Source organism: Cryptomeria japonica, chromosome 10 (genome assembly GCF_030272615.1).
Source record: "Cryptomeria japonica chromosome 10, Sugi_1.0, whole genome shotgun sequence".
Taxonomy (NCBI): Eukaryota; Viridiplantae; Streptophyta; class Pinopsida; order Cupressales; family Cupressaceae; genus Cryptomeria; species Cryptomeria japonica.
The window spans coordinates 808,757,423-809,045,780 of record NC_081414.1 but is presented as its reverse complement, the minus strand read 5'-3'; the positions used below and the strand labels follow the sequence as shown (position 1 = coordinate 809,045,780).

Sequence of the window (288,358 nt, the reverse complement as noted above, 5' to 3'; positions counted from 1 at the left end):
TAATCAATAATTACAAACTTTAAAAAAAATTATCACAAAACTTGTCGCAGAACTCCGGAAAAATACCATACAATAAAATATGTGGCAGAACCTGTGGTTAACCCTACAGTGAGAAGCACACTCATTTCCTAAACTTATGATTTATTTATTCTTTTTTGAAATAAAATATATTAAAGAAAAGTCTTAAATATTTAGCATGTTAAATATTATTAAGATATCAATTAAGATATTAAAAGTAGATTGCACTATTTTTTATTGCTTCATTTGCAAATTAAATTTATCCATTAAATAAAAAAAATTGAAAATTTTTAGTGCTTAAAATGTATGTTTTTAATTTGAAATACACTTTAATATGCATTTGAAATACTTTTATTGTTGATTAATTAATGTTTAATTAATTAGAGGAAGGCAAAAGATGAATTGACTATTTGTCAATATGCCTCAAAGGAACTACAATTTTATAGACAACAAAGATGCAACAAAAATGGATATTTTTAAATAACAACGAACAATAATATATACAAAATAAATTTGTAAAAGGGGCATTAGAGATTCAATGGGCACAAATGAAGCCAAATTCTAAAACCTTTGCAAGAACTTTCTCCTACTTCCGAAAGGAGCGATCCAAGAGAATAGGAGCACCTACCAAATTATAAAAGATTGTCTAGATGAGAAATAAGGAAATAAAATTAGCAGGTAGTTCGAAAGCTTTGTGGGTATGGAAATGAAGAACTGGACTGAGAGTGAAAATGGTATTGCAAACTTACAACAATAGGAGGGCTCTAGTCATTATTGTACGCTCAATATTTAGAGACTCGAATTGGAATTGAGAGAAAAAAAATTGCTTCAACTATTTTCAACGCTCATAGAGATTCCTTCCTGCACAATAAATAATAGAATTCAATTACGATTAGAGTCGATTATATGCAGTTTAAAGTTTTAAATTGCAAATAAATAATAGAAATTTGAAGTGTGCCAATACAAAGTCAAGAAAGGTAGAAACAGGGAGAAAATTTACGATAGGAATAAATAGAGTATAAATGGTTGCTATCAATGGAGAGAACAATAGAAAAAATCCAACATACTTAAATAGTAGACAAAGAGAGAGTCGTAGCACAAAAAAAGAAATTGGACGATTGATTGGGATTCAATTAGACGAAAAGAGGGAAAGAGGAATAGAGTTTGAAGTAATGGAGATTGTAATAGAGTTTAGAAATCTATGAACAAATATTTTAGCACTCAATATCCAGACAAAATGAAATTTCATTAGAATTCTACAAATCTATGAACAAGCTCAGTAATAAGATCGTTTCTACATCCATTCAAATATTTTTTACATTAAGATTTCTAATTGCACATCATTAATAAGACATTTTCTAAATTTGTGATCATTAAGGTAATAAGAATAAAACACATACATTCAAAATATGAGAAGAGGATAAAAGTAGAGATTCACATTGATAATGGACTAATTTATTTTTCACATTAACAACCTAAATGTTGCTAATAAACTTTCAAATAATCCACATGCAAAATCTAAAATTTGAGTACGAACGACTCTAAACAATAAATTAAATTAAAGATCTGGAGAGTTGCAAGCTACTGAATTTTTGACCAGTTTGTGGGCGTGTGAAAAAATCAATGGTAAAATACAGGCAAGAATGTTTCAGAAGTAAAATGGATGTAGCGAAAGTGAGTGGAATGGGTCCTTAGGCGAAGCCGAAATGGGATTTATCATATATTTACCACACCGCTTCCTCTCCCATTATTGTTAGTTTCATATAGCCATATGATTCATTTTGTAACTGTCATTTACACGACCACTTTGCATTTGTAGCTATCGCTAAAGAAACTAATTCAAGTGGCTGGCATTAGAGAAACTGCAATTTTAATTTTAATTTTTTTGCCTGCCTTCTCATCGGGGCTTCAATATGACGACTTTGTGCTTCATCCAATTTTTTTAAGATAGACAGAGCGCTCAAGTAATCATCTGCAAAAGTTGAGAAATCATCTCTTTCCATAGAAACATCCCTCAAAGAACTTATATCAAATTTCTTTCCGAACTCCACAATGTGTTCCACCACATAGCGGTCCTGGTTGGACTTGACGGGCTAAACACCTCGAAAATGGGAATCATACCTCTGGAAGGCTATGACGGTGTTGAAGGCAAATTGCAGGGCCTTGAGCCTGTGGTGGAGCACATCTAGGAATCTAATGATGAGCAGAGTGGTCATCCCTTGCCCTCCTACAGACTTGGGCCCAACGGCCTTCTTGACGACCTTCATCATATCGATCTCCTCCCAGGGAAGAGTGTGGGTCATCTGCAGTCAGATGGCAACATTCCCGCTCTCGTTCACCTTGCTACCACTTGTTTCAACACCCCTCTCTCCTCCCTTGTCCAAATGATTACTCTTAGCCACTACAACGTGTGTATTGTTAGACGTGTTCTTGGGAAGCTCTTCTTCTGAATCCATGATGGCCTTTGCCTGCTGACCATTCAAATGCCAGGAGAATGATTCACCTCCACCTGTTTCAATCTTCATGGCTTCCTTGGGCTCCTCAGTGGATTCATTTTTTTCTCTCGAACATCAGTTCTTCCTGCAGGGTGTTCTGCTAAGACTCCTTTCCTTTGTCACTATGATCATTGGCTTTGCCACTTAATGCCTCCTCTGTTATTTTTATTTATCCTCTCACCATCACGTCCCTTTCATCTTCCAACTCAGGCCTAGCTGATGATGAAATTATTTTGTGATTTTTATCAACTAGCTCCTCTAGATACTCGAAATTTCTCTTATGGGCTTGTTCATCAATGCCCATGGCTTGATTTCCCCTTAGTAGCCTCTTCAACTGCCATGACTACTTGTCTCCACAAAGGGTCCTGTGAATCCTTTCTTGACCAACATAGTGGCCAACCAACTTCTTTGTTCTCGTCTATGGTGATCTCACTAGGCTCTAGCACCATTTTGATTGTTGAAACATTTCTCACACCTACGGTATGGAATGGCCTCTCTAGAGAAATTTGACACAACGCCACTCCATCTGCAAATCTCTTTGAAGCCTTAATTACTTCTAGGATATGTGGCTCTGCTCCCTCACTCCAATCTCTATACGCCTCCTCACCTCGGGTGGCAAAATCAACAATAGATTCATTTTGGGTCTCCGGTGGCGTACACTCTTCTTCTTTAGCTGAATTTTCTTCATTTCTCTAGCCATCCCACCAATGTACATGATGCTTCCTTTTAGCCTTCACTTGCATAATTTTACTCTCCACCGAGTATAGATTTCCAAGAAATTCCTCAATGCTTGAATGGGTGTCTTGGGGTTTGGGAGCCTTTATAAAACCAGATATTCTAGCAAACTGGTTTTGTTTTGATCCTTTTTCTCTAGATTTGATGGGGTTGAACATTGTTTAGTTTGTTCAGTTGGCGATCTGCTTCACTTCAGCTCCTATTGAGGTGGGTCTTCTTCCAATTGAGATGGAAAGGATTTGTGTTGGAGGGGAGTTGACTTTTAGCTGGATTTTCTATGTTGGTTTCAATTTGATGGTTTTGGTAGCCGAAACAAAACTCAATAAGAAGGTTTGGAGAGCATTTAAAAATCCTTTGGTTCCAAATTGCTCTTTTATGCATTCTTTTAAGACTCGTTGATATGGTTTTGGGATCCTTGCTAAAACCAAATGTTTAGGCTATGGGTGCTTGGAAAAACCCTTGGTAGTCAGTTCAGGTAAATGGAGCCTAGTTAAAACCCTTGGATTTTCTTGTATTGACATCTTGTGGTGTATGAGTTTCTAGTGGATGTCTTTGCTCTCTTTTTCTCAGTAGAGGTTGAGCTGCTCGTAGTCTATTTTGTATCTTGTGGCAATATCTTTCTTTGGGTATTGAATCCATGCAAATCCAAGGATTTCTGGTCCCTTCAAAACTTGTTGTAAGGGGTTTCAGGTCCCCTCAAAATATGTTTGATCCTTAATAAAAAACAACAGGGTAAGCTATGAAGATACATAAACTACATGGGTTATTCTTTAGCTCTAATTTTTAAAATTGAGTATTGATAATTAAACATTCTTATGTAATTAAAATTCTCGACATCAATTTCTATCATTATCAAATATTAAATAATCCTAACACTATACACTTTTTGTTTTTTATCTATTATTTTTTCTCCCATAACATCTTTTCTATAATAATCTCGAGCCCATACATTAAATAGTCTATAAACTAGTTCATTTAATATTGTCCACTATTGTCTTAAATTTCCACATCTTTAGCATCCTCTATATATTCTTCATTTCTTCTTTCATATTCATCTCTTAACTATCATAATGGCTTAATGCTATCAGATTCCCACAATCCATTCTAATATTCATGTATTGCTTCTAAATTCAATTGTGTATGTAACTTTTTATCATCAAAGCTTGCATACACAATCTAATCCAGAAACAATACCTGAATATCATAATGACTTCCTAAGATCAATTTAATAAACACCTTTCCTATCCCTTCCAAATAAATATACACATATTGTACTACTTTTAGAAGTCAAATTAATATTCCTCCGCTTTCCTTCAATAAACCTCAAATTTATAGTGATTCGCTACTTTTCCTTATTCATATCCTAAGATTATTAAGAAATTTTACCCATTATTATTAATCCATTAGTGTTTTTTTTAGACCTGTATATAATTAATTCATATTATTGTTTGATTTCACACTTTTAAAATATGCCAAAATTATAAATAGTAAACTAGATTCAGACTGCGAAGAAGTGAAGTAGATATTAAACTCTTAAGAGACTTGTGATTCAATGTATCAATACATCAAATTCTATATTTCCGATTGCATTTCTATGTGAGCGTACTAATATCAATTTACTAATATGTTCTCAATAATTTTATATTCTTTTCTCAAATCACATGTCTATATTACTTCAACAAAACCAAGGCTACTAGATTTAAGTTACAATCTTCTCATATACAAATAGATCTAGTACCTTTAGTTTTGCATCAATTTGCAATGATTCCACATCCTTTTAGAAGTATTTATAGACATGATTGTCTTTGTGAGGTTCCTCCTTAAGTATTAGACTTATAAATGCAAAGAAGAATGCATTCTAAAAGTTTGATTCGAGTCTTTTGTATGAAAAAATTAGATAATTTAACATTGATCTCTTTTGGTCTCTAATAATCCAAGTTTCTTATCCTAGTGTTGTTTTCAAGTACAAGGAAAACTAATAGTCTCCTATAATCATCTAGTTCTCATTGTTCCATAAAGAGATTATTCTCTCTTTCTCCTTCACTATAATCCTCATCAGAGATACTCTCTTTATCCGTGGAATCATCTTCAAAGGTATAAAGACTATTTCTCTTCCTAAAGCTCCGTAAGTTTTCTTCATTTTATCCTTACCAAAGGATTTGTTGCTTTTCTTCTTATCTCCATCTTTCTCACCATAGGGGCACTTAGAAGCAAAATTTCTTATTTTACCACAATTGAAGCACTTGAAAGGCAACTTACCTTTGTACTTGCCTGATCCCTTTTTGAGTTTTCTCACAAAGTTAGCTACAATAGTATCAGAGTCATAATCTTCTTCAAGAGAAATATATTATTTTCCTTTCTTGGTTGAGTTGAAGGCAACCTCTCTCTTTGAAGTTTCAGCATTTACTATCCTCATATCATACGCTGATACAAAACCGAACAATTCATCCATGCAAAAGGTTTTTAGATCTTTAGCTTCTTCAATAGCCAAACATTTTGTATCATACCTTGTGGTTAATGATCTCAGAACCTTCTTGACAATAACTTCATCTGATACATCCTCTCCAAGTCCTCTTGTAGCACTCAAAATTTCATCTACTTTTTTCCGATAATCAGCTATCTTCTCCTTATCCTTCATTTTCAGGTTTTCAAATCGAGCTCTTAGATTTTTCAGTTTGGCTTCTTTCACTTTGGTGTCTCCTTCATATATAATTTGTAGCTTGTCCCATGTTTCTTTTTTTGATGTACAGTGCATGACTTTCATGAACCCTGTATCTGACAATCCACTTAGGATTGCATTCTTAGCTTTGCAATTGTTATCATGTTCCCTTTTAGCACCAGGGTTAGTAGGAGAAACCTAAGGAACAATATAACCATTTTTCACAAACATCCAAACATCAAAGCCTAAAGAAGATAATTCAGTTTCCATTCTTCTACTCCAAAAGGAATAGTTAGTGCCATCAAACATAGGTGCTTTAGAGGAGGATTCATTCCTAGCTATTTTGTTCACAAAGAAGGATCTACCCAAGATAGAGAAAGCTTTTACTACAAGGGAACCTATGGCTCTGATACTAATTGAAGAACACAAGTGATCACTGAGAGGGAGGGTGGATTAGTGATAGTCAAAAATTGAAAACCTTTAAAACATATTTGTTGAGTCTAATAAGCAGATATATTAAATGAACACACAGATAAGAGACAACCACATGACATAAAGGTATATAAGAAAAACCCAATGTGGGAAAAGCCTAAGTGAGAATAGTTGTTGGAGTCTATTGATCCAATCCAACCTCACAATGAAACAAATGATTACAATAGATTTATGAGCACCAACCCTTGTCATTTATGAGCACCAACTCAAAGGGGCACCAATGCCTGTGATTTATGAGAACCAACTCAGAGGAGTACCAACCCCTGTTTTGAGCACCAACTCAGATTACAGATGATGAGAAACAATTACAGTTTAAGTACCATGTTACAAATGAGTTTTGTAACTCTATATGATTCACAGTCAATCATGCTTAGCAATGACAACTCACTGATGTCTTATGTTCTCAGTTAACAACTACTACTCTCTGTGTGTTTTCAAGCTTTCTGAATTTTTCTACACACATAGGATATCTTTGTTCTCCTCATTACAGATGATCATTACACTCCCTTGAACAAAAAGAAACAAAAAAAAACACATCAAAAACTCTATATGTATACATTTTTCATGCTTGCTTCTGAGAGATCATATCTAGATAGATTGCATTTTCTATGTATGGACAACCCTCAAGAATAAATGTTATCAGGTTAGATCAAGGTTCTAAATTTCTTTATCTCTATTTGATGGCCAGCTACCCTATTTGTTTTTTGTCATATGCATACACCATTGAATACTGAAAATGATTTTCATATTTCTTCAAGAAATCAACTATTTGCAGAAGTGCACATCTCATTAATTTCATCATCATATAGTTTTGGATTCATCACTAAGAATATATTACTATATTTGGTAATCTTCACCAACTCTGTCTCTTGATGTTCTTTCATCTAGAAATATTCTAATGTCTTCGTGGTGAAGAGATCTCTGTTCAAAAAATCCTTTGAAATTATTCAACCAAATTTATTGACCCAACTTGTGTCTTCAAGCCCACGTAGATAATTTTTTTTGCCTCATAAATGAGTCTTCAGTCAGCATATTAGATCTTATTAGTAGAAGTTGGAAACCAACAACAAAATCTGATCGTCTTTTGATCATTTTTCATGCTCCACATCATCGGTTTTACCCTCCACATCATATGTTCTTTGTTGATCAAACACCCCACCTGGACATTTCAACTATCGACATCCACAAGAAAGAAGACAAACTATCATTTGCTCAATTTTTTATATTTGGGAAATTTTTTCCCATACCTATCATCATCACAGTGAAATGGAGCTTATCGCTATAACCTTCACTATCTGCAAGAGCCAATTTAGGTAATGGTGAAATGCCATTAAACACCAGACTCCAAATGGATGTCGACAAAACACACCACATGTTACACCAAAATGGACACATCGTTAGCAAGATAGCAAGTAGGGTGCATAAAAAAGAGACATTTTGGTGTACAACAAATAGTCTACATAGGCCGAACAATCATACCAAAATAGATAGTCTCACTGAAAGGAAATGAGCCATATAATCAAGGGCCCCCACACAAACACACTACCACAAAAACAAAATACGATAGAGGACGAATGAGACGGGGCTTGCACAACCAATGCAAATACTACCACTGATAGGTCATCAACACGTGAACACTTGAGACTAAAGAGGGAGGGCCCCACCAATAAGAAAGAAAAATAGAAAAATTCTAGAGTAGTAAACAAGATTGCAGTCAGAGGAAGAGTTTTCACCCAAAAGGCTCCTTACACCGAAAAGAAGGATGTCCCCAAGACTTAAACCTGGTCATGCTGAAAATTGCCAAATATATGAATTTTGAGCATTTTCAATCTACAACATGCACCCGATGAATCCAACACAACATGAGGTCAATGTAGAATATGATTTCAACATAGAAGCGCATGAATTTCAAACATGATCATTGTTAGACACCATGAACTCTACTACAACACATGTTTTTTGCTGCCTACAAGTTTAGCATAACATGATGTGTTATGGATGACTGCATAACCTACGTTTTATGAACTTCTTCATTGTTGACATCAACTGCAACTACAAATCATATCATCTGCAAAAAGCCATGGTTTACATCAATGAAAATAATGCCAATAGGATGATGAGGGATTGAGCAGTGATATAGAGGATGCAAAAGAAAAAAAAGAAGCAGATTTAGGGGTAGTGGATGAAGACAAAGAAATTGTTTATTAAGAGATCAAGAAGGAATACATGGAAGAGAGGATAGCATTAAGTAAGGAGTTGTTTGTTGGAGTAGCAGTGGTTGAAAAGGATGTAGGGAAAGAGATGCAAGGTGAAGACACTACAACGAAGGAGTTGGTAAGAGGAGCCATCAATAATGAAATGAATGAAGACTTGTGGATACAACTAGCAACAATAGAGAAAGAGTGGAAAGACAAGATTAAAAATATGAAGATAGATGGAGCATTGAAAGATGCAAAGAGGATGAGTCTAATTCATAATGACGAAGTTGTTGCAACTAAGGTGAAATGTGGAATAATGTATGCATATTTTAGTAGTGATATTGTGAAGCTTGATTTGGAAGTAGTAGAAGATGATTGTGTTGGCATTATAATAGACAAAGGGAGATTGTTGGCATTAGAACAGACAAAGGGAGATTGTTGGCATTTCAATAAGGATATTGAAAAGGTTTTTGATGATTATGGATATAACTGATTAAGGATGTTTACTATCTTAATATTATTATTTTGTCATTGATGTCAAGAAATTGATTTTCTAATTCAGTATGATGTTGCCATATCTTAAGACGTATGATTTGATGAGAATTAAGATTTCGGTAAAAGACACAAAAATAATGTGATGAATAAGGGGAGAAATAAGTTATTCAATGGGAAACGATTACCAAGTCAGACAATGATGAGATCATGATGTTTAGATTGTTTTGATATCCTACATATGCTATTGTTTGTAAGGTTAATACTATACTATGTTACCGAGCAAAGAACCTAGTCGGTAAACCCTAAGGAACCTAGTCGGTAAACCCTAAGGTTATTGCTATCGATTAATGAAGGCGGAATGTCTACCGAGTGAAGTTTAGTATTTACCGAGTTGCAACCGAGTAATACTAGAATGCATTGAATGAATAAAAGCATTATTTAATGAAGGAAGCTGATGAGCTGGCTATGATTAAATGATTGGTATGCTGTGCATGAAGTTTGTCAAAGAATCTATGGCAAAAGAAAATTGGCAGGAATATCTATAGCTCAGATTGAACCGCAATACCCTAGCACAAGTTCCAAGAAATGTATGCAAGTTCCAAGGCAGGGTAAAATGTTTTCAGAGCGAAGGATACATTGAACCTGGTCAAGTTTGAAGATCTGATGGCTATGATTGATCATAGGAAATGTGATCAAGGAGATTAAGTGGTTGGAAAATTGTTTATAAATAAGGAACTGTTGATAAACAATGTATGCGGGCAAGTGTAAGCACAGGGATGCTGCACAGTATTTACCGAGCACAGAAGCTTGAAGACCTATTTTGATAACAAAGTATAGAGCCCAGTAGAAGGAAAAGATAAGTCCTATGACTAGATTGTATTGAGAAAATAAGAATCTGCTTTAGCATTTTAGATTTGAAGTTGCAGATAGATTTTTATTACTGTTATTTTGTAAAGTGATAGAAAATCTCTTAACCGAGTGGACTTAACAGTCTTATTTGTAAATCCTCTAGCAAGGTGACATTCTAATTGAGTGTTTGAAATCCTTTGACAAGGTCACTTCTAACAAGGTGAAGATCCTAACAGATCTGAGGGAAATCCCTTAACCGGGTCACATCTAGCAATGTGTTTGTAATCTTTAATGGGATTTTCTTTTAACTGAGCATACTCTAGAAGAGTATATTTCTTAGTGGGTTCAAAATCCCACAGTGGTTTTTCCCTATTTGGGTTTCCACGTTAAATCTGGTGTTATATGTTTTGTGATCTTATCTATTTATGATTTTTCATGCTTTATAGTTTTTTTGATAAGGTTACCGAGGTTGAATTTGTTGATTTGATGGAAGATTAAGTTTGTATGATTCACCCCCCCCCCCCTCTCATCTTGTTAGCTTGGCATCTGTACTAAACATTTAGTATCAGAACTATCAGATTGGCTAGTTACCATTATGGAAATGAATCTGGAAAAGATATTGAATAAGGTTGTGGACATAGACAAGGAGGTATTCAAAACAACTATAGTAGATATTGTGAATGTTGGAGTGTCTGTGAATGGGGAGTGTGAGTTTGAGGACATGGAGATCATAAATTTCCATATAATCATTTATGTTGATCAATGGGTGAGGAGAAGATATTGGAGGAGTATGGTAAACAATAAGGAAAATTATAGTAAGAAACTCTGTTATAGGAACATAATATTGGTTCCAGAGTGATTGTGGAAGAAATGAAAGAAAAGTAGAGCTCGACAAGTGTTGATTAATCACATCATCTATAGGAGAACATGTTCCTTTTGTCCCCTGGGGAGTCTGATGCTGGGGCATCGAGTTGTTTCCTCTGATTGACTCATTTAGTCTTATTGTCAGTTTTAGTTTTGTAGACACAGATCCTGTCGCCACATCACAAAGAAGTTGAATAGAATATGAACAATAAATGAGCATTTGAAAAGACTTAGTTACAAATGGTAATGGAACGGTCAGAAGTGATCGAGAAGTTTGAAGGAACTGAACCCAGAGATAAAATAAGAAAATAGATACAAAAGGTTGGTTGGTTAGATGAGGTCAGAGAGACTGAACAATCAAGTTCGATTTGGATGTGAAGGAAAGTCTCGACTCGTAGATAGAGAGACTAGTTGGGTTGGAAGAGGGAGAAATCTATTTTAGAATATTTGTAGCACAAATGGAAGGTTGAAAATTAGAAAAGAAAGTTATGTTAGAGGGACCAAGATGAAAGACAAGAGGCTGTGTTGAAGGAGGATACTATTGGGCGAATACATACCAATATTGACTTGGTAGTAAGTGAGTAGATTGGTAATTATTAAAAAATGTAAAGAGGAAATGAGACGGTAAAATGAGAGCAGTCGGAGCCATGAGAATGAAGGGTAGAAGAGGAGGTGTGAAGAGATAGAAAAGAAGTACAAGGTCATGGGTGAGTTGCAGAGGCCTATTATAATGCAAAATAGAAGCTAACTGAACAGGTGTATGGCCAAATGTTTGAATATAGTCATCTATTATGAATATAATCCTCATCATATGATGTGCAATAATAAATTTAATATTTATATGTTTAAATTTTGTAGGATTGATTGATCATGTTGCTTCCTTGTTTTTATGTAAATGTAGTGCTATTTGACAACTCATTGTTTCTGTTATAGAATTTAGTTATTCATTATTCTGTTCCAATCAAAGTTCTGATACGAAGCATGTAGATTCTAGTTATTTTCCTAAACTTCTTATCATTATACCCTGTGTATGGAATGTGTGTTTAGGGTTTTACTTTGGCATTCCCATCACCCCCTTTTCCATCAAGGAAAAGCTCTCAGATATAAAAATTATTAGTTCATTTTGTTCAACTTCTCAAAAAATCTCAAGGGAACTTAGCTTCCCCTAAGAGGTAGCCTCAAATTAGTAGTCCAAAACAATAATATTCATGAAGTTGACAAGACTAATTCACATTTATATATGCATTTAGTTCAGAAAAGGAGGGGCAATAACCCCCAATTTCTTTAGTAGATATTCAAAAGTATCTTTAGTGAGTGCTTTAGTAAAGATGTCAGCAATTTGTTCCTTTGTAGGCACATAATCAAGCTTCACTTTGTTCTCCAAAACGTTTTTCCTCAAGAAGTGAGACTAAATTAAAATATGTTTTGTTCTTGAATGTATTGTTAGATTCTTAAACATATTTATTGCACTGATATTGTCACAAAAGGTAGAAATGGGCTCATCAAACTATTGATATTAACCAGTGACTGAGAGGGGAGGGTGAATCAGCACTATACCAGTTTATTTCTAGATTTAACCTTAATCAAAACTTCTATTCAAACTTAACACTTATCAGTATAAGAAGCATTAATAAGAAACATGCACACATAAAATAAAACACACATGACAACCAATATTTTTCACATCGAAACCCAAATAAGAGAAAACCATGGTTTGAGTAGAAACTCACAAAATTTGCACTATTCTGGAGTATGCCTGGTGAGAAGCCATCCCTGTTAGGACATTACAAAGACACTGCTAGGTGCCACCCAGTTAAGCGATTTTCGTCAAGGCTTGTTAGAACCTTTACCCTGTTAGTGGTAGGCTTGTTAAAGGACTTAGGATCATCATTTAATATGTCACCTGGTTAAGGGATTTTACAAAAGAACCTAAAGTTCACCTAGTTAAGGGATTTTTCTGTGTTGCAATTATTAGAGAGCAACAAGTCATTGATCTGATGATGACACTTTTATGTTGTATAGATCCATTCTATATCTGCTTCAATCTCTGCTTGGTGATGGCTTCACGGATTCACGAGGAACCCTTCTGCACTTCACTTATTCTTTACCTTTTCTCTAATTTTCAACCTCAGTCCACTTACAACTCCATCAACACATCAAATTCAAGATGAAAAACATGTATATAGCTATCTTCAATCTTGGTGCAAAATTTCCCTTAAAAAATCGAACTCAAAAAAAATCATTCTATGCACCAAACCAGTGGGACTAACTATTCATGCCACAAATCTCACCAGTTCTCTATCAAGCACTTTGAATTTAACTGGCACTTTCTAAATTGATCAAATCTACATTTCACCATTCTGATCTGCTACCTGTTGTTTTCTTTATATCAATGAACTTTCTTTACTCAGCTCAACTACCGGTTGCGTCTTGTAAATTGATCTCTGCTCACCGGTGGAAGATTTTAGTCCCTTGTTCCTTACCAGTCCACTATAATCCTTTTCTGATCGATTATGATGATACGAGAACCAGTATTGACATTGATGACAACTTCTTAAGTACCTCAATCTTCATCATGCCCACCATGATGCCAATAATCCCCCTCTTTGGCATTGGTGGCAAAACATCTAGTTGGATTGAACCAGATCTCCCCGTATTCTAATATCTTTTATTCCTGCTAATTCTCCCCCTGTTCTCAGCCTCCTCTATTGGTACTGCCTTTTCTACTAGTACTACTCTTCCACTCTACCGGTACTCTACCTCTCTACTGATACTGTTTTGCCTCTTTGTTGGTATACATTATCTTTATAGTCCTTTCTCCTCATATGTCCAATCGACTATACATTTATTCTCCCCCTTTTTGCAACAATGACAAAGAATAAAGGAATCAAAGTATATAAAATAATTTATGAGAGTAAGTCAAAAATTTCTTTGAAATTGACCTTAGCAGCCTCCAAAGAAGATTCTCATGTAGGCTTCACCTATTTCATAGTGAGAATTTGTCCATGCAGGTGTGTGATAAAATCCTCCATGTCATTCATTGTCTTGCAGTCAGGTGAACTAGTGAGGCCTTCTACTTGTTTCAAATTGCCTTGCAATAAATCATTGAAAGGGGCAAGATAACACTATATCTCTAGTAGGTTAAGAGCTCATTTGTCTTGTTCCTCTTTCAGCTTGTTGATTTCATGAGTCAATTGTTTGAATTTTCCACTGAAAGTTGCTACTGTTCTTCTAAGAGGATCAAAAGAACCTAGCAGATCTTGAATTTCCTTTTGAGTCTTTACTCTTTTGTCTTCAAGATCTTTGATAAAATTGAGGAATTTTGAGAATATGACCAATAATTGGCCAACTTTCTTTAAGATTGATTTCACCTCTTCAATGCTGGTAGAGAGAGCAACTTTTTGAAGTGATATTTGTTCCATTAATTGCTCACCTCTTCTGGTTTCATACTTCCTTGCTACAACCTTCTCCAGATCAGTTTCCTCTCAACCAATTGCTATAACAAGAGTGCCCAATTGATCGATGATAGGTGCCTTCTCATCAACAACAATAGTAGGAATGAGATCAGATAAGGTTGTTTGCGATGCAGTCTAGAAATAAGAAAATGTTTTGGGTTGATGCAAGATAGGTATGAACTAGGGATGCTCTTCCATTAGTTATGGTAATTTGAAGACAATATAGATAATAGTTTGAGAATTTGCATGAATTACTTATTTATTGATTTTTAATAAACCCAAATATGATTATATTGATCAATTGATTTAGAGTTAGACCCTTATAATGTCTAGTTATAATAATTAGCTGAAGAGATGTAATTATTTTACCACAAAGTGAAAGTATAGTGGATATTGACCATAAGTTAATTTTAAATTAGTTAAAAAAATTATGAATATTTGATATAGTATTTAAAACATTATATTAATTTTATTTTATAAATGTGTAATTATAATATATTATTAAATAATTTATTGATTTTCTAAAATTAAAAGTATTACTACAAAGTGAAAGTAGAGTCAATATTAAGCATAAGTAAATTTAATTTGGCTAAAAATATTATAAATATTTGATATAGAATTTAAACCATCATATTAATTTTTGAATTATAAATAAATAATAACAATAAAAATTTAAACTTTTTATTGGTTTTGTAAAATTATAAATATATAATAATCAATGTTATAAATAAAACAAAAAGCAAATAAAACAAATAAAATGAATTTAATATAGGCATGCATATATTTGAATGGGCAAGCACTAAGAAGGTATATATATTTAAAAAATTATAATTAAAAAATTTAAGTATTATATATTTAAAATTAAAAATGTCAATTAAATTATTATTAATAGATATAATAGAATATTTAATAATTATATGAAAAAATACGTGGAATTAATATTTCTTATATAAAATTTATGCACCAAATTTTAACTATTAATGCATGTATACTCTAAAACAATAAGCAAATCAAACAAATAAAATGAATTTAATATAGGCATGCATATATTTGTATGGACAAGCACTAACAAGGTATATATATTTAAAAAATTATAATTTTAAAATTTAAGAATTATATATTTTGACCCACACTCTCAGATTTTAAATAAATGCCCAAGATGGATTAATCTGGGCGCATTACCAGTCGAATATATAAATTTCAAAATCTTAGAATGCATAGGGGAACATTTTGGGTCTTTTTTGGGCTATGAAGGATTAGATAGAGAGGTTTTAAATAAGAACATCAAAATCTTAGTAGAATCAGCCATTAATTCTCCGGACTTAGAACCCACCATGTTAGTATCAAACAGGGGGGAGTGGAGCATTCATCCCACCTTCTATAATGGGGACATAAATGAAACTGATATATGGTTGAAATCATGCCCAGAACTGGTTAAAAGTGTTGATCGAAAGGAAAACCCTCTTTCAGCACATTATAAAAACATCATATTGAATTCAACCCCTGTACAAGCTAATTGCCCTCTAGTGGCTAACGCAGATGAAAATAAACACAATAATACCAGTAATATCAGAGATCTTGATAAAATAATAGAAGAGGCAAATTCTATAAAAGAAGAAGCTCTAATGGAGATGTCAAAAAGAATCTCCGATTCGGTGGATTCATTGAGAATACCATCTGAAACAAAGACAGTCGAAAACATGGGACAAGTAAATGAGGTAGATCAAGAAGAAATTTCTTCTAGAATGGCTGCAGTATTAGAGGTATTCAATAATAAAGAAATTGAAAATCTTTCTCCGGAAGAGGAAGCCGAGAAGAGGTTTCTAATTCAGGAGCTCATGGCTTCTTTGGATGAGGAAGATAATAATGAGAATAGGGTAGGAGATATCATACCTCTTCCTGATAATGATTACACAGTAGCTCAGTCCCAGCTAGGAGAGGATGATGGAGAGGTAGTGAAAGTTTCCCAGCAAACCCTAGGGATAAAAAACATCTATGACGGGAAAAATTTACCTGACTGCGCTAAAGAAGCTAAAAGTAGAGGCAGAAAATCATTGAACGAATTAAGAATGCAGGATGGAAATGCAAAGGACCAAGGCAAATTAACAGCCTTCTTTGATGCTGGGAAGGGGAAGGGCCTTCCCACAGTCCAATGAAAATCTCATCATGGAATGTTAGGGGCATGAATGCCCCTAACAAACAGCGTCTAATTAGACGCAACATTGTAAAATGGAAACATGACATTGTTCTCATACAAGAGACTAAACTGGCCCAGGTAGAAGCTGAGGCTTTTAAAAGGAAATTAGGTCTTCTTAGCTGTGAATTTGTGGAAGCCAGGGGAGCTTCTGGTGGTTTAGGAATCATTTGGAACCCACGTAGCACATTATTTTGTCCAATAGCTGGAAATAGAAACTGGCTATTGGGAAAGGTAACTAGCAAACACAACAATCTCACATTTACTCTAATAAACATTTATGGCCCGATCCCAGATGCAGGAAAGCGTGGAGTTTGGTCTGAAATCTCGTTTATGATGGGGCTAGACACCTCTTCCCCTGTTATTCTAGGAGGGGACTTCAATGCTATCCTAAATTTATCAGAAAAAAAGGGTGGTATTCGTAGGGAATCGCAGTCCTTAAAAGATTTTAGAGAGTGGGTTGCTCATGACAATCTGATAGATATAGAAACTAGTAATGGAGTGGATACCTGGTACAATAGAAGATCAGGCTTTACACAAATCGCAGAGAGATTAGATAGATTCCTATTTAGGGGGAACTTGAGTGATCTAGCTGTTAATCTTTCAGCTTCGTTACTCCCATCTTCAGGATCTGACCATTATCCTGTCATCCTCAACATTGAGGGTGAGGCAACACCAAGGTGTTGCCCTTTTAAGTTTGAAAAAATGTGGATGCAAAATCCGGATTTCTATGATCTTGTCTCCAGGTGGTGGTCAGAGGTAAATTTTCAGGGATCAAAGATGTTTTGTCTAGTAAATAAACTAAAACATATCAAGAGTAAGCTACTAAAATGGAATAGTGAAGTTTTCAGTAACATTTTTGAAACCAAAATTTCATTAGAAAAAGATATCGCAGACCTAAATGAAAAAGTGTTTAGACTAGGAATGGATCAGGATAGCTTCCTCAAAGAAAAGGAGCTTCTCAGGAAATATGAGGATACGTTAACAAAGGAAGAAATATTTTGGAAACAGAAGTCAAGAGAGAATTGGCTACAAAATGGGGACAGGAATACTAAGTTCTTTCACAACAGTACAAAAAATAGGAGGAACACTAATAGTATTCACAAGATCATGAGTAATAATGGTATACTATTGGAAGATCAAAAGGACATTGCTACAGAAGCAGTGAACCATTTTAAAACCATGTTTAGTTTGGAATCTTCCCTTATAGATGCCAATTTCACTTTGCTTAGGAATATTCCTAAGATCATTTCTGAAAATCAAAACAAAGCGCTCAGCAACAAATTTACGGAATCAGAAGTAAAATTAGCATTGGGACAACTTAACCCTGATAAAGCCCCCGGCCCCGATGGTTTTCCTGCTTGCTTTTTTCAAAAATGCTGGCACATTATTGGTAAGGAGGTAGTGGAAGCATTGGAAGCAGTAAGAAATTCTGGAAGTATTTTGAGGGAGATCAACAATACTTTCATCACCTTGATTCCAAAGAAGGAGGAATCAAGTAATTTTGAAGACTTCCGACCTATTTCCTTATGCAACACAATTTACAAACTATTTACTAAAATTTTAGCTAATAGATTAAAATTTTAGCATTATTTCAAAAGAACAGACCGGATTTGTACCAGGTAGATCTATCTTTGATGGCATAATTATTGCTCAAGAAGTCATGCACTCGATACAACAGAATCGATCAGCTGCTATGATGATCAAATTAGACATTAAGAAGGCATATGATAAAGTTGATTGGAGATTTCTGTGTAAATGTTTAGAATCCTTTGGTTTTTCTAAACAATGGATTAACTTAATATTCGAATGCATCTCATCTCCCAGGGTATCAATACTTATAAATGGTTCCCCAGCAGGCTTCTTCAAGATATCTAGAGGGATTAGACAAGGAGATCCTTTATCCCCTTTCTTATTTATCATAATGGCAGAGGGCCTTGGGAGAATCATTACTAGGGCTCGAATGAATCAGATTATTAAAGGCATTAAAATTACTGAAGGGATGGAGGCCATCACCCATCAGCAGTTTGCTGATGACACAATGCTGATGGGAAGTGCGAATAGGACTGAAGCCATGGCTTTCAAAAGGATACTTGACATCTATGCATTAGCTTCTGGTCAGGAAGTAAACAAGAGTAAATCTGAAATCTTCTTCTTCAACACATCGCAAAGCATAGAGACAGATATTTGTAATATCTTAGGGTTTGATAAAGGGAAACTTCCTTGTAAATATCTAGGGATTCCGATGGATAAGGGAAACAATATTAATTCATTATGGAAAGGCATCTTAGAAAAGATGGATCTCAGGTTGAATTCTTGGAAGAACAAATGCCTCTCTTCGGCTGGGAGGATTACATTAGTAAAAGCTGTAATGGCAGCTATACCGGTATATCAAATGTCCTGCCAGCAATTACCTAAAGGAGCTAGACTAGAAATGGTAAAAAAGATGAGGAAGTTCTTTTGGAATATGACCTCAGACAAAAAGAAATTTGTTTTAATTTCTTGGGATAAAATTAGCCAACCTTTCAGTATAGGGGGAGTTGGCATCAAAGATTTGGGGGTACAAAACATGGCTCTGGGGGCGAAGTTAGTCTGGAAAATGTACTCGGAACCTGATCTTACATGGGTAAGAATCCTCAAAGCAAAATATCTTACTAACTCCAACCGTAATAGTATACTAAGGACGGAAATACTACCCAAGGGATCCAAAGTCTGGAATTTTATGCTAGAATGTAGAGAGGTGATCAGTAATTATCTAACATGGGATATTGCGGTAGGATCTGAGGCACTGTTCTGGGATGACTCTTGGGGGGGCTATACAGCCTTAGATAAAATAGGTATAAGCGAAGATGTTATAGAACATTGCAAATCAATCAGGGGTAGGTTTGTTAAGGATTATATTAAGCTAATCTCCAATGATCTCGCTTTGGGTTGGGAGTGGAAACCCCTTGATGAGCTGAACTTGACAAATGCAGACAAGGAAATCCTCTGGAATAATTTGAGGCATAGGCATTTATCATTACATAGTGGGAAAGACAGGATAATATGGGCGGGTTGTTCATCGGGAATTTATAAAGCCAAAGAAGGATATTCACTTTTAAAACTCAGACCAGCTATAACCAATCCTAATATTCCGATTAGCCTATGCTGGAATAACATTGGTCTCCCCAAAGCAAGAATCTTCTTATGGGCAGCTTTCCAAAAAAGGATTCTTACCATAGATTGGTTCTCAAAATTAGGATTCTCAGGACCATCGAGAGGCCCTCTATGCGAATCAGAGGAAGAAAATGCGGATCATCTGCTTCTCAAATGTAGTTTCAGCCAAAGATGTTGGGACTGGCTTTGCTCAAGCCTAGGTTGGCAGACACCGAGACCTAGGGACATTTTAGAATGGCTGCTTAGTTGGCAACCTCCTCACACAAAGGATATTTATCACTTAGTGTGGACAATAGCACCGGCTATCCTCATATGGGAAATATGGAAGGAGAGAAACAGGCAAATCTTTAAAGAATCAAAATTGAGGGTAGAATCCCTTCTAAATAAGATCGAGGTAACAATTGTGGAAAAAGTTAATAATAGACTAAGATATACATAGGAAAAGTCTATTAATTTAACCAGATGGGATGAGGTACTTCGTTCTAAATGGATGGGTTTGATAATTCCCCTGTTTATTGGGATTGGAGGTAGACAGGCTGAGATAGATAGGAAGCTAACAAAATGGGAACCCCCCCGAAAGGGTTGGGCTAAGCTAAACTTTGATGGTGCTTCCCGTGGGAACCCTGGTGTAGCAGGTATAGGGTGTGCTATTCACCAAGAAAACAAAGCATTAATAGCTAGCATTAATAAACCCATTGGTGAGGCTACAAACAACATGGTTGAGTTTACAGCGTTGAGGGAGGGATTGATTATAGCTAAATCACTCAAGATTAAAAATCTGGAAATTGAAGGTGATTCGACCTTAACTATAAATGCAGTCAGGACTAGAGAAGTGTCAAACTAGAAACTGAAAGTAGAATTAAAAAGAATCCTGGATTTGATCAAATACTTTGAGGAAACTTCAGTTAAACATATTTATAGGGAAGGTAATACTATAGCAGACAAGTTAGCCAATTTAGGGGCAAATGGCAATTCGTTTGTCTATAGGAAGGGAATCCCCTCGGATTGAATAAGGGGGATGGCCGTGTCACTCCTCCATCTTATTCCTCTCCAAGCCCCTCACTTATAAGTTCTAGGAGGTGCTGTCACCGTTTCCTTATATCAGCATTATGGTATATTAAGCTTCAGATATATATATATATACATATATATATATATATACTCACATATATATATATGTATATATATATGTATTTATCTCTGGGTATTTAAGGATTGATTCATGATATATAAAGTATTCATATATATATAAATATATACATATATATATTCATATATATATATATATATGTATATATATATATTCATATATATATATTCATATATATATTCATATATATATATATACTCATATATATATATATATGTGTGTGTGTGTGTGGGTGTAAATAGACACATACACAAATACACACACACATATATACATATATATATATACAGAATCAATATATATATATATATATATATATATATTTATAACTATTCGTATATATACATTCATATATTTGTTTGTATATTTCACTCCTCACCTATCCCTAGACACCCAATTCTGTGTGTGGGTGAAATAGGGATCTTTCAGGCAAGAAGAGAGGAGATTGGATGTAGCCTGGTATTCCTGCTCTAGCTCATGCAGGTCACCCCTCCAAAGCGAGTAGACTAGGTCAAGACTTACCTGGACAGCGAGGAAATTGACATCAATGAGGAATCTATTAAGCCTTCCAATGACAATTAGGGACTGACTGGTTAGGTGTCTCCGTGCTAAGATTACTGGTTTTTGAAATTTGGTACTTAAGACCCTTATTCTATGAATCGGATAGTGTTGGTTATCATTATAGCATAGGATATAAGCCTTTTGTTAAAAACGAGACATATATCTTTGGTTACAGCTACGTTGGTTATATGGTATAAGAGGTTTTTATAGAATGCCATAGTGTCTGACATCTCTGAGGATTTTTGAGGTGCCCTTTCTTTACAGTATGGGGTTCATTCGGGTTCTTACAAGCATCTGAGGTATGGGTTGCATGTTTTTTTTTAGATGTATTATGGAGGGAAGTAGAGGATAAGCTCAGGTTTAGATATGTATACAGATATATAGAAGGAACTATATATGATATGCATCTGGATAGGCTCTTTGCTCTTTTGTTATTTCATTCCTTTTTCCATACATATATATATTTGTGTGCATCTGTATATATTCATGACAATTCTGTCTGACTCAATGATAGACTAACTTGCATATAGGTATATCAATATACATACATATGCATATGAATATATTTATGTTTTTGGTGAATTAGATGTTTGCAGAGTTAGAAGTAATTATGGAACTGACAGAAATTGATCCTTTTCATTAGTGTAGGCAGAATTGTAGCCTGGATAATCTCTTAAATTGAAACCCAAAAGGTTAAGGTGGTTTCAAGCTAAGGGATATCCAGGCTATAATCCTACTACATAAGATAGAAAAGATGTTAATATTCATTGAATGATTGTTGCAAGTTATTATGTTTACAAAGCTTCTAACAGTCTGGCAGAGTAAGATGCAATAAGGTTTTGCAGATTCGGGATACAAGACAAAAGATAAAGCTCGAAGTATAAGTGGTTTCGCCAAAACTGTGAGGATGGATCCAACCGGGAAAAGATTTGCAAGAATCTATGTATAGAAAGAAACTAAAATGTCTATAAAAGGCAGCCTCCATCCTCAGAAGAGGAATTGTAAAAATTACAGTTGATTATGATATCTGATCCCATAAGGGATCTGGGCTAGACCGGAGGTTTTCTTATCTCCATTCTTTCCTACCGGTGCCCACACTGAATGGAGATGTAATATTTATTATAAAAGAAATAAATTTTGGCTTCGGCCTTTTATCAATCAAAAAAACAAAAAAAAAAAAATTAAAAAAAGTCAATTAAATTATTATTATTAAATATATTAGAATATTTAATAATTATATGAAAAAATATGTGGAATTAATGTTTCTTATATAAAATTTATGCACAAAATTTTAACTATTAATGCATGTATAATTGTAATTGAATGAGAAACCATTACCTTGTAACTTTTAGATTCAATGTTATAAAGTATTTTATCCTACAATATAAATTAACTAATCATGTATACCATAATCCTAAATATATTGTAGTCTAATAGTTAAATATGTATAGGATAAAATATTTAACTATATTAAATTCTTTCACCTAAAAAAAAAACAATTATAATTTAATATATAATAATATTAAGGTAAACAAAAATAAATCTTTATTGCATATTTAACATAAAATTTTAATAGACTGCACATTATGCTAATAACCTAATTTATGACTTAATCTTGATGGATGTATGTTTATAATTATACTTAACAATAATAATAAATTTATTATAATATTTAATAAATTTATATGATAATTCCTATTATTTAAATTCTTTGAAATAAAAGTTAAAGTGGATAAACTATTAAAATAAAACTATATTAATTTTTGTCTTTGTCATATAATTAAAATCTTAGCACATATTGTTTGAAAAGGTTAGTAGTGAGAAAATAAATTTTTAATAAAAAAAGGCTTTGCAATAGTACTAACCTAAGGGCAAGTACTAATAATTAGTAATTTAATATTAGCAATTTAATATTATCAAACCAATAGGTAACTTATATATATTAATGATTAATTTTTTAACATAATTAAGGTAAAGTAGATTTATTAGGGAATTAAAAAGTTTAATTTTATTATTATTTTGAAATGGAAAAAAGTGAATTGTGTTTTATTTTGAGTGCATAAAAATCATCTTTATAGTGCATTGAATTTGGATTTTGGATTGGGAAGACACTTGTGAATGGATTTGAATGAAAATTGTTGTGATAGAATATGAATTGGGAGGAGTTTGTCTTTTTTGTGGATGCATGCTATCTCTTTGTATAATTGGAATATTTAAGGACTGAATTTTGTGCAAAAATTTGAAGTAGGGATCTCATTTATTCTACTTTTCTCTCTCTCTTTTTTCTTTCTTCTAACTACTTTTAAGTGATTTAATTCATCAAAAAGGATTTTTATTATTTAAAGCATTTCATTTAAGTTAGTATTTAAATTATTAGATGAAAATTTTGTTAAATTTTTAATTTGCATTGTGTTTAATTATTGTAAAATAGGTCTCATAGGGACCCGAAACCCATGCAAAAAGAAATAGTCAATAAAGACAAACAAGAACCAAATCCATATTAAAGTGGGATAGTAGCAACAAAAATAATAAAAGATAGGGTCTTAACATTTGAATAGTCTTAACATTTTTATCAATAAAAGCCCTATTGATATTAGCTAGCTCTTCCATATCATTGGCTTTGACCTTCTTACCTTTATCCCTACTATGAGTTTAGGCTAAAGGTCTTGAGTTAGTCAGGGTCTTGCCTTCTAGGATGGACTCTTGCACCTTGCCTTTTCCACAAACTGAAATGGAGAGGGAAGCATGAGTGGCCAAATGGGAAACATTAAGTGATTTATCTTTTTCATTTAACTTCTGAAGGCGCTTCGTCCTATTAGTCATGGTTTTTCTAATCACTGCAATGAGAGCTCTTAGCTTTCCATTGACCTTATCCATAGCCACCTCAAGGGTCATTATTTTTTCTTCATGATAATTCTTCATGGCTTTGACATATGTCACCAATTTCTAACTGAGCTCAATCAGGTTGTTTGTGTTATCTTAGGAGGGAGAGTTCAAGGTACTTTTTCCTGCTAAAATGGATGAATTAACATGCCCAATTTTTCCTATGATGGATGAATTATCATTTTTATGATAGAAATTGGGTTTTCAGGCACCTAAGAACCAAAAGGATATTCTTTGATTTGAGATTTTGGAATTTTAAATTTAATGAACTTTTGAGCAATTTTAATGGAGGTTGGGTCTCTCTATTCTCGTTTTTTGAAATTGAGAAAATGATTAAACCTAGAATTCATATAAAAATTGTAGAATTTATTAGTTGGGATCATTTTGGATCCTGTTTCACGTCATTATTCATATTTGATAAATTATGCCTATGTTGTGAAAAGTAGTAAAGCATGAGAGATTTGCATTGTTTGATTTGATTTTTATTCCATATTCATGGAGAAAATGATGATCCTAGGGTGTAAATATTATATTTGGTTATGGGAGTGGCTCCCTGTGAGGTTTGGTGCACAAAGTTACCACCATGAAACTTATTGGGGAGTTATGAGTAATTGGTATAAAATACACAAAACATTGGTAATAAAACTAAGATAACGGATGTCCCTCTCATTCCTAGAGTGATATTATAAGCTTAGGATGAGCTGGGAAGACCTAAAAAATATGTGGTGCATTATTTTATTATGATCAAGTCTCCTCATATTATTAAGAGGACCACTTGATTCTGCATGAGCCATCCCTTTGTGCTATACGATGACACTCCTCTTAACGACCTCTGAACATAACCCCTATGTATCTTGAGTATCACATAAGAGATTTAGAATTCTTTTCTATTTTTATTAGTTACCCCATGATATTTCATGGTGTGTATAGCTCATCATTTTTGTGTGTTGAAGCCCTTCTACCCATGTTTATTTCATATGTTTGGTATTTTGGCCATCTGATTATCTCTATAGCATGTTTGGCTAGACCTATGATTTCCACATGGTTGGGTGGTGTGTAAACCACCACTATACATCAAAGACTTTTTCATAAGAATTGACATTGGACTATCTCCTATCAACTTTATTTCATGATTTCAAGTTATTTTAATTCATGTAAATGTGTAATTAAAGGACCTTGTGTCCTACACAATGTAAAGGTGGAATACTATTAATTGGACCTTATTTAAGAATGATTTGTTGTCAAATGTAAATGAAAAATATTAATAATTATTGTGTATATTTATGTTTTTGTCGAGTATGAGTAATCTTGAAGTGTTTCTTTCTATTTCAAATGTTGTAAAATGGTTAAAATGAATTAAGGAATCTTATATTTGTTTTTAAAATAAATTGAACTTGTCATGTTGTGTAGTTTTTGGGTCTATTTGAGGCCTTTTAGGACATCTTGCAAAATATTTAAATGTGAATAAGTGTACACAATTTGTATTCAAGAATGTCCTTACTTATGGTAGGAGTTTAGGATTATGGTGAGATCATCATGCATCTCACCATCCTCTTCTTTTGTATATTGGTGACATCTAATATCTAGGGGAGTTATTTTCCCTCCTTTTTCCCTCAAGTCTTCTCTTATCATTACCATGTTTCATAGGTTCTTATGATACCTCTGGCTTAGACTATTCTATACATGGTGTGTGCGAGTTCAATCCTTACTTTTGGATTTCTCATTGTCTTGAACATGTGTGCATTAGATGGACTCTTACATGTGATACTTTCAATAGGATTTTTCAAAAGACCAAAACGCAAAGAGGACACTAATGCACCCTAAGGAATCTGAACTATAATTTTGAAACTAGTGTGGCATGCTAGTATCCCAGTTGGGTTGTCTATTCCACTTGGGGCACTAGTGCCTTGGCACCTTCAACAATGAGTATTTGTGGGACCTAGATGGACATACCTTTTTCACAAAAAGTTATTTTTTGGGTCCTAGAGAGTCTGGGGAACGTTTGAGGTTGTCAATTTGTGTTGTTAGTGAAACACTATGGTTTTGTTTGCACTAGTTTGTGTGCCTTCATTCGTAGATGATTAGTCATAGCACCTAGGATTGAGTATATGATCAAGATCTTCTTGACATGTATTATAAAGTCTTGCAAAGTTTTGTAAGGGTAAAAAATCCTTATTGATCACTCCTAATTTGTTTTATGAGTTCCTCCATATTTGGTTTGTGTTTTGGAACTTAATTCATATACTTGTGAAATGTCAAGTTGTGACAAGATTTTGTGTGTCTATAGTTTAATCTTGTGAACTTCTAAATATTATTATTGTTGTAATTATATGGTTCAAAAAATAATTCCATTCTTCCTTGGACAATGTTATTAGGGGTTAATTGTAAGGCATTACAATTGTTGCATTTAATTTTGCTCGTAAATGTCTCTTATACTTTTTATTTTTCTTTTTATTATGAAGCTTGCTGATGGGGGATTTGAAATATCACTTGAAGTATATCTTGTAGAATATGGACTTGATGGTTTAGTAACGAGAATGCTAACTGGAGATGGTGTTTGTTTTATAGTTGAGGGTGTAATTTCTTGAAAGTGTACCACAATCCTCATGCTTAGTGGTGCCACTTGTTGACAAATTTATTGAAATTAGATAGGTATAGGATTTATAGTTGAAAGGTTAATTTCTAATACTACTTATTCATCTTCTTGTTGTAAACTTGCTTCTACAGTTACTTTTTTTCAAACTTGCATCCAATGCCTCTTCTTCTTCTATGAAATATACAATTGTTTTATTATAATTTTTTTCGCTATTAAACTCTAAATTTTGTAAGTGTGTGATTCATCACTATATCCACAAATTTACATTTTTCTCATTTGTTGTCTACTTTATTTCTCAATTCACCTAGCATGAGAATATGACATGCATCCAAACACTCATGAGAGAAAAACTAGTTTCTCACAATAGAATCACATTTTTATTTCTTTTGGTGGTATATATATTCATTATTTTGGTTGCGCATACTCAAACTTTATCCTAGTATTCATTTGATTAACATGTTGTTTTCAACATGATACTTTCTATTCTTATGATCTTTCTATTTGTTTGTTTCAACCACTCTATTTTCTTGATGAGTGTATACTGATAGTATATTTAATGTGAACTCAATGTTTTTTACAAAAAAAATAAGAAGTTATATGAAATGTATTCACCGCCTCTTTCTATGCTTGATGTTTTGATATAGTATCCACTTTTCTTCTCAACTAGAGGTTTTCATTAACAAAAATAATTAAATACTTCATTCTTATGTCTTAGAAAGTAGACAAAAAATATTCTTCTATAATCATTAATGAATTTAAAGAATCAATATCTTCCACCAAATGAGGGTGTTTGTATTGGTCCACAAAAATTTGAATGGAAAATCTAAAATGTTGCCTTGGTCTTGATTGACATACTTTGTAGAAATGATTCTATATGTTGCTAATCCAAAAAAAAGCTTTCACATACTTTTTTAATTTTTCTTTTAATGAAAAACCCTTTACCATGTGTTGAGCATCAGATTTTAAAAAATTAAAAATTTCATGGTTTTATTAGGAATTTAGATAATTTTGAAAAGAGTAATACAAGGATAAATATGCCCTTGATAATTTTGATAGAAACCCTAAAAATTCCAAAGAGACCAAAAAACCCCTAAGACATAGCCTAAACTAAAGCTACCCGTAATAGGTGTTCGTCCTTCACTGAAATGCCCACTCTAACCGAAATGATTCTATCAAAGAAGAATACAAGTATCCTATCGATAAAGTGACTTATCAAACAAACCTTGGCCGTGATGGATCTCCAAAGGGATTCACCAAAAACATTAGTTCCATCGACATAAAGTACATCAAGGAAATCAGAAGTGGTCTCACTGATAAAATAAAGAGTTCGATGAAACTACAATATCGATGAGAGATGTAAACAACTCACCAAGGGAGGAATTTTAGTCGAAAGAGTATCAAAGGAACCAAGAGATATTTTATCAACGAAGCTATTTCGAGGAAAAGAGTGTATCGAAGAGGCACAATAGATGTTGACTGAAGATAGCTTTCTCATCGAAGGATAAAGGATTGATGAAAGACGATAAATTTCCATCGATGACTTGTTATCAGCCGAACATAAAGAGTCAAAGGATAGTCTTTTACCAAAAGGGGAAATTTTATCGATGCTAGTACCAAGGCCGGATAATGAAGGACTGCTTCAATTGAATTCTTAAATCAAGAAAATGATGGAGGGACTTAGCGATAAAAGCATTTTCATCAAAAGGGAATATTTTGATGAATTGATAAAACATTATACTGACATAAACACTTATAGCAAGGCTTCAATGAAATAAAGATATCGATGAGACCAGGAGAAGTGTCGGCCATGATGTCAATTCCACCAAAATAAAGAATGATGTTGATGGAATATTGTGTTTCAGGGAGACATAAGATAAAGCCATTGAGACATATGATTTCATTGAAGTACAACACAGGTGTAAGGTTGAATAAGCTTTGGTAAAAAATTCAAATAACTGATAGACAAATTATTACCCGTTGCCGCGAAGATCAAAACAAATCTCAGTAAAGTCACCTCACCATAAATTCAAATGAATATCTATATGACCATTTCTTAACTGGAATTATTAACTTGAAAATTCACCATAAATGCTCAATAAAATGATGAAGGGACATGACTTATCATAGAATAAGTATTGCTCATTTATTTATATAAGCATATTTTGTACATTGAGGACATTATTAGAACATAGGATACCAGACAGATACTATAGCCTCTGGCATACTATTGTACCATTTTGGAAGCTTTAATAGAATCAGTCATTTTTCTCTACATATGTGTTGTGGATTATCTCATTTTTTGTAGGCAGTTGTTTGTGATATTATCTATAGGAGATAAGATTATTCGCATTCTTACTGTAAAATTTATGTTTCTATGTTATAAATTTGGATTAAAAAGATCTACTCGTGGATTATAATTGTTCCTTTTAGTTATTCCTCGAATGGTCCCATAAGGTTAGGGTTAAATTCATTTAGGCAGTTTATGATATAAACATTGAGCAGATCTCATAAGAAATAGTAACTGATAGATTTACCAAAGGGGGTAGATTTAAAAACTCTGAAACAAATCATACATTAAGTCCTAGAGAAATATAACACTTTGTAGCCCAAATAATAGGAAAGACATTGGTCATTCACAAACCACAACCTTTACCATAATAATTACTTTTGCACTAGAATAATAGGATGAGTTGAGTAGGACACATAAAACCAATTAGCTATAGTATACATACTCATAAATTTCAAGTACAAAGATCGAATAGCTTTTACAACAACAATCTTGAACTCATCTAAGAGCCACCTATCCTAGGAACTTATTCCATTCTAAGGTAGGGAAGAATTTAGATTGAGGTACTCAATCTGTTATAAAAAGCTTTAGTCATCAAAAGCCACTAGTGAATAGGTATACCCGCTTAGGTCTTGCAGAGCCTAAAGTGAGGGAGTTTGTAACCAAATAGTTTCACTCTATAAGTTGGCCAAGTCAATTGGAGTTTTTGATCATAGGAGTTGATATTTCCTTACAACCTATCAAATCTATTGATTTAAGACCCAATAGATTGGCAACTCCGCTAGGGAGAGTATTCATTTCAAGAGACTCTGTTGTGGGAAAGAACTCATATAAAAAATAAATAAGTTTCCTCTCTAGGGAGAGGTGGTGACTCTAAAGAAAAGAGAAGAGGTTTTATGTACGGAAGGAGGTCAATAAGACAAGGCCATCCAATAGTACAATTGAAAAAACCAAACAAAGAACAGACAGACAATCCAATGGAACACATGAATAATTTCATGAATGAGAGGTATAACTAGTATTACACTCAAATTAACTCATAGTTAGCTTGGAATAAAAAAAACCATACAATTCCTTCATGCCTAAGAAATGAGGACCTGGTAGCCGCAGATAATGCACGAAAAAGAAAATTCCTTCCTGGTTTTGAAAATCATCACCCAAACTCGAGAGCAAATACATCAAGTTCCTCGAGTCAAGAAGGATGGATGCACCAGACTGTATTACAGATTTGATGAAACAAATGTTAGATATGGCCACCGAAATGAAAGATACAGGAAGAACAAGGGAGTGTGTGGAATTATGTGCTAGGTTGGGGATCAATGTCAATGAAAATGATATTGATCATGACCTGAATAAGTACAAAGAAATAATTGAACATACAACCCAAGGGTCAGACAAGGGAAGAAATAATAAAGATGAAACCAATGTAAAGAACAATACCTATAAGATAGCTGGAAACCCCTTATATGATCATGAGAATGGTAATTATGCATACACCCATGTACCTCCTGAACATCAGTGCAATCATTATAACAACTTTGCATATCAAACTTAATTCCAACCTTGAAACCAATTTCCCCATTATAATAACATGAGTCAGAACAATGGGAATTTCTTTCAGGGAGAATATGGATTGATGAATACAGAGCATATCAGACAATTTGACTTTTAAGGAATGATGGTGTATCCTCATCCTATCTCGAATGAAATCAGAACTGCAGTACCAAAATTCACTAGGAGTAATGCTATCACAAGAGAAGCACATTGCAAAGCTTTCGATACAGTCATGGAAGATTTCTGCCTTCCATATGAAGATGTTAAAATGAAGTTATTCATGGAGTCTTTAATAGAAGATGCACGAGACTGGTTCAGAACATTACCTGATGCTTCAATAAGTAGCCTTGCAGAGTTTAAGAGACTTTTTCTTGAATAGTATGGAGATCAAAATAGCAACAACCTTTTGCAGCTAGAAATCCAACTGACTGTAGTTCCCACTATAGTAAAAAAATACCCTGTAGTACTCCTCCTTGAATCAATATCACCCGCCAGATCAGAGTCAACAAATCCACTTAGAGCAGCATTAGATCCTTTGAAACATAATGCCTTCGTAGTAGTTCCTTTCAAATACCGAAGAATCCATTTCACAGCATTCCAATGTTCCATACCCAGATTACTCATAAACCTGCTCACAACTCCCACTGCATGTGCAATATCTGGCCTTGTGCATACCATTGCATACATCAGACTATCAATAGCTAATGAATATGGGATGTTAGACATTTTATTAACCTCTTCCTATGCCTTTGGGCACATCTCCTTAGTCAATTTGAAATGACTAGCCAAAGGTGTACTAACTGCTTTTGCATCTTGCATGTTAAATCTTTTCAACACCTTCTTTATATACTCACTTTGGGACAAATTCAAGGTTCTATTTTTCCTATCCTGTGTAATCCTCATACTGAGAATTTTCTTAGCTACACCCAAATCCTTCATAGAAAATGACCTGGCTAATTTCTGTTTAAGATCATTTATATGTTGCATGTTAGACCCAGCAACAAGCATGTCATCAACATAAAGCAACAGGATAATATAACTACCATTATCAAATCTCTTAAAATATACACAATGATCAGAATGACATCTATGATAACCATGTTTAGCCATGAAACTATCAAATTTTAAATACCATTGTCGGGGTGCTTCCTTTAGGCCATACAGACTTTTCTTTAACCTGCACACCAAGTTCTCCTTACCTTTGACCTCATATCCCTATGGTTGCAACATGTAAATTTCCTCCTCCAAATCTCCATGGAGAAAAGCTATTTTGACATCTAATTGTTCAAGATGTAAATCATCTGCAGCTACAAGACTAAGTACAGTTCTAATTGAAGTCATTTTTACAACTGGAGAAAATATTTAATCATAATCTATACCCTTTTTTTGTGCAAAACCTTTTACCACAAGTCTGGCCTTATATCTTTTCTGACCTCCTTCCTCCTCCTTCAGTTGATAAACCCATTTGTTAGGCATGGCTCTTTTTTCTGCAGGTAAAGGGACTAAGTCCCAAGTCTTATTTTTCATCAAGGAGTCCATGTCCTCTTTCATGCCTAGCTCCCACTGTTGTTTGGCATCCACCTGCATTGCTTCTTCATATTCTTCTGGTTCACCAGAATCAATTAATAATATAGAATACAAAGAAGGAGAAAATCTTTCAGGGGGTCTACTTGTCCTTGTAGAATGTCTAACACTTGCAGGAGTTTGTGGGACATTTTGTTGTTGCTGAGCATCAGGTACCTGTGCCATTTCATTTTTAGGAATCTCATCCAACACCACATATTCTTGGTTGTCTTGTTCATGCTTCTTTTCCTACATCTATTCTTTATACATAACCTTCTCATTGAATATAACATCTCTACTTCTAGTTATTTTCTTATTTTCAAAATCCCATAACCGATAGCCATATTCATCTATCCCATATCCAGTGAAGGTACATTTCTAAGATTTAGCATCAAGCTTGGTTCTGTTTTCTTTATCAACATGGACAAAAGCTTCACAACCAAAGGTTTTCAGAAAAGAATAATTTACCTTTTTACCAGTCCATGCCTACTCTAGAATGCCACCATCCAAAGGAGTTGAAGGTCCTCTATTTATCAAATAGACAGCAGTATGTACAACATCTGCCCAAAAATGTAAGGGCAATCCAGCATGCAATCTCATGCTCCTCGCGCATTCCATGATAGTACTATTCCTTCTCTCTAACACGCCATTTTCCTGTGGAGTTCTTGGAACTGTCTTCTGCATTCTAATCTCATTTAAGGAGCAGTAATCTTCAAATGTCTTGCTGAAATACTCACCTCCATTATCCGATCTGAGACACTTCAACCTTTTTCCTATCTCATTCTCAACCAGAGCTTTCCATTTCTTAAAAGTTTCGAAAACATCTGATTTTTTCTTTAGGAAATATACCCATGTTTTTCTAGTTGAGTCATCAATAAAAATAACATAATAACAAGAGCCACCAAGAGATGATACCTGAGCCGGTCCCCATACATCTGAATGCACAACCTCTAACTTCTCACTCTTCTTCTCTTTCCCAACCTTGAGAAATCTGACTCTTTTCTGTTTGCCATAAACACAATTTTCATAGAACTCTAAATCAATCTTCTTTAGTCCTGGCAATAGATTTTTGGAGTGAAGGATTTTTATCCCTTTCTCACTCATGTGCCCAAGCCTATGGTGCCACATTATCGAATCTATTCTTGCAACATCTATTGTTATTGTCCCTACAGTAACTTTATCTGTAGCAACTAAGGTAGAGTAAGTGTTACCAGTACACAAATATAATGTGCCTACCTTTGCACTTTTAGCTACTACTAATGATCCTTTACTGACCTTCTAGATACTGTCTGAGAAGGTAACTATGCAACCTTCACTACCTAGTTGCCCTGCAGAAATTAAATTTCTTCTTAAGTTAGGAACATGTCTTACCTCCTGTAGAAACCAGTCATTACCATTCTGCAACTTGATCTTTATCTTTCCTTTTCCAACAATTTGACAGGGCTCATCATCACCCAAATATACCTATCCAAAATCACCTTGAACATAATCTAGAAAATATTTTCTATGGGGTGTAGCATGAAATGAAGCCCCAAAATCTATTACCCAGGAATCATTAACATTATCCAAACATAAGATTAAAGCATCTTGTAAAGTATTACTTGCAATATTAGATTCCTTACTGTCATTTTCATTTTTGTCTCCTTCTTTATTTTTCTGAGACCAACAGTCTTTCTTTAGATGATTAGGCTTTCCATAGTACCAGCAATCTTTCTTTCCTCTAGATTGAGAGCATCCTTTCTTTGACTTCCCTCATGACTTCTCATTCCAAGGGCCTTTCCTTCTTTCCTTTGATTTTCCTCTGTTCTCCACATTCAAAACACTACCTGATGATGTTGGAGTCTCGCCTGTGATTTTCCTTTGCATTTCCTCGCTTAGGATAACACCAACAATATCATCAAATACCAAAGTATTTTTACCAGAGACAGAGTTACTTATAGCCATAACCAAGCTATTCCAGCTTTCTGGCAAAGAACATAAAATCAAGAGAGCCCTAACCTCTTCTGCAAAGGTAATTTTTATCGAAGACAATTGACTGGTAATTGTATTAAATTCATTTAAGTGCTCCGCTACAAATCCTCCCTCACTCATTTTCAAATTAAATAAACGCTTCATAAGAAATACCTTATTCAAAGCTGAGGGTTTCTCATACAGCTTAGCCAATGTCGCCATCAAATCTACAACCATTTTTGCTTCTGTTACATTGAAAGCTATAGACGGTGCAAGGCATAATGGAATGGATCCCAGTGCCTTTCTATCTAAAATGTCCCATTCTTCATCTGACATTGTGGTCGCTTTCTTTACCTTTCCTTCTAATGGCCGCCACAAATCCTTTTGATACAGGTAATCCTCCATCTGCATTTTCCATAACTGATAATTCTAGCCATTAAACTTTTCGACCTTGAATTTGGAATCCTCCATTGCTCCCACTCAAATTTGAAAGTCCTACCAATTTACAGAAAACCTTGCTCTGATACCAATTGTTAGGGTTTCAAGCAGATTCAAAGCAAATATGAACTAACAGTTATATGCAGATTCAAATACAAAAGATAAAGGAATAAAATAGGACACAGATAACACAGAGATTTAATGTGGTTCACCTAGAATGGGTTACATCCACCATACAAAGCCATCCAATCTTTCTTATTATCCAGCAAAAATAGTACATCAACTTACAATGCCGTAAGCATCCCAACCACTTATAACATTCATTTTTAGGGCAACAAACAAAGTCAGCCTTTTTAGGGTTTTATTACAATGTCGGTTTAGATCAACAAAAAAATGGCAAAAAAATATCTCTAATTGGTGAAGCTCTATCCTTTGCTCAGAAATATCCTCTTGTAATAGAGGTGTTTGGGTAACTTTCCAATGTGGAGACTCTTCCTTTGGGCTATGCACCATCTACGCCCCCAATGACTATAGGGATAGATCTGATCTCTAGCAGTGGATTGCCTCTCTTCCTTATATTCCATGGATTCTGGGGGGAGCTTTCAATATGGTAGAGCATATAGAAAGGAGGGTAAAAGCCTCATTGGGATAGGATGAAAACCATTAAGAGAATTTTTTACCTATTGGAATGCTTAAAACATGTTCATAAGGGCAGTTGGTTTACTTGGTGCAACTTTCAGAAAGCTAGTAGCATGATCTATTCCAAACTGGATAGATTCTACACCAACAAAGATTTCTTCTCCTTTATCCTGAATCATCAAGGTTGTCTGGTGGCTATTAGACCCTCCTCCCTCTCTGACCATCACCCCATTTTTTCAAATATTGTCACTAGGAACTTGAGCAAACCCCTTAACAAGACTAGTGGCAAATTCATTCTTAACAAAAATCTTCTTAAAGACCTAGATGTTTTAGCTTCTATTCATATAATGAGGGTATTTAATAAATGGAATTCCAAAAATGGTTCTTATATTCACAACTAGAATACCACAGTTAAAAGCTAGCAGAAGAAGGCCAAGGATGCCAGACAGGTAGAGCTTTTCCTATCCGCTAGAATGCACAATGCGGAACAAGACATTCAAAATGATCCTAGCAACTCTAATCTTACCCACTTGGTGGCAGTGGCTAGAGATGAACTCAGAAAAAATTCAACATGTTAGAGCATTAGGATCCCAAACTAGAGCTAGGATGCTTTGGCTATCTCAAAGGGATAAAGGCTCTAAGTTCTTCTTCAACCTTCTAAAACAAAAACAATGTAAGGATAGGATTAACAAGCTTTGGGTGGATGGAAAGGAAATATCTATTGATGAGGAAACCATGAGTGATTTCCTCAACTTCTATAAGTTGTTGTTCTCCTCTTAGGACTCTTCCACATCTAGGATTGGTAGGGACAAATGTGAGACTCTTATTCCTAAGATTGTATCACCCGATGAAGTTAAATCTCTTAGTAAACCCTTCTCAATTGAGGAAATTATTAGAACAATTAACTCCCTTCATAATGACAAAGCCCCAAGGCTGAATGGGCTTACCATTGAATTCTATAAGGTTAATATCGCTTGGATTGCTAATGATCTTCTTGAGGTCTATAATGAAGCCACCGGGACAGTGTCTCTAAGAAGTGACCTCAATAAAGGATTGATCAAGCTTATTCCCAAAGAAGGGGACAAGGCTCTAATAAAAAACCGGTGCCCTATTACAATACTCAATGTCTCTTATAAAATTCTTGCTTTAAGACTACAAAATATCTTACCTAAATTTATCAGCTCCACCAAAACCAGATTCATTAAGGGGAGATACATGTTGGAAAATCTTATTACAAGATGGGAGGCTATGGAATGGGCTAGAATTTCGCATCAAAAGGTGGCCATGTTCTTGTTGAACTTTGAAAATGCCTATGATAGGATTGAATGGGGTTTTATGTTCACTATGCTCCAAGCCTTGGGGTTCCCTAGGATCTTTTGTCAGTTTTTTTAGGTCCTTAGGGATGCTCATTCCCAGGTGGAAATAAATGGTCTGACCTTGCAGCCCTTCGAGCTTAGTAGATCTATTCGATAGGGGTGCCCTCTATCCCCTTCGTTCTTTGTGATAGCCTCCGATGCTCTATTTTACCTGCTCAGGGACAACCCTCTCTCCCCTAAGGTTAGAGGAATCTCCCTTTGAGATTATTCAAAGCTACTTAACATCCAATTTGTAGATGATATTACTCCATCTTTTGAATTATCCAAGGACAACTTGAATACTTTATCCTCCAAACTCTCTCTTTTCTATGACGCCTCAGGGGCTAAGCTCTCAGAATCCAAATCTACTTTGCTCAGATGGACTGAGAGACCTCCAGACTCGCTTTCTATCTATGGGTATCAATGGGGAGGACCAAACACAATTGTCAGATATCTAGGGATCCCCTTTCCTATCTCTCCTTGCCTTAAGGATATGTGGGTGTGTATTAAGGGGAAGAATGAGTCCAAACTTACCAAATGGAACAAGCATTATCTCTCATTGGTAGGAAGATTGCAAGTGTGCCAAAATATCATATCCTCCTACAGTATCTACTATGTGTTTGTATGGATGTTTAATAACTATCAAATCAATGAGATACATAACACCATTTGGGATTTTCTATGGTTAGATGGTAGAGGCCACATGAAAACTCATTCTATCAAGTGGGAATGGTCCTGTATGGATAAATCTATTAGAGGTCTAGGTCTTAAGGATCTGAAAAATGCAAAGAATTGAACTGGCTACCAAATGGATTTTTCATGCACTTAAAGGTAGTGAACCATGGAAAATTCTCATTCACAATAATATTAGAATGGGGGTTCCTAAGAAAGCTAAATCATGCAAATTCCTCCCTATTAGTGATCTATTAGCTGCATCCTTTTCAGTCTCTACCACAAACTCTGCTATGTTTAAAACCATCTAGAAAGCATGGGAAGCCATTAGGTTTAGTATTGGCAATAGTTGGATTAGATGAGATAATCAAGTCTTTGGAGAAAGGTCAATCTGGTGGAACTTAACCCACAACGGTAAGCCTCTCGCCCTCACTCAAGGGTGCTTGGCCAAAAATTGGGCCAACAAAGGTATTTGTTGTCTTAAAGACCTCCTAGCTAATGACAATCTGATCCCATGGGATGATCTCTCCAGTAAATATCAGCTTCCTTTATCTAATAAAATGACTTATAACATTTTGTGCAATTCCTTTAATCTCCTTGAGCTTCCCAAAACTTGTAATGTAAATGAAAATCATTTTCTCTCCTTTTCTTGGATTGATGGTAGCCCACTTGGGAGTTTAAAACCTATCTATATTTATAAAACCCTCTTTTCTAATTACAGTATTCTTAACCACCTCAATTCTATTTGGTATTCTGACCTTTCCCATGCTCAATGGAGCAATATTCTTAAGGCATTCTAGAGCTCTTTGTTGGCTCATAGGAAGAAAACCTTTAGATTTCTACTATTACTTGATAAGCTACCTGTTAGATCTGACTATATGAAAGAGGATTTGTGCTCTATATGTAAAGTCAAGGAATCCAGTAGGCACATCTTTTTTTACTGTATTATTGCTAAGGAAATTTGGCTTATGTTTGGTTTTACTCTTCCGTTACATAGTTGCATACTTGATGTTGCTACTGGATGCATTAAAGGCCTTAAGAAAGACACTAATATGTTCTGGAATCTTGTTTATGGTGATATCCTTTGGTATTTATAGAAAATGAGGAATCTAGAAAAGTTTCAAGGGCAAGAAAGGGCTCTTACTGAGTCTTTTTGAAGTCTCACCCTCCACTCTATTTCCTCCCAGGTTACCATGGTATTCAGGTTAAATAAAGAAAAGTTTCAGATATTTCTATCAAATGGACACACTACAGTCTTCATCTTCAAGCTCTCACATGGCTACACCGGGGGAAGAACGAATGCTGAAAGAACACCATTTGTAAATGCCTTAGATGCTCTCATGGAATAAATCAAAGGTAATGGTCATCTGGTGCAACAACAAATGATCTAATCTACCAGAATGTTGGATGATCGCAGACTAGTGTGGATGGAAGGACCTTCAGGATGGATCACCTTGATTTAGTCCAGATATATACCATGGATAGTGTTTTTTGTATTTACCTCCTTCGATGGATAGTCCTTATATCTACATCTCTAGTTTTGTAAATAGACAGTCATTGTTCACAACTCAGTCATTAGATATGCATGTATTTTGTGTAAAGAAGCATTTTTGACTTAGCATGTATAGGAAGGTTTTCTTGACTTATTTTGCACAGTCGTGACCTACTAATAAATCTATTAGATCCATATTCTACCATAGTTTATTCGCTATAATCAATACAAAAAATTATAATATAATATATCTTTTTTAATTATTACTTTTTTATAAATTAAAAAATAACTCAATTATAATATATAATTTAATAGTTTTAAACATTATTTATATAACAAATATTCAATATATTAATTCATCAATATATTACTAAATTAAATTTTAAATGTTAAGCAATATTATTTATAATTCAATAGATTTATTAAATTAAATTAGTTAAATAATTTTAAATATATTGAGCTATAGAACTAATATAACTAAATGCTTAATTATAATTATTATATTATAATATTTTATAATATCATATAATATAATATTAAACTATATAATAATATTTAATATTATTATATTATATAATATTATAATATTTTATAGTATAATTTTATGTAATATAATTGTTTATGGTAAACAACAATACTGAAAGACTAAATGAATTCAACCACAAAACCCTAGCATAACAAGAACAAAGATCCACCATAACATATGAAGATTACCTAAGACAATACAAATCAAATGAAATCACAAATATTATACCATAACATGGCCAATAGGGTTTGAATCTCCATTCTTCCTATCTCCATTGATCTTGTTGTAAAGTTCTAATGCCAATAGCTAACAAGATGAGAGGGGGAGGGGGGTGAATCATACAAACTTAATCTTCAATATTTTCAATAGATTGAACCTCGATAACTTAAACGTCAGCAATATAATCAAAAACTGCTAAACATGCTAACTCATAAACACACAATCATCATAACACATATAACACCTAATTTAATGTGGAAACCCAAATAGGGAAAAACCATTGTGGGATTTCGGACCCACTAAGAAATCTACTCTTCTAGAGTATGCTCGGTTAAAAGCAAATCTTGTTAAATATTACAAACACATTGCTAGATGTGACCCAGTTAAGGGATTTCCCTCAGATCTATTAGAATCTTCACTTTGTTAGAAGTGACCCTGTTAAAGGATTTCAAACACTCAACTAGAATGTCAACTTTCTATAGGATTTACAAATAAGACTGTTAGGTCCACTCGGTTAAGACATTTCTTGTTACTTAAAGAATAAACAACAGTAATAATATATATCTGCAACTTCACATCTAAAATGCTAAAGCAAATTCTTATTTGCTCAAAACAATCTTGTCATAGGACTTATCTTGTCCCTTTGCTGGGCTCCTTACTCTGTTATTCAAACAGGTCTTCAAGCTTCTGTGCTCAGTAATCACTATGTAGCATCCCCATGCTTACACTTGCCTGCATGCATTGTTTATCAACAATTCCTTATTTATAAACAATTCTAACCGCTTAATCTCCTTAATCACATTTCCCGTGATCAATCTTAGTCGTTAGATCTTCAATCTTGACCAAGTTCAATGTATCCTTCGATCTGAAAATGTTTTACCTTGCCTAGGGACTTGCATTCCTTTCTTGGAACTTGCACAAGGTTATGGCGGTTCAATCTAAGCTGTAGATCTTCCTCTCGATCTTCCATTGCCATAGATCCTTAACAAACTTCATGCATGGCATACCAATCATTTAATAAACTCTAGCTCATCATTGTCCTTCATTAAATAATGTTTTTATCCATCCAATGTGATCTGTCATAACTCGGTTGCAACTCGGTAAATACTAAACTTCACTCGGTATTCATTCTGCCTTCATTAATCGATATCGATAACCTTAGGGTTTACCGACTAGATTCCTTAGGGTTTACCGAATAGGTTCTTTGCTTGGTGACATAGTATAGTATTAACCTTGCAATCAACCACATTTGTAGGATATAAAAACAATCTAAACAACATGATCTCATCATTGTCTAACCCGGTAGTAGTTTCCCATTGAATAACTTATTTCTCCCTTTATCCATCACATTCTTTCTGTGTCACTTACCAACCACTTAATACTTATCAAAACATACTTCTTAAGATATGGAAACATCATATTGAATCAGAAAATCAATTTCTTGACATCAATGACAAAATAATGTTATAAAGATAATAATCATCCTTCTTTAGTTATATCAATAATCTTCAACAACCTTCTCAATATCCTTATTGAAATGCTAACAATCTTTCTCTCTATTGAAATGCCAACAATCTCCCCCTTTGGCATTGATGGCAAAACCAACAATTAAATGGTAATACCAACAAGATATTCAAATTGATTCGGATTCAGATTGCTGTTAGACTTCTCCTGTTATCCTTGAGTCTTCTAAGATGTTGTCTTGCATTTAGTCTTTTCCCTTTTGTAGTAATCTTCTCCCCCCGTCATTAGTCTTCTGTTATTTTCATCATTTAGGATTTTACCATTTAGTCTTCTCCCCCTTTGACAACAATGCCAAAAAGTAAACGAACTAAATCATGAACTCTTCTATTGTCAAGTGCTTGCTTTTGTTGTGTTACACATGTATCATTTCAGTCTCGGTCAGAGCAACTTGTCTCTATTCACTATTTCTTGCACACCTTTAGAAAACCTTCTAAAGTGCATAAATCAGCATCAATCAACACGTAATATTCTATAGTTTCATCGAATTGATGCTTTCATCAAACTCTGTTAGTGAGTAGAAGATAGGGGTAGGACCCCTAACTTGCTTCTGAGATACTCAAAATTGTCCCTTGGCAATGGCTTTGTGAAGATGTCTACAATTTGTTCCTTTGAACTGATATATTCTAGCACAACTTTCTTTTCTTGAAATTCTTCTCTAAGATAATGATACTTTATAGATATATGCATTATCTTAGAGTGCATTACCAGATTCTTTGAAATGTTAATGGCACTAGTATTATCACAGAATATAGTTACTGGCTCGGTAACCTTTTCATTTATACCTTCCAACAATTGTTTGATCCATGCTATATTTGTGCAATTCAATGCTGCAACAACATATTCAGCTTCAGCTGTTGACTGTGAAATGCATCCTTGTTTCTTGCTAAGCCAACTTACTAGTCTTTCTCCTAAGAAGAAAGCTTCGCCACTTGTACTTTTCATGTCATCAATGTTCCCTACCCAATCAGCATTAGTATAAACTTTTAAATGAAAATTCTCTTGATTGTTGTCATATCGGTTTCCTCGGGATCTGTAGAAAATATTTCAACAATACCTACTGCATGTGCTATATCTGGTCTACTATGCACAACATATTGTAACTTTCCAATCATAGATCGGTAAAGTGTCTCATCAACAGATGCAGATTCATCATTCTTTGATAGTTTACAGTTGGTAGTCATAGGAGTACTTACAAGTTTAGAATCCTCCATTCCAAATTTCTTCAAGATTTCCTTTATGTACTTGGATTGCATAATGAAAATCTCATCTTTCATTTGCAATATCTGTAAACCTATAAAATACTTTATCTCACCGATTAGTGACATCTCAAATTCTTTGCACATTTCATTACCAAAGTTTTTGCATAGAGAGTCATTTCCACAAAATATAATGTCATCAACAAATAGGGCTGAGATCAGCATTCTATTGTCCTCATCATTCTTCATGTACATATTTCTATTTTCACTTGTCCTTATAAAACCAATCTTGATTAAGTAAGAGTGCAGTCTCTCATACCATGCTCTAGGTGCTTGTTTCAAACCATATAAAACTTTTTTTAATTTACATACCTGATCTTTACTCTTGTCTTCAAAAAATCCTTCAAGTTGTTCAATGTAAACTTCTTCTTCTATTACACCATTCAAAAATGCATATTTAACATCCATTTGATATACCTTGAAATTTTTGAAAGCAGCATATGCCACCAATGTTCTTACTCCCTCAAGTTTAGCAACAGGTGCAAAAGTCTTACCATAATCTATTCCTTCTTCTTGAGCATAACCTTTGCAAACTAGTCTTGCTTTGTTTCGAATGGCCTCACCTTTTTCATTTAGCTTGTTTCTAAAAATCCACTTTGTACCGATTACATTTTTGTCCTTCGGTCTTGGGATCAGTGTCTATGTGTCATTCTTATTGATTTGATCAATCTCTTCTATCATAGCATTTACCCAATCTTCATTGTTAAATGCCTCTTTTACTATTCTTGGTTCAAATTCAGATATCAAACATGTGTTCTGTCTCAGTTTGTTCCTTGTCATCACTGGATCATCCTTATCTCCAATAATCTGACTTGGTGAATGACATCTTCTGACATATTTGGCTAATATAGGCTTGGTAGGCTCTGTATGATCTTCTTCATCACTCAGTAATTGGACATTATCTTCATTTTCTTCAACAGCTTTCTCGGTAGGACTTCTTGGTTGAACATAAATGAATTCTTCATAATCTTCTGGTTCTTTGGAATTTCCTTCATCATTTCTTTCTGCAAATTCATCAATTTTCACAGTTGCACTTTCTACTATTTTATTAGATGATTTGATCAGACATTTAAATGCTTTACTTCTAGAAGAATAACCAAGAAATGTTCCTTCCTCACTTTTCTAATCAAACTTTCCATTTCTCTCATCTTTGTGAACATAGCGTCTACTTCCAAAGATTTTAAAATAACTTACATTAGGTTTCTTGTCATACCAAATTTCATATGGTGTCTTCATAGTTCCTTTCTTCAGTTGTACTCGGTTTAGGGTGTAAACAACAGTGCTGATTACTTCTCTCCAAAATGTTTGAGGTACCTTCTTTTCTATCATTAGGGTTCTGGCACAATCTACAATTGATCCATTTCTTCTCTCAGCTATCCCATTTTGTTGTGGTGTTCTTGGTGCAGACACTTGCCTTTTTATACCATGATCATTGCTAAATAAGTTAAATTCATCAGAAGTGAACTCTCCTCCTGTATCAGATCTAAGACATTTCAGCTATCTTCCTGTTTCATTTTCAACTGTTGCATTGTACCATTTAAACATTTGAAAAGCTTCTGATTTTTCTTTTAAAAACATAACTGACATCATCCTTGAGTAATCATCCACAAGTAATATGAAATGTTTATCACCATAATAACTTTGAACTTTCATGGGACCACAAAGATTAGTGTGTACTAGATCTAAAATTCCTTTAGAAGTGTAGGGCTTACCTGTAAATCTTGATCTTGTCATCCTACCCATCTGGCATCCTCGGCACATAGCATTCTCAGGTATTTCCAGACTCGGTAGACCTCTTACTCGGTGCTTCTTACTTATTTTGATCAGATTATCAAAATTTACATGACAAAACCTTTTATGCCATAACCAGATATCATCTATCTTAGCATAAAGACACTTGTTCTGAGTTGAGTCAAGATGAAATGTATTACCTTTTGTTTGTGTCTCGGTAGCGGCTAACTTTCCATGCTTGTCATGAACTTTGACAATTTCTTTCTGAAATTCTATTTGGTATCCTGTATTGTTTAGCTGTGCTACACTCAACAAATTGTATTTCAAACCTTCAACCTAGTATCCATCATCACATTTAGCATTGTCAAGAAGTGTTATAGATATTTTACCTTTCACCATACATGGTGCATCATTATCAAATCTTACATAGCCTCCATCATAATCTTCTAATTTAACAAACTTGTGTTTATCACCTATCATATGATGTGAGCATCCACTTCCTATGATCCAAGAATCATTGTTATTTATGTGAGATATTAGGGCTTTTTCTTCATACCTTTCTTCATCTAATCCATCTTTAATAGCCACATAAACAACTTCGTCTGTATCAGTTTCATCAAATTGATCATCGTTGGATTCTTCATTAGCTACTAGGCATGTCTTTCTGTCTCTCCTTCTGAAGTCTTGGTGTCCTCTATATTGGTTGTCTTTCTGCCTGTTATCTCGGTATTCTCTCTTTTCACTAGACTCTTGGTCAGGATAGTTAGAAGCCATATGACCTATTTTATCACAATTGAAACATTTTAAAGGTAGCTTTCCTTTATAATTGCCTTTTCCTCTCGGTAACCTTCTGGCTAATAATGGTTCAAACTCTTCTTGCTTCTTGATTTCCTCATACAATTTGTGTACTTCTTCAATGTTCTTACGAAATCTTTCACTTGCTCCACTGTGATTTCCTTCAGAATACTTACTTATTCTATCATTGTAGTCATTAGATTCACCAAGATGAAAAGAACTAAATGCAGATTCAACTTTTTTTACCGAAGACCCGCTGTTATCAAAATTACTTAACTCAAATGCATGTAGCTTACCAATAGTAGCATCCAAAGAAACTGGCATGTTAGGTACAAACCTTAGTTCATTGATTGTAGAGACTCGAATGGCATAAGCAGGTTGAAGGGTTCTCAACAACTTACTTGTTACATCCCTTTCTTCAATAGTTCCTCCTACTCCTTTAATTTGATTGATAGTCTCCTTTAACCTTGTACTGTATTGGGTTATGTTCTCACCTCCATTCATTCTCATGGATTCAAGTTATCCTCTTACACTATCTACTTTTGCTCTTTGGACATGTTCATCACCGCCATACACAGATATGAGCTTAGTCCACATTGCTTTTGCATCATTGCAGCCTTCTAGATCATTAAACTCTAAGTTGGTCAATGCTGATGTTATTTCAATCATAGCTTGAATATGTTCTTGCTTTGCCTTTATCTCTCCCAAGGTAATCGGGTTGGTGCTTGGTGGTATGTAATCATTCTCCAAATAATATGTTGCATATTCTCCAATTCTGGATAAATGCAGCTTCATCCTTTTCTGCCATGTGGAGAAACTTGACTTGTTTAGCTTTGGTGCATCCCTTTTATACATCTTCGGATCTTTGCCTCAAGTACCTTTAAACTTTTCTTTTGGAGTCCAAAGCTCTAATACCAATTGTAAAGTTCTAATGCCAATAGCTAACAAGATGAGAGCGGGGGGGGTGAATCATACAAATTTAATCTTCAATATTTTCAACAGATTCAACCTCGATAACTTAAACTTCAGCAATATAATCAAAAACTGCTAAACATGCTAACTCATTAATACATAATCATCATAACACATATAACACCAGATTTAACGTGGAAACCCAAACAGGGAAAAACCACTGTGGGATTTCGGACCCACTAAGAAATATACTCTTCTAGAGTATGCTCGGTTAAAAGAAAATCATGTTAAAGATTACAAACACATTGCTAGATGTGACCCGGTTAAGGGATTTCCCTCAGATCTGTTAGAATCTTCACTTTGTTAGAAGTGACCTTGTTAAAGGATTTCAAACACTCAACTAGAATGTCACCTTGCTAGAGGATTTACAAATACGACTGTTAGGTCCACTCAGTTAAGATATTTCCTGTTACTTACAGAATAAACAACAGTAATAATATATATCTGCAACTTCACATCTAAAATGCTAAAGCAAATTCTTATTTGGTCAAAACAATCTTGTCATAGGACTTATCTTGTCCCTCTGCTAGGCTCCTTACTCTGTTATTCAAACAGGTCTTCAAGCTTCTATGCTCGGTAATCACTATGTAGCATCATTGTGCTTACACTTGCCCACATGCATTGTTCATCAACAATTCCTTATTTATAAACAATTCTAACGTCTAAATCTCCTTGATCACATTTCCCATGATCAATCTTAGTAGTCATATCTTCAATCTTGACCAGGTTCAATGTATCCTTCGATCTGAAAATGTTTTCCCTTGCCTAGGGACTTGCATTCCTTTCTTGGAACTTGCACAAGGCTATGGCAGTTCAATCTGAGTTGTAGATCTTCCTCCCGATCTTCCATTGCCATAGATCCTTAACAAACTTCATGCACAACATACCAATCATTTAATCAACTCCAGCTCATCATTGTCCTTCATTAAATAATGCTTTTATCCATCCAATGTGATATGTCATAACTCGGTTGCAACTCAGTAAATACTGAACTTCACTCGGTAGTCATTCTGCCTTCATTAACTGATATCAATAACCTTAGGGTTTACTGACTAGGTTCTTTGCACAGTGACATAGTATAGTACTAACCTTGCAATCAACAACATTTGTAGGATATAAAAACAATCTAAACAACATGATCTCGTCATTGTCTAACTCAGTAGTAGTTGCCCATTGAATAACTTATTTCTCCCCTTATTCATCACATTGTTTCTGTATCACTTACCGACCAATTAATACTGATCAAAATATACTTCTTAAGATATGGCAACATCATACTGAATCAAAAAATCAATTTCTTGACATCAATGACAAAATAATGTTATAAAGATAGTAATCATCCTTCTTCAGTTATATCAATAATCTTCAACAACCTTCTCAATATCCTTATTGAAATGCTAACAATATTTCTTTCTACTGAAATGCCAACACTTGCTTCATATATTTTCTCTCAGATTTTATGTGTGCACAAGAGCTCAACAAAGATTGGAAATGTGGTTGCTAGAATGCTTGGAGTCTAGGAGAGCTTGACCGCATCTGAAAGTTTGAATGCTAGAATGCTTGGAGTCTAGGAGAAATGATTAGGAGAGCTTGATAATGAAGGAAGCATCTCCTTATATAGAAGACACTTTAGGAAATGGAGGGATAAGATTGAGATGTGTAAAAGATAAATGGTCGGCTAGGATTAGAGGGTAGGTATAAGAAATAAGAAAATAATGAGAGGGTAGGTAGTGTAGGAATTATGAGATGAATGACATGTGTCATGGGTATAAAAAGCTAATGAATTAATTAAATAAATAAAGATTGAATTAATTAATAGAGGAAGTGGGATCAATTAAATAAATAAAATATTTATTTAATCTAGGAAAAGGGTAATTTAAATAAATAAAAGTTTTTATTTAAATGAGAAATAAAGATAGAAGAGGGTAAATGAATTAATTAAATAAATAAAGATTTATGTCATTAATAGAATAATTAGGGTTGAAATAATTAAATAAATTAAAATATTTATTTAATTAGACAGGACAATTTTAGGTGTCTACATTTTGCGCTTCCTTGAGACAATGCAGCTTGTCGCATTGTTTCAAAGAAGATAAGATGAACTGATACAAAGTTGCCCCAAGATGGGAATGATCTGCACCCTTGAGAGATTGGATGAAAATGTCTGAAAATATCACAGACAATCTCTCGATAAGAAAGAAAGGCTAGAAAGGACTGACAAGATAGGATAGAGTGATAGAGTCATGGGATAAAGAAGATTGACTCGAGAGATTAGGGCTAGGGTAGTCTACAAGATAGACTACGAGGGAAAACATCCTCATTGTCATCCAAACACCTAATAGATCAGAGTGCAGAGAGAGAAGAGGCAGTCAGACGCGATGGCATTGGTGCACAGATTCGATCATGTTCGCCAATTTCAAAGGCCAACAGATGCAAGAGATTCGGTGAGTATTGCAAAACCTGCTTGTACTTTGTTGAAGTAATTGTTGTCATAAATGCATGTTGGGTAGGGTAATAAATGCGCTTTAGGTAGGGTGCAAAAAATGTCAAGAATGGTAAAAAAATGCTAAGGTGCATCTGCGTTGGTGCCTGGTGCATCTGGGTAAGCGAGGCACGTCTATGTCAAGTTTAAGCACGTCTTTTGTTTTAATAGCATCTATGTCCAATTCAGGCACATCTATGTAGGGTAGGCACATTTGTGAAGTGCAGGTGCGTCTGTGCAGGGTAGCCGCATTTGTGCATGGAAAATGTGTTTGTGTAGGGCAAGCGCGTCTGTGTAAGGCAGGCGCATCTATGTAGGGTAGGAACGTCTGTGTAGAGAAGGCGCGTTTGTGCAGGGCAGACATGTTTGTGAAATGTAAACGCATCTATGTAGGGAAGGCGTGTATGTGTGGGACATGCATGTCTGTGTAGGGTAGGCGTGTTTGTGAAGTATGCAAGTACATTTGTGTCTTCAATGTGCGTTTATGTCTTCAAGGTCGAATCAACAATTCTGTGATAAACATACGTTGTTGATTGGATAAGCTATTGAGAGGATACACTCAAACAGGTCCTCTAGGGAAGACTAGGATAATAAATAAGGCTAGGATTGACAATTCTATGATAGAACATACATTTCCAATTAGGAAAATACTCAAGAGGATACACTCAAGTAGAGCCCAATGATAAGATAGAGTGAGGCACTTTGTGATAAATAGGGAGTACCAAAGAAATTGACAATTTTGTGATAGAACATACGTTGTCAATTGGATTAGGCTGAAATTGATAATTATGTGATAGAACATACATTTCCAATTGGATAAGCTACTCAAGAGGATACACTCAAGTAGGTGCCCTAAAAGATACAAGCAACACTTTGTGATGAATAGGGAGTACTACTAGGATAGAGTGCCATATGATAGATATAAGCACTAGGATAAAACGAAGCACTTTGTGATGAACAGGGAGTACCACTAGGATAGAGTGCCATATGATAGATATAAGCACTAGGATAAAAAGCAACACTTTGTGATGAACAGGGAGTACCACTAGGAATTGACATAGTTGATTAGCTTGACTACAAGAGGACCTATCCATGCTAGAGTCACGGGAGAGATTCCCTTCGACTAAGAGTTTGCGAGCAGAGCTAACATTTGAGGATATAGCAGTAGTGGAGGCTATGGGCTTGCGATACATTATGTATGTGCCTGAGTTTCAAGCAAACATGGGTTTGGTGACTACATTAGCTGAGAGATGGCTCTTAGAGACCTGCACTTTTCATTTCCCGATGGGTGAGATGACAATCACCTTAGAGGATGTATATAGGATACTGAAGATATCGATGGTTGGGGAGTTAGTTCCTTAAGATCAAGATGGAGATAGTGATGCACTAAGATGAGTGTTCCATGATCCAGGGCTGGAGATGACAGAGGACATGTGTCATGGGACACCATGATAGTGATAGGATTGGCACTACCGACAGTATTGGCAGGAGTTATCAGTCAGTTCCTAGTCCAGATAGGGTGAAACAAGGGTTGGTTGTGGGATGGGGGAGTACTCTAGAGACATTGGTGACTGAGCACACTGGGTTTGCATGGGGGCCATGTTTGTTGGCACACATGTATTATGAGCTACAACAGTTTGTATATCATGGATCAACATGATTGGAATGTGAAGTGACCTTATTGCAGGTATGGGCATATGAGCATCTATCAATTATATGTTTGATACACTTTAGAGGCATAGGACATGGGCACAATTTTGTACACCTGTATGATATGATTACTTCTGAGCCACAGATTGGGAGGCTAGAGTATTGGTGCAACGTGATTGATGAGATAGACAGTGTAGTATGGATGCCTTACTTAGACTATGAGGAGTGGGAGGATGATGCAGTAAAGCTTCCATATGTATTTAGGAGTAGGCATTTGATAGGGAGGATACCATATATTATTGGGAGGTAGTTGATAGGTAGGGTATGCAGGCAATTTGACAGGATATAGTGGATGCCACGGGGGTTGGGGATGTATGCATGAACAATGAGGGATCAAGTGCATTTAGGTCCGTTATTGTCATATGATCAGGCTATGACACAGATGCTAGAGATGGTTCCCATGCCTTGGGACATTTGGGCATATGTAGAGGATGTAGGGATGGATGCAGAGTACACTTCATATTAGGGAGAGCATCCATTTCCATGGCTGATGGATCTAGGGGAGCCAATAGAGGGAGATGGTGGAGGTGATGAAGATGATAGTGGAGATGATGGAGGTAGAGGCCGATGACGGAGATGAGGCACAATGGTAGAGAGGAGAGTGGCTCAGAGGAGAGAGGGCGGAGAGGAGAGATAGATGCATGTAGTGAGGGGTAGAGATGGATTTCTGTTACAAGTGCTAGCAACATAGGTTCCCAAATAGGTATAGGGACGGGGATAGGGATAGGAGTAGCCACATGAGTAGCCATAGGGATAGGGTGAGGGGAGAGAGGAGGAGGATGAGCTACTGTCCTTGAGGGAGATCAGCTAGGGACATGCGGATGAGATCTAGGATATGGAGAGAGATACGGCTAGGCTCAGGATACAACTAAGGGACACTGAGCAGGAGAGGGATCAGGATATTTAGTGCTATATGGAGGTCGAGACAATACTGAGGGTAGGGAGGTAGGCAAGAGAGGACACAGGGGTTAGATACACCTATGTTTTGTAGGCAGGGGAGGAGATAACATACTAGAGAGACTTGCACTATGGAGTGGTGCCACCAGATCAGCAGTTTAGGAGCTTCTGGAGACCCTCGTGGATTGCAATGACCACTGGAGGGAGAGATCGGAGATAGGTGTCTAGTGGTGGGGTCATGGGTCCTCCACCACCACCAGATAGAGGAGGAAAGAGAAAGGATCCTAGGGTAGGTCCTTCGAGGGCTCAAACTCTATTGAGGCCAGCTGGCTTCGAGGGAGGGAGTTTATCATTTTTGTATCCTATGTATCAATTTTGTACTGTTTTTGTATGATATGGGTGATTGTAGCCATATGATTTTGACATCATTGTATCATGACACTTGTGATTTTGATATATATATATGAGATTATTCATCCTTGTGGCAACTATATGCATGTGTACCTATGTGATGTTGCTTCTATGTGATTCTTGTTTCTATATGATGCTTATGATATGGATGCGAATATGTATACATGATGAAATACAATATTTTTGTTCTTTTATATTTTTGATATGTTACGCAAATCTGAATGTGAATGTATGAAATGTAAAATGAATATGTTAATGCAAATAATTATTTAGATGATGAAAATGTAAAATGTGATAACATGTGTTGTGTACAAGATGTGATGTAATTGTGATATCTATATGTATGCATGAAATTAAAATGTGGTAATGCAGGTGAAAACTACATGAAATGCAGATATTTTTGGCATGTCATTATACGCAGTCATGTGATAGCAGGCTACACGGACTCAAGAAGGATGATGGAGGTCAATCAAGAAAGGGGGATGGAAGATAGAAGATATGGAAGTGAAATAGCTTCTTGTGCTTTATCATCATTGAGATTTATTATGGAAAATAGATTATGACAATCCAAATATGTGTTCGACCCGAAAAGTCATTCTACCTATTTGCATGGAGATCAGAATGTTTCAAACAAGGAATGCCCCAGTTCACACTAGAACCACAATGTCCTCATATCCTTGGACAAGTCATAGCATTAATAAGAGATAATCCATAGACAAAAAAGAAAAACAAGTGATGATACCCCATCCTCGCCTTTCTACTTAAAGACATCCCGGAGATAAAATCTCTACTCAGAAACATCCTGGAAAATCCAAAAGACATGTCACCAGAAAGATAAAATTGACAATAAAACCAAGACTCGATACCAACATCCATTGTAGTCCTCAAATTTAGTGTCTCTTGTCACTTGTATAAGTCTATTTCATTGTGGTCACAATGGTTACTTTCACAAAATGATAGATAGCACTAAACCATAATGTTGTCTAAGTCTGTTGAAAGATTTGATTTGTTGAAGTCCATTGTTGTTGTTATCTCTCATCTGAAACTGATTGAATCCATGAAACTGATACTTTATTAAGGAGAAAACAAAACTTTATTGTGGATTGGCAATGCACGTGATGCTTTATTGCAGATTGTGCATGGATAGACTGAAGAAAACTTGAAGAAACTGTACTCCTCGGAATGTGTGATGCTCTTAGTTCCACACCCATCACTAGACGTAGGATTTGCCTTAGCCACAGATAGGAGATGATTTATTATGGATTGAAAGAGGTGAAAAGAGAGGTTTTATTATGAATGGGTAACCAATCTTATGTAGATCAATAATAAGCCATGATGGGAATGGGTAATTTTATTATGGATGGATAGGCTATGAGTGTGTGTAAAGTGAAAGATGAGATTGAATCCTGAAGGAGGGAGGATCAATGTCTCTATACATGGCATTGGTGACTTATTTTTTACCTTGGTACTTTCCCAAGGTGCCGCCAAAGTGGTTTTCACCATTGGATGAATTTATTTCTCTTTACTTTTATTGGATTTTTTTAATATATTTTTGAATGTTTTGGTTTTTTTGTATTTTTTGAATTTTTTGTATTTTTTGATTTTGATTTTTATTTTTTTGTATTTTTGAATTAGGATACTCCGAAGAGATATGTGTAAAACATGAAAAGGTGCATTCTATTGATAGGATCATCTAAAGGTTTACCCTCTGGGGTTGAGAGTTGATATGCACCGGATCCATAGGTTGTTGTAATGATGTAAGGACCAAGCCAATTTTGTTTGAGCTTGCCCTTCTTCTCTCTGTCTTTCTAATTTTTAGGATTTTATTTGAGAACTAAGTCACCTACATCAAATGTGTGAGACTTCACTTTGTGATTGTAACTACAACTCATTCGTTGTTGATAAGCCTTGAGATGATTAAAAGTAGTTTGTCTTCATTCATCCAATAGTTCATGTTCTTGTAAGTGAGAGACCCTATAGTCTTCATCACTGATAATGTTGTGCAAAGAGACTCATAAAGATAGTAACTCGACATCAATAGGGAAGATAGCTTCAGTTCCATAGACAAGTGAATAAGGTGTGGCTCCTGTAGGTGTGCGAACACTTGTACGATAAGCCCAAAGTGTAGGATTAAGTTGGATATGCCAATTTCAGCCAGTGTCTTTGACTGCCTTTTTTAATATTTTAAGAATGGTTTTATTAGACACCTCAGTTTGAACATTACCTTGGTTGTAATAGGGAGTAGAGAAATGATGGGTAATATGAAAGCGATCACAAAGTTCATGAACATATTGGTTTTTGAGGGGACATCTGTTATCAGTGATGATGGAAAGAGGAATACTGTACCGACAAATGATATAGTTGAGAATGAATGTACCAATCTATTTTCTAGTGACTTGTATAAGAGGCATGACTTCAATCCATTTTGTGAAAGACTCTGTGGTAGTGATAATGAATTTGTGGCCATTGGAAGAAGGAGGGTGAATCTTGCCTATGAGATCGAGTCCCCACTGACAAAAGGGCCAAGGAGTCGCAATCGGTTGAAGTTATTGTGCTGGGGAATGAATAAGGTCTCCATGAATTTGACATTTCTTACATTTATTGACAAAGTGATATGAATATTTTCCATATTGGGCCAGTAATATCCAGCCCTGATGAGTTTCTTGGCTAGGGTATGACCGCTAGAATGTGGACCACATATCCCTTCATGAACTTCGCGTAACACAATCTGAGCTTCGTCCCTTTCTAAAAATCTAAGAAGAGTACCATCTAGACCTCGACGGTATAGGATATCGGCTAAAATCATATAACGGGAAGATTCATGAATGAAAGTACGTTGTTGGTTATTGGATAAGTCAGGAGGAAAGGTGTTGTTATGAAGGTATGTTAAAATGGAACCATATAACTAGGAATCAGGAACACTGACACATATCATCTCATTAGGAGTGATCTCATATGAGGGAACCAAAAGGTTATCCACCAAGAACTCATAGAGGGTTTCATTTTGTGGTAGATTGATCAGTGAGGAAATAGTAGCCATGGCATCTGCGGCTCGATTCTACTCTCTTGGTATCGACTCAAAGGTTAACTTCATTCTCTTGTAACGCATTAATTTTTCATCCTTTGTTTGGCAAGCATCGGTTTCTTGACGAATTATAAGTTGAGAGTCCCCAAAAACATGAAGTTCCTGTTTCTTCCACTGAACTACAATCCATAATCCAGTTGTTAATGCCTCATATTCTTCTATGTTATTAGTGCAAGGAAATGACAAACGGTATGATTTGAGAATGGAATCCCCTTGAGATGTGATAAAGAGGATACCAGCTCCTGAACCATGCTACATGTATGAGCCATCAAAGTACTATTGCCAAGGCTTCGAGTGTGATATCGTCAAGATTGATTCATTTGGAAATTCAGAAATTAGAGGAGCATTGTCTATCATGGGTGCATCTGCTAACTGATCTGTGATAGCTTGTCCCTTTATTTCTTTTTTGTCCACATATTCAATGTTGAATTCACTCAAGAGCATCACCCATTTTGCTAGTCTACTAGTAACCATCGCCTTATTGAGAAGATACTTCAATGGATCAATCCTTGCGACCAACTTAGTTTTATGAATTAGCATGTAATGTCATAATTTTTGTGAAGGAAAAACCACAACAAGACACACACACTCAAATGGTGTGTATTTTAGCTCATAACTGACCAAAGTACGACTAATGTAATATATAGCCTTTTCTTTGCCTTCAGCATCTTGTTGCGCTAAGAGTGCCCCTCGTGTTGTTGGTGTAGCTGATATGTAGAGTAACATGGGTTGTTCTGGGACTGGTGGCATCAAGACTGGTGGATTCAAAAGATAATCTTTGAGTATCTAAAAATCCTATTGATAGTTACCATCCCATTTGAATTTGATGTTTGTATGTAAAAAGTGCTGAAAAGGATGACATTTATCTGCAAGTTGTGCTACGAATCTTTGTATGGATTGGAGTCTTCCTTGTAAAGATTGAAGTTGACTGATATTTCTTGGTGGAGGCATTTCTAAGATATCTTTGGCTTTTGTAGGATTGGCTTCAATTCCTCTTTTTGATAAAATGTATCCAAGGAGCTTTCCAGAGGTTACACCAAAGACACATTTCTTGGGATTTAGTCTCACCTTGTATTTTTCCAAACGATCAAAACTGACTGAAAGGATGTCTGAATGTGTATCTCAGTCTAATGATTTTCCCAAGAGGTCATCAACATAATCTTCTACAATTACATGCATAAGAGCATGAAAGATAGTAGTCATGGATCGTTGGTATGTAGCGCCTGCATTCTTTTGCCCGAAGGGCATGACATTCTAGCAAAAAGTTCCCCAGGGACAAGTAAATGTTTATTTTTGCTGGTCCTCGGATGCGATTTTTATTTGATTGTAGGTAGAGAATCCATCCATCAAAGATAACATTGTATTACTTATTGTAAGATCTACAATTAGGTCAATGTTTGGCAACGGAAAGTCATCCTTGGGACAAGCTTTGTTGATGTCTCTAAAATCTATACATACTCTGATGCTGCAATCTGGCTTTCTGACTTGTACTAGGTTGGAGATCCATTCAAGATAATCAATTGGTCATATGAATCCAACATCCAACAATTTTTCAAGCTCTACCTTGACTAATAATGCCACTTGTGGATGCATCTTTCTTAATTCTTATTTCACTAGTTTTTCCCCCTTTTTAACTGTCAAATGATGCATTACAAAGTCTGGATCCAGTCTAGGCATATTGGCATATGACCATGCAAAATTGATTTGTCACTTTGTGAAGAAACTTATGAGCTTCGGTCTATCTGCCTCTATCAGAGATTGTGCCAGGAAGATGTTGTGTGGAATCTCTTCTATACCAATGTTTGTTCTAATGGTCTCCTCTACTAACATGGATGATTTTTCTTCATATGATGTCGGGAGAATGTAAAACCTTCCATGTTTGGGCACCTTAGAGAGGTTTTCACCATCAGATATGTCGTTTCTTTTTACTTTTTTGGGGTTATACAATGCCACAATGTGGTTTTAACTGTAAAAGCCATGATTTGTTTTTTATTTTTACATTTTTGCAACTGGAAGGCCCAAGACCCTCACCAAAATATGCCACGTTGTTGAGTTCTATAGTGTATCCTGCCTTATGGTCCTTAAGCATAAGATCGTCTCGTATGCCTAAATAGTCAATGAAGGCCTCATCATTTTGGAATGTGTTGAATTATAAAGGTCCTTCATGGTCCCAGTCAATAAGCTGGTGGTGAACTAGGGGAAGGCCTTCAATGTTTTCAAATTTAGCGGGTGTTAGGATGCAGATACAATTATATTTAGGTATGTCAATGTAGTTGTTGTTGGGTCTCAAATCAACAGATTGGATAGGTTCGAAGGAAATGCCTTTTAGCTTCCTCGAAACTCATATCCTTATCGATATCTTTTATCGATGTAGCTTCCTTTTGTCTGATCGATATCATTCTTTCCATAAGAATGTTTCTTTCAGTAATTCTCCTTCATGTTGCACTGATGGTATTGTTTCCTCGAAAACCTTTTCCTATTGATGAAAACCATCTCTCCTTTCTTTGATATCCTTTGTCGATGGGATCATTGATTTTGATGAGTCCTTTCTAGAGTTCATCGGTGTTCCCTTTCTTCAATAGCCCTTCTATATCGATGAGACATCATTGGATCTTGTCGATACCATCTGAATTCAGATATTTCTATAGGATGCCACTTGTTCGATAACTTGTGGATTATTATGGTATCAATGAAAATGATGATTTCTTCCAAAGATATATGGCTTCTATGATTTAATTTCACAAATCAAGATATTTTACTTAATTCAGATTTGGTGCTCAACAGTGGCTCTGATTGGGGATGGGGGTATGCTATGGATACCTTCAAGAACCTAGACTCTTTGGTTTATATAAGGAAAAAGAAGACTTAAAGGAAATGTGGTTTTTACAATGGCAGTGAAACTTAAATTATTGTACATGAACAAGGCCCTTTTTAAGAAACGAAGTTTTTTAAGAACTATCCATGCACTAGCAATTCTTGAACTTCTCCTGTAGTATTTTGGAGAAAATAAGAATCTTCTCTTGCTTTATCCATAATCACATATGGTCCAAGCCATAAAGCCTCAAACTTGCCATGTTTACCCTTATCTTGACTCTTGGCATCCCACATCAAAACCAAATCACCAATTTCAAATTTTCTATCTGTTGTTATTTTGTCCTACAACCTTTTCATTTGATTCTGGATTTTAATGTTTTGTTCCTGAGCCTCTACCCTGACTTCATCAAGCTCTACCAACTGCATCAACCTCTCTTGTAAAGGGTCACCAATCTCTATCCCTTCTTGCGTTATGAATTTATGTACAGGTAGGAGGTTATCCAAAGGGAGTCTAGCCCTCTTACCATAGACTAATTCATATGGAAACCTCCCTGTAGATTTTTTTACTATCACTCTATCTGCCCATAATGCTAAATTCAGCTTTGAGTCCCATGCCTTTTTATTTTATCCCACCACCTTTTTGATGATCTTTAGGATATTTTTGTTGCTTGACTCAGCCACCCATTACCTTGAGGGTGGTAAGGGGATGAATGAGATATTACAATGTCGTACTCCTTGTAAAAGGTATTGAACTCTTCAGACCTAAAGGCCATGCCGTTATCAGAGATGACCCTTGCGGGAACACCGAATCTAGTGATAACATTTTCCAGTATGAATTTTATCACCACTTTACTAGTAGCCTGTTTAGTAGCTATTGCTTCCAGCCATTTGGTAAAATAGTTTGTGGTGACCAAAATCCATCTGTGTCCCCCACTCAAATTTTTTGATATTTCTCCTATAAAGTCTATTCCCCACTATTGAAATGGTTCCTCAACTTGCATCAGTCTTAGTAGGAGTGATCCCTGATACTTCATTTTGCCTAAAAATCTCTGACAAGCCTCACACTTTCTAACATTAGCATAAGAATCATTTAAGACACATGGCCAAAAATATCCAGTTCTCAATATCTTGTGTGCAGTAGTTTTGGCTGAGAAATGACCACCACAAACCCCCTCATGCATCTCTTGTAGTATTTTCTCTGCTTGGTGTTCATCTAGGCATAGAAAAAATATCCCATCTCTATTTTTCCAATACAGGTCTCCATTAATGATCACATATTTTATAGATTTCAATTTTAATGTTCTCTTTTGATTATCAGTCATACCCTCTAGATATTTTATGTGATTGAGATAATACATGATGTCTGTATACCATGCTGTATTTTCAATACTGAAAATAACATCATTTAGGCCAACCTCATTTACTTGAAATTCTTCATCCTCTGCTCTTGCCATAAGTTTAACTAATCCCTGCCATTTGATAACTTGGGAGATTTTGAGCTCAATATTGAATTATTGAATCTGATTGATACATTTGCATCTTTTCCCTGTGACCTCAGTTTGCCTAAATATGTCTTTTACTGCTGCATTAGGAACATATGCTATGACTTTTTTACCTACCAAATATGGTCTGAATTGTTTTACTGCTTTTACCAGGACATAAGCTTTCTTTTCATTTAGGTCATATTTAATTTCGGATGAATTCAGTGACTTATTGAAATATGCAATAGGTTGTTCACAATTGTCCTGGTTCTTTTGTAGTAACACTGCTGCTACTCTATGACAAGATGCAAATGAAAAAATAAAAAAGGGTTTATTAAAATCTGGGGATATCAATACTGGTGCCTCAAAGATCGCCCTGTTTATATCTACAAATGCATCCAATGCCTCTGCATCCCAATCAATTCTATCTTCCTTCTTTAGCATCCTCACTATAGGTTTTATGATATCTATGAAATTAAGGTTGAACCTTCTGACAAAATTGATTTGTCCCAAAAATGATTGAATAGCTTTGATAGTCTTTGGGATAGGTATTTCATTTATTGCAGCTACTCTTTCAAGGTAAATTTTCACCCCTTCCTTGGACACTATATGCCCTAGGAGCTTCCCTTCTTCAACTATGAAATGACATTTCTTAGGATTCAGGGAAATTACATATTCTAGAGCTTTCTTGAATACCTTCTCAAGGTGATTGCAATGGTCTTCAGCCCTTTTTGAATAACTTGTTAAGTCATCCTAATACACCACCATTATTACATCAATCAATTCTACAAACAGTACATCCATTGCCTTTTGAAATGTTTCCCCCGCATTTGTTAATCCAAATGGCATTCTTGCATATACATATGTGCCCCATGGTGTTGTGAAAGTTGTCTTATATTGTTCAGCTTCTTTAACTTTTACTTGATTATACCCTGAGAACCCATCCATCATGGATAGTAGATCACATCCAGTAACTTTCTGCAGCTTGTTATCCATGTTTGGTAAAGGGTAATTATCTTTTAATGATGATATGTTTAGATTCCTGAAATCTACACATAGTCTTATGTCCCCATTTTTCTTTCTAACAGGTACCAAATTTGAAACCAAAGTAGAATATCTACAAGGTTTAATTATCCCTGCATCTTTCATTTTTATTATTTCCTCTTTCATCTTAGGGAGTAAAGTCGGATTTATAGGCCTTTGCTTTTGTCTAGATGGTTTAGCATCAGGCTTAAGAGGTATCTCATGTTGGAAGAGATCCTCATTGTATGCTTTGAGGTCATCGTAAGACCATTCAAATTCATGCTTATATTTTTTGAGTAACATTAGTAACTGCTGTTTAACTTAAGCAGTCAATTTATTACCAATAAAAACATGTCTTGGTGATTCTTTGCTTCCCAAATTAATCTACTCAACATCAATTTCTTTGACTCAGGCTCCTTGGATTTTGACTTTGTCTTGTATGCTGAAAGCTATTTCTAACATGACTAGTCCTCTAGGTATTTTATTAGATTTTAATTGTATGATTTCCTGTCCCAACAGAGTCTCTTTCCCATCTGTATTCTCTACAAAATCATTGAAGTTGATAGCTTGTGCTTGGTAGTGATCCACACAGTGCAAAAATTTTAACAAATCATTGCCATCATGAAAAACTTGCTAGTTGTACACGTTATCTGGAACAGAAGACCTGACTTTTATTTCCATCTCTGAGACTCCATTCAGTGTTATATCATTTTCCTTCAAGGCAACATTGGCCAAGAATTCAGCCATGATATTCTTTGATCTGTCAATCCAACTTATCTGGAAAGCATCAAACAGTTCCATGGTATCCCATACATCATCCCTGTATTGTTTCAACCTGAGATGTTTGGAGGCATACTTTTGTTTGATTTGAGATATTACTAATTCTGAATCCCCAAAGACACTAAGCAATTTAATTCCATTCTTGGTAGCCACATTAAGTCTAGTGAGTAAGGCTCCGTATTCTGCAATATTATTTGTACACTCAAACATCAGTTTGAAAGAATACTTGAATGCCTCTCCATCTGGAAAAATAAATATGATTCCTGCCCCACTTCCTTCCTTACTGCATGATCCATCAAAGTACATCTTCCATACTTGATCCATATTCTCATCGAATGCAAATTCAATTGGAGTCAAGCCTCCCATTCTTGTTTTTGTCAACTCCACTTTGAAGTTATCTATATTTGACTAGATGAAGCATACTTACTTCCTACCTCCTCAATAATGTATTCAGAATGAGGTTCTCTCTCAATCCTTACTTCCTGTCCATTTACTAGTATAGTAGCATATGATAGGTCTAACTGGGCATGGCTTCCTATCAGATTCAACCATTGTCTGGATAACAACATGCCATAATTAGGAGGGACATCAACCACAGTGATGTCTACTTTATAATATGCTTCTGGACATGCTGCTAATTTGAATTCAACATCCTTCATGACACCAACTACTGGGACAGAGCGGTTATCCATGGCGTAACATTTCCCAAAATTTGTGTCCACTGCCATTCCAAGTTCCTTCATGACTCCTACAAGCATAACATTTATAACAGCTCCCGAGTCAATCATGCAATTTTTTATCATCTTGTTATTGATCATCAGAGTTAAATAAAATGGGTCTACTTGAGAAGGATTTTTTGTTATTGTTGACCCTAAATATATGGTTGGAGTAGGGTCATCACTATTTTGGCCATTCTGTTTATGTTCTTTGGTCTTTTCCTCAGACACACCATTGATCACCTTCAAGGTTTTCTCTCGGTACTCTAGGAACTTCATCATCTCAAGTAATGGAACATAGACCTTCATCTGTGTCAAGGTGTTGGCAATATCAAATGATGTTGTAACAGCCAGTGCTGAAGTGTTCACCATTCCATCCTTTTCACCCTTTTGCATCCTGGAAACCTACAACTCCTTTTCCTTAGTTAATTTTGTGTTCTCTTTTTGAGTCTTACTTGGCTTAGTTATCGGTTTAGATGTTTTATTACTCTCCTTCATGAACATTCCTGATGGTTTTCCTTGTTCTGGGTTTATGGTTTTGTTACTTAGCATATAAGTCTTTTTGGCTTGTTCAATAGTAGCTGTAGTAATTCTCTCTCATTCTTCTTTAGTAAGGATCCTCAACTTGAATTCATCTTCTTCATCCGAGAATATTTGTTGCATACAACACTGCTGATTAATCTACCTATAATTTTATATCATTTCCTTCGTTCCCCTCAAATGAGTCATATTCCTCAAAGGACAATAATTTTATTGCATGATCATCTACATATTCTTCACATTCTTCCTCTCTTCCCTGCAACTTCATTGCCACCATGCACTAGTAAGGAGAATGAGGCATATGACACGCTAAGCACCACATATCTCCATCAACTACCTGGTTCACCTCTTTTCTCAAAGGATCTAGTATTTGGTTACCTTCTTTTGGGTTCTTGTCCATTGGCTTCCCATCCTTCCATGTGGTATTATAAGGCATATCATGCAATCTGGGCCTATCATGGTGAAAGGATTGTTGTTTCTCTTTCTTATTTACCTTGACAGACAAATCCTTGATAACATTCAACACCTTGTCCAATTTGTCATCATCCTTTGATTGTCTAGGGGCCTTCGGATTGAACAAGCTTGCATCCACCCTTCTTCCTATAGTTCTGGCTTCTTTTCTATTATTCTCTATAGTTATGACCGCTTTCATGACTCCTTGAAGAGTTGTATGATTTTTTTTTCTGAGCTCATAGTTTGTTTTACTATCAAAAGCATTCATGTAGTACAAGATTCTCACTTCAGGAACCGGTTTTATTCTATTAGGGATTTTATTCATAACTTTGTTAAATCTCTTATTGAAATCAGCCATTGCTTCATTTGGATCCTTCTTGATGCTTATGATCTCATGTAACACAAACTATGGGCTATTGTGGTCTCCGTATTGCTCAAGAAAAGTCTTTTGAATTCTACAAGGTTATTTACTGAAAAATCCGATAGTTCTCTAAACCAATCTCATGCATCCTCTATCAATGACTACATGAACAACTTCATCTTGACATCCTCATATGGGAGACATAAATCCTCCATCACTCTGTCAAAGGCTTTGCAATGTGCTTCCCCTGAGATGGCATTACTCCTAGTAAATTTTGATATTGTAGTCCTAATCTCATTAGGAATAGGATGAGGATACACCATCATCCCTAAAAAGTTAAACTACCTGATGCATTCTGTATTCATTAGCCCATATCCACCTTGAACAAAGTTTCCATAATTTGGTCTCATATTACTATTACTAGGAGGAAATTGGTTTTGTGGTTGAAAGTGGTTTTGATATGTAAAAGCATTGAATTGGTTATACTGATATTCAGGAGGTAAATTTGGGTATGGGAAGTTGTTGAAATGATTGTGTGGGTGTTCAGGAGCTATATTATTATGTGGAAAGTCATTTGGCCTAGGATCATATAGAGGGTTTTCAGACACCTTGTAAGTATTGTTTTTTGCATTGGTTTTATCTGTATTGTTTCTCCCTCTATTTGATCCTTGGGCTGCCTATTTACACCTCGCTCTGTATCTCTCCAAGTCATGATCAATATCATCTTCATTGATATTTATACACAATCTAGCACATGATTCTATAAATTCTTGTACTTTTCCATCATCTTTCATTTCAATGGTTGCTTCCATCATTTGTTTCATCAAGTCTGCCATATGGTTTGATGCATCCACCTTGCTTGAGCCTAAGGAACTTGAAGCTCCTGTCCTTGAATTTGGACGGTGATTCTCAAAGCCAGGAGGGAATTTCCCTTTCCATTCTCTATCCACAACTGCCAAGTCCTCATCTCTAGGGTATGTGGGAACTGTATAATTTTGTTTACTTAGGGTTGGATGTGAATGGTTTTCAGAATAGTACTGATTATACTTCCCATTTATGAAGTCATTTTTAGGTTCCATCGGATTATCAACTGATTTCTTCTTTGAATTTCTTTTACTTCTTTTCTGGTCAAAGTTCAATTGGATTATGGGGTATTGACCTTCTTCCGTACATAAAATTTCTTATCTCAGAGTCACCACCTTTCTTCTTGAAAGGAAATTGTATTTTCTATATGAGTTCTTTCCCATAGTAGAGTACCCTTTTTTTATGAATGCTCCCTAGCAGAGTCGCCAATCAGTTGGGTCTCAAATTAATAGATTGGATAGGTTCTAAGGAAATTCCAACTGCTATGCTCAAACCCTCCAATTGACTTGGCCAACTTATAGAGTGAACCTATTTGGTTACTAACTCACTCACTTTAGGCTCTATAGGACCTAGGTGGGTATACCTACTCACTAGTTATTTTCAATGACTACTGCTTTTTATAGCAGATTAAGTATCTTGATTTGACTTCCTCCTATCTTAGAATGGCAAAAGTTCCTAGGATGGAGATATAGCAGATGAGTTCAAGACTGCTGTTGTAGAAACTATTCAGTCTTTATGCTTGAAATTTGTATGTATACACTATTGCTAATTTACTTCAGACTTCCTACTCAGCTATTCCTATTACTTTTAATGTGAAAGTATGAACTGATGAGTTATATTTTATAGGTGACCAGTTCCTTACTTTCTATTTTTAGGCTACAGAGTCTTTATATTTCTTTAGGACTTATTGTGTAAACTTATGAGATAGTTTTTAAACCCACCCCCTCTCGATGAGTTCGTCAGTTACTGTTTCTTATGAGCTCCACTCCAATGTCTATATTGTAAACCACTTGAATAAATTTAACCCTAACTTTTAGAGACCATCCAAGGAAGAAATATAGGGAACAATTACAATTCACAAGTAAATCTTTTTTATTCAAATCTACAATATGATACATAGAAGTTTACTAGAAGAATACGAATAACCTTATATCCTCTAGATAATATCATAAGCAACTACCTACACAAAATGCACCAATCCACAACACATACACAAAGGAAAATGACTGATTATATTATATATATTTACCAAAATAGTACAATGGTAAGCATGAGGCTATAATCTACTCCTTCTATAATGATTATCCATATTACAAAAGTTCCCTCATTTATATGAGAGTATACATTGTCAACAAACATCATGGCTTTTCAACACATAACTATTAACTAACACTTTTGTTAACAAACTTGAAGATAAACAAATTCAGCACCCCTATGTGTTCAATGTACTTGTCATCTTTATGCATTACAATATCATTGTTTATCATCGTCATGTCATTTTCTATTTGGAAATAATTGGATAAAATATGATTAACATAAGGCGACAAGTCTTTGTCTCGATCCAACTCTGCCACTACTCGATTCTTCTCATTACCGAACTCTTGTTTCCACTGTTCTAACGATGCCAACTCACCATCACTGTAAAAAGAGGGCACCCTAGGGGTATTCCCATCATCTAACCTCTGAAGCTCTTTCCTTAATTGACTTGCCAATTCAGCATGGGATTTCAAGTAAGCCTTTGATTCAAATCTCTCACTTGGATTCATCAAACTGTTATCATTCATCATGTCCTGCAACCATGACCTAAGCCTTTCGTGCTCTTTCAAAGCTTTGACTATTCCAGTGTATGTCTTCCAGTAGATCTCTGCAACCTGCATCATACTTCTGAATCTATGTTCAATGATCTCAAGAATTAACTTGTCCATCTTTTCTTGTATCTTTTTTTCTTGTCGAGATGTCTTTTCGGCCCTGTTCCTCCAATATATTGTGTATGTCAAGGCATCCATGCCATCTCTATCAACATCGTATGTCATCCCTATTTGACTAGTGCTTGTATAAATCTGAAGTAATCTCACTTGCAACCTTTCTTTTTCTTCATCGGCCTTTTCATTCAGACTTCTGTACGTAGAGTTCTCTCTGACAAGAAACTCTATTTGATCTCGGATCAGTTTAGCCACATCCAAATTTAGTTTGGCAGTGATCCTAGGGTCACTCTTCCCAACTTGTTGTAACATCAGATGCCCAAAAGCTTCCTCTATGTCAACCAATGTAGGTCTTTTGTATTTGGGATAAATAGCCCACTGTAGAAGAGATTTTTGATCTGGATCATATCCTAACCCTATGAAGAGTTTATCAATTTCATAAGGCATCATTGTCTTATTTGGGTCCTGTTTCTTAAGGAATTCATCAAACAACGGGGCAGATTTCATGTCCCATCCAGAGTACAATAACACACCTGCCTCCTTTAGCAATTGTCTCCCCTTTTCAGATGTCATTTCTTTCATCACAAGATCCATCTCCTCTTGTAGCTTTTGAACTTGTTGTTCTTCATTATTATCTTTCATGTTATTTTTGATATGTGATCCTTTATGCTGATAGAGGAATGCAGTAAACTCTTTGGAAGCAATAAAATCACTGTCAGCAATGAAATCCTCATGCTACATGAATTTGATATCAACAACTTCTTGGACATTCAATTGTCATGTTGTCAAGTCTATATGTGTATCCTCTGTATAACCAGGCAGGTAATCCTATCGAGGAGTGAATGAAACAATTCCCGATGTGGAAGCAAGGGACATATGAGCTTAAGGTTCTATACTTCTGATAGTATCAATATACTCCCTAAAGACGTGAGGTGGAACTCCTTCAAGTATCTCAAATTCATGCTCCATGAGCTTGTTGGCTAACTCCAGTGGGTCATCAATCCTTTGTAATAAATTCTCATTCATTTTCCTTCTGAAAAGCTTCCATTTATAAGCCTGCATTACTTTCTCAAACTTTATTCTCTTTTCTCTAGCCTCTTCTCTGCCAATGTTCTTAATGAGATCATCTGACAAGTAAGATTTATGCTCTCCATCCTTTAGCTTTTGTGATGACCAGGTTGTCCTTATGTATCTTTCAGGATCAAAGTTGGGACTTGGATCCCCCATAGCCATGCCATAGTAATCCAACTTTGTCTGTAGCAAGCTATAGCTCTTGGAACTTTCCACAATGAAATCTGCAAAGACTAACAACCTGGGTACAATTGATTATTTCCCATGGCTTGTCAGATGTTTTGTACTCACTATTGACAGTTGCCTCACAATCTCCAGACAAGCCACTCTGTTAGGGACTATAAGTGGTAATAGGTACGGTCTCCCTTCAAACCCATATACCCTTACTTGTGTGCAATTTGAAAAACAATACCAATCTCCCCAATTGTGTTCAATTGAGGAATCTGTAGCAAAATATTTTGGTCTCAATAATCTTTGAATCTCTGGTGCAAGGGCATGATCACACGGGCAACCCAACAGTTTATATAATGGCTTGACAAAAAACTCCTCAAAGTTCCAATATTGATTATTAGCATACCTCTGGTCCCATGAAGAAAACCATAGCTGCACTGGTTTTCTCATCCTAGCATTGTCATATGTCCTAACACATAACTCTTCTGCCCACAATCCTTCATCTTGGCCCATATATAATAACATATGCATAAGCAAGGAATAATGCTTGAAATGTACGTTAACAACATCCCCTTTTAACTTTTCTAACCCATGATTCGAGACTTCAACCAAATAAGAAGCAAAATCAAAAAAGCGGGGATCCTTAGACTGCACATTGGCACAAATGACCATGGCTGCAATATCCATCAAAGGATGGGCTTTTATCCCTAGAACTTGAGCAACACAATAATAAGTATATTTGAAGTATGGATGGAAAGAGTTGACATCATAGGGGGCCTTGTCATCCTAACCTAGTGGCATTAAGGATCCTACATTTATAGGTCTATGTATGGGGAGTCTCCATGTTTTGTAAATGTGCTCTAGGTTAAAATATTCACTTGTCAATTTCTTGAGGTCAATCGATTCTTCGAACCCCCAATAGAATTCAAACACAATGTCAATGACCTCTTTTGTAATTGCAAGAATTGGCTCACCCATATAGTTATATATGGTTCTAGTTTTAGGGTCATAGTTGTTTGCCAATGCCTTCATGAGCTCTATATTCACAAAGACATTGGCCACAACTAGCCTACCTAAGTTTAGTTGCCATAAATTATTGATAAGTTGAGGGGCACCCCTTCTGTTGTACCCATATATGAACAATTCATACCCCCTCAATTCTATCCATATGTCTCCAATATCTTCAAACCGGTCCTCCAGGCCTTCCTCATCAGCTCTAATCTTTTTGGACCTTAGGTTGGATGATGGCCATTGATCAATCAAGTCCTAGGCCAAAGAACGCCCTTCCCTTTTCTGCCTCTTTGGTTTCTCTTCTGCAACAAGAGGTTCCTTTCCCTTTCTAGTCTTACTAACCTTAGATGATGATTCCATTTGAATTTACAAAGGGCGTCTATGTGTAGATGACTTACTTGGAATCACTGAGCTTTATTTGTGAATTCACCCAATTTTTGTTTCTGGTTCATCGCTTGTGAATTCCTTAATGTTGTGTCTATTGGTGTCGATTCATTACTTATGGCATATTTAATCAATTAATAATGGTTGTTTTAACAATGGTTACTTGGGCACACATTTGAATTTAATGGTGATGTGACCTCCCCTGTGATTCATTTATGATTTTCATGGCAATCACTAATCATTTCAATGAGAATATGTCTTTCGATTACTTTATTTTTTAGTCCATCGATCTCTTTGTTTCTATTGACAACACTTTTGTTTCAAATATTACTTAGATTAGATATTTTGTCCCTTCATCAAAATGTTGCATTTAGTTATTATGGTCATCTCCTCATCGATATATATCTGATGTCCACCGGGCTTCATGTTGAAGAAACCTTGGGCTTCGGTGACTTCCTTTATCTTTCTATCAAAATACCCTTTTCCATCAACATTACTACACCTTGTCGATGAATGGGTCTATCATCTCATTGAAGCCTTCTTTACTTTGATGACTTGCTTCCACTATCATCTTTCATCGATGAGCTCATTAGTAATCTTCATCGATAAATTTGCATCAGCAAAATCATGCGTATCGGTAACATGCCTTTTAGCTTCCTCAAAACTCATATCCTTATCGATATCTTTTATCGATGTGGCTTCCTTTTGTCTGATTAATGTCATTGTTTTGATAAGAACTTTTTTATCGGTAAGTCTCCTTCATGTTGCACTGATGGTATTGTTTCCTCGAAAACCTTTTCCTATCAATGAAAACCATCTCTTCTTTCTTTGATATCCTTTGTCAATGGGATCATTGCTTTTGGTGAGTCCTTTCTAGAGTTCATCGGTGTTCCGTTTCTTCGATAGCCCTTCTATATCAATGATACATTGCTGGGTCTCATCGATACCATCTGAATTCAGATATTTCTATAGGATGCCACTTTCTTGATAACTTGTGGGTTATTATGGTATCAATGAAAATGATGATTTCTTCCAAAGATATATTCCTTCTATGATTTAATTCCACAAATCAAGATATTTTACTTAATTCAGATTTGGTGCTCAACAATTGTCAAGATCATCATCGACACTTTCCTCACCTGTGTCGATCATGAACAAGTCCAAATTGTCATTACTAAAAGTGCATTCCAGAATGGGTGTCCTCATCCTTTATGATTTCATTCTAGAACATAAAAAAAAAGACTGTGTGGGATCCTCAGGGGTTGTTTCTTGACCAACTTTAAATTTTTTATGAAATTCCTCTTCTTCTGTGGGTTCACCTAGTTCTCAGAATGTCTCAGTAAGTTCATAATCACTATAGGATTTGTCTGAACCCCATTCCCATTCATTAGAGTTGGTGTAGTAGCGGTTCTCTTGTTGATCATTGGAAATCATGATTTGCAATGCTTCTTTTGATTCGTGAGTGTTTACCTTGGAAGAGATGAAACCAAGCCCTCTCTAGTGCTGATTCTTAAATGTCAATTCTGGTTGCAAATGTTGAGTGATACCTTCTTTTCTTAAACCAAGAGGACTTTTACCATCATACCCAAACTTTTGTCGGATCTTGAATCCTTTGCCATATTTTTCACATGGTATCTTGATGTGATCTTGTGTACCATCTCTAGGGTCTTTGTAAAGCATTTTGTATAAGTCTTCTTCTTCCATTTCACCCCACTTTTGTAATATAGTAGGATCCCATTTTAGTGTAATGATAGATATTTGTTTAGAAGGATGTGTTCTTCCATATTATTTTGGTGAACTCATAACTTGCCGCAAGCATATGGTTTGATTTAGAGTGTATTCACCCATGCCTTTGTCCTGATATTTCCCTTTAAGCTCACCTTTCTTTGATGTTGAAGGTTTTAATGATTCAGGGTCAATATATGCAGAGGATGGGATAGGTTCTCTATTAATTGGAATTATTGTCTCAGCTTTTGGCCTCAAGTCATTGCAGTATATAAATGGATTAGGATCACCATTAATTATTACTTCAACTCCATTATGAGGAAACTTAATTCATTGATGGTATGTAGATAGGACTTCTCTCATCTCATGAATCCATCGACGTCCTAGCAATATGTTGTATGTGAGATCTAGGTCTAGGACTTGACAAACCACATCCTTTGTAACTAGCCCTACTCTGAGAGGTAAAGTGACTGTGCCTTTGGATGAACGTGATTCATCATCATATGCCTTGATGTTAATTTTGTTTGTATCATTCACAATTTTATCTAAATATCCCAATTGTATTATTGTGTTCAAAGTACATATATTGAGACCAACTTCTCCATCTATCAGGACTCGTTTTATTCAAAGTTTGTGTAGGAAGGCTTGAATGTGTAAAGGTGAATTATGTGGTTAGCTTATATATGCATTGTTAGCTTCTATGAATGTAAGGGAGTGTGGAACAGAAAGGTATCCCACCATGGCTTGAAACTGGTCCACGTTCAGATCAGTGGGGACAATAGTGTCTCTCAAATTTTTATCAAGAATGGCTTTATGTGTAGGGGATATGCATAAAAGCTCAAGGATGGAGATAAGTGCAGGCATTCTCCCTAACTATTCTACCAGACTGTACTCAGATTTGGTTGTTGAGGAAGCGGTAGTTTTAGCTGGAGCACCTTGTAGGGCAAATTTACCTCGACGAGTTGTGACATTACATTCAGAGGTAGATTCAGAAGAAGGTCCAATTCCTTTTACGACAACTTTGGGCTTTTGGGTAGAATTTTTAGGCATTTTGTCCTTAATGATAATGATAGAGACATAATTGTCCATTGAAATGTGATTAACAGTTGAATCATAGTTATAGGATGCTCTAGTATAGTTGGTCTTCTCATCTGTGCCTTTTTCTTTTCCCTTGTCATGTTTAGGGAATGGTTCCTTAAACATCTCATGTTCTTGATTGGATGAATGTCCTTCAATCTCAATGTCACCTCTATCAATAAGATCTTGTATAATATTTTTCAAACAATGACAATTTTTTGTTTTATGTCCCTTTCTCTTTTAATACTCATAGTACTCATCATCATTCCACCAATTTGGTTTGACCTTTGGCTCATATGGAGGATTGTCTAGAATTGTTATTATCTTGTTTGCCACTAGCTTCTTGAAAGATGATTCAAGTGGTTCTCCCAATGGGGTGTATTTCCTTCATGGTTTTGAAGGTGTTTGAGTATTCACTTGGTTATTTGTAGAACATGATCCAAAAAGAATGATTTTAGATCTCACTGTGTTAGCATCGACAACACCATCATTTATTGTATTTTGTTCTTGTTCCAAAATCGTGGCTTGTCCTTTCATTTAAAGTCCTTTTTGTTTTCTTTGAATATCTTAATGACTCCTTGCTCAATTAAGACCTTCTTTGTTGCTAAGCCTTTCTCAATGACATCCTTCAAGGTGGACAAATAATCTTTTCTTAAGTCATGACCAATTTCTCTGTAGACATTCTGTGTGAACATCTCTACCATTTATTTCTATGGAATTTCACAAGAGCATCTGCTAGCTAAATTCCTCCATCTTTGTAGGAATGATGAAAATGACTCCCCATCCTTTTTCTTGGTGTTGCACATAGTGGTAACTGATATATCTATCTCTATGTTGTATGAGAAATGTTGGATAAAAGCTTCTGCTAGATCACCCCAAGACTTAATTGTAGGTGGAAGTTGGGAGAACCATTCCATAGCTAGATCACCTAAGCTTTGTGGAAACAATCTCATCAAATATTTTTCTTCTGTTGCTACCTCAATGCAAGTCATGAAAAACTATCTTATATGTGCCTTCTTTTGCCTCTGTACTTATGAAACTTAGGTGTCATGAAATGTGTAGGAAAAGGAGGCATTGAAATGATTTTGTCAAATGGATAAGGACATATGTCTCTCATTGTGTAAGCTGGATTTGGTGTATTAATGTCCTCCATTTTCTTTTGTAAATCCTTTATTTATCCAAATTGTTCTTATGTGGAGACTCACTTCTTGGACCATATCCCATGCCTAAGCCACCAGGTGGAGGAAGAGGATATTGCATATATGAATGGTATTGATAATAAACATGTTCATATGGAGGAGGTCTATAATGATACTATGTATGAGAACCACCTGGTATAGAGTCATAATGAGGAATGGAATATTTGTTTTATCCATGTATATCATATTCTACAGGCATGTCATGAGTTTGTTCTTATGTAGTGCCCCCAAATTTGACACGGGGTTTTCTTGTGTCCAAATTTTGAGCATGCCTTTGGATATCCAATTGTTTTGTAGGTTGGTCCTTAGCATTGGTATGCAATTGAGTGTATTTATCCACATAAGACTTCCATAATGGTGTGCGTAGACAGATTTGTTCATGAGATGCTCTTTCATGAGTATCATAAGCATGACCATGTGTATTGGGGATCTTAGGTTTTTGAAACAAGGATGATGGTGACTCAGGCACGAAACGTGGTCCTCTAGTACCTCCACTATGAGGTCTCCTTTGATCCATGTTGAATTGAGTTTTTTGCATAGGTCGATTTTCCATGATTTGAGACATGTCAAAATCATGAGGTATCTTAGCTCCACTTTATGCCATTACTTGTAGAAAATATTGTCTATCTCTTCTCATGATTTCCTCTACCAAACTATTAAAATGGGGATCCATAATAGATTCTTCCACTTCTGCTGAATGTACTGAAATGTTATCCACATTGTCATTGTGTACATCATTATTGTTTGTATTATCTATGTTCTCAATATTCTGAATGTTTCTATAGATGTCCATATCAGGTAATGTGGTATGATCAGAATTGAAAAAGATATCGTTATCGTACTCATAACCACTCATGTTTGCGAACTCTTGAGCCTCTTTAGCTTCTCTCCTAGATTTTTGGGAACAAGTTTCAACCATGAACTAGGTCTTGAAAAAGATGTGTGATACTAGATGAAAATGGAAAGAGTATGGAATACCAAGAGTTGGATGGAATGTAAATGAATCTGAGGTGTACTTGTAATGTCCAAAGTGTAAGACAAAGTGTGTATGTAGTAGAGTAGGTGTGGCTTTGAAAGAGATGATAGATTCTCTTAATGAGGTAAGTTTACCTTGACTCTAAGTAAGACCAAATGAGACGCAAAGGTGATAGACCTTGATGAGGGACCACTTAGAAAAATGTTGTTGTATGTACTGTGTTGACAAAGTAAGATGAGGACAAGCAACTGACCTTTTGACTCAAGTTTAAACAAATGTGAATGTAATGCAAGGTGTAAAGAAATAATGAACTTTGTGAGACCCAAAAAAAATAGGCTAAATGCTAGATGAAAACCTAGAGAAATGACTTGGGAAGCTCAAGAATTCTGAAACTGATTGCTCTTGTTTGCTGAACTGTAAGTTGTTTTCCAATACTGAACACTGACATGCCTGTATACTTCACAGATGTGGTTAAAAAACACAGACATGTTTGAACACTCCACAAACACGTTTTAGAGATTTTGTGAATGCAGTTTTTGCTTATGATAACACATACGCATTTTTGTCCTACACAAATGCAGTTAAATGACATAGACATGTTTCTGTCAAACACATACGCGTTTTGAGAAATTGAGTGCAATTTTTCCAATTTGCAAAGTTGTTTGTTGTGACTAAATCTGATTTTTTGACTGTTTTTCATGATAAGAGGACACGATGTTGATGAGGACTCAATGTTTGCAAGTGTTTAGACTCAAAATTACTCAAAAGAAAGTGCGTTGTTTGATGTAAAAAATGTTTTGCATACACTTGAAGACACAAAAGACACATTGTTTTTGATGTTTGATCTTGAATGTTTGAATGTTTAAAAGAAGACAAGCACAATTCTTATGGTTGGCTAGGACAATAGTTGTTGATCCCACATGGGGTTTCCCCCAAGGCTATGGTATTCAAATCGGATACTTAGATGCTTGACCCCACTAGCTCCACCCTCGGCACTCACTTCCCTAGGGTAGCCAAGCACCACTCCCCATGAAAACTCCCCATGGCGAACTTTGTATCTCTACTAATAACTGTATGTGTGTGGGCCACTCCAGAGGTCCGACCTCCTGCCCCAACAACTAGAAGGATTTGGGCTTTCTAAAAAAAAAAGGTGCTAGTAAGGGCATCCGCTTGTGTGGCCATACATGTGATACTTTCAACTCTGTAAATATAGAAGACTCCCAATCAGTAGGGGTTAGGCCCTACTACTGGTCAAATAAATTTGATCAAATGGGTTTTTGGGCAGACATAGTGTCGGTATGAACTAATCAACACATGTTACCCATGTCTTTCACCATGGATATGTAGTTATTTATAATGGTTTGGAAGAGGTGGGTTTTCCTCACTACCACTTGGGTCATTCTCTCCTCACTATTAGTCCTAATGACCATAGGGGGAGACAAGCCCTCTTAAGATTAAACAAAAAAGAGCCTATTGCTCAAGACACAAAAGACATTGGTTCAATTTTAGTGCACCAATTGAAGTATTTAGTAGTATATGAAAACAAGGCACACAATAAAGATCAAAAAACCCTTGCCACAATTTTGCAGCAAAGATTTGTTAGTAGTTTTGCAATAATACCCCTCTTGCAAGCACACAAGTTAGGTAAATTTCAGATCCAAAAGACTTTGTGAAAAAGGGGGCCTTCGACAAGATGTGTTGCTTCAAGGACAAGCTTCACCAATTTGTTAGCTATATCACAAGATGTTAGCCTGAATAAACCAGATCTGAAATCAAAATAATGAAATACATCCCTAAAAACTGGACAAAAACCAAAAATTTTAAAATAAAAAACACAGAAACGATTGAATCTCATGCAAATGTGATTATAGGATACAGACGTTCCTTCAACCCTCATAGACACATTTCAGCAACACAAATGTGGATCTACAACACAGAGGTGGTTAAAAGATGCACAAACGCGTTTCGGGAACACATACGCAGATCTGCAATTTGAAAATTGTAAAATCATGACGAGGATGCAGACGCGATTCCAAAGGTCACAGACTTGGAAAAAAAGCAAAAACATGGTTCCAGTATGCAGAGATGCGAAAATGTCGAAATGTTCTCGGAAATGTCAGATCTGCAACTTCAAAAGCATCATATCTGCAACCAAGATGCTAAGTGCGAACGACAAGAGTCCCAGCGGGCATGGAAAAATGTTTATGGTAAAAATGGAAACAACAATATTGAAAGACTAAATGAATTCAAGCACAAAACCCTAGCCGAACAACAACAAAGATCCACCATAACATATGAAGATTACCTGAGACAATGCAAATCAAATGAAATCACAAAGATTATACCATCACATGTCCAATAGGGTTTGAATCTCCATTCTTGCTATCTCCAATTATCTTGCTTCATATATTTTCTCTCATATTTTATGTGTGTACAAGAGCTCAACAAAGATCAAAAATGTGGTTGCATGTAGGCTTGATCGCATATGAAAGTTTAAATGCTTGGAGTCTAGGAGGATTGATTAGGAGAGCTTGATAATGAAGGAAGCATCTCCTTATATAGATGACACTTTAGGAACTAGAGGGATGAGATTGAGAGGTGTAAAAGATAAATGGTCGGCTAGGATTAGAGTGTAGGTAAAAGAAATAAGAAAATAATGAGAGGGTAGGTAGTGTAGGAATTAAGAGATGAATGACATGTGTCATGGGAAGAAAATGCTAATGAATTAATTAAATAAATAAAGATTGATTTAATTAATAAAGGAAGTGAGATTAGTTAAATAAATAAAATATTTATTTAATGTAGGAAAAGGGTAATTTAATAAATAAAAGTATTTATTTAAATGAGAATTAAGGCTAGAAGAGGGTAAATGAATTAATAAAATAAATAAAGATTTATTTGATTAATAGAAGAATTAGGCTTGAAATAATTAAATAAACTAAAATATTTATTTAATTAGACAGGACAATTTTAGGTGTCTACAATAATATATTATAATAATATAAAATATAATATATTTTTTTTAATTATTAAATTTTAATAATTTAAATTATATTAGAAAATAATTTAATATAAGAATAGATTAATGATAAAATAACTTTAATACACTTAGCAATTAGTTAACAAATAAATAAATTTAGAGATTTTTGAATTGCTATATTTAATTTAATAATTTTAAACATTACTTATATAACAAATATTTAATATATTAATTGATTAATACATTCCTAAACTTAATATGTTAAGCAACGTTATTTTTAATTAAATAACTTTATTAAATTAAATTAAATAAATTTAAATATATTGAGACATAGAACTAACATATTTGTTATCATTTTTCAATTTATTAGGAATGGGTAAACCGAATAAGAATTTTGATTAAACAATATCAAAGAGATTACTAGAAACAATATAGGAAACGAAAAAATTGAACACAAAGAATCTGAAAATATAGAATTCAATACATGTCAATAAACACTTAACGACAAATCAACCATACAAACCATAACACAGAAGAACCTCAATCAAATTATATGAATAGAAACGCAAATATAGAGCAGGTTGGTTTTGAAGAGGAATCTCAATTTGACTTATATTCTAGAACACATAACATAGTAAATCCAATTAGATTACTTGCCACATAATTTTAAAAAGTGTAAATGGTATTCATAATCACTTAGATGCCTACAATTCCCTATCAATGTGTCATATTTGTGAAGAGTCTTATATGGAAATAAATTTTTTTCACAATTCAGAAGGACTTGTTTGTAACTGATGCAATCAATAGAGAGGAATGAATAATTTTCAGCTATGAATAATATGGATCGAGTAACCCAACCAATGGAACTAGCATGTTTGACCCAAGTAGAGGAATGCTTATTGCACATGTAAATACAATATTACAAGTTACACATGCAACATGTAGTCAGTTAAAATATAAAGGACACACAATTAACTTTCCACAACACATCAAACAAATAACAAAGAAATTATGATATTGTATTACAAACTTTCCAATAATTATAGTACAAAGGAAAGATCAATGTGGTGCGAGTTAGAATTTTATAGTAAATAGGAAGGGCGTATACAAAGCACAACAATACAAAATCACACATGAAAATTTTTACTCAGACATTAAAATTGATCCATCTACTCTTGGTAATTTATCAGTAAATTCTCATCAAAATATCTATGAACGACTGAAAAATGTGAACATGGAATTTGATTCTAATAGAAATCAAATAGTTTTCATGGGAACACTAATAGAAACTAAAGAAGATAATATCATTGATCACACTGCATTGATGGCTTCAAGGCCACCAAATGCACAAAGAGATATGGAGTTGATCCATGCATGGATTAATAATGAAAATAAAAATCGATCAACACTAATTGACTAGCCAACAATTGGTGGATCTCCAATCAATTAATATACCACATTGGGAGTACTTGATATAAAATTTTTGACATTATTTCCTCATGGTAAATGTGACTATTTAGAACCTCGAATCAAACAAGTACATTTTCATGACTATGTTAATGCTATAGAGATACTGATTTGAAAAACATCCTAGGTTTTCATATTACATGACAAATATAATTATGAGGAATCATGCACAAACATCAATTGCAGTTTTTGTTAAAAGAAGTTTTGGTGAAACACCAATCATTACAATGGAACTACATGAGCATATGGATAATATTTTGAATTCACATTTAGTTGACAGGCTGATGCAATTTGGAATAACTCTAAGGGGTACACAATCTTATTGGAAAAAATGTCAAACTGAACTAACAAACATGCTACATCAGGCTGGAACACCAACTTTATTTTTCACTTTAAGTGCAATTGATAAGTATTTCCCAAACTTACATGCAGTAATCCCAAGTACACTATCATTGAATCCCCATGAAGCGCAACTATGGTGAAAAAAAAATGTCATCGATTATTCCCATATAGTTGTCGAATAGATGGATTTATGAAAATCTAATTTAAAAAAAAAAAAACTTCTAAAAGGATTGCAAGTTAATTATTACTGGTGTAGATATGAATGACAACATAGAAGATCAACACATGTATATGACTTTCTATAGATACATGGATCCTCAAAAATGGATAAAATTGATTGATCGAATGATGAACAACAAAAAAGTGTACAAAAATATTTCAGCTCCATTGTTCAAGCATGGAACCCTAGAGAAGATAGACACCAAAGAAATTTACAAGTATGTTTATAACTATCTATAGAAAATTTCAAAAATATATATTTTTAACATCTTTAGAAAACTATAGCACACTAAATAACAGTAGTTGGAGAGATGGGCGGGAGAGCCATAGGAAGTTTTGCTAGGGTTTTGGGGGGTCATGACGTTACAGAGGATGTAGATGAAGGTTGGGAAAGTGATGATGAGGATGGCGATGCTTGTTAATGGTGGGTTGTCTTCAGTGGGTGGTGTCTGTCAGAGGTTCTTTGACACATGGGGCTCCTTCTTCCCTTCCCTTCTATAGTTTGCAGCACCTACAAGACCTACAGTGGTTCGTGTTCCGGCTATTTGAGATCCTTCGTTGAGGGCTTTATCTCCTATTGGTGCCTATTAGGTTGGGGATTGTTTTGCAGGGTCCGAGCCTTTCGTGGGTCCTCTGTTCCACCTCTTTGTCATTGTCTTCTTCTAGATATTTTCCCCTACTTCTCTTTATGAGTTGTTCTCCTTTCCTATAAAGGTGGAATGAAGTTGGGTGCATTTTCCTAGGGATTCAGTGGCTTCCTGGCATCCTTTTTTTCTCTTTATGCCTGTAATGTTGGTGTTATCTCCTATTGAGGTCGAGATAATCACTGGGGTTAGAGATTGATGTTCCTTTTCTGAGGCTTTTTTGCCAAACAGAGGCTGTTTGGATCTTGGGTTAAGGTTGGTATGGCCTCTCCTTCAGATGAACTTTTTTCCCTCTATTGAGGTGTGGGTCGTTCCATTGGAGAAGGAACTTTACACTTATGGAAGACCTATTTCTTCAGTGTGCACCCTCGATGCTTCCCCTACTGGTATCTTTCTGAGGGTTTGTTCTCTTGTTTCTCCTTCCCATGGTTCTCCTCTAGAGGTTTTGTACCCTCTTATGGAAGCGGAGTGGTTGCATGGTGATTGGATGGTTAAGGGGATTTCTGGGCAACTGGCCAGTTTTGTTGTTCATGGGTTGGACTGACATAGGGCTATTGATGCCCGGTTTGGTCTCTATGGGAGAACCAAGGATGGAAGGCCATCTGCCTTTCTTTCTCTTTCCCCTATTGAGGCGGGGTTTCTGAAGGATTTTTGTGGTTTTCTCTATTCAGTTTGGTGGTTTTGGGAACCATTTTAAAAACCATATGGAAGGTTAGGGAAGCCATTCAAAACCCTCTTCTTTATGTTTGGATGTATGCTGACACTTTTGAAGGGCCCAACTTAGATTGTGCTAGTTTTTGGTTAAGGTACAAGTTAGCCTTTTGCTGCCTCATTTGTATGTATATGGGGAGGGGTACCCAAAAAATCCCTGTTATTTGGATGAGGGAGCTCATCAACTTCACTTAAAGGCCTAGGGTGTGTTGCTAGTAGATTTTGTAATGATTTTCTTTTAGTCTAGTTGGCATTTTCCTGTTCTTGGTTGTGCTAAATTTTGGTTGGTACTTGCTAGATTTGTTGATACGGTTTGCTAATTTTATTTGCCTATCTTTACTAGAAGAAGTTTCATTGTAGGCTGCAGATCTTGGCAAAATCTAAGGGTTTCAAGTCCCTTCAAAACCTGGTGTATGTGGTTTCTCGTCCCCCTCAAAACCTATTTTCCCTTACTCAAACATCTTTAGAAAACTATAAATTAATCAACTAAAATTTCATTTGTTGTCATTTCACAATTTTTATATACATCCATGTCTTTAAAACACAAGACAAATTACAAAAAATAGATTTTGACAATGAGTATGAGGAGATATTTAACGCAATAGAAAGACATACAATGTGCAAAGAAGGAACATGGCTATGAAAAAAAAAGGGAAAATGGTTTGTAGGTAATCTTTTTGATAAAATAATTAGTTTATGTAAAAAAATTCTAATAATTAAATAATTTGATAAATTATAATTTCATATTGCATTATTCTTGTATAGGTATGATGCTCCATGGCCAATTAATTTGGATGGGTCAAAAATGTATGATGATTCATAGATAGATAAAAGAAAAAATTGAACCAACAATAATTGATGATAGACTAAACACACACAACCTATATATATTACAAATTTGAGAGAAAATATTGATTGGCAACATGTTCTTTCAAAATATGCAGTAATTAAATATATCACAAAGTATGTAGCCAAATCAAAGAAAAACTCTGAAACATACCAGCAAAGAAAAGCTCTAAAACCTAGATTATTTAGCTACAAAAGTTGACAAGAAGCTATTAAGTAAAAAAATAATTGAGAGGGTCATTGGAACACAAGAAAAAAGTCACATGCTATTGGAACTATCATTGGTAGAAAGTAGAAGAAAATTTCTAAATTTAAATGTCTTAATTGAAATTTTCAAGCATGTAGTACAAGATGATGAAAATAACAATGAAGAACATACACTCTCATTCATACACACATATCAAAATATGCCATTTGTTATGAAAGAAATATCATTGATTGATGCAACAAAATCATGGATATACAATCCTAAAAGAAAAGGTGATAACAAAAGGAATCTTTGAATGAAAAAAGTATTGTCAGAGTTTTTCCAAGGTTTATATCTATTCTAACATGTGACTCAAAGAAATGGATCAATTTTCTTTTTTTTTAAAATTACTGCTTTACAAACCTTTTCATGAAATCAAAAGGCACATTAGGAATAACCATTATGCAAAAAAAATAAAATGGGATAAATTCAATTATTATCAATGGCATGTGCTGATGGATACCAAAATTGATGAAAAAATTCAAGACTCTGAAGTTGAAGAAAATGATAGCAGATAAGAAGAAACAACATAAAATGAATGGGAGATTATATCTAGGCTTTACCATGGCCAAATAATGAAAACTTCAGAGATAGATATGCTTGACACAAGAGATATTGATGTAAGTTCTGATACTAAATGTAAAGTACAGATGCCAATGGCTAACAAGATGAGAGGGGGGGGTGAATCATACAAACTTAATCGTTCATAAAATCAATAGATTCAACCTCGGTAACTTATACTTTAGAAATATAAAAAAAAACTACTAAACATGCTAACTCATAAACACATAATCATCATAACACATATAACACCAGATTTAACATGGAAACCCGAATAGGGAAAAACCTTTGTGGGATTTCAAACCCACTAAGAAATATACTCTTCTAGAGGATGCTCGGTTAAAAGCAAGTCCTGTTAAAGATTACAAACAAATTGCTAGATGTGACCCGGTTAAGGGATTTCCCTTAGATCTGTTAGGATCTTCACTTTGTTAGAAGTGACCTTGTTAAAGGATTTCAAACACTCATTTGGAATGTTACCTCAGTAGAGGGTTTACAAATAAGACTGTTAAGTCCACTCGGTTAAGAGATTTCCTGTCACTTACAAAATAACAGTAATAAAATATATCTGCAACTTTACATCTAAAATGCTAAAGAAGATTCTTATTTGCTCAAAAAAACCTTGTCATAGGACTTATCTTGTCCCTCTGCTAGGCTCCCTACTCTGTTATTCAAACAGGTCTTCAATCTTCTATGCTTGATAATCACTATGTAGCATCCCTTTGGTTACAGTTGCCTGTATACATTGTTTATCAACAATTTCTTATTTATAAACAATTGCTAACCGCTTAATCTCCTTGATCACATTTCCCATGATCAATCTTAGCCACCAGATCTTCAATCTTGACTAGGTTCAATGTATCCTTCAACCTGAAAATGTTTTACCTCGCCTAGGGACTTGCATTCCTTTCTAGGAACTTGTGCTAGGTTATTGTGGTTCAATTTGCGTTGTAGATCTTCCTCTTGATTTTCCTTTGCCATAGATCCTTAACAAACTTTATGCACGGCATACCAATCATTTATACATCTCCAGCTAATCAGCATCCTTCATTAAATAATGCTTTTATCCATCCAATGTGATATGTCGTTACTCGGTTGCAACTCGGTAAATACTAAACTTTACTTGGTAGACATTCCGCCTTCATTAACTGATATTGATAACCTCAGGGTTTACCGACTAGGTTCTTTGGTCGGTGACATAGTATAGTATTAACCTTACAATCAACAACATATGTAGGATATCAAGACAATCTAAACATCATGATCTCATCATTGTCTAACTCGGTAATAGTTTCCCATTGAATATCTTATTTCTCCCCTTATTCATCACATTCTTTCTATCTTTTACCGACATCATAATTCTCTTCAAATCAATCTTCTCAAGATATGGCAACATCATACTGAATCAGAAAATCAATTTCTTGACGTCAAGGACAAAATAATTTTATAAAGATAGTTATCATCATTTTCAGTTATATCAAATAATCTTCAACAACCTTCTCAATATCCTTAATGAATATCAACAATCTTTCTTTTCTACTGAAATGCCAACAATTGATACAAAGAAAAATTTGTCAAATGATTATCAAGGTGAAGAATATACTAATAAGGCTATCAATTTCATTTTCACCATATGGTTTAGTTATCCATGATGATCAATATACCACACCTTGGAAACTATTGCAACCTCAACAATAAATAAGAAGAAGCACTTAATATCATCATATCACACTACCACACGGATGGTATAAAACCTCCTCTATTTATGATAATTCAAGGTATCGAAGAAATAATAAAATCACACTCAATAGGTGTAATAAATGAAGAACTTTATAATGCTTTCATGCCAAATCAATCTCCTCTACTCGTACTTGCACAAACTGGAGTTGCAACCTTCAATATAGGAGCATAGACTATTCATTCAAGATTAAGAATATGAATAAGATATTTCAAAGAGCTTCAAGGAACAAGAGTAAGAACTTTGAAGAGGAAATGGAACATGTAAAATATATCTTGATTGATGAAATAAGTTTTATTAGTGAAAAGTTAATAAAGAAAATAGATGCACATCTATGCCAAGTTTTTACTACAAATGCAAATAAAAATTTCACAAGTATTTTATATACCCAACTTGTAAAATTTCAATTCATTTTACTTACATAAGTTTACACTAAAAATATTTAAATTTGAAAGTTATGATACATAGAATTTTTTTAACACAATTAATAATTAATAAAATATTTAGGAATATATATGATTCCAGTTGGCAATTACCTCTAGTGAATGATAGATCAGCATATGAAAGTAGAAGATGGGCTAAAATATTATGGGAATAATTCAAGACTATTATTACATTGGATCACATTTTTCTATAGGATGGACAAAATAGTTACCAACGATGATTTCATGAACTCTTAATGAACATAAGAAATGCAAAATCTACATTTGATGATTGGATGTTACTAATGACAAGCTCTTATATAGAAATTGCTGCAATGAGCAACCAAGAACTCAAAAACTATGTTTATTTATTCACAGAAAATTATAATGTTCACAACCATAATAAGAATAAGTTACAATAATTATAAAATACAGTGGGATGCAGCATTACAACAAGAATTGGAACTCTCGTGCAGGAGCACCTAATGCAGTTTATTCCTCCACGAGGCTATTTTGTAAATATTTTATTTACATGGTGTTTGGGTCATTTAATAAGGTCATTTAGACCATATTTAACATGTTTGAGTTAAAGAATAGGTTATTTGTTGATTATGAGTTCATTTTTCCATAAAAAGTCAAATCTTGCAAAGTTGTCTTGTTGTAAAAATGAAAAAATTGGGAATAAAAAAGTTCATCATTTGAAAAGTCAGGTCAATATGGGAAGGGTAGATGTGGAATGTAAAGTTTTGAAAAGTTATTGAATTAAATACATTGTGTTTTCTACATTTTATAATATTATGATCTTCTCCAGACCATTGTATTGCCCTGTACATCCCATGGGTGATCATTAATGCATTGGGATTGATGAATATCTTAATCCTCTTTCATTAATTTTCATTAAGTATTTTGAAAGTTATGATCATTTTAATGACTGGAACTTCCAGATTTTCAGCTAACAATTATGTTCCAGAAAATAGTATGGATTTTTGTGGATGTTATATGATTTTAAAGTGGTATAGTTGGATATATAATTGAATAATAGTTTTATTGTGCCCACTCTCATCAGTATTTGTTGATTTTTGAGTATTTTAGAGGCATTTTACTAAAACAAGGTTTGAAAAACCCTTGGTGGATGAGCCCAATACAAATTACCAGTCAATTTTAGGCCCTTGCATTACAAAAAAACCTACCCTGATTGTGCTATATGTTGTGTAAAGCCAAAATTGGTATCCAAAAATGGTCTTGGATCCTCTAGGTCAGGTCTGATGATATGATGAATCAATAGTGATTTGGTCAACTACTGAGAGTGGGGGTGAATTAGTAGATAGAAAAATAAATAAACTTTCACCAAACTTAATCCCAACTCATAAACAACTTCTTAGACTAACTGGTTTAGATACTGTACCATAAACTGTAACTACACTGTCAAGCTTACTGGTTGACTAAAATATCAATATAATAGTGTAACAGATCCATAACTTAGATTCCTTTTATCCAAAACATAAAAACACTTTGCTAACATTAGTAATAGCTCATTTTAGATCACTTTCGGTCATCTAAACATGTCTTAGTGGTTTTACCAATTAAAAATATTAACCATATCAAAAACATACACAAAATCATTCACCACTTGACACAATGATTTTTGATGTAGAAACCCAAATGGGAAAAACTATGGTGGGGATGAATATCCACAATTATTATGACCTCTTCTATATTTTTCATTGTTAGGAGCCAAGCCTTGTTATAAGCTTTACAAAAATGTCCTATTAAGAACAGATCTGGTTAAGGAGCACCCAGTTAAGGGATTGACTAAAATATCCTGTCAATAGTAATAACCTGTTGGGAGTAACCTCAGTAGAGGATTTCAAATCCAAGCTAATGGATCACCTGGTTAGAGGATTTAGATAGCACCAAGTTTGTTAAAGCCTACCTAGCTACGAGATTTAACTATTGTAATTGTTAGAGAACAACAGGGTCTTGTTGATCTGGTAATAGACCTTCTCTACTTAATCAGATCCATTTATGCTCCCATCTGCCTTCAAAACATTCTGTAGATACTCCTTTTGGTTTGACAACAATCACACTACCACACTTAACCAAAATTGCCATCACTATTACAAAACAACTCATCAACCTTATAAGAAAATAGAATAGGTCGGTAACACATCACAGAACCTAAGATCTCATAGAGATTACAAACATATTGGTTCAAACATGACCATTGGATTACATAGTGTTGGTTAATAGAATGGCCCCTTTCTTTAAATTGTATTTAAATTACAATATGAATCTTGCACACCCCTTTATGAAAGGACAACAAATGAACCAAAAGTTGGGTGAACTGATTTAAGGTTCATCCTTTGCATTAGAGGGCAGCTCCTCATGAGATTTACAATGATTTTTTATATAGAAAATTTAAAAATCAGTACACTTTTCACCAAAAAGGGCAAAATTCTTTTGCATTCATTCATCAACACACAAGAATGCTATGAAGATTGAAAACAAAATTATTGAAGATCTATTTCAAATGTAGAGCTCATAGACTTCTACTTCTATGCATGTTCATTTCATAAACCCAAAACAAAGTAAACTCAAAGCAGTATAAATGCTGAATGATTCTCACTCATGCCTCACAGGGAAAGGGGGATCGGTACCACATAAACAACAATGAATTTCCTTATATGTAACGAAATCAATGAATTCAGAAACACATAAATAACTGGTAATGAAATGATACTTTTGCACATCAACAAATATCCCAACTGAAGTTGCCAATTCTTCTAATACATAGATTTTAAGATTGCATACCATAACATTTCATTCAAACACGAGAAATATATGTTTTGGGAGTTTCAAAGAAAACTAATCTATTCCTCCAAATCACATTTTTTCGGATCCTCACTTAAACTCACATAAATAGCCCCCAGGCCAATAGTTTGTTACATCATAACTGAAACTTTTAACTCTAACCTAGAGTTAAAGAAACCGTTTACTTGAAAATAAATATAACTAAATAAACAACAACCCCAGATTGGCTGACAACTCATCCACTGGTTCATCAGGACTCCACCGTGGTAGATGTGGCCACTGATTTATCCTTCTTTGTCATGGAACTATGCATGTTATGCCAGCCCAAATGTGTTGTTGAGAAATTTAAGATGAACTTGGATCTTGGGTTAAGGTTGGTATGGCTTCTCCTTCAGATGAACTTTTTTCCCTCTATTGAGGCGGGGGTCGTTCCATTGGAGATGGAGCTTTACACTTGTGGAAGACCTATTTCTTCGGTGTGCACCCTCAATGCTTCCCCTACTAGAATCTTTCCGAGGGTTTGTTCTCTTGCTGCTCGTTCCCATGGTTCTCCTCTAGAGGTTTTGTACCCTCCTATGGAGGCAGAGTGGTTGCATGGTGATTGAATGGTTAAGGGGATTTCTGGGCAACCGGCCAGTTTTGTTGTTGATGGGTTAGACTCAAATAGGGCTATTGATGCCTAGTTTTGTCTCTATGGGAGAACCAAGGATGGAAGGTCATCTGCCTTTCTTTCTCTTTCCCTTATTGAGGTGGAGTTTCTAAAGGATTTTTGTGGTTTTCTCTATTCAATTTGGAGGTTTCGAGAACTATTTTAAAACCCATATGGAAGGTTAGGTGAGCCATTCAAAACCCTCTTCTTTATGTTTGGATGTGTGCTGACACTTTTGAAGGGCCCAGCTTAGATTGTGCTAGTTTTCGGTTAAGGGACAAGTTAGCCTTTTTCTGCCTTATTTGTATGTATATGGGGAGGGGTACCCAAAAAATCCCTGTTATTTGGATGAGGGAGTTCATCAAGTTCACTTAAAGGCTTAGGGTGTGTTGCCAGTAGATTTTGTAATGATTTTCTTTTAGTCTAGTTGGCATTTTCCTATTCTTGGTTGTGCTAGATTTTGGCTGGTACTTGCTAGATTTGTTGATACGGTTTGCTAATTTTATTTGCCTATCTTTACTGGAAGAAGTTTCATTGTAGGTTCCAGATCCTAGCAAAATCTAAGGGTTTCAGGTCCCTTCAAAACCTGGTGTACGTGGTTTCTCATCCCCCTCAAAACCTATTTTCCCTTAAAAACATCTTTAGAAAACTATAAATTAATCAACTAAAATTTCATTTGTTGTCATTTCACAATTTTTATATACATCCATGTTGTTAAAACACAAGACAAATTAAAAAAAATAGATTTTTACAATGAGTATGAGGAGATATTTAACGCAATAGAAAGACATACAATGTGCAAAGAAGGAACATGTCTATAAAAAAAAAAGGGAAAATAGTTTGTAGGTAACGATTTTGATAAAATAATTAGTTTATGTTAAAAAAATTCTAATAATTAAATAATTTGATAAATTATAATTTCATATTACATTATTCTTGTATAGGTATGATGCTCCATGGCCAATTAATTTGGATGGGTCAAAAATGTATGATGATTCATAGATAGCTACAAGAAAAAATTGAACCAACAATAATTGATGATAGACTAAAAACACACAACCTGTACATTTTACAAATTTGAGAGAAAATTTTGATTGGAAACATGTTCTTTCAAAATATGCAGTAATTGAATATATCACAAAGTATATAGCCAAATCAAAGAAAAGCTCTAAAACCTAGATTATTTAGCTACAAAAGCTGACAAGAAGCTATTAAGTAAAAAAATAATTGAGAGAGTCATTGGAACACAAGAAACAAGTCACATGCTATTGGAACTATCATTAGTAGAAAGTAGAAGAAAATTTCTAAATTTAAATGTCTTAATTGAAGTTTTCAAGCATGTAGTACAAGATGATGAAAATAACAGTGGAGAACATACACTCTCATTCATACACACATATCAAAATATGCCATTTGTTATGAAAGAAATATGATTGATTGATGCAAAAAAATCATGGATATACAATCCTGAAAGAAAAGGTGATAACAAATGGAATCTTAGAATGAAAAAAGTATTGTCAGAGTTTTTCCAAGGATTATATGTATTCTAACATGACTCTAATGATTTTTTTTTTTTTTTAAAATTACTGCTTTACAAACCTTTTCATGAAATCGAAAGGCACATTAGGAGTAACCATTATGCAATAGAAAAAAATGGGATAAATTCAATTATTATCAATGGCATGTGCTGATGGATACCAAAACTGATGAAAAAATTCAAGACTTTGAAATTGAAGAAAATGATAGCAGATAAGAAGAAAGAACATAAAATGAATGGGAGATTATATCTAGGCTTTACCATGGCCAAATAATGAAAACTTCAGAGATAGATATGCTTGATATGAGAGATATTGATGTAAGTTCTGATACTAAATGTAAAGTACAGATGCCAATGGCTAACAAGATGAGAGGGGGGGGGTGAATCATACAAACTTAATCTTGCATAAAATCAACATATTCAACATCGGTAACTTATACTTGAGCAATATAACAAAAAACTGCTAAACATGCTAACTCATAAGCACATAATCATCATAACACATATAACACCAGATTTAACGTGGAAACCCAAATAGGGAAAAACCACTGTGGGATTTCGGACCCACTAAGAAATATACTCTTCTAGAGTATGCTTGGTTAAAACCAAATCATTATAAAGATTACAAACACATTGCTAGATGTGACCTGGTTAAGGGATTTCCCTCAGATCTGTTAGGATATTCAGTTTGTTAGAAGTGAACTTGTTAAAGGATTTCAAACACTCATTTGGAATGTTACCTTGCTAGAGGGTTTACAATAAGACTATTAAGTCCACTTGGTTAAGAGATTTCCTATCACTTACAAAATAACAGTAATAAAATATATCTGCAACTTCACATCTAAAATGCTAAAGAAAATTCTTATTTTCTCAAAACAATCTTGTCATAGGACTTATCTTGTCCCTCTGTTGGGCTCCCTACTCTATTATTCAAATAGGTTTTAAAGCTTCTGTGCTCGGTAATCACTATGTAGCATCCATGTGCTTACACTTGCCCACATACATTGTTTATCGACAATTTCTTATTTATAAACAATTGCTAACCGCTTAATCTCCTTGATCACATTTACCATGATCAATCTTAGCCATAAAATCACACTCAATAGGTGTGATAAATGAAGCACTTTATAATGCTTTCATGCAACATCAATCTCCTCTACTCGAACTTGCACCAACTGGAGTTTCAACCTTAAATATAGGAGCATAGACTATTCATTCAAGATTAAGAATACCAATAAGATATTTCAAAGAGCTTCAAGGAACAAGAGTAACAACTTTTGAAAAGGAAATGGAACATGTAAAATATATCTTTATTGATGAAACAAGTTTTATTAGTGAAAAGTTAATGAAGAAAATAGATGCACGTCTATGCCAAGTTTTTACTACAAATGCAAATAAAAATTTCACAAGTATGTCATCTACCCAACTTGTAAAATTTCAATTCATTTTACTTACATAAGTTTACAGTAAAACTATTTCAAGTTGAAAGTTATGATACATAGAAAAATTTTAACACAATTAATAATTAATTAAATATTTAGGAATATATATGATTCTAGTTGGCAATTACCTCTAGTGAATGATAGATCACCGTATGAAAGTAGAAGATGGGCTAAAGTATTATGGGAACAATTCAAGACTATTATTACTTTGGATCACATTTTTCTACAGGATGGACAATACAGTTACCAACGACGATTTCATGAACTCTTAATGAACATAAGAAATGCAAAATCTACATTTGATGATTGGATGTTGCTAATGACAATCTCTTATATGGAAATTGATGCAATGAGTAACCAAGAATTCAAAAACTATGTCTATTTATTCACAAAAAATTATAATGTTCACAACCATAATAAGAATAAGTTACAATAATTACAAAATCCAGTCGGATGCAGCATTACAACAAGAATTGGAACTCTAGTGTAGGAGCACCTAATGCAGTTTATTCCTCCACGAGGCTATTTTGTAAATATTTTATTTACATGGTGTTTGGGTCATTTAATAAGGTCATTTAGACCATATTTAACATGTTTGAGTTAGTGAATAGGTTATTTGGTGATTATGAATTCATTTTCCCAAAAAATGTCAAATCTTGCAAAATTGTCTTGTTGTAAAAATGAAAACATTGCGAATATAAAAGTTCAACATTTGAAAAGTCATGTGGGAGTTGGTTGGAAAGTTATCAATGGTTAGGAATGAGTTTAAATATTCTCAAATACTTCATGTAAGGTCAATATGGGAAGGGTAGAAGTGGAATGTAAAGTTTTGAAAAGTTATTGAATAAAATACATTGTGTTTTCTACATTTTACAATATTATGATCTTCTCCAGACCATTGTATTTCCCTGTACATCCCATGGGTGATCTTTAATGCATTGGGATTAATGAATATCTGAATCCTCTTTCATTAATTTTCATTAAGTATGTTGAAAGATATGATCATTTTAATGACTGGAACTTCAAGATTTTCAGCTAACAATCATGTTGCAGAAAATAGTATTGATTTTTATGGATGTCATATGACTTTAAAGTGGTATAGTTGGATATATAATTGAATAATAGTTTTATTGTAACCACTCTCATCAATATTTGTTGATTTTTGAGTATTTTAGAGGCAATTTACTGAAACAAGGTCTGAATAACCCTTGGTGGATGAGCCCAATACAAATTACCAGTCAATTTTAGGCCCTTGCATTACAAAAAAACCTACCCTAATTGTGCTATATGTCGTATAAAGCCAAAATTGGTATCCAGAAATAGTCTTGGATCCTTTAGGTCAGGTCTGATGATATGATGAATCAATAATGATTCGGTCAACTACTGAGAGGGGGGGTAAATCAATAGATAGAAAAATAAATAAACTTTCACCAAACTTAATCCCAACTCATAAACAACTTCTTAGACTAACTGGTTTAGATATTGTACCATAAATTGTAACTACACTGTCAAGCTTACCGGTTGACTAAAATATCAATATAACAGTGTAACAGATCCATAACTTAGATTCCTTTTATCCAAAACATAAAAACACGTTACTAACATTAGTAATAGCTCATTTTAGATCACTTTCAGTCATCTAAACATGTCTTAGTGGTTTTACAAGTTAAAAATATTAACCATATCAAAACCATACACAAAATCATTCACCACTTGACACAATGATTTTTGATGTGGAAACCCAAATGGGAAAAACTATGGTGGGGATGAATATCCACAATTATTATGACCTCTTCTAAATTTTTCCTTGTTAGGAGCCAAGCCTGGTTATAAGCTTTACAAAAATGTCCTATTAAGAACATATCTGGTTAAGGAGCACCCAGTTAAGGGATTGACTAAAATACCCTGTCAAGAGCAATAACCTGTTAGGAGTAACCTCAATAGAGGATTTCAAATCCAAGCTAATGGATCACCTGGTTAGAGGATTTAGATAGCACCAAGTTTGGTAAAGCTTACCCGACTATAAGATTTAACTGTTGTAATTGTTAGAGAAGAACAGGGTCTTGTTGATCTGGTAATAGAACTTCTCTACTTAATCAGATCCATTTATGCTCCCATATGCCTTCAAAACATTCTATAGATACTCCTTTTGGTTCGACAACAATCACACTACCACACTTAACCAAAATTGCCAACACTATTACAAAACAACTCATCGACCATATAAGAAAATAGAATAGGTTGGTAACACATCATAGAACCTAAGATCTCATAGAGATTACAAACATATTGGTTCAAACATGACCAATAGATTACATGGTGTTGGTTAATAGAATGGCCCATTTCTTTAAATTGTATATAAATTACAAGATGACTCTTGCACACCCCTTTATGAAAGGACAACAAATGAAGCAAAAGTTGGGTGAACCGATTTAAGGTTCATCCTTTGCATTAGAGGGCAGCTCCTCATGAGATTTACAATGATTTTTTATGCAGAAAATTTAGAAATCAATACACTTTTCACGAAAAAGGGTGAAATTATTTTGCATTCATTCATCAACACAAAAGAATGCTATGAAGATTGAAAACAAAATTATTGAAGATCTATTTCAAATGTAGAGCTCACAGACTTCTACTTCTACACATGTTCATTTCATAAACCCAAAACAAAGTAAAGTCAAAGCAGTATAAATGCTAAACGATTCTTATTCATGCCTCGCAGGGAAAGGGGGATCAGTACCACTTAAACAAATATCCCAACTGAAGTTGCCAATTCTTCAAATATCCCAACTGAAGTTGCCAATTCTTCAAAAACATAGATTTTAAGATTGCATACCATAGCATTTCATTCAAACACAAGAAATATCAGTTTTGAGAATTTCAAAGAAAACTAATCTGTTCCTCCAAATCACAGTTTTTCAGATCCTCACTTAAACTTACATAAATAGCCCCCAGGCCAATAGTTTGTTACATCATAACTAAAACTTTTAACTCTAACCTAGAGTTAAAGAAACCATTTACTTGAAAACAAATGAAACTAAATAAACAACAACCCTAGATTAGCTGACAACTCATCCATTAGTTGATCAGGACTCGACCGTGGCAGAGGAGGCCACTGATTTATCCTGCTTTGTTGTGGAACTACGCATGTTATGCCAGTCCAGATGTGCTGTTGAGAAATTTAAGATGAATTGAAAATACAGGAGTCTAATATGTAAGATGTGTTGCTTCCAGACCTCCTTATCCATGTTTACTTGCAACACCCTAGCTTTATGCACCTGCAAATGATCTGAGCAAACTGTGAGCAATGACTCTATTCTAGCCACCTTTGAGGAATCATTTGTAGCCAAGGAATTTATTTCCCTGATGAACTGTATTCTTTCCTTGAAGATCTTCGCCATGTCTACAATAGCTTCAATTGTTTGAGAATCTTCCTTCATGAGTTGAATGTCAATACACTTAAGATCTTTTTGTATTGTGTCAATCAGATCTATCAACCCTTTAAGAAACCTTGTAGATTCCTCATGGCCTTGTTTGATGGTGGAATTTTGCCACTCTATATTTTTCCTCAACACATAAAGCACATTGTCATCCAAACTCTCCACGAGTTTCTTAGCTAAGAACTTCATTACGCCAAATTTCTGCACATCGTTTATTTGCACAAGTACTGCCAACCACTTAGTCCTTTCCTTTTCCCAGGCGACAACTTCTAGTTCTAACTCCTTACTTACGGTTACAACATCTTCATACAATTTTACCAAGCTGACAATATAATTTGAACCCTATTGTATTATGAGATCAAGCCATTCATTGAACTTCTCTGCACCCATTTTTTTCTCTGAACCTGATCTAACATCTTTTGGTTCACCCAAGATTTGGGATCAAATGATAGTGTCATTTGTAACAGGGGTTGAGGACTTGGATGGTAATGATCTATTTCAACTCCTTTTTATCATTTTTATCTTTCCAAGATCTTGAAATCATCCTCTTTGTAGAGGATTCCAAGTGCTTGACATCAACCATCTGTGAAGAAACTCCCAAAATGATTTTCTCCACAGTGAAGTCATCTTCAATAGCTTTCTCTGAATCTCTGCCTTGGATAGGTTTAGCTATTTCATCTATCCAATGACCTGTAGCCTCATCTACCTCCATCATTGTATGTGTTTTGAGTTTCTTTAACTTAGACACTTTTTCGAGGCACTTGCTAACCATATCTTCCATGGGGATTGTGATTGGGACAATACTGCATTTCTTCCCAATGGAATCCCCTAACCATCATGGAGTGCTTGAAGCTTCTTTGGATGAAGGAGTTGTCTGATCACTCAGGGAATTAACAACAGCTAGGGTGTTCAATGGGTTCGGCTCACCTTTTGGTTCTTTACTTGTATCCACATCTTGTACTAGAGGTTATTCAATTCCTGTTGATCCATTATCACTTCAACTTCCTCAATCGAATCAAGGTCTACAAAAATTTGGTTCAATGCTAGATCTCTGCTCTTCTTCTTGCTTCTTGAACGAGTCACTCTAACTGCTGAGGAACTCAACAGGTATATTTTTGATCTTTTGGGTTGAATTTTTTCAACAACTGGCTTTATATCACCTGCAACATCAACAATCTTGTTAGAGGTAGAAAAAGGAAGTTGAGTCGTAGTATGCAAACAAACTATTAGTTCATGGGAAGGCATGAATGATCCTTTTCTAAATTTCTGGTCTCTTAACCATTTTTTAGTTCTCCTTATAACATTGAAGGTCCTGGCCTGAATGTTTTCATCTTCCTTTTTGTCCCAGTAAATCTCAAGAATCGGCTTCCCTTGAACCTTCTTATTAAATTCAAGATCTAAAACATCATCCCCTATTTCTTCCTATACCCTAGACACATTGATGAGAATTATCATGGTAATTACTTGTTGTAGAGTAAATCTCAACCATAATCTCTTCCTTACTTCATAGTCATCACTACAATTTTCTCAATAATCTTCCAATAGGGGTTCATGATAGAAATGATCATCTAAATTTATATTTTCCACAACATATCCCTTGTTGTCAAACTTTCGTCTAGCAACATTGTTGAACACAGACTACCACTGAGGGGGGGGGGGGGGGGTGAATTAGTGATTCCTAATATGTTTCACTTTCAAATCAACTTCAGAATATCAGTTATCCACTTAAACACTAAACAATCAAACCGTTAGAGCCAAAAAGAAATCCAAAGAGACCAATCACACAAATGTAACTCTCAACACCAGATTAATGAGGAAAACCCAATGTGGGAAAAACCTCGGTGAGAAAAGTTGTTGGAGTCTACTGCTCCATTCCAACCTCATAGGTAGAACACTGAATTACCAATATTTAGGGCACTAACCCAAGGAGCACCAACTCCTTCACCTTTTCAGGAACCAACCCAAGGAGAACCAACCCCTGCAACAAGATTCAACTTGGCGATGTATATTAAGGCTTCTTGTTGCAAATGAATTCTGCAACTCTTTGATCAAAAAACTCACATTCGACTGACAGTCTTTTCTCCTCCACTGAATCTCACACTATCAATTGTGAGATTATCTTCTTTGATTCTCAGCCTATGTTATCTCTCTCTCTCTCTCACACATACACACACACACACACACACACACACACACACACACACACACACACACACACACACACACACACACACACACACAGAGTCTCTCAACCCACTATGTCACACTTGGATGATGTCTGCTTTGCCACACCTTGCCGATTTAGCTTAACTATGAAACTATAGTTATGCTAGTAGAACCCTCTCAGTGGTATGCTTTCTCACTTACTTTGCAACTTTCTTAGAACTATTTCTAAGGGTAGAAATTATTGTCTTTCACTTAATCTCTCTTTACTCTTCATCTTCTCTGTATCATCAGCCTGCTTTGTCTCGAGCTCTCCTCTTTATCCTGTGATTTCGTGCCAGAAAGAAATTCAAACATTAGAGCGGTTAGGGTTTCCTCTTCCCAACATAATCTTCATGAGATCTGATCTAGCCTGGTTTGGATCAATCATCTGTCATGTAGGGATGCATATGTACATGGTTTCCATTATCCAACACATATTTGCTGAAAATAGCAATCTCGAACAAGATTTCCTTCCTTGAAATTTGTCGACACATAAAACACTTCAGCTGTTTCCTTTTCGAGGTCTTCCTGAATTGGATTTCCTTTGTATTGATCTAGGCACCAACTACTCCCTGATCTTCCTCTTTCATTCTTTCTTCCTCTAGCCACATCGGTCAGTTACAATCCCGTGATTTGTGGCTATTTTATTTATATCGACTAACAGTTTCACCAACCATGTTGATGGCTGCTTTATCAACCTCTGCATATTTGCCACCTCGGCTCCACATGGCATCACCATTGTCAATCACTTTGCTCACTGACACACAGTCCATTGAGTCTTGAACATTTAGCAAACTCATATCGGTACATGCCTTACCGGTAAGGCCTTCTTCTTTTGCTAACCGACAGTGCACACTATACTGGTAACAAGTCTTTTCTTTTGGTAACTTTAACAAAACAGGTAGCAAACCTCTAGACCGGTTTATGCCTTATCGGTAAGCCTTCAGTCTATTTTCTCACTCTCATGGGAATATCCATCATGCCGGTTGACATCAATAACAACTTATTGCCAAAATGACAACAAACGTAAGGTTGCAAATTCATCTTCTTAAATTCTAACTCCAAGTTCAAAGCATCAGACATGGACTTACAACTATAGTAGCCAAGTTCAATTGGAAAAGCAACCCTAGATTCACCCTTTGTTCCTAACTTTTTATCAACATGAGACAATTATCTGCTCACTTGAATGAGTACATAGCTATCAAAGGCATATTTAGGTAGCTTAAATGGTTCACCCTCAAAACCACCTACTCGAAGATAAGTAAACCTGGGAAATTGAATGAAAACGTTACCATATATACTAATCAATTCCATGGCTTCAACTGACATCCTTTTATTAACATCACCTTGTAATTCAAATGCAAGTCTTCTTGCAAAGACACCATTCTATTTGGTGATATGCTCTACATATTTCTGTTGTTGTAGTAAAGGATAGTAATCATAGACTTTCATACCATCCACCCATGGTTCACTATGCAGTCTGTGCCAATCTCTAGTATAGACTAATATGTAGAATAAATAAGAAGACATGTAAAAGCTATACATACCCACAAAATTATTTAATCCCTCAAAAAGCCTTTCTGTAATTAGTTACGCCCAGTCAAGATATTTTTCACCTTATAGAAGCACGTGAATATAAAAATACATCCAATCCTTCCAATAAAAGGAGTGTGAATTCCCTTTCAGCCTATTCAACAATATCATAATATCTCGCACTTCTATAATGAAGTGCTCCCTAATAAGGGGCTTCGGTAGCCGCGACACACCCTTTTGAACTTTTAGATGCCAATTTCTTGCAATAATGCTTTTGTATACACTTTTCTTCTTAGAGAAGAATGCATATGAGGTCCTAATTGACCAGTCTTCATATGGCTCCTTATGCAGGATTCCCATTGCAACCATTACTATTTCTCTATTAATATAAACTAACAACTCGATACTACTATTTCTTATGCACCTATTTTCAGCATCGTATCTATTCATACTTGCTATTACCAAATCTGGGCATGGGGCAGCAATTGGACATGTGGTAGCTTCAACCAGACCACTTCTTACTATCCTCTCCATTATTGAACCAGCTTCAGGGTTTCTAGCCCTTTCTAAGAAATTCCCTAGGTCATCTTGAGCTAAAGAAGTATCATCTAATTCTATAAGTATGCTCACCAAGCATTATGTCCGACCAAGTTTCAGAAGTATCGGTCTCATAATGTCTACTTATACTTCTACCAAACAATCTTAAACCGGGATAGAATTCTATTCTGACAAACCAAAGATTTCTTCTACACTGACAAACCTTCTGAACTAAATAAATACAATATAGGGAAATTGTTTGAACTCACTTGTTACCATCATGAATTTATGAAACCCTCTCAGGAAAGTGGAGCTGAAACTACCTTCGGTGTCTATGGTTCGTTCAGTTATAACAGCTACGACTTTTACAATTTTGTTTATGAATTCACATGTCTTTTTGAACAAATGAGAAAAAACTGAGAAAAATCTACACACGCTTCATAATGATTCATTCAAATGTGTGAAGTAACAGTGATATGATTGAAAACCTGACACTTTCATAATTGCCCATCACCTCTGCACAAATAGTTAATATCCTCATGATTTATTTACAAATTAAGAACTTTAAATAATTAGATGCTAGGAATATTCCTTTTTGCCGTGCTGCCTCCAATGTTATTAAAATCTTTAGAGTCAACTTGGAGTGAACCTTTTGAACCTTGAACCAAATCACAAGGATTTCAATGGTTCAAATTCATTCAGAGAGAACAAGAGAAAACTTTCAAACTAGTAGCTCAAAATAATACTGGGAACAAGAAATAACCACAACAAACAAGTAAAAGGACTTTGAACTTTGAACCGTTGAACCAAAATATAAATGGTTCAAATTTCAAGTTCAATACCGACTTAAACACATTTACACTTGCTCATTAAATAACATTATACAGCCACGACTCACGCAAAGGAAAATTTTGAACCTTGAACCAAAAAGGTTCATGGGTTCAAAGTTCAAAACACATTACAACAATGTGCTTGCTTTTAATTAAGACAAAGCCTCTAAGGACATTACCTAAAGTATGCTTTGAACCTTGAACCTTTGAATTTTTTAAAGGTTCAATGACTTAGGTTCAAAGCGAAGAGATACAAAGACCAAAAAGGAAGAAACAACAAAAGGCAACCCACAAACTTGAAATTTTAATGGAAAATTGAGGGGACACTAACACATAGTAACCATCTACACATTGTTCTAGACAACCTCAACTGCTCCTGGATCACCACACATTGAATCCTATAACTCATCATGCGGTTTCACTTCATGTTATGCACTTGCTCATTCCCAAGATAAACAGTTATCTTCACGTGCTAAAATCACTTTGAAACTCATCACATGCAACATGAATATGTGGCACAATCATCTCTGATCACCATTCGATCATAGATCATCATAATTGATTAACCAAGATCCATCAGTTAGGGTTTAACATATCCATAGGTTAGGGTTACCGGTTGATCACTCTGCTTCAAATAATAATACCGGTTTCCAAAATTGCCTCACTACCGGTTGCAAAACTGCATCACTACCGGTTATAATACAACTCCATTACTAGTTACTATTGACATCAATGAAACTATTATACTTCATCAATACAATCTTTATGCAATGCCAACAATATCCCCCTTTGAAATTGATGGCAATACAAATATCAATACCACCTGCTTGTGCTGATTAAGAGTAATGCACATAAATAGGTATAGGAATCCTAGTTTATATTTTTCCATTTACTCTCCTTCAATTATATATTCATGTCTTCTACTGGTAATTGGCTACAGTTCTTCTCCTCTTTCAATCATTCAGCTCTTCTCCCCCTTTGACAGCAAGGCCAAAGTGAAAGTAAAACATACACTATCATACTTCACTATTCTGCAACTAGTTGCCCCCCCTGTGGAGTAGCTCCACTCAACACCAATCCTGCTTCAAGATATTCAATAAGCTTCAGGATTGATGTCATCCATATCTTCCCAATGAACTTCATGTAGGGGTACAATGCCTAGCTTACCTCTAAGATATTCAAATGTCACCTTAGGTAGAGGCTTAGTAAATATATCTACAAGTTGTTGTTTTGAAGAAACATGCTCCAGTGACACATCTTTACTTTGCACTTTCTCTCTCAAGAAATGATACTTCAACTCAGTATGCTTAGTTCTTGCATGCAACACCAGGTTCTTTGAAATGTTTATTGCACTGGTGTTATCACAAAAAATATTTACCGGTTTTGAAATCTTCAACTTAAAACCTTCCAAAATGTGTTTCATCCAGATTGCTTGGGTGTAATTCATGTATGCTGCAACATATTTAGTTTCTGCGGTTGATTGTGATATGCAACTTTGTTTCTTGCTTCTCCAAGATACTAGCCTTCCTCTAAGAAAGAAATCTCCTCCAATTGTACTCTTCCTATCATCAACATTTCCTGCCCAATCTGCATCTGTATAGACATTCAAATCAAAGTCTCCAGAATATGGATACCATAATTCATAATCAATTGTGCCTTTCAAATATCTAAATATTCTTTTATTTGCTACCATATGTGTCTCCTTAGGATTTTTCTGAAATCTGGCAACTAATCCAACTACATGAGAGATATTTGGTCTGTTGTGAACAACATAATGTAGTTTCCCTATCATTGACATGTACTCCTTTTCATCAACTAATGAAAAATCATCCTCGTTAGACAATTTACAACCTATAACCATTGATGTCCCAACTAGTTTATAGTCTCCCATTCCAAAAGTCTTCAATACCTATTTCACATATTTGGACTGTATGATAAAAATATCATTCTTCATATGTTGAATTCACAAACCTATAAATAATTTTATCTCTCCTACTAGAGACATCTCAAATTCAATTTTCATCTCACTAGGAAAGTCATCACACATGTCATCATTTCCTCCAAAAATGATATCATCCACAAATACCTCACTAACCAGTATCTTATCTCCTTCACTCCTTCGGTATTGAGATAAATATTGTTGTCTTCACTCGTTCTCTAAAAACCTATCTTCACCAAGTGATAATTTAGTCTTTCATACCATGTTCTTTGTGCTTTCTTTAGTCCATATAGTGCCTTGTGTAGTTTGTACACCATATCCTTTTCTTCAGTCAAAGCATAACCATCTGGTTATTTAATGTAGACTTCCTCTTTCAATATTCCATTTAGAAATGTTGACTTCACATCCATCTAATATACCTTGAATTCTCTATACGCTGCAAATGCAAGTAGATTCCTAACACCTTCCAATCTTGCAACTGGTGCAAATATCTCACCATAGTCTTCACCTTCTTCTTATGCATAACCTTTTCATACTAGTCTGGCTTTATTTATGACTACTGCTCCATCTTCATTTGGTTTTTTCTTGAATACCCATTTTGTCCCTATTACATTTTTGTTCACCAGCATATGTACTAGTGTCCAAGTATTGTTCTTATTAATCTAGTCAAGTTCTTCTTCCATATCCTTGATCCAGTGATCATCTCCAAAAGCTTCATTTGTTGTTCTAGGCTCAATAGTGGAGATCATACAAGAATTATCTCTTATTCTTCTTCTGGTTAACACACCAACATCTTTATCTCCAATAATCTGATCAAGATTATGATTGATCTAACATACCTTGGAATAGCATGATCATGGTCTTTAGGTTCTTCTTCTTTTTTAGATTCTTCATCCTTTGCGGAATTTACCTATTCCAGATGAACTAGTGCTGGAGTATTCATTTCACTAATTTCTGGTTTGACCGGTTCTGGTTCCAAAATCAAAATGTAAGGTTCATCTTCCTCCTTCTCCTTACTATTTTCTCTTGAATCTTTAGGAAACTCATCCACTCGGACATTAGCACTTTCAATGATCTTCTTTGTCCGGTTGTTGTAACATTTCTAGGCTTTGCTCTTGCTAGAGTAACCAAGAAATATGCCTTCATCACTCTTAGCATCATACTTACCAACATAATCACCTCTCTTGATAAAACATCTACTGCTAAAAATCTTAAAGTAACTGACATTAGTTAATCTACCATACCAGTATTCATATGGAGTTTTATCCTTACTTCTTTTAACGAGTATCTGGTTCATAGTGTAAACAGCTATGCTGACAACTTCTCTCTAGAATGTCTTAGCTACACCTCCTTGTATTAGCATAGTCCTAGCATATTCAACAATTGATTGATTGTTTGTCTCTATAATACCATTCTATTGTGGTGTCCTAGGTGCAAAAATCTGCCTATTCATTCCATTGTCTTCACAATATCTAGTGAATTCCTCTAAAGTAAATTCACCACCTTGATCAGTTCTTAAGCACTTAAGGTTTCTTCCACTTTCTTTTTCAATTAAATCTCTAAATGCCTTAATCTTGCTAAAGGCTTCTATTTTTCCCTTCAAGAATGTGACCCACATCATCCTTGAGCAATCATCAATGAAGATGACAAAATACCGATCACCTTGAATACTCCTAGTGCTTATTGGTCCAAAGAGGTCGGTATGAACCAAATCTAGCAATTGTTTGGTTGAGAGATTTTCCTTTTAAATTTGAGGATGCCATCTTTCCCAACTGACATTCCTTGCACAAAGCATTAACCAGTTTGTCCAATTGAGGCAAACCTCCTACCGATTTGGACTTATTGACTTTTACAATGTTATCAAAATTTACATGATAAAATCTCTGATGCCAAAGCCAACTATCATCTACTTTTGCAATTAATCAGCTATTGACTTTAAAATTTAGGTGAAACAAGTTACCTTTTGTCTGCTTGCCGGTTGGAATCAGTTCACCTTTTCTTCCATAGAATTTGCACATCCCACTCTTGAATTCTAGTGGATAACCTCTGTCATTGAGTTGAGCAACACTCAAAAGATTGTGTTTCAATCCTTCAACCCAGTAGACATCATCTACACTACTCTTTCCATTCAGAGAGATGGTTCCCTTTCCTTTTACCATACATGGTGAATCATTTCCAAATCTCACCACACCTCCATCAAATTCCTTCAAAGTAATAAAATTACTCCAATCACCAGTCATGTGGTGTGAACAGCCACTGTCTATAATCTAATCAGCAAAACTATCCATGTGAGAGACTAATGCATTTTGATCTGATGTCTCTTCCTTAATAGAAATGAAGACAATGTCCTCATTTGCATCTTCTTTAGACTCTTCATCTGTAATTCGTCCATCCACTGCAATGAGACAATATATTTTGCCTTTTCCTTTGTACTTTTTATACTTCTCACATTTTTACTCATTATCGCCATTAGGATAGTTAGTAACAATATGTCCAATCCGGTTACATGCAAAACACTTAAACAGTAATTTACCTCTATACTTACCGGTACCTCTAGGTAACCGCTTGGCCAACAATGCTTCAAGCTCAATCAGACTGTCTTCATCATCAACCTCTCAGCTGGATCTAGACTCATGACTGTAACTAGCTTCTCTACTTTTCCTTATCGATGGGTTAGAAACCGAAGCTCTAAATATAGATTCTGAAATCAGAACACTTCCATTATAACTATTTAATTCAAATGTAGTTAATTTACCAATGATGGAATCAAGAGTTACCTTTGATTTATCAATAGACTTGAGTTCCTAAATGGCTACAAATCAAATAGCATAGATCAGTAGAAGGGTTATCAACACCCTGCTAACCACTGCGGTATCCTCCACTATACCACCAGTACTTTTAATCTCACCAACTATCTCCTTGATCCTCTGACCATACTGTTGAATATTCTCACCTTCAGCCATCCGCATGTCATCAAATTTACCTCTCAAACCCTCTTCTTTGGAAATATTTACATGCTCATCACGGCTATTGATATCTTCAAGTTTCTTCCATACTTCATAAGAAATTTCTAATCCATGGACATCAACATACTCTGAATCAGACAAGGAACTGATAATGGCCTCCAATGCTTGATTATTCTCCTCCTCCTCCTTCTTTTGATCATCTGACAAAATCCTAGTAGGCAAGTTATATTTAGTAACAACATGTTCCCAATATTGACTTCCTAAGCTCTTCATATAGATCTTCATCCTATCACTCTAGATTTTGTAGTTTTCCCTCTTGAATTTCGGACCTTATTTCTTCATCATGTTCTCCTAGATCTTTACCTCAAGCTATTACGCTTAACACAAGATGACTTAAAATGTTGTGATACCAATTGATGATATGATGAATCAATAATGATCCCATCACCTACTCAGAGGGGGGTTTAATCAGTAGATAGAAAACAAAATAAAATTTCACCAAACTTAATCCCAACTCATAAACAACTTCTTATACTAATCGGTTTAGATAATGTACCATAAATTGTAATTGCACTATCAAGCTTACCTGTTGACTAAAATATCAATATAATAGTGTAACCGATCTGTAACTTAGATTCCTTTTATTCAAAACATCAAAATACTTTACTAACAATAGTAATAGCTCATTTTAGATCACTTTCGATCGTCTAAACATGTCTTAGTGGTTTTACTAGTTAAACATATTAATCATATAATAAACATACACAAAATCATTCACCACTTGACATAATGATTTTTGACGTGGAAACCCAAATGGACAAAACCATAGTGGGGATGAATATGCACAAGTATTGTAAACTCTTTTGAAGTTCATCCTGTTAGGAGCCAAGCCTTGTTAGATTCTTTACAAAGAAATTTTGTTAAGAACAGATCCGGTTAAGGACCACCTGGTTAAGGGATTGACTAAAATACCCTATTAAGAGCAATAACTTGTTAAGAGTAACCTCAGTAGATGATTTCTAATCCAATCTAATGGATCACCTGGTTAGAGGATTTAGATAGTACCACTCTTCTTAAAGCTTACTCGGTTAGGGGATTTAACTGTTGTAATTGTTAGAGAACAACAGGGTCTTGTTGATCTGGTAATAGCACTGCTCTGGTTAATTAGATCTATTTATGCTCCCATATTCCTTAAAAACATTCTACAGATACTCCTTCTAGTTCAACAATAATCACACTACCACACTTAACCAAAATTGCCAACACTATTACAAAATAACTCATTGACCTTATAAGAAAATACAATAGGTTGATAACACATCACAAAACCTAAGATCTCATAGAGATTATAAAATTATCGGTTCAAGCATGACCATTGGATTACATAGTAATCAACTACACATTGTTCTAGACAACCTTGACCACTTCTAGATCACCACACATCGAATCTTGTAACTCATCATGCGGTTTCCACTTCATACTATGCGCTTGCTTGTTCCCAAGATAAACAATTATCTTCATGTGCTAAAATCACTTTAAAACTCATCATGTGAAACATGTGTATATGGCATAATCATCTTTGATCACCATTTGATCATAGATCTATTAGGATTCCCAAAGATACTGAGAGGGGGGGTGAATCAGCATCTGACCGGTATATAAATTTGCTTGAATTATAACATAAAAAGCACTTCAAAACTGTGTACCGGTAAAATTAAAAAAATGCAGTAAAGTGGAACAACAACAACAACATAAGACACACACCATAACACAATATTTTAATGAGGAAATCCGGTGTGGGAAAGACCTCGGTGGGATTTGTGACCCACAATATTCGCTTATTGGCCAATAAGGGAATATTACTGTTTACAATAGGGGCCTACACATGCAGGATGAACAAGTGCCTAGAGCTCACTGCTCAGTTACAAAAGAAGTCACACTGACTTACAAAATTGGATTATACAAATCTAATGTCTTGTATTGCTTCAGATCAGCATCTACTATGCCAGATTCAGTATTGGTTTAAGCTTTGCAATATACATAAACCCTTATCCCAATATTTTGCATATTAGGTATGCTATCATATTTTTCATATATCATGTATTAAATGATCTACAATGATCTCATACTTATATGAGTCATGTTACAATCCACCAAGTCGGCTTACAAAATATTTTACAACTAGTTACAAAATATATTTATACAAAATTATTGTCGGCCAAGGTGCTAGTAATCTTCTTTTTTGGTGTCGGTGATCTATATGCTGGTGTAGAGTCTGTCGGTGCCAGTGCCTATGTCTGCCTGCCGGTATCACATGATTGTAAGGTTTCCATCAATGACAATACCTTCAATCACCTATAATTTCTCATTGGAGTGTGCATTTACCAACAATCTCCCCCTTTGGCATTGATGGCAACACTCATGAGAAAAATAAAAAAGTGTCCAAAATGATGTCCAAAAAGAATCTGCCAAAATATCTTACCAAAACTATGTTGTCAAAAATGTATGCTCCCCATGAGCTGATGATGTCCCATTCTGATCATTTTTTCTCATCTCACTACTCCCCCTTTGACATCAATGAAAAGGGTTTTCATTCACTATCAGTGGAGTGTGGTTCCTGCCTAGATGCTTGTAACCGGTTGGTTACAATCTAGAAAAGATTTGCCAAAGCCAAATTTAAATTGTTGTTGAATCTTTTGCTATATGTTAATGCCGCTTGTGTTCTCTGAACTCTACCGGTGAGTATGTGCATTTTATCTTCTGGTGTCTTGAGTCCGGGGACCAGAGCCTCAAAAATTTATTTTCTCAAAAAAGTGAGGTAATCTAGTTTAGGACCTAGTTTGCATTTTAAGCTCTTTGCCTTATGCTTTATTTTCTCTTTATCCTTTTCTAACTTCTCAATTTTCTCTTCAAGATCTGCAATTTTCTTTTCTATTTCCAAAAATGAATCTGATGTGCCTATTAGATTATCAACAATATTGTTAATCTTAGTTTGTCTTTTGCTGATCTCTTAATCTATGTCCTTTGTCAAGATGTTGGTTTTGCATGTATCCCTGTACAGTTTCTTGAAATCCAAAATTGTTTCTCCTAGTGCTGGTAATAATGTTTCTATTTGATCCTTATTCTTCTTTACTATTTCCTCAAAGAATTTTCCTTTCTCGTTATTCATTTTGTCTTTGAATGTGTCCTCATTGATTTGATCAACTATCAAAATGTTACTGGTGATGAATTTAGACAATGTGTCTAGTTGACCTAAAGAATCTTTATTATCCACAATGCACTTGGGTGCTATCAATTTAAGAATAAATAGTGTCATCAATAGCCTTATAGGCTTGTGCATTACACTCAGTTATTTTCTTAATATAATCCAACAATACTTATGTTATATTTGTAGGTCGGAATTCTGTTATTGTAGTACCAGAAGTCTGCCCAACTGATTTCACAATTTCCTTGCTATCAGTTGTAATAATAACTTTTCTTTCCTCTCTCTCAGGAGGATCTGTTTGAGTATGCATTTCTATTAGCAAAGGTTTAGGCTTTTCATTTTTTACTGATGGCACTGTCTCAGTCTGAACCTGTGTCTCAACCTATTTCTATTTCGGTTTCTCCATCTGTGTCTCAGAAGGTTTCTCTGAGCTCTCAACTACTAGTTTCTTAGATGTAGTCTCTGTATGCACTTTCCGTTTCTCTATATTCACCTCTAATTGTTTTCCAGTTTCATTTACTGGTGCTTTAGATTATTTCTTAGTGGTGTCCTCTGTCGGTTTCTCTGTATCTATGCTTATATTTGTAGTCTTAACCTCAACATCTATAGTCGGTGGCTCAATAGCCACATCTTCCTTCTTATCCTCAGTGGTCTGTTTGTTTACCACAATGTTTACTTCTTGTGTATCTATATTCATGGTATACAAAATTTTGGACTCCGGATTTGTATCCTCTAGAGGAGTCTCCATACTCTCTATAGTCAGTTGTGTATCAACTGATTCTACCAATGTTGTATCAGAAGGAGGTGGGGGTAATTTATCTGTTATTTTTAGGTTAGGAGGTCCACCTCCCTTACCTTTCCCTTTATCCTTGTCCTTTTATATACTATGATAGTCTTGGGTCTTTTGAGTTCTTCTTGTTTCTCTTTTTCAACAAACAATATGTCCCATTGGTTCGCAGTCTCTTTTGAAATTTCATTCATTCTTCCTTCCATCAGTGCTACATGTCGGTGACCGGTTGAGAATATTGTCCGGTTGGCCTCACTGATTAATTGATCAATCTCTTCAAGTGAGTTAACTGAGTGAACTGCAAGTAATTTCTCAATTTTTATTTTCTTATCCATCTCAATAATAGCTACTCTTCTAACTTCAAGTCTTCTATAGAGATCAGTCGGTATTTCATCAACAATTTCCATCAAAAATTTCTTGTAGATGTCCAAGTGTAAGATTACACTATTTTCTATGCTTTCTTTGTCATCAGTGGAAAATGTGTTATACAATTTGCTAATGTTTTTCAGCTTTCCATCCTCTGTTATTTCACTTAAGAGTTTGTTCAGTGGAGAAATGTCTTGTTTTACCTTCTTCTTCTTCAGAGTCAACTTCTTAACTGGAGGCCTTACTGCCTGTTGCTTTTGTCTTGTTCTCCGGGGTGTGGGTGAGGGTGCCAGTGAGGGTTTTCTTTTCCTTTCTACCCTTTTAAATACCATCGATATCTCACTCTTAGAGGAAGTTGTAACCAGTGAAATATGAGCTTACGATTGAAGTCCTTCCAGCTCACTTTCCTTGATACCAAATTGTTTCAATACATCTTCCTTAATTGCTTTTGCTTGTCTAGTGCCTTTCATTACTGTTTGTTCAACTTTCTTAACTCTTTTCCTAGACTGAATGCCCCTCTCAATTGTTTCTGCATTAGTCCTAGGGACAACTGCCTCCATCCATATTTCCTTTTGATATTTATCCACAATTTCCTGTGATAGCCTTATTCTAGTCTTCATTCGATCTTTTAGTGCTTGAAAATGTTCATTTATGTTTTTTTCTTTGTTTTCTCCCATGTTGTTTAATGTATCTAGTAGTTGTTTTCCTACCGGTATATCAAAGCCAAAATCTCTCCTACCAATACCGGGTACTTGCTTAGTAATGTACAACATTAAACATACAAGCAAATTTCCAAATCTAAAAGTTCCTTTCTTATCTCCTTTGATCTTTTTTATATTGTCTATCAATTCATCCTTGAGCCATTCCCACACATCTATTCTTGCATTGTTGTTCACCATGTCATATGCACTTTTAATACATAGGCTAGATACTGAGTTTAACCTATTTGCATGTGTAGCTTTGTAGCCTAAAATCATACTAACAAATCTGACATTGATGTCCTTCACATCATTTACCCTTAGAGACCTCTTGTCAAATGTTCCAATGGTTAGGTCCATCACTGTGTCATTTGAGACCCTTTTAGTTCTATCAGGTTTGCTACCAGTGGAAGGTAACCTTGTTACTTCCCTAACTGCTTCCTTGGTGATCTTATGAATTGAATCTAACCAAAATAATTCACCATGGACTCTCCTTAGGACTATTCTTTTCACATCTTTAGGAAAATCAGGAATGCTCAGAATATCCACAAAACCTAGGGTTTCTACTACCTTGTATTCCGGTTTGATATTACCATTTTCATCACAAATCACAGTCTTATACATGTTCTTGATTTCATCATCTCCTAATTACTCTACATGACAATGTATGTATATTCTAGGATCTTCACCATATACTACTCCCTTAGGAATTTGAGAAAATGCACCTATGGTATCATCTTTCTTTGCAATTTCGGGAACAAGCTTGAATATAGGTCTAGGGTGCTTGATAACTTCAATCACTGTAGGGTTTGCAATAAATTCAGGTGTGTATGAGGAATCCATAGTTATAAATACCTGAATCTACCTTAGGGATGAGTGCTTGGATGAACTACTTCTTCACTTTTTTGCTAAGGATGCCTTCGCTCGGGAATTTTCTCACTCACGAAGATTTGAATGCTCGGTGAATGAAAAAGGAGTCAAAACACTTACTTTATAATGTTATTTTCTCTAACTACGACATTTAATGCTTGTCGGTTAAGTCACAACTTAACTCATCTGTCGGTAAGGAAGTAATCCAACTTCTCACCATCAACCAAGGGAATAATAGCATATTTTTCAATTTGTTGCTAAACCCCCAAAGGATTTTCCTTTAGTTAGATGAAGAGTCTCCTGTCGGTGGAGTGATACTTTGTTCTGTTGGTGGAGAAGTATTCCCATCAATATTTTGATCTGACTTTCAGATCCATTTCTTTGAGAATTCTTGCTTTACCTCTTCAACCTTTTCTTTACCTTTCAAGCTAGGACCTTTGTTATTTGCCGGTGATGCCTTACTTCTACAAAACTTTGCAATATGTCCAATTTTGTTGCAAGCATAACAAGTCATATTGTTTTTCTGAATAGCTTTCCCATATCCTATGCCGGTATGTGTTCTGCATTGATTAGATAAGTGTCCAAATCTTCCACAAACATAACATCTTACATTCATTCTGCAATTTTCTAAATTATGACCAACTTTGTTGCAGTTAAAGTATTGACTAGTGGGTATATTAGTGTTTTGATAATTTTTAGATCTGCACTGGTTTGCTCTATGACCGTACTTGTTATAGTTAAAGCATTTCCCATCAAATTTGTAAGCATTAGGTTGTCTTACTAGTTTACTATGATCATGATTGTTTGCAGTACCGAAGCTTTCACCAACTTCAAAGCCAAGGCCATTTGTATCACCATTAGGTTTCTAATTCTTCAATATGTCAACAAGTTCCTCTGAACTTTTCTTGAATTTTTCCTTGTGCTGATTTGCAGTAGCCAATTCACTCTCCAATAATCCTTTTTATCTCATAAGTTCATTTGTGTCATTTTGTGGATGCATCAAGTCTATCTTCAACATATCATTTTCATGACTAAGTCTTGTATTTTCATTTCCAACATAATTTAGTCTTCTAACCAAGTCCTCTTCATTCTTCTTCCTATCTTCAATTTCTTTACAAAATCTCATTGTCATATCTTGCATCTCATTCTTCATTGTACTATTTTCTTGTCTTAGCTTGTTTACCAGTTCATTTAGAGTTTCCTTTTCATCTTCATCATTCTGCATCGTTTCACAAATTTCTCTTCTTGTGTTCCTTGCTATAGTGAAATTTTCTTGAAGTCCTTGAATAATATCCTATGCAGCTTTCAGATCATCTTCAACTTTAATATTCTTCACCTTTTCTGCATCATTGTCTGAAAGAGCTGTTTCCAATTGCTTTCTTAAGTTTTCCATCTCTACCAGTGTCAAGATCTTCCTCAAGCTGTTAGGCTTCTGAAAATAGAGGACCAAGCTCTAATACCATTTGTTAGGATTCCCAAAGATACTGAGAGGGGGGGGGTGAATTAGTATCTGACCGGTATATAAATTTACTTGAATTATAACATGAAAAGCACTTCAAAATTGTGTACCGGTAAACTAAAAATAATGCAGTAAAGAGGAACAACAACCACAGAATAAGAGACACACCATAACACAATATTTTAACAAGGAAACCTGGTGTGGGAAAAACCTCGATGTGATTTGTGACCCACAATATTCAGTTACTGGACAATAAGGGAATATTACTGTTTACAATAGGGGCCTACACATGCAGGAAGGCCAAGTTCCTAGAGCTCACTGCTCACTTACAAAATAAGTCACACTGACTAGCAAAATTGGATTATACAAATCCAATGTCTTTTACTGCTTTAGATTAGCATCTACTATGCCAGATTCAGTACTAGTTTAAGCTCTGCAATATACATAAACCCTTATCCTAATATTTCTCATATTAGGTCTCTTATCATCTTTTTCATATATCACCAATTAAATGATCTACAATGATCTCATACTTATATGAGTCATGTTACAATCCACCAAGTCGGCTTACAAAAGATTTTACAATTAATTACAAAATATATTTATACAAAATTCTCGTCGGCCAAGGTGTCGGTAATCTTACTTTTCGATGCCAGTGCCGGTGCCTGTGTCTGTCTGCCGGTATCATATGATTGTAAGGTTGCCATCAATGACAATACCTTCAATCACCTACAATTTCTCATTAGAGTGTGTATTTTCCAACAAGATCATCATAACCAATTCACCAAGCTCCATCAGTTAGGGTTTAGCATATCAGCAGGTTAGGATTACTGGTTGATCACTCTGCTTCAAATACTAATACCGGTTTCAAACACTGCTTCACTACCAGTTGCAAAATTGCATCACTACCGGTAGTAATACAACTCCATTATCAGTTACTATTGACATCAATGACAACATTATACTTCAACAATGCAATCTTCTTGCAATTCAACAAGGTCTGTGTCAAAAGATGTGACCAAAAAACTCAATTTGTTGTACTAATTAGGCCTAGGACCAAAATTACCAATCAATATTTGATCCCCATGTTTCAAAATAACCTATGGTCATTTTGACATATGTTAAATAATTCCTAAAAGAGTACTCAAAATTGTTGGTATTTTGGTATGGTTTTGTCATTGATGTCAACACCTACTGAAAACTAGCACTTTGGAGATCCAGCAACATTCACCGGCAAGCAAGTAACTATTGCACAGTTACTGGTATATGGTTCACCAGTAGGATATAATGTTCACCGGTACCTGGAATGATATGGAAGACACTTGGTAATGTCAAAGACATCATGTGGACACTTTGTTTTGAATAATTGATCATTTCTATATTCATATTTGCATATTTGCTTTTACCAACAAATAGGTCCAGGGTTATCTAGGGTTACACCGGCGGGTTTATCTTTTCCAGATCAGCATGGCACACTATGGAGATGATTTATTATTATTGTAAATGCATTAAGCCGACATGTTTAATCGGTTATTGCATTGTATGTAAATTTTTTTTATTGTAATATCTTGTAGAGCATACCCACTAAAATTGGTCTTAGGTTATAGTACAAATGGAAGATCTTATTTGTAAAATCAAATGTGGAATGCGAAAAAGAATTGTGTGAAGGTATATGCAAGATTAAGTAGAGGTATACACGAAGACATCATTTGAAGGTGAAGCTAGTTTTTTGTAGAAGCATATCAGCATTACACCGGTACTGAATCCAACATATGAAGATGCTATTTTGTGCAGTATATTCTTATTGGATTTAACCATCCAACTGTACGTAGTGTGACTCCCATTTTGTGATTGAGCAGTGACCTCTAGGTTGTTGGTCTTTCTGCATGTGTAGACCCCATTTATGTACACTTACTATCTGCAGTAGTATCATCTAATTGTGGGTATGGTTTCCCACCATGGTTTTTCCCCTTACAGGGTTTCCATGTACAAATATTGGTGTTATTTGTTGTGGATGACTTTATTTTTATGTTTCATGCATTAATCCTTACCGGTATAGCAATTTACTATTAACACTGTCTACCGACATACTTAACTGGTTTACTGGTATTAAGCATTAAGTTGGTTAACTAGTTTTTGGTTTAAATTTATTAGACAATTAATTCACCCCCCCCTCTCAGTTGTCTTTGGGACCTAACAATTGGTATCAGAGCCTAGTCCTCTTTTGCATAAGTTTAACAACTTGAGGAGATCCAATGTCTACTAATTATTTTAGGAAGTACAGTCCTAAACTTGATGGAACCAACTATGGGATATGGAAGATCAGGATGGAGACACATCTGAATTGCATCAGTAAAGACATCTGGGAAGTTACAAAGAATGGTTATACTGCTACTGTAGCTGGTCAGACTGCTCCAACTACCTTAGCTAAAGATGAAGAGAATGATTGCAAAGCAAGAGAAGCACTTTTGAGCACATTATCATATCAACAAATCATGGGATTATCAAATAGGTCTACTGCTAAAGCTATTTGGGATCATTTGGAAACACTAAATGAAGGAGATTCCATAGTGAATATTGCAAAACTTGAAAGCTTCTGAGTTAGGTATGAACATCTGAAAATGGAAGAAGATGAAAGAATTTCTGCTTTTATGGAAAGAGCAAATGAAATTATTTTGGGTATTAAATGTTGTGGAGCAACCTTGAGTGAGCATGAAATTATTTCAAAAATCTTAAGAGGATTGCCATCGGCATATAAAATGAAGGTTACTGCTATAAATGAGTTGAGAACAATGCCAAATACATCAGTAACTAGGGATACATTGATTGGAAAACTTTCAGCCTTTGAAATTGAGGAATTTGGTCCTGTTGCTACTATAAAAACTGATTTGGCCTTTAAAGCATCAACATCATCTACTCCATTATTTGACAAATCAGACTAGAAAGCCTTTTATGCAAGAGAACTTGAAGAAACCAGGAAGGAGAGTGAAGAGCTTGAAGAACTTGAAGCACTATTTGCAAGAAAAATGCCAAAAGGTCCAGTTGGAAGTAAGTATGAAGGTAAAGCACCCTTTAAATGTTTTAACTACAATAAGATTGGTCATATGGCTTCGAGATGCCCTGATAGACATGCTAGACTAAGAGAAGAAGCTAGAAGAACATACAAGCCTAATCATGAATATCAGAGATCCAGATTTAAGAAGAACAAAGACAAATCCTGTTACATTGCTGATGAAGGTGTGACAAATGATTCTGATGAGGATCCAATAGACAATGGATGGGTTTTCGTTGCTATAACAGAGGATCAACTGGCACCTACTGCTCAACCGATAGAACAAGCCCTAGAAGCTAAAGTTGAAGCAAAGGATGAATGGATCATTGACTCAGGATGCTCACATCACATGATAGGAGACAAAGGTAAATTCTTGAACTTTCAAGAATACAATGGAGGTTTAGTAAGATTTGGAGATGACAAAGCCTGTTCAATCAAAGGTAAGGGTTCAATATCTCTTGATGGTAAGCATAACACTGACAATGTCTACTATGTTGAAGGATTAAAGCATAATATTTTAAGTGTTGGTCAATTAGTTGAGAAAGGATTTCAATTACAATTTAAAAATGGAAAATGCAAAAACATGAATAGAACTGGTTTGGAAATTGCAACCGGTAATTAGACTATAGGTAATATCTTTCATTTGAATAACAGTGAAAAGACATGCTTAATTGCACATATAGATGAAAGTTGGTTATGGAATAAGAGACTATGTCATGTAAACTTTGATTGCACGATAAAAATCAGTACTTCTAAGGTAGTTAGAGATCTACCTAAAATTGTGAAACCTTTGAATACAATTTGTAAGGAATGTCAATTTGGAAAACAAGTTAGAGCTAGTTTCAAAAGTATTCCAGAAAAATCCAATAATTCTCTTGATTTAATTCACACTGATTTATGTGGTCCAACTAGAACTAGAAGCTTACAAGGTGACAGATATTTCATGCTAATTATTGATGATTATTCTAGAATGTGTTGGGTTACTTTTCTCAGAGAAAAATCAGAAGCACTTGGAAAGTTCAAATTACTCAAAGCAATGGTTGAGAATGAAACTGGTAAGAAAATCAAATGTTTAAGATCAGATCAAGGAGGATAATTCACATCTAAGGACTTTAATACATTCTATGAAGTGAATGGAATTAGAAGACAGTTATTAGCACCTCAGACACCATAGTAGAACGGAGTTGTTGAAAGGAAAAATAGAACTATCTTGGATGCGGCAAGAAGTATGTTATCTGAAGAAAATCTACCACATGTATATTGGAGAGAGGCAGTTAGCACTGCTATCTATACATTCAACAAAGTTCACATCAAAGGTGAAACTGGTAAGACCCCTCATGAACTATGGTTTTGTAATACTCCTACTCTTAAGTATTTCAGAATTTTTGGAAGTAAATGTTATATTAGAAGAGATGAGTATATTGGCAAATTTGATCCTAGAAGTGATGAAGGAATGTTTCGTGGTTATTCATCTAAGAGCAAGGCATATAGATGTTTTAATAAAAGATAGCAGAAAATTGTTGAGAGTACAAATGTAAAGATTGAAGAACAATTCAGAGGAACTTCAAGGTATATAGATTCGAAACCGGCAACAAAAATTGTGACAAATAAACCTACACTAAATCCATCAGTATAGAATGAAGATCCAGTTACCCTGGTATCATCAGAGGATTCCACAGTAATTGAAGAACAACAACAAACTAAGACACCCCGGTATGTAAGATTGAATCATTCTGAAGATCAGATACTTGGAAACAAGTTTAAATGGGTTATGACAAGAGGAAAATTGGAAAATGAAGAGGTATGTCTTATTTCTCAAATTGAACCATCATCTATCAATGAGGCATGTGAAGATAAATTTTGGATAAAAGCTATGGAAGAAGAATTAGGACAAATTGAGAAAAATAATACCTAGACATTAGTTCCCTGACCTAAAGATAAAAATGTAATTGGAACCAAATGGGTATTTAGAAACAAACTTAATAAAGATGGTAAGGTTGTTAGAAATAAAGAAAGACTAGTGTGTAAGGGATATTCTCAGAAAGAAGGAATTGATAACAATGAAACCTTTGCACTGGTAGCTAGAATTGAGGCATTCAGATTATTCTTGGCTTTTGCAGCTCACAAGGACTACAAAGTTTATCAAATGGATATTAAATGTGCATTTTTTAATGGAGATATTGAAGAGGAAGTATATATTGAACAACCTAATGGATTTTCCTTGACAAATGACAATGATATGGTTTGCAGGTTAAGAAAAGCTATGTATGGATTAAAACAAGCCCCATGAGCTTGGTATGCAAGGTCGGATAAGTATCTTTTAAAGATTGGTTTTACTAAAGGAAATGCAGATAGCAATTTATATTACAAAATAACTAATGATGACATCTTGATTATTGAAGTATTTGTTGATGATATAATCTTTGGAGAAAAAGATGGATTATGTAAGGAATTTTCTATTAAGATGCAGCAAGAATTTGAAATGCCTATGATTGGAGAAATAAAATTCTTTTTAGGATTGCAGATTTCACAGACTGATAAAGGTATATTTTTTAGTCAATCCAAGTACTTGAAAGAATTACTAAAGAAATTTGGGATGGAGAACTCTAAACCGGTAAGCACACCCATGATTACAAATGACAAATTATCTCAAAGGGATGAATCTATACCTATTAATCCAACTAGATACAAATATATGATAGGAGGTTTACTGTATTTGACACAAACCAGGCCTGATATTATGAATGCAGTATGTATTGTTTCTAGATTTCAGAGTAATCCAAAGGAAAATCATGAATCAGCAGTAAAAAGGATTTTCCGGTACTTACAAGGCACAACAAATCTTGGATTATGGTATCCTAGAGATGAAAACTTTGACCTATGTGCATACACAGATGCAAATTGGGCAGGAGATGTGGATGATAGAAAAAGCACCACTGGAGGAGCATTCTTTCTTGGAAAGAGATTAGTTTCTTGGTTAAGTAAGAAATAGAGTTGTACATCTTTATCAATAGCAGAATCAAAATATGTTGCAGCAACAACTAACTATACATAGGTACTATGGCTTAAGCAAATGTTGAAAGACATAAAGGTAAAATGCAAGGAACCCATTACTATATATTGTGATAGCAGTGCAGCAATTGATATATCTAAGAATCTGGTATTACATTCTAAAACAAAACATGTTTCTATCAAACTAAATTTTCTAGGGGAAAAAGTTGAAGAAAAAGAGATAAAACTGGTTTATGTGAATACTAAAGAACAACTTGCAGATATTTTCACAAAACCTTTGCCTAAGGAGACCTTTGAATATCTCAGAGATCAACTTGGAGTCATACCACCACTGGTAGAGACTTAGATAGTTGATGATTGTCATCAACCGACAAAATTGAAAGACAAATCTTTTACTCCGGTCTTTGATGAGGAAGCTACTTCTCAGGGGGAGTAGTTGGTATATCGAATTGATTGGTTTTTTGTATGAACTTGATTTTTGTAACTTTGGCATTTGATGTCAAAGGGGGAGAGATATCTATGGAAAAACACATTATCTTTTGAGGAGAGATTGGTATTGAAAATAAATCTTTGGATAAACACATGTTGCTCCTAGGGGGAGAGATTGTTGTTTAGGAGATTGTTGGTATTTGGTATTTGGCATTTCTATTTTGGCACTTTGATGGTTTTTCCATCTTGTGTTGCCATCAATGCCAAAGCGGGAGATTGTTGGTATTTTGGTATGGTTTTGTCATTGATGTTAACACCTATTGAAAACTAGCACTTTGGAGATCCAGCAACATTCATCGGGCAGCAAGTAACTATTGCACAGTTACTGGTATATGGTTCACCAGCAGGATATAATGTTCACCAATACCTAGAATGATATGGAAGACACTTGGTAATGTTGAAGACATTTTGTGGACACTTTGTTTTGAAGAATTGATCATTGATATATTCATATTTGCATATTTGCTTTTACCGACAAATAGGTCCAGGGTTATCTAGGGTTACACCAGTAGGTTTATCTTTTCCAGATCAGCATGGCATGCTATGGAGATGATTTATTATTATTGTAAATGTATTAAGCCGACATGTTTAATTGGTTATTGCATTGTATGTAAAATGTTTTTATTGTAATATCTTGTAGAGCTGACCTACTAAAATTGGTCTTAGGTTATGGTATAAATGGAAGATCTTATTTGTAAAATCAAATGTGGAATGTGAAAAAGAATTGTGTGAAGGTATATGCGAGATTAAGAAGAGGTATACACAAAGACATCATTTGAAGGTGAAGCTAGGTTTTTGTAGAAGCATATTAGCATTACACCGGTACTGAATCCAGCATTTGAAGATGCTATTTTGTGCAGTGCATTCTTATTGGATTTAACCATCCAACTATAGTCAGTGTGACTCCCATTTTGTGATTGAGCAGTGAGCTCTAGGCTGTTGGCCTTTCTACATGTGCAGACCCCATTTATGTACACTTACTATCTGTAGTAGTATCATCTAATTGTGGGTAAGGTTTCCCACTGTGGTTTTTCCCCTTATAGGGTTTCCACATACAAATATTGGTGTTATGTGTTGTGGATGACTTTATGTTTATGTTTCATGCATTAATCCTTACCGGTATAGAAATTTACTGTTAACACTATCTACCGGCATACTTAACTAGTTTACCAGTATTAAGCATTAAGTTGGTTAACTAGTTTTTGGTTTAAATTTATTAGACAACTAATTCACCCCCCACCCCCCTCTCAATTGTCTCCGGGACCTAACAAAAATAAGTTTTTTTTTCTAAAGATCACATTTGGACTAAAAGTTATGCCCTGATTTGCAGTTTGGGAATACTACAAGCCTGTAGGTCTATTGGAGCAATAAGAATGTGAAATATGTACAACTTGAATTCTTGGAAGCCCAAATCAGTTTATTCATTTCATTTACACATATTCTATAGTGTTCCATGAGTTTTTTGGAGGGGTTGGAGAGTTGGATCCATTTTGTGATATAAAATCTTGAGTAGACCTTGTCAAGTTAAGGTGCAAGTGGAAGTGATCCCTCATCATACTACATGAATTGGTCTCAAATCCCAAAGACCTAGGCAAGTGAATAAGTTTTGGAGTTTTGTGTTTTTCTTTTTCATGTTAAAGAGAGAACCTAGATGCCAAGAGACTAGTGGTGAAGAAGAGAGGAAACCCAAGTGAGGTGTCACAAAGACAAACTTAAAAAAGGTGAAAGAGACTTTCTTGAAGAGAGATGGATTTGTTAAGGAGGTATTTGTAGGTTTAGGGTTTGCTAGAGAAGAAAAAAAAGAGAAAAATAGAGAAAGAAGGAAAAAGAGAAGGCAAAGAAATGGAGATTGGGCAAGAGAGAAGATAACTGAAATAAATCATGGAACAAACAAGAAAGGACATGGAGGAGTTGGGAAAAAGAATGGAATTTGAGATGCAATAGTTGTTTGAGAGAGAAAACAAACAACAAAAATGACATTTACCAGATAAAAACAAGGTATCATGGCCTATTAAAAAAATTGTTTAGGAGAGAAGAAAGAAAATAATAGTTACAGAAGAGGAAGTTGCAGTAGTAAAACAAATTGAATATAGCCCTGAAGTGCACTGGGAAGAGATTGATCAAATCCTTTGAAAGGGGATGGCAGATTTGAAAGAAGAGGAATACCACTTTTTTTATGAAAGTATTGAACAATTAACTACTATGATGGAAGAATTGGAAGATGTTATTCACCAAAGGAGTCCATTAGAGGACAAGGTTGGAGTGGAGTGTATGGTGCAACGAGACAAGGAGGATTCCTCAATGTCTCAATGTTTTATTTCTAACTTTTCATTGCTTTATCTGTTGACAAGAAACACTGCTCAGGTCATCAGATGTTGACATTGATGCCAACTCATTTAATCATTCCATCTGCAGTGATTGATTTTCTTATATTAGAAGTCTAAGTGAAGATTTGGTTAAGTCCCATAAGTTAGAACAGGGCACCTGGTAGAATAAAGTATATTGATCGGTATTTTATTTCAATTGAATATTTTATGTTTCACAACTAAGGGAAGCTTGATAGATGTCTCTAGTACCTTATTCCATGATTTTAGCCTGTAGTGATAATTGTTGTGCAAGGTAGAATATCTAGTATATCGGTTTTTAAGTTGAACAATGTAATATGGCTGACATGTGTAATTGATCGTTGTCCAGATTTAATGGAGAAGTTTTGGTGATTGTTTTTGTGTTCGAGGTTGTTCAGCCAATATTTGGGAAGCATGTGAACAATTATTTTTAGTCTGTATATACATTGGAGATCGGATTCAGCCAACAATTCATACACCTTTGATGAATATGTTAAATGTTTTTGAGCTGACATGAGCCGATATGATTCCATATTGTGGATATATAAGGACGATGTAATTGATCATTTTATGTATGAAAAAAAGTTGTGTGATTGATGGTGTTTAGTTTCACATGCACAATTCAAAGATTGTGCTCCGGATTAATGCACAACAATGAATCAAAGTAGTATAAGGTAGAGTATAAATTTTTTGATTGTTGTGCTTAACCGGAACTATGCTCAGGAATTTGTAGATGCTATCACTTAGTTCAAAAGCTTCAGTGATCTTTCATAATTGTTCTAAAGGAAGTGAACCTAATCTTTTGAGTAGTGAGCTCTAGGAAGTGTGCTTGAATGCATGTGCATTCTCTATTGTAATATTTATATACTTTTGTAGAGTATATCTATATTGTGGGTTCATCCCCACTGTGGTTTTTCCCTTAACTGGGTTTCCACATATAAAAACCTTGGTGCTATGGTGTTGTGGCTATTTGGTTTATTTTTTTGTATCTTTCTTTTAATCATATTCATTAAGTAGTTCAAAGTAAAATTATATAGAATTAAAGATTGCAAAACAATGATTCACCCCCCCCTCTCAATGTTCCTTGACTCCAACAATTGGTATTAGATCCTAGTTCCTCGAAAGAAGTATAACAACTTGAGGATGATACAAGAAGTTGTTTCAATGGATTCTGATAGTCTTGAACATCAACTTCTACTTGCACTGGATGATCTTGATCAATCCAAAGTTGAAGTCTAGGAATTGCAAGGAAGTCTTAGTTGGATGCTAAGCATTTTATTCAATAATTTAAAGAGCAATTGAACAACTCTAGAGAGAAGAGAAAGGAACTTTGTGACATGTTGGAAGAGAAGGAAAGAAAAAGCATGGAAGATGATCATCTGAAGGAGAAATTAGAAAATGTTTGAAACTTGCAAAAGAAAATGCAGTATTGAAGCATGAGATGGAATCTATTGTGATGAGGTTGACAAAGGAGATTGAAGAAAGAAAGAAGAATGAGGATAATCTTTCTCATTCCTTGAAAGATATATCTGATGAATGCTATAGACTTAATTATGAGACTGATCAGCTAAAGCTTGAACTACAACAATCAAAAAATATTGAGGAAGAGCTTGAAAGGTAGATTATCATTCTTAGGGATGAAATTGTTACTACAAATGAGTAAAAGGAGAAATACAAGATCAAATAAACTAAACTACATGAAATTCTTGGAAACCAGAAGAGTGGAGATGACAAGTGAGGTCTTGGATTTGAGAAAGGTGAAATCTTTAGATTTGGTCAAAGCAATCTTAAGACAACGAACCAGAAGAAAAAAACTAAAAGGTCTCCAGTAAGACAACCTAATGCTCAAAATTTCATTGGCCATTTTTTTGATTGCAATAAATTTGGTCATAAAGCAATTCAGTGCAAAAATAGGATGAATCATAATGTTCCATCTTTCTCCGATCAATGTTTCAAATGCAATAAGTATGGATATAAGTGAAATGAATGCAAAATAATGATAAATAACTCTTTCAATAAAAAGAATATTAGATGCTATGCATGTGGTAGGTTTGGATGCACTACTAACTAGTGCTGATTAAGAAGAAATCAATGGAATTTCAGGCCTAGACAAGGGAATGTCATTTGCTACAATTGCAACAAATCCAGTCACATTGCAAAATTTTGCAAAAGCAAGAATATGAATAGGATTGGTCTGATAGACAAGAATAAGAATGTGCAGGCCAATGAAAAAGGAAAAGAAAAAGTGGAGGGGATCATAAATCAAATGAAGAAGACATGGGTGAAGAAGAGTAATAATGATGTGGGGAGTGGATCCGCACATGAATCTAGTGCTGGAAATTCCTTCGAGAATTGATTTAAGGCCTTTACCCTATGGGGAGTCTTCATTAAAATCCTATGTACAACCTTATCGTAGATGATACCTGAATCTAGTAGATTGGCAGATCCTATGTTAGGGTATCGCAAATGATTTGATGTGCTCTTTGAAAGAATTTTATATACAATGAAGATCCACAAAAGAACTCTATGGAGCACTCTATGAAAGCTGAGTATCCATAAGGTTTAGGGAAAAATGAATTTAATGTACCCTAAAATTTAGATATGCAAGCAATAAAAAGAAACTTTACACCTTCATTTGTCACTTTACATTCGAGAGAAGAGGAGGAGAGTTCTCTGTAAGAAGATTGTTTGAGAGATTGAAGTGTGAAGAATATTTCACATGCGAAACCGTAACCAAAGTAAGAAAGTATTTTTTGCAAAACTTTCCAAAACAAAAAATTTGGAAATGGATACCCCTCTGGTTGTTGATATTACTGAAAGAGCCCAACCCAATTTTAAGAAGCGTCCATTTGTATCTACTAAACTAGACCCACAAAGTGCATTTTCATCCATTCCATATGGTGTTTTGTATATCAAAGATATTAGGGTTTACACTCATTACAATCTTGAGGAATTAGGAAGTTCACATTTGCTAAATCTTTACAACAAGTATTTAATAGACGATAGTTTTAGGCTCAAACCAAAATTCAAAGTGTTGGAGGAAAAGAGTTTTGTATAGTTTATCGAATTCCCACAGCTTGATAAACCCGAATGGGTTTGGTATGTTCTAAGTAGGATACATGATGAGTTTATGTGGTTAGATAAGTCATTCTAGATCACCAATAATTCCATTAGGGTCATAAATGGTCTGTGCTCATTTGGTGACCTTCCCACACTAAAATCTGTGAAGAACCCGATTGTCATAAATGCAATCAATTCAAAATTTGACAGAAGGGCCATGACTATTAATGATATTCTAGAACATGATGTGATATTTTATTCTATGGTGATTGGATACAAGATTTACACCTCCAGTAGGTAGAATTCAGTATCCGGTACTACCATCTATGCAACATATGAGATGATCTAGGATAATTAAAAATATGACAATGTGAGTTAATTTGGAGTGAGCTGATAAAGAACCTAGATAAGATTAAGTGGGACAAGAAGAATTCATTCAAATATAGAACTTTGATCTTGTGTATATTCTTTTACTTCATGAATGAGGTTCCAGGAATAGGTCAGGTCCAATGGACATATGACAAGCTAGTAATCATGCAAATCAAAGAATTACAATATAATGTTGGTGATACTAAGGCCCAAAAAGCTACTCTATGGGGATATTTGAAGAACTTCCAGAGTGCAATGCAGGATAGGAAGAGGATCGCTAAGTATATAGTTGCCAAATATAAGGATACAATATACTTCATTGTTGACACTAACGAATACCTAATGAAAGCAGTTGAACCTAGAACTATTTGGATCATGCCCATGGGGTATTAATTTGATGAACAAATACTTGAATTGCATGCTCAACATCTATTGAGCAAGCTAATAGATCCATCAAAAGAGATATTTAGGATATTTGATGAAAAGGAATTGCAGTAGCACAAGCAATTCAAGATGACAAAAATACAAAAGAAAGTGAGGAAGCACATAGAAGAATATGTGGAAAGTATTGGAATCTCAAAGGAAGCGGTCTGGGAGGCTAGTAAAAGTTGAACCAACTGGTCTGGAAGTCTCCTCTCCTAAGCCAAAGTAGACCATAAGCACTTCTCCCTCCTCTAATTCCACCAAGTCAGCCAAATTTGCCAAATCACCAACCAAGCCGTTTGGTAAGGGTGAAAAGAGGAAGAAAGAGGAAAGCACTAAAGTATATGTTACTGTGAAATATGATGAGAAAACAAAATTTGATGAGGAAGTAAACAAAATAAATACCAAGGGAACCAAAGATAAAAAAGTCACTAAGGACAAGTCCTCCAGTGAAGGTAAATCCAACAAGAAAGTGAAGATAGATTCTGATAAGCCTAGCATGAAAGTCCAAGAGGTTAAGGAATCTTTAACAATGCAAGGTAATCTAAAACCTCTTTCTAATTTTTATGACAAGTTTGATTATGTTGGGAAAAGATCTCTAGAAGAAGCCAGTATAAAGTATTTAAATATTTTCAATAGGGCTCCTATTGAGATCATGTCAAAGATCCCTAAAAGTTTATATAACACATTATAATTGAGAAGGGGTACTACAAAGGTAGAAGGTGATAGATTAAAGGAGTATGTGATAGTCAATTTATGTCTGGTAATAGTAGTAGAAAAGGTTAAGAGAATACTTAAGGAAGCCCAAAAGCATTTCATGAGAAAAATTAGAATAAACAAGCTCATGATTGGGAAAATAAATGAGGTAATAAAAGATACTAAAAATATTTTGAAGCCAATTTTGGAACAAAATTAGCATGATGTTGTTTCATTAGCTTCGGCAGTGCAACCAAAAGATGATCAAGTCGATGTACATATTCCCTCTATTTCGGAAAAGGAAGATGTAGATAAAGATAGGCAACAAGATGATTTGAATAAAGGTGAAGAGGAGGCAGGTAAAGGTAATGAGGATGAGGATACACATAATCCTCCAGATCAGCCTATAGATTCCAAGCCATCTATGGAGGCTCAATCTCTAGTTGATGATGTAGGTCTAAAAGAGGTCAAAGAAGAAATTGATGTTGATGATAAAAAGGTTGAAGCAAGAGACACTGCAGAGGATGTGAAATATTTTCTTGAGAAGGATAAGCAATTTTTTGATGTTCCAAAACTATCCCTATGGCCTATTATCTTAGCCCCTATCTCCTATACAAAAACCAAAGCTAGCGACATTTGCTCAGAAAAAGGCTAGAGAGGAAATTTTGAAATCTAATATTGAGTATAGTGAGCTGTTTTATCTTGCATCCAATGTCCTACAAAATATAATCCCTACATATTTCATGGACACTTCATATTATCCATCCAGATAGCTAAAGAACTTAATTAACTCTGTGAGTACTCATTTTGAATCTTTAGACAAGTCAGCAGAGATTAAGGTCCAAAATGAGTTTGATGGTAAGAGATTCAGTAATTTGCAAAAGATGATTGCTAATGATAGAAGCTTGTTAGAAACATGTATGAAAGGAATTCAAGATACCTTATCAAAAGGTAGAAATGTTTACAAGTCTTGTTTATCATTTTCTAAGTTTGCTGCAAACATTTAGAAACAAATTATGGAGAATGAGAAGCTACTAACAAGTATAGCTCACCATTTGATCCTTTATCAGTCTTAGTAGCCAGTCAGGAATCTCAAGTTATATAATTTCTTGACAAGATCAAGAATCTGAAGGAGAAGATTATTGGTAGAGTTGGTGAGCTTCAAAGCTTCATTACTTCTAAGTTAGACACCATTCTAAGTGTATTAAATAAATCTTAGGATTCTATTGCCACAAATGATCTTGTAGATATTCAATTAGAAAAAATGCAAGTATATATCTTTAGTGGTCTAATCTTAGTTTTGGAGTGCCTTAAAAAAGGTTGGGATAGTCACTTGAGTTCATTGAAGAGCACTTTTTCAGATATCTTTAAGTTCATATAAAGGTTTGTGTGTACATATATGTATATAGAATTTTTGTGTAAATTTTTGGTGTGCAAATTCCTACCTTTGCCATTGATGTCAAAGGGAGAGTGTAGGGATGTGAAAAAGTGTTGTATTCATCTTAGGGGGAGTTCTGAAATTTTGAGATTTTAAGGTTTGCTGTGTATTCATATGTTGGTATTGATTCCAACACAGTCATTTTTCACTAAGTGTTGCCATTAATGCCAAAAGGGGAGATTGTTGGGAAGAGACACTACTAAAGTCATCATATGTTGTTATTGATGGCAACTCAAGTAAGCGATCCCACTTGCAGTGATTGATTTTCTTATATTGGAAGTCTGAGTGAAGATTTGGTTGTCCGGTAAGTTAGAATAGGGCATCCGACAAAATATAGTATATTGATAGATATTTCATTTCAATTAAATATTTTGTGTTGTCAAGATAGGGTAATATTTATAGATGTCTCTAGTATCTTATTCCATGATTTTAGCCTCTAATGATAATTTTTGTGCAAGGTAGAAGATCCGGTATATCAGTTTTTGAGTTGAATAGTGTAATATGGCTGACTTGTGTAATTGACCATTATGCAGATTTAATGGAGAAGTTTTGTTGATTGTTTCTATGTTTGGGGTTATTTATCCAACATTTGGGAAGTGTATGGACAATTCTTTTTGGTCCGCATATGCATTGGAGATCGAATTCAGCCAACAATTCATATACGTTTGATGAATATGTTAAATATTCTTGAGCCAAAATGTAGCTGATATGATTCCATGTTGCGGATATATAAGAATTATATAATTGATCATCCTATGTATTAAAAAAAGTTGTGTGATTGATAGTCCATAGTTTCATGTGCACAATTTAAATATTTGTGCTTCGGATTAATACAGAATAACGAATCATAGCAGTATAAGGCAGAGTATAAAATGTTTGATTATTGTGCTTAACCAGAACTATTATTAGGCATTTGCAAATGCTATCACTTATTTCAAATGTTTTTGTGATCTTTTGCAATTTTTCTAAAGGCAGTGACCCTAACCTTTTGAGCAATGAGCTCTAGGCAGTGTCCCTGAATGCATGTTTATTCTCTATTTTAATATTTATATACTTCTATAGAGTATATTTTGTTGGCAAATGCACACTCCAATGAGACATTGTAGGTGATTGAAGGTTTTTTCATTGATGGCAACCTTACAATGCTATGACACCGGCACCAGCAAAGTCAAATTCTACACTGGCACACAGACCACCGGCACCAGCAGTGAAAGAAAGCATACCGGCACAAAAGACAATAGGAATTTTGTTTGTAATTTATTTTGTTTATTATTGTAAAATCATTGTAAGTTGACTTGGCCAATTATATAATGACTCATATATATAAGAGATCATTGTAGAACAAATAAAAAAGGAAAAAGGAATGTAATTAGGTGAAATAAGGCAGACCTATTGTGCAAATTATAGGTTAAGGGTTTATGTATGAAGCCGAGCTATAAACTAGTACTGGATCTGGCATAGTAGATGCTATTTTGAAGCACTACAAGACATTGGATTTATATAATCCATTTTGTAAGTCAATGAGACTTCCCATTTTGTAATTGAGCAATGAGCTCTAGGCACTTGGCCTTCCTGCATGTGCACGCCCCTCTTGTAGCAGTTATATTCTCTTATTGGCCACTAAGTGAATATTGTGGGTCACAAATCCCATTGAGGTTTTTCCCACACTGGGTTTCCTCGTTAAACTACTGTGTTATGGTGTGTTTCTCATGTGGTTGTTGTTATCTTTGCTTACTGCATTATTTCTTGTTTACCGGTATACAATATTAATATGCTTTACATGTTTTAAGTCAAGAAAATATTATAATCAGTTAGATACTGACTCACCTCCCTCTTAGTATCTGTGGGAATCCTAACAATTGGTATCAGAGCTTGGTCCTCTATTTTAAGAAGTCTAACAACTTGAGGAAGATCTTGACACCGGTAGAGATGGAAAACTTGATGAAGCAATTAGAAGGAGCTCTCTCAGACTATGATGCAGAAAAATTAAAAAATATCAAACTTGAAGATAATCTAAAAGCTGCACAGGATATTATTCAAGCATTTCAAGAAAATCTTACCATTTCAAGAAACAAGAGAAGAGAACTTTGTGAAAAGATGCAAAATGAGAATGATGAAAAGGAAACTCTTAGTGATCTAATGAATAAGCTGAAACAAGAAAACATGACAACAAAGAATGAGATGCAGGATATGACTATGAGATTTTGTAAAGAAATTGAAGATAGAAAGAAGAATGAAGAAGACTTGACTAGAAGATTGAATGATGCTGCAAATCAAAACACAAGACTCAGTTATGAAAATGATATGTTGAAGGCAGATCTGATGCATGCACAGAATGACTCAAATGAACTCATGAGACAAAAAGGTATCTTGGAAAGAGAACCGGCTACTGCAAATCAACATAAAGAAAAATTCAAGAAAAGCTTAGAAGAACTTGGTGAGTTGTTGAAAAATCAGAAACCTAATGGTGACACTAATGGTCTTGGCTTTGAAGTTGGTGAAAGCTCCGGTACTGCAAACACACAGGATCATGGAAAATCGATAAGACAACCTATTGCTTATAAAATTAGTGGCAAATGCTTTAACTGTAGCAAGTATGGTCATAGAGAAAATCAATGTAGATCTAGAAATTATCAGAATACCAATACACACACCGATCAATGTTCAAAATGCAACAAAATTGGTCATAATTCTAAAAATTGCAAAATGAATGTGAGATGTTATGTTTGTGGAATATTTAGACACTTATCTAATCAATACAGAACACAAACTAGCATAGGTTATGAGAAAGCTATTCAGAAAAATAATGTGACTTGTTATGCCTGTAACAAAATTGGACATATTGCTAAATTTTGTAGAAGAAATCCCTCACGGGTAAACAACAATGGTGCTAATTTGAAAGGTAAAGAAAAGGTTGAAGAAGTAACACAGGAATTCTCAAAACAATGGATCAGGAAATCAGAAGTAAATGTTGATAGGAATACTCCTCCACTGGTAGAACAGAGTAACACTCCACCAGCAGAAGAAAGTAACACTCCACCAGCAGGAGAGTATTCATTCAACTGAAGAAAACTTCTTTGAGGGTTTGGTAATTAAATGTGAAACATGTTGTTATTCCCTCGGTTGATGGTGAGAAGTTGAAATTACTTCTATACCGGCAAATAAGTTAAGTGGTTACTTAACTGGAAAGCATTCAATCTGGTGGTTGGAAAAATTAACATTATAAATCAATATTTTGGCTCCATTTTATTTCACCAAGCATTCAAACATTCGAAGAGTGTGAAAAATCTGAGCAAAGACATTTCGAGCAAAGTAGCAAAGCAATTCAACAATCAATCATTCCTAAGGCAGAGAAAGGTATTTATAATCATGGCATCTTCTTCTGTACCTGAATTCATAGCAAATCCTACTATAGTTGAAGTAATCAAATGCATTAGGCCCGTATTTCAGTTAGTTCCTAAAATAGCTAAGAAGGATGATAATGTTGGTGCATTTTCTCAAATTCTTAAAGGAGTAGTTTTTGCAGAAGACCCTAGAATGTACATTCATTGTCACATAGAAGAATTAGGTGATGAGGAAATTAAGAACATGTATAAGACTGTAATTTGTGATGATTCTGGTAATGTGAAACCTGAACACAAAATAGTCGAAACCCTAGGATTCACTGAAATCCTCAGTATTTCAAAATTCCCTAAGGATGTTATAAGGATAGTTTTAAGCAAGGTTCATGGTGAATGTTTCTGGTTAGACTTAGTTCAAAAAATAACTAAAGAGATAGTAAAGGCTGTGACAGGGTTACCCTCCACCGATAACAGACCTGATAAGACAAAGAAGGTCTCAAATGACCCAGTGACTAACCTAACAGGTGCAACATCTGACAAGAGATCTTTAAGAGTGAATGATGTAACCGACATCAATGTCAGATTCATTAGCATGATTTTAGGGTATAAAACAACACATGCAAACAGGTTAAACTCATTTTCTAGTTTATGCATAAAGAGTGCTCATGATATGATCAAGGATAATGCAAAAATAGATGTGTGTGAGTGGTTGAAGGATGAACTGATAAATAATCTTGGAAAAATCAAGAAAGACAAAAAAGGGACATTTAGATGGTAACCTACTTGTCTGTTTAATGCTGCACATAACAAAACAGGTGCCCAGTATTGGCACCAAAAATCTAGGTTTTGACATACTGGTAGGCAAACAACTGTTTGATTTACTACACAACATGGGTGAAAATAGAGAACAGAATATAAATGAGTACTTTCAGGCATTAAAGGCCTGGATGAATACTAGAGTCAGACTTTCACAAGCAATTGTAGATAAGTATAAGGATGAAATATGCTTTGTTATTAAGAAGGATGAGATTTGGATGGAGGCAGTTGTCCCAAGAACCATTTGGGTTACTAAAATGGGTTATGAGACTGATGACAACATAATTGAAACATATGCAAAAGCCCTTCTGGAAGCACCTAAGGAACCAAAAGAATAGGTATTTGGCAGTGCTGAGACTATTGAGAATCAAATTCAATCAAAGAAAAGAGTAAAGAAGGTAGAAGCAACAGTAAGAAGAGGATCTAGGCAAGCAAAGGATATCAAAGAAGATGTACTTAAACAAATTGGTATCATTAAAGATGAGTTACAAGAACAACAACCAGAAACTCACCTTTCACCGGTAGCAACTTCTTCGGAAAGTGACATGCCAACTGCATTTAAAAGAGTTGTGAGGAAAAGAGAACCTTCACCAGTATCGACACCTTCGCCTAGAAGAACCAGACAAAAACAATAGGTAGTAAGGCCCCCAGCTAAGAAGACAACTCCAAAGAAGAAAAAGTTAACACCAAAGAAAAAGGCTCAACAAAATTTTTTTCCAATTGACAAACTACTAGATGAAATAACATAGGATGGACAGCTAAAAAACATCAACAAATTATATGATACATTATCAGTTGATGACAAGGAGAAAGTAGAAAACAGTGTAATTCTACACTTGGATATCTATAAGAAATTCTTTATGCAAGTTGTAGATGAATTACTAGTAGAACTATTTAAGAGACTTGAAGCTAGAAGGCAAGTTGTTGTAGAGCTTGACAAGAAAATAAAAATTGAGAAACTACTTGTTGTTTATCCTATTAACTCACCAAAGGAGATAGATGATATGATCTCAGAGGCTAACCGGATAGTATTCTTGACTGCACACCAACATGTAGCACTTATGGTTGGTAGAGTAAATGAGGTTGCAAAGGAAACTGCTAATGCATGGGACATATTCCTTGTTGAGAAAGAAAAGAAGGAAGAGTATAGAAATCCTAAACCTATCAAAGTATATCAGAAAGATAAGGATAAGGGTAAAGGCAAGGTTGGTGGACCTCTGAGCATAAAAATAAAAGACAACTTATCCCCACTGCCTCTGAATACTCCACCGGTAGTTACAACTGAAAGTCAACCGGCTAATGACAGTATGGAGATACCACAAGAGGACACTAATCCAAACTCTAAGGTGTTATACACAGTTGACATTGATACTTAGAAAGTTAACATTGTGGTAGATAAGGACACAACTAGAAAGACAGATATGGGTAGTGAGTCACTGGTAACAGATAACATAGAAGGTAAATCGATAGATGGTAACACAGAACAACAAGCAGAGCAACAGGCTCCATCACAACAATAGGTTCACATAGAATCAGTACCACCAGCATCAGCTGAGCAAGACAAACCTTTGCTTAAGGAAATGGAAACCCAAACTGACCTACTAGAGGTCACCACAAGCAAGGATATTGCTCCCACCGGCGGGATACAGAGTGTTGGCACTTCAACTACAGGATTCAAATCAACTAATGTAACAGAAGTTCTTTTGGACTCCGTAAAGAAAATAACAGATTGTAGCTCACAAGCATACAAGGCTATAGATGATACAATCCCAATTCTAAAGATGATAGCTCCAAAATGTAATGTAGATAATAAAGATTCTTTGAGTCAACTTGACACTTTGTCTAAGTATATTACTGAAAACACTGTGACAGTTGAACAAATAAAAGAGGAAGCATTCAAGGAGAGATTGGAGAAGGAAAAACACAAATTCCTTGAGGAAGAAATAAAGAAGTGTACAAGGTAGTTTGACACACTTCTACCAGAATTATGTAGCACATTAAAGGAATTCAAAACTTTGTATAGAGATGCTTGTAAGACTAGCTTTTTGATAGTTGATATAGACAAGAAGATCAACAAGATATAGGAGGAAATAAATCAACTAGTTGACAATTTCATTAACTCATTTGATTCATTATCAGTTTTTGAGCAAAAGATAACAGGTTTTGAGGAAGAACTAGTTAAGATGGAAAGAGAAAAGGAAAGAATAAAAGGTAAGGCTAAGGATCTTAAATGGAGACTAAGTTCACAACTGGACTACCTCACCACCTTAAGGAAAGAAATATCTAATGCCTTGGTTCAAGGACATAAAAAATCAGTAGAGCAAATGCAACACCTCACCAGTACAGTTCAGAGGATAGAGGTCGCAATAAAAGAAAACAAAAAGTTCATTAAGAGCTTGAATCTTGTTTTGGCAGATCTTTTTCAGATTGCAACGTACCAGTTACAAAGATGAAGTTGGAAACCACACTCAATTGACACTTTGACAACCTTTTTCATTGATGCCAAAGGAGGAGTAGTGGTATGAGAAAAATCAAATAACTTAAGGATCATCTGGTCAGGGGGAGCACACATTTTTGGTAACAATTTTTGGACGTCAATTTTTGGATACACTTCTGAATTTTTCTCATGAGTGTTGCCATCAATGCCAAAGGGGGAGATTGTTGGCAAATGCACACTCCAATGAGACATTGTAGGTGATTAAAGGTTTTGTCATTGATGGCAACCTTACAATCCTATGACACCGACAAGGCAATCCACTGGTACCAGCAAAGTCAGATTCTTCACCGACACACAGACCACCGACACTGGCAGTGAAAGAAAGCATACCAGCACAGAAGCCGAAAGGAATTTTGTTTATTATTGTAAAATCATTGTAAGCCGACTTGGCCAATTTTAAAATGACTCATATATATAAGAGATCATTGTAGAACAAATAAAAAGGAAAAAAGGAATGTAATTAGGCGAAATAAGGCAGACCTATTATGCGAATTATAGGTTAAGGGTTTATGTATGAAGCCGAGCTATAAACCCGTACTGGATCTGGCATAGTAGATGCTATTTTGAAGCAGTACAAGACATTGGATTTATATAATCCATTTTGTAAGTCAGTGAGACTTCCCATTTTGTAATTGAGCAGTGAGCTCTAGGCACTTGGCCTTCCTACATGTGCAGGCCCCTCTTGTAGCAGTAATATTCTCTTATTGGCCAGTAAGTGAATATTGTGGGTCACAAATCCCACCGAGGTTTTTCCCACATAAGGTTTCCTCAGTAAACTACTGTGTTATGGTGTGTTTCTCATGTGGTTGATGTTATCTTTGCTTATTGCATTATTTCCTGTTTACCGGTATACAATATTAATATGCTTTACATGTTTTAAGTCAAGAAAATATTATAACCAGTTAGATAATGATTCACCCCCCCTCTCAGTATATGTGGGAATCCTAAAATATTTATATTGTGGGTTCATCTCCATTGTGGTTTTTCCCTTAACTATATTTCCATGTATAAAAACCTTGGTGTTGTGGTGTTGTGGTTATTTGGTTTATGTTATTGTAGCTTTCTTTTATTCATATGCATTAAGTGGTTGAAAGTACAATTCTATAAAGTTAAAGATTGCATAACATTGATTCACCCCCCTCTCAGTGTTCCTTGTTTCCAACATTATGTATGTTTAGGTTATAAAGAACAATGATAAGTGCATACACGGTATGTGGATGGAGACAAATGATGATATTGAGGCATTTAAACAAGAAATGGAGTTTTAAAATCTAGAAATTGAGAAAATCATGGATAGGAGATGGTGTAAGAAGTAGAAGAGGAAGAAGGACACATGAAGAGTTGCATTTATAAAGGATAAGTTGGATAATAATTGGAAGACTAGGAAGAAGGAGCAGACTTGCATTCAAGAGGACTTGAATTTTCTTTCCTCTGAAAATTTGGTAAAGGAGCACCTAGTGGACTTTATGCCTCCATGAGGCCATCTTGGAAAAGTTTTCTTTACATTGTTTCTGGGTCATTTCATTAGGTGATTTAGACTATATTTAACATTTATGAGTCATTCAATAGGTTATTAGTTGACCATGAGTTCATTTTGTCAAAAAATGTCAATTCTTGCAAAATTGTCTTGTTGTAAAAATGAAAAAATTGGGAATATGAAAGGTTATGATTTGAAAATTTATGTAGGATTTGGTTGGACAGTTACCAAAAGTTGGGAATGAGTTTAAATATTTTCAAATACTTCATGTAAGGTCGAGAGGACAAGGGTAGAAGTGGAATGCAAAGTTTTTGAGAAGTTATTGAATAAAATACATCGTGTTTTCTACATTTTCCAACATTTTACTCTACTCCAGACCGTTGTATGACCTTTGGATGATCTTTCATGTATTGGGATTAATTAATATATGAATCCTTTTTTTTTTATTATTTCATTTATTTTCATTTAGTATTTCCAAATTTATGTTCATTTTAATGACAGCAACTTCCAGATTTTCAAGTAACACTCAAGATGCAGTGAATAGTATGGATCTATACATATGTTATATAATTTGAAAGTTATATGGTTAGATAGAGGATTGAATAACCTTTTAATTGTGACTATTCTCATCTATATTTGTTGAGGTTTGAGTATTTTAGATGCATTTTATTGAGACAGGGTCTGCAAAACCCTTGGTGGATGAGCCTAATGCATATGACCAGTTAATTTTAGGCCCTTGTGTTATAAAACAACCTACCTTATTTTGATATATGTTGTATAAAACCCAAATATTCATCCCAAAATGGTCTTGGATCCTCTAGGTCAGGTGTGCATCAAAAGGTATTACGAAAAAACTCAATTTTTTGAACTAATTAGGCCTAGGATAAAAATTACCAGTCAATATTTGACTCCCATGTTCTAAAAAAAACTATTCTCATTCTAACATATGTTTAATAAATCCAAAAAGGGTACTCAAAATAAATTTTTTTTCTTAAGATCACACTTGGGCTGAAAGTGATGCTCTAATTTGTAGTTTGGGAATACTACTAGCCTATAGGTCTTTTAGAGGGGTAAGAATGTGAAATATGTACAACCTAACTTCTTGGAACCCCAAATAATTTTAGTAATATCATTTACAAATATTATAGAGTTTTCCATGAGTTTTTTGAAGGGGTTGGAGAGTTGGAGCCATATGGTGATATGAAATCTTGAGTAGACTTTGTGTAACGTTTGTGAATATCTCTTGTGCAAAATGATTACAAGGAATACGAATCATGCTACCATTCACATATGATAAATACGATAAATTAAAGAAAGGCAAACAAGTTTTGAGTAGAAAAAGAGAAAAAGACATGCTTCAATGCATCAAGAACACTTAATGTACATTTTCCTTTTACGAAATACATCTATTTTTCATCTACTTAAATCTTACTATAATATTGATTTTTTTTTTTATCAAATGTCAATGTTATTTTTAATTCTTTATACTATCAAATAACATTGACACTTTTTCCTATGATTTATTATCAAAAAAATTAATCCTAAAATTCAACCATTCAAATGACAATCTTAATGTGACTTTCTTTTTTTTTCTCATAGGTTACTAATATAAATGTAAAGACATGGAGACACCAATTACATTACTAGAGTATTCATATTTCTTTATCCAAATGAAAATGTACATTTTGAATTCTTTATATCATCAAATAACATTGACTCTTTTTGTTAGAGTAATCGAGTATTTACTTGATTAATTAAACAATATTTGTTTAATTATTTGAGTTCCCTTTATCTCGTTTACACTTAAGCTAACTTTAGGTGCATAATAATTATTTCTTTTATTAATTATTATGTGCAAGCCTAGGTTTTCCTTTTTAGGGTTTTTTGACCTATTAGAGGTTAATTTTGTTTTCTTTGTATGGTTATCACATTACACATTTTGGTGAATATTGATCTCTCATCTTTTTTAGCATATTTTATGTGTATTTGTTTTTCCTTTATTGCTTCCTTGCTTCTACTTGTAATAGGTTTGTTTCAGCTTGCAGAGATCCTTTGAGCTCCTATGGTGTTGTATTTCTCAACTCTCAGATGGTATTAGAGCTTCAGATCTAGAGCTATTTGTTCTCGTTTTGAGATTTTTTGCATTAGAAGCAGATCTGGGCTTTTTCAGAAGTTTTTCATGCACCTAGGGATAGCCCTTTTTTTTCTGAGCACTTTAGGCCTAAACGGACCTCACCATCATGCTCAGAAGGCCCAAAAGCCCCCATGGTCATTAAAAATTAATCATTTTTATCACCTGAGCCTCTAGGGGTGTATTTTTTTGGTACTAGGTCGTAAGCCCCTGGCACACAGTTCCAGAAAAAAATTCTAAAAAAATATTTTTTGCCTTTTTACGACATGCAGATTGAAAACTGATTTTTTGCAAACAAAGGCAAACAATTGAACTCGAAGATATAGATGGCATGAGGACCAAAGCTTGAAGATCTGATCAATCAAACCAAGGAAGCATTAGAACCAATAGGAAAAACCTCCCCATAGTGCTAAAATAGAACATTACCAAGTAGAGAAGACTGTAATCTGCATCAGTGCCCTCAAATGACACTACTAGAATCAGATGGAAAACAAAGACAAACAACTGAAATCAAAGATAGAGATGGCATGAGAAACAAAAGCCTGAAGAGTTGATCAATTGAACCATGGAAGCATTAGAACCAACAGGATGAACCTCCTCATAATGTTGAAGAGGGAGAGGGACATGTATACTGAAAAGAATGACCAACAAGAACTACACGACGAAGAACCAGTAACATCGAAGGTTCTGAGAAAGTACATAGTGTCGTGGAAGGAATATTCACTTGACACACATCATGACACAAATGGCGTGGAAGGAACACTCACTGGACAAAGGTAGATGAAAAATAAAAGGTAAACATCAACTCCCCCATGGCACTTTAGAAGTAGTGCATGTACAATAAGGAACAAGATTTGCAAGATCCCAAGTAAACAATGCATGATGGCACTTTATCTCAGTGCGTTTGCATAAATAAAAAGCTACAATGATAAGAAGACTAGAAATAGAAAGAACAACCAAAACTGAGACATCCTACTTAGAGAAGAGATCCCAGGACCTGAAACATCCAAGATATTTACTAGAGTGCTGAAAAGCAAAAAACTGAATAAAATATTCCTCAATAAGATATTGTCCTATTGGTTCTAATGCTTCCTTGGCTCGATTGATCAACTCTTCAAGCTTTGGTTTCTCATGCCATCTATATCTTCGAGTTCAGTTTTTTTCCTTTGTTTACCATCTAATCCGAGTAGTGTCATTTGAGGGCACTCATACAGATTAAATTCTTCTCTACCTGGTCATGTTCTATTTTAGTGGAGGTTCTTCAGATCAGCAGTTACTCTTCGACAATGTTTGTAGCTATTTCCTACTTGAGTGGTGTTCTTCTTGTTTTTCCATCTCTGTTTTGAGTAGAGTTTTTTTCCCATGTGGTTTTCTCTATTTCTCCGATTCATAGATATTTGGTTGTATTTGGTTACCTCATCAGGCCTTGTTGCTGGGATCCATCTTTCCCGCTTTCAGTAGCTATTCTAGGTTTTAGCTTCTTCCTAAGTCTAGCTTAAGGGGGGGTGTTAGAGTAATCGGGTCTTTACTTGATTAATTAAACAACATTTGTTTAATTATTTAAGTTTTCTTTATTTCATTTACACTTAAGCTAACTTTAGGTGCATAATAATGAATTCTTTTATTAAATATTATGTGCAAGCCTAGGTTTTCCTTTTTCAGGGTTTCTTGACCTATTAGAGGTTAATTTTATTTTTTCTGTATTATTATCACATTACACTTTTTGATGAATATTGAGCTCTCATTTTTTTGAGCATATTTTCTATGTATTTGTTTTTCCTTTGTTGCTTCCTTGCTTCTCCTTGTACAGGTTTATTTCAGCTTGCAAAGATCTTTTGGGCGCCTGTGGTGTTGTATTTCTCAACTCTCACACTTTTTCCTATCATTTATTACCAAAAAATTGTAAATCTAAAATTGAACTATTTGTAAGGAAACTTGCAATCAACTTTATGAAAATCTCCACATAACCCATTTATGATTTCAACAAAATAATCACATAGAATCCACATGCAAAGAATAGACAACGTACCCATGAAAATGTGACACAAGATATATGTTGGGAAAACCCTCATGAGACAAAAAAAAAACAACCTCCAAAATCATCCATCACCATGTATTATGCATCAATGCAATATTACAATACAACTATGAAAGCTTTTGAAACCCAACCATCAACAAGCCATCAATAAGCACTCCATGTGAATAAGCATGTAACCACACATCCCATGCCATACTTTCAACCTCCACAAATGCTAACTTGGATAATTGACCGACCCAAACAAACACCCTTGTGGTTTCTTTTATAAACACAAGCTCCCACAAAACTACCATGTGGTATTACATCAAAACCATGTGACAATAAAATAAAATATTTTCCTACCTACCCTTGACCCACATTTAATATTGGGTAATTCATCACAATTATATTCCCCAATATTAAATAATTATAATATAGTAATACCAATGTGTCAATACAACTCATCAAGTGGTTACAAGAATATTTGAAGGGAATCTCTACATGTTGCATGTCCATCTAGGTGCTCCTAGGTGTAACAATACAATATGATATTACAAGATAATTCCATTTCCACCTCACACAATAATAAAATAATACAATAATCAAATATTATTATGCAAGGTGTACAACACCATTTTCCCAATATTCTCCCACTTGTATTCATTGCATAAGGGCCAAGAAGCAATCCATCACACAAACCATCACATATACCATGATATACCATAGATTGATCTCCCCATGCACATATACCATCATAGAATCCAAGTGCTCCATGTGCTCCATCAAGACACCTGCAACAAGAAATAAAATGACCACCATCTCATACATGAATACTCCCACCATCCATCATGCCACTACCATTGGACATGAAAAGGCCATCCATAGAGAAAACCACACAATCTCTCATAACAAATGATAATTCTTGCACCAACTGATATCCAAACACAAACACTAATCCAAAGGTATCCAATGAAAAGGTAGTTGTTTACATAGCTGAAATAACACCCATAGAAAGTGCTAACACATCAACTATACATGCATCCAAGGCATACAAACCAAATTAATAATATCTCATCAACATATGCAACCTATAACATGCAACCTTAAGCCCCAAGTGCAATATCTACCACATATGTACACCAAGGAACTCCCACTGCATAGGTAATGCCAATATCAGAAATGAATCCACTAACATCATATCATAGAAGTGTAACCATGTAGTATCAAGAACATCCACATCAATTTGAACATCATGTTAACCGATAACCTGCAAGTACCACTCTCACACCATGTCTCCAACATTCTCCCATATTATCCACACCAACAAAAGAAAGAGATAAAGGAACCTCTATGCCATCTCCCATATGACAACACATGAGCACAAAATTAGTGAACAATTAGCTCCAAACAACCTCCAACTAGTGTAATGTGAATACAAACATCCATGAAGATAATCGAAACAAAGAGAGTAACAATACAAATTAAAACCTATAGCACGTACTTCTACACATACACCTCTAAAATGCCAACTATGTCAAGTATGATCTCCTCCATAAAGCCACAAATGAAAAGCATCACAACACCCAAAACCATTCAGTCCCTTGGACCAAACAACCATATATATCATGTAACCAACATTGATGTAAGCCTTTCATAACTAAGAAGATCAAACTAAATATCCATTCCCAATCCTAAGGGAATATGCCCAATAAACCATCTCCTAAAATCAATAATAATGAATATCATAATAATAACTCAAATGAAAAAGGAGATAACCAATGCCTAACATCTCTCAAACTAAATCCTCCAGAGCTAACCATCTATCCATAGCTCAATATCCATATCTATGAAAGATAAGCATAAACATAATGCACCTGAAAGAAACAATGGGCAGTGCCTCTCAAGTAGTAAGCCGCTAAATAGACCAAGAGTGGGGAATGGGAATGTTCATCCTAGATATCTAAGTCATCATGACTCATCTAAGAACAATCTCCTATCAAGCCCATACCAAATTAATGCTCATTATACTTTCTATTGAAACCATCAACCATCTCAACACATATTTCTTATCACAAGATAATATTAGCATCAACTATGTCTCCATGTATCCATGAATACCTGTAACCAATAAATCCATGCCAAACTCCAAATGCAACATAGCACCAGCATGAAGTAATCAAGCAAATGATAATGTACCCAATACAAAGAGAAATACCAAGATCAATGTCAAAGCTCCAACCGCAAAATCAAAAACATAACATGACAACAATATATAACCATCCCCTCTAAAGGAGATAATATGCTCCATATGAACATATCCAATAACCATACCATGCCAAAACTCTAAGCATGTAATCAAGAGTGTACCATGACTTAATATCGACCATCCTATCAAATAAGGATAACATATCAAATGAAAGCATAAACTACACCTCGACCAAGGAACTCCTCGATACATCAAGATGTCAACATCCTCAAATATCATGAAGATCACCATCTCCTATGAGTATACCCATAAATGTGAAAGACCCTTCTATAGCAACAGGATCTAAGGCATCCTCCAAACATCTATAGACTAAGAAGATTTTCCACCATCTAATGGTGAATACACATCACTGCTAGAATCTCCCACTGAACTGTGATAGAAATATCTCCCTAGCATTATGATAACCATCTCCTAAATGAAGATCATCTAGATCTACACATATACAACTGAAATATCAATAACATCAAGTAAACCATGAACTCCAAACCAAGAACATACAAAACAACCAACAAACAATCAGGAACCAATCCTACATCACCACATGATCACTATCAAAATCTCCCATGTAATGTATATCCAAGCTATCCATGACATCATCACAAAACCATCATCTAACATGAGAATCAACCAAAGCCATCTAACAATCAAAGAACTCAACATGCACACCATGAGCTCCCAAAAGTCAAAGTAGCCATGATCATGAACACAAGAAGATATACTCTCGTAACCAACCAAGAATCTAAATCAAATCATTACCAATCAGAGCACCTAAAAATCTAATCATGCCATGCCAAAGCCCCTAAAAACAAGGAACAACCATGGAATCATGATCACCTCCATAAAATAAGCATCTAACTCTCAATATGTCTAGTCTATTAGCATCACATAGTCAACACCATAGGTCCTCCATTATTTTTATACCTGGTAGCAACATCTCTCCTCCTCACCATGAGAATAAAATCAGCAAACCATGTGACTAAACCAAGTCACCAGTCTGAACATTCATAAAAAATGAAAGGCCTATGGGCATAGACAACCCATATCTAAGTCATACGTGCAATCCTATAAGTAAACACAACTCACAAAATTGCACAAGTTGTAGACCAACCAATAAAACATACATACCCAAACCAAACTGATATCCATGTCAACATGAGAGAATTCAAGATACAACATCGAGTGTACAATGACATCAAATCGAAATCTCCAATATGTAACATGTCATAAACTCATAATGTCACCATAGTCAAAAGAACCCATAAACATCTCATATCACAATAGAAGCAAATAAATCACAATATCAACAAATAAATCATCTCAAATCTACTCCAAATTTTAACCAAAGTATATTTCTCCCCAAGAGATTTATGTCGACTATTAGAAGTCCAAAATCCAACTCAGTATGTTCAAGTTATGACCTCTTAAAGTCATAAAGAAAAATCGGACTTCTAGCTAACATTTCGCTATCAAAATAATAAAATATGGAAAAATTGATTATATCTCAATGAAGTATGTTGAATCACCTTTCCAATGACTATAAGAAGTCAAAAATCCAATGCTCCTAGTCCAAGTTATGCTCCGTGGAAGAAAATCAGCCTATTAGGCTAAACGCAGGAAACTCGACTCCAAAAAATCATTTCTCCAATATGCCCCAAAAATAATTTTCCATTTTTAAATATTAACATATTTTTGGGTCCTGAACCCGACCCATATATCAAATCTGGCATATAAAATTCTGACAGGCGGACATTTTTCATTACAAATTTTTATATAATAAATTTTATAAAAATGAATATTAACATTTTATTTTTTTATTTAAAAAAAAAACATTGGCAGAAATATATTTTTATTGTTTGTTTGGTTTATATTTCCCACCGAAGTGGGTGACCATGGTACTGGTGGACCCCAAATGGGAGAACCTCATTGCTTCCACTAATATCGATGGTACCGTGTGGTACCACCGTCGGAGGAGGGGGTCAATAGGCCTATAGACCTAGGGGTCTACATGTACTGTTGATACCTATGAACCCGTGGGGGGTAGGGGTGCTGGTCCACCCCCCACCAAAATATATATATTTTATTTTCAAATACCTTTTCAAACCCCCTCCGCCATTTTATAATTTTTATTTGAATTTCAATTTTGCAAAAAATAAAATCCGATGGGATTTTTTAATGTATTTTTTTTCTACGAACTGTGATCTAAATTTTGACGGTCGTCGAGCTTCAAACCAAATTGTTTTTTCATTTTTTTCAACTGTGAGCAAAATAGGTCAAATTATATATTATTTTTTCTCTCGTAGCCAATCTAAATCAATCCATGAGTTATTTTTTGTCCCACGGGGCCATTTGTGAAAACTCACCCCCAAAACCCTCATATAAAATCACAACCAAGAAAACCCATTTCACCCAACATTTTGGCAACCCCAAATCTACCAACAACCCATCATAACAACAAACTCAAAAGCCTCAGATCTGCAATAAACAACCTGCAAAACCCTCATGTCTTTCCTTATCTAACATTCTTTCATGCATTCATGGATTCAACACCTAGGGTTATAACACCATAAAACCATATAGCTCTGCTACCACTTGTAAGGAAACTTGTAGCCAACTTTATGACAATTTTCACATAACCCATTTAAGATTTCAACAAAATAATCACATAGAATCCACATCCAAAGAATAGACAACATGCCCATGAAAATGTGACACAAGATATACCCTGAAAAAACCCTCATGAGAGAAACACCTATCCTCCAAAAGCATCCATGTCACCATGAGTTATTTAACAATGAAAGATTATAATACAACTGTTAAAGCTTCTAAAACCCAGTTATCAACAAGCACAACATGTGACCAAGCATGTAACCACACATCTCATGCCATGCTTCCAACCTGCACAAATGTTAGAATGGCTAACTGACCAACCCAAATAACTACCCTTGTGGTTTCTTTTATAAACACAAGCTCCCACAAAACCACCAAGTGGTATTACATCAAAACTTTTGGGAAAATGGTTTTGTACAACTTGCATAATAATGTTTTATTGTTCTATTATTTTATCATTGTGTGAGGTGGACATGGAATTGTATTGTAATATCATATTGTATTGTTGCACCTAGGAGCACCTAGATGGACGTGCAACATGTAGATATTCCCTTGGAATATTCTTGTAACCATTTGATGAGTTGTATTGACACATTGGTATTATTATCTTGTATCTATTTAATATTGGAAAATGTAATTGTGACAAAGTACCCAATATTAAATGTGGGTCAATGGTAGGTAAAAAAATTATTATATTTTATTGTCACATGGTTTTGGGCACATGGTTATGATGTAATACCACTTGGTGGTTTTGTGGGAGCTTGTGTTTATAAAAGCAACCACAAGTGTAGTTGTTTGGTTTGGTCAGTTAGCCAGGTTAAAATTTGTAGAGGTAGGAAACCTGGCATGGGATGTATGGATTCATGCTTGTTCATATGGAGTGGTTGTTGATGGCTTGTTATGGTTGGGTTTTCAAAGGATTTCCATAGTTGTATTGTAATGGATGCATTGTTGATAATACATGGTGGATGATGCTTTTGGAGGCTGGTTTTTTTCCTTATAAGGGTTTTCCTAAGATATATCTTGAGTCACTTTTCATGGGTATGTTGTCTACTCTTTGCATGTGGATTATATGAGTTTATTTTGTTAAGACCTAAATTGGTTTATGTGGAAATTCTGAAAAAGTTGGCCGGAAGTTTCCTTTCAACTGGTATCAAAGCTATTGGTTTAATGGTGTTTATAACCCTAGGTTGAATCCATGAATGCATGAAAGAATGAAAGACTAGGAAGAGGGTTTGTTGGAGGTTGTTGGTTACAAATTTGTGGGCATTTTTTTGCAGATTTGGAGTTATAAAAATTTGTTTCAAAATGGGTTTCTATTGATCTGCATTTTGGGGATTTTGGGGGTGGAGTTTTAGATTTGACCCCATGGGACAAAACAGACCCCATGGTTGTGATGAGGAAGGCTAGGAGATGAATTTTGATATATAACTTGCCCTATTTTGGTGATGTTGGACTGATTTCGAAAAAAAATTAGACGGTACGGTCGTACTACCTATGCAGAGACATCGTCAGAAAAGTATTTAAATATTCTTGCAAGAGAAAATCCCAATTGCCTTTTTTTAAAATTAAATGAAAAATTAAAATAAATAAAAAATAAAAATTAAAAAGTGAAAAAGGTGAAAAATAAAAATAAAAATTATTATTGTGGGGTGACGGGTCCGTAGACCCCCACACTCACAACCCGTAGGCACTGTTAGTACTGATAGTGGATGGTACCACTGTTGGTATCCACTATCATCTTTTCCGGTACTGGCACTGACCACTGTGTTGATGATGGGGGGCTCGTAGACGTAGAGTTCCCCAGCATGGGTAACCCTCGTGGGTTTTGAATCCCCCATAAATAAAACTTAAAAACAAACAATTTATTAAAAAAAAAAATCCTGCCAATAATATTTAATGAAATCTTATTTTTGTGAATTTTTTTTTTTAAGAAAAATTTGGAAATGAATGCCAACCAATAAAATAATTTTTTATATGCCATGTATGATTTTATATGCCAGTATGCTTTATATGGTGGTTGGAGTTTTGGCTGACCCAATTATATTTGAAAAATTATTTTTTTTGGCATATGGGAAATATTGAGAAAATTGAAAATGTGTTTTAATGGCATATTGGATATATTTTTGGAGTCTTGGCTTGCATTTATAGCTTAATTGGTTGTTTTCTTCCGTAGAGCATAACTTGGACATATGATGTCATTTTTTTTACTTCTTATAGTCATTGGAAAGGTGATTCAATGTACTTCATCCTGATATACTCAGTTTTTCTATATTTTGTTATTTGGGTAGTGAAATGTCAGCTGGAAGTGACAAGTACCTTTACGGCTTTGAAAGGTCATAACTTGAGCATATGGAGTCAAATTTTGGACTTCGAATAGTTGATGGAAATATCTTGGAGAGAACTACACTTTGGCTCAGGTTGGGAGTAGATCTAACATGAATTATATGCTAATATTTTGACTTGAACTGCTTATAGGTTATTTTGACATTCATTACAATATGAGCTTATGGCATGCTACATATTGGAGATTTTGATTTGATGTCATTGTAAACTCGATGTTGTCTCTTTATTTCTCTCGTGTTGACATGGTTATCAGTATGGTTTGAGTATGTATGTTGTATTGTTGGGTCCATAAGTTGTGTAGTGTTGTAGATGGTCTATACTTACAGGATTGCATTTATGGCTTGGATATGGGTTGTTTATGCCCATAGAACTTTCATTATTTATGCATATTTAGATTGGTGGCTTGGTTTAGTCACATGGTTTGTTGATTTCATTCTCATGGTGAGGTGGAGAGATGTTGTTACCAGGTACAATCATGATGGGGGACCTACATGGTTGACTATGTGATGTTGACAGGTTGGACACATTGAGTTAGATGCTTGCTTTGTGAGTCTGATCATTATTCCATGGTTGTTCTTTGTGTTTAGGGACTTTAGCATGAGATGATTGGATTTGAGGGTGCTCTAATTGATGATTATTTGATTGGATTCCTGATTGATATGGAGGTTTATCTTTTTGTTTGAGGATCATGGTTACTTTGACTTTTGGGATCTCATGATGTCGACTTTGAGTTCTTTTACTATTAGATGGATTTGGTTGATTCTCATGTTAGAGGATGCTTTTATCATTTTGTCATGGATAGGTTGTATACAATTTTAGTGGGATCTTTTGACAGTGTGATGTGGTGATGTAGGATTTGATCCTGATTGCTTGCTTGGTTGTTTTGTATCTTCTTGAGATGGAGTTCATGGTTTACTTGATATTATTGACATTTCAGTTGTATGTGTGTAGACCTGGATGATCTTCACTTAGGAGATGGTTATCATGATTCTATGGAGATATTGGTATCATAGTTTAGTGGGAGCTTGTAGTAGTGATGTGTATTCACCATTGGATGGTGGATGATCTTCTTAGTGTGCAAATGTTTGGAGGATGTCCTAGATCATGTTGTTGCATAAGGGTCTTTCACATTTGTGGTTACACTTGTAGGAGATGGTGATATTCATAATATTTGAGGATGTTTATATCTTGAGGGATCAAGGAGTCCTTGATTGAGGTGTGGTTTATGCTTTCATTTGACATTTTATCCTTATTTGATAGGATGGTTGATATTATGTCATGGTGCACTCTTGATTCTAGATTAGAGTTTTGGCATGATATGGTTATTGGATATGTTCATATATGGATAATTTTATCTCTTTGGAGGAGATGGTTAGATCATGTTGTCATGTTATGTTCTTGATTCTACAATTGGAGCTTTGACATTGTTCTTGGTTGGTTCTCTTTATATTAGGTACATGATAATTTTCTTGATTACTTCATGGTGATGCTATGTTCCATTTGGAGTTTGGCATAGATTGATTAGTTACAGGTGCTCATGGATACATGGAGACATAGGTGATACTGATATTCTCTTGTGATTAGAGATATGTATTGGAATGGTTAATGGTTTCATGAGGAAATCTGAGGAGATTGTTCTTAGATGAGTCATGATGACTTCGATGTCATGGATGAGCATTCTTATTCCCCACTCTTGGTCTACTCGACAGTTTACTACTTGAGAGGTATTGCCCATTGTTTCCTGTCAGGTGCATTATATTTATTCTTATTTTTCATAGATATGGAACTTAAGCTTTGGATAGATGTTTTTTTGTGGAGTGTTAATTTGAGAGATGTATGACATTGGTTATCTCCTTGTGCATTTTATTTATTATTATGATGGTGGTAGTCATTGATATTAGTTTGGGAGATGGTTTATTGGGCATATTCCCTAGGATTGGGAATGGATACTTAGTTTGATCTTCTTGGTTATGAGAGACTTACATCCATGTTGATTACATGGTATATATGTTTTTTTGGTCTAAGGGATTGAATGGTGTTTGGGTGTTGTTATGATTTTTATGTGGGGTTTTATGGAGGAGATCATACTTGACATAGTTGGCATTTAGAGGTGTGTGTAGAAGGACATCCTACATATTTTTATTTGCAGTGTTTCTCTCTTTGTTTTGGTTATCTTTGTGGATATTCTTATTCACATTGAATTGGTTTGAGGATGTTTGGAGCTATGTGTTGATTAGTTTTTATTCAGGATATGCCATGCAGGAGATGACATGGATGTTCCTTTATCTCTTTATTTTGTTGATGTGGAGAACATGGGAGAATGTTGGAGGCATGGTGTGAGAGTGGTATTTGCAGGATATCAGTTTACATGATGTTCATATTGATGTGGATGTTCTTGATACTACATGGTTACACTTCTATGATATGATGCTAGTGGATTCATTTCTGATATTGACTTTACCTATGCAGTGGCAGTTCCTTGGTGTACATATGTGGCAGATATTGCACTTGGGGATTATAGTTATATTTTATAGGTTGCATATGTTGATGAGATGATATTCACTTGGTTTTTATGCCTTGGAGGCATGTATAGTTGATGTGGTAGAAGTTGTTGTGGGTGTTATTTCAGCTATGTAAACAGATACCTTTACATTGGATACCTTTGTATTTGTGTTTGTGTTTGGATATTAGTTGGTGTAGGACATCTTTTTTTGTGATAGATTGTGTGGCTTTCTCTTTGTAAGACCTTTTCATGTCCAGTGGTGGTGGCATGATGAAGGGTGGGAGAATTCATGTATGTGATGTTGGTTACTTTATTTCTTGTTGCAGGCATCTTGATGGAGCACATGGAGAACTTAGACTCCATGATGGTATATGTGCATGGAGAGATCAGTCTCTTGTTCATGTGACATATTACTTCTTGGCCCTTATGCAATGTATACAACAAGTGGGAGAATGTTAGGAAAATGGTGTTGTACACCTTTCATAATATTTTTTTGTTTTTGTATTATTTTATTATTGTATGAGGTGGACATGGAATTATATTGTAATATCATATTGTATTGTTGCACCTAGTAGCACCTAGATGGATGTACAACATGTAGATATCCCCTTGCAATATTCTTCTAACCACTTGATGAGTTGTATTGACACATTGGTATTATTATATTGTATTTATTTTAATATTGGGGAATTTAATTGTGATGAATTATCCAATATTAAATGCGGGTCCAGGGTAGGTAGGAAAAATATTATATTTTATTGTCACATGGTTTTGATGTAATACCACTTGGTGGTTTTGTGGGAGCTTGTGTTTATAAAAGAAACCACAAGGGTCTTGTTTTGAGTTGGTCAATTAGCTCGGTTAGCATTTGTGGAGATAGTAAGCATGGCATTGGGTGTGTCGATTCATGCTTGTTCACATGGAGTGCTTGTTGATAGCTTGTTATGGCTAGGTTTTTTAAGGCTTTTCATAGTTGTATTGTAATGAACACATTATTGATAATACATGATGGATGATGTTATTAGAGGTAGTGTTTTTCCCTTATGAGTGTTTTCCCAAGACATATGTTGTGTCAATTTTCATGGGTATGTTGTCTATTCTTTGCATGTGGATTCTATGAGTTTATTTTGTTAGGGTCTAAATTGGGTTATGTGGAAATTGTCAAAAAGTTGGCTGCAAGTTTCCTTTCAAAAAATATGTGCCCAAAACTATGTGACAATAAAATATAATATTTTTCCTACCTATCCTTGACCCACATTTAATATTGGGTACTTCATCACAATTACATTCCCCAATATGAAATAAATACAATATAATAATACAAATGTGTCAATATAACTCATCCAGTGGTTATAAGAATATTCCAAGGTAATATCTACATCTTGCACGTAGATCTAGGTTCTCCTAGGTGCAATAATACAATATTATATTGCAATATAATTTCATGTTCACCTCACACAATAATAAAATAATACAAAAATGAAACATTATTATGCAAGGTGTACATCACCATTTTGCCAACGCTATTCAAATGTTAATGTTAATGTAAATTTCTTATGTTTTTAGAGGTTCCTTACATAAATGTGAACACATGAAGATACCAATTATATTCACAAGTACAAAAATAAAAATAGTCATCGGATAATATTTTGAATATGTAAAAATTATTTCAAAAAATTGGAACTCTATTTCTCTACTTTAATATTGACTCAATGAATTTGTATATATGTTTCAACAAACCATAATTGCTTTAATGTTTTTTGAATGCAATATCATGATGCATGATATTTAGATTGATTCTTTCCTATAATGTTAATTTTATAATTACAATTTCCAAAATAAATTTAACCTACCTCTCTTAATCATTTACTTTTGTTTCAATTTCACATTATTTAGTTATATGATATACATTTACTTTCAAATATAACAAAAATGTTGTATATTTAATATATTAACTTTAATTACATATTATGATTTATGTAACTATGAAATTATGGAGGAGGCATGCAGAGGTGATGGTTTGAATTCAATGGAAGAAGTAACTACTTGCAATGGAAATGGCAGAGGGTTGGATCGAGCTGCCAAGGATGGTGATGATTCTAATCCCCTTATGGCTTCAAGGTTTCTGCTAGCTCGTGCTTCTAATAAGCATCATATGGATTTCTCCCATGCAAGGTTGGGTGATGTGGTTAGGTTTCTTAATGGTAGGATTTCTGATGATCTTCCTCGAAGATATTTGGATATTTCCTCAAAGCTAAGTTCATTTCCCCTAATTTGTATTGTGTGGACACTCCTTCTAGTGCTTTCTCTATTTCGATACTGGATTGTCTTGTGGATAAAGGTATTGGTTTAATGGATTATTCTCTGGTCAGTGAATTTACTTTCTATCATCCAAATATTGAGGTTGTTCATGAGTGGGTTGCCAAAAAGTGTAAAAAAAAGGGATTGACTGATTTTATGGCCATGGAAAAAGGGTTTTTCTCTTTTGTTTTTACTTGTGAACAAGATTTGCTTTCAGTTCTAGTAGGTGTCCCCTAGATGTTTGGTCACTCTTCTCTTGCTCTTAATAAATGGGAACTAAGGTTTTCTCCCCTGGATTGGGCCCTTGATATGGCTCCTATTTGGGTCAGGCTCTTTGACTTACCTTTAGAATTCTGGGAGGAATAAATCTTCCATGGACTAGTAGTTTGTTTTGGGGAGTTGATTTTAGTGGATCCTATGATAGATTCCAAAAAGCAGTTGGTTTATGTCCATATTTGTGTTAACTTTAAGAAATCCTTTGATTTTCCCTTGGAGGTGGTTATTAATTATAAACTAGAAAAGTCGACTCAGATCATTTAGTTTGAATCTATCTCATTTTCTTGTTTTCACTATAAAAAAGGTGGGAAATGGGCCAAAGACTAACTGGATAATAAATATAAAGCTAAAGCATCTAAAAAAGTTTGGAGAGAGAAACGTGGAGGTTTGAGTAATGGGTCTGGACCTTCTACATTGGCTTCCTCTCAGGATTTTGATGGCAGTGGGATTGATCCAGTTCCTCCTGTGTTGACCTCTTCTGATGCAAGAGTTCCAAACTCATCCACATCTAGTGAAATTAATCCCACAGGTAATATTTCAAAATATCTAAGAGATCCTTCAGTGCTAAATTGGGATGTTCATCACTTAAGGATGATCAAAGGTATGAGGTGAATGAGTCTAGTAGCAATGAGATGCCTTTTATTATGGGCAAGTCAAATATAAGAAAGAAATCCCACCCCCCCCCCCAAGACATTTTTTATCAAGACTAGAAATAAAATGAGGGAAGATTGTGATGAGGACTCTAACAATGCTGGTAGGCCTATGACTCTCCAAACTTCTGATAAATAGAGAAAATATGACATGGCAGATGGTCTATAGTGAACTCTTTCTGAAATGGGTCTTTTTGTCTTTTCTCTCTTTAAATAAAGATTTTATCATTGAACATAAGGGGGTTGAATCACCCTCATAAACATGATCTTTAGTCTAACCTAATAAGGGATTGTAAACTAGATGCCTTCCTTGTTAAGGAAACAAAAATGTAGAATTATTAAAGGTTCTAAGATGGTTTCTTCTTCCAATCATATTTCTACAAGGTTTGAACATCTTAAGGATGACTCTATTTAATTGTTATCTAATATCTATGCTCCAAATAACAAGGTTTCTAGGTGAAAATTGTGGACTTCTTTATATAATTTTAGAGCTTCTATTGGCCCTCTCAAATGACCTCTGATGGGGAAATTGAATACCGTGGTTCATTGTTCTAATAAGAAAGGTGGGGCTCCTAATGCTGAAAATAGTAGTCAGGATTTATTATCTTTAATCAATTCCAAGGGGCTACTGGATTTGGATTTGAATTTGCATGGTGTTTTATTTATTTGGTCAAATAGACATAGTGCATCAAACCCAACTCAAGTTAGAGTAGATCGTGCTTTGATTTCTCTAGATTGATTGACATCTTTTATGTAAAGACTTTCAACTCTTTCTGGTATTGGCTCAGAACATTTTCCCATTGCCTTCACTACATATATCAAGTGTAGAAATAATAATTTCCCTTTTATATTTGAAAAGATGTGAACCCTTAATCATGACCTTAAAGAAAACATCAAAGATTAGTGCTTTTTTGATAATCTTGGCTCTTCCATGTATTGTGTGGTGAAAAAATTGGCGACAGTTAAAACTAATATGCTAAAATAGAGTAAATCTTCTTTTGGTCATATTTTTCTCAACAAAATAAGGATAAAATGTGATTTAGATGATGTCCATATTGGAATCAAGGAACACTAAGAGGGGGCTAAACAAAAAAAATATGCAAGAACATAAATAAGCTAACCACAGCACCATAACACCAAGATTTTTGTACATGGAAACCCAGTTAAGGGAAAAACCATAGTGAGGATGAACCCACAATATAAGTATACTCTACAAAAGTATAGAAATATTACAAATAGGGAATGCACATGCATTCAAGCACACTACCTAGAGTTCACTACTCAAAAGTGAGAGGCTCACTACCTATAAGTCAAATACAAAGATTATAGGAGTGTTTGAACTAAACAGTAGCATCTACAAATGCCTGATTATAGTTTTGGTTAAGAACAATACATAAATTTCATATACTTCATCTCTCACTGCTCTGTTACATTGTTCTCCTATAATCTAGAGAACCAATCTCTATCTTGTACATGTGAAACAAATTTCATTCGATCATTGATGCCATCCACACACCCAAAATTATCAAAACCATCTCTCTTATATATCTGCAACAAGAAATCATATCGGCTACATGTCAGCTCAACATCATTTAATACTTTATTCAGACATGTATAAACTGGCGGCATAATTCGAACTCAAATGCTAATGCAGACCAAAAAAATCAAACACATGCTACCACATATGTTGGCTAAACATCCTAGATCATAAAAACAATTGCGAAAATTGCTCCACTTAATCCGCATAAGGATTTATCATGCTAGTTGGTCGTATCGTACTGTCAAACAAAAACCCGATACATCAAACCATCTAACTCATACATCAATAATCATCGGAGGTTAAAATTTTGGAATAAGGTAGTCCAGACATCTATCAAACTTCCCTGAGATCCACAACAAAAAAATATTAACGTGAAACAAAATACCAAATATTGTCAGATGCCCTATTCTAAGCTTGCTAGACATAAATCAATCTTCAATTTGTCTTTCGGTATGAGAAGATCATTCACTGCGGATGGGTATACTGACTTGAGTTTCCATCAATGACAATACCAGATATCATGTGCATTGTCTCTTTCCAATAGTCCATGCCCAGATTCAATCCCAGTGAGCCTCTAGTTCTTTGAGGGATCAAGAAATTGTTATCCTTTCCAAGCTTCATGATATTATTATCAAGGATGAGAAATTTTGGAAGCAAAGATAACGTGCTATTTTTCTTAAAAGTAGAGATTGCAACACTAAGTTTTTCCATATTTCCACTCTCAAGAATAGGACACCTAATAGTATTTAATCCATGTAGTTTAATGAGAGAACTTTCCAAAAATATAACTATATTATGTAGGCGGGTATGGATTTCATCTCTTCTCTTTTATCTAATGATCAACCCCTTGACCCTGCTTGTCAACAAGATATTTTAAATGAAATTCCTCCATTGGTTTCTGATGATATAAAATGTTCCCTTACCAGGATTCTAGCTATGAAGGAAGTTTGTACTGCTATATTTTCCTTTGAAGGTAATAAGGTGCCTAGTCCGGACGACTTCCCTACATTTTTATTTTAGATATATTGGGATATTATAACTAATGAATTTATAGCTACAACTAAAGGGTTTTTTGGTTTGAGATCCCTCCTCAAACAACTGAATGTTTCCTTTATTGCTCTTATTCCGAAGAAAGTTGAGGCTCACTCTTTTCAGAATTTTCATCCAATAAATTTGTGCGATTTCCTTTATAATTTTTTATTAAAGATTTTAGTTTTGAACATTAAATAAATTATTCCCTCATTAATATCGGCTCAAAAAAATGGATTTGTGTCGGGATACCAAATTCTTGATTCTATTATAACTGTGCATGGAAATATTCACTCTTTACCTATGAATAAGAGGGTTGTTTTTTTATTAAGATGGATCTCCCTAAAGATTATGATCAGGTGGATTGAAATTTCCTTCTTAAGGTTGTTGTGGCATTTGGTTTCAATAACATCTTTATTTAGCTGATCTCTCAATTAATTTCTTCAGCTAAGTTTGTTGTTATTGTTATTGGTTCTCCTTCTGGCTTTTTCCTAGTTCTCGTGGGCTTAGGAAAGGGGACCCCATCTCCCTCTTCCATTTTATCTTATTTGCTAAAACCATGGGAAGATTTATTTAGAAGCATGTGAGAATTGGTAGGTTAAAAGGGTTGTCTCTATCTTGTGTTGATTATGCTTGTTCTCACTAGTAGTTCGAGTATTACACCATTCTTATGGGGGATGAATCTATTGTGAAAGATAAGACCCTCAAAGTCATTTTTTATGTGTATGAACATGATTTTGGAAAAAATATTAGCCTTCAAAAGAGCTCCTTATTCTCTTTGAATACCTCGTTTAGAAGACAACCAAGGATTGTCAAGATTTTTGGTTGTAGGATTCTAGATCTCCCATCCACTTAATTGGGGTTACGTCCTTATTCCAATAGGGTCCCTGACTTCTACTGGCTGAATCTCATTGATACATTGCAATCAAAACTTGTTGGATGGAAAGGGTATCTTTTGATCCAAGTAGGTAAACTTCAATTGATTAAAGTTTCTTTACAAATTTTACCTGTGTATGTCATGAGAATCTTTGATGTCCCCAAATTTATTTTTGTTAAAATGGAGTAGATTCAGAGGAATTTTCCATGGACTAGTTTAGACACCAACAACATGATGCATCTTGTTACCTAGGACCAAGTTTGTCTCCTAACAACCTTTGGTGGTCTAGCCATTATGAAGATCAAGGAAGTTAATATGGCTCTTTTGGCCAAAAATCTTTGGTGTAGTATTCACGAGAGAAATGAATGGACCAATATTATCCAAAATAAATACTTATCTAGACCTATGACAATTTCAAGTAATTTCTTGTTGATAGAGGTCGTTTTGTGGCTTGCTTTGTGTTGTGGAATTCTATATCTATTCTGAAATCTACTGTATCTTGAGGTGTTAAATGGTCTCTTGGGGATGGGAGGAAGATTTTGTTCTAGGATGACTGATGGATTGGTGATTACCCCCTTACATTTTCTAGTTGAGCCAACCATTTTAAAAGGAGACTTGCATTCGAAGGTTTGGTTGTTAAGTGGCAACTTATATCCTTAACTCTAATTGGGTTAACTTGTTGATCATTGATCCTAAGTTGGTCCCTTTAGGTGCTTCTCTCCTTGACACATATTCCTAATGTATCATTTGAGGACTCTTTTGTGTGGGCCTTCTCTCTTGATGGTTCTTTCTCGATTTACAAGACTTTCAAGTCTCGTCCTTTTGACCCTCATCCTTTTTGGGCTTTGGTGTGGAACATTGTTGTTATTCCTAAAGTGAATATTTTTTTTCTGGCTTCAAGTTTAGAACAAAATCTCACAATTGATAATCTATGCAAGAGGGTGTTGGCTCTACCTAACAAATGTTTCCTTTTCCTAGATGATGTAAAAGATCCTTTTCATATTCTCTTTAAGTGTTCCTTTTCTAGAGAGTTTTGGGCTTATTTTTTTAACTTGTGGCCAATCTCTATAGTCTTCCCAAATTCTTTTTTTGAGTGCTATAATTAGTGGATTTCTCCTTTTGATAATCCCTCACTTTTTCTTCTATGGTCTTTATCCATGCCTCATGTGGCTTGGGGGATTTGGAAAGAACGTAATAACCATGGTTTTTAGGGATTATGTTTGCATGTGGTAGCATTGATGATAAAGTCGACTATTAAAGATAGTTTTCTTGTGGCTTGTAACAATATCAATTCTCATGGCCCCCTGATGACTCCTTCTCAGTATTATCTCAATGTGGCTCAATGCTAGAATATTTAATGTGAAATTTCTTAGCCTTTGACTAAGTAGAAGATGGTTAGTGATGGTGTAGTTTTGAAAGAACCACTGGAAGGGTGGATTAAAATTAGCAATGATGGGGTAGAAAAAGGGAATCTTGAACTTTCTAATTGTGTGGGAGTGGTTTGTTATCACAATGATAGGTTTGTCTCGACTGTGGTCCCCCCTTTGGGTTCTTGGACAAACAACTATGTCGAGGGTTTTGTAGCCTACATTGGTTTGAAGATGACAACCTCTAGTGGCTTCTCCAAGGTATGTCTTGAAAGTTATTTCTTAACTATTGTTAATTGTTTAAGAGGGATTCAAGCCCCTAGTTGGACCATCAAGTCTTTGATTATTGATTCTAGGAGTATGCATAGCACCTTTTATGAGTCTATTTTTTCCCATGTTTATTAACAAGGGAACTTGATTGGTGATAAGTTGGCCAATATTGTTGTGGCTCAAGATAATTTGAGAAGGTGGGGATTTATAGACCATATCCATGAGGACATAAGAATGTTAATTTGAAATGATCAATATGGGTGTTAATTTGAATGCTTCATGGGAAATGATCAAATTTTATTTCACTTATGTGAAGTGGCATGTCCCCCATAATGGTGCGTCAAGATACTGCCCTCTTTATGAGCTTCTTTATCGTTATTTGGGTTGGCATTTGTGTGTCTTTGGCTTTTCAAGTTTTCTCTATAACATGGGTGGTGATCGGAATAGAATTGAGCCTATTGTGTATTGCAAATGGTAGGAGAATCATATGGTTTTGGGAGATATCTCAACTGGGGACCTTACGCCCTATAATGAAAAATTGCATGGCTTGGACCTACAGGTTTATGCTACTTTTATCGAGGGTTGGGATGTGGAAATTCTTAGAGTTTATGGTATGGAAATAGTGGTCTTTGAGGAGGTTATGGAAAAGGTGTCTAATACCTTGGTGGAAGGAAGGAGATTTTATAGGGATAGGAAATGTGTTGTTGAACCTCTTTCAATTTTCTTTGAGAAAGGGGAAAGAAAGAAAGTTGAGAGGACCACCAATGGAAGATATTACAAGACTACACTCAAACTTCTTTGAACAAAATTTGTAGAAGTCATAATACTGTATGTTACTTTTGATGGCAAGTTCTACAATTTATTTAAATAGTTATCATTTTGTCAGCCTTAACCACTTTAGGCATGAAAAATATTTTTTGTCACCCTTCTATCTATTTTCTTCTCTCAGACATAGTTTAAAAGTTCATAAAAAATCCCACTCTATCCTAGTTATTCATGAGGGTTTGATTCTCCTCATTATGGAGTATGCAAAATCTATCCCTGATCATAGAGCCCTACTCTTATTTTTGAGAATATTTATAATGTTAGTCTTGGGGGTTCCTCTAGTGATTCGGAGGATTCATTCTCAGATGAGGATGTTGGTGTTAATTTAGAGAAACACAAATGACCCAAAAGAGGTGCCTCAACCCACCACAAAACTATGATTTTGGATGATGAGGATTCTGATTATTCCCCATTAGAGGAGTTTGTGTCTAATTTTGTACCCCCTGGCTATGATGCTAAGGGTAAAGGCAAGTTGGGGGGTCCCTCTCTTAGGTTTGTGAAAGGGAAGGGGAAAGTGTTGCCTAAGTCGGTGGGTCATCCCCCCTATAAAAAAGAATTGAAACATCTTAAGGAATTGAAGGCTAAATTCAGTTTGCATTCCCCTTTTTCCTATCCCCTACTTCTCTATAGTATTGATGAGGGCTTACATATGGAAATTCTTGTGAATTTTGGTAATGGCACCTATATGGAGAAAGGTTCTTCTATTATTGATTCTAGCATTCTCATAAGAATGTGAAGGATGTTATGGAGAGCTAGAGTACCTTGTTGTTACGGATGGTGTCGAAGATTAATTCTTTCAAGGATAACTTCCAAAGTCCAAATCTACATAATATGGATAAAATCTTTGCCACAATTCAAGAGCTAGCCAACAGAATAAAGGAGTTGAAGGAATGACATGATCAATGCACTAAAGCCACGGAGGAGAACCTTGTTAATATTTGGGATAATTTAAGGGTTATTATCATTATCAGTCAGACTGCCATGGAGAATAGCTTTGAAGGTATTAAGCAGTTGAATGCCCAAGCTCAAGCCATCCAGAATATTTCCAAGGGTGTTGTGGGTTCTCCTAATGTAGTGTTAAATCTATGAGGGCATGTGAAAGGGGACCTTGTTGACATGGGAGGCTCGATACATGTGTTTGGTGGAGGAGTCATCCCTCCTCCACCGGGTTTGATCCTTATTTTCTTTTCTTTTATACTTATGAAAATTTAGTAGCATTTCCATTTGTTGCATTTAATTTTTGTTTCACCCGAAGCTTCATTACCGTGGCCGTTCGACCTGGACTCGACTCCTTATGAAGTCAGAGTCTGATGGTGCATTAAATGCACCTCATTTTACCTAGCCAAACCCTGTTTCCACTCCACTTCCACATCTGTCTCCACAACACAAGAAATATTTCTTCGAGATAGTGGTGAGCTCTATGAATGTAGTGGTGAATGATGCCAAATTTCTTACAACACCCGAAAATGGACAACCCAATCCAGAAGGTAAGGATTCCTCAATTAATCTAGAATTTTGCTCTATTTCTCCCAATGAAGCCATGGTTAAAGAAATAGCTTGAGAAAAACCTAGGTTAAAAGATTCTACTATATTCTTTGCCTCTGTTGATTTGGAAAAGTGCCCTCCCCGTAAGTTCATTGATGATTGGTTCTACAATTTTTGGAATTTAAAGCTAGGGTATATATATTTATAATTATATATCACTATAATAATATAGTTAAGTATATAAGGCTATCAATAAATACATATAACTATATAGTTATATAATATATTTATTAATAACTTAAATTAAACATCATATAATAGAAGAAAAAAAATTCATTATTATTTATATTATAGTAATTAATAATTTACATGTTCTAAATATAGATTTAATTAATATTATTTTATTTTTCTTATATATTCAAATTATAAATCCCATTAGCTTATATGTCTTAGCTTTAATCTCTATAAAGTATGCCCAAAGTTTTGAGGCATTTTTTTTTCCATTTGTACATGCTATATACAAAAACTAAATTGAAGCCTCATATTCCTAGCCTACTTTATATAGATTAAAGTTAATATATATAAGCTAGTTATTTAGCTAACAAAACCATGCAAATGTTTTTCATAGTGTAATGGAGACATTATTTCCTTAGGAATTCTTTGTTTTTATGTAATAGTGGTATTAAAATTGAGTATTGTATAGGAAGTGAATAATGAAAAAAATAAGATTATATATTATAATAACTTGATATGAAACCATCTCTCATAGATCAAATAACTCCCACTAATGGATATGATAACTCTTTTGCTTCAATTTATTTACCATTTTATTGCTCTATTACTATGATCAAAAGATTATTTATGTATATATATGTTCTTGACAATTGTTTAATTAACTATTCTTATTATTGTTGACTCTACATTTCCAAGAAAATTGATAATATATTTTAGAACTTAAATAAAATCATTTTCTATTTGTTGGTTCAATTTTATATTGCTTATTATATTCTTTTACATCTTAAAAATTTACTTATTAAAAATCTATGACCCATCACATGAAATGGCATGACTTGACAATTAATTTTTTTTAATGTAATTATACTTCAAATTTGTTCATTAAAATATAAGTGGTTTGTTTCTTTAGATGATGTCATTGCTCTTGTCACAAATTGGAGATAATATGTTAATTATTAGTCTAATAGAAGAAAGTTGGTATAAGAATCATTATTAAGGTGGAAGAAAACTTGTATACATAGACTAGTTCCTGAGAATATAATTTTTAACTTTACACTTAAAAAAAAAGTTGTTAGTATATTTTAAAATAATATTATAAATAAAATCACTTTCTAATTGTCAACTAAACTTATATTATATTATTTGTTAAACATTTTGAAATATTAAAAATCTATAGACCCATTACAAATAATGACATGATTTGACATTGAAAAATTTGCATGTGAATTTACATTAAATAAATCCATTACAATATTGCTCCTTGCTCTTCTTTCAATTTGGACATAATATTAATTCTTAAAGTTTGCATACAATATTGTTATCTTGTGGAAGAAAGTTTGCATTCAAAGGAAGGATTAAAACATATAACCTAACAAAATTTCATTTTATTATTTTTCATATAGGTTTGTTTAACAGATGGCATGCTTTCATTGGAATTTCAGAGTAAAAAGTACAATGATAGATGCTGATGAAAATATGATCTCACAATCCAATTATCATGGCCGCCTACGCCAGGAGTTGTTTGTATTGGCATAAGAATTAAAATAAGGCCCTCCCTCCAATTGTCATGGCCGCCTGCACCAGCCATAAAATTTCCTTCGGCTAGATTCTTTGATGCTCCTGTTTTCTATTTATATCTCCTCCTTACGTTCTGACCAATCCAAACCCTAAATGGAGAACTCCAAATGGCGGGGATCCATCGAAGTTCCTGTGGTGGATTCATTGCAACGCGTATGGGAGATTCTCAACGACTTCTATGGATTGAAAAAATGGCAGCCCAACTTGCTGGTTTGCGAAAGAGTGGAGGGAACACCAACACAGGGCCCTGGCTGTGTTCGCTCCCTTTCCTTTCCTTCTCCCTCCTCACCAGAAAAAACTTCATGGGCCAAAGAAGAACTCACATCCTTGGACTGTGCTAACCATTGTTATAGTTATACTATTATCGATACCAACGTGGAGGGAATTGAGGGGTATGAAGCTACTTTGCAAGTGATAGAGGGAATGGAAGAGGATAAGTGTATTGTCAAATGGTCTTTTGAGCTCAATCCAGTTGATGGTCTCTCCCAACAGGAGTTTGTGGGTAACTTTAGCTCTGTGTTGACTGCCGCCATTAAGAGTCTTCAAGATGCTATTTCTTGCCCGTAGTTGTGTTCATCATATTGAAATAATTTCATGTTTCTGTTTCTTTCTCTGTGCTTTTCATGGAATTTGGTGAATTCCATGTTTCTCTTTGTTCAGTGTTATCTGTGTAAAGTTTTAAGACACTCAAGTGTAATGGGTGTCCATGAAATCATTGAATTTGCTATTCTATGACAGGTTATGATAGTTTAGTTACCAATAATGCACAAACCTCTGTGTTGATTGCCAGCATGGGCACACCCCAAGATGCTGCTTCTTCCTATTTTCTGTATCAACAAATTGAGACTGTGTTATGTTTCTAGCTCTGCAGTTTTCTTGGGGCAAAATCAATTCCATGTTTATTTCTGTAGTTTTCTTTGTTAATGGATTTGGGAAACTCCAAGTGCAATGGATTTCATCAAGTTGTTGAATTTGCAATCAGATTTTTATTGGGTCATTGAATTATACAATTGAATAATTTGCCACACATTAAAAAAATATTTAATGATATAAATGTAAACATTCTACTAGACATGACCATGGTGATTGAGGGTCTCACTCCCATTCTTCTACTTCTGAAGAGGGAGGAGTTTGTGCTCAATCCAGAGAAGAGAACATTGAAGAAGAAAAAAGAACTCTCATTGGATGGAAGTCAATTGATGATGTCATCGCAGATGTGTGGGTGATCAGATGGTCCCTCTGCTGACACTTATAAGTACTTAATACTTTTAAACTGCGTCCTTTATTTCTTGTTTCTATTTCAGACTGATAAGCTTTATAAATATTCCTTTCTATTACCCTGATATTTTTAATACTATATTACTTTTATATTACTAATACAATATTTAATGATAGAATTCTGTAAAAAAGAACCTACTACTAGCTCTTTTTTCTTCAAATAAATTCTGACAAACCCTTCTAAATTTAGAATCGACGTTTGGTCTGAACCCTATTCAAATGGCTGGCATAATACGGGGGTTAGACTGTAGACGTTGACACCCTAGAGAACGGACTCCATTATAGTGGTAGTGAAAGGAATCATTAATATATGTGTTCGTCTAGTACATTTGGAGTCACCCATTCATTTAACAATATTAATTGATTCTGCATGATAAAAGGGTGAAAACACCACATTTTGCTAGTAAATTTATTAATGACTATATATTTCTTAAAGGTTTATTACCACAACTTTTATCACTCACATTGCAGTGATAGTGGTGAGGAATGGTAATGACTATAAGAGTAGCTATGTTATTTTTAGGCATGCTGGTCATGATCAACAAAATTTCACAATACTTAGCTCATAATACATAGGGATCTCCCATAGTCATTGAGAAAATCTTACAAGTGTTGAAATTTTAGAACCAGTGTTACTTGAGCATGCATATGAAATTAAATAGACAAAATCACAATGACATTTTTTATCAATGAAAAAATACAACTAAAATCTCCTATAGAAAATCTACCACAATTTATTAACTTCCAAAGCTATTAAAGAATAACTAATGTGAGAAAATTCAAGAGTCTAACTTAATTGAAGTTCGATAGGAAGCAAATTAATTATATGAGATGAATTGATGTGCATTATTGTTGAAAGATAAGCTAATCAAAAGACATCACCAAAATACATAAAAAATCGCTTTTCCATAATCAAAATATTTTCACATGATTGAAACAACAAATTAACCGTTGATATGTATTTGTAGAAGTGATAAGAAGGTATTGAAAGGAAAAAATATTTTAATTTTTCTCATGATATGGAGGCTTTCTTTTTCTAATGCATGAGATAATTATTTTAAGCCTCATCTTCTTCCATAGCTTTGATGACCCACTTAGCATAAAATACTTAAATCAACCTAGCTAACAACATTAAGATCTATCTCTAGGTTTTTTAATGTTGGTTTTGTCTTTGGTCCTTTTTGTGTTTAGTGGTCTTTTTATGTTGTTTGTTTTTAACTCTTTTTACTAGGTGTGCATTTCTCATGCACCCTAGGTGGTGCTTTTTAGTGGACATGTAAAGGTACGGGCGTAACCCACTTTTTATTAATCAGAACATTAAGATATATCTCACATATGAGATAGAGATAATAATGAGTGTTTGAAGATCAATTTTTTTAACATATTTCGGTGAAGACCTCTTTCTTTATAAGCTACAACATCTAGCAAATTTAAATTTCAAAAAATAACTATAAGAACTAACTATTGATCCAAGATAACCTTTAATGAAGATCTTTCTATCTTTATTTGAAGGTTTGTAATTAAAAATGTTTTCTTATAGAGGCCTTCAATAATGCCCACTTATATGTTTTCCTTGCATGCTATTTTATAGAGGATGTTATACATTTTGCGAGGTGTCCATATTGTATACCTTGGAGAATTATATTCTAAATTTCTTTGATTTATCTCTAAATGTGATGCTTTGGGTTGATTTCAACCTATGATGAATTTTTGTATTTTGTATTTTTATGTACTTGTCCCCAAATAATCATTTTTTTTATCCATGAATGTAGATATTTTAAGGATACTCAAAAGAAAATAAACCAATGATGAATTTTTGTATTTTGTATTTTTATGTACATGTCCCCAAATAGTCATTTTTTTTATCCATGAATGTAGATATTTTAAGGATACTCAAAAGACATTGAGGTTTCCATGTGTATTCTTATTGTCCATTTAACTCATTTATATTATTTACATCTTACTTCTAGTTTATTTCTTTATATTTCTATTCTATAGTATTTGGTAGTGTTTTTCTAGTTTTCGGTTTTGTAGGTTAGCTAAATCATATAGTTGTGTTTTCACTATTTTTGGGCATTTTTATTGATGGTTCATATATGATGATAGAGATAAACACAAGCATCCTTGTGACACACTACTGTCCTTGGATAAGACTCTCAAATTTCAATCATAGGTTTTTGGTTGTGTGTATTCATAGTTCAATTTTCTACATTACAATACTTTACAAAAGTAGTCAACGGTGTTATTTTTGTATTGTCATTATGGTGTATGAGCTACATATTTTTGATGTATATGTATATGATTAGAATCACTTTATGTTTTTAATATTGTTATGGTACTTTTTGATGATTCTCTCAGGGATTGGTGTTAATACACATGTATCATGTGTCGAGATTTACGTGTGTGTGTGTGTGTGTGTGTGTGTGTGTGTGTGTGTGTGTGTGTGTGTGTACGTGTGTATGTGTGTACGTGTGTGTGTGTGTTTTCATGGAAGTGGGTTAATAGTGTTGAGCTTCAGCAATCAACTTTTGTAATGTGATTTTCTTTTCTTTTTTTTTTAATTTTAACTTGTCACTATTTTTTAAGCATACCCATATATAAGTCATGCTAGTTTTGTATAATTTTTAGTAGATTCTTTTTTGTAGATTATCTCATCGGTTGAATTATCCCTCAAAGGTAGGGTTCATTATGAATGAATCTTTGAGGCTTACGTATTGTTCAAGGCATTACCCTAATTATGATAATTTAATAGTACCTAGTGCATGCATATATGAGGTGATTCTAAGTTATCACCACCATGGTGAATGGAGAAGCCATAAGATCAACACTTGTAAGATAAATAAAAAATGTTTGGTTAATTAAGTTAGTAATAAATGTTAGTAAATTTTAAAAAATTGTTATGGCCTTAGATAAATAAAAAATGTTTGGTTAATTAAGTTAGTAATAAATGTTACTAAATTTTAAAAAATTGTTATGGCTTTAGAGAATATTTTACAAGGTGGTTACACAAAACTCCTAGTGAGGTCACTACTAGATGACATTCCTTTTTCAATTCTAGATATCTCCCTCCCTCCAACTTCCTTCATTTATTTTCATTTTCATTGAATAATGATTAGAGTAGGATAATTTTTTGTATATTTTTTCTTCCTTCAAAGACCACAACATAATGAACTTATGCTTTTCTATTTTATATATACATTTATTTTTTTGATTTTAGAAAAATTTCTTAGGCCACTTTTGGGCTACTGCTACATATATCATTCTAGTTTATATTGCAAAAACATGGATAGGTGATCCAAAACCTTGTGAAGATACTCATTAATGTATCATTTAAAAAAATAGGTTATACCTGTAGTTTTCTAAAATTTTCACCATGTTCTATAACTTGCCAATAAATTTTATTATTCTAGGTTCCATCTAATGTAGGGGCATCATTTTTCCTCTTTTTATTTTCCTTGTTAGGTCTTTTTAGTTTTTGTTCAATTTTGGCTTGCTGAGTGTTTTTGAGTTGATTTCTACTCATCTTTCTTCAGTAGACATGTTTCCCAAATTTAGGAAAATTTCCTTGTTTGTGTTTTCCAAAGGAGAAACTAGGATCCCTTGTCCTCAAGTAGTTCTTTGTTGCAAGTTTTGATTGGTATTTCCAAGATTAAATTGGGAGTTATCATTGGTGACATTTAGGGTGTTTGGAAAACAAAATGGAGAGAGACAGTGGCAGTGGTTTAGGAGTGGGCGAGAAAAAATCTGGCAAAATGAATTGGAGGGGGTATCCTCTATAGAAGGTGACATTGGTTGAAGGGGAAAGGAGATAGTGAAGCAAGGAAGTAGAGCCCTTTACCCTTTTAATATCAAGTAGGGTAGACATTGCATATATAGGTAATGTGTGTTTTGTTTTGCAGTATTTGAACAAGAATGTAACTAGTGCTTTGTGATAATCTCATCTTATATTTTAAGAATAACATAAGATTATGAGTGTTTGTTATTTGATTTATTGAATTATTTCTTCCCTCACATACATGTATTGTATTTTTCCTTCTGTTAGTTCTTGAAGTTTCTATCACCATTGAAAAATGATTTAGTTTCATTTATTTTTGTTTGGAAGTAGGTTGCCCTCATATTTTGGTATCAAAGAAGCAAGAAGTTGGGAGTGTTGGAATTGGATAGAATGCCACCAAGAATAATGCATAGGGGAGGTGGTTGAAGAGGTCACAAAGAATGGATTTTGGATTTTTTATAGAACTCATTGGTTAGAATGGATTTCATGGAGTAGGCCCAGAGGAGAGGAGTAGAGTTAGACAATGTTAGTGACATTTCTAAAGAAGAGGAGCCTCAAGTGATCGATAATACTCTAGTAGAGCTGAGAGGGGTCAAAGAAATACTAATCAAAGTACTCATGGGTGTTGGATCCAAACCAAGGATTCAAGTTCCCACCTATTCTAGAAGCCTTAATGGAGAGGAACTCATTTATTAGATCAATGATCTAGAAAAGTATTTTGAAAATGAAGGAGTTGCAAAAGAGAGAAGACTTAAGTTTGCGTGTACAAGGCTCAAAGGACATGCTTCTATATGGTGGGATTATAAACAACCTGAAAGGTGAAAGAAAAATAAAAAAAGATAATTTCTTTTGATAGGATTGTTGCCAAACTAAAGTCTAAATTTCTTACAGGAGATTACCAATGTTGGCATTTTTGATGTTTATGTTGTGATTGTCATTGGTGGACACACACTTGCATTGAGATCCCCTTTATATGTATGAGTTAGAGCACAACCGGTATTTGTTCCAACTGGTATGTTGTATTATAGTCTTTAGACTATTGGTGCTTTGCAGAATGTGTTTCCCGGTTTGAAGCAGCATGTTGACCCCAAGCGGTTCGTAGATCCCAAGCGGTACGAGGGACTAAAGTGGCATAACACATTTTTACCAGTCTTCATTTTTATCAAACCGGCAACTGGCATTTTGTATGAACCAGTAATACTCTATGATGAGTTACCAACCAGCATTTTGTGATGAGTTACCATCCACCGATTGTTTGATGGTGCTGACACTTTAACGGTGCTTTTGGTGTCGTGTTACCAAGTATGTCTAGGTTCACTGAACCTAGGAAATTGTAATGTAATCCTATTGGACCGACATGAAATCAGATTCCTTTATAAGGACATCATGTCTAGGGTTTTAGGTTGTTGATGTCGCTGTAGCAAAAGTTTATGTTGTTGCTAGGGTTTAAGGTGGTTGAGGAGTTAGAGAGAATATGAATGTGTAGAAGACTGAAGTAATGCTCGAGTGCATTAAGAACGAGTTATCAAGGATCTAACCGAGCAGTCGGTGCTATTAGCTAGATCAAACACTTGTTGATTACTCACATCTTTGACAAGTCTGTAGCCCTTAACCAAGTAGGCCCAAAAGCCTTTTGTAAATCCTCTAACAAGGTGGTTCACATCTGTGGATCTAAAATCCTCTAGCAAGGTAGTCTTTAATCAGACTTATCTCCTAACAGATATTGAGATTCCTAACAGGATCTGTTCTGGTAAAGAACATTGTAAGACCTTAACCGGTCTGGTTCCTATTCTGCAGATAGTTACTTGTGAGTTCCATCTCACCATGGTTTTTCCCATTTGGGTTTCCACGTCAAAATCTCATGTGTTATGGTGTTTGTGCTTTTGTGGGTGAATGCATTATTTGCTATTTGATTTGCATGTGTGCTAATCGGTTTGTCTGCTAAATTGTTTTACCGGTTTATTGTTAGTCTTGTAAAGTGTTTAAGTGCAAAGATTTTTGGCATACTAATTCACCCCCCCCTCTTAGTATTCATCAATTGGTATCAGAGCCAACCTTTCTATAAGTTTAACCACTTGGAAAGAGATATGGGGGAATACTCTATAAGGGAACTTACTCATTGGCTCACTCAGTCTGAGCAAGCCTATGATGATCTTATGGTTAAATACAAGGCATCTCAAGCAAAAAGGAGAGAACATGCAGAAAAGCTAATGGAGCTATCTGAAAATAGTTCTTCAGATGAAGTAGACATGGAGGCCCTAATTGCAGAAGTAAATAACTTGAATGAGTCAAACTCCAACCTGAGAAAAGAATTGGAATGACTGACTATCCGGATGTGTCAAGAGCTTGAGAATCAGAGGAAAGCTGAAGAGCTAGTGAAAGAAAGAGATCATGAGATCTCCAAGATGAAACAAGAGACCAGTGCCCTAACTGCTCAACTCCATGCAAGCAAAGTGGAAAAGGAAGACATGCAAGGAGAACTGAACATTGCCATCTTTGAGAATGAAAACCTGTTGGAAACAAATGCTGCTATTTCCAAAGAACTCTCTGAGTCAAAGGAAATACTTGCTAAGTTCAACAAGAGTACTATCAAGCTAGAGCAAAAGCTTGAATCTACCAAACCGATCAAGAATACCAATGGACTTGGTTATTCCAGTCATGAGAAAGGTGAGACCTCTGGTACAAATGCTGGAACATCAAAGAAACAACTGGCATCAAAGGATAAAGGTAAGCAAAAGTTTAAACTTGTTTGCTTCAACTATCTTAAAGAAGGACATACTGCAAATGTGTGTAGGAGTAAGGCGTACAACAATTTTCCTTATTTCCTAAATGATAAGCCTAGATCCTATAGATTCAATGGTAACTGTTATGCATGCAATAAGTATGGGCATAGAGCATCTGAATGCAGGTTAGTTATGAACAACATTGATAGATATCCTCAGAGGACCCAAGGAGCTGGTCTTGAATCTTTTGTGAACTAGAATCACAACTGGTTTAATGTCTTCAATCATCAGCAAAGAAGCAATGGCTATCAAGTGGCAACCGAATGGAGAGAAAACTATATGGTCTGTCATGGCCATGGTCACACTGCTGCGACATGCAGAAGGAAGAATGGAAACATGAATAATGGACCTTGGAGAGCACCTGGATTGGTCTGCTATCACTACAACAAACCGGGTCACATTGCCAGATTCTATAGATCAAGAGAGAACATATCTGATGATATATCAGTCACTCTGGAAGGAAACATTGATGTTGACATTGTTCAAGTGGACATGAACAAAACTTGGAAGAAGAAACCAGTAGTGTTACAAGAGGAACCGGTTTCTGCACCTAATGTGGAAATCATGGAACCAGCAAACTAAGCTTCAGAAAAGCTTAGGGGGAGAAAACGGTGAAATGTTTCGAACCCCCGATTTACACTGGTAAAAGACCTTAATTGGTATGTGATACCTATCGTTTGGTAGAAGACCGGAAATGGTAAAAAGGCAAATTAGGGTTTATGCCCTAATGGAGGAGCATTAATGATGGTAGGTGAGGAATATGCTTAAAAGAATTTTTCAAATCATTTCTCACTATCAGTTTTTGAGTGAAGAAAAGTTTCTCAAAGAGCAGAGCGACAAAAAGGCGATTTGAGCTGAGATTTTGAGAAATTGAGAAACCGCGAAGGAGATTCAAACTCAAACTGCAAACGTTCAAGTGGAGAACACAAAGCGGTGATTCAGCAACCGACGGAGTGTGAAGTGAAGGAGAATCCGCAAGCCCTAAATTCACGTGTTTCAAAAGTTATTTCTAAAGTTATTAAAATTTCTATCATGGCTTCCGCATCTCATACTAGTTCTAGTGCATCTGTTGAGTCTGCAAGTTTTATTCAATGAAAGTCTAAGTATAATGCCCTATCACAAGTTCTGGCTGGTGTGATAGTAGAAGAGGGAATTTTTGACTACATAGATTGCAAGATTGAAGACCTAGGGTCTCTAGCTATCCACTCCCAGTTAGGTTTATTTTGTGGAAAGGATAAGAAGATCAAACTGGAGTACAATATTTTGGAGAAGAAGAAGCTCCACAATTTTGTTTACTTCCTGGAGGATTTCACAGAGGATCATATAAGGATCATTCTGAGCAGAGTCCATGGTGATAAGATGTACCTGGAGAGAACACATGATATCATGCCACAGGAAATTCATCCAGTCACCGGATTCTACAACACAGGGGAAGTGCTAGCCCTAAGGACTATAAGCAAAACTGAAATGTCCAAGTTCACCGGTTCAGTGAGCGACTCACGAGGCATGATAGTCAATTCTATCAAGGATGATTTGGTTAAGTATGCCTGCATAATGATAGGCTACTGAACATTCTCTACTAGCAGAATTAACTCTGTATCTGCTACAGCGGTAAATACTGCTTACCGGATGATAAAGGAGGATGCATCATTTGACCTGTGCACCGGTATGTAGAGACAACTCCTATTGAATCTAAAGTTGATCAAACAGGATAATGCACTAAGGTTCAAGTTTGGACAACTACTGGTTGGGTTGTTCCTCTATTTCCAAGGCTACTTTCCAGGAGTAGGAGATGTCCAGTGGTCTGCTGACCAACCGGTGACCAAGCAAATCAAGGAAAGCATTCAAGCAATTGGAATTGGCTACCCTGATGTTCTGAACAAGTATTTTGATGAGTTTAGACAAAAAATGAGCCAAATAATGAGGATATCAGGTGACATCGTCAATAAATATGAAGACAATATATGTTTCACCATCCAAGTGGATAAATGCATAATGGAGGTTGTTGAGCCCAGATAGAAAGAAGCGGAGCCAATGGGCTATGAGGTGATGTACGATATGCTGGAAGGGTATGCCTCTACCCTTATTGCCTTACCTCTTGATCCTAAGGCAAAGAGGATCGGAACCTATCTGGAAAGGGTTACACCAGTTGAGGAACCCTCTGCAAAGAAAGGAAAAGAACCTGCAGTGAAGAAGGCAAAGGCAGTGCCTGCAGCATCAGCACCGGTTACTACTGCAACTCCAAAAGTGACCAAGCGGTCACTAGCCAAGAAGAAACCGGAAGCGACACCAGCTAAAGTGTTCGAGAGAAAGAGGAAGACAAGGAATACCTCTCCAGACTCAGAAGAAACTGTGTCTGAGGAAAAACCAAAGAAAACACGTCAAGCAAAGAGAAAGACAAAGAATGAACTGGCATCATCTGCACTGGTAAATATAGATATCTCTTCCCATAAACCTTTGACACATTGTCAAAGAACAATAAAGAATATTAGGAGAAAAGTGCTACATGACTTAATTGAGTGTTTTGATGACTTTAATGATGATGAAAAGGAAGCGGTTGAAAAGGAAATAATTCAGTATTTATGTGTTAATGATCAGTCGCCCTCAGAGATTAAACCTCAGACACTGGATTCTTTATATAAGTCATTAGATAATAGATGGCACATTGCCATAGAGAAGGAACAGGAAATTAGGGAGAAATTTTTTGCACAGTACTTTCCCGACCTGTCAAATTCTGAATTATTTGATGTTATTGACCAAAATAAAGGACTCTTCTTCACTAGAAGAAGAAGACTCTGGCTGTTAGAAGGTAGAGTTGATGATGTCAAAAAAGACACTCATCAGTATATAAGAACCACTGTCCAGTCTCACAAAGCGCGTCTAGCCAACTGACAAGCTGAAAAAGAACCAGTTATATCCAAACCGGATGAAGTATTTGATGATGAAGGAAATCTAGTTGTTGAACCAATCGACACCATTGATGTAGATTCTCTGGACGTAGAGGATGTTACTCAGGAAACACCATCTGAGGAAACAGGACAGGAGCAATAGGCTAAACAGGTTGATAAGCAAGCCGAGGATAGATAGGAAGCGGCAAAGAAAGAGGTTGAGCAGAGGAAAAAGGATGAAGAAGAGAAGCAGAAAAAGGATGAAGAAGAGAAGAAGAAAAAGGATGAAGAGGAGAAGAAGAAAAAGGATGAAGAAGAGAAGAAGAAAAAGGATGAAGAAGAGAAAAAGAAGCAAGAAGATGAAAAGAAAAAGAAGGAAGAGGAAGAAAAAGAAGAGGTGAAGAGGTGAAGAGGAAGGAAGCAGAGCAAAAGAAGAAGGAAGAGGAAGAAAAAGAAGAGGAAAAGACAGTTCTAGGTCTAACTGCATCCATCCATACTTCATCTCTCTTAATAACAAAGCATATTTGTTTGTCATATTTATCAACAATATTCAGAGGGATTCTTTCCCTTTGCTTCATTTTAGCTTGAAATTTTTTGAAATATTCATTTACTTTCTTGTCTTCTTCTAAACCTATGCCGGTAATTGTCTCCTTAATCTGTTTTCCAAAAGAAATATCATAGGCAAAGTCTTTGTGGCCTATACCGGGAATCTCCTTTGAGAAGTATAGCATTAAACATACAATCAAATTTCCAAATTTGAAGGTTCCCTTCTTATCACCTTTGATCTTATCCAAATTTTTTAATAGTTCATCTTTCAACCACTCAAAAATGTCAATTTGAGCATTGTTCATTATCATCTCATAAGCACTGTGAATGCATAGACTGGAAACAAAAATCAGCCTATTTGTATGAGCAACTTTGTATCCAATAACCATACTGGCATATTTGACATTATCACCAGTTATATTGCTAACCCTAAGTGGTCTATTATTTGATGTAGCATTGGTTAAGTTCATAACCTCTTTGTTTGGAATTTTCTTTTTCTTCTCAGGCCTAGTGTTGGTAGAAGGTAAACCAGTAACAACCCTAATTGCTTCCTTAGTGATTTTGAAAACTGAGTCTAGCCATAAAAATTCACCATGAATTCTGCTAAGAACATAACAGAAAATCTCATCTAAAAATTCAGGCATTTGAAGGATGTCAATGAACCCTAAATCTTCCACAATCTTGAGTTCCGGTTTGACTACACCTTGTTTGTCTTTTAAGTGAAAACCTTGGATGCCATGAAAAATATTTGCTTCTTTGCTTCTTGAATGTTGATGCTCAACTTTTGCACTCTTTGAATACTTGAATGCTTGGTAAGCTAAAATGAGAAATTTCAATGCTTTATAACCAAAAAGTTAACTTAACAACCGCATTAAATGCTTCGTCGGTTAAGTGAATACTCAACATATGTGTTGGTAAAGAAGAATTATGACTTCTTACCACCATCTGAGGGTAAAATGCAAGATCTTCAATTAGTTGCCTTACCACTAAGGATTATTCCTTAGTTAGATGAAGACTCTCCTACCAGTGCAGGATTGCTCTATTCTGTCGGTGCAGAGCCAGATTCATCATTTCTCTAATCTCTCTTCTTGACCCATTGTTTAGAGAATTCTTGCTTGATTTCATTCACTTTTTCCTTGCCTTTGTCATTATATCCTCTATTGTTTGTTCTTCTTCAAAATCTTGCAATATGCCCAATCTCGTTACATGCATAACAAGTTACATTGTTTCTTTGAATAGCTTTTCCATAACCTTGCCCAGTTTGAGTTCTGCATTGATTAGATAGATGTCCAAATTACCACAAGCATAGCATTTTACATTAATTCTACAATTGTTTGAGTTATGACCATGTTTATTGCATTTGGAACATTGATTGGTGGATAAGTTTTTATTTTGATTATTCCTAAATCTGCACTGATTTGCTCTATGACAAAATTTGTTGCAATTAAAACATTTACCATTGAATTTATAAGCATTGGGTTGCCTTACCGGTTTGTTGTGATCATGATTGTTTGCAGTTCCATAACTTTATCCATGTTCAAATCCAAGTCCAATTGTTTCTCCATCAGGTTTTTGACTTTTCAATATATCATCAAGCTTGTCTGAACTCTTTTTGAATTTGTCCTTGTATTCATTTGCAACGACCAACTCACCTTCCAAAATGCTAACTTGTCTCATAAGTTCCTCTTTGTTATGTTGCATTTGAATAAACTTTGTTTTAATCATATCATTTTGATAACTAAGCCTTAGAGATTCATCTGATCTTTCATTAAGTCGTCTGACCAAATCTTCCTAATTCTTCTTTCTATCTTCAATATCCTTACATCGTCTCATGGTTAAATCTTGCATCTAATTCTTCATGTTATTATTCTCTTGTCTCAATTTCTCTACAATAGCTCTGAGAGTTTCTTTTTCTTCATCATCTTGTTTTTGTAGTTGCACATGTAATTCTTTTCTCTTATTTTGTGCTATGACCAGGTTTTCTTGAAGTGCTTTGATGAATTCCTGAGAAGATCTGAGTTCTTCTTCCAGTTTGATATTCTTCAATTTTTCTTCATCAAAATATTCAAGATCCGCTTCCATTTGTTGTCTCAAACTTTTCATCGGTGTCAGTTTCATAATCTTCCTCAAGTTGTTAGCCTTCTATAAATAGAAGACCAGGCTTTGATACCAATTGTTAGATACTTGATTAATCCCAAAGACACTGAGAGGGGGGCTGAATCAGAGTCGGACCAGTAGATGAAAGATTTAAACTTAATTACAATTCTATAATTGAAATTAATATACCGATAAGAAAACAATAATGCAGTAAAGAGAAATAAAAGAATCAACATCAATGCACACCATAACACAGATATTTTGGCGAGGAAACCCAGTGAGGAAAAAACATCGGTGGGATTTGTGACAAACAATATTTACTCACTGACCAATATGAATAAATATTACTTAGTACAATAGGGGCCTGGACATGCAGGAAGTCCAACTGCTTAGAGCTCACTTCTCAACAAAAAAAATGGAGTCTCACTGACTACACAATTGGATGGTTAAATCCAATAACAATGTACTGCTTCAAAATAGCATTTGCAATGCTAGATTCAGTACCGGTTTAAGCTTTGTCTGATACATTTGCCAGAAACATTGTTGGTAAATGATTCTGCTTACACAAGAATAGTCTTTGCTCTACTCTGCTTCTTATTTGTAATGCCCCGCCAGGAAATCCCTAAGGGATTAAGTTAAAAACACTCAAATAGAGTGTAAATTTTTTTTTTTTTAATTAATAATAATTAAGAGCGTTAAAGCAAAGTTACAACATTAAGATAGTTGAAGTTAACTCAATTCATAATTAGACACGACATTAAATTACAATGGAGATAATCTGTCAATTTAGATATCACAGCGGAAGGCTCAAACAATCCTAAGAGGTTTCCCAACGCGATTACCTAACCTTACACCTAACTCAACTTGCGTCATTAGATCCATTTAACTGGATATCTTAATTACGGGGTAATGCATAGATCTTGATTTAATATGTGTTCAATGTTTTGACAACTTATAACTTTAGGAAGTGTTCATTTACTTTAGTGGTTAGGAGGCCATCGAGGAGTTATTTATTCAATGCACTTAATTTTCATAATTACATTAAGAGTCCCCCAAAAGGGTTCATGTGTTTAATATAATGAACTTCATTCCTTGGGTTTGTGGTATCCCTTCACAGTTGATTTCATCCTTTAATGTTTAAAAATCTGCCTATTGAGAATTCATTCATTTAAGGTCAAACTTCGATTAGTACCGTGATGATTCCTTCGTTTGATCTTAAAATATATTCACCCACATGTGATATCTCTTTTAAAGTATTAAACAATATGATTATTAAGATAAATTCATTTCTTAAGGACTAAACTTTCATGAGTAGAGTGAGGCCTCTTCCTTTGTTTCATACATCACCAACTAATGAGTTGAATTTCTTTTATGAAAGGTATAATGTGAGTAGCCATGGAATTCATTCGAAGTTTTAATAATTGCAAATAAATGGACTAACTTCATTAAGAAGGATATGCATTAGGACAACGGAAAACATCCTTTAAATTAAAGAATCGTTAACTAGATGACATTCGTCATTTCAAGATTAGAGAAATAAGATCATAATGACGTCCTTCTATTAGGTTTAAAATACAATTATCTTACCGCATATTTTTTTTTGTTAAATGAAAATAATATGAGAGAGATTCTTTTACTAGGTTTAATGTATAACCCACCAATCAAATATTTTCTCATTTTAGATTAATTTCAGCTATCAAGAGGGATTCCATTATTAAGGACTAAAATATGGATATCTAATTGAGTTCACCCAATTATAAAGTTAATCTGGTGAAGTATATTGATTATAATCACAACATGAATTAATAAGTATATTCATCCAATATACTACGTGGATGCCTAGATGAGTCCACACGATTACCAAACTAGTCTGGTGAGGATTATTGTTAAGATTAAAACGTGAAATAACTTTACAAATTTTTCCAATGTAATGAAGCGTAATTGACATGGCGTGATTTATTTACTAAGGTAAAAGGATAGTTATTTCTATGATGTTCTCCTTTTAGATTTCAATCTAAGGATTGTAACATAAATTTTAACTTTGTTTCTTTTTTTTTTTTACATTCATTCCATTTGTATTCTTAATAACAAGTTAATCAATTAAAGTATTCTAGCAAGATTCTTTCCACTATTACATTTTAAATTTACATTATCAAATTACTTTTTCCACAACTTTAATTTCAATATTTAAATTACCTTTCCATATTCATAATTCACAACGTATAATAACTTAAATAACTACGTTTATCCATATAAATAATGTTACGCACTTAATTTTGAATTCATTAAATTTCCACCATACACTTTGCAGGAATACAACCATTCAAGATAATTTAAAACATAAAACAAAGTACGATATAAACATCGCATGACACAGAATATGATCTCGGAGTTCACCCCGGATGGGCTACATCTCCGGGTCTGCTCAACTGCAAGACCCCTTTGGTATTATATATAGTTAAGGTTACATATTTACATGTCTTTACAATCTTGCCTTTTTGGCGATCACAACCAACTTCAAATGACAATTTCAATTAGTAAATACAACTCTACAAGTTTTCCAACTAAGTTCACATAAATGTAAGCATTTCTCATTCGGGTATTTTACTTAATCCTTAGATACACATCACTGACATGTTGGTCAGGAACTATACACTAGCACCCAAATCAAGGAGAATATACTTTAAAAGGGACCTTTGAAATGAAAAGAAGACACCCCCCAATGATCTATGATTCCTTGTGTAAATATAAACGAGTATACAAGAACCCCAATCATTACTAACCAAGTTAGAAATAACCCCCACGTTAAATGATACAAAAAAAAACATCTCTCTTCTACTAAAGCAAAATATACTAAGAGTAAAGGAAGGAATGGACAAATCATTTCCAAGCTAAACTAAGCCTCTATTGCATACATAAACAAAAAAGAAATAAAAGTCCGTTACCCTCATGAAATTTACTCACTATCTTAAAACCAACTATCGTTTGATATTCTCTCTCTCTTTTTTTTTTAAAACAAACAACTACGATGAAAGTCATGGCTATACTAAAACCCAAAATCGATATGTGAAATTAACAATATACGTTATATAGGGGTTATCTATATTAGCCTATATTTTAATATACACATTTATCTTCCCCTTTTTTTTTTATATTAAAAAAAAACTTGCAAACAAAACTAATTTATTACTTCCATTCAGCAAAACAAATAAAAAACAATTTTTAAAACTTTAAAATAAAATATTACATAAAATCAAACTTAAAATATCAATTTTAAATTGAGGCATTGCCCTACGGCACCTGTAGGGCTTTCCCTGCGAGCCACCGTGGACGCAGGGTTACCCTGCGGACACCGTGGTCGCAGGAACCTGCGGACACCGTGGTCGCAGGAACCTGCGGCCCACGGTGGACGCAGGGGAACACCCTGTAGCGCACGGTGGACGTAGGAAAACACCCTGCGTGCCACTATGCGTGGGAAGGAGAAGTGGGGAAGGGGCGGCGGCGGCGGCGGGAGCTGAGCTTCGGCTCCTCCGCCTGCCTAACCCCCGTCTGAAAATAAATAAAATGAAATACTCTCCCTTATTTTTTTGCTCACTTTTTTTTTAATATTCTTTTTTTTTGGGTTTCCTTTTTAATAGTTTCTATTTGAAATCACAGTCGAAATTTAAACGTTTTTTTTTATATAAAATGAATACTGGAGAAAATACACACACAGTCACAGCCACTTCTTGTTTTTCTATTTTTTTTTTTTTCTAATACATTTCCAGAATGTATAAGCAAATACTGGGGAGGATTTTCTCCCTTCTAAATGTCCAAGTAGCCATGTCCAAACTTGAATCCAAGAACAACATGTTTCCAAAACTGAATCTAAAAACTAATCTTCAAGAACCCTCATGGTTTTTTTTTTAAAAAAAAGACATTTCTTTCTTTTCTCTTCTCAACATTTCATGGAGATCAAACAATAAACAAATGGGTAGATAGAATCCTACCTCCAAGTGCATTCCGAGGAGAGATTTCTTTGACAAAGAGCTCCACCTGCAACTCCCATGCAAATCCCCCATTTTTTTCCCCAAAAAAGACCAAAAGCCAAGAAGCCCCCAAAATGCTTACAAAACAAGATTAAAAATGAAAACCCTAATTTTGCCCTAATTTTTAATTTCGAAATTAGGCATTTGTTTTTTTGAAATAAAATGAATGAAAAATGAAATGGAAGTCATTCATTTACCTTATTTAATACATCTCATTTGTTTTCCTTATTAAAATTATAATGCTTCTATTTCTTTTTAAATTTTTAATTTCTCAATATCGATTTAGTTCTACATTTATATTTTGGAACTATTGACCGGGTAAGGCATTTGATTAATTTAATTTTCTAAAAGTCAAACTTTTATACTTTATCGACTTTACAAGTAAAAGAAAATAATTTCATTTAAATAATAATAATTTACCCCTTTTTCTTCCAAAGTGTGAAAATGAGTAATTTATTTCTATCTCCCAAACGACTTTAAAAAATTTTCCCTTCTAAAATGCATAATTTATTAAAATCGTAGATATTAAAATTAATTATTAAATTAACTCGCTATAACTTAATAAAGTGACATTTTTAAATAAATGACTAATCTAATGCAAGAGTCTTGTTTATTCAAATTTCTCAACTACAAATGCATAAAAGTTACAAATGCGTAAATGAGCACACTAACCCCAGCTAAATACCTTAAGCTGCTACAATAACAATTTAAAGCAATCTCTTAAATTAATGATAAATCATATAAAAGAAGCTACCTATTTAAATTCCTATATCGCTATTGTGTACGCCTACTCATTAATTTTGATTTTAATACTTAGGATAACAAACCTCACTTACCTTGCGTAAGGCACGCAAATTGAGGTAGTCCTCCAAATTTCTCGACGCGCATCCCAATGAAAGGAAAGCCCCACGAATCCACACACGATGCTCACCTAACCATGGCTAAGGCAAGACGAGAGTTATATGACCACTAAATCCGAATTCAAAAGATGAAGGAGCATACTCAACCTTGTAAATTCCAACGGAGATAAACCTTGCCCTAAGCGGTGTTGTACCTGCAATCCCCTGCACCCATGAATTCATACAAGCATGCATATACATATACATATTCAATAAAGGCGTTAGCTCAAGATTTATCTCAAGGGTTAGAAATCAATTACATTTACACGAAAATCAATGCAAAAGCACAATAGTAAGTATGCACAATTTATTTATATTATCTAAACTACACATTGCATATCAGTTAATCTACCATTCAAGAATGCTACATAGGAAGTCAATCAGGGTCAAACGGGTTTTGAAAGTCCGACTAGGGTATGGGCATTACATTATTCGCTCTCAAGATAAACACATCAAAGTGCATATACAATTATCCGATATCATATCTCTATCTTATCACATATACCACTTACATACACACATTTCATTACCTACTTCATTTAAAATGACCTACAAGATCTCATACATATATGAGTCTTTACAATACATCATGTCGGCTATACAATTACAATTTACATTACATAAACAATATTATTGCCAAGTCGGCTTTGGATGTTGGTATGATCTGTTGCCAGTGTAAACTGGATGCTAGTGTGAATAAACCTTGTTGTATCTATCGATGTCGATAGGTGAAGTTTATTGCCGGTTGAGCCTATGAAACCTTTCTGAACCTTGTTTCCACTTTGTTTCCATCAATGACAACATCTACCATTCTCATCTAAGTGTATAATGCCAATAGTAAGAGGACTAGTGATACCAAGGAATATAGTATGATAGAGACACGGATTTGTACAAAACTTTGGGAGTACTTTGGATAAATTGTGGGTAATATGTTGAGTTTTCTAGTTTGTAACACACTGGGAAATTTTTATATGGCCTTAGCCTAGGCTGATTTTGCCTATTATGATTCACTAAATAGAAGTACAAGTTTCAACCCATTCTATATTGTTAATTGAATGCATCCTAGGGGTGTATTTGAACTTAGTGATCTTGGTGATTTGGAGAGGAGAAGTGAAAATGGAGAAAACTTCTCTAAATTCATTCAAGACCTTCACAAAGAGGTTAAACTAAACATAGAAGGTAGTACTCAACAATAAAAACAATATGCTAATAAGAAATAGAGGGGGTTTCATTTTTAGGTGGTTGATCTTGTTTTGGCACATCTTAGGAGAGAAATATTTCGTACACACCACAAAAAATTCAAAATGAAGAAGATAGGTCACTTTAAGATTCTCAGAAATTTTTCAGCTAATGTCTATGAGATAACCCTTCCTCTAGACATGGACATTTGTTGTATCTTTAATTTTGTTGATTTATATCCCTACAAGGGTGTTGAGGATGAAGGGACAATAGAGGTATATTTGATATCCACTAGGGAATAACTGTTATGATAACCGGTGAATAACTAAGAGGGGGGGCTGAATCAGTTGTTAACAGATTATGAAACTTTAATAACACAAAACCTTTTACCGGAATGCATAAGACAAATACGAAACTAGAAGATATATTAATTAAGCACAGACATAAGCCATAAACCAAATACCATGCATCCACAAAACATAACACCAAGATTTATACATGGAAAACCCGGTAAAGGGAAAAACCACGGTGGGAAGCCTACCCATAGTCAGATAATACTTCTGCAGTAAGTGTTTAATTACAATAAGAGGCTTGCACATGCAGGAAGGCCAATAGCCTAGAGCGCAGTACTCATCACAAAGGAGCCTCAATGACTACAAAAAATCTAGATTACAATTCGAAAAGAAGAATGAACTGCAAGAATAACATCTCCTATGCCTGAGTACAATTTCGGTTAAGCTCAATGATGGAGGACTTAAAAATCTTACACAAACCCAATTCGATCACCTATGATCAACCAAATCCTCTGCATATGATTACAAATTTATTCACACACAGATAATCCCATAACCATGACCCTGATCTACAAAGAGATCTTACATCATATTTATACCAACCCAAGACCTAAACAATTAGGTTGGCCACCTAAAAGATGATACAATAAATCTATTAGATAATCCCGCAAACCAATGATAATCCAAGTTGGCCTAAGACTGAAACAACATTAACCAAATAATAAATCCAACTAGTAATGCATCAGGAGCATCCACCAACACATTTTATAAACCGGTCCATAACCTAGAAGAATAAGATCAAACCTAAAATAGGTCACCATAAGCCAAATGAAATACCACCGATCAATTGGAACATGAACAAAATAACCATCAACATCCTAAAAACCTTCTAGAAGCTGCACCAACACCACTTATCAAATTCATCAAAAGATCTTCAATAAAGCTCTCCCAATAGAACCCTTACCAATAACCAAAAGGCTTAATAGAATATATGATAGCTTTTGGATCACCATATCCCAAATCAGCTGAATGTGACAAGCATCTGAACGACATGAATGACCAAACTAAACCAATTCCACCAATCATAATATATTGGAGACAAATCTCATAATCATCATCAAAGTCCAACCACTCTACCAGAATCCGGTAGAAAACCAAATAAGCTAGTGTTGACATCAATGATAAACATCAATGCAACACATAGTAAATTCCTCCAAATTATCAACAATCTCCCCCTTTGGTATTGATGGAAACACTAGATATGAAAAACATCCAAGTTACAAGAAAATGTCAAACAAGTCTCCCACAATGGAAGACATCCAACACATGATATATAAATGAAGTTCTGAGTCAAAGACCAAACTCCCCCTATGACTGATATCTATGTTAAGCTCCATCCGACGTGATTTTTTGGTCATCTATATCTCCATCCCAATCTGCATCTATATATGCACATAGTGTAAAGTCATCATTTTTAGGATACCATAAACCATATTCAGTTGTTCGGGTTGTAAGTATCTGAAAAATCCTTTTTATTGTACTCTCATGATTCTCTCTAGGATCACTTTGATATCTTGATACAATATAAACAACATTCATTATATCTGGTCTAGTATGAGTCAAATATAAAAAACCTCCAATCATAGACTTATACCTTGTAGGATTTATCGGAGCTGATACATCTTTCTTTGTCAATTTCTCACTAGTAACCATAGGGGTACCAACCGGTTTTGAATTTTCCATACCAAATCTTTTTAACAACTCTCTAGCATACTTATTTTAATAGATGAAACTACCTTTATCAATCTGAGTAGTTTGCAAACCTAAGAAAAATTCCATTTCTCCAATCATAGACATCTCAAATTCATTCTTCATATTATTAGAGAATTCCATACATAACTTGTCCTGACCTCCAAAAATGATATCATCAACAAAGACCTCAATAATAAATATGTCATCATTAGTGATTTTATAATACAGGTTACTGTCAGCATTACCTTTAGTGAAACCAAACTTCAAAATATATTTGTCCAATCTAGCATACCAAGCTCTAGGGGCTTGCTTCATACCATATAAAGCTTTCCTTAATTGACAAACCATGTTTTTTTCATCTGAAAGTGAAAAACCATAAGGTTTCTCAATATAAACTTCCTCTTCAAGATCTTCATTTATAAATTCACACTTAGCATCCATCTGATAAACCTTGTAGTTCTTATGGGCAGCATAAGCAATAAACAATCTCACAGCTTCAATACTAGCTATTGGAGCAAAATCTTCATCATAATCAATATCTTCCTTCTAAGAATATCCTTTATATACCAATATAGCCTTATTCCTCACAAATTGTCCATATTCATTCAATTTATTCCTAAAGACCCATTTAGTTCTAATAATATTCTTATTTTTAGGCCGGGGAACTAAAGTCCATGTGTTTTTCTTTTCTATCTGGTCCAATTCCTCTTCCATAGCTTTCATTCAACATTCATCCTTACATGCTTCATCTATTGATGCCTATTCAATTTGAGAAATTAAACACACCTTTTTAGCTCCCAACCTTCTTCTTGTGATTACTCCTTTGCTCTTGTCTCCAATGATCTGGTCTTCTAAATTATTCAACCTTACATACCTAGGAGTCTTTTGACTTTCTGATTCCCTACTCTGATCTTCAGCTATTGTTGAATTTTCTAATACTGCTAGGGTAACTAGTTCAACATTTTGTTCCGGTACAGGTGCTACCAGTTCAGTTATAACCATTTCCACTTCCGGTTCTCTCTCATAAGTTCTGATTTGATTTTTTTTTTCTCATCCACCTTGACATTAGCACTCTCCACAATTTTCTGCAATCTTTTGTTATAACATCTATATTCTTTTCTTTGATTAGAATAACCAAGAAATTTTCCTTCATCGCATTTAGGATCAAAATTTCCAATGGAACCATCTCTTTTGATATAGCATTTACTACAAAAGACTTTGAAATACTTAACTATAGGTGTATGATGAAATCATAACTCATAAGGTGTCTTATCGATGTCTCCTTTGATATGAACTCTATTGAATGTGTACACCACCATGCACATAGCTTCTCTCCAATAGATATGTGGCAAATTAGATTCCATCATCATAGATCTAGTTACATCCAGGATATTTTTGTTCTTTCTTTCCACAACACCATTTTGTTGAGGTGTCCAAGGTGCAGACAATTGTCTCCTTATCCGATGTTTCTCACAATAATTGTTAAATTCGTCGGATGTGAATTCACCACCCTGATTGGATCTTAAGCATTTGATCTTCAATCATGTCTCACTCTCAACCATAGCTTTAAAGTTCTTTAACTTTTCAAAGGCTTCATATTTCTCCCTTAGAAAAGTAACCCACATCATTCTAGAATAGTCATCAATGATTAGTATGAAATATCTATCTTCTATCTTTCTCTTCAAATATTTAATTCCTCTTAGGATACCTAGATCCAAAATGACCTATCTTATTACATGTAAAACATTTGAAAGGTGATTTTACTTCATACTTACTTCCTGCCAAACCTTTAGGTACTCTTATAGCAAATAGGGCTTCAATTTCTTCAAGCGCTTCATCTTTGTTCCTCATATCCTCCAGTTCTTTCACATATAATGCTTTCCAATTACTCTTGTCAGCTGATGATGTAGATGCCTTGAATGTAGAATCTATCTTTGTAGCTCCTTGACGACCAAATTCTTCAAGCTCAAAAGTAGATAACTTTCCAACAAAAATATCCCTATTAACAGAAGTGTTAGACATAGTTCTCGACTCGTTAATTGCAATAGCCTTCATCTTGTAAGTCAAAGGCAAATCTCTCAATAATTTAGAAACAATCTCATATTCACTCAAAGATCCAACATAATATTGAATTCCCAAAATAATTTTATTAACTCTTTCCATAAAACTCGTAATCCTTTCATCTTCATCCATTCTCAGGTTCTCATACCTTACCCGGTAACCATCAAGTTTAGAAATTTTTGAAAGTAGGGTCACCTTCATTCAGAGTCTCCAACTTCTCCCATATAGCCTTTGTAGATGATTTGTCAGTTAATCCCATTACCTGCTAATCTGAAAGCACACTCAAGAGGATTTCTCTAGCTCTATAGTCATTTTCAATATTCTTATCCATGTTTATCGAAGGAGGGTTTCCAGTTGTTGGATCATAATGAGTATAGCCTTTCTCAGTGATCTCCCAAATCTCCTTGCTAAGACATCTTAGATGAGTCTCCATTTGAAGCTTCCATACCTTGTAATTTGTTCCTTCAAGCCTAGGGTCATCCTTTCGATAAGGAATTGAAGTTGAATGATTACTTGCCATATGATCTTCCCCAAGTGGAAAGCTTTTGTAGAGAGGACTGGGCTCTAACACCAATTGTTAGCATAACCGATGAATAATGGAGAGGGGGGGTGAATCAGTTGTTAACAGGTTATGAAACTTTAAGCACACAAAACCTTTTATCGAAATGCATAAACCAAATTACGTAATAGTAGATATAGATAAATTAAGCACAGATATAAACCATAAACCAAATAGAATGCATCCACAACACATAAACACCAAGATTTGTCCATGGAAAAACTAGTAAAGGGAAAAACCACAGTGAAAATCCTACCCACTGGTAGATAATACTTTAATAGTAAGTATGTGATTACAATAAGGGGCCTGCATATGCAGGAAGGCCAATAGCCTAAAGTGCACTACTCATCACAAAGGAGCCTCACTGACTACAAAATAAATCAACACTACAATCCAGAAATAAGAATGAACTGCAAGAATAGCATCTCCTATGCTTCAGTACAGTTCCGATTAAGCTCAATACTGGAGGTCTTAAACCTTACACAAACCCAATTTCATCACCTATGATCGACCAAATCCTCTTCATATGATTACAACTTTATTCGCACATAGATAATCCCATAACCATGACCACGATCTACAAACTGATGAATACTAAGAGGTGGGGGTGAATTAGTATACCAAAAAATATTATACTTAAACACTCTAACAATCTAGTAGTAAACCAGTAAAACAATTTCACAAACAAACCGGTTAACACACATGCAAACCAAATAGAAAATAAGGCATTCAACCATAGAAGCACAATCACCATAACACAAGAGATTTTGACATGGAAACCCAAATGGGAAAAACCACAGTGAGATGAAACTCACAAGTAACTATCTGCAAAATAGTAACCAGACCGGTTAAGGTCATACAATGTTCTTTACCAAAATAGATCCTGTTAGGAAGCTCAATCTCTGTTAGGAGATAAGTCCGATTAAAGACTACCTTGTGAGAGGATTTCAGATCCATAGATGTGAATCACCTTGTTAGAAGATTTACAAAGGCTTTTCTAGGCCTACCCGGTTAAGGGTTTCTGACTTGTCAAAGATGTGAGTAATCAACAAGTGAATGATCTATCAAATGGCATAATTTGTAGCTCATTGCTAATTCATTTCAGCATTACTTCAGTCTTCAGTAAATCCACACTATGTTATAGCACATAGACTTGATCTTCTCAGTTAAGATCGCACATACAATAACTTCATCAGCCACCAAAAACCTAACAACTATACACATACTCTTCTCCTAAACCCTAGACATGATGTCCTTAAAAGGAATCTGATTTCATGTTGGTCCAATAGGATTACATTGTAAGTTCCTAGGTTCATTGCATCTAGACACATTTGTAACATGACACAAAATCATTGTCAAAGTGTCGGTGGATGGTAACTCATAACAAAAATATACTGGTTGGTAACTCATCACAGAGTATTACCAGTTTGTACAACTTTACCTGTTACCGGTTGGTAACTCAGAGTAATACCAGTTCAAACAAATTACCGGTTGACAAAAATGAAGACTGGGAAAATGATAACTGTCGCTTCTAGCTCCTTTGTTCCGCTTCGGTTGAGATCCTCAAACCGCTTGAGCTCTTCGTGCCGCTTAGGTCTTTATACCACTTGAGATCAGTAAACACTTTCTGCATAACACCTATAGTCTAAATACTACAACATAATACCGGTTTGGAACAAATACCGGTTGAGCATAATTCATGCATTCAAAAAGTGATCTCATAGCAAGGGTGTGTCCATCAATGACAATCACAACAAAATCATCAAAAATGCCAACAAAATAGATCTTACATCATATTTATACCAACCCGGGACCTAAACAATTAGGTCGGCCACCTAAAAGATGATAAAATAAATCCATTACATAAACCTGCAAACCAATGATAATCCAAGTCGGCCTAAGAATGAAACAACATTAACCAAACAATAAATCCAATCGGTAACACATCAGGAGCATCCACCAATACATTACATAAATCGGTCCATAACCTAGTAGAATAAGACCGGACCTAAAATAGATTGTCATAAGCCAAATGAAATACCACTGATCAACTGGAACACAAACACAATAACCATCAACATCCTGAAAACCTTCTATAAGCCACACCAATACCACTTATCGAATTCATCAAAATATCTTCAATAAAGCTCAGTCAGTAGAACCCTTACCGGTAACCAAAAGGCTTACTAGAACATATGATAGCTTCTCGATCACCATATCCTGAATCAATTGAATGTGACAAGCATCTAAACCACATGAATGACCGAACCAAACTAATTCTACCAATCAGAATATACCAGAGATAAATCTCCTGATTGTCATCAAAGTCCAACCACTCTACCAAAATCTGGTAGACAACCAAATAAGGTAGTGTTAACATCGATGACAAACATCAATGCAACACATAGTCAATTCCTCCAAATTGCCAACAACAATAAGTGACCAATCCCACTCCACTGGAAATTGAATGCATTTTGCAAAAATGGCTATTGAAGAAGACCCCTAAAAAAGAGTATTTTAGGTATTTGGTGAAATAGATGAATCATTCATTGGATGAAGCTTCTTGGTTGTCTACACTTGAGGTCTCTAAATATGGCTTTTTAATTGATGACCTCATGAGAAAAAGCTCCTGATTTTTTTTGTCCCTAAGGGAACCTCATGTGGAGGCATCATTTTTCCTCTTTTTGTTTTCCTTGTTCGGTCTATTTATTTATTGTTTAATTTTATCTTGTTGAGTGTTTTCGATTCAATTTCTGCTCCTCTTTCTTTTGTTAACATATTTACAAAATTTAGGGGAACCTTCTTGTCTGTGTTGTCCATGATCAGAAAATAATCCAGGAGTGTCTGGATGGTGTGGGCACAAGTAGTCATGGAAAATATAAAAAATACAACTTTTTCAGTATTTTCTATATTTTAGTAAATGACATTTTTGGAGATCTTCAGAGCATTTTTGGGCCTTGAAACTTTGGAAATTCCTTTATGAGTATTTTCATAGGAAAACTAGTAAAGGATAGAAACTGAGGCTCTTGGAGATCTTTCCAACAATGAAAACAGTTTGTAGTTTCGAACCCTAAGTGAAAAGTTATGACTTTTCAAAGTTGGACTAAGTTCTTATATAGTTTTCTAATAATTTTGTTAGTTTTTGAATTTTATTCTATAAAAATATTCCAGACTGTTCATTTTGATGTCCAAGGGAATTTTTGTGACCATTGGGATCTCATGAACTTTGTTTATACAAAATTTCAAAAGGAATGAGATTAGTTTTTGGCTTGAATTAGTTCTTGTCGAATTTTGTTATTGTAACCAGATTGTCAATACCACAAGTTATATACCAAGTATTGTACTCCAAAGCCATAATTTGGACCAGTGGCATCCGAGCTTATTTCACTCCTCTATGTCACATTGCACACAATCAGCATATCAAAGGCTTGGGTTGGAAACAAAAGATCATTCAAATTACCTTTCTTTAAGATGCACATGATAATAGATGTCTAAATTTCAAAGTGATGGTTCAGATGACATAGTCAAAACATTGGTTGAAGATGCATTAAAAAAATAACATGAAGAAATGATAGAACAATTCAAATAGATACTGGAAAATCATGGGTCACAAGCAAACCCACCATTTGATGGATACACCCCATTCAAGGTGCGGCTGAATTTTGATATTAATACTTTTCAAGGAAATATTGATGTAGATGTTGTTGACAATTATTTATCTAAATTGGAGCGGTATTTTTTTGTTAATCAATTCTTAGATGTTGAAAAAATTACTTTTGCCCTCCTCAAAGATGAGAGTCATGTGAAGCATTTAAGGGAAGCTAAAATATCATCCAAGGGATTACAAGTCGGGGATAAATTTGGCATAAATTTTGATCAAAAACCTATGCGAGGGGAATTTGTGGAGCACATTAAGAAAGAATATTTTTGTAAAGATACCTATGAACAGAAGTATATGCTTTGGCAATTGCTTCGATAGAAAAAGGACCAGACTATTCAAGAATATACTAACACATTTCATGCCCTATCAGTGAATCTTAGCATCAAAGATTCTGATAAACACTGAATTCTAAAGTATCAAAATGGGCTTCATAGGTATATCCAAACTGAGATGGACTTTCTGAACATAAAGACTTTATCCAGTGCTTTCAAGTTTGCTTCAAAGATTGAGGAGAAATTCAAGCAAAAAGGAAGCAGGGATAATTTTGTGAACAACAAATGGAAAGGTGAAATTAGCAAACATGCAGTGAAACAAACAACCAAAGAGTCATTTTCAGGGTTTACTTTAGTGGCGAATATTCGCCAATGGCGAATATTTCACGTTGACGACCTAGAAAATGGTGAATATATTGTACCAATCGGGGGTAGCCATGTCACCCAGACTTAATAAATATTCATAAAATGCATGACCCTATCACCCATTGTTTTATGTAATTAATTGTATCTCTATCAATATTTCGCCAATAGAATCTACATTTTCCACACGGTAAATTCAATATTTTCACCTACACTTTTCGAGGTTGTCTTAATAGACGGTCATAATTCGCCAATAGCCATATAAAGATTTATTGGCCAAGAGGATCCAATTTGCCTGGCATTTTTGTGGAAGTGTGTCTCAATTCACCCCAATTTTCTCTAACTTTATTATATTTTCCAATTAATTGGACAACCCATAATCGCCTCAAAAATTACATAAGAAGTGTTATAGTTAAGCGTGATTCGCCAAATATTTTTATACCTTATTAAATTCTTGCCGAACTTGCCAAATAAGGATTGATATAAACATAGTCAAAGATCAGATTTATCTCTACACTATTTGGTCACTTCTGAGCTCTCAATTCGGATCACTAGCGATGTTTCAGACTAAGAACAACCATTGCTGCTGACTGCATTGGTGACTATTAGTGACCTAAAGGTAAGTGATCATATTTTTGAAGTGTTATAATATTGGTCTAAATTAATCTCTATTTGTTTGCATTGTTGAGTTCATTCTATATTTCTCTTAGGAACTTACCCGAAAATTTGAATTTGTAACGACTTTCTTTCTCCCTATATTAAAATCAAACCAAGTTACATAGAGATTAACATCATATTTTCCGAACACACTACCCATTACATCTGACCTCCATTATTAATAGACTCTCCTATGCTAGAGACCACCCCCTCCCAAAACATAGAAAAACACATATCCTCATCCCCCTTAGATATATTGCAGAATGATGACCAACTGCTCTCTAATTTCCATCAAAGCTCCAATGTAAGCCTCCAAAAGCTAGTTATTCCCCCTATCGATCATCCTCTGAAATGGATCCAAGTTATTGCTTATCACTCCTACAAAATAAACCTCCCAAACTTCTTCAATGAACAATATTTTCTGTATCGTTTTCTCCTTATGCTTAATAACCTCCTCATCCTCCTCCAGATCATCCTCAAAGTCCAATGAAACATAGTTGTCAGGGTTGAAAAAGGTGTGAAACACACTATCCCCCACTAGTACATTTGGGACTAATTTCCAACGGCTAATTGTCGGATTTGCAACGACCAAACGTCAGAATTTCGACCAACTTTACCATCGAAAACTCATCGTTGGGCTTCCTGACAATGCCATTTGCATCGTTCGTCCAACGATGTAATGAACTCATTCGATGATGGCTATATTTGCACCCCTCACCACAAATATTGGCAGATTTCTATTGGATTTCCGACAGATGTTATGATTGCTCCTCGACGACCATCCGACATGGAAGTAACGTCAGACATATAGCATCCTTGTCAGACGTTTCATTAGTTGTCATCAGAATTCTGACGGTGAGAGATGATGTGGGTCAAACAGCTTTGTCGTCGGTGAATGAAAGCATTGTTATGAGTTCTATTTTTAAAAATTGCATTAAACATTTATTATTTATTTGATTCAGTGTTATTTGCAAAAAATGATTATAAATGATTTTTCCTTTCTCCAAGAATTGTCTAGGATCTTTCTGTCAGATAATATGTAACATCGAATGACTAAATCTTTTCTTTACAAGTGCTTATTTTATTTAATTATTATCTAATCATGAATTAAAATTTATATCTGCACAGAAGCAGAACATACAAGCTTTAGAGTCATGTGCAAGCAAATTTTCTAAAAGAAAGCAAGCAGGCATTATATTGAATGACATGGAAACAAGCTCATCAACTGCCTAGAAGAGAGCAATTGGAGAAAAGCATAGGAAAGTGTTAAAGGGTGATAAATAGATAGAGAGTATGCAATACAAACAAACAATGTCTGGAGTGTCTGATGTGATGTCTCTAATTTATGTCCAGAGGGACCAACTAGTTTTGGAGTTCTTGCAAAACCTATTAGGCCACGCTTTGGAGGAAATCAATGTTTTCATAGAAGGAGCACTTTTTTTCTGTTATTAGAATGATGCTTTTGCACTGAAGGATATTTGGAAGTCAATATCCAAAAATTTCTATAGTGTGGAACCAGAGTTGGTGGACTCGAAGTAATTGTCAGCTTTCAGAAGACCAAGAGGTTATGTACACAATCTCCCAATAGAAGGGCAATTTAAAGCATTACCTCTCCCCCCCATGACTATTCAGGAAGAACTTCCTCAAACAAAGGACTATTGGCCTCCATGGGATCAAAGAAAAAACTTGAACCATAGACTCTAGACGACGTGGTGGTGTCCTTTGTGAAGAACTCTACACTATAATTGAAAATTCACAAGGGAAACTGCAAGATAGTGAAGAGAAATACAATCTTGAAAAGTGGGAAGAATGGATCTTGATTTGGGTGGGGCCAAGTCAGGTGGCTCCTCTAGAGGTTGACGAGATAGCAATCATGTTAGGATTTGAAAAAGATCACACTCGTGGAACTTCATGTGTGAGTGATCGATTGCGGTGTTTAGGTAATGCATTCCAAATAGATAAAATTGCATGCCATCAGGATAAAATTCTTTAATCAAGATATTACCCATTTGGAATGCAACTATATCTATTTGGAATGCATTACCCAAACAATGCAATCGATCACTCGCACACGAAGTTCCACGAGTGTGATCTTTTTCAAATCCTAATATGATTGCTATCTCGTCAACCTCTAGAGGAGCCACCTGACTTGCCCCCACCCAAATCAAGATCTATTCTTCCCACTTTTCAAGATTGTATTTCTCTTCACTATCTTGCAATTTCCCTCATGAATTTTCAATTATAGTGCAGAGTTCTTCACAAAGGACACCACCACGTCGTCTAGAGTCTTTGGTTCAATTTTTTTCTTTGATCCCATGGAGGCCAATAGCCCTTTGTTTGAGGAAGTGCTTCCTGAATAGTCATTGGGGGGAGAGGTAATGCTTTAAATTGCCCTTCTATTGGGAGATTGTGTACATAACCTCTTGGTCTTCTGAAAGCTGAAAATTACTTTGAGTCTGCCAACTCTGGTTCCACACTATAGATTTTTTTGGATATTGACTTCCAAATATCCCTCGGTGCAAAAGTTGTTGGTATTTTGGTATGGTTTGTCATTGATGTCAACAGCTACTAAAAACAAGCACTTTGGAGATCCAGCAACATTCATCGGCAAGCAAGTAACTATTGCACAGTTACTGGTATATGGTTTACCAGCAGGATATATTGTTCATCGGTACCTGGAATGATATGGAAGACACTTGGTAATGTTGAAGAAATCATGTGGACACTTTGTTTTGAAGGATTGATCATTGGTATATTCATATTTTCATATTTTCTTTTACTGGCAAATAGGTCCAGGGTTATCTAGGGTTACACTGGCAGGTTTATCTTTTCCAGATCAGCATGGCACGCTATGGAGATGATTTATTATTGATGTAAATGCATTAAGCCGACATGTTCAATCGGTTATTGCATCAAATATTATATTGTATGAAAATGTTTTTATTGTAATATCTTGTAGAGCCGACCTACTAAAATTGGTCTTAGGGTATGGTATAAATGTAAGATCTTATTTGTAGGATCAAGTGTGGAATGCGAAAAAAAGAATTAAGTGAAGGTATATGCGAGATTAAGCAGAGGTATACATGAAAACATCAATTGAAGGTGAAGTTAGGTTTTTGTATAAGCATATCAGCATTACACCGGTACTGAATCCAGCATATGAAGATGCTATTTTTGTACAGTACATTGTTATTGGATTTAACCATCCAACTGTAGTAAGTGTGACTCCCATTTTGTGATTGAGCAGTGAGCTCTAGGTTGTTGGCCTTTTTGCATGTGCAGACCTCATTTATGTACACTTACTATCTGCAGTAGTATCAACTGATTGTGGGTAAGGTTTTCCACCGTGGTTTTTCCCCTTACAGGGTTTCCATGTACAAATATTGGTGTTATGTGTTGTGGATGACTTTATGTTTATGTTTCATGCATTAATCTTTACTGGTATAGCAATTTACTATTAACACTGTCTGTCGGCATACTTAACTGATTTACCGGTATTCAGCATTAAGTTGGTTAATTGGTTTTTGGTTTGAATTTATTAGACAACTGATTCACCCCCCCTCTCAGTTATCTCTGGGACCTAACAATTGGTATCAGAGCTTAGTCCTCTTTTGTAGAAGTTTAACAACTTGACGAGATCCAATGTCTACTAATTACTTTAGGAAGGATAGTCCTAAACTTGATGGAACCAACTATGGGATATGGAAGATCAAGATGGAAACACATCTGAATTGCATCGGTAAGACATCTGGGAAGTTACAAAGAATGGTTATACTGTTGTTGTAGCTAGTCAGACTGCTCCAACTACCTTAGCTAAAGATGAAGAGAATGATTGCAAAGCAAGAGAAGCACTTTTGAGCACATTATAATATCAATAAATCATGGGATTATCAGATAGGTCTACTGCTAAAGCTATTTGGGATCATTTGGAAACACTGAATGAAGGAGATTCCACAGTCAAGATTGCAAAACTTGAAAGCTTTCGAGTCAGGTATGAACATCTGAAAATGGAAGAAGATGAAAGGATTTCTGCTTTTATGGAAAGAGTAAATGAAATTGTTTTAGGTATTAAATGTTGTGGAGGAACCTTGAGTGAGGATGAAATTGTTTCAAAAATCTTAAGAGGTTTGCCACCAACATATAAAATGAAGGTTACTACTATAAATGAGTTGAGAACAATGCCTAATACATTAGTAACTAGGGATACATTGATTGGAAAACTTTCAGCTTTTGAAATTGAGGAATTTGGTCCTGTTGCTACTATAAAAATTGATTTGGCCTTTAAAGCATCAACATCATCTACTTCATCATTTGACAAATCAGACTGGAGAGCCTTTTATGCAAGAGAACTTGAAGAAACCAAGAAGGAGAATGAAGAGCTTGAAGAACTTGAAGCACTATTTGCAAGAAAAATGCCAAAAGGTCCTATTGGAAGTAAGTATGAAGGTAAAGCACCCTTTAAATGTTTTAACTGCAATAAGATTGGTCATATGGCTTCGAGATGTTGTGATAGACATGCTAGACTAAGAGAAGAATCTAGAAGAACATACAAGCCTTATCCTGAATATCAGAGATACATATTTAAGAAGAACAAAGACAAATCTTATTACATTGTTGATGAAGGTGTGACTAATGATTCTAATGAGGATCCAACAGACAATGGATGGGTTTTTGTTTCTATAACAAAGGATCAACCGACACCTACTACTCAACCGGTAGAACAAGCACTAGAAGCTAAAGTTGAAGAAAAGGATGAATGGATCATTGACTCAGGATGCTCACATCACATGACTGGAGACTAAGGTAAATTCTTGAACTTTCAAGAATACAATGGAGGTTTAGTAAGATTTGGAGATGAAAAAGCCTATTCAATCAAAGGTAAGGGTTCAATATCTCTTTATGGTAAGCATAACACTGACAATGTCTACTATGTTGAAGGATTAAAGCATAATCTTTTAAGTGTTGGTCGATTAGTTGAGAAATGATTTCAGTTACAATTTAAAAATGGAAAATGCAAAATCATGAATAGAACTGGTTTAGAAATTGCAACCAGTAATCAGACTAGAGGTAATATCTTTCATTTGAATAACAGTGAAAAGGCATGCTTAATTGCACATATAGATGAAAGTTGGTTATGTCACAAGAGACTATGTCATGTAAACTTTGATGGCATGGTAAAAATCAGTACTTCTAAGGCAGTTAGAGATCTACCTAAAATTGTGAAACCTCATAATACAATTTGTAAGGAATGTCAATTTGGAAAACAAGTTAGAACTAGTTTCAAAAGTATTCCAGAAAAATCCAATAATGCTCTTGATTTAATTTACACTGATTTATGTGGTCCAGCTAGAACTAAAAGCTTACAAGGTGATAGGTATTTCATGCTAATTATTGATGATTATTCTAGAATGTGCTGGGTTACTTTTCTCAGAGCAAAATCAAAAGCACTTGGGAAGTTCAAATTATTCAAAGCAATGGTTGAGAATGAAACCAATAAGAAAATCAAATGTTTAAGATCAGATTAAGGAGGAGAATTCACATCTAAGGACTTTAATACATTTTGTGAAGTGAATGGAATCAAAAGACAGTTATCAGCACCTCGGACACCATAGCAAAATGGAGTTGTTGAAAGGAAAAACAGAACTATCTTGGATGCAGCAAGAATTATGTTATCAAAAGAAAATCTACCACATGTGTATTGGAGAGAGGCAATTAGCACTGTTATCTATACATTCAACAAAGTTCACATCAAAGGTGAAACCGGTAAGACCCCTCATGAACTATGGTTTGGTAATACTCCCACTCTTAAGTATTTCAAAATTTTTGGAAGTAAATGTTATATTAGAAGAGATGAGTATATTGGCAAATTTGATCCTAGAAGTGATGAAGGAATATTTCTTGGTTATTCATCTAAGAGAAAAGCATATAGATGTTTTAATAAGAGATTGTAGAAAATTGTTGAGAGTACAAACGTAAAGATTGATGAACAATTCAGAGGAACTTCAAGGTATATAGACTCTGAACCGGCAACAGAGATTGTGACAAATGAACCTACACTGAATCCACTAGTACAGAATGAAGATCCAGTTACCCCAGTATCATCAGAAGATTCCACAATAATTGAAGAACAACAGCAAACTAAGACACCCTGGTATGTAAGATTGAATAATTCTGAAGATCAGATAATTGGAAACACATTTAAAGGAGTTATGACAAGAGTAAGATTGGAAAATGAAGAGGTATGTCTTATTTCTCAAATTGAACCATCATCTATCAATGAGGCATGTGAAGATAAATTTTGGATTAAAGCTATGGAAGAAGAATTAGGACAAATTGAGAAAAATAATACTTGGACATTAGTTCCCTGGTCTAAAGATAAAAATGTAATTGGAACAAAATGGGTATTTAGAAACAAACTTAATGAAGATGGTAAGGTTGTCAGAAATAAAGCAAGACTAGTGTGTAAGGGATATTCTCAGAAAGAAGGAGTTGATTACAATGAAACCTTTGCACCGGTAGCCAAAATTGAGGCAGTTAGATTATTCTTGGCTTTTGCAGCTCACAAGGACTACAAAGTTTATCAAATGTATATTAAATGTGCATTTTTTAATGGAGATCTTGAGGAAGAAGTCTATATTGAACAACGTGATGGATTTTCTTTGACAGATGATAATGATATGGTTTGTAGGTTAAGAAAAGCTCTGTATGGATTAAAACAAGCCCCAAGAGCTTGGTATGCAAGGTTGGATAAGTATCTTTTAAAGATTGGTTTTACTAAAGGAAATGCAGATAGCAATTTATATTACAAAGTAACTAATGATGACATTTTGATTATTGAAGTATTTGTTGATGATATAATCTTTTGAGGAGAAGATGGATTATGTAAGGAATTTTCTATTAAAATGCAGCAAGAATTTGAAATGTCTATGATTGGAGAGATAAAATTCTTTTTAGGTTTACAGATCTCACAAACTGATAAAGGTATATTTTTTAGTCAATCCAGGTACTTGAAAGAATTACTAAAGAAATTTGGGATGGAAAACTCTAAACCGGTAAGCACACCTATGACTACAAATGACAAATTATCTCAAAGGGATGAATCTACACCTGTTAATCCAACTAGATACAAATCTATGATAGGAGGTTTACTGTATTTAACACAAACCAGGCTTGATATTATGAATGCAGTATGTATTTTTTCTAGATTTCAAAGTAATCCTAGGGAAAATCATGAATCAGTAGTGAAAAGGATTTTCCGGTACTTACAAGGCACAGCAAATCTTGGATTATGGTACCCTAAAGATGAAAATTTTGACCTATGTGCATACACAGATGCAAATTGGGCAGGAGATGTGCATGATAGAAAAAGCACCACTGGAAGAGCATTGTTTCTTGGAAAAGATTAGTTTCTTGGTTGAGTAAGAAACAGAGTTGTACATCTTTATCAACAGCAGAATCAGAATATGTTGCAGCGGCAACTAACTGTACACAGGTACTATGGCTTAAGCAAATGTTGAAAGACATAAAGGTAAAATGCAAGGAACCTATTACTATATATTGTGATAACACTACAGCAATTGATATATCTAAGAATCCGATATTACATTCTAAAACAAAACACGTTTCTATCAAACTGAATTTTCTAAGGGAAAAAGTTGAAGAAAAAGAGATAAAACTGGTTTATGTGAATACTAAAGAACAACTTGCTGATATTTTCACAAAACCTTTGCCTAAGGAGACTTTTGAATATCTCAGAGATCAGCTTGGAGTCATACCACCACTGATAGAGACTTAGACAGTTGATGATTGTCATTAACCAGCAGAATTAAAAGACAAATCTTTTATTCGGGTCTTTGATGAGGAAGCTACTTCTCATGGGGAGTAGTTGGTATTTTGTATGAACTTGATTTTTGTAACTTTGGCATTTGATGTCAAAGTGGGAGAGATATCTATGGAAAAACACATTATCTTTTGAGGAGAGATTGGTATTGAAAATAAATCTTTGGATAAACTCATGTTGCTCCCAGGGGGAGAAATTGAGATTGTTTGTTTTTGGTATTTGGCATTTCTATTTTGGCACTTTGATGGTTTTTCCATCTTGTGTTGCCATCAATGCCAAAGGGGGAGATTGTTGGTATTTTGGTATGGTTTTGTCATTGATGTCAACACCTACTGAAAACAAGCACTTTGGAGATCCAGCAACATTCACCGGCAAGCAAGTAACTATTGCACAGTTACTGGTATATGGTTAACCGGCAGGATATATTGTTCACTGGTACCTGGAATGATATGGAAGACACTTGGTAATGTCTAAGACATCATGTGGACACTTTGTTTTGAAGGATTGATCATTGGTATATTCATATTTGCATATTTTCTTTTACCGGCAAATAGGTCCAGGGTTATCTAGGGTTACACCGGCAGGTTTATCTTTTCCAGATCAGCATGGCACGCTATGGAGATGATTTATTATTGATGTAAATGCATTAAGCCGACATGTTTAATCAGTTATTGCATTGGATATTATATTGTATGAAAATGTTTTTATTGTAATATCTTGTAGAGCCGACCTACTAAAATTGGTCTTCAGGTATGCTATGAATGTAAGATCTTATTTGTAAGATCAAGTGTGGAATGCAAAAAAAAGAATTAAGTGAAGGTATATGCGAGATTAAGTAGAGGTATACACGAAGACATAATTTGAAGGTGAAGTTAGGTTTTTGTATAAGCATATCAGCATTACACCGATACTAAATCTAGCATATGAAGATGCTATTTTTGTGCAGTACATTCTTATTGGATTTAACCATCCAACTGTAGTCAGTGTGACTCCCATTTTGTGATTGAGCAGTGAGCTCTAGGCTATTGGCCTCTCTGCATGTGCAGACCCCATTTATGTACACTTACTATCTGCAGTAGTATCATCTGATTGTGGGTAAGGTTTCCCATCGTGGTTTTTCCCCTTACAGGGTTTCCACATACAAATATTGGTGTTATGTGTTGTGGATGACTTTATGTTTATGTTTCATGCATTAATCTTTACCGGTATAGAAATTTACTATTAACACTGTCTGTCGGCATACTTAATTGATTTACCGATATTAAGCATTAAGTTGGTTAATTGGTATTTGGTTTGAATTTATTAGACAATTGATTCACCCCCCCTTCTCAATTGTCTCTGGGACCTAACAAAAACATTATTCTCATAATAGAAAAAAGGTGCTCCTTTCATGAACACATTGATTTCATCCAAGTGTGGCCCAATAGGTTTCGCAGGAACTCCAAAACCAGTTAGTCCCTCCGGACATAAATTAGAGATTTCACATTAGACACTCCATACATTGTTTGTTTGTATTGCATACTCTCTATCTATTTATCGCCCTTAAACACTTTCCTCTGCCATTCTCCAATTTCTCTCTTCTAGGTAGTTGATGAGCTTGTTTCCATGTCATTCAAGATAATGCTTGCTTGCTTTCTTTTAGGATATTTGCTTGCACATGACTCTTCAGCTTGTATGTTCTGCTTCCGTATAGATATAAATTTTAATTCACACTTAGATAATAATTAAATAAAATAAGCATTTGTAATGAAAATATTTAGTCATTCGATGTTACATATTATCTGACGGAAAGATCCTAGACAATTCTTGGAGAAAGGAAACATCATTGATAATCATTTTTCGCAAATAACACTTAATCAAATAAATTAAAAATGTTTCATGTAATTTTTAAAAGTAGAACTCGTTCAATGCTATCATGCATCGATGGCAAAGTCGTCTGACCCACACCATTATACATAATAGAACAAATCAATATAATAGGCTATTATAAAGAATATATAAAAAATATGAAAGAACATTAAATTACCATTACAAACCCATAAACCATTAAATAGTGAAAATAGATATAAATTTGTAAATGTCTCCCTATAAACACCACAACCATAACCAAAACAAAAAAAATTCTTACCCGCAAAAACTAAGTAGCTGGTGAGTTGCAAGTCTACAACATCTCTTAGATGATCAAACCGTTTCTTAATTTTGTTCTTCTGATTAGTCAATGGATTTAGTTGCATGTACAAGTTTTCTATTTGAAGCCTTCTATTTCCATGTATTTGAGACTTAATAAAATTCTTGTAAGTAGGAAATTGATTTAGGAGTTACGTGTGAAGAATTTGGCAAAGTAAATGATGACAATCAAACTCAAATTTTATCCGTCTTGATTAAAGACTTTTATCCTGATGGCATTAAATTAAATTTCTTTCTCTATTTTATGGTGATCTTTGGAGCAAAGGTTGCTTTGCATCGACCTGGGATACATTTAACTTGTGTTGCATCTGTGGAAATATGTATCCTAGGATGATGCAATGCAACCTCTGCTCCACCAATACCAGATAGAAGAGAAAGTACTTTAATTTAAAGCCATCAGGATAAAATGCTTTCAAGACATATATTAGGTATAAAAGGAAGCCTACCCTGTCATTTGAAGGGGTTTACCTACAATTCAAGTGATCTCTTAATTATAAAATCAATTCAATTCCAAGTGAACATGCAATCAAGCAATCATCAAGAATTGAAGGAGAAATCAAGTTAATAAAGATATCATCTTTTAAATTAAGAAATGGGCAGGAGATTAAGAATACAAACCTTCCATATTGCACACTTCAAGGTATTTTAAAATCAGTTTAAACTGTATTCATTTAGGGACCTTTCATAAAATATTCTCCACTTACACATCATAAAAGGATCTTAAAATATTCATTGTTTATAATGATAAGAATTTGGTTGTTCCATACACCTTCCTTTACTATTTTAAAAATATCATCGACCAAAATATTGTGCAACGGTAGTATGGAGTGCATTTCATCTATTTTATGCCTAAATATTTCATCATACCACTTTCTTTTCAAAGGTGACTGATCGATTGCGGTGTTTGGGTAATGCATTCCAAATAGATTCAGTTTCATACCATTTATCTATCTTGATTAAAGAATTTTATATTGATGGCATTAAATTAAAGTTCTTTCTCTATTTTCTAGTGATCTCTGGACCAAAGGTTTCTTTGCATCGACCTGGGATACATTTAACTTGTGTTGTATCTATGGAAATATGTATCCTAGGATGATGCAATGTAACCTCTGCTCCACCAATACTAGATAGAAGAGAAAGTACTTTAATTTAAAGTCATCAAGATAAAATGATTTCAAGACATATATTAGGTATAAAAGGAGGCCTACCCTGTCATTTGAAGGGGTCTACCTACAATTCAAGTGATATCTTAATTATAAAATCAATTCAATTCCAAGTGAACAGGCAATCAAGCATTGAAGGAGAATTCAAGTTGTGCAGGTGCATTTGGAAGACCAAAGGACTCAATGAAGCCAAAATGGGAGCTTTGGAAAAGATTATGGGCTTCCATCAAAGCAAAAGGTAAGGGAAATTAATATCAGATGCTTACAGTTGGAAATGCTCTGTTTGACATGTTTGGAAAATGTGGAAGTATAGACATGAAAGCGGATGAACTATTTGGTAAGATGCATCAAAGAAATGTGATCTAATGGAATGCTATGATTGCAGGATATGCACAAAATGTGTTTGAAATGGATTTAGAAACTTCCAACCAAATGTGATTAGTGAGTATAGATGTTGTAGTGCAACTGCCTAGGTACACATGCATGCAAAATGTGTAAGCTTAGATAAGGCACATGAACTGTTTGACATAATGCCTCAAAGATCACCCAATATCCAATGATGGTTGGGAGAAAGAAAACATCAAATTTTTGAGAATCTTAAATATTTCTTTATTCATCACTATAAATCTATTATGGATTTAGTCTCAATATTCCAGAAATTTATTCTATTATGAATGCAATATTTAGGGATGTAATCTTTACATTTTTTTTTAATTAGGAAAAGGTCCTAATAGAATCCCCAACTAATTAATCTAGAGAAAGATACCACTAAAGAAATAAATTCAATCCTCACCACCATGGTCTTGAAGACTTTTAAGACACTTGGATTCCTATTTTGTCCCACTTTTCCTTGACCCTATGTTAAGATAGTAAACTAGTTTGAGAGAATCTATTGGGTGGGAAATTGTGTATGGTTGCAATTATTTTCATGCATGGAAAGTGATTTAAAGTTTGGACCAATAGAGGATAAGTATTTCTTGAACCTTTGAGGACATGTGTAGAGCACCACATGGATGTTTCTCCATTATTGAACTCTTTGAATATGTAAGTAAATTATTTTTGGTTGATGACACAGTAAGTGTGGTATTTGTCTTTTCGATATGTTGTGGATAATATTAATCAAATATGGAATTTTTTTGATGCTATATACACTATGTTTTGGATTGAATTTAGGTAATCAAAGAGGTAATGGAATAATAAAAGAGGTACACAAAGGAAAAAGAGTGAAATAGGTGGTTCGGGATGGAGGTTACAAGTATATATGATAATTCGTATGGATAATTTGTTGTCTATAAAGAGGAAAATAAGCTATCACAACTTCAACATGAATGAATGCCTCATCTACAGAAGCAAAAGGTACCTCTAATGGTTTCAAAATTTGTCAAAATAGTTATGATATACCAAATTGATTTTAACTCATTTATCTACATGAATACACTCTTTATTTATTAGTTCTAGGAATGGAGCACTCACGTGGGCAAACAAAATGCTAGGTTTGAGAAAAATAGTTAAGAGATTGGATATATTTTTTTTATATTTTCCAAATGGCTTGAGTATAATGATAATATAATTTTTAAAATAGGTTTATATCACTTTCCTTTGACTTGGTCATGGAAGATAATCTAAACCCCGAATGCACCTTCATCTTTAAAAACATGTAGTTTAAGATCAATCATTCATATCTATCTTATCAAGCATTAGTGGAGTGAGCTTCTAAAAGTAAGAAGTACCAAGATGCATGGTCTAGTAAAAATTTTGTAGTCCTAAATATCCACAAAATTTGGAACAATAATACAATTTTTTAATAATATTTAATTGTAAAAGAAAGGATTAAAATGGAACTAAACACTCTAAATAAATTAATCAGGGTTAAAGGGATAAACTAGGATCAATTCATGAAGGCAAGATCTGTTATCTCAAAATTAATAGATTCATGCAAGAAAAGAAATATTAAATCTAGAGATAAAATTCTTGAAAAATTTAGCTAGATAAAAGTGAAAGAATGTTGTCAAGCTCTCATTTTTACATAGACTGGAAGAATGTTGGCAAAGGTTGTAGAGGGTAAAGGCTGTTGGCTATTGTAGGGTTCGACTTTATACCCACCAATCAGATTTTGTTGAAATTTTGTAAATCCATTTCAACAAACATTGGTTGTGCATATCTTGCAATCATAGCATTTCATTAGACCACATTTCTTTGAGGCATCTGACCAAACAATTCATTTCTTAATTATAAAATCAATTCAATTCCAAGTGAACAGGAAATGAAGCATTCATCAAGAATTGAAGGAGAAATCACTATTGAACTTACCCCTATCTCATATAACCCTATGTTGGCTAGGCCCCACAATAGTTAGAAGATCCTAATTACTACTGTCCTAAACCTTGCATTGACCATCACAATTTCATACTGATTTGAGTTAATTAGACCATTAGCGAGATTGGGAAAGAGTTTGGGATTGATTTAGGTGTTGGTGGAAGGTTTAAGGAGATACACTATCATCATAATTAATATTAGAGAGTGTTGTGTGAAGAAGAATGGCCACGAAAGGAGTGACTGTCCTAAGTGCTTGAGACTGTCACAAAAAGTGAGTGTTGCAGCAGTGAATCTTCCTTTGACCTTTGTATGTTTGGGAGGGTAAAGACCCATGGTGGTATATGTTGAGTGGTTGGGTGGGTAAAGACTCACAGATCAACTATCTACTTTGACATCCTATGATGGTGTCCACCTACTCTAAAACCTTGTGGGCACCCTCTGTTTGATACTAACATATACATAACATGTGCCCTTCATATAACCCTATGTTGGCTAAGCCCCACCATAATTAGAAGATCCTAGTTACTAAAAACACTAGATTCTCCCCTAAAAGGTTGTTGAGACATAGAAGGCCTAGCTTGATAGCCCTATAGTCTCTCATACCTAAAATGAGAGACTTTTCCATAGCTGGTTAAAAACTTCTCTCATGCCTCTTGTGTCCTCCCATGTACCTCATTTTCCATAAGAGACTTTGCCATAGCAACCCTAAAGTCATTTGGATTGGCCATGTGTAGGAAAACTGAAATTTTGGGCTTTCCACCCCTAATGAAATAATTGACAAGTAACATGTCTTGAATGTAATATACAAACTACAAGAACTCCAAAAACTAACTCTCATGTTGAGCCACTATGAAACCTTATTATGTAAATTGTGAAACTCATGTATGCATCTTTATCAAAAATATTTTGAAATAGAACACACTTTGAAACACTCCAAAATGGTATCTAGAGAGGGTTTCCAATGTGAGTTGGTGCATTTTATCCTCCTAGTACCACAAGGCTGAATCAAGTCCTCTCAAAAATTGCATTGAAAATTATGCCTTTAAGTTGCTCACATATAGATGAAACCCAAAGCATAAGTCCAAGCTAGGTAACCAAGACTTAACCTCAACCCCATTTGTGGATCTTAAAAATGTAGAGGATTGGAGATGAAGCTCCTAATAAGCTCCCAAAATCCAAGTATATGCTCCTCTACTACAGGTGGATCCTCATGGCTTGTAAGATTTGAGGTCCATACTCGGGCTACTCATCTTGGTGAAAACTCTCAAAGTGATATGACCCTTCCTTCCATTTCCTACACCCTATTTTCTAACCCACACCTCATAACCTTTACCTCACTTCCTTTCATTATTACCTTCCATCTACCTTTCATAGCCCCTGTCTTAACCCCCTCCACTTTCCTACATCCTGTCCTAAACCTTAACCTCATACACACTTACTTTTACTTCACCTACCTAACCCCATTCCATCCTTCACATCCTTAATATATCTCCCCCCATTCACTTTCCTACCTTCCAAACCCCTAACATATCCTAACTTACTCTTTCACCATTACATCCTTCATCACTTATCTCCCTATCTTATCATCTTTCACCATTGTTATACCACCTTCCTAATGGTACACTTATGCTCCCTTCGAAAACACCAACAAAAAATAGCACTCGATCACTACACAGTGCTCTCATGGTTCTGCAGCAGGGATATCACCTCAATTTGTACATATTCACCTCAATTTGAGTAGTAGCAGATATTAGAGCATAGAGCAGTGAAGGACAACTATAGAAGTAGTTGCCCATAAGATCACGAGATGGATTTATCACCGAGGCTTCTTTCTTTGTTGCCTCTGCCAGATGAAGGGAAACAGTGAGGAACAACTAACACTTCTCCTTGTAGGGATTCCCCGTTCCAGATGGAGGCTCACCTTCACTGCTTCAGATTCTGGGATAACCTTCATTCAATGTGCGGTGTAGGTTAGGGTCATTGATTTTGGTCACTTCACCACTCATGTCTACGAGAAAAATGATCAATTGATCGATGGTTTATTAGCTAAATGGATGTTAGTCTCTTCTACATTCATGTCTGTGAGAACAATGATAAATGGAGAGAGGGGTTATGTCGGGGCCCCTGCTATTGTATGCCCCTACTACTCTATGGTGGAAGAAGATCTATTTCATCTGATTTTTTTCTGGTTGAAGGATCGATCCACAGTTGTTACGCTCCATCCCGAGGAATCCATCACGGGGAAGAGGGATTGAAGTTAGTCCAAAGGATGGAGGTAGTTCACCCCTAGTTGAGGAAGTTAGGTTCTTGATAGTTTAGTTGAAAGGAGGGAGGCTCTTAGGGCAACCCCACTTAATTCTATTTTGTTACCCCACTGGATTGTTCTCCCTCGTTATCAGTTTAAATCCTAAACCCATACACCCCTAACAAAATGCCAAATGGCTTACAAATGGTGCCCTGACTTGAAAATTCCTAACAAAACACAAAAACAAAAACATAACAAAATACCTACCATGAAGCTGGAAAGTTTCCCGTCGCCTGGTATCCTGGTATAGCTACTCCTGCAGCACCACTTCATTCCATGGTTGGTTCCCTATAGAGGCGGGATTTTGTAATGGTAGAGGTGAGAGGAAGAGGCGGTACAAAGTAATGGCAAAGGTTGACGGGACGTGGGATTTATGAAATGACTTGGTCTTTTCTTTTTTTTTGAAGTAATGCACGCGGTCGTCAGAATTTCGACGAATGCGGGCACTTTTTCTAAAAAAACCAAAATGTCATTGCCAATTCCTTCTCCATCAAAACCAAATGTTGCATTATCATCGGAATTCCGACGAAATCGGGCATTTTTTCAAAAAAAATCTAATTTGATCACAATATACCTTCTCCATCATAAACCTCCATCGGAATATTAGGCCAAATGTATTAGTTCCCCAAGTCAGTCTCCTCCAAATTGGCATTGGCTATTGCATGCCCATCAACTGCTTGAATAAACCCATCAATCCTCTGAAGGCACACCTCCCTAAAATCCAAAACATCTACCAGTGGGCTAATTACAACCTCATACATGAATCCATCACACCAAAGTATGCCTACACCAAGAATGCATTCAACTAAGCTCTTCACCGTGAAAAACACTTTTTCATCCATATGGAATAACTATCTACATTACATTCACAAAGTTTATTCTTTGCACATACAACTCAACCTGAAATGATGAACTATGCTTCCCCCGTGATGAATCCTTTACTCTACAACAAGCTTCCAAGCGTTTGCCTCCAATGTGGCTCACCCAATCAATCTAGATAACTTTTGATCTATCTTCCCTCCCATTTCTAGCCCAACTCTTTCTAGATTCTTCCATGGATAGCAATGGGAAAGAAAAAAGTACTGTAAACCTCTATTCTAGACCCAGGAGATGTCCCTTCCAAATCACCCATAATCAACTTCGTGACACAACTATCAAAACCAACAAAGGTCACAGTGGTACTAATATTCCTTATCTGACTAAATCCCCTATCTAACTCCTACACATGTTTGATCATCTCTACCCGAATTCCACCAATCCTATTCTCTGGATGACCCTCCCATTTCCACATGATATCTCAAGTCTGAACCAGAGAATATCCTCTGGGGAAAATAACTATGGATGGTTGATGCTAACCAATCCCCTACCTTGGAAGCAGATATGAATCTCCACCGTCCATGACACCTATCTCCCTTAATTTCAATAGCTTCCTCAAAGGGATAAATCATGGTTAAAATTTGTTTCTTTTTATTTCTTTCTTTTATTAAAAACATTCATATATTCATTTATTAAAACCTTTCATTCCTGATAATGCTCACACGTGTCTCTAAGTCTATTCTGGGGACTTTTTGAAGAAACATGTTTCCTTCACAACTTCAGCCTAGAATAGAGCTTATGTCATCAATTAAAATTAATTAAGTATAGACTTACATTTAATTAAGTATATAATTTATAATAGTTAATGAATTATTAGACAATTGTCAAACCTATCTCCATTCTAGTGACTTTTTGAAGAAATCTTTGTCCTTCTGAACTTCAGGCCAAAGTAGAGCTTATGTCGTTGATCAGCAATCATCCAACGGTCATTAAGTTAATTGATTAATTTAATATTTAAATCTAGGTAATGAATAAATTTATGCTTTGTTTATTTCATTTTATTTGCATCTATTTTTAGTTCTCTATTGGTTAATTTTTGAATTAGCTTGTAGAACTAGGGTTAGTGGTTGGATCTTTAGGGTTTACAAATAGGTCAATGTATAGCATGCATAGATGTATGTATCTATTATGTGATATATATATATATATATATATATATACTATGATGTTATAGATAATTATGGATGTATTTATGATGCCTATTGTAGCATCCTAAAATTGCGACACTTGCAATTTCGACTGCATTTGGGTCTTCACGATGGTGATGCAACACGGAACCTGAATGGAGACCCCGAAACTTGTTCATGACATCAAAAACTGCATTTCTCAGCACCCTAGCCTAATCCTCCTTGCACCCTGCTGTCCCTAGAGGTGGGACCATGGCGCCCAGTGCCCTAGTCCTTCAAGACTAGGGCACCTAGCACCCTGGTCCCCCAGGACCATGGCGCCCAGCGCCCTGGTCCCTGGCCCTATTTTGGGCCCGGTCTCTTATGGGGCTTCGGGTCTTTAAGTTTGCAAATTGGAAAATAATGTTTCCTGGTCGGCCTAAGGTCGGGAAAATCAGTCTATCAGCCCTAATTGACAAGTATATAAACTACCTTTCCTCTCCTAGAAAGGGAGAGAGAAAGAGGAGGACATATGTGAGCAAGGCGCGAAAGCGATATTAAAACATTCAAGCATTCAAGTATTCCTTCAAGCAATTGAGCATTCTAAGTCTCCATTCAAGGCTAGGTGTTGCATTCAAGACAAGGATTCAACCATTGAAGAGGAGATCACATACAACATACAACATACTACATACATTACACCTTCGCATGTAAGAATACAAACATTCTTACAACAAGGTATCAGTACTTGTTTACATTACAAACATTTACATTTACAGCATTCTCATTTCTTGGTTAATTCCAAAACTGGGGTTTGACCTAAAGGCAAACCCCTCATCCCTAACCCCCCAATCATCCTCTCTTTTCTGTGTGTAGGTTGCAGGTACGCGGCTGTAATTGAAGATCTGGAATCCTTGTGCAGAGACGAACAGATCCACCTTCATTTTGTGGATTTTTCGGAGGACCGTGTGCACGCTGGGCGCCATCGTCTCGTCAACTTTCGCTCAAATTTGCAGAACAGCACCGTCTCGACATTTTACTGCTAATTCTAGGTCCACAGCTTCATCCCATATCCCTATCTCTGTTTATAAGCGAATCTTTCCTACTTTACATGCATTCCTAGTTCAATCTTTCTATCTACATTCTTTACAAAAGAGGGTATCCTTGATGTCTTAACCCTTGAAACTCATTTAGAATCCAATCTTGCATTGTGTGGGATTGGATCTTGTGGGTTTCAACCCCTCTTTTGAATGTAAAGTCTCTCCCAAGTGAAAACCATCAACCCTAGTGACCTCCCTTCTCTCTCCTCGGAGTTGGGGAGGGGAGAACGACTAGGGTTCGATTTTTTCGCTTTACATTTTGGTGAACCTGACGTGAACATCCTCATTCTGATTATTCATGGTTAGATCTAAAAAATTTGCTTCCTTAATTACATTTCCATGTTTGATCTTTTGCAAATTTTAGAGGCTAATTGCATAAAAACCCTAAAATTTTCTTTTTAGTAATTGAGCTTGTGAAATGTTTAATTGTTAATGCTTGTTTTAGATCTACCCTTCTATTGCAAATTACCAATTCATATTTGTGCTTTAAATTTGAAAATTAAGTGGTTAAGTGTCAAAACCCTAATTTTTAAAACCCTCTTGATTCAACCTTTGACTGATAATTTCACTGATCAAAACACCTCCAAATCGGCTGTAACTTTGGATTCCGCAATAAAATCACAATATCTTTCATCCCTGAAAATTTGGAAAAAAGTTGCGAGGACCGTGTACATCCCGAGCGCCATCGTCCTTGACATTTTTTCCGAAATTTCGGGAGCTAGATCTTACTGTATTTTTTTGCTAAAATCCAGAATTTTGGCTGATTTTATCAATTCTAACACTTTCAAAATTAAAGTCAAAGTTGGTCTAGCGATTGCTTGGATTGAGGCTTCTAATCATTCATAAAATTGGTGAAATTGAAATTCATATCAAAATTGTGTTTCTTACAGTCCTAAATCTGAAAAGTGTGTTGGTATTCATTCGAAATTTCAGTGCCTTATTTAAATTCTTGCAATTTGTGACTTTTGGAATTAAGTGTTTAATTGCGGCAACTTTGATTTCCACTTTCAAATTCGAATTTTTGCATGAAATCGAGTCAACTTTTAAATTTCAAAGCCTGCATTGCTTTCAGTATTCCCTCTAAAATCATAAAATTCAAAATTTCAGTTTACCTCTCTTTTTCAAAATTCAAATTTTACATTTTTCAACAATCTTGGTAGGGTTCAATTTTGAGGTTGCAACTTTAATTTGGCCTATCTACAGATCGTAAAATCACTCAATTTTTTCAGATTAGCTTTAAAATCATCATAACTTTCATCCCTGAAAATTTCAAAAAAAGTTGCAAGGACTGTGTGCACTCCGTTCGCCACGGTCCCGGACATTTTTTTCAAAATTTCGAGAGATTGTCCTGATTGCATTTAACAGCTTAAATCTAGGAGATTGGTTGATTTTATTGAAAATTGCTACCTATAAAATTCAAAATCTTCTCTCTCTCTTTAGTGCATGAGTTTTACAACAATAAGCCCTACTTACACTATTCTCGTTAGACGAAGCCTTAGAATTAAGTCCTTCCAAGGTTTAATTACTGAGGAGATGGAACCTAATTTGAATGGCCTTTTTAACGAGGACATGGGTAATTCCTCTAATCCTCTTAATGATGAAGAAGCTCTCCATGAGGTTTCTGTAGAACAACTTTCGAAATTGGATAACCAATTTGATGATTTTCGACAATGGATGTCTCAAGAATACCCCGATAGCGAAGCTCTTTCATTAATTGAGGGTCTAAAATGTATGGTTCAAAGTGATAAGAATGGAATTGATATTTTGCGTGGTATTGCACACATTGTGGATTCGAATGTGATGCCTATGAAGAGTTGTGTCAAAACTTTAGGTTATACACAACCTCCTACTCAAGTCAATCATTCTATTCCTTTGACAACTTCTATTGCTAGTATACCTACCTTTACATCAAACATAATGACTACTTCAACACAAGACATTTCTCCTATGATCACCAGTCATGGGGGCAATCCCTCTTCCTTTATTTAATCCAAATTCTTCATTCATTCCTTCAATGAGTGTTCCTATTATATCTCCACAAATGAACATGATGCAAGGGGGTAACTCATTTAACCATTCCATTCCTTGTTGTAGTGTTCCTCCTTTCCAATCATCTCCTATGACTAACTATCATAGTGTCCCACCACCTTACTCTCTACCTTCTTTCAATAACATAACACCTCCATCACAATCTAACACGTCTAATATGAACTCTTCGACTGAAGCGACCATTAACAATCTTGCACAAACTGTCTCTTCTTTACAGCAACAAATTGCCTCTATGAATCAATCTAAGTTTAGTGTGCCCACATTTGATGTTGCGAGCCCACTTTCTCTTGACATTGTCCGAGCTATTCCCCCTAAACATGTTGAAATTCCGCATTTGGAGCTTTATAATGGTAAGGGTGATCCTCTAACACATGTTAAGACCTTTCAAACAATATGTACCGATTTTGCTTATGACCAAAGGTTGCTTGCAAAACTGTTTACTAGAACATTAAGAGATAAAGCCCTACAATGGTATTGCTCATTGCCTTCTTATTCTATTACTTCTTTCGAACAACTTGCAAATGGTTTTATTCAACAATTTCAAAACAATATAAGTCCTAACGTTACTTTGATTGATTTAATGCATTGTAAACAAGGTGTTAAAGAAAAAGTGACTGATTTCATTGGTAGATATAAGCATTTGTATGCTCAAATTTCCTTTCCAGTGCCTGACAATGATATTCAAAGAATCTTTATTTCTAATTTACAAAAAGATATTAGAGAAAAACTCCTGTTTTCTAAGTTTACTTCTTTCCAACAGTTGTGTGCAACTCTTCACAATTATCAACTGACTGTGAGTCAAATGGAACAAGCAAATCCTATGGCTCTGAGTGATAAGGGTGATAGTAGTCAACAGCCATTTGGGAAGTTTAAACCGAACAGAGAGTCCATTAAATTCAATGAAAACATCATCAACAACAATGTGAATGCAGCATCAGGTGTGCCTCCTATTTCTAAGTTTTTCAAGAAAGAAAGAAAGTTTACTCCTTTGAATGAATCATTGCATAGTATTATGAATAAGTTATTGGAACAAAATGTGCTTACTCTTCCTCCTATAAAGCAAATAGATCCTACAAAGATTAATTCACCCTATTTTGATAACAAATCTTGTTGTCAATTTCATCGTCATCCTGGGCATGATACTGAAAAATGTTTTGCTTTAAAGGGTAAAATTCAAGATTTGATTGATAATAATACTATCTCTGTTTCTGGTGTGAATGATAAAGGCAACACATTTGTAGCTCCTCCTAACCAAAATCTTTAGATTTTTACTGATCCATTACCTTCTCATACCTCTAATGCGATTGAAACTAATGATTCCTCTGTCTCACCTGATGATCTTGTGTATATGACTTCGAATGTGATTAACTTTGTGGAACCGCAGAAAATCCCTAAAGAACCTTCCATCACATTTGATTCCAGTGAAACTATCAGGGCACCTGATGGTCCTTTATATATAGTTGCAAAAGTCAAGAATACACCTTGCCATGGAGTGCTTATTGATCCTTCTTGTATGGTTAATATCATTACTGAAGAATTTCTTTTTACTTTTTAATTGAATCAAGTGATCTATGATGAAACAAATGTGGTTGTGAAATTATTTGATGTATTTTCTTCTCCTGCAATTGGTTCTATTACATTACCTATTGAGGTCCATAACAAATCCCTTGATGTGGACTTTGCTATTATTCCATCATCCGAACAATTTCGTGTGAAGCTAGGCCATCCTTGGCTATCTTCCATGAAAGCTATTGCTTCTCCTATTCACAAGTGTTTGAAATTTCCCCATAATGGTGAAGTTGTTACTGTCAATCATAGTCTCTTTAAACCAGCTGAAAGAACTTCTAGCATTCCTATTGATTACTTTTGGCCTAAACAATTCCAATCTCTTCCTCCGCGAAGTGATCATCTTTTTAAATCTTATCAAAAGTGGAAAAAAGATATGATCCTATCTCTAAGTGAACCTAGAACACCAAAACTTGACATTCCTATCATTCTTGAGAAGGAAGTTCTTCCCTTGAAAGATAAAACTAATGTCTTTCCTCAAGAAGATTCCCAACCCATCCCTATGGATGTGACTATGCCTATATCTAATAAACTTCCTAAAAGTAAACCTATACCTCCTCATCATGATGGACTTGGTCTCCTTCCTAAACCAAATATTCCTCCTTTGTATGGAGCAGTTCCTCCTCCTTCCTCTTATGGAGAGAAGAGAGCTTCCTCTTCTCCTATTATTCAACCTAAGAGACCACAACCTAAACACCCAAGTGATAAGGATGAGAACATTCCTCCTCCTCAATCTTCTCAACTTCCTACTAAGACTAGACGAAATCGTTCTGCACGTGAACGCCGACGAAAACGTCATCTTAGAGCTCAGGCAACTACTTCTCAAACTTTGCAATCCCCAAAAACACCTTCAGCTAGTATTATCCCATTTTCTCCTCAGCCGACGATTGAGCCGAAATCTCCTAAACATAAGATGTATGATGGTCTTGATCCTGTGCGAGTTAAAGATCCTATTTTTATAAATCTTGATGATGATATAGATGAAAATGTTATTCATGATGAAAATGTTACTCCTCTTCATTTTGATAGTGAATATGAATATGTTGATGTTGATAACCATTTATCTAGCGAATTTTCTAAAGCACTTATCCTAGCTCCTAGACAAGAACAACGCGGCTCGGAACATGAACATAGCCCTTGTTTGGATCTTGTGATAGCTCCATCTGCTGTTTTGGATGTTCCTCCTCTAGCGTGTTTCCTACCTTCCCGAAATATTGATCAGCAAGATCGGGGGGTAGATGACGTGCTAGACTAGTTCATTAGCATAGCAGACTCTCTCCTCCTCTCTTGATCTCTTTTGTTACTTCTTCTATGTGTTATTCTCATTCTTCTATTTGTTGTCCTTAGTGTTGTCTACTTGAGGACGATGCAAAGCATTGAGATCTCTTGGTCTCTCTCATGTTGACTCAAAAGACACATGTGTTCCCTTCTTCTAGGTGACCTTCCTTGATTGGGGAATGAAGAACAATTATGCATACATACATATGATATACATGAATTATCATACAGCATACTGACCCTGAGGAAAGCGAAGTCACCTTGTGCTTTGTGTTTTGTGTCTATTATCCTTGGGCTTATCTCACACTTGGGGGCTAAATCCTTGTGATAACGTGCTCCTTTCCTTTCTCATTTCTTATATGTATCACTACCTTAAAGCAATCACCCCCGGTGAGGCATGTGCGATCGCTTTAACGTAGGGGGGCATACATCCCGTTCATATCTTTTCAAGATACTTGAAAATTTCTACTAGTGAGGCGTGTGCGATCGCTTTAACAATTGTCAGACCTATCTCTCTTCTAGTGACTTTTTGAAGAAACCTTTGTCCTTCTGAACTTCAGGCCAAAGTAGAGCTTATGTCGTTGATCAGCAATCATCCAACGGTCATTAAGTTAATTGATTAATTTAATATTTAAATCTAGGTAATGAATAAATTTATGCTTTGTTTATTTCATTTTATTTGCATCTATTTTTAGTTCTCTATTGGTTAATTTTTGAATTAGCTTGTAGAACTAGGGTTAGTGGTTGGATCTTTAGGGTTTACAAATAGGTCAATGTATAGCATGCATAGATGTATGTATCTATTATGTGATATATATATATATATATATATATATATATACTATGATGTTATAGATAATTATGGATGTATTTATGATGCCTATTGTAGCATCCTAAAATTGCGACACTTGCAATTTCGACTGCATTTGGGTCTTCACGATGGCGATGCAACACGAAACCTGAATGGAGACCCCGAAACTTGTTCATGACATCAAAAACTGCATTTCTCAGCACCCTGGCCTGATCCTCCTTGCACCCTGCTGTCCCTGGAGGTGGGACCATGGCGCCCAGCGCCCTGGTCCCCCAGGACCATGACGCCCAGTGCCCTGGTCCCTAGCCCTATTTTGGGCCCGGTCTCTTATGGGGCTTCGGGTCTTTAAGTTTGCAAATTGGAAAATAATGTTTCCTGGTCGGCCTAAGGTCGGGAAAATCAGTCTATCAGCCCTAATTGACAAGTTATAGCGTCGTAAATTGTACGCACTCGCTAGGGTGGTACAATTTCACACCTAGTTTAGCACCCGCCTTAGTGCATTTTACATTGTGCATTGCATTTCTCCTTAAGCACTTAATTAATCAAATTAATTAGGTCGAAGGTCCTTTCATCATCATAAAATTGGGCCCTTTTCACTAAAGCGCGCCCTTCGCATTTTATTCCTCCAATGCATCACTCAATCAAAAACCCTAATTAGGTCCTATTCCAAACTTGGGGGCTTGGTTTCGGGGTCAAAACATCTTGAAATCACCTGTAACTTCGGGATTCTCTCTAAAATCATCATATCCGACGGCCTTGAAAATTTGGTGAAAATTTGTCGGGACCGTGGCGCCCGGTGCACATGGTCCTGGACATTTTTCCCAAAATTTTAGGAGCGCGATCCAATCATAAAATAAAGCTTAACCCCAAGAAATTGGCGGGATATTCAATCTCTAGGTCGGCCAAAATACGAATTTACGACCTAGGGTTTCATACATAAAAGCTCTCTTTCCTCATTTGAAGGGATCGGATTTTTGTTTCCAGGAACTTCATATGCAGCGAAAGAGTAGACCTTTGAGGACTTCAACAACATTCAACATCATTCTATCAAGCATTTATCAAATTCATTCATCCACTTAGGGCTTGGAAGAAATTGAAGAACAATAGGAGATTACCGACTAAAGATTGGCTTGTACTCCTCCCTTGAGGGTTGGGTATGATTTCATATTGTTTTCATGTCTTTGCATAAGCTTTGATACATCATTTATTCATGCTTTAGATCAAATTGCATCTTGATTTAGAGCATTTACATTATCATTTGCAAGCAATTAGGGTTTACTTTCTAGGTTGCTCTAGTTTGCTTTCTTGCATTTTGGACCTTGCACACACACTAGGTCTGCACACACAATACATTTTACAAAACAACTTGGCTATTCGTGGAGGTGGAAATCACCGAAGCGGGGGTTTGACTAAGGCAAAACCCTATATAGCCGCCCCTCCCCCTTTTCAGATATTATTGCAGGTTTCGAGATTCGGACGACGCCGCGGGATACAGATCCGGAGAGAGAAGGTTGGAACAGCACTCTATGTGAAATTGCAAAGTAGGAGACTGGGACAGGGGCGCTGGGTGCCCTAGTCCCTGGGACAGAGGCGCTGGGTGCCCTGGTCCTCCGGACAGACAGTTTGCAGACAGTTTCCAGATAGTGTTTCAGAGTGCAGAACAGTAGTTTCCGGTGCAGTTTTCAGGACAGTGGCGCCCGCGCCCCCGTCCCGAACATTTTCAGTCCGATTTTGACTCCGGGTACATATCTGCATTCTTATTTCATCCTTGTACTTACAGTTGTTCATTGTTTAATCTCAATTCTGCAATCTTGTTATTGGTTCATACTTGCATTTTGGGATTAGGGTTTGAACTTGCATTACTTGATCTTACAATTTCAACAAGGGAATAGAAATCCTAATAGATATCCCGTGGCTCTCTCTTTCACCAAAAGAAGTAGCCAATTGTGCGATATCTCTAGGCTCTTTCGTATTCCGTAATGTGTGTCAAAAGGTAGGATTAGGGCATGATTAACCTAGTCTCACTTTTTCCCCTACACATTTTGGTGAACCTGACGTGAATCTATCATTGCTTCCTCTTGCATTGCATTTATTAGATCTAGATCTAGATTTAGTGTGTTTTCATTTCATTTTCATTAAAAAAAAAAAAAAAAAAAAAGTGTGTTTCTTTGCATTGTGTGTTTAAATTTTATGTAATCCTTTCAAAATGTCAGATTTTTATTTGCAAAATGTTCATGTTTTTGATGATTATTATGAGTATAGCCAAGATGAATTAGATGAAGCTTTAGATGAGTTTTTAAACCCTAAAGATGCCAAACCTTCATTTTACCAAAAACTCATAAACCGTGTTACTATGCCATTTAGGTGTGATGAGAAAGATAAGTCGAATGATTCCTCTCAAGGATACATTCCTATCAAGTCTTCCCCTGAATCTAGTAACATGGTTGTTTTCAATAATCCCCTCTATGAGGAGATGTCTCCTTTCGAATTAAAAGACAAACCTTTTAACCGATATGATCATGCTTTGTTGGATGATGCTCTTGATGACTTTGTGGCTTTATCGAAATCTTTAAACAAGAACAAGGCCTCTAAATTGGTTAACATGATAAACTTGAATGAACATAATAAGCCTCTCTTTGAAGTCCAAGGTGCTTATCCTCCTCCTACCTTTCAAATTCCTAAATCACCTCTCCTTACTGTTCAAGGAAGGTATGATCATGATTCCTTTCATACCTCAAATAAACCAATCATCACCGTGCAAGGGAGAAAACCTGTAAGTCCTTATAGTTATGCTAAACAAATAACTAGAGAGAGTTATCATGCGGTTGCCCATACCTATCATACCAGAAATAATAGGCAACCTAATCCTCCTCCTGTTATTCCAGTCTCTCTTCCTAATCCTCAACCAATTCTTCCTCAAGCTCCCCGTATTTCACAAGTTATGGGTAAGGAATATGATCTCATAGAACAGCTTAAAGCTACCCCTGCTAAGATATCCCTTTGGGATTTGATTCAAACTTCTTCCGCTTATCATGGAATGTTACAAGATGCCTTGAAAGATTTGAATGTTCCTCCACTGAATACATCTAGTAATATAGCATCTTTTGTTAACTCTGTGATGAATCCTAAAGCTCAAATTGTGTTTACCCAAGATGAGTTGCCTACTAGTGAAATTCAACAACAACATGATCCCTTGATGATTGTGGTTGTCATGAAAGACACTGCTATAAGACGAACACTAGTAGATAATGGTTCTGGCCTTAATGTGTGTAGCATTAATTTATTGCATAAGATGAATGTGGATACGTCTCTTATGGAGCCTGACTCTCGTCCCATTCGTGGCTTTGACAATGTGGCTAAGACTTCATTAGGTATCATCACCTTACCTCTCACAGTGGGACCTGTTACTTTGCCTACTCATATCCATGTTATGCCGGGAAATTTAACATATAACTTGTTATTAGGGAGGCCTTGGATTCACAGCATGCAAGTTGTCCCCTCTACATTGCATAGACAAGTTAAATTCGTTTATAACAATAAGACATACACTTTGATGGGTGATACTAATTTTCAAGCTTGTCTGCAAACATCTAATTCCAAAGGAGATTCTTCTAAGCCATCCTCGTCTAGTGATGACTCTTTAAACAAGAAACCTATCGATGAATCCTTGTTCTCCGATGATCGGAATTCTTTGGATGAGTCTGGAGCTCCTAAAGAGGATCCTTCTCGACTTGAAACTACACATAAAAAGGATTTTGATCCTGAGAAGGTTCTCGTAGAGGATGATTGGGGATCTCTTGATTTTAACCCTACCTTTGTAGGTGAATATAAGGTTCCTTCTAGAGAAATTAAAATTGAAAAGAAGGAAGAAGCTGAAAATCACAAAGTTGAAAAGAAAGAAGAAGTTAAAAATCAATCAACCTTACCTGAATCTATGAGTAATAATTTTGTGGCCGCTTCTCAAACTTCTTCTCCTCACATCTATAATTATGAAGAGTTTGATTCTTTGTCTTATGAAAAACCACCTTCTCTTCCTGAAATGGCTGATCGTTATGGTCATGGTTTTCGCATTTTTGCTAAGCATGGGTATCATGGAAAAGGTTGTGGTGCTCATGAACAAGGGATAAGAGTTCCTCTAGAGACTAATTTTCACAATTATGCCTTTGGACTTGGCTATAATCCCTGCAGACGGACTAAAGCTTCTAGAAGACCATGCATTAGTGTTAATGCTATTTCTACATCTCTATCAATGCAGCACCCTAAGTATATTGATGGGGACCCTTCGGGTGACTGTGCTTTGGATATCTTCCCTACCGATGATGCTTTAGCTGAGTTCTTGGGAGCCTATGACACTCTTCCTCGTTATCATCACAATAGGGGACTCCCTTATTGTTTGAACACCGAAGCCTATTTTGGAAAAGAGATTGATAATGATGAGATTGTGAAAGAATTCCCTCAGTTAAAGGATACTCCTCAACAAAGTAATCTTCTCATAAGTGACACCACTGATGTTAAGATAGACCTTTGCAATAAAGAGAAAGTCATTAAAATTGGGAAATGTTTGGATGAAGAGGAACAGAAACAATATGAAGAACTATTGCATGAATTCCCTGAGATCTTTGCTTGGACATATTCTGACATGCCTGGTATAGATCCTAAGATCGTTACTCATAATATTGTCTTAGTTCCTGATGCTAAGCCCATGAAACAAAAGATTCGAAAAATGAATCCTAAGGTGGCTCTGCTTGTTAAGGCTGAGATTGAAAAATTATTGGAGGCTGGATTTATCCGCCCTATTGACTATTCCCCATGGATTTCAAATATTGTCACTGTGGCTAAACCAGACAACAAAATAAGAATGTGTACTGACTTTCGAGATTTGAATAAAGCTTCCTTGAAAGATGATTTCCCTCTTCCAAACATTGACATGATAGTTGATTCTACGGCAGGACATGCCTTGTTATCCTTCATGGATGGTTTTTCAGGTTACAATCAAATTTTTATTAACCCTCAAGATCAATTCAAAACTGCTTTCACCACTCCTTAGGGTACGTTTTGTTGGATAATGATGCCTTTTGGACTTAAAAACGCCGGTGCAACTTATCAACGAGCGATGACCCTTATCTTTCATGATTATATGCATAGGATTTTAGAGGATTATGTTGATGATATTTTGGCCAAATCCTTTCTTTGCATGGATCATGTTAAAATCCTTCGTCAAATCTTTGAAAGAATTCATAAATATCACATGCGCTTGAATCCCCGAAAATGTGTTTTTGGTGTGGATAGTGGAAAACTATTAGGGTTCATAGTTTCGCATCATGGGATTGAGGTGGATACTAAGAAAATAGATGCTATTGTCAACATGCCACCTCCTAGAAATGTGTCTCAACTTAAAATCTTACAAGGAAAGATTCAAGCTATTCGTAGGTTCGTGTCTCAGCTTGCGGATCGTACCTTTCCTTTTACTCAACTTCTTAAAAAGGATATCACTTTTCGATGGAATGAGGATTGTCAGCAAGCATTTGAAGATTTAAAAGTGTATTTGGCTAGTCCTCCTATTCTTCAACCTGCCGAACCTTCTAAACCCTTCCTTCTGTATACAGCTGCTTCCTCTCATGCTCTCGCAGCATTGTTGGCACAACATGATAAAGATGGTAAGGAATGTCCGGTTTATTACATAAGTCGTACCTTACTCGACTATGAGACCCGATATTCTGCGATAGAAAGACAATGCTTGGCCTTGGTATTTGCGACTCAGAAATTGAGACATTATCTTTTGAATTCAGAAGTCCATGTCATGGTAAAGTTTGATCCTTTGAAACATCTTTTCTCTAAAACTGATTTATCAGGACGTCTAGCTAAGTGGGTTATGATGTTAACTGAATTTGACCTTAAATTTGTTTCCCAAAGAGCAATTAAAGGACAAGCGTTGACTGATCACTTAGTTGAGGCCCCTTTGCCTTTCTCCTTCCCTAACCCTGAGTCCTTTCCCAATGACTTCATTCTTTCTATAGAGAAAGATGAAACTTGGGAGTTATACTTTGATGGCTCTAAGTGTCGTACGGGATCGAGGGCAGGTGTTGTTCTAATTTCTCCTACAAAGAAACCTATTCCCTTATCATATCGTCTAAATTTCCTGTGTACCAATAACATTGCTGAGTATGAGGCTCTTATAGCAGGAATAAAAGCAGCCTTAGCTCTGAATATAAAACACATACATATCTATGGAGATTCGCAATTGATTATAAGACAAGTAAGAGGAATATATCAAGCAAAACAAGACAAATTATCACAATATAAAGACCTTGTTGTTTCTTTATTACAAAATTTCAATTCTTATACTATGGAACCCGTTCCTCAAAAAGATAATCGACATGCGGATGCAATGGCATGTGTGGCTTCTCTAGTATCTTTAGAGGACCCTATGGTCGATCTTAATTTCGTTATTCACAATCTTATTTCTCCAACTATTGAAGATGATTCTAGCTTGATAACATGTTGTGACTTTGTAGACTCAGATGAATGGTTCTCGCATATCATAAGATATTTGACCGATGGTACCTTTCCTGATTCCACTAATAGGAACGCTAGGGCTAGAATCCGCAAGTTGTCTGCTAGGTATATCATTCTTTCTAATGTCCTATACCGAAGGGGTTACGATGGTCTTCTCCTTCGTTGTCTTAACAAGTTGGAAATCCCTGTTGCTCTTGAAGAGGCACATTCAGGTGCCCGTGGGGGGCATTTTGGGGGCAAATCCCTAGTTCATAGGTTGCTTTGTATGGGATACTATTGGCAAACTATGCAGAAGGATTCCTTTTCATTTGTTAAAAAATGTCATCAGTGTCAACAACACAATAATCTGATTCATGCTCCTGCCCAAGAACTTCGTTCTCAAGTAGCTTCTTGGCCTTTTTCCGCATGGGGTTTGGATCTTATTGGTAAAATCTCTCCTCCTTCATCTCAAGGACACACCTTCATTATAACCGCAACAGATTACTTTACGAAGTGGGTAGAAGCTATTCCCCTTCGCTCTACCACTGCTGAAGTGATTTGTCAATTTCTTCTAGAAAACATCATTTCTCGATTCGGGATACCTTCCACTATAATCTCAGATAATGGGACATCATTTAAGAACAAGGACGTGAAGAAATTCCTCGAGAAGTATCATATCAAACATCGATTTTCTACACCTTACTATCCTCAATCAAATGGCCAAGCCGAATCATCCAATAAGATAATTGAACAAATTCTTCGCAAAACCGTGAATAAACATGGTAAGGATTGGAGTAACCAGCTGATCTATGCTCTTTGGGCCTACCGAACGAGTGTACGAATTGCTATGGGAACTACTCCTTATAATCTTGTTTATGGTGCTAATGCTATTATGCCCTTAGAGTTAGAAATTCCATCACTTAGGGTTTCTCTCAAAGGTATAGTAGATGATGACTCTTATAGGGAACAATGACTTCAATAGCTTGAGATGCTTGATGAACAGCGTATAAATGCTCTTGAGCATATTCAAGCGTATCACAAAACTCTACAACAAAGCTATAATGACAAGGTTATTCAACGTTCCTTCTCAGTAGGTGACTTAGTCCTCTATGAGAATCAGCGCAATGTGAATGCCTTACCTGCAGAAAAGGGAAAATTTAGTCCTAATTGGCTTGGACCATATATCGTTATTGAGGATTATGGATCAGGTGCTTACAAAATAGCGGATGTAGATGGTACGCCTCTTAAAGAACCTATCAATGCTATGCACTTGCGTAGATATTATGCTTAATTCTTCATTTCTTATCTATCTTCTTTTCAAATTCTTCAACATTGGATAATATGTTAGTATTTCTTAATTAAAGCAAAATAGAATTAAATGTTATGTCATTTAATCTATATTGCTTCATTTCTGACAAGCATGTCTTCTTACTTTATAGTTTGTCTTGAATTCATTAATGTAAAATGTAAAAGGTTTACATTTCTCATTATGCTAGCATATTATACAATGTCTTTATGTATTAAGTAGAATTGTATCATGTTGTGTTTAAGTTCAAAATTAAATCACATTAGTTATATGATTCTTAGACTTAATGCATATTTCTTCCTTATCATCAATGTTGTACTTGATTAAATATTTTAATTAAGTCACACATGTATCAATTTAATCATGGAGCATTGAGAAATCAATCACATGGCAATTAAATTCTGAACATACATGTACATTTACCAAATGTATTAGATTTAATCAAAACAAAACATACATTGTTTTAAGCATTAAAGATAACACATTTGAGACAAAGAGAAGCATGTATATATATATATATATATATATATGTGGATCGTATACAAAAACAGGTCACTGTATATCCAAAATGTGACCTCTCTTTTACATCATAAAATCATCTCCTATCCCTAGGGCTAGTGGCTGGAGAGTGTCGACTGGATGCTCCCTCCTGGTCTGGCCGTGAAGGTGGACCCATGGGTGTGTAGCGCGATATAGATCATGAGTGACTCCGAGAGGAACTCCTACGATCCCTATCCATAAGGATCACACGATAGGTGGTAGCCTCGGTCTGAGCCGCTGCTAGATCTCGCCGTGCCTACTGGAGGTCCTCTGATAGGACTCTCTCTCTCTGCCATGCCTGCTGGAGGTCCTCTGATAGGACTCTCTCTCTCTCCCTCCATATATCTACCTGTACTTAGAATGGGAAAAACAAATCCTCATGCCGACCCGCGTTCCCCTGAGGCCTATAGGCAATCTGTGAGGAACTGGGGATCTGTGCTATCATGGAAATGTCTGTCATTGCCTGCTGAATCAAGGAATGCCATTCCTGCACATTAGCTGTGGTAGTAGAATAGATTTTTGTTAGTACCATTCTATATCATCAAAACATTAATCAATCAATATAAACCTACTATACCTGGATCTCCCTTGCGCCAGTAGGGATCATGATATGGTAGTATCTGTGACTGAGAACCGCTAGGCTCCCCTCGCTCGTATACTCTATCCACGATGGGTGTAGGCTGGACGGTATTGGTGACAGGTCTCCGTATCGCCTCCTGTTCCCCCTGTTGGAGAATAGGAGGTGGATCCAGAGCTATGGTATCGTCTCCTAAATGGTGGGGAGCTGCATCCGACTCCTCCTCATCATCTCTATCCTCCTCCTCGTCATCCTCCTCGTCATCCTCATCCTCGTCCTCATCCGCATCATCACCTGCATCCTCCTCGTCCTCCTCTCTATCTGCATCCTCATCCTCCTCCTCCTCGTCACTGGGCTGATCGCCTGTAGGTGGATCAGGATCCCCCGCCTCCTCATGACCCTCTCCCTCCTCTGGCTCCTCTGACTTGGATCCCTCATCCTCGTCTCGGTCTCCATGTCTCCATGGGCCTGGATAGCCTGTCGGATGATCTGGTGGAAAGATAGGACCTGGATATGATCTCATGAACCATGAAACATATCTACGTTGTGCTCCAGGCTCTGCAGAATAGTCAGTGACTACATCCTGATCAGATCCCTCTAAGTCTATCGTCTCAATATCATCTACCGTCGGTCTTGCTACTACTCCAGGTCTGGGAAGGACCCGTGAGTGTCGAGTATAGATGGGTACATCGGCTGGAACACACTGCTCTAGTCTGAACTGCCTCCGTACTCGGTCAAAGTAGAAAGGGACTATGATGTGTGCATATCGTCCTCGTAGTAGGCGGTTCCTCTATAGACATGCTAACTGTCTCTCCATACCATCCCATCTGTGCATCAGTAGGTAAGGTCTCCACACTATCACCTCGGTTGTCAGTCTGTCAATAATCACTCTCCAATATAATAAATCTCCAAATCTCCACTCGCTGGTAAGTGGATAAGCGAACACCCTAGGTCGCTCGCTCGCTGTACTTAGTGGAAAGCCAATGGACCTGGTGCATGTGAAATGCTCTAAAATCCACACCTGCAGAAGTGTGCATGTCATCAAACTGCAACCCTGTCCGAATACATACTCCTCAAGGTCGTGATAGAGATGTGCTAGCATACTTCGACCCCACGCATACACTCTCCTGTGTCTCTCCATCGCTCTGATACACCATGTGAGGCCCCCATGCATGTGTGTCCCTCGCCCATTAGGGCAGACGGCTAGTGCTATGATGGCTATCATAAGGCATCTCAGAAGTGGTACCTCCCCTGTAGGATGTAAATGCCAGCTGACCATGATGCGACCTCTCGTCTCGCTCGGTATGACTCTCCCTATGCAATACACCTGCTCTCTCTGATGATCCTCCACTAACCAATCGGTCGCGTATGTAACTGTCGCTCCTCTGATAGGAAGACGAAGTATACGGTACACATCCTCGAGTGTGACCGTCAGCTCTCCTACTGGAAGGTGAAAGGTGCATGTGTCAGGATCCCATCGCTCCATCAAGGCCATCAGCATCGCAGGATGAAATCGAATGGCTGGCATGAGAATCATGTACCACAATCCTACAATCAATAGTGTGTCTCTCTCTGACTGAGTCAGCCATGGAATCTGATCTTGCAAAGTGCGAAGAATATGTCCCGCTGTGTGCTCTCTCATGTACGGGAGACCCTGCAACACGAAAACATGACGATAATCAGTACTCGATCATCGAAATCGCAAATGCAAGTCGTCGCACATCGTATGCTAGCCCCGGAACCTCTTGCCAGGCCCTGATTGGGGACCATGGCGCCCTATCAGGGACCATGGCGCCCTGAGGGGACCATGGTGCCCTGTCAGGGACCATGGCGCCCTGAGGGGACCATGGCGCCCTGTCAGGGACCATGGCGCCCCTGTCAGGGACCATGGCGCCCTGGGCGGACCAGGGCGCCCCTCAGGGACCAGGGTGCCCTGGGTGGGCCCCGGTCAGCCTTCGAGGCCTGCATATGATCACGGAAAAGTCAAACATGCGAAAAATCAAAAGTCAAACATTCAGTCAACTCACCTCGTCCAGTGGCTCGTCGTCGATCACGGCCTGGCGCAGGCTCTCAATCCTCATGGGACGCTCCGGTCATCATGAAGGCATGATGATGGCTATGTGGGCTCCGCTGCACTGAATAGTATTCTGAAATCAACAAAGTGACGAATACAAGTGTCACTTTCGAGGTATATACTCTCATTTGCTTGTTCTTACTTTTTGAAACGCTAATTCTCCTCTGTCATTCATTTTATCATAACTTGAGTTTGGGAGATACGATTTTCGAACCGTTTGTTGCGTTGGAATCATATTTTCCTTCCCCTACTCTCGGGATGTTCCAAAAAGTTCTCTGATGAAGCCTATTTAGTGAACACCCCTCATCAATACTCTTTTACACAATTTGTCGCAAGTAAACATGCTACCCTGTTTCACCTCCCTAATAAGCAAGTCGAAACAGGGGGGGGCATATAGCTACTCACAGATTTCATCACTTTCCCTAGTAAGCATTAGGTGATTTTGTGATCTAACGTGTGTTTTGTAGGGTGCGGTTCCTAACTATGTACTGCAGATACTGCTGGGGGCTTCGTTCGACAACTTATGGATATATCCTTTTTCAAATAATGTTTACTTTTCTGTACTTTAGCTTGCATATGCACGTAGTACTCATATGACCGCTAAAGTGGGGGCTAAATGTAGCGTCGTAAATTGTACGCACTCACTAGGGTGGTACAATTTCACACCTAGTTTAGCACTCGCCTTAGTGCATTTTACATTCTGCATTGCATTTCTCCTTAAGCACTTAATTAATCAAATTAATTAGGTCTAAGGTCCTATTTCATCATCATAAAATTGGGCCCTTTTCACTAAAGCGCGCCCTTCGCATTTTATTCCTCCAATGCATCACTCAATCAAAAACCCTAATTAGGTCCTATTCCGAACTTGGGGGCTTGGTTTCGAGGTCAAAACATCTCAAAATCACCTGTAACTTCAGGATTCTCTCTAAAATCATCATATCCGACGGCCCTGAAAATTTGGTGAAAAGTTGTCGGGACCATGGCGCCCGGTGCACATGGTCCCGGACATTTTTCCCAAAATTTTAGGAGCGCGATCCAATCATAAAATAAAGCTTAACCCCAAGAAATTGGCAGGATATTCAATCTCTAGGTCAGCCAAAATACGAATTTATGACCTAGGGTTTCATACATAAAAGCTCTCTTTCCTCATTTGAAGGGATCGGATTTTTGTTTCCAGGAACTTCATATGCAGCGAAAGAGTAGACCTTTGAGGACTTCAACAACATTCAACATCATTCTATCAAGCATTTATCAAATTCATTCATCCACTTAGGGCTTGGAAGACATTGAAGAACAATAGGAGATTACCGACTGAAGATTGGCTTGTACTCCTCCCTTGAGGGTTGGGTATGATTTCATATTGTTTTCATGTCTTTGCATAAGCTTTGATACATCATTTATTCATGCTTTAGATCACATTGCATCTTGATTTAGAGCATTTACATTATCATTTGCAAGCAATTAGGGTTTACTTTCTAGGTTGCTCTAGTTTGCTTTCTTGCATTTTGGACCTTGCACACACACTAGGTCTGCACACACAATACATTTTACAAAACAACTTGGCTATTCGTGGAGGTGGAAATCACCGAAGTGGGGGTTTGACTAAGGCAAAACCCTATATAGCTGCCCCTCCCCCTTTTCAGATATTATTGCAGGTTTCGAGATTCGGATGACGCCGCGGGATACAGATCCGGAGAGAGAAGGTTGGAACAGCACTCTGTGTGAAATTGCAGAGCAGGAGACTGGGACAGGGGCACTGGGTGCCCTGGTCCTGCCAGGACAGGGGCGCTGAGCACCCTGGTCCTTGGGACAGAGGCACTGGGCGCCCTGGTCCTCCGGACAGACAGTTTGCAGACAGTTTCCAGACAGTGTTTCAGAGTGCAAAACAGTAGTTTCTGGTGCAGTTTTCAGGACAGTGGCGCCTGCGCCCCCGTCCCGAACATTTTCAGTCTGATTTTGACTCCGGGTACATATCTGCATTCTTATTTCATCCTTGTACTTACAGCTATTCATTGTTTAATCTCAATTCTGCAATCTTGTTATTGGTTCATACTTGCATTTTGGGATTAGGGTTTGAACTTGCATTACTTGATCTTACAATTTCAACAAGGGAATAGAAATCCTAATAGATATCTCGTGGCTCTCTCTTTCACCAAAAGAAGTAGCCAATTGTGCGATATCTCTAGGCTCTTTCGTATTCCGTAATGTGTGTCAAAAGGTAGGATTAGGGCATGATTAACCTAGTCTCGCTTTTTCCCCTACACACAAGTATATAAACTACCTTTCCTCTCCTAGAAAGGGAGAGAGAAAGAGGAGGACATATGTGAACAAGGCGCGAAAGAGATATTAAAACATTCAAGCATTCAAGTATTCCTTCAAGCAATTGAGCATTCTAAGTCTCCATTCAAGGCTAGGTGTTGCATTCAAGACAAGGATTCAACCATTGAAGAGGAGATCACATACAACATACAACATACTACATACATTACACCTTCGCATGTAAGAATACAAACATTCTTACAACAAGGTATCAGTACTTGTTTACATTAAAAACATTTACATTTACAGCATTCTCATTTCTTGGTTAATTCTAAAACCGGGGTTTGACCTAAAGGCAAACCCCTCATCCCTAACCCCCCAATCATCCTCTCTTTTCTATGTGTAGGTTACAGGTACGCGGCTGTAATTGAAGATCTGGAATCCTTGTGCAGAGAGGAATAGATCCACCTTCATTTCACGGATTTTTCGGAGGACCGTGTGCACGTCGGGCGCCATCGTCCCATCAACTTTCGCTCAAATTTGCAGAACAGCACCATCTCGACATTTTACTACTAATTCCAGGTCCGCAGCTTCATCCCATATCCCTATCTCTATTTATAAGCGAATCTTTCCTACTTTACATGCATTCCTAGTTCAATCTTTCTATCTACATTCTTTACAAAAGAGGGTATCCTTGATGTCTTAACCCTTGAAACTCATTTAGAATCCAATCTTGCATTGCGTCGGATTGGATCTTGTGGGTTTCAACCCCTCTTTTGAATGTAAAGTCTCTCCCAAGTGAAAACCATCAACCCTAGTGACCTCCCTTCTCTCTCCTCGGAGTTGGGGAGGGGAGAATGACTAGGGTTCGATTTTTCTGCTTTACACCTATATGTAATAATTTTAATCCATATGCTTGTGAATATGATACTATGGATTATGACCTAACCTTTATGTTGAAAACAGCACAAGATTGAGAGGGGGTTGAATTAGTGTAAACAAAATCCTAAACTTCTTTAATCGCAGGTACTTATCAATTATCATTAACAAATTAAACATTAGTGCAAGATGAAACAAGAAAACACCAAACACATGAAAACCATAATTTTTACTCGAGAAACCTAGTGTGGGAAAAACCATGGTGAGAATCACACTCACAATATAAATATAATAAAAATTAAAATTAATGACTTTCATATTTTACCCCATCGTGCACTTCCTTTGATATCAACGGTCCAAATCTCCGTGCGACTGTGCATTTAGATCAAGATGTTCTTTCACCTTAACTCAGCAGTCCCACTATAGACATGGCACATGGGCCCTGCTGACATTAGGCTCTTCTTATGTGGACCAATAAGATTATGCATATTGGAGGTCAAAGAATACATCGGAAAGGGTTGGCCCAATATTTCCTCCTCGTTACTTAAGTATATAATTTATAATAGTTAATTAGACAATTCTCAGACCTATCTCCATTTTGGTGACTTTTTGAAGAAACCTTTGTCCTACAAAACTTCAGGCCGAAATAGAGCTTATGTCATTGATCTGCGATCATTCAACAGTCATTAAGTTGATTCACCTAGTTTCCTCAACACTTCACCAGGTTGATGTTACTAAATTTCACCAATTCACTAGGCCCAGTTGCTCTCTAGACCTCCAAGTCCTTCTAAGTCTCTTCTAGGGCTTGACTTTTGTTCACTCTAAGGTGTTTTCTTCAAGTTTCTTGACTAGGAACTCTACCAATTCTCTATGCTTCCCATATGCTCAATTATGGCTTCTTGGCTTCAAGTTATAAAATTGACCTCCAATTGTCCCTAGATGATGCAGAGGTGTGGAGGTGTCTTCTTTCATGTTTTGGATGCTTGTAAGGTCCATTAGTGGTTTTCATTCAATAGGTTTCTTACCGATTTCCAAAACTTGCCTAGAAAAAGGCTACAAGGAAATAGCCCAATTAGGCCTCCTAAAACTAGTTTTTTAGGGCTTGGGTGAAAATGATTCAAAAGACCCCAAAATAATTTTGTATTTTCTTCAAAGATACACCTATCCCTAAATTATTTTTATGGTTTTGGTCCCTGGTTCCACTGTATAATGTATGAACCCATGAGGGTTTTGAAGGGTTTACTAGGCCTTTAACCGACAGTGAATGAACAAGTTGGGGTTTTTGTATCAAAAAGCTTTGTCAAAGCTTCTCCCTACATAGAAAACTCTACCCCAACTCCATGGACCCCTCCAAACTCTGAAATTGTGATTTGGCACACACCCCTGCACTTAGCACTTCATTTTCACCTTATTTCCTCTAGTCAGGTTGCTCCTGGACTCGCCTAGAATAAGGTGAAAGTCATACTTAAACTCCTCTCTAGCACTTGAAATTTCATATGTACAATCTATAGTTGGTTTCCTACCATTTCCCAACTAGTCGTGATGGCAGCACGTGTGGAACTCATGGGGCAACCATATTTACAAGAAAACTGCTATATACAAGCCAAAACTGGTTGTTTGAAAACTTGAACAAGAAAACACCAATGAATAGTATTTACAAGACTCTAAATTGAACCAAAAACACAATAACACATAGGAGTAACTCAATCCATTTCTAGATCAATGGATTCAATCCATATTCAATTGCAAAATGAGTAAAATCAAGCCAAAATGCTGCTAACAAGACTGAAAATGAGTAGTTTCAGTTGTTGAACTTACATCAAACACTTTTCCAACCTTGGTATTTGTTAAAGAGAGGGTATTTATATCTTTCCTATGTGTGTAATCATCCTAGGGCATTGAACAATCCCTAACTCCAATGCTAACCATTTCAGGACAAAAGTTGTCATGACAACTTTTTGCAACTTTATGATTTTTGCACTTTTGGTTTCTTCAACCTATAAGACCTATTCCAAGTCATCAAATATGAGTTTTCAGACAAGTATAATACCTATTTAACCCTCCCTAATGCTTATACCAATTTTTGACACTTTTGACCTTCAAGAAGGTCAACTATCTACTCAAACCCACTATTTACACAAAAAAATGAAAACCTAAGAAGAATGAACCCAACCTAGGCCTACATTGACACAAAATACTAAATCTTGGACCCTCCTAGAGTCCTTATTCATTACTAACTTGGCTAGGGTCAGTACAAGCCAAAATTATGAAAGCTAATTTACCTAAGTCCTAGGTGCTCCTACACCATTCTCCCAAACAAAAGAAGATCATGTCACGTCTTTGGTAATCATATTCTGATCAATCCTAAGCTTCTTAAACTCTCTCTCAAGCACCCATATATCTTTAGCATCATCCATACCCCGCCACTTGATGAGGTGCTCCCAATAGGCTTGATGTCTAGTCCACTTGGCAATTCTTGAACTCAACACCTTCTCGACCTTTGGATTTGGTTTGGCTGGTAACTAAAGGTTACTCACATCATTTGAAACCTCTATGTGACTGTAATCTAAACCTTACATGGGTCCCTTGTAGGCAACTAGGTCTGCTATGTTAAAAATTGGTGACAAGCCTATGTCACTAGGTAGTTCCACCTTGTATGCATTTTCTCTATACTTGGCTAGAATGGCACATGGACCTATCCCTCTCATCTGCAACTTGTTTGGCACTCCTTGTTGTAGCCTTGATTTGTTCAAGTGCACCATGACAAGGTCTCCCACTTGAAAGTGTACATTCTTCCTTATTTCATCAACTTTTTATTTGAGCTTGCTTAACTGATTCATGGACCTCCTTCATTGATTGAGAAAAGTCCTCTGCATATCCACTTCTTGTTGTTGCACTTCCTAAGTCCCTCAACTCCAAAATACCCCATGGGTGCACATCATAGACCACTTCAAAAGGGCTCTTTCCAATGGTCCTATTTATGGTGTCATTGTATGCATATTCAGCTTGTGAGAATACTTGATCCCATGTCTGACCATATTGCTTAGTGAGGCACCTTAATAAATTTCCCAAGCTTTTATTCACCACTTCAGTCTACCCATCTATTTGAGGATGGTAGGCTAATCCAAAAGAGAGGTTGGTGCCAAGCTTTTGCCATAGTGTCTTCCAAAAGTTACTCATAAACTTGGAGTCCCTATCTAAAACAATGCTCATGGGTAAACCATGTATCCTCACTACCTCTTTGAAGAACAACTGAGCTATTCGACATGCATCATGAGTAGTCTTGCAAGGCACAAAGTGAGCCATTTTTCTAAATCTATCTACAATAACATAAATGTTGTCATATCCCTACTTTGTCCTTGGTAAACCTACCACAAATTCCACACTAATTCATTCCCAAGGTCTATTTGGTAGGGGAAGAGGTTGTTATAACCCGACATTTGTAGAAGTCCCTTTGGCCTTTTGGCAAACTATGCAAGTCTCCACATACTTCTTCACATCTTGATTCATCCTTGGCCAATAGCAATACCTCTTAACCAACTCTTGAGTCTTATTGACTCCAAAATATCCACTAAGGCTGCCATTATGCTTCTCTTATATGAGATTTTCTCTCATTGAGGCTCTAGGCACACAAAGCTGCCCACCTTTGAACAATAGTCCATTTTGCAAAGTAAAATCAGAATACTCACTATGGAAGTGATTTTGATACTCCTTACACACCTTGTAAGCATTTGAAAATTCTTCATCCTTCGGGTATAAGCCTTTAAAACTGTCAACACCTATGCTCCTCAATTGGATTTCTTGGACTGTCAAAAGTCTCCTACTTAGTGCATCAGCTACCTGGTTTAGATGCTCTTTCTTGTGCTTAATGGTGAATGTATAGGCCTACATATACTCCACCCAATTCATATGTTTATGATTGATTTTGTCTTGTGAGTCTAGGAAACTCAATGCTTGGTTATCCATATAGACTACAAATTCTTTAGGGAGGAGATAGTGTCTCCACTTCCTCAAAGCCTGCACTAAAGAATACAACTCAAGATCATAAGAGGAGTATTTCCTCTTGGAATCACTTAGATTCTCACTATGGAAGGCTACTAGTCTTTCTTCTTGGCTTAGGATAGCACCTACTGCAACATTGTTTGCATCATATTCCACGATGAAAAGTTTCTCAAAACTAGGCAATACTAGCACCGGTTGAGTAGCTATCTTCTCCTTCAAGGTTTCAAAACCTTTGTTTGCTGCTTCACCCCACTGAAACTTTGCCTTCATACCACCTCTAAACGTGTCTAACATTGGTGCACATATATCACTAAATTTCCAAATTAACTTCTTGTAGTACTGAGCTAGTCCATGGAAGCTTCTCACCTCTATTGCTGACTTAGGAGTAGGCCAATTTACAATGGCTTCAACCTTGTTGGGGTCCATCTTGAGGTTTCCTTGAGACAAAACAAACCCAAGGTAAACCAACTCATGCTTAATAAATTCACACTTCTCCAAATTCATGGTTAGCTTTTCATCATACAATCTTTGTAATACATCTTGCAAATGAATAATGTGATCTGCCCTATTCTTACTGAAAATGAGAATATCATCAAGGTATACCACCACACATTTACCTATGAAGTCCTTCAACACCTCATTCATGAGTCTCATGAAGGTTCTTAGAGCATTGGATAAGACAAATGGCATGACAAGCCACTCATAAAGACCCTCAGTAGTCTTAAATGCAGTTTTCCACTCATCACCCTCCTTAATCCTAATTTGATGATATCCACTTTTAAGGTCAATCTTGGTAAATTACTTGGCTTCCCCTAAACAATCCATGAGGTCTTCTATTCTAGGAATAGGGAACCTATATCTGATGGTGATCCTATTTATGGCTCTAGAATCGGTACACAATCTCCAAGTACCATCTTTATTTGGTGCTAACATGGTAGGGACAACACAAGGGCTAATGATTTTCCTAATTAGGCCTTGGTCTAAGAGCTCTTGGATTTTCTTGGCAATCTCAACATTTTGTTGGGGAGTCATCTTATAAGCTACCTTGTTGAGTAAGGAAGCTCCAGGAATGAAGTCTATTTGATGGCTTATGGTTTTTTTGGGAGGTAAGGTGCCTGGCTGTCCATCACTTACTATGCCTTTGAATTTCTTCAACAAATCTTGCATGGCAAATTTGGTTCCTCTTTCTTGCCTTCCTCTTTGGGTTTCATCACTAGTGCAAACCCTATACCTTCACCTTCCTCAATTTTTTTCAAGAACTGTTTTTCACTTACCAAAAGAACATTAGGACCTGCTCCCCTCTTTTCACTTTCCTCAAGGATAGATTGAATCTTGAATGTGACTCCATCTTTCTTGCATGAGTATGCATTCTTGGCTCCATCATGGATAGCTTGTATATCAAATTGCCATGGTCTTCCCAATAAGAGATGGAATGCATCCATGGGTAGGACATCACATAACACCTTGTCCTTATACCTTCCAATGGTAAAATCCACCCATGCTTTCTCATTAATTAGGACATGTTGGCCTTTGTTCAACCAAGTGACTTTATAAGGGTTGTTGTGAGGTATCCTTTGCATTTTGAGCTTACTCACTACCTCTTCTGACACAATATTGCCTATAGACCCTGAATCAATGATCTCTTTGCACACTTTATCCATAATCTTACATTTGATCCTAAATAAGGACCTTCTTTGGCTTGGCTCTTCTCTGACCGGTTCTTTGATCAAAGTTCTCCTTATCATCAAGTTGTCACCTACCTCTGATTCTAAGGCAACCTCTAAAGTCTTGCTACTTGAAGGCTCTTCTTGAAGATAGTTCACTCTCCTATCACCACCTTGTGATGATGATCCCTTCTCTGGACATCTATATGTTGGATGACCAATTTGGTTACAATGGTAACACTTCATTGTTGCAAAATATGAGGAACCTCTACCTTGGCCACTAGATCTTCCTCTGAAACCACTATTTGATCCCTTTCCTCTATTGAATCCTCCTTTACTGCTGCCACTGTATTGCTGCTCTCTGAGTTTAGACTCTCCTTGTGTTCTTTGTTCAGAACTTCTTCCTCCAAAGCCTCCTCTGTGGCCTCTATTGTCTTTTCCTCTACCTCTACCCCTATTGTTGCCTGAGTCATGCTTTCTTTTCATTTTCTCTTCCACTTTAAGGGAAAGTTGATAGGTTCAATGGACTCTTTTTGGGCTCAACAAACTGATTTCTTCTTGAATGTTCCAACGTAGACCATTTAGGTACCTAGCAACTTTAAGACTATCTTCTTCCACCACATGAGATCTAAGGCTAAGTTTTTGGAACTCCTCTGTATAGCTACTGACATCAAGGTCTTTTGTCTTAAGTTTTTTCTTTTCCTATGAATTTTCACTTCATAGTCATCAGGGAGATAGACTTCTTTGATTTTGACTAACATCCCTTTCTAAGAAGAGATAGGTTCTTTGCCCATTTTCTTCCTTTCATCTTGCACAAATTTCCACCACATGAGAGCAGCTCCTCTCATCCTTGACTTGGCTACTTTAACTCTCTGGGCTTCAGTTATGCCTTCACATTCAAAATGGTTCTCCATACCTTCTATCCATTCTAGGACCACTTCTGCCTCCATCTTGCCAGTGAACAATGGCAATCCTTCTAGTGATCTACCACTAAAGGCTTTCAATCCCCTAAGGAAAGGTTCCTACTCCATAATTGGATCAGCTTCAGGTATTTTGTCTTCTTCTCACACCTTTGTTTCCTTCCCTTCTATTCCTTCAACCTTTATCAACACTTCATCTGCCTTGGTTTCTACCTCACCAAGCTTGCCTTCCAATCTTGCCAATCTTTCTCTCAAGAGTCTATTCTCTTCCTCCTGATCATCTACTTTCCTTTCCAATTTTGCATTGGTCACCTCCAACTGACTCTTCCAATTCTAAGGACATCAATTTTACTCACCCCAAATCTTTTAGGCTCTGATACCAATTTGATGGGATTCACCTAGTTTGCTCAACACTTCACCAAGTTGATGTTGCTCAATTTCACCAACTCACTAGGCCCAGTTGCTCTCTAGACCTCCAAATCCTTCTCAGACTCTTCTAGGGCTTGACTTTTGTTCACTCTAAGGTGTTTTCTTCAAGTGTCTTGATAAGGAACCCTACCAATTATCTGTGCTTCCCATATGCTCAATTATGGCTTCTTGGCTTCAAGTTATCAAATTGACCTCCAATTGTCCTGAGATGATGTAGAGGTGTGGAGGTGTCTTCTTTCATGTTTTTGATTCTTTTAAGGTCCATTAGTGGTTTGCATTCAATAGGTTTCTTACCGATTTCCAAAACTTGCCTAGAAAAACGCTACAAGGAAATAGCCCAATTAGGCCTCCTAAAACCATTGTTTTCGGCCTTGGGTGAAAATGATTCAAAGGACCCACAAATAAGTTTGAATTTTATTCAAAGATACACCTATCCCTAAAGGATTTTTGTGTTTTTGTCCCCTGGTTCCACCGTACAATGTATGTACTCCAAAATGAGGGTTTTGAAGGGTTTACTAGGCCTTTAACCGACAGTGAATGAACAAGTTGGGGTTTTGGTATAAAAAGGATTTGTAAAACCTTATCCCTGCATAGAAAAATCTGTCCCAACTCCATGGACCCCTCCAAACTCTGAAATAGTGATTTGGCACACACCCCTGCACTTAGCACTTTATTTTCACCTTATTTCCTCTAGTCAAGTTGCTCCTAAACTCACCTAAAATAAGGTGACAGTAATACTTAAACTCCTCTCCAGCACTTGAACCTACATATGTACAATTTATAGGTGGTTTCCTACCATTTCTCAACTATCTTTGATGGAAGCACGTGTGGAACTCATGGGGCAACCATATTTACAAGAAAACTGCTATATACAAGCCAAAACTGGATGTTTGCAAACTTGAGTAAGAAAACACCAATGAACAGTATTTACAAGACTCTAAATTGAACCAAAAACACAATAACACACAGGAGTAACTCAATCCATTTCTGGATCAATGGATTCAATCCATATTCAATTGCAAAATGAGTAAAACCAAACCAAAATATTGCCAACAAGACTTAAAATGAGTAGTTTCAGTTGTTGAACTTACATCACACACTTTTCCAGCCTTGGTATCCATGCAAGAGAGGGTATTTACATCTTTCCTATGTGTGTAATCATCCTAGGGCATTGAACAATCCCTAACTCCAACGCTAACCATTTCAGGACAAAAGTTGTCATTACAACTTTTTGCAACTTTGTGAGTTTTGCACTCCTAGTTTCTCCAACCTATAAGACCTATTCCAAGTCATCACATATGACTTTTCAAACATTTCTAAGACCTATTTGACTCTCCCTAACTCTTATACCAATTTTTGACACTTTTGACCTTCAAGAAGGTCAACTATCTACTCAAACCCACTATTTACACAAAAAATGCAAACCTAAGAAGAATGAACTCAACCTAGGCCTAAATTGACACAAAATACTAACTCTTTGACCCTCCTGGAGTCCTTATACATTACTAACTTGGCTAGGGTCAGTAAATTCCAAAATTATGAAAGCTAATTTACCTAAGTCCTAGGTGCTTCTGCACCATGCACTTCCTTTAATATCAACGGTCCGGATCTCCGCACGACTGCGCATTTAGATCAAGATGCTCTTTCACCTTAACTTTGCAGCCCCGCCGCACACATGGTGCATGGGCCATGTTGGTGTCAGGCTCTTCTTAAGTGGACCAATAAGATTATGCATACTGGAGGTCAAAGGACACATCAAAAAGGGTTGGTCCAATCTATTCTGCTTGTTAATTAAGTATAGAATTCATAATAGTTAATTAGACAATGCTTAGACCTATGTCTATTTTGGTGAGTTTTTGAAGAAACCTTTGTCCTTCAGAACTTCGGGCTGAAAGAGAGATTATTCCCTTTGATCTATGATTATCTAATGTTCATTAAGTTTATTGATTAATTAAATATAGACTTATAGTTAACTAGCACTTGTAGATGATTATATGGATAGCTGAATGCAAATTAATCATAAAATTTAATGTAGTTTAATATTAGATGCAGAGAGCTCACAAGAAGAGAATGGGAGGCGGGTATTAGGATTTGTTTTAGATTTGGCTTTGGTGGTGATGGGTATAGATAGATGGATTGGATGGAGGTTATTTGATGACTCCAATATTTTTGTAATCATTTTTTAAGTTTTAAATTAATAAAATATCATATTACCTACTGGTAGGTCCAAAAAGTGACAATCTGATAAACTGTAACAATAAATAGTTGCGCAAGTCCAACACCCATTATAATATATTCCTCCAAAATAATGAAAGATTCACCAAAATAAATCATTTGAGTGAATAGATGGGTAGGGCCAACACCCATTATACTAAGATTAAAAAAAAGATACAACAGTATTTGGCTTGTAGCCAAAAATACATTGCCGGTAGCATTTCCAATGATCACCCACAACAACCCATAACCCACAATACAAAATTCAAGCATCAAAACAAAATGAAGCATCTTCACCATTCTTCAAGGCTAGGAGACATTCCAAGTCCACCTTGCTGCCTTCGTAGCTTCATGTTCCTACCTTACTTTCTTGGCTTGTAAGATAAGTGGGAAATCATGTCCGCAGTTAACATGAGCTTCATTTGCTGCAATTTACTCCACATGATGTTTTTCATCCTCAATCCATTCCTCTCCACTCCTCTGCTCTAGTGCCCCTACAATCTCACCTGCATCCTCCTCATCAATTTCATCTTTATCTACCAACCCTTCAATGGTCAGCTAGTCCCAATGCTAATTGTCCTCCTTGGGTTCCTTGATTTTGGCCACATACATGAGGAAATTAATACTGCATAGTATATCACTCCTTTGTGCTTGCAACAACTGTTCATCTTTTGTTTGCACAATGAGAAATTTAAAAACCCTTCCATTGTAATAGTTCTATGGTAGGGGAATGAAAAGGTTCTCATCCACATTATCGATGACCGCATCAATGTCCCGCAAATATACAATCTCAAACACCATCTGGGTGAGTTTTTTTGCCCACTCCTTGGAAACCCTAATATATAACAGCATGGCAAGAAAAAAGGCTTGAATGTCCAAACTGACCCTATGCCTATGATACACCATCAGAAACTCCAACACTAGCACTATCTTGACCACAAGCATTATATATGGGTGGTCATTCACCAAGGCCCCCCCTAACCATTTATCTATGACTTCACCTACAAATTTTTCTTGTGGTTTCGTTTCCCTGAGCATAATTGGTGTGTCCATCACTCCCACCTCAGTGTTTCCAACTCAAACATGTAATGTGAAAATGTGGTAATACCCCAATGCCCAATTTAAAGGCATTTGATCAGCTTCAGCATAAATGTCTCATTAAATACACACTTAACATAAGTTGCCTTGCACGATATATATTAATAGTATATATATCTTCTTTTTTTATTTTTCTAGTTTTTGATACAAGTACATAAACCTGCAAACAAAATTTCACTTTCACAAGAGATCAAGAATTACATTCTAGAAGTAGAGACTACTGTTGGAAATTGACACTCATCCAATGATTTTAGACGATGTTCGGTAGTTGCATATTGGTCTAGGGTTGTCATTGATGGAAAATATTCTTGGTAATTTGATCTAGAAATCATGATTCATCTTATGCGGAAGATGAAGGTAATCAATAGGCAGTTAACCAATAAAACAGGGTATTTTAGTAATGTTTGATCCAGAATGATTTCCGATGATTGTGGTGTTTGTGGTGATTTTTTTTGTGATCTCAATGATTGGGAAGACCCTTTGGAAGTGTGTGATTATAATAATTTGGTTCGATGCTATGTTTTGTTCAATATTGAAGCTGACTTGGAGCTACACATTACACTTCTTGAAGTTGACTTGAAGGAGATTCTTTTTGTGTTAAGAAAGGATATAAGATTGATTTGGGGGTTGATTTTTGGTGTGTTAGAGTTATGGTGATTCATTTTGGTGTGATTGGGCGCAGTTTCACAGGTGCACTTTTCTTTCAGACCAACCAATAGCTGACTGAGGTGGAAACAGAGTATTCAGCAAAGCAAAGACAGTTCTGTTGGGTCTCAAATCAACAGATTGGATGGGTTCTAAGGCAATGCCAACTCCTATGATTAAACCCTCCAATTGACTTGGCCAACTTATAGAGTGAACCTATTAGTTACTAACTCTCTCTCTTTAGGCTCTGCAGGACCTAGGCGGGTATACCTATTCACTGAATGTCTCCAATAAACAGTGCTTTTTATAGCAGATATGTTATCCTATTCTGATATCCCCTGATCTTGAAATGGCATGAGTTCCTTGAATGGAGATATTGCAGACGAGTTCAAGATTGTTATTTTGTTTTGTGTTTCTTAATTACTCCTGTAGCTGTCAAAATAACTAATTGTGAAAATAAACGATGAGTATGACTTGAGATTTAGGCCAGTGCCTTCTTTATTGCATGGGTTACAGAGTCATTACAATTTTCTTCAGGGCTTATAGTGCGAATCTGTGAGACAGTTTTTTAACTCATCCCTTATGAACCTGTCAGTTACTATTTCTTTCAAAACCAAATGAATGCTTATATTATGTGCTGATTGAATGAATTTAACCCTACCCTTAAGGGACCAGTCAATTAAGCTTTGCAGGGAACAATTACAATCCGCAAGCAAAACTTTTGTTACAACATTATAACATAAAGCATAGATTTGATCTTAAGAATATGAATAACCCTATCTTTATCAGATAATATCACAGACGATTGCCAAAAGAAAATGAAAGAATCCACAACACATATGCAGGGAAACAATTGATCAAAATTTGTATTCCATTGAAGTTCGTACACGAAGACTTACAGGCTGTTGTTCTTTTTGCTCCTAATCCTATCTAATAATGTCTTTTTTCTACATTACAAAAAACATTCTCATATATATATGAGGATGCAAGCTTTTCATGAAGAGACACGACTTTTCAAAATATTAGTCGTCAACTCGAGTGTTTCTAAACTTAAGCAAAAAGAGATTCAAAAGTCCCAAATGATGAATGTAATCATCGTCTTTGAATGTTCTGATTCGAGGTGTTTGCCTTTTTAATTCATCCCCTAGCGTCAGGTACTTGAATATCATCTGGTTGACGGTGGGGGCCATATCCTTACTCCGATCAATTTCTGACAAGGCCCAATCCTTGACGCTGACAAGCTCCTTTCGCAAATCCTCCAAGGTTATTACTTCTCCTTCCTTGTAGACGGAAGGCATTCCAACGGGTCTTTCATCATCTAATTCTTTTAGATCTCTTCTCAGCATATCTTCGAGTTTGACATGATTATCCATATACGCGTTACCCTCAGCCTTTTCTTCTGGCGTTATGGAATCGTTATTGCTTAGCACCCCCTGCAATCGTGCTCTTAACCGCTCATGCTCTGTTAGCGCTTTTATGGTTCCATGGTAAACTATCCAATATGGTTCAACCTGTAAGAGCATGGTGTTAAACCGATGTCCTATGATGTCATTGACCAGTTTGTCCATTTTTTGCTGGATATTGTCTGCGCGTTTATTGGCCTTCTCTGCCTGATATTTCCAGTACAGGGCATCAGAGACATCATTCAAGCTGCGTCCTGCAGGGTATGAGGTGTATTCGCTGATAGGAGTCCCCGTTTCTAATTGCAATACCTTTGCCTGCAGCTTCTGGTTTTCCTCCTTGGATTTTTCATATAATCCCTTGTATGTAATGTTTTCTCTGACCAGAAACTCTGTCTGGTCCAAGTTTAATCTTGCAACATCCAGGTTGAGCTTCGCAGTGACCCTGGGATCGGTCTTTCCAACCTGATGAACCATGAGGTGCCCAAAGGTTTCTTCTATATCCACAATGATTGGCCTCTTCCCTTTTGGATATAGTGCCCACTGTAGGAGAGCCTTTTTGTCTGGATCATATCCAGAGCCTAGGAAGAGTTTATCTACCTCCTGGGGCAGCACCTGCTGATTCAAATCTTGCTTTTTCAAAAAACCATCAAATAAGAGTGCTGAGTTGATATCCCAACCAGAGAAGATGATCACACCGGCCTCTTTTAATAATTTCCTCCCTTTTTCAGGAGTCATATCTTTCATGAGGACATCAATTTCATCCTGTAATCTCTTCATCTGTTCTTCCTCTGGTTTTCCAGCCATGCTTCGTTTGACATGAGCCCCTTTGTATTGATATAGAAATGAGAGGAATTCCCTAGAGGAGGCAAATCCATCATCAGCAATGAAGTCCTCATGCTCAGTCATTCTTATGTCAACAACATCTTTGATGTTGATTTCTCCTGTGTCCATGTTCATTTCTGTTTCGAAACCAGGAGGATAATCCTCTCGAGGAGAATCAGGTGGGATACTACTGGCGGTTGATTTTGGTGACATGTGAGCTAGGGGCTGATTGTCTCTTTCAGTATTAATGAAGCGAAGGAATTGTGAAGGAACTCTATGCATAATTTCAGCTTCATGTTGAAGTAGCCTTTTAGCTACCTCCAGAGGATCTTGGATATTTCCAATTAGGTCTCCGTCTATCATTCCCCTTGCCCTTTTCCATTTGTAGGCCTCCCAGACTAATTCACTCTTTCCTTTCAAAACTTTGGCCTCCTCTCGCTCAAGGTTCTTAATTAGGTCGTCTGGCATTTTGGCCATATGTATCCCAGCTTTGAGTTTCTGTGAGGCTCTGGCAGTTTTTATATATCCTTCGGGATCAAAATTCTCCCTAGGCTCACCCAGAGTCATGCCATAGTAATTTAATTTATTCTGTAATAAATGATAACTCTTTGAACTTTTGATAATGAAATCAGAGAAAACTAATAGACCTGGAACAATAGATTGTTTACCAAAATCAGTTAAATGTTTAGCACTGGCAATAGACAATTGCCTTATAATCTCCAAGCTAGCCACTCTGTCTGGCACCGTAATTGGAAGCATGTGTGGTTGCCCTTCATATCCAAATACCCTTATCTCCGTGTGATTATCATGGCAATACCAATCACCCCAATTGTGTTCAATCTGTGATTCTGGAGAGAAATCCTTTGGCCTGAGGAACTTCTTAATTTCAGGGGACAAAGTATAATCCCTGCGTTGTCCAAAAGCTGCACTGAGAGGTTTCACAAAGTATTCTTGAAAATGCCAATATTGGTTGTTTATAAACCTCTGGTCCCATGCTGATACCCACAACTGAACCGGCTTCTTTAGACCATTCTTATCATAAGACCTGATGCTGAACTCATCTGGCCAGAAGTTAATTTCTTGTCCACAATAAAGAAGAATATGCATTAACATGGAGTATAATGAAAAGTGAACATTCACAAGGTCTCCCTTCATCTTTTCCAGCCCATGATTCAAGGTAGCAAAATCAAATGACCTAGGGTCTTTTGATTGAATATCAGCACACAAAACCATAATCCCAACATCCATGAGTGGATGAGCCTCTATGCCTAGTACTTGGGCTGCAGTGTAATATGTATATTTGAAATATGGATGGAAGTGGTTGACATCAAATGGCACCTTGTCACTTTTGCCAAACTGAACAAATGACCCACCCACTTTTGGCCTATGAACAGGTAGCCTCCAAGTCCTGTAGATATTTTCCAAACTAAAGAATTCCTGTGAGAGTTTCTTCATATCAATGCTTTCCTCGACTTCCCAGTCTAGATCAAAGACCATATCAATAGTCTACTTGTTGATTACTACTAATGTATTCCCTCTGTAATCACATATGGTTTTAGTTCTCGGGTTGTAGCAATTTACCAGAGCTTTCATTAATTCTACGTCTACAAATACATTTGGAACTACTAACTTGCCTAAGTTCCTCTTCCACAGATTACTAATGGGTTCGGGTGCATCCCTTCTTTTGTAACCAAACAAAAATAACTCATGCCCTCGTATCTCAGTCCAGATGTCTCCTAGATTTTCAAATTTGTCCTCTAATCCTTCTTCTTCACTTTTAATCTTTTTGGACCTTACACTAGACGATGGACACTGGTCTAACAAGTCCTGAGTCAAAGCTCTCCCTTCTTTCTTCTGTCTCTTGGGCTTCTCTTCAGGGTTTAACTCTTTTCCTTTCCTACTCTTTTTAGAAGAAGAAGACGAAGGTTCCATAGTTACAGCAAATAAGAGAGACAATACTTACTTGGTAAAATGCTCAACTCTTCTGGTTATCGTTTGCAAATCTCTGCAAGTTCTTCACAGCTTTCAATCTCTTGGCATCGATCTGATTCTTACGAAAATTCACTCAGCTTAACTGTAATTGAATGGGCAACTTGCGTATAGTTAATGTTCTGCATCTGTAACGGCTACTCAAGTGTTTTAAATTTAATTGCAGATGTGACACTTTTCAACTGGGCCTTTAATTCCTTCGCGGGAAGTACAGTCCGCTCAAAGTGCGCGCGTTTCAAATTATCGATGAAACCCTTGCCTTCGGCCGAGTGTTTGAATCTTCCATCGAAAGCTCATTTTCTTCGATAATACTGTTTCGGTGAAAAACTTATGTCGAGAGGCCGCTTTCAAGACTCATCGAAATTACTTTTTCATCGATAGTCTCCCTTTTCGACAAGTTGCTCGCGAGTTTCATCGATGCCATACTTTCGATGAGTTTCTTTCTTCGATGAAGGCTTATGAGTGTTCATCGATATCTCCTTTTTCATCGATATCCCTTTTTTTCGATGAAACAGCTTTTCTTTTGTTCGACGCCACGTTCATCGATGAAACTTGCATTTCGATGAATGTCTCTTGAGTTTCCTCGGTAACGACATTTCTTCGAAATCACCTTTTGCCTTTTCGCCTTTTCGATGAAACATGGGGTATCGATGAGCGGTTTCTTGCGTTCATCGAAGGTAACTTCTTGCCGAAACACCTTTGCTTAGCGCTTTATATGTCCTGTGTCGATGAAAACGCTCTTTCGATGAAACCTCTCCTACAGTGCTCGACACAGCTTACTGGCCGAAATATCCATTAGTCTTGATGCTTATGGAAACATATAGTATTATTTTTTCATTTTTATTATATTTTTTCTTTTTTTTAAAAAATAGTGTTCAACAGCGGCTCTGACTGAGGATGAAGGCATTCTGAACTATGCCTTCAAGAATCCAGAATCTCTGGTTTCGCAGATATAATGGTATTTACAATGGAAACGGATCCTACCCTACTGTACAGGTGATGCGGAGTGCTTCAGGAGAAGAAGTTCTTTAAGAACTGCCCATGTACTGGCAATTCTTGGACCTCCCCTGTCGCGTTTTGGAGCAAATAAGAATCCTCCCCCCCTTTGTCTATGATCACATATGGGCCGATCCATAAGGCTTCAAATTTACCATGCTTGCCTTTGTCTTGACTCCTGGCATTCCACATTAAAACCCAGTCTCCTACACAAAATTTCCTGTGAGATGTCCTCTTGTCATACAACCTCTTCATTTGATTTTGAATCCTGATATTTTGCCTTTGAGCTTCTGCCCTGACTTCATCAAGTTCTACCAGCTGCATTATTCTTTCTTGTGATGGATCTTCAACATCTATTTCCTCTTGAATCATAAATCTATGTACAGGTAGAAGATTATCCAAAGGTAGTCTGGCCCTTTTGCCATAAACCAATTCAAACGGGGATTTTCCTGTGGATCTTTTCACAGTTATCCTGTCTGCCCATAATGCAAGATTCAACTTTGAGTCCCATGCCTTTTTGTTCTACCCCAGTACCTTTTTAATGATCTTCAGGATGTTCTTGTTGCTTGATTCAGCTTGCCCATTCCCCTGGGGGTGATAAGGAGAAGAATGTGATATCTTAATGCCATATTCATCACAGAAATTGTTGAATTCCTCTGATCTAAAAGACATGCCATTATCTGAGATGATTCTTGCAGGAACACCAAACCTAGTAATAATGTTCTTCATTAAGAATTTTATCACCACCTTGCTAGTGGCCTGTTTGGTAGGTATTGCCTCCACCCATTTGGTAAAATAATCTGTAGCAACCAATATCCATCTGTGTCCTCCACTGGATTTTTCTGATATTTCCCCTATAAAGTCAATTCCCCACTGTTGGAATGGTTCCTCAGTCAACATTGGTCTCAACGGGAGTGATCCTTGATACTTTGTTTTGCTTGAGAATTTTTGACAAGCTTCGCATTTTCTGACATATCTATAGGAATCATTGAAGACACATGGCCAATAATATCCGGCTCTCAATATTTTATGTGCTGTAGTCTTAGCTGAGAAATGGCCACCACAAACCCCATCATGCATTTCATGAAGAACCTTGTCTGCCTGGTAATTGTCCAGACACAATAGCAATATCCCATCTCTATTTTTCCAGTATAAGTCCCCATTTACAATCACATACCTTGCTGATTTTAACTTCAAAGCTCTCTTCTGACTATCGGTCATAGCATCTGGACACTTTAAGTGCTTAAGGTAATACATGATATCAGTGTACCATGATGTTTTCTCAATACTGAAATTAGCTTCTTCCCATCCAACCTGATTCACATCAGACTCTTCAATTTCAGTTCCTGTCATGAGTTTGGCCAGTCCTTGTCCTTTGATAACCTGTGAAATCTTAAGCTCAATGTTAAATTCTTGTATCTGATTGATCCATTTGCATCTTTTGCCCGTGACCTCAGTTTGTCTGAAGATATCTTTTACTGCTGCATTGGGAACATAAGCAATAACTTCGGCCCCTACTAGGTATGGCCTGAATTGTTTTACTGCTTTGACCAGAGCATAGGCCTGTTTTTCATTTATCTCATATTTTACTTCTGAAGGGCTTAAAGACTTGCTAAAGTATGCAATGGGCTGCTCATATTCCTCTGAATTTTTTTGTAACAACACTGCTGCTATAGTATGACAAGAGGCAAATGAAAATATCATAAATGGTTTGCCAAAATCTGGGGAAATTAGTACTGGTGCCTCAGAAATTGCTCTTTTAATAGCCACAAAGGAATCAATTGCATCTTCAGTCCAGTCAATTTTTGCCTCTTTCTTCAACATTCTTACTATAGGTTTCACTATGTCTGCGAAATTCAAAATGAACCTTCTCACAAAATTAATTTGTCCCAAAAATGACTGGATGGCTTTGATAGTTCGGGGGATGGGAACCTCATTAATAGCTGCTACCCTTTCAGGGTCAATTCTCACCCCCTCCTTGGATACTATGTGTCCAAGTAGTTTTCCCTCTTCAACACCAAAGTGACATTTCTTGGGATTCAAGGAAATTCCATATTCTAAGGCTCTTTTAAATATCTTCTCAAGGTGTTCACAGTGATCATCAGCTTTCTTTGAGTACGCAGTCAGATCATCTTGGTATACTACCATGATTATGTCAATCAATTCTGAAAAAGCCACATCCATTGCCCTTTGAAAAGTAGCTCCAGCATTGGTCAATCCAAATGGCATTCGTGCATAGACATAAGTGCCCCATGGAGTTGTGAAGGCTGTTTTATATTTTTCAGTTTCTCTAACTTTCACCTGATTGTAACCCGAAAATCCATCCATCATGGACAGCAACTCACACCCTGTTACCTTCTGCAGCATATTATCCATGTTTGGCAATGGATAGTTATCCTTTAAAGATGATATGTTTAAATTCCTAAAATCTACACATAATCTAATATCCCCATTTTTCTTCCTGACTGGTACCAAGTTAGAAACCCAAGTGGAATATCTGCATGGTTCTATTATTCCTGCATCTTTCATCTTTATAATTTCTTCTCTCATTTTTGGTAGCAATGTAGGATTAATTGGTCTCTGTTTTTGCCTAAATGGCTTAGCTTCTGGCTTAAGTGGTATCTCATGTTGAAAAAGATCTTCCCTGTAAGCTTTGAGATCCTCATAAGACCATGCAAACACATGTTTATATCTTTTTAACAAGATTATCAGTTGTTGCCTCATAGTAGGAGTCAATTTTTTTCCAATAAAAACATTCTTGGGGGCTTCTTCATTTCCTAGATTGATTTGTTCAACATCGCTTTCTTTAACAGCTGACCCTTTGGTTTCAATTACATCTTGAGCATTAAAAGTTCTCTCTAACGCTACCAGGCCTCTTGGTAATTTATTTGACTTCAGTTGTATAATTTCATGTCCAAATAAGGTCTCCTTACCTTTAGTTTGTTCCACAAAGTCATTAAAATTTATAGCTTGAGCCTGATAATGATCAGCACACTGTAAGAAGTTCAACAGATCTGCATCATCTTGAAACACTTGCCAATTATACAAGTTGTCAGGAACAGATGGTCTCACTTTCATCTCCACTTCAGATATCCCAGTTAGCGTTATATCATTACCTTTTAGTGCAATATTTGCTAGAAAATCTGCCATGATGTTCTTTGATCTATCTATCCAGGTTATCTGAAAAGCATCAAAAAGCTCCATGGTATCCCATACAGCATTCCTGTATTGTTTCAGTCTTAAATGCTTCGAGGCATATCTCTCCTTTACTTGTGAGACTATTAGTTCTGAATCACCAAAGACACTTATCAACTTGATTCCATGTTTGACTGCTATGTTAAGACCAGTGAGTAGGGCTTCATATTCAGCAATGTTGTTTGTACATTCAAATAACAACTTGAAAGAATACTTGTAAGTTTCTCCTGTAGGTGAGATAAAAAGGATTCCAGCCCCACTCCCTTCTTTACTACAAGACCCATCAAAGAACATCTTCCATATCTGACCATTATTTTCAGTTAGACATGACTCAATGGGGATCCACTCTTTAAATTTAGGTTTTGTCAACTGTACCTGGAAGTTGTCCATATCAGTTTGTAAAAAACATACTTGGTTCACTGTTCCTTCCATGTCTTCTATGATATATGTGGACCGAGGCTCCCTGTCAATTTTTATTTCCTGTCCATTTATTGGAATTGTAGCATAAGACAAATCCAGCTGCACATATCCACCAATCATATTCGACCATTGTCTAGACAACAACATTCCATAGTTTGGTGGAACATCTACCACCGTGATATCTGTTTTATATGATGCTTCTGGACAGGCTGCTAATCTGAACTCTACATTCTTCATGATACCAACCACTGGGACTGATCTATTGTCCATGGCATAGCATTTTCCAAAGGTAGTATCAACTTCCAATCCTAGTTCTTTCATCACCCCAACAGGCATGAAATTTATGGCTGCTCCTGAATCAATCATACAATTCTTTACCCTTTTGTTGTTTATCACCAAAGTGAGGTAAAATGGGTCTACTTGTGTTGGATTTTTAGTTATAGTGGACCCTAAGTATATAACTGGAGCCATTTGTTCATTACTGCCACCTGTTGGGACTTCTCGTTTCTGTTCATTAACCTTCCCTTCTTGGACACCTGAAATCATTTCCAAAGTTTTTTCCCTATATTCAGGAAACCTCATGATTTCCATTAATGGGACAGAAACTTTTAATTGTGTTAGTGCAGCTGAGATATCAAACGAGGTAGATTGCTGTGATGAAAGAGTTTTTACCGTTTCTTTCTTTTGAACATCAGGACCCTGATTATCATCTTGCTTAGTCTTAGTTGCCTTATTCATTCGCTTAAGTGCTTCATTGTTTTCTTTCATGAAAAGACTACCAGGTTTACCTTGTTCTGGATTCACCATCCTGTTTCTTAAGTCATAAGTCCTTTTTGCTTGTGCAACAGCATAAGCTGTAATTTTTCTTTTCTCTTCTTCAGTAGGGACTCTGAGTTTGACACTTTCATTTTTACTGGTGGTCACAGGTAAAACAGAGCACTGATCAATATTTATAGAGTCCGACCTTCCTTCCTGACTAAATGACATCATATTAATAGTTGAATCATCCACATGATCTTCATAGCTATCCTCCTCCTCTTGCAACCCTTTTGCTACTGCACACAAAGAGGAAGCGTGTGGCATATTGCAAGCATAGCACCACATGTCATCGTCTTGAGTGTAATTTACTGCTCTTTTTAAAGGATCTGGTATTTGTTGATTGTCTCTGTGGTTCCTTTCTACCGGTTTTCCATCCTTCCATGTAGTGTTATAAGGCATGTCATGAAGTCTAGGTCTCTCAAGACGGTAGTATTGCTGCTTCTCTGTTTTGTTTACTCTTACAGATAGATCTTTCAGGGCATTTAAAACTTTGTCAAGCTTATCTTCATCCCTATTAGCCTTAGGTGCTTTAGGATTGTACAATCTTGCATCCTCTCTTTTTCCAATCTTACCAGCAGCCTTTCTATTGTTTTCTATAACAATGGCATCTTTCATAACATCTCGGAGATCTCTTGGGTTTCTGGTTCTCAACTCATAGTTTGTTTTGCTGTCATAAGCATTGATATAGTATAGAATGCTCACTTCAGGTACTGGTTTCATCCTATTAGGGATTTTGTTCAAAACCCTATTGAATCTTTTGTTAAAGTCAATTACTGATTCATTTTGCTCTTTCTTAATGCTGATGATTTCATGTAAAGCAAACTCAGGACTATTATGGTCTCCATATTGTTCCAGGAACATTTCTTTGAATTCTGCAAGATTTCTAATGGACGCATCAGGCAACGTTCTAAACCAGTCTCTCGCATCTTCTATTAATGACTGCATAAACAACCTGATTTTGACATCCTCATATGGCAAACCAAAATCCTCAATTACTGCATCAAATGCTTTGCAATGAGCCTCACCTGAAACTGCATTACTTCCTGTGAACTTTGGTATCGCTGTCCTGATCTCATTTGGGATGGGATATGGATACACCATCATTCCTGAAAAATCAAACTGCCTCATTTGTTCCATATTTATTAGTCCATGCCCTCCATGAGGATTCACAAAGTTCTGGTTCATATTACCATACAAGGGCATTTGGTTTTGATAAGGAGGAGGGTATTGATTCTGGTGTTGATACTGAAACTGATTAGGGGGTGGATGTTGGTTATAAAATTGACCAGGAGGAGGATACTGATTGTGAGGGATGAAGCCTGTATGTGAGTTTTGCTGGACTGGTGGTGCACTTGATTGCACATGATCATCCCTTTTGTTACCAAACAGAGGGTTCTCATAAGCTTTGAAATCATTGCTCTTTGTTCTACCCACTCCCTGAGCATATGTTTTCTTGTAGTTGTTTACATCTTTATTAAAGTCATCCTCACCAACATTTATGCCCAACTTGGCACACAGTTCCAAACATTCCTGAGTCCTTCCTGAATCTCTCATTTCAGCAGCTGCCTCCATCATTTGTCTGGTTAAATCTGTAAATCTATCTGCAGGATCTGCCATACCTGATCCTGATGGAGGTGGTGTATGTTGTCTGGACTGTGCTTCATGATTTTCAAAACCAGGGGGAATTTGGCATCGCCCCTTTTGAGCTTTATATGCCGCAACCAAGTCTTCGTTCATCGGGCTTGAAGTTGTTGTTCTATCTTGTTCCTTTGAGGGCAAGTGTTGGCTACTTTCATGTTTATACTGGTTGTATCTTTCTCTCATGGAATCATTCATGGGTTCTTTATTTTTGTTCCTTCGTTGAGGGAAATCTAATTGGGATAAAGATTGTCCTTTCGCAACCGATCTTGTCCCGTGCATTGAAATTCTTATTTCAGAGTCGCCACTTCTTGTCTAGAGGACATGAATTGTTTCTATTTCTTCTGAGCTCTTTCCCACAGCAGAGTTCTTACAATTTCCCCAGCAGAGTTGCCAATCTGTTGGGTCTCAAATCAACAGATTGGATGGGTTCTAAGGCAATGCCAACTCCTATGATTAAACCCTCCAATTGACTTGGCCAACTTATAGAGTGAACCTATTAGTTACTAACTCTCTCTCTTTAGGCTCTGCAGGACCTAGGCGGGTATACCTATTCACTGAATGTCTCCAATAAACAGTGCTTTTTATAGCAGATATGTTATCCTATTCTGATATCCCCTGATCTTGAAATGGCATGAGTTCCTTGAATGGAGATATTGCAGACGAGTTCAAGATTGTTATTTTGTTTTGTGTTTCTTAATTACTCCTGTAGCTGTCAAAATAACTAATTGTGAAAATAAACGATGAGTATGACTTGAGATTTAGGCCAGTGCCTTCTTTATTGCATGGGTTACAGAGTCATTACAATTTTCTTCAGGGCTTATAGTGCGAATCTGTGAGACAGTTTTTTAACTCATCCCTTATGAACCTGTCAGTTACTATTTCTTTCAAAACCAAATGAATGCTTATATTATGTGCTGATTGAATGAATTTAACCCTACCCTTAAGGGACCAGTCAATTAAGCTTTGCAGGGAACAATTACAATCCGCAAGCAAAACTTTTGTTACAACATTATAACATAAAGCATAGATTTGATCTTAAGAATATGAATAACCCTATCTTTATCAGATAATATCACAGACGATTGCCAAAAGAAAATGAAATAATCCACAACACATATGCAGGGAAACAATTGATCAAAATTTGTATTCCATTGAAGTTCGTACACGAAGACTTACAGGCTGTTGTTCTTTTTGCTCCTAATCCTATCTAATAATGTCTTTTTTCTACATTACAAAAAACATTCTCATATATATATGAGGATGCAAGCTTTTCATGAAGAGACACGACTTTTCAAAATATTAGTCGTCAACTCGAGTGTTTCTAAACTTAAGCAAAAAGAGATTCAAAAGTCCCAAATGATGAATGTAATCATCGTCTTTGAATGTTCTGATTCGAGGCGTTTGCCTTTTTAATTCATCCCCTAGCGTCAGGTACTTGAATATCATCTGGTTGACGGTGGGGGCCATATCCTTACTCCGATCAATTTCTGACAAGGCCCAATCCTTGACGCTGACAAGCTCCTTTCGCAAATCCTCCAAGGTTATTACTTCTCCTTCCTTGTAGACGGAAGGCATTCCAACGGGTCTTTCATCATCTAATTCTTTTAGATCTCTTCTCAGCATATCTTCGAGTTTGACATGATTATCCATATACGCGTTACCCTCAGCCTTTTCTTCTGGCGTTATGGAATCGTTATTGCTTAGCACCCCCTACAATCGTGCTCTTAACCGCTCATGCTCTGTTAGCGCTTTTATGGTTCCATGGTAAACTATCCAATATGGTTCAACCTGTAAGAGCATGGTGTTAAACCGATGTCCTATGATGTCATTGACCAGTTTGTCCATTTTTTGCTGGATATTGTCTGCGCGTTTATTGGCCTTCTCTGCCTGATATTTCCAGTACAGGGCATCAGAGACGTCATTCAAGCTGCGTCCTGCAGGGTATGAGGTGTATTCGCTGATAGGAGTCCCCGTTTCTAATTGCAATACCTTTGCCTGCAGCTTCTGGTTTTCCTCCTTGGATTTTTCATATAATCCCTTGTATGTAATGTTTTCTCTGACCAGAAACTCTGTCTGGTCCAAGTTTAATCTTGCAACATCCAGGTTGAGCTTCGCAGTGACCCTGGGATCGGTCTTTCCAACCTGATGAACCATGAGGTGCCCAAAGGTTTCTTCTATATCCACAATGATTGGCCTCTTCCCTTTTGGATATAGTGCCCACTGTAGGAGAGCCTTTTTGTCTGGATCATATCCAGAGCCTAGGAACAGTTTATCTACCTCCTGGGGCAGCACCTGCTGATTCAAATCTTGCTTTTTCAAAAAACCATCAAATAAGAGTGCTGAGTTGATATCCCAACCAGAGAAGATGATCACACCGGCCTCTTTTAATAATTTCCTCCCTTTTTCAGGAGTCATATCTTTCATGAGGACATCAATTTCATCCTGTAATCTCTTCATCTGTTCTTCCTCTGGTTTTCCAGCCATGCTTCGTTTGACATGAGCCCCTTTGTATTGATATAGAAATGAGAGGAATTCCCTAGAGGAGGCAAATCCATCATCAGCAATGAAGTCCTCATGCTCAGTCATTCTTATGTCAACAACATCTTTGATGTTGATTTCTCCTGTGTCCATGTTCATTTCTGTTTCGAAACCAGGAGGATAATCCTCTCGAGGAGAATCAGGTGGGATACTACTGGCGGTTGATTTTGGTGACATGTGAGCTAGGGGCTGACTGTCTCTTTCAGTATTAATGAAGCGAAGGAATTGTGAAGGAACTCTGTGCATAATTTCAGCTTCATGTTGAAGTAGCCTTTTAGCTACCTCCAGAGGATCTTGGATATTTCCAATTAGGTCTCCGTCTATCATTCCCCTTGCCCTTTTCCATTTGTAGGCCTCCCAGACTAATTCACTCTTTCCTTTCAAAACTTTGGCCTCCTCTCGCTCAAGGTTCTTAATTAGGTCGTCTGGCATTTTGGCCATATGTATCCCAGCTTTGAGTTTCTGTGAGGCTCTGGCAGTTTTTATATATCCTTCGGGATCAAAATTCTCCCTAGGCTCACCCAGAGTCATGCCATAGTAATTTAATTTATTCTGTAATAAATGATAACTCTTTGAACTTTTGATAATGAAATCAGAGAAAACTAATAGACCTGGAACAATAGATTGTTTACCAAAATCAGTTAAATGTTTAGCACTGGCAATAGACAATTGCCTTATAATCTCCAAGCTAGCCACTCTGTCTGGCACCGTAATTGGAAGCATGTGTGGTTGCCCTTCATATCCAAATACCCTTATCTCCATGTGATTATCATGGCAATACCAATCACCCCAATTGTGTTCAATCTGTGATTCTGGAGAGAAATCCTTTGGCCTGAGGAACTTCTTAATTTCAGGGGACAAAGTATAATCCCTGCGTTGTCCAAAAGCTGCACTGAGAGGTTTCACAAAGTATTCTTGAAAATGCCAATATTGGTTGTTTATAAACCTCTGGTCCCATGCTGATACCCACAACTGAACCGGCTTCTTTAGACCATTCTTATCATAAGACCTGATGCTGAACTCATCTGGCCAGAAGTTAATTTCTTGTCCACAATAAAGAAGAATATGCATTAACATGGAGTATAATGAAAAGTGAACATTCACAAGGTCTCCCTTCATCTTTTCCAGCCCATGATTCAAGGTAGCAAAATCAAATGACCTAGGGTCTTTTGATTGAATATCAGCACACAAAACCATAATCCCAACATCCATGAGTGGATGAGCCTCTATGCCTAGTACTTGGGCTGCAGTGTAATATGTATATTTGAAATATGGATGGAAGTGGTTGACATCAAATGGCACCTTGTCACTTTTGCCAAACTGAACAAATGACCCACCCACTTTTGGCCTATGAACAGGTAGCCTCCAAGTCCTGTAGATATTTTCCAAACTAAAGAATTCCTGTGAGAGTTTCTTCATATCAATGCTTTCCTCGACTTCCCAGTCTAGATCAAAGACCATATCAATAGTCTGCTTGTTGATTACTACTAATGTATTCCCTCTGTAATCACATATGGTTTTAGTTCTCGGGTTGTAGCAATTTACCAGAGCTTTCATTAATTCTACGTCTACAAATACATTTGGAACTACTAACTTGCCTAAGTTCCTCTTCCACAGATTACTAATGGGTTCGGGTGCATCCCTTCTTTTGTAACCAAACAAAAATAACTCATGCCCTCGTATCTCAGTCCAGATGTCTCCTAGATTTTCAAATTTGTCCTCTAATCCTTCTTCTTCACTTTTAATCTTTTTGGACCTTACACTAGACGATGGACACTGGTCTAACAAGTCCTGAGTCAAAGCTCTCCCTTCTTTCTTCTGTCTCTTGGGCTTCTCTTCAGGGTTTAACTCTTTTCCTTTCCTACTCTTTTTAGAAGAAGAAGACGAAGGTTCCATAGTTACAGCAAATAAGAGAGACAATACTTACTTGGTAAAATGCTCAACTCTTCTGGTTATCGTTTGCAAATCTCTGCAAGTTCTTCACAGCTTTCAATCTCTTGGCATCGATCTGATTCTTACGAAAATTCACTCAGCTTAACTGTAATTGAATGGGCAACTTGCGTATAGTTAATGTTCTGCATCTGTAACGGCTACTCAAGTGTTTTAAATTTAATTGCAGATGTGACACTTTTCAACTGGGCCTTTAATTCCTTCGCGGGAAGTACAGTCCGCTCAAAGTGCGCGCGTTTCAAATTATCGATGAAACCCTTGCCTTCGGCCGAGTGTTTGAATCTTCCATCGAAAGCTCATTTTCTTCGATAATACTGTTTCGGTGAAAAACTTATGTCGAGAGGCCGCTTTCAAGACTCATCGAAATTACTTTTTCATCGATAGTCTCCCTTTTCGACAAGTTGCTCGCGAGTTTCATCGATGCCATACTTTCGATGAGTTTCTTTCTTCGATGAAGGCTTATGAGTGTTCATCGATATCTCCTTTTTCATCGATATCCCTTTTTTTCGATGAAACAACTTTTCTTTTGTTCGACGCCACGTTCATCGATGAAACTTGCATTTCGATGAATGTCTCTTGAGTTTCCTCGGTAACGACATTTCTTCGAAATCACCTTTTGCCTTTTCGCCTTTTCGATGAAACATGGGGTATCGATGAGCGGTTTCTTGCGTTCATTGAAGGTAACTTCTTGCCGAAACACCTTTGCTTAGCGCTTTATATGTCCTGTGTCGATGAAAACGCTCTTTCGATGAAACCTCTCCTGCAGTGCTCGACACAGCTTACTGGCCGAAATATCCATTAGTCTTGATGCTTATGGAAACATATAGTATTATTTTTTCATTTTTATTATATTTTTTCTTTTTTTTAAAAAATAGTGTTCAACAAGTTCAACAATTAGTACTTAATCGAAACTCATTCTTGCATAGCCAGATACTAATTGGGAGTTTATTTCATTGTATTTTCTCATTATAATCAAATTGTAAGTCAATGAGACTTCTCTGAAGGTTTTAACCTTTTGAGAAATTGTAATTAAGTAGTGAGCTCTAGGCAGTGAGCCTGAATGCAAGTGCATTCCCCATCTATGTAATATTTATGTACTCCTGGGCATAGTATATTAATATTGTGGGTTCCAGCCCCACCGTGGTTTTTCCTTTTCCGAGTTTCCACATAAAAATTCTTATGTTGTGGATTTGTGTAATCTTTGTTGCATGTTTATGTTCTTTTATTCTAAACATTGCTAACCAATGGATAAATAATAATTTTGTGGTTTTAACTTCTTGTAGATCACTGATTCACCCCCCCTCTTAGTGATCTTCAATTCTAACAATTGGTATTAGATCCTAGTTCCTCTGAGGAAGATTAACTACTTGAGGAAGATCTGGGAGATTGATTCTATGAATTCCCATTTTTAGAGACAACTCAATGTGGCACATGAGGATCTTGATGCAACTAGAAGTGAGGTTTGTACCTTGAAGAAGAACCCAAATGCTGCTGATGAATTCATTAGTGAGCTAAAAGATCAAGCATGTATCTATTGAGAAGGGAGGAAGGAATCAATGGACAAGTTGAAGGAGAAAGAAGATCAGATCATATAATTTCAGGACAAAGGTGATGAGGTGAACAAGCTTAAGAGAGAGAATGTTGCTTTGAAGAATGAGATGCAATCCATTGTGATGAGACCAACTAAGAAAATTGAGGACTGGAAGAAGAATGAAGAGAATTTGGCATAATCACTGAAGGAAAGAGTTGATGAAGGCTTCAGGCTTACATATGAGAATGATCAGTTGAAGCTTGAATTGACACAATAAAGGAACAATGGTCAAGATTTTGAAAGAAAGATTGCTACCTTGAGGGATGGACTAGCTACTGCCAATGAATACAAAGAAAAATTCAAAGCTAGTTCAGCAAGGCTTGATGAGATACTGGAAATTCAAAGACATGGAAAGGATATGCAAGGTCTAGGATTTGAGAAAGGTGAATCCTCTAGATCTGGACAAGGCAATGCACAACCTGATTAGAAGAAGAGAAATAATCCTCCGGTAAGACAACCTAATGCCCATAAATTCAATGATAGATGTTTTACTTGCAACAATTTTGGTCATATGGTGAGTCACTATAGAAGTAGGATGAATAATGGAATGATGAACAACATGAATAATGGTCCTACCTTAATTGGTTAGTGTTTCATATGCAATAACTTTGGACACAAGTCAAATGTGTGTAGAGCAGTAATGAATAACTTTCAAAATAAAATATGCTATGCTTGTGGAATGTTCGGACATATATCTAAGAAGTGTAGGGAAAGAAAGGATTAGATGAACTTCAAACCCATGAAGAATAATGTTGTTTTCCGAGCATGTAGCAATACCGGTCACATTGCAAAGTACTACAGAAGCAAGAATAATGCTCTGATAGACAAGGACAAATCAGATGAGAAAGGTAAAGAGAATTTAGAAGAAATCAAGGAGAAGCATGAGAAGATGTGGGTGAGAAAGGATGAATGTAGAGCTGACAACATGTCTGCACCCAAATCCGGTGTAGGATCTTCAACCGGTAACTAGGGCTTTATGCCTTAGGGGGAGCTTTTCATGCAAATTCTAAGAACCCCGTCTTTGGTAGTCTGCAATTGATTCCAGAAGATTGCAAAAGGATTGAATCATATGTGCAGATGATATCTGAAAGTTTCTGAAGGATCTTTTGCTTTGATATGAAATTTCATGAAGATCATGATAACTAGTTGTTGCATTTATTACAATAAAAAAATAGGTATTTGAAGGATAAAAGTGTATTTCAAGACTTCATTTGTCACAATGTGATCAAGAAAGTAAGAGCAGAGCAGAGAGCAAAGTAACTTGGTGATCTAAACCACAATTTCAGCAACTTCTCGCTGAATTCTAGCACCTAGTTGTGAAGCAAGGTATCTATCAGTTCGGATTTTTAGTTTTTTGCAAACCCTAGATTTAAAATGGCTTCAGTTTCTGGTATTGTGACTCCTCTGGTTGTTGAAATAAAGGATAGGGCTTGTCTAGTCTTCAAGAAACATCCATTTAAATCGGTCGAGGATGAACAGGAAGGTGCATTCTCATTTGTGTCCTACGACATGCTGCACAATGAAGATATCAGGGCCTACATTCACTGTGACCTTCAAGAGCTTGGGAATGGAGATATGATGGACCTATATAGCAAGCATTCGTCTGACGGTTCGGGAAATCTCAAGCCTGAATATAAGGTGTTGTAGGATAAGGGTTTCTTGTAGTTTGTACATTTTCTGTTGTTTGATGAGGCATAATGGATTAGCTACATCCTTAGCCACGTGCATGATAAATTTATCTGGCTTGATAGTGTTGGCAATTTGAGGAATTGATTATGTGTTGCATTGTTGTTTTGTCATTGATGGCAACAATGACTATTTTGGTTGTTTACTGGATTGTGGTAGGTTTCGGTAGAGTGGTTGGTTTGTGATATTGATCTAGTATGCTCCTGTAGGCTTTGGCTTGTGGATTTGGTTTAGATTCATCATTCATTCTATTTAAATGGGTATCACAATTAGTTGGTTCCAGATTTTATTACTCAGGAGATATCATCTATTCTAGTAAGCCTTTGGGCCACCAGTAAGGGTTCTGTCGACGGAGATTTGTTGAAGACCTTTTGATGCACGTGATAAGTGGTGTTGGTGCAGCTTCTAGATGGCTTTTGTCATGTTGTTGGTTATCTTGTTTGTGTTCATGTTGATCGATGGTGTTGGATTTGGGTTCGAACCTAATGCTATCTCATTCGGCTAGGTTATGGACCATTTTATGTAATGTGTCGGTGGATGGTCCCAATGTGTTACCAGTTGGGTTTATTGATTGGATTATGTTGTTTCAGTCTCAAGCCAACTTGGTTGATCATTAGATTATGAGTTTAAGTTATGAATTTATTATATTATCTTTTAGGTGGCTGACCTAATTGTTTAGGTCCCAAGTTGGTATAAATATGATGTAAGATCTCTTTCTAGATCATGGGGATTTTAATCGGATTAATGTGGTCATAGGTTATGGGATTATTTATGTGCGAATAAAGGTGTAATCATATGCAAAGGTTTTTGGTCAATCATAGGTGATCGAATTGGATTGGTGAAAGAGGTTCAAGACCTTCACTACTGAGCTTAACCGAAACTGTACTCAAGCATAGGAGATGCTATTCTTGCAGTTCATTCTTCTTCCAGATTGTAGTTTAGATTTATTTTGTACTCAGTGAGGCTCTTTTTGTAATGAGCATTGCGCTCTAGGTTGTTGGCCTTCCTACATGTATAGGACCCTCTTATTGTAATCACATACTTACTACAGAAGTATTATCTGACTGTTGATAGGCTTCTCACCATGGTTTTTCCCTTTACCGGGTTTTTCACGTACAAATCTTGGTGTTATATTTTGTGTATGCTTGGTAAATGTTATGTGGTTTATATTTTTGCTTAACTGTTATATCTGTTGGAATTCAAGAACACTGAGAGGGGGGGTGAATCAGTGTTCTACTAGAATAAACAATTTTAACCTTATTAAAACATGCATACACCAACTGGTATACCAGTACATATATATAATTGAAATAAGCAAAGCAACCAATAAGCCAATCACATAAATGAATACCATAACACATAGAAGTATACATGGAAAACCTCAAAGAAGAAAAACCATGATGGGATTTTTGATCCACAATATCAATGCACTGGCCATATGGAGATATTACAAAATATAGGGGCATGCACTTGTAGGAAGGCTTGCAACCTAGAGCACACTACTCATTCACAAGAGGAGCCTCACTGACTACATACAAATCTTGACTACAATCTAGATAAATCATTTAACTGCAAAGATAGCATCTTCTATGCCTGAATACAGTTTCGGTTAAGCTCTGTTTATTCTGGTTTGAAACCCTAAACCCTTATCGCGATATCCCTTACATAAATATCCTCAAATACATAATCTCTCTCATATATTTTGCATCTCCTTCATTATTTCCTTCCCAATACATATTCACATGATGTCCTCTCATATATCAAAATGATCTAATCAGCTAACCTATATACCCTTTATAATTTATCATGACTTATGTTGACTTATAAAGATATTTACAATATGAATATACATGTCAGCTAGATAACATAAATACATGAATATCAAAAACAATTACCAATGTCAAATTCAAAAGATGTCGACCTCTAATACCGATAACCAGATTCTAAACTATGTCGGCCTACATTATTCGTAACAAAAGAATTCTATCCAACCTACCGATGTCAGTGTTGGTGTCCGTGAAGTGTTTGTGAAGTGCCTACCAGTACACAACTAACCCAAAATATGAAGTCAGAATAAGTTGCCATGTTACCATCAATGACAACATAGTGAAACCAACCAATTGAGTGTCAATTTCCAACAATCTCTCCCTTTGGCATTGATGGCAACACTCATGTGAAAAATGGTGATGGTTTCCAACTGTCGGTTTCATCCAAAACCTGTTGCCCTTGAGTTGAATATCCATCAATACAAAATACTTCATACTTCCATAGTTTTCCATCTATACTCCCCTAATGTATACAACTCCCTTAATGTATACAACTCCCTTTTTATTTTTCACATCTATATCACTCCCCCTTTAACATCAATGCCATCAAAAATACCAAGAAGCCAAAAACCAAGATGAAGAATGAAAAACTGTACAATGAATATGTCCCAAAATACTTTACTGGAGCTGGATGTATTTGAAAATATCCAGATAGGCCTTCTCCAATATCTCAAGATAAATATCCCAACTTAATTTGAAAGTGCCAAAAATAGATACAAGTCCATTTAGCATATGAGCAAATGACTCTTTCCCATTAAGCTCTGTCGGTGTGGGCTTACCAACCAGATCTATACACTCCTTATGTACACTAAGTGAATCCAACTGGGGATTCACCAAACCTCTAAGACTTCTGGATCTTCTTATGATTTTGTCTTTTTCCCTCTCAAGAGAAAAAACTTGGGCTTCCAAAACCAAAATCTGACCATCTATAGATTTAGTTAATGAATTTAATCCATCAAAAGAATTGGTTATAGCGGAAATCTCCTCTTGAATATCCTTAATCTTTTTATATGTCTCAGTTGTGAGAAAAACTGTGTTACAAAATAATCTTTAGATATTAGTACATTGCCTCAATGCATTATCTGTCCATTTAAACTTATCCTTAATCTTCTTCCTTTCAGACTCAATCACTTGATCAAATGTATCTTTTTTTGCTTGTGTGAGCCTCTCCAGTGCTTTTCGGTTTGATATCTACTGCAAAGATTGAAAATCCTTTGAAATGTGCTATGTGACTGTCTTAAGCTTACCAGATGGGCTCACTTCATTGCCAAATTTGCACTCTAGGAGAAGTCTATGCAAAACAGTGATAGACTGATCAATAACCCCTTTATCTATAGATCCCTCCTTCAACATTTTATGTGCAACCATCATCACGAGTTCAGTAGAACTCATCTCAGTTGTGCTTTTCTTTTCAACCTACGAGGTGTCAATTGACAACAATGATGGACTCACTATCGGTTCCCCGCTAGATTCTTCTTTCTTCTCTTCTAAGGATTTAACCTTTATACCTTCCTCACTTACATTGGTGGCTTCGCTACTTGTTGCAGTTTTAGTAATTGTTGGTTCCTCCCTAAGAACTGTAAACTCATCTTGTACATTTGTATCTGGAGGACTGTTGTCCTCAACATTAGTATCATGTACATTATCAATCCTTAAACTCTCTGTATTTGTTGGTATCTTAACATTTTTCTGTACATTTGTATCTATCAGGGGCTCAATTTCCACTATCTTAATGTTTTTGAAAATTGAGGGTGAAGTACCAATAATACCTTTTCCTTTTCCATCAACCAGGATGTCTATAGTATCTTTCTTAGATTTTGGTGAAGTATAAAAACCACAGTTCTCTTCAAAGAACTTAACCCATGCCTTGTGGGTCTCCTTGATTATCTCATTTACTCTACCTAACATAAGACTGGTTATTATATGCTTGTTGTTAAAGATTTTCCTATCTACAACCTCAAGTGTCTTATCCATCTCCTATGGAGAAATAGAAACACAAATAGATAACAACTCTTGAATCTTTATATGCTTGTCTTCTAGCATTATTTATAGTCTTCAAGCATCTAACATATCATACAATTGTGTCGGTATTTGGTCTTTAATTTCTAACAGGGAATTCTTATAAATATCCAAACATAATAAAACTTCTTCCTCTACTTCTCTTTGTTCATCATCCTCTAATGGCTCATAATAAAATTTGTACATTCTTTAACATATCATATTTAGTAATTTCATCAACAAACTCTGCACAAGTCTTTGGTGGAATGATAGTTACATTACCAGATTCAATTGCCAGATCAATGTCATCCTTCTCCTTTCTTCTTCCAGTACCGGATGGGGCTGAAGGTGTTTCTTTAGGTGCTCTTCTCTATGTCGGTACCCTGATAGTAACTTTCCTAAACATTTGCTTCTTAGCCTCTACCTTAGTCTCTTAAGTTTTCTTCCTTATTACCCTATTGATGCTAGGGGTGTGTCATCTTCAGATGCAAATTCTATTGCAACAGGCTTAATGAATATTTTTGTTTCTTTCCTCTTCCTTCCTTTCTCTGGGACAACATCAATCAATGCTTTGATGTTCTATGAAACCTTTTCAACAAACTTTCTTGTTGTTCCTTCCAGCTTCTCTCTCTTCTTCTGGTCGAACTTAGTTTCAACCTCATGTCTTCTGCTTAGCAGTGCCAAATGTTTTTATAGTTTCATCTACCGATGCATCAATTAGCATTTGTGTATAAACATCAAGAATTTGTGCATCAACTTCATAACCCATTTCCTCAATACAAATCTTTGGATCCTAACAACTTCCATCAAAGTTTCATCTTTCTTCACCATGAAGCATATGGCAGTTGACTACTTCTCAAAAATGTGCTTAGGAACCCTCATCCTAGAATTCATAGCCTTTTGAAATTCTTTAATGTATCTCCATACTTTATCATCTCTTTGACTACCTAATGTAGCAATTGACTATTTTAGTTGTCTCCCTACCGAGATATCAAATTCCCATTTTCTCTTCCCAAAATCGAGAGTCATTGATGAAAAATAACATTAAACAAACAATTAGATTACCATATCGGAAAGTCCCTTTCTTTTCTCCTTTAATCTTTCCTAGGTTAATCAATAGTTCATCCAACATCCAACCACATAGATATAATTTCTCATTCTCCCTCATCATTTTACAAGTTACGTATATGCAGGAGCTAGAAACACAATTCAGTCAGTTTGATTATCTTCCCTTGTAACCGATGACCATCTTTCCGAATTTGATGTCTATGTCGGTGATAGTACTAATCCTTGTTGATTATCTGTCTGATGTTGCACCAGTAATCTTGTTAACCTGATCATTTGAAACTTTCTTCTCTGGACGTTGTCGAACCTACGGTAAACCGGTGATTGCCCTGATGGCCTCCTTCATAATCTTATATGGTCTATCCAACCAAATAAACTCTCCATGCACTCTGCTCAAAACATACCTAACAATTTCATCTTGAAATTCTAGAATATCCAGAATGCCAGTAAACCCTAGATCAATAATATGCTGGTATTCAGGCTTAATCTTTCTAGAATCTCTCATTAACTCATTCATGTACATGATCTTGATATCAATCATTACCAAATCCTCAATATGATAGTGAATATAAGCTCTTACATCTTTGATATACACGACTCCATCCGGAACATGGGAAAAAGCTCCAACCGAATCGTCCAAGGTAGCCACATGTGGATATTGCTTGAAAATCCACCTGGGATGGTCCTTGACCTCAACAATAGTCATATTTGCAACAAAGATAGGTACAGATGATGATCTAGCTTTCATGATTGAAGATAAATACATGTGAATCAATGTCAGTGATAAATCAAAAAGACCTCTTCCAATAACTGGTGAAATCGCTCAAGATGATATCAATTGCTTTGATTTGCCTTAGACTTCCTCTAAATCACTTTGAATGCAATGTGATCAGAAATGAAGTGAATTCAACCTTTTATCCTCCAAGAAACCCTAATCTATCATTGATATTAATGAATTCTGGTGGAAGATACCAGATCTCGATAAAACATCTCCATGCAAGATAAGCATCTCCAATGTCTAGAACATCTTTTAGAACCTTTTCCCAGGGCATATGCAGCATCTTCATGAACTTTGCCTACCCCTAAGGAATCTACCTTAGTTACTGGATGAGCTTTCTGTCGATGTAGGAGCAACCTCTTTTGCCGAATAAGTAACCGATGCATTCCCATCTAAAAATTGATCTTCTAACTTCCTAACCCATCTCTGGGTATGATCTTTCTAGATTTCATTAACCTTTTCTTTCCCTTTCTCATTTGATCCTCCATTACCAACCAGGGGATTTCTGCTTCTACAAAATTTAGCAATATGTCCAACCTCATTACATGCATAATATGTAACATTGTTGTTTTGAATTGATTTGCTAAAACCGGTGTAATTGCTTGACCTGCATTGATTAGCCATATGTCCAAATTTTCCACATGCATAACATTTAACATTCATCCTGCAATCTTTTGTCTTATATCCATACTTTTTACATTTAGAGCATTGATCAGGAGCAGAATCAGGGTTCTAATTTTCTCTATTTCTACATTGTCTAGCCATGCAACCAAATTTATTAAAAACAAAGCATCTACCATTAAATTTATAAGCATTAAACTACCTTACTTGTGCCTTATGGTTTTGATCTTCATTTGCAGTATCTAAACTCTATCCTTGTGTAGCGTCGTAAATTGTACGCACTTGCTAGGGTGGTACAATTTCACACCTAGTTTAGCACCCGCCTTGGCGCATTTTGCATTTTGCATTGCATTTCCCCTTTAGCACTTAATTAATTAAATTAATTAGGTCTAAGGTCCTATTTTATCATCTCCCATATCATAAAGTTGGGCCCTTTCATTAAAGTGTGCCCCTTTCATTTTATTCTTCCAATACATCATTTAATCAAAAACCCTGATTAGGTCCTATTTCGAACTTGGGGGCTTGATTTCGGGGGTCAAAACATCTCGAAATCACCTGTAACTTTGGGATTCTCTCTAAAATCATCATATCCGACGGCCCTGAAAATTTGGTGAAAAGTTGTCAGGACCATGGCGCCCGGAGTGCAACATGGTCCCGGACATTTTTCCCAAAATTTTGGGAGCACGATCCAATCATAAAATAAAGCTTAACCCCAAGAAATTGGCGGGACATTCAATCTCTAGGTCAGCCAAAATACGAATTTACAACCTAGGGTTTCATACATAAAAGCTCTCTTTCCTCATTGGAAAGGACCCGATTTTTTATTTTCAAGACCTCATATGCAGCGAAAGAGCAGATCTTTGAAGACTTCAACAACATTCAACATCCATCTATCAAGTATACATCAATTTCATTCATTCATTTAGGGCTTGGAAGACATTGAAGAACAATAGGAGATTACCGACTGAAGATTGGCTTGTACTCCTCCCTTGAGGGTTGGGTATGATTTCATGTTGTTTTCATGTCTTTGCATAAGCTTCAATATATCATTTATTCATACTTTATATCACTTTGCATCTTGATTTAGAGCATTTACATTATCATTTACAAGCAATTAGGGTTTACTTTCCAGGTTGCTCTAGTTTGCTTTCTTGCATTTAAGGACCTTGCACACACACTAGGTCTGCACACACAATACATTTTACAATACAACTTGGCTATTCGTGGAGGTGGAAATCACCGAAGTGGGGGTTTGACTAAGGCAAAACCCTATATAGCCGCCCAAACACCTTTTCAGATATAAGTGCAGGTTTCGGGACTCGGACGACGCCGCAGGTTGCAGATCCGGGAGAAGCAGACCAAGACCGACCTTCCCACCAAATTTCAGAGAAAAAGACCAGGACAGGGGCGTGGGGCGCCCTGGTCCTGCCAAGACAGGGGCGCTGGGCGTCCTGGTCCTTTCTGGGTGCCCTAGTCCCTACTGGGCACCCTGGTCCCTGGGACAGGGGCGCTGGGCGCCCTGGTCCGACAGCATTTTCAGCATTTTTGATAGCTTTTTCCAAAGTGCAAAAACAGCAGTTTCCGGAGCAGTTTCAGGGGCAGAATCAGGACAATGGCGCCCGCGCCCCCATCCCGAACATTTTCAGTCAGATTTTAACTCCGGGTACGCATTTTCATTCTTGTCTTATCCTTGTGTTTACAGCTTTCCATCATTTAAGTTCAATTCTGCAATCTTGTCATTAGTTCCTACTTGCATTTTGAGGTTAGGGATTGAACTTGCATCATTTTATCTTTCAATTTCAACAAGGGAATAGAAATCCTAATAGATATCCCATGGCTCTCTCTTTCACAAAAAGAAGTAGCCAATTGTGCGATATCTCTAGGCTCTTTCGTATTCCGTAATGTGTGTCAAAAGGTAGGATTAGGGCATGTTAACCTAGTCTCGCTTTTTCCCCTACACACCTTGTTCAAATCCAAGTCCACTAGAATTTCCATTCTGCCTTTGTCTCTTCAATAACTCATCTAGTTGTGCTGAACTAATCTTGAATTTTTCTTTATACTCACTTACGATAGTCAGATCATCTCTCAGAATTATCATTTGTCTCTCAAGCTCTTGTTCATTACTCTCAAAGTGTACTAAATCAATTCTTAACATATCATTCTCATGAACCAACCTTCCACATTCTTAAAATTTATTCTTCAGAGATACAACAATATTTTCTTCCTTTTTCTTCCGGTCTTCAATCTCCTTAGACATTCTGATAGTCATAGCTTGCATTTCATTTTTGATGACCATGTTCTCCTAACTTAGCTTCTGAAATTGTTCCTTAAGTGCATCTTTCTCTTCATCATCCTTATTTTGTAAAAGTTCCTTCCTCCTAGCTTAAACATATGACACCCTCTCCTATAGGACAAGAATGAATTCTTGAGAAGAATTCAATTCATTTTGCAGCTTCAAGTTCTTCATCCTTTCAGCATCATAATCTTCAAGTGCCACCTCAAGTTGCTTCTCCAAACTCATATCCATGGATTCAAGATTCAGGATCTTCCTCAAGCTATTAAACTTCCTCCAAGGCACAATTCTCTGATACCAATTATTGGGATCCAAGAATACTAGGAGCGGGGGTTGAATCAGTGTTCTACCGGAATAAACAATTTTAACCTTATTAAAATATGCATACACCAATTGGTATACCGATAGATATAGAATTAAAATAAGTAAAGAAACCAATAATCCAATCACATAAATGAATACCATAACACACAAAATTATATGTGGAAAAACTCAAAGAGGAAAAACCACGGTGGGATTTGTTACCCTTAATATCAATTCACTAGCCATATGAAGAGATATTACAGAATATAGGGGCTTGCACTTGCAGGAAGGCTTACAGCCTAGAGCACACTTCTCATTCATAAAAGGAGCCTCACTGACTACATACAAATCTAGACTACAATCTAAAGAAATGATTTAACTGAAAAGATAGCATCTTCTATGCCTGAATACAGTTCCGGTTAAGCTCTGTTTGTTCTGGTCTGAAATCCTAAAACCTCATGGGAATATCCCTTACATAAATATCCTCACATACATAATCTCTCTCATATATTTTGCATCTCCTTCATTATTTCCTTCCCAATACATATTCACATGATGTCCTCTCATATATCAAAATATCTAATCAACTGAGCTATATACCCTTTACAATTTATCATGCCTTATGTTGGCTTACAAAGATATTTACAATATGAATATACATGTCGGCTAGATAACATAAATACGTTAATATCAAAAATAAATGTCGATGCTAGATCTAAAAATATGTCAGCCTCCAATATCGATAACTTGATTCTAAACCATGTCGGTATGCATTGCTAGTAACAAAAGAACTCTATCCAACCTATCGGTGCTAGTGCCCGTGCCGGTGAAGTGTCTGTGAAGTTCCTGTTGGTAAACAACTAACCCAAAATATGAAGACAAAATAAGTTGCCATATTGCCATCAATGACAACATAGTGAAACTGACCAATTGAGTGTCAATTGCCAACAATATCTTCTATTCTGATAATAAGGTTTTAATTCTTAAAGTTCTATAATCCGTTGACAACTGATTCACCTCCTCCTCTCAGTTGTCCTCCAGTTATCTGAGTTGTCTAATAGATAGGCCACACAAAATCACCAAGCAAGCAATCCATGTTGTAACTAGTTTAGATGAAACTAGTGATATGTCCAATCTGATAAATGTATCAAATGACACCGTCATAGCTACTACTTGATCCAAATTTCATAGTAGAGCCATGACTATGAATGAAATTTTGGAAAATGATGTAAAGTTTGCTTGAGTGGTAGTCAGATACAAAGTTTACCAGTCCAACTGGTACAACTTTATCTCCTGTACAACTATGTACTTTGTCTACCAGATGCTCAGGATGATAAGAGGTATGATCTATTCACTTTATTTCTAAATGAATTATTAAGCAATTTGAAGAAAATTAAGTAGGACAAAAAGAATAATTTTAAATATGGTACACTCCTTATTTGTCTGGCAGTTTACTTCCTGAATGAGATACCCAGTATCAATGGAAAGGTCCAATGGGCCTATGATAGACCAGTGGCCATGCAAATCAAAGAAGGTCTATGGGGAATTGGTGATGCCACCATGAGGATATTTTCCCTCTGGGGATATTTTAAAACCTTCCAAGCAGCCATGAAAAGAAGGGAAAGAATTTTGAAGGAGGTAGTTGAGAAATATGAGCAAACCATTTTCTTTATGGTCAATAAAGATCATTGTTTGATGGAAGCAATGGATCCTCGGATAGTTTGGATCATTCCCATAGGGTATGAAGTCGACTCTAGTACACTTGAGGCATATGAAAACCACCTTTTGAGTCAACCGGTAGATCCCAAGGAAGGGAGATTTCGCACATTCAAGGAAAAGGACCTTAGTTTGCATATGTAGTTCACTATATTAGGAACCAGAAGGCGACTGAGGGGGGGGTGAATCAGTTGTCTATGAATTTAAACCCAATTATAACTTAATCAAACTTGATACTTAATACTGATAAACCAAACTTAATGCTAGTTAATAGATTAACAGTTAATATCAATACCGGTGAAACTTAATGCATGAAACAGAAAGAGAAATAACATCCACAACACATAACACAAAGATTTTAATGTGGAAACCCTGTAAAGACAAAAACCATGGTGGGAAACCTTACCTATAATCAGATGATACTATTGCAGATAGTATGTGTATACAAATGTGGTCTGCACATGAAGAAAGGCCAACCGCCTAGAGCACACTGCTCAAATGGGAGTCGCAATGCCTACAGTAGGATGGTTAAATCCTAGAATAATGTACTACTAAAAAATAGCATCTCCAATGTTGGATTCAATACCAATTAAGCTCTGATGATCACCTTCAAACCTTCCTTGAACCTTCTCTATGGTCTGCTCATATGATCTTCAAATTTTTCACATACCATGTTACAATACAATACCATACCTTACATACCCTCTCTCTTCTATCATCTCACAAATGAGATCTTACATATATACAAAACCTAAGACCAAATGTGTAGGTCAGCTCACTAAGAATATTACAATTAAATCAATTACAAACAATTCTAGATGCGACACATCATGTCAGCTCAATACATTTACAATAATATCCAATCAATAAATCATGTCCATAACACGTCATGTTGATCTAGAATAGATAATGCATACCGGTCCATAACCTAGACCAATCTGCCAGTAACAACAAATATGTCAACCCAATTAGACCATTAACCAAAATACCAAAACCAAGTATCCAAACCATGTCTTTGACATTACTAAGTGATCTCCAAATGTTAACAAGTCATCCTTAGTGTCAGTGAAAAATATACTGGTGACTGTGCATAAGTCACTGAACTTGTCGTTGAACACAATGTGTCGGTTCAACAGTAAACCAATATAACGATAGTACCAAATCAACAATGTAGATCTCCAGAAGGATAACTATTGACATCAATTACAAAACTAATGCAACACATCCATAATACCAACAATCTTTCCCTTTGGCATTGATGGCAACACTAGATGGAAAAACATCTAAGTGCCAAAACAGAATGCCAAAAACCCAAAACCAACAATCTCCAAAATAGATCAATACTAGAAATCAAAGTTAAAATGGAGAGAGTATATATCTCTCCCTCAATGAATAATGTCTCCAAATAATAATCTCTCCCCCTAGGATAATGTTTTTCCATAGATCTCTCTCCCCCTTTGACATCAAATTCCAAAGCAAATAAATACCAAAACATATAACCAACTAATATGACCTATTAATATAACCAACCACTCCCCCCATGAAGTAGCTTTCCTCCATCAAAGCTGGAAAAAGGTTTCTATGTTAATTTATGTCGGTTTGATGCCAATATTCAACTGTCTAAGTCTCTACCAATGGGGGTATTACCCCAAGTTTCTCTTTGAGATATTCAAAAGTTTCCTTAGGCAAAGACTTAGTAAAGATATTTGCAATTTTCTCTTTAGTATTCACATAAACCAGTCTTACTTCTTTTGCTTCAACATTCTCTTTCAAAAAGTTATATTTGATAGAAACATGCTTAGTCTTAGAGTGAAATACCGGATTCTTTGATATATCAGTTGCTAGTGAATTATCACAATAAATGATTACAGGTTCTTTGCATTTTACCTTTATGTCCTTCAACATTTTCTTAATCCATAATACCTGAGTACAATTAGTTGCTACTGCAACATATTCTTATTTTGTTGTTGATAATGATGTACAACTCTGCTTCTTGCTCAACCATGAAATCAATTTTCTACCAAGAAAGAATGCACCGCCAGTGGTACTCTTTCTGTCATCTACATCTCCTACCCAATTTGCATTGGTGTATGCACATAAATCAAAATTTTCATCTTTAGGATACCATAAACCAAGATTTGTTGTGCCTTGTAGATATCAGAAAATCCTTTTTACTACTGATTCATGATTTTATTTAGGATTACTCTAAAATCTTGAAACAATACATACTACATTCATTATATCAGGTCTTGTTTGTGTTAAATACAGTAAACCTCCAATCATAGATTTGTATCTTGTCAGATTAACAAGAGTTGAATCATCCTTCAATGTCAATTTATCAGTTGTAGGTATAGGAGTACTTACCAGTTTAGAGTTTTCCATAGCAAATTTCTTCAATAGTTCCTTCAAGTATTTTGTTTGACATATGAATATACCTCTATCAGTATGTGAAATCTATAATCCTAAAAAGAATTTTATCTCCCCAATCATAGACATTTCAAATTCTTCCTACATCTTGTTAGCAAAGTCTTTAGACAATCCATCTTCTCCTCCAAAAATGATATCATCAACAAAAACTTCAATAACCAAGATGTCATCATTAGTCACTTTTAAATATAAGTTGTTGTCAGCATTACCTTTAGTGTAACCAAGCATCAAAAGATATTTTTCCAATCTAGCATACCAAGCTCTAGGAGCTTGCTTCAATCCATACAAAGCTTTCCTTAATATACAAACCATATCCTTAATATTTTTCAATGAAAATCCATCAGGCTGCTCAATGTTAGCTTCCTCTTCAAGATCACCATTTAGAAATGCACATTTTACATCTGTTTGATATACTTTATAGTTCTTATGAGCTGCAAATGTAAGAAATAATCTGACTGCCTCAATTCTAGTTACAGGTGCAAAGGTTTCATTGTAATCAATTCCCTCTTTCTGTGAATATCCTTTAGACACTAATCTTTATTTGTTCCTGATTACCTTACCATCTTCATTAAGTTTATTTCTAAATACCCATTTAGTTCTAATTACATTTTTGTCTTTAGGTTGGGGAACTAATGTCCATGTATTGTTCTTTTCAATTTGTTCTAGTTCATCTTCCTTTGCTTTAATCCAATGTTCATCTTGACAAGCTTCAATAATAGATGCTGGTTCAATTTGAAAAATTAAGCATACCTCTTCATTTTCCATTCTTCATCTTGTCATAACACCTTGATACTTATTCCCAATTATCTGATTTTCTAAGTGATTTAGTCTTACATAACTGGGTTTATTCACATGTTGTTGTTCTTCAATCACTGTGGAATTCTCTAATGATGTCGGTGTGACTAGATCCACATTTTGTATCGGTGCACTCTGTATAGGTTCATTTATGATCATCTCAACTATCGGTTCAGAATCTATAGACCTTGAATTTCCTCTAAAGTGATCATCTATCTTCACATTAGCTCCAATTGATTTTCTACAATCTTTTATTAAAACATCTATATGCCTTGCTCTTGGATGAATAACCAAGAAATATTTCTTCATCACTTCTAGGATCAAATTGACCAACATACTCATCTCTCCTAATATAACATTTTCTTCCAAATATTCTAAAGTATTTAAGAGTAGGAGTATTACCAAACCATAGTTCATAAGGGGTCTTACTGGTTTCACCTTTGATGTGAACTCTATTGAAAGTGTAAACCATTGTATTCATTACTTCTCTCCAATATACATGAGGTAGATTTGTTTCCAATATCATGCTTCTAGCTGCTTCCAGAATACTTTTGTTCTTCCTTTCCACAATTCCATTTTGCTGAGGTGTCCGAGGTGCTAATAGTTATCTTCTGATTCCATTCACTTCACAAAATGTATTAAATTCCTTAGATGTAAATTCTCCTCCTTGATCAGATCTTAAGCATTTGATTTTCTTACCGGTTTCATTCTCTACCATTGCCTTGAATAGTTTGAATTTTCCAAAAGCTTCTGATCTCTCCCTGAGAAAAGTAACCCAACACATTCTAGAATAATCATCAATAATTAGCATAAAGTATCTATCTCCCTGAAGACTTCTTGTTCTTGTTGGACCACACAAGTCAATATGAATTAAATCAAGAACATTATTGGATTTGTCATAAATACTTTTAAAAGTTGTTCTAACTTGCTTTCCCATTTGACATTCCTTACATACCAGATTATGAGGTTTCACAATCTTAAGTAAATCCCTTACGGCCTTAGTTAAACTGGTCTTTACAATGCAATCAAAATTTACATGACAAAGTCTCTTATGCCATAACCAACTTTCATCAATATGTGCAATCAAGCATGTCTTATCACTATTGTTCAAATGAAAGATATTACCTTTAGTCTAATTACCGATTGCAATCTCTAATCCCTTTTCAACTAATTGACCAACACTCAAAATATTATGCTTCAAACCTTCAACATAATAAACATTGTGAGTATTGTGCTTACCATCCAAAGATATGGTACCCTTTCCTTTGATTAAACAATATTTATCATCACCAAATCTTATTAGACCTCCACTATATTCCTGGAAAGATAAGAATTTACTTTTATCATCAGTCATAATGTTGGTGTAAATAATTATTCATCTTGGATATTATTACACTTTACTTAAGTTTACTTAGGATAATGCATTTTCATAATAGTTTGGGTATGAGACACTTGGGTGTTTGTGCCACATTGGGATAGTGTGTGTAGGAGAAATTCCACCTTTTATGGTCTTGATCTTGTTGTTACACTCCACTCTTGTTGTTACACTCCACATTCAGTGGGTGATCCACCTCATGTGGACTATTATATTATTTCTCCTACCTACCTACACCTATTTCCTACCTACCCTTGTTTCTTATTGAGCCACATGTCATGTTTGTGTGCTCACATATCCCTAGCCTTGCCTATATAAGCAGGCTCATCTACATTGTATGTAACTATTGAATCATATTATTGATCATTTTCTATTGACGAGAATACAGTTTATTCTTGTCCCATATTATCTCTCTATTTTGTACATTTTATTGAGCTCTTGATCTTGGCAAAATCTCACACATATGATGTGAACATCCATAATCTATGATCCATTCATCTTTTTCTTCAATTTTAGTTGGTAGGGCCTGCTCTACTGGTGGAACATTAGGTGTCAGTTGATCTTCTTTTTTTGCAACAAAATCCCATCCATTGTCTGTCGGTTCTTTATCGGAATCATAAGTAACTCCTTCATCAGCATGGTAACAAGATTTGTCTCTCTTCTTCTTAAATCTATATCTCTGATATTTAGGGCTAGGCTTATATAGTCTTTTAGCTTCTTCTCTCAATCTTGCATGTATGTCGGGACATCTAGATGCCATATGACCAACTTTATTACAATTAAAACATTTAAACGATGCTTTACCTTCATACTTACTTCCAATTGGACCTTTAGGAATTTTCCTTGCAAATAGTGCTTCAAGTTCTTCCAATTCTTCATTTTACCTTATGATACCTTCAAATTCTCTTGCATACAGTGCTTTCCAATCATATTTGTCAGATGATGATGATGATGTTGCAGATGATGATACTCTGAAGGCTAAATCTGTCTTAATTGTAGCAACAGGACCAAATTCCTCAAGCTCAAATGCTGAAAGTTTTCCAACCAAGGTATCCCTAGATACTGATGTATTAGGCATTGTTCTCAACTCATTAATAGTAGTTACTTTCATTTTGTATGACGGTGGAAATTCTCTTAAAACTTTAGAAACAATTTCATCTTCACTTAAGGATCCTCCACAACATTGTATTCCTAAAATAATTTCATTAACTCTTTCCATAAAAGCAGAAATTCTTTCATCTTCTTCCATTTTCAAATTTTCATACTTGACTTGGAAACATTCCAATTTTGCAATTTTGACAATGGTATCTCCTTCATTCAATGTCTCTAGTTTATCCCAAATAGCTTTAGCAGTAGATCAGTTTGATAATCCCATGATTTTCTGATCTGATAATGCACTCAAAAGTTCTTCTTCATTTTCTTGATCTTTACCCAATGTTGGTGGATTGGGTTTATTCAGTGTAGGACCAACATAGCCATTCTTTGTAACTTCCCATATGTCTCTTCCAAAGCAATTCAGATGTGTCTCCATTATGATCTTCCATATACCATAGTTAGTTCCATCAAGTTTCGGACTGTCCTTCTTGCAAATGTTTGTTACCATAGGATCTCCTCAAGCTGTTAGGCTTCTGCAAAAAGAGGACCTGGCTTTGATACCAATTGTTAGGAGCTGGAAGGCAACTGAGAGGAGGGGTGAATCAGTTGTCTATGAATTTCAACCCAATTTTAACTTAATCAGACTTGATACTTAATATCAGTAAACCAAGCGTGATGTTGATTAACAGATTAACAGTTAATATCAATATCGGTAAAACTTAATGCATGAAACAGAAATATAAATAACATCAACAACACATAACACAAAGATTTTAACATGGAAACCTTGTAAGGGGAAAATTCACAGTGGGAAACCCTACCCACAATCAGATGATACTACTGCAGATAGTACGTGTATACAAATGGGGTCTGCACATGTAGAAAGGACAACCGCCTAGAGCACACTGCTCAAATGGGAGTTGCAATGACAACGGTAGGATGGTTAAATCCTAGAATAATGTATTGCTCAAAATAGCATCTCCAATACTAGATTCAGTACCAGTTAAGCTCTGATAATCACCTTCAACCTTCCTTGAACCTTCTCTATGGTCTACTCATATGATCTTCAATATTTGCACTTACCATATTACAATACCATACCATACCTTACATACCCTCTCTCTTATATCATCTCACAAATGAGATCTTACATATATACAAAACCTAAGACCAAATATGTAGGTCGGCTCACTAAGAATATTACAATTAAATCAATTACAAACAATTCTAGATGTGATTCATCATGTCATCTCAATACATTTACAACAATATCTAATCAATAAATCATCTCCATAATGTGTCATATTGATCTGGAATAGATAACACATATGAGTCCATAGCCTAGACCAGTCTGCCGATAACAACAAATATGTCAACCTGGTTAGACCATTAACCAAAATACCAAAACCAAGTATCCAAACCATGTCTTTGACATAATTAAGTGATCTCCAGATGATAACAAGTCATCCTCAATGTTAGTGAACAATATAACCTGTCGGTGAACAATATACCGGTGACTTTGCATAAGTCACTAAACTTGTCGGTGAACACAATGTCTCAGTTCAATAGTAAACCAATATAACCATAGTGCCAAATAAACAATGTAGATCTCCAGGAGGATAAGTGTTGACATCAATGACAAAACTAATGCAACACATCCATAATACCAACACACTACTCCTGGCTAGAAGAGAAAAGTAACTAAGATGGCAGAAAAAGTAGCTAGTCAAATGGGTTTTACCAAGGAGGAGGTGAAGAAAGCAAGAGAAAAATATGCTCAAAAGGAGGCCCAAGAGGAAACCAAGAAACCGAAGGTTGATCCAGTTCCCTCCAAAGAAAAATCTAAGGTAACTAAGTCTACTCTTGCTCTAGTGGCACAACCTGTAAAACCCAGAAGAACCTATGTTGCAGTATCTCCAGTGGCCTCAGAAATTGAATCTGAGGAAGAGGAAGTAAGAGCTAAGATAAAGGGAGAATTTGTCAAACTGGTGAGAAACCCTCAATCTAGTGGAGCTCAGAAGAGAAAAAAGATCCTACCAGAAGACCCCAAAGAGGCAAACAGGTCAAAAGTCAACTTGACAAAGACCTAGAATCTGGGAATATATAGGGTAAGTATACAATCATTCCTCCACTATCAATAGACTAGTTGATAGATGAAATATTAGTGGATGGGAATTTAAAGAATTTTGAAGCAAATTTTGAAAAATTTGATGATGGTGATCAAAAAAAAGTTGAGGAAGTAGTAGTATTATACTTACATAATTTTAATAAGACATTAATTGAATTAGAAAAGTCCATTCCAAAAGACTTGTACAGTTTAATATATGCTATAAGAATGAATGCAAGAAAACTTGATAGAGAAATGAAGGAGAAGGAGCTTGTAAATAGATGTACATGTATTACTCATAGTGAAGCTAATAGATTAATTGAAGAAGCAAACAAAAAGGAATTCAGAAGTAAGAACATAATCAATAGATTAATGATTCACAATGTTGAGGAGGTAAGAAAAGAGATAGAGGAAATATGGAAAAAGATATTTCAGAATGACCCTCTCTACAAAGATGCATTTAGACCATCTCAATCGAAAGATAATCAAGGTGATTCTGGAAGTCAAAAGGTTGAGACTCAGTTTGAAGATCAAACAGAAGACCAAGGAAATACCAAAATTGATGTTGAGATCGGTGACAATCCTCTGATGATAGATAGCTCTGCAGCCCCTATGACTCAACAGACTGATATTGGGGACAAGGGAGAAAAGAAGGATGTTGTGTCTAGAGAAGCTAAGGTAAATAAGGTGGACAAAGGTAAAGGCATAGCTAATTTGGATATTGCCACTCCTCTGGTTATAGGGATCCCACCTCAGATTCCGATCAATCTTGATGCTTCAATTGATGTTGGGAAAATGTCTCCTGCAGAAAAGCTTACGCTTGTTGCTATAGTGCAAGCTCAAGCCAGTCAAGATCTAATAAAATCAGAAAATGAAGACAAAAAGATAATTTTGATGTTCATAGATGTTTTTGTAGAAGGTGGCTTCTAATGTATAGTTAGATTCAAATAGCAGCCCCTTCAGTAAATTATTACAGTTGATTAACAATGTAAATAACAATTTTGATTCTTTGGAGAAGGTGGCTACTCAAAAAGTTATAGACAGGTTTAAGGAAGTTAGAAAATAGACATTCCAGAAAATGATTGAAGATGATAGGATAACATTGAATAAGATATTGCAGACTATTTCTGACACATTGTTAGAAGCTGATAAATTGTATATATCTTGTCTTATTTTACCTAAATTCACTATTGTTATTGATAAACAAATAAGTGGTTGTTAGGGAAATCTTGCTAGTATCTCACAATATTTTGATCCTAATGTAACATTAACCAAAAGTATTGAAGGATAGATTATAGCCTTGAATGATCAGATCTTAGCCCTTCAAATTGATAAGGAGAAAGCTTTGAGGAAAGTGGGTGAACTCCGAAACTTGATTGCCATCTGTTTAGATATCGTGATAAGTAATAAGGCAAATTGTATAAAGAAATGGCCCAACATGTACCATCAGATTTTAGAGAATTAGAAATTCATGCTATAGTATTTAATGTATTTATCACAATTTTGGATAACCTGAAGAGTGGGTGGGATACTCACCTAAGATTTTTGAAGACTACTTTTGCTGACCTCTTCAAGTATTTGTAAAATGTTTTGTCATCTGTATATCATGTTTTGTGTAGAAGACAAGATACCCCTGAGATGGGGGTGTGGTGCAGGAGCACTTATTGTGGCATGGAGGCACATGAACCATTTTGGTATAGAAAATGGAGTCAAGGGTCTAAAGGACCTAAAAATGATGTAATAAAGCCTATTAAGGCATTGGAATGTAATAGGAAGAATGAAATGAGTTATGAGTGCAAATGGACCTAATAGGGTTCATTAATTCTAAATATGTAAAAATGGCACAAAGGATGCCTAATAAGTCTCATTAGGTTTGTGTTGAGTCATTTTGATGTAATAAGGCTCAAATAAAGCCTTTGGTGTTGATAAATTAGGATTAAGGGGATTATGTCTAGTGTTGTCAAATTCAAATTTAGAAACCCAACGGTTAGTTACCCAAACAAGAGATTTAAGTGTTTGTTAAGAGAAAAGTGATTATGGTCAGTTTGAGAAGGTTTGTATTGCTTTATAACTCATGTTATATGACCTAGGGAGGTTGGTTGAGGTTATGGAAAATAATCACAAGTGCATTGTAAGGAATACTCTTTTTGAATACAAAAATCTGAAAATTACTTGCTAGCTTTGGATTGTTTCTTTCACTTTTGGATTGGCAATGGATTGAAGGTGATTACTTTGGGTATTGGTGAGAATTGGAATCCATTTTCAAGGATTTTACATCTATGATTAATCATTTATTTTGACGGTCCCAAAGAACCATGTTGTAGGTGCACATTTTGTGTTAGTTTGGAGTCAAAATGAGAAGTTAGGGCTCATTCCTCTTCATGTAATTTTTGTTCCTTGAGGAATGAGACCCTATCAGTATATTTTTAACTAACCCTTTGACAAGAATGCAGGGAAAAGAGATTGAATAGTTGATCACCAAGAAAAGTGACGGTTTGTGTGAGAAAAAGCATGAAAATGGAGGCATGAGTATAGCAGTAGAGGAAGTAGCTTAACAAGGTGGTGTTTTTATGCTAGAATATGTTTTTGGGGGTTTAATACAATGTTAAATGACCCTTTTTTCAGTCTGGAAGTGAATGGAGTAGTGGTTTTGAGAAAGCCCTAGGTTAGAAGGCCTAAAAAGGAGAGTTTAGTATCTAACCTATCAAATGAGTGTGTCTTGTATTGAAACATGGAAAAACCATTGTTTTGAAATATTTGTCGAGACTTTTTTTTTGGTTTCATGTTGTGTTCGTACCATTTGTTGGTACTTGCTTTTGAAAAGAGGCCTAATTGGGCCTAGTTGGTGTGTAGCAGGGTGTTGGTCTGGATATTTCTTCCAAAATAACCATAGTTTGTTTTCACATATTTTATGTAGCTTCTAAAAGGGTATTTGGAAGTTTAATTTTATTTGTAAGTGTTTTGGGAAAAAAATGAATTAAGTCTGAAAAACCAGTCTGGCAGGGCTACTAGAAGTAGACCTAGCTTGCACCCGGGTAAGAGAGTTTTGTGTAAACCAAGAAAATGGGTATGTTTTGGTTGTTGAGCGAAGTTAGTTGGGGTATGTGAAGACCCTATGTTATGTTATTTTGATTGATTAAGTTAGTAATCCAAATTTGAGTTCTTTGGTGAAGGGAAGAGTTTAAAACCTTGAGTGATTCTAAGGTCAAGTTGTGAAAACAACAAGTATTGCCTATTGGGGTGTTTGTGGACCACTATCCTCTAAATAATAGTGGTATAAGAGCCACTAGTAGGTTCTTGAGGGAAGTAAGGAATAGGGAGAAGTTGTGCACTAGTTGGGGTATATACAAGGTGCCTCCTAAACAACAAATAGCTAGGGAGAACCAAGAGTTGAAAGAGACCTTGGAGATGGAAAGGAAAGAAAGGAGAGAATAAGAAGAAATAAGGGATAGAGAGATGAGAAAAATGAGAAGGGAGAATGAAACATTGCAAGTAAGGTTGGAAGCCTTGGATAGAGGATCTATAAGAGGACCACAAAATAAGGAAGAAGATGTTGAAGTAAATGATGGAGCAGATGAGAATCAGAATGAAGGGAATGCAGAAGGGGAAGTATACCCTAAAGAGAGAAGGATGGTGAGGTTATTGAAGGTAGTACAAGGAGGTGGCAGTAAGACAACCATTGATTTGCCTATCTATCATGGCAAGATTGATAGTGAAGAGATATTGAGGTGGATTGATGCCCTAGAAAACTACTTCAAGTATGAAGACATGAATGAGGACAAGAAGGTGAAGTTTGCCAAGACAAAGTTGGTAGGTACTGCTCTAACATGGTGGAGTAGTGTGCAGAAAAAGAGAGTGGAAAGAGGGATGTCTAAGATCACCACATGGAGTAGGATGAAGGCCATGATGAAGGATCAATTCCTTCCATCTAATTATGCTATTCCGACAAAGAGGTTGAGACAAAATCTGAAACATAAAGACATGAATGTGATGACCTACACTGAGCAATTCCACAAGTATAGTATAAGAGGTGGATTGGAAGATGAGGATGAGAAGGTTGCAAGATATCTTAATGGGCTTAGATACAACTTGCAAGATGAGATTGGTTTGAGTATACCAAAGACACTTGGGGAGTGTTTTCAGTTGGCTATAAGGGCTAAAGAAAAGGTAAAGAGGAAGCAAGAGAGACAAGGAGGAAGTGGCAGAGGTAATGCAAATAGAGGAAGGTGAAGTGGGCCTAACAATGAAGGACAAGGACAAGGCAATAATGATAAGGGTAAGGAATCATTTTCTGATGAGAGAGGTGGATACAAAGGTGGAGGCAGATTTGGATTAGGTAGAGGATCAAGAGTCTTCATGGGAAGGTGTTTCACATGCAATGAAGTTAGGCACACTTCCTTCAAGTGTCCAATGAATGAACAAGGTGGCAAGAAGAATGAGAAAAGAGTTCAGTTGGCCCAAGGGGAAGAGAAACTAGCAAAAGAGAAGATTGGTATTTCTTCTCCAGAACTTGAGGGTGACTTTTTGATGTTTGGAAGAGGTCAAAGGTTGGAGCAGGTACAACCCCAGGTATCCACTTTTAGAACTTAATGTTTGATCCATGGTAAAGTATGTAGGATGATCATTGATTCAGGTTCTTTTGATAACTTGGTTTCTCATGAGATGGTTGACAAGTTGAATTTAGTAAGAATACCACACAATAGACCCTACAAAGCCAATTGGGTAAGAGATGAACAAAATCAGGTAGTCCAAGAGCAAGAATATGTATAGTTACCATTGGTGATTATCATGATAGGATATTGTGTGACATTGTTCCTATGACATGTTGTCATGTACTCTTGGGAAGACCTTGGCAATATCAAAGAAGGACATTGCATGATGGGTTCTTGATCACATATGTTGTTCACAAAGATGGTAAGAGATTTACACTAACTCCTTTAAAGAATCATCAGATATTTGACTCTAGTGTAATATAATTTGGTAGGAAAGAGTATGTGAGTATACAGGTTCCTAATGTGAAGGGAACACAAGGCAGTGATTAGTGGTTTGGAAATAAATTAGAAGGGCAACAACATTCTATTGCTGACAAAAAAAGGAAGGTGCATACTAGTGTGATGATAGGGATTGTTGAGTGCTCTTAAGTATGCAAATTAAGGATAGTGATAGTCCTTCAAGGATGAATAGAGTTGGGGGTCATTTAGACCTCACAAAGGCAAGGAAAAAGGTGCAGCAACAATCCATACGTGACTGTCTAAGCCAAAGATCTAATGATTTGTTTTTATATGATTTTGAGTTTGCTATAGGAAATAAGTGGAAGATCAAATCATTTCATGAGTTGTTATTGCTACAGATGTTTGCAAGTGGCCAAAGTTGTAGGTGGCCTTCTAGAAGGATGCATGGAGTACAAACAAGACCCCTATTCTCTTGGGACAAGAGATTTGTCATAGGGGGGAGTATGGTGCAGGAGCACTTCCTGTGGCATGGAGGCACATGAAGCCATTTTGGTATAGAACATGGATTCAAGGGTCTAAAGGACCTAAAAATGATGTAATAAAGCCTATTAAGGCATTTGAATGTAATAGGAATAATGAAATGAACTATGAGTGCAAATGGACCTAATAGGGGTCATTAAGTCTAAATATGTAAAAATGGCACAAAGGATGCCTAATAAGTTTAATTAGGTTTGTGTTGAGTCATTTTGATGTAATAAATCTCAAATAAAGCCTTTGGTGTTGATAAATTAGGATTAAGGGGATTATGTCTAGTGTTGTCAAATTCAAATTTAAAAACCCAACGGTTAGTTACCCAAACAAGAGATTTAAGTGTTTGTTAAGAGAAAAGTGGTTAAATTTAGTTTGAGAAGGTTTGTATTGATTTATAACTCATGTTACGTGACCTGGAGAGGTTGGTTGAGGTTAGGGAACAGAATCACAAGTGCATTGTATGAAATGCTCTTTTTGAATACAAAAATCTGAAAATTACTTGCTAGATTTTGATTGTTTCTTTCACTTTTGGATTGGAAATTGGTTGCAGGTGATTCCTTTGGGTATTGTTGAGAATTTGAATCTATTTGAAGGATTTTACATCTATTATTAATCATTTATTTTAACTGTCCCAAAGAACCCTGTTGTAGATACACATTTTGTGTTAGTTTGGAGTCAAAATGAGAAGTTCGGGATCATTACTCTTTATGTCATTGTTGTTCCTTGATGAATGAGACCCTATCAATGTATTTTTAACTAGCCCTTTGACAAGAATGCAGGGAAATGAGATTGAATAGGTGATCACCAAGAAAAGTGACAGTTTGTGTGAGAAAAAGCATGAAAATGGAGGCATGAGTATAGCAACAGAAGAAGTAGCTTAACAAGGTGGTGTTTTTGTTAGGTTCTAAAGACAACTGAGACGAGGGGTGAATCTTTTGGCATTATGTGAACTGGTATAAGGACATAATGACATTTTGTGTTGTCATTGATGTCAATATGATGAAGAGAAGAGAACCACTATAACACTATGAACCGGCATTTGTGCCAAAGTGAAGCAGTGTGCTTGTTCAAGGTAAACCGGCATATGGTTATGGGAACTGGCACATGGAAGCGTTGTATGACTATCGGTTGGTAGTCTCAACTTCAGAGTTTCTAGTTGAAGTGCTTCAAGCCTGTGTGGCTCAACCGGTGACTTTGTATGATGAGTCAGCATGATAATGAAGAACTGATTGTGCTACCATGTGAAGCCTTGTGTGTGTGAAGGATCTTGCATGAAGAAGATTATTCTTACCTACCTCAGGAATGTGCGAAGTCTTTAAATGGTGATAACGTGTGATGGGTTATCAGCCGCCATGAAATCGGTGGAAAACAAATGATGGAGATTAATGCAGTGTGCTCAACGGTTAGGATTGAACCGTTTGAATTCCTTAACCTAATAGGTTTAGGGTTTAGGGTTTATGCTACCGACCTATCTGTTTTCCTATAAGGTTGATTTTGTGACTCTTTCTAGGGTTGTTGGAAAAAATTGTGTGTGTGTATCCAAGAGAAGAGATACGTGGTTCTTGCCAGACCAAAGGAGAGAAGTGATACCTGCAGAGTGTAAGTGCAGAAGGTGAAGAGGAGCTTAAGTGGATCTACATTGGCATTGAGTGTTGTTACTAGATCATTGTAATACCTGTTGATCTCTAACCACTTCAACAGTTGAGAAATCCCTTAACAGGGTAGCTTTAAAAGGCTTGTTGTAAATCCTTTAATAAAGTGACTCAAAACCATTAAGTTCTTGAAATCCTCTAACAAGGTAACCTTTAACAGGGTTTAACCCTTAACCGGGTATTCTAGCCATCCCTTAACCAGGTGATCCCTAACAGGATCGATTCCTAATAGAACCCATTGTATTAGTCTTTAAGGGGACAAGGCTCCTAATAGAGTGGACTTCTAAAGAGTTCAAAACAAGCTTGTGGGTATTCATCCCCACTGCAGTTTTTCCCAGTTGGGTTTCCATGTGAAAAATATGTGTGTCATGTGTGATGTCTTTTTCATGTGATGCTATATTGTTTTCTTTCTAGCAGTGAATCATGTTAATCTAGTTGCTTATATGTATATCTTTGATGGTAGATTACATGTTCATGCAGTAGGGTGAAATGGAAATGAAGTGCTAGATTGTATGAGAAGATAAGTGTCAACTGATTTATGCTTGTCTCAGTTATTCAGGGTTTTGCCAATTGTACTTTGTTTAAGGACCAGTGTCACTATTTGTCTGTCAATGCACAGTGTCTGCAGACAAACCGGTTCAAGAGTGTGTTTTTGTCTGTACTGATTCACCTCCCCCCTCTCAGTACCGGTTGGGTACTATTCATTCATCATTGTGTTATCAATTGGTATCAGAGCATCCTCCAGGTCCTCTGTGTAATAAGCTTAACTGCTTGAGGTAAAGATCCCAGTCTAATGATGAAGAGGGAAGGTCCAAATTTTAACAGAGAAAATTTCAGTATATGGAAAGACAGAATGAAGATATTCATCAGAAGCATGAGTGTTCAACACTAGAGCTATGTTGAGAATGTCTATTTTGCCCCTACTGGTACTCTCACTGATGACCAGAAGAGAGAGATGCAGGAGAATGGGTAAGTCATGGAAGCCCTAATTAGTAGTTTATCTGACATTGAGTTTATTGATGTCCAAGATAGGGTAAATCCCAAAGAGGTATGGGATACTCTTGAAAATATCTATGGCGGTGATGAACATGTAAAACAAGCTAAGGAAGAAAGCCTTAGAGGGAAGTTTGAAGACATGCAGATGGTTGAAGGTGAGACCATTCAACAGTATGGAATAAGAATCAAAACCGTTGTTGGAGATATCAAGAGTGTAGGTGGTAAAATGGAAGATTCCACTATGGTAAGCAAAGTCCTGAGATCCCTATTGCCGGTCTATGCAATAAGGGTTGCTGCTATTCAGGAGCTGAGAACAATAGACAAGACTAAGGTGTCCCTAGACTCCATCATTGCAAAGTTGACAGCCTATGAGCTAAATAGCTTTGATGGCAGTGTTCAAAAGACTGAATCGGCTTTTAAAGCTTCTGTTGTACCATCCAGAAAAGGAAAAGAAGCTAGCACTAGTGGTGAACCAAGACAGAGTAGAGAAATGGATGATGAGGAGATTCTGATGGCATTTGAAGATCTCCTTGCTAGGAAACTTCCTAAAGGAACCGAAAAATACAGAGGTAAGCTTCCTTTGAAATGCTTTTCTTGTAACCGGATAGGACATATTACTATAAATTGTCCTAATGGCGACAACAAGGACAAACTGGAAAGGTTCAAGAAATTCAAAGGAGGAAACCGAAGAAATTGTTTTGTGGCAGTTGATGAAGGTGTCACAGATGAGGAATATGAGGAATCAGAGGATGAAGATATTGTGTTTGTTACTGTCAAGGAAGATGTGTCAAAGAAAAACGCTCTTATCTCCCGGTTTGATAATTCTAATGAGTGGATCATTAACAGTGGCTATTCTCACCATATGACTGGTGACTGGAGCAAGTTTCTATCCTTGGAAGAGTATGATGTTGGTGTGGTTCGCTTTCGTAATGATGCACCATGCATGGTCAAAGGTAGAGGGTCCATCTCTCTGAATGGAAAGAGTAGTGCTGACAATGTCTACTGGGTTGATGGTCTCTAACACAACCTTCTGAGTGTTGCCCAACTGAATGACAGTGGTCTCACTCTAGAATTCAAGAATGGAGTGTGCAGAATCAAAAGAAAGAATGGTGAAATGGTGGCCACCGGCATGCAGACCAAAGGTAATCTATTTCAGCTGAATGCAAATATAAGTACATGTCTTATGGCTAAATTTGATGATAGCTGGATATGGCATAGGAGACTCTGCCATGTAAAATTCAATAACATTGTGAAGGCTAGTAAGATCAAGGTAGTTAGAGGATTGCCAGTGCTAAGAAAACTGGATAATACCCTATGTAGAGAATGTCAATTGGGGAAAATGTCTTCCTCAACCATTAAAAGTAAATCTTTCACTACTAGAAATCTGCTTAATATTGTGCATACTGATTTGTGTGGTCCTATGAAAACTAGGAGTGTGCAGGGTGATAGGTACTTCATGATTCTCACTGATGACTGCTCAAGAATGATGTGGGTCACATTCTTGAAAGATAAGTCTAAAGCTTTTGTAAAGTTCAAATCTTTCAGAGCATTAGTGGAGAAGGAAAGTAGTAAAAGGATCAAGTGTCTAAGAACTGATCAAGGAGGGGAATCCACTTCTGGTGAATTCAACAAATAATGTGAAGAACATGGCATCAAGAGGCAACTATCTGCCCCCCAGACTCCATAGCAGAATGGCCTAGCAGAGAGGAATAACCAGACTATGGTTGAAGCAGCTAGAACCATGTTGATTCAAGGAAAGGTAGCTCACACCTTTTGGAGAGAAGCGGTGAGCACTACAGTTTATACAATGAACCAGGTACTCATCAAGAAAGGTAAGGATAAAACCCCTTATGAGTATTGGACTGGTAAGACACCTATGGTTAGCTACTTTAGAGTGTTTGGCAGAAAATGTTACATCAAGAGGAGTGAACACCAGAGAAAATTTGATGCTAAATGTGATGAGGGAATATTCCTAGGGTATTCCACCAAGAGAAAAGCTCTCAAGTGTTTCAATAATAGGACTCAGAGAATTATGAAAAGCATCAATGTAAGAGTTGATGAAACCTTTGAGAAAACTGAGGAAATCGATAGTAAGCAAGCGGTAAATGAACCGGTTGCAACCTTTTGGGAATCAGTTGTCAGTCAACCGAGTACTAGTAACAATGCTCCTACACTGACAGATGTAGATGTTGATACTGATGGAGATGAGGATGAAGAAGAAAAACAAGAGGAATCCATCAAGACCATTCCTCGGTATGTTAAGCTGAACCATGATCCTAAGAAGATCATAGGAGATAAGGATGCAGGAATCCTTACAAGAAGAAAGGTCAGAGAAAACTCATGTATGATCTCTGAATTTGAGCCTAAAACATTCAAAGAGGCACATAAAGATGAAGACTGGATCAAGGCAATGGAAGAGGAACTTGACCAGATAGAGAAAAATGGTACATGGTCTTTGGTACCCAAACCAGAGCATAAAAATGTCATTGGTACCAAATGGGTCTTCAGAAATAAGCTGAATGAGGATGGCACAGTGATTAGGAACAAAGCCAGATTGGTGTGCAAAGGATATACTCAAGAAGAAGGAGAAAACTATGGAGAAACCTTTGCTCCTATAGCTAGATTGGAAGGAGTTCGTATGCTTCTTGCATATGTAGCTTTTAAAGGTTTCAAAGTATATCAAATGGATGTAAAATTTGCATTCCTAAATGGTGTACTTGAAGAGGAGGTGTATATAGAGCAACCAGATGGGTTTTCCCTATCTGAAGATAGTGACATGGTATGTAGGCTACATAAAGCCTTATATGGTCTAAAGCAGGCACCTAGAGCATGGTATGAACGTCTGCATTCCCATCTTGTGAAGATTGGATTTGAGAGAACAAGTGAAGATAGCAATATCTACTTGAATTCTGAAGGAGACCAGATCCTGATCTGTGAGGTATTTGTTGATGACATTATCTTTGGTGGAGATGACAAGATGAGTCATGAGTTTGCAGATGAGATGAAGAAAGAGTTTGAGATGTCACTCATAGGGGAGATTAACTTCTTCATTGGATTGCAGATCTAGGAGATGAAAGATGGAATCTTTGTCACTTAGTCCAAGTATGTCAAAGAGGTGTTGAAGACCTTTGCATGCAAGATAGAAAACCGGTTGGTACACCGATGGTGACCGGTTGTAAACTATCCAAAGAGGATGACTCAACATTGGTTCATGAGAAGGAATATCGATAAATGATTGGTAAGTTGCATTATGTAGTGCATAGCAGACCAGATATTGCACATGTAGTAGGCATTACTGCAAGGTTCTAGAAAAGCCCAAGAGAATCCCACTTGGTTGCAGTCAAGTGGATTCTTAGATATCTAAAGGGAACTGTTGACTATGGATTGTGGTATCCATATAGCAAGGATTTCAACTTGAAAGTATACACAGATGCTGACTGGGTAGGTAATGTAGATGATCGGAAAAGCACAACTGGTGGTGCATTCTTTCTCAATGGTAGACTGGTCTCATGGATGAGTAAGAAGCAGAGTTGTATCTCTCAGTCTACAATGGAAGTAGAGTATGTTACAGCTTTCATGAACTGCACTCAGATAATTTGGATGAAGCATGTATTAAATGGCTTCAAAGTTCCTGTATCTGAACCGGTAAGTATATTTTGTGACAATACTAGTGCAATTAATATCTCCAAGAATCCAGTTTTACATTCTAGAACCAAGCACTTTGAGCTTAAGTATCATTTCTTAAGGGAAAAGGTTCATAACAAAGAGATTGCACTGAAGCATGTTTCCAGTAAGGAGCAGTTAGTAGACATATTCACCAAGCCTCTCCCAAAGGCTACATTTATGTACTTAAGAGGTGAATTAGGGGTGTTGCCCCTTCAGGAGGTAAACTAAAAGCATATGCTCCACATCAGTTAGGTATTGCATAGTCAAATTTATTTTGGATTGATGTGTTGAAGGATGCTACTCCTCAGGGGGGAAGCTTGTTCCTCCACTTTGGCATTGTTGTCAAAGGGGGAGAAGATGTGAAGTGGAGAAAAAGTAGAGAAGATATCTACAAAAATTGGGGAGAAAATGTGAAGTGGAGAGATATCTTTGCATATTGCCATCAATGCCAAAGGGGGAGATTGTTGGCATTATGTGAACCAGTATGAGGACATAATGAAATTATGTGTTGTCATTGATGTCAATATGATGATGAGAAGAGAATCGGTATAACACTATGAACCAACATTTGTGCCAAAGTGAAGTGGTGTGCTTGTTCAAGGTGAATCGGCATATGGTTATGGGAATT

At 35.9% G+C, this 288,358-nt stretch overlaps 1 protein-coding gene across 1 annotated transcript; it reads left to right on the top strand.

Moving 5' to 3' along the window:
* Positions 1–159,787: 159,787 nt before the first annotated feature.
* Positions 159,788–160,261, top strand: LOC131070347 (lachrymatory-factor synthase-like). The gene has a single exon (XM_058005856.2). It carries the CDS (start codon positions 159,788–159,790, stop codon positions 160,259–160,261), a length of 474 nt encoding a protein of 157 aa, XP_057861839.2.
* The last annotated feature ends 128,097 nt before the right edge of the window (positions 160,262–288,358 follow it).

Coding starts and splice junctions, on each gene's coding strand:
- LOC131070347 (XM_058005856.2), top strand. CDS start 159,788: ATGGAGAACTCCAAATGGCGGGGATCCATCGAAGTTCCTGTGGTGGAT.